The following is a 243,793-nucleotide window of genomic DNA, read 5'->3' on the forward strand; positions in this document are numbered from 1 at the left end:
CTGAGCCTTATTATCTTTGTAAAGGCAGACTTTCTCATCCAGCTCAATATGAAGCATCCAGGGAATGCTCTACCTTAATTTAATTTGAAATGACCAGCTGGCTACATCTATGCAGATTTTATTTATAGACTATAGATATCTGAGCACCTTTCATTTGTATGCTTTGAAATATTGACACCTCACAGAATTCTGTTAATGATTTTAAAGAGTGAACGTCTGCACATTCAGCAGAATGCATGCACCTTCCCTTCATTGTTTGTGATGGCCTCAGTACACTGTAGATCACAGTATCGAACTATGTGCTCAGCGCTACTTGCGAAATGCTAGAAAAATGGTTACGGTGGTTATAAAAAAAAAAAAGATTTCTTAGGTCACAAAATGAGCTGATGAATGGCAACTAATTGGTCATGCTGCTGGGGATGCCGGTAAATAAGAAGCATAGAGCACGTTAGAGCCCTAGTTATACCAGCGCGGACACAGAGCTCAGTTCATCACTTCAGCATCCAGGCTGAGCAGAATTGATCAATAGCAGGAGTGTCAGTGTTTAACAGAAATTATAGCTCCCCTCCCTGTTGCTCTGTGCTGTAACACCCCGCTAATGGAACTTTGAATCCTGTTATAGTATTATAGAGGTGCACAAACGTGTGGGCACTCATTAGAAAAAATAAAATCACATGATTTGTACTGCTGGCAGGGGCTATGTCGCCCTGCTGGCTCTCTTCTCCCCGAGGCAGAGGTGAACAAGCGTCAGAGAACTATGCCAACTAATGCAATTCATATTTGTGTGCTCAAGAATGAGAGCGTGCTGTTCCCACTGCTGCTGTGAATAATCACGGTCAGAGTCACAGAATTTTGTGCCACCAGGAGCATCTCTCGCCACTATCACCGCAAAAAAAAAAATGGAGCCGCAGCCTCAACAATTACACGGCACATTTGGTGTTAAATTCAAGGGGAGTTTAAGCTTGGCTTCTCCTGCAGAGCAAAAGCCAAAAACACTTCTCGCAGACCTGAAGTCTTGTACAGCGACAAAGTGGATGGCAGCGTAGTGTGAAGGTTTTGAATTCCTCCAAAGCTTATCTTTTCATCCTCTTGGCGACCTCTCTGGGACATACCGTGGATCATATCCAGTGGCTGCTGGCTTTGAAGATGGCCGAAGGAACTGACTTGGTTTCTTATGCTTGACATTACACAGGCACAACAGAGATGTCGTATGTCTGCCGGACAGTGTACTAGCTCCTGGTATATCACCATCAAGAAAGCATGTCAAGATCCTCATTAGAGCTCCTACAGAAATAGCCTGGCATTAAATACTCTGCTGTAACAGGCAGTGACGTGTGGAACCTCTCAGGCTCTTGATAATGTCAGCCGTGCAAGAAGTAGAATCGCACATTAGTCAGCTGAATTAAGTATTTTACTGTAACTTGTTTTCCTTGGGAGAAAATTAGATTTTTGGAAGGAGTATAATCTTTCAAACACAGTTATCGCTGCACAGATCCAAGGAGAGGGTCAACCTTGCTTCATGCACATCTCAGACAGATTTTCAGCTTATGGGAGGATTATTCTCAACACTAGACCTTTTTTCCAGAAGACACATCCAGATAATCACTACATAGACAGGTGGTAGGGAAATACTAAGTGTGTTGTGGTGAGACAATGACTGTACGAGGTATGATTCTTTCATCAAAAAGTAAAATATTCAGCAAATATATCCCTATACCAGGATTCACAATGTCTGTGTCTTGAAGTGATTAAGGCAAAATGGAGTGCACTACGTGGCTGAACCCAGCAGAGGTGCTGTTAACGTGAAGCACAGTGGAATCTCAGTTTCCATCATAAATTTGTTCCAAGAAGTCAGAGAAAACTGGAACATAGGGGAACCGAATCATTTGGTTTTTACCCTTTAGAAATAAAGTCAATTCAATTAATCCGTCCAAATATGTTCATAGAAAACACATTTTGGTGTTTGAGAATAATTATAGTTTTACACCCATAAAATACAGCAAAATACAGCAATTAAAAAATAATATAAAAGTTAAATTATGAATGAAATGGATAAATGAACATCACTTTTACCTTTATAATAACTTTTGATTTTTGTGTGCAAATGTGCAAACATCAGCTATGGCAAGTTTGGCTACATCCACACAGGCCTCCGCTTTGGCACAGCTCCTCCAGCCAGCTTTATGTTAGTCAATACACTGGAATGGTATCAGGAGTTTTAAAAAAAATCAATTCTTAACTCCTAGTTTTTATGGCCTTTTTAGTTCGGGGCTATTTCTAGTTTTTTTTCGCTGCTTATGTACAATAACAGCGTTTTTGTGAGTACATTTCAGTGAAGTCTTTGAAATTAGCAGCATTCTAATTTTTTCCACACTTTTGACATACGTGTACATGGGAATATGTCAGATTCAGAGCAGATGGCTGGGCGTGCGTGTCACCCAATTTCATGAGCTTGATGATGCTTCTCTACTGAAGAGTACATTTATAGTGTATTAAAATGTTTTGTATGTGACAGATAACTAGACAAGCAATTTGTATGCACACATGCGTGCAAATTGTTTTTTGCATCTTGGTGTGAATGCTGATCATGATAAAAACATGCTTGTTATTTTGGTGTACCTTAAGAAGTCAAAGTTTGAAGCAGAACTGGAGGTAGGATGCTGAGGTGCTGAGGTTCTCATTGGGAGTGACCAGGATGGATAGGATCAGGAACCAGCACATCAGAGGGACATTTTATGTTAAAGGCCTTGGAGATAAACTCAGAAAGGCCAGACTGAGATGGTTGGGACATGTCCAGAGGAAGACCAAATAGGAGGTTTATGGATGTAGTGAAGGAGGACAATTGGTATGAGAAATGCAGATGCAGAAGACAGGGTTGGATGGAGGAGATTGGTTTGCTTTGGCGACCCCTGAAGGGAGAAGCCCAAAGAGAGAAAAAAAAAAGAAGACTTTAATAAGTTTGATGTTGGAAGGAAATCTGCCAGTAGAAAAAGATGCTTTGTGTTTTTTTTTTTAATACACTGATAATTCAGAGCAACAATGTGTTGCATAATCTATGTATAATTCACTTTATGAACAGATGGACAAGGTTATGAATAGAAAATTTACAACATAATTCTTAAAACCACATGTTGAGTTTAATCAACAACGGCAACATTCAATTTTTATTTGCCCCATTGAGTGAAACAATGTAATTTTCATTAGTGTGATTTAGGAATATAAATGAAGTGAATCAATTTGTATGCCACTGCTTGGGGTTTATTTTGGATCCACACATAGATAGGCTTCATATTTGCTTAGCAATAATGGCTGAGTGTCTAAATGGCAAACCCACGGGTGAAGCTTTTCAGGCGTAGAATTGCATCCTGCTGAGGGAACAGATGTTGTCTTATTCTGTCAGGTCTGATATGAAGACAGGATAATGTATGTGTGTGTGTTGTCTATGTGGAAAACTGATGCGCCCTCTTGTCCATTTTCTGATGCACGGCCTTTTCAACTGTGTTTCCTTGCTGACATCAGGGAACATATTGCAACACAACTGAAACATACAGTATAATAGTCTATTGTCCATCAGAAGTCAAAATGTCAGTTCACAACTTCATGTTACTCGTTTTATTCCCAGTTCCTGGCTTGGAACTACGTCTGTCCTTTTCAATTAAGGCAATAATTTCAACAATGTGTATTACTGTAGTGTAGAACTGTAATGCGTCACACTGAGAAGTGTTTATTTTTCTTTTTTCGGTTATATTATTTGGCAGCCTGAGATGGAAACATATTATTGAGACCTCTAGTACGAGGCAGTGCTGTTTTACACCACAACAACAATACACATATTGTATGAACACCACTGTGGAATGAAACATTAAAGGGGACCTGTTGTGCTTTTTCCACTTTTCGGACCTATAAATGTTGTTAGAAGGTTTTATTCCTGTCTAAAACGATGCCAAAGTTTCATATAATGAGGTTTGGGCAAAGCTGGACTATCCGCCAAACTGTTGCTGAAGTCTGATGGCTTTCCAACAGTACCTGGTCACGTTGAAGAGTCACAAGCGCAAGCCATAAGTAACAATTCATAAGTGTCCAATTCATAATTCATTACCTGCTCTCTGATGTCTGTAGTAGCTAATAGCCTTTTTCCACCATAGTCAGTGGTTTTTAAACACGGTAGTCCCGATGTTGTGCCAACGAATTCCTTATTTATTCATTATCAACTCCTACACCGATACAAATTTGAAAGTGGGTTTCGGTAGTAGTCCCGTAATCTTTGGGAATGCTTGGCCATGGGTGGAATAAATTATAATAGACCGTTTTGGAAATCCAAGGAAATGCTGGAAAAGGTGCAGATTCTGGAAAACCTAGAAAGCTTTCTGTGCCGGTTATTGTGTGTAACTGCTCTATAGTCCACAATTCAATACAAAGGGACGAAAAATGAGCATAATAGGTCCCCCATGGGCAAACAAGTAATAAGAAAGGGGTGGCTTAAACTCCAAACAGGTATTTCATCACCCACAAGTGACCACCCCACAAGAGTTGAACTTGTGTTTATGTGAGAACAAGGAGACAAGGAGGGGTGTGAAAGTAATTGAGTAAATGGAAAAAGGTGCCAAAGAGAAGTGGTCAACCAGTGCATGTAAAGTGACACAGACGCTGTGTTCAGAGGATGACCTTGAGACGATGCCAGTTGCTCAGATTAGCACATCACACTGTAATTGCTCACCTCCCTTGTCCTTTCTTCAATGGGATCCTTGCTTCACAAAAATGTCTTTGTTGGTGTGAAACAGCTGGCCTCTCTTCTCTGTACCTGCTGCTCTGTCCTGACAATAGCACGCTCTTTTAGAGTCTTTAAGGTCAAAACTGCAGTATTTTATCTTTTAATTTAATGTTTATTTTTTTTTAGAAATGCAGGAAAATCTGAAAACGCTGGCTTGTTGTTTTTGTGTAGACAGCTAAAACGAAAACAAAGATGTCACCATCCCACCACCACGCTGTAACTGTCATGTTACCAGAAATGCGCTTTGACGACAAGCCGTATCTGTATCCATATACTGTATCTGAATAGTCCCACTGACATAACTCACTTCAGTCAACATTCTCCTGATATTTTGTTACATACGCCAAAATTTAATTCCACTTCAAGGATGAGCCTTGCTGAAGATGACGGATTTGTGCGCATGCAGTCTTTGTTCTGCTACAGTTTGTTGTGTCATTTGGTTCCGTCCGTGTGTCACCACTCGAAGATGTGCCTTGTGTATTACGGCGATTTCACTTAGTGATTCGTTCAGTGTGGACGCAAATGTATTTCAACCTGCCAAAAAAACCAACAACTCATAAGTGTCTCTGTATGGACAGGGCCTTAGTAAATATGTGGTAAAATAATTCAATTGTTGCGGGTTCAGCTAGAAATTACAGTTGCATACTGTTGCCAAAACGAAAAATGGAGGGCAATAATGCTGGTTAATACATCACATTTAATAGCAGTATCTACATATCTGCCTTGAGGCTGGAAGCAGCATATGGCTGAAATTTGAGCAGTCTGATTGCTTAATCCTGTGAGGCGATATTGTAACATCATTGCCACATCATTGATACTAATGCATAAAAGTTCAATATGTTGAAGCTGCTAAGTAGTTGGGCTGAGAAAAGTAATTAACTGTTTTGGAACGAGGCGCACATTTAGTTCTTTGGGTTTGAAAGCACTGAGTAATGGTGCTGCAATAAGTGAGATGAAAATGAATAAATGATGAATAAAACAAGAATAATATTTTTTTGATGCATTCGCAGTGATGTAAATGCTAATGTCCGAGAATTCACTGAACCAGATTATGGTCCCAAATGTGATAGTCAAAACTAATTTCAATTTCAATGTTATTTATTTATTTATTTTCCACTCGTCTAACTTGGAGCTCAGTAAATTTGAACTTTTTTCAATTCTATCTATATAGAAATTGTTTTCAGTGTCTGTCAGTCCAAAAATGTTGATATGAGAGTATCCATAATAGGTAAGAGCCAAGAGGTACTTCCTAAGCTTTGAGACCACCACTTGCTCCAGGCAGCAGCAGCTGATCTATGAAAACACATCCATCCGTATTTAGACAGCACTAGAGGAAAAAGACATGTATTTGCTGTAAAGGGTATGGCAGGAGATGTTGACAAGGCCTGTCTTAACAATACAGCAGTACAGCAAAAGGAGCCCCAGTGTGACAAAGAATCAGACAGCACGAAGCAACCCCTTTTACCCCACAGACCACCACCCCCCCGCACCTCTGCATCTGTCAGCGCCAACTTCAGATCCCCCTTCAGTCTTCAGCGCCCTAATTGGGCTGTCACACTAGCTGGAGAAATTTGTCAGGTTGCTGTGAAATGGACAACTTGGCTAAATCAAGATGTGTATCTGTGCTTGCAATACCCCCCCCCCCACACACACACACACATAAAGCATTATCAGTGATGACATGGTCATCACACATTTTGGCACTTTATCAACCAAGAAACTACATTTGCTAACCCAAGTCGATGTTTAAAATAGAGACCACACACGGCTCACTAAATGAGCTTGATGAAACGCATTATTTTTCCCATTTTTCCCACTGTCATAATCATAGTAATCATAATAATTTTAGCGGACCCTTGAAAGAGGAGCACAGTTTGTTCAAAGTGGCTGTTTGACCTTTTGATTTTCAAAAGAAACGTACACAATGGCCATGGCCAAATACAGTCATTTTCATCATCCGATTGAATGGACATCAAATTTGGAGGTCTCGAGTTTCAAGATGGCACCGCCCGAGTCCAAGCTAGTTACAGCATCTTTGTATTTTCCGATGTGTTTTTAGCATTTTATAGTAATTTATTCATACATCACAGGGAACATGAGATGGAATCGCTAACCCGGCTGCAGAAAGACTACTGTGAGTGCAGCAGTATATTTAACTTTCCCATTTTCATTCAACGGCTATTTTTCAAAAAGATTGTTTCCATTTTAATAATACTTTGCATGCATATTTGGCTTTGACTTTTGTCAAAACTCACTATAAAAAATATTGTGATCAGTATATCAGAGTTTTGGTTAATATCGACCAGCCCTAGTTATGTTAATGATTGTAGGAACATTAACGTTACATCAAGATACTCAGGGCTCTACATTAAAAACAAAAAATACTTGCCCATGGGGAATCTTTCAGGTGAGAACTACTTGCCCGAACTTGCCCCATGTAAAATGAAACGACTGGCATAATTATATCATCTAATTTTTGTGGCATCACATGAGAATCTCAAATAAAGATTAAATTGTTATCATTTCTTGTGGTTGTTTTCCTACATAGATCATGACGTTGCATGGAAATCTGGATTGTCAAGAGACTTCTAGGCACTTTGCCTTGATAAATAAAAGTACATTCATGATTGAATAAACATTGTGCTTAATAAATAATAAATGACAACACAAGTTATTGGGTGATTCAATGTGATTCACTCACCTGTGCCATCATTTGATTTGCTGCCGCTAATAAAATGCATCTTTAGGAGGCACTGTTTCATCAGTTTTTTGGTGTTTTCCTTCAGAAGTTGTTGAAGAATTAAACGATGTTGGCAGGGACGCCATGATAGATGTTTTCGTAGTCAAACGATCGCTGATTGGTTGATCGCGAACAAGAACGGGTGTGGGTAAAACATGGACTGTGGATTACGGACCGCGGCCTAAATAAATGATTCTGATTGGTCCATTTCAAGATTTGTAAGGATTGGTTTGCAAATTACCACCGTAATTACGCAGTCTGTGTTTTACCAAAACCCAACTAGAACCGCTTTTAAAAAAACTCTTTGCAGTATGGCATGCCAAAGTGCACTTGCCCGATGGGAATATCACTGATTGGATTTACTTGCCCGAATTTTATTTAATCTTGCCCCGGGCCATCGGTACATCGTTATTGTCGAGCCCTGATACAGTGGTATCTTGGTTTCACGAAAACCGAGGTGGTTTTCCCAATAGCAACTAATGTAAATACAATTAATCTGTTCCGGGGAGCGCATATGTTGCACGAGGGATACAGGGGTTATGACCCCTGTAAAAATCATATCCAACCAATAAAATATATAGAGTTTCAGTCGGAGCGGTAACCACAGTGATTACAGACGCTCCTTCATGTGACATTCCGTACCAGCCACCCTGGGGATATAATATATAATAGGGAGCAGTGGCTTAGTCAGTCAGGCTGTTGGTTTGAGGAATAGAGGGTGGCAGGTTCAAGACCTATATACCTTCGGAGTCATTGGCTGAAGGTGGTGAACTCACTACATGAGCACTGCTGAGATGTCCTGAAGCAAAGCATCAATCCCCAACTTCACAATAAGTAATATGTATATTTTGTAATAAAGGATCAGAAAAGTACAATTGAAAAAAAAAAAAACTGAAAAAGCACTAAAGTGAGAAAAAATCTTGCATACTCAATTGTAATCATCCAGGGTGGAAACTTTGTAAGTATTGTTATAAGTACAAAGAGTTAAAGGACACGTCCTATTTCCCACTGGGCTTGCATGTGTTTAAAGAGTAAATATGTCATGATGGTTCTAGGCCCAGTAATTGTGCCCACTGGGATTTCATATACAAGATGTTCCACGGTAATCAAGGTTTTTTTATTTGTATGGACTTAAAATAACTGCTTATTACTTTTAGTCCTATCCTTACATGTTGCACTGATCGTTTCCCACACTAGCAGCATCAAGCAGGATGAGCGCCCAAAGTCTATCCCCTTATCAGCTACTTTTGTGGATCTGCTTGTAAGCACAGCGCACGCATGAGCTCCTCCGCCGCCTTAACATTCTCCATCTGTCAGTTAAACTGCTCGAGCTGGTGCTGATGTTTGGAACATGCAGTAAATGAAGCACACCTGGTCAGCCAAGAGCACATTGCCACATTGTCAACTCTCATCGCCTCCGCTGTCTGGGTGAGCGAGCAGATGTCTTCCCCAGGCTGCTGGCGGCGATGGCTGAGCTCAAGCTCGGCGCTCATCACTTTGCTGACCCCCAAGTCAACCCTCTCCTCAGTCAGCCGCCAGAGCTGCACGGCTACACTGAGGCCACGACGCAGACTGCTATTTGCCTTGTCTGATGTGACTTTACAGACCTCAATGTAACGCTTCAGTAGGTGGGAGTTGAGGTTCTCTTGCTGATCCATCAACAATATCATGGAATTGTCCAGTGCTATTTTTCGGCTTTTTCTTTTGTCCAGTGAGTATTTGATAGGTTGGCATCATACTTTGAAGCCATTTCAAGGTTCATTTTGCTTTCTATTATCTTCCTGTTTGTTGACTAGTATTTTGTTGGTCAGACATGATTTTATCTGCCCCCTTTGGCCAACACATTAGATAGAAACCAATAACAGATAACAAGCACACTCAAACCTCTGCTAAAGCATAAACATTTTCCACTCGCAAAATCATCAATAATTTAAAGGGGAACTATTATGCTTTTTCCACTTTTCTGACTTATCAATTTTGTTACAATGTTGTATTTGTGTTAAACTGTGCCAAAGTTTCAGATAATGAGATTTGTTCATTTGGAAGCGAACCCTAAAAGGTCTCAGGAACTTACCATATATGGGTACACCCATATAAGGAAGTCCTTCTCACTGTGACATATGGGTGTGCCCAGGTACAAGCTGAGTGGGACCAATCACATGGGAGTGGGCGTGCTCAGAGGCGCCATGGAAATATAGCTGGAAGATTCTGGAAGATCTAGAAAGCTTTCTGTCCAGATTATTGTGCGTAGCTGCTCTATAGGAGTCCACAACTTAATATAAAGGGCCAATCCATTGTTGGTTTGAATATATTTAAAGAAAATCAGCCAATGTGACGTAAACCAAATAGTTAATAGTAATAGTGACAAGCTAAGTACAATAATGTGCATTATCCAGTGTGGCCTTAATCCTCCATTGTAATGTTCTAATGAGGGTAAGGTTTAATTGTATTCTTAGCCTATGCAGCAGACAAATACAAAACAACCTGTGGGCATGGCACTATGAAATGTGCTGTATTTACCCCCAAAATTATGTTTTATAATTTCCTAATTTGTGTTTTTTGTGTTTTTAAGTCTGTTTTTTCATTTTGTGCGTTTTTGTGTCAGTGAAATCCTTGCATTTATTAGGGGCAATACATCATTGGATAATTTTGTCCAGTATTTCAGAAACTGATGTAGCTTTTCTAACTTTTCATTGCTACAAAATCCTCAACAATCGATCATATTTGTGCTTGTGGTTAAAGCAGATATAGTTGCAGATGCAATTACAATCACTTTATTAATGTAAATTTTTTTTATGACATCCTGTTGTACAAATGTGCATTCTGGATCCACATGACCTTATAGCCTCTGACCAGTGTTAATACTGAATGTAGTATAGATATTGATCAATAATGTTGGGGCATCTGAAGTGATGTAATATTTAATTTGTAGTGCAGGTTCATGCTTGCTGTGTGGCTGTTTTCTGTAGTCTTCATTTGGATATTTTTTTCAAGCATCCTCCAGCTCTTGGTTGTGTAGCAACAGAGGCTTGTAAAAAGGGGCACCTTCATGTTTGAGAGTTGGAGGCTTGGCAGTAGCAAGCAACTTTCTATTTTCAGACCTTTTATGTTCTTCTACTTTATAAATATATATATATATATAAATAATATTTGAAAAATTCAACACTTCACTTTTTTTAAACTAAATTTCACACTGAGACAAATCAACGTAGGACAGGTTCCTGAAATGTGTTCTTTCGAAGAGTCAAGTTTTCACTCTTTTGTCACAGTCGATTTCGTCAATACTATCAAGCTTTTACTGATTCTCTATCTCACAAATACTTACTCACATGTCGTTGTTTTTTTTTTTGTTTGCTTTTGAGATGTTGTTCCATGTTGCATCAGAGCAACGGTGAGCCGCCACTGTGTGTGCTCGTCATATTTTATTCATCATAGCAGAGGCTGCGGCACCAAGGCTCACTCCTTCCTGCCAGCTCAAAGTAGGCAGCTGTCAGAGAGCCCAAATCCCCAGATGCTTTGCCCATTTTACCTCTACATCATACAAAGGCACATTTCATTGCATGCAACAACCAAGCGTGCACACGTAGCTTTCCATCATTGCAGAAGTGACCCTTTCCCCATTTCCTTTTGCTGTTGTGCTGCCTGATGTAACTTTTTACAAGCTGACGTCAGAAACTACACAGCACTGTCTTAAATAACAAGTTATTCATGTAAAAGCATACTTGCCGCAATTTGAATGGGATAATAAGCAAGAAATGTATGAATTAATTAAAAGTAATCATGTTAAGTGCAGCTTTAACGAGTTAATATGAGCTAGCTAACAATGCCAGTCATTGGGACACACCTATTTTAATACTGAAACCCTTATAAAAACACTACCGAAACGTCTTTCCAAGGCGCTTTGATACACATACTTATGCTAGTTCCTTCAATAACAACAGCAGAGACAACACTTACGATGTCCACTCTCAATGGGATGGCCGTGTCTTCCAGCACAAGACGTGTGCTCTAGTCCTCAGGTAAAAAATGCTGATGGCAAACAAGCATCTTGTTGAGCAGGGGTCTCAAACTCAATTTACTTGGGGGCCACTGGAGCTAGGGTCTGGGTGAGACTGGGCCGCATCAGGACCCCCCCCCCCCCCCCCCCCCAAAAAAAAAACGCATTTATTAAAAACAGAAGAATATACAAACTTTTTCAGTGCTTTGGTTCCGATTTTCTACAATAAAAGCTCTGATAAAATATTCCACTGTTCTCAAATATCTTAATTTTTATTTTTCTGCACAAAATAAGATGAAAAATAAATTAACAAATCAAGAATAAAGAAAATCAATCAATCAGTAATAAATAAATATTATAATAATAATAAAACGGCAAATAATAAAAACTTAAGAAACCACATATAGTTGGTGGGTAGACAAATTATTTTGTCTGTAGACATGACAAAACACGACTATAGTCACATTTATACTTTTTTTTATTTACAACATAATGCGCAACTGCAGGGTCTTGAGACGCATACTAACTCGCAAACTAGAGAGCTAGCGACCTAAACGGTAGAGTTATTTCCTTTAGACTTAAAAAGCCAAAAACTTACCACTTCCACACGGATAACAGTTATTTAACCTTTAACATGAACATTAATCAAACGTAATATTTTTTTCTGGGTACATGATACCATACAGCATCCATATCAAACTTACGCTTGCCGCACTAACATTAAACTTTCATATCAAGGCGGGGGCCTCAAACTAGTGTCGCGGGCCGCGTGTTTGAGACCCCTGTTGTTGAGTCTTGTAGTGAAATGGAGAGCTAGGTATCTACTCCTGTCTGTGGATTACGCTGAGACAAGCGGTCAACGAGGCGTCGTGTTAGTCCGCCAGATGAATATAGTTTTTCATGTTAGCTGCGACAATAACAATATTGCTGTATCTCGGTTCATATACAAGTCAGTTATGTAAATGGAACACTGTTGGAGCTTTCGCGTCAAAAATAGGTATTTCCCATGACATCTGTTGTTAGCTAGCTCGTTCCCTCGTAGTAGAATGCTGAGAAGACGGAAAGAAATATGTGAAAGGATTGTGAATGATGGGCAAAATTCCCCCAAAAAGTGCAGTTCCCCTTTAAGTGCAGCTTAACAGAGGTCTGTACCACTGATTTATTGATGGTGCTGCAGTGAATGAATAACAGCAACATCTGAACAACAAGCACATCAACTGTTGACTAAAAATAGGATAAACATGCAGCGGGGGCTTCTAATGATGATCATTTTTAATTGGAAAAGATATGTTGACAACAGGCCTCTGGTGCTGCTCGACATTCACAAGCAGATTTGCGTGATGCTGATGAGGCCGCATGCTTCAGTTCACATTTTCCGCGGCATGTGAACAGCGCACCGTGCGCACACACCGACACACTGCATGTTCCTCAAACAAATGCATCCAGACCGCTGAACTCGGCTCAGTGCCCTGCACCATCGTGCACAGTTAGCATCCCAAACAACACACTAGCTTGTACACGGCACTGAGTGACAGATGAGCTGGCAGCCCTCATGCCAGGCTTTCATCCTGCTTATTAAAATGAAATAATGTTAGCGTCTGTGATAGTCACATAGTTATTTAATGTTGTACTGCTCGTCTTCCCTTTTTCAAGAAATCCTTTTGCGTGTTGTTTAAAATCAAAGCTCGTGTTAAGGTTTTGTGTTACCAACATTTTCTAGGAGTAAGTGATGTCATTTGAAAACAAATCATACTCTATGTTGATTCCGAAATGTAGCCTCTTTTATTGAAATAGGCTAATATTTGTTAGAGTGTGTTTCCCTGGAATCTGCAAACATTACCAAAGCAGAGAACAAGATGCACCTCAGGCTAATGTGTTTATACAAGTGTTAAAAGGCTTTAAATTTTGAATATTCTGTTTTCAGGCTTCCCCTCTCTGACTCTCTCACACTCGCTGCCTTTTGGAGAATCGCAGGCAGAGAACATGAACAGAGAGCATAAGAGACGAGTGTAACATGCAACAGGTCCTCCACAAAATGGTTATTTACTATAAAATAAAGACTACTCAACTGTTTAATTAAAGTCAACTGTTTAGTGTGCTTCATGCTGAGACAACAGCCTGCTGTTTAATGATCGTGTATTGTCTGAAGTAATCCCAGCATGTGGTATTTAGGATTAGGATCCTCTTTTCAACCCCCAATATCATCTTTATTAACGACTTGGATCATCTTCTTAATTGGCGCGGTCTTATCTGATTCTAAAGTAATGCACTCTGGTCAAAACCTTTAAGAATATGTTCTCGAGTTCGCCTTTTATCAGGTTGGAAATTGATTCAGCTGTTTAAGAGGAGGTTTTGCTCTCACAGTGGTTACTAAAAAGAGAGTAAAATGACTCTTGCAGGCGGCGAGTGAGGTTTTGTCAATACCTATCACTTCTAATGCAAGAAGCCCTATCTCGACACCTTTTCATTTCAGCACGGCTGTCTACAGTGCTTCTGCAGCACTCCCCCCTCCCTCCCCCCCACCCGCTCACCTAACTGTAATGGTGGATGCGTTTAAGACAAATATGCAATCCTCCTTTCATTCCTCTCCCACTCTGGACAGCCAGAGTAAAGGGCTGGCTGTACAGTGCTTTTCCTTGAGGACTCTCAACACGAGTGGCTGCTCCATCACATAGGAGCTGGAGTGCGTGTCCTACAGTAGAGGGCCTGTCTTGTGTCTCCTTGCTCTGCAGAGCATTAGGCTGTTTTTTTTTTTTCTCACACAGTCCAAACTGAGAAGAGGTCACGTGATGCAACCCCCTCTGAGAATCGGATCCCCTTGCATCACAGAGGTTGCTCAATCCTAACAAGTTACTTCTCTGTAAACATTCTTTCTGTTACCGTGTTGACATTTACTCCGCTCGCAGTTGCAGCATTTAATGGAATGTGCGCACATTTGTAAGCGTCATCCTTGGTAGTGGTGAGAGGGGTATACACAACATGTTGACATTTGTAAAGGAAAAATGAGTTTTCTCAATTTCAGTACGCCGTACAGAATAAAAATTGTTTCTCCCAGCCAAAAAAAACCAAAAAAAAATAGCTGCCAAAAAGGCTCCCAAAGTCTGTACATCTTCCAAGATGTGGCTGGATGCTTAAAAAGGGTTCTTGTGCAAATGATGATGTAGGCCGGTCTACAAGGGTCGGCTTTGTGAGACAGTAAAGTTACAGTAGTTATTTGTCAGTGAACGGGAAAAGAACCCGAGCCCGCGCTGCGTTCAAAGAAGAGCAGAAAAGTCGATAAGTAATTGCCTTATTTGCCTGGAAATATTTGAACATCTCTTCCCAAGCCCTCCTGCTGTTATTTTTACATCTTTGTTTCAGTCAGGAAAATAAGGTCACCTTTTATAGCGCACTGGAGTACAGCAAAAAGTATTCCAGTATTCACACAGAGAACTGAGCCAAACAGTCAAGTCATTGCATATCCTTAGTCTAAATCTGTTGGTAGATTTGGACTTTATATCACCCAGAGAGTTTAACTTCAGAATGCATAGTTCAAACTTGCCTGAATAAAGTTCAATGCAGCCGCATTTACTTTTTCTAACTCTTTCCTTGTCCGCCTGACCAAACAAACATTTGCTGAAGCCTTCTGCAATCCCCTCTTAAGTCCACTCGAGCAGAGAGGCCTGAGATTTGCAGCATAACTGAGCTCGGAGAATTTGCTTTTAATTAAAGCTGAGATCATCTGTGCTTACTGCAGGTGGGAGAGGAGAAGGGGGCAAAAGGTCTCTTTGGATAAAAGTGCTAATATTCAGTTGGGCCATGAATGAGGAGCTTTGTTCAGGGTGAATAGTAGAAGACATCATTTGATCTCCCACTGATAGAGCCTCTTCGCTGCAGAATAATTGCTTCTTTTATAAAGCCGTTTAAGAGGCTCAATTCAAGTGATTGTTTGTCAAATGGGCATCTATGTGGATGGAGCGGGAGGTGGGCGTGTCAGCCACTAAGGGTGCGTGATTCCTCATGAGATCTGTACTATTTTATCTTTCCCTTTGTGCTTTGTGTGCCATTTGGAGCCTTGAGAATATTTTCAGCTTTTTTTTTTTTTTTTTTTCAAACTGATGCGTTCTATTTTTTGCCTTTTCTCTATTGCCTAATTGAACTTTGATGCTTTGTGACTACAGCCACAATGAAGACGCTGCTATTTTCCTTTCGGGTGTGTCAGTTACTAATGATAATGGGGAAGAATCCTGTCAATCACTCCATTACAAAGCTGTGACTTAATGCTTCTGTGCTGCGGTCAAAGAGGAGGATTACATTATTTTTAGAGCCTTTAACTTACCTCTTTCAGTGTAAAAGGTCACCATCGAGCTTAATGGACCATTGAGTATTATCAGGATTACAAAGAACTCTTTCGCTGCCATCCTGGGCTTAAATTTTAAGCCTCATAGGCCAAGTTTAATTTGTCTGTCTGTGATTGGTTTGTCCGGCTTCTACAATGCCAAGTGGACTTGCATTTGGATTTGCCCTCAGGCTTTGGACAGCTGCAACTGGTGTTTAAGACTGGAATTAGAGCTGGACCCCAACGGAGTGTATAACATTTATGCAGAGCTTTTGTGGGTCCAAAACTTGTAAAATAAAACAATATTCTGATGAGAACCGTTCATCTGTTGTGTACTATAAAGCTGGCGGAGAACAATGAGTCATCACAGCCAAGTGGCCAAAATCAACTGAAAAATGCAAACATTGTTCCATTGTACAAATGAATGAAATTAAATAACCTGCTCAGGGTCATGAAGCCTGGCTACAACGTGGACGGATCACTAGTTAGGCAGAGAGAACACCTGTGGAGAATTTCCGGTCTCCAATTAATATACCATACATATTTTTGAATCGGAGTAACCACAGAGAAACCATTCAAGCATAATAAAACATGCAAACGCCACACAGAAAACACTGACCCGACTTTCGAATCCTGTACCTTTTTGCAGTAAAATTGAAATGCCAGCCACATGAAGCTCTCATCGACTGTTCACTGCACGGATCCTGTGTTAGATATCTAATTAATAAAGATGGACAATAATAGAGAAAAGGCTGCACGCTGTTTGAGTGGTTAACTTGCAGGCCACACAACTAGGAAAACTGGCATCTCGTTATGGAGTTTGCATGTTCACCCCATGTGCGTGCACGTACTGGGTACTCCGGTTTCCTCCCACATTCCAAAAACATGCTAGGTTAATTGGCGACTCCAAATTGTCCATATGTATGAATGTGAGTGTGAATGGTTGTTGTCTATATGTGCCCTGTGATTGGCTGGCGACCAGTCCAGGGTGTTTGACAGATGGGATAGGCTCCAGCATACGTAATCCATATATAATCCATAGTGAGGATAAGCGGTATAGAAAATGAATGAATAATAGAGAAAAATACACACATACAGTATTTTCTGACCAAGGGTCAAACCAACTGATGGGCTGATGTTAATCTCACTATAAAGATCTATTTTCATTACTCTGGAAGCCTTCATCTAATTAAAAAATTGCAGGGAGACATCTGGGACACGTAGAAAGAGACATTTTCTTCAAAAGCTGTTTTCCTCCATAGCTTTAGAAGACCCAATCATATCATATGAAGTGACCCACTAAATATGCAGCATCTACTAAAAACACTAACACTAAAAAACAATACAAGTTTCAGTTTGCTTGTTTAACTTGTTGTTATAGGCTCATTGTGAGCACACCTCTTTTAAGTGGCCTCTGTAGGTTTGGCTCCACAGCTGCTTGGAGGAGTTAATAGAATGTTTTTTTAGCAGTTTTGATGTGATATGATGATGCAGAAAATGTGTCAGAAACTCTTGGGACTCTATAGATCTACATTTTGTGATGTAGACATTCCGCTCCACTTTTGAGTCCTTGTGGAAAATATGTAAATATGTGCTATTTTACTGTCGAACCGGGCTATTTTCTTTTCACTTCTTTCTAGAGCAGAAATGGCAGATTCTGACAGTTCAAATAAAGTGTCACAATCACAAATTTCCATGGGATTTGTATTGTAGACACACACACACACACACACTACAGTGCAGTACGGTGGGTCAAACCGCAGTTTAGACCTATCCTTGTGGCGTTTGCATGTTGTCCCAGTGCTTGTGTATGTTTTCTCTGGGTACCACTGTTATGTGCCACAATCCAACAACATGCATGTTAGTTTACTTGAAGACTCTGTGGAGACTCTCTTTGGTTGTGAATAGACACTACACTAGACCAGTTATTTTCAACCACTGTGCCGTGGCACACTAGTGTGCCATGAGAAATCATTCAGTGTGCCGTGAGGAATTATCCAATATCATTTTTTTAGTTCACATTTATGTATGATTGTCTGCAAATATGTCATTGTCGAGTGTCTGTGGTGTAAAGTCTGGCAGAGCAATTAAATATTTGTCCGTGTGGCAACACGTAACTGATTGCTTCGTTCCTCCAATAGTTAGTGAAGCACGCAAAATTCTTCCAATGTAAAAAATGTACCGTGGCTCAAAAAAGGTTGAAAAACACTGCACTAGACAACACATTTCATAAACAGAGAAGTGCTAAGGTTACGCATTTTGCATCAGTGTGATAGTTATTATAAGTATAAGTGCTTTGGTCTTTGTTTTCACATAATCACGCTTCCATTGGGCAGTTTGTTTATAAATAAACGTGCTGACGTCAGAACGCATCTTGTGCCTCAGTGCTATCACCAGCAATAATGATCTGAAAAAAGTTATGTCTTGCCGGGAGTACAGAAATAGAAAAGTGCAATTAAATGTGTTTTTTTAATCACAATCAACACAATAAACTTCTGGTCGTAGTTTTTTGTCTTACTCAAAGTCAGCTGGGAAAGATTCCAACTCACTCTCGACCCTGATCAGGATAAGTGGTGGGAAATGAATGAATGAATGAATACCTAGGACGAATACATGGAGTACTGTGTACACTGAGCATCCACAATACAGTGCAGGACACAGTATTTATATCATATCATTTTTTCCTCAACCAGGCATGTTGTATAAACAAACTGATGATCTACAGTATAAATATTAAAAGCAAATCCGACCACTTAAAATATTACCCATTTATCTCTCAGCAATAAATTAATTAGTGGTACTTTGATAAAGAGGTAAACTATGAATGTGTTTGCGAGAGAAGATGATGGCAATAGCCTACTGATGAATAACATGCAACTAATCATGACAGACTTTGAAGCGGAGGTGATTGGGACAAACGTTTCATTAATCTTTGCTTTGGGATTTAGATTAAATAAATAAATGGAAACCTGTCTAAGCTCCTGTCACATTATAGAAAATCTTGCAAAAATCACTGACTGATGTGTTTCCTTTTGAGTGGCAACCAGTAATTAAGCGTATCAGGCTTCAAGCCAAACACTAACGCAGGCACATACTGAGATCAACCATTTGTTTAATTAAAATGGCTGGCATGAAACCGGGAAGCCAAACTGTAGCACAAACTGTACCTTTGTGATGTTTGCCAAAAAGAATTAAGTACTTTGGCATTGTGATTCTGTTGTTGTGGGAGGCAGCCATGTTCCCACTCGCCGTTTCAGGGGTCATGGAGTCGGAAGAGCAGCCATCTGCGCTCAGTGAGCCACTTGAGTCTGTTGTGCACACGCTCAGTATCCAGCTGTTTGCTTGCCTTTCATTTTGACATATTCTTGTTGTTGCTTGTTGGACCGCTAACAGTTAAGATTTACTTTGCTTTGCGTTGACAGTAAATTAGCCCCATTTTTGGGGCTAAATTGCTTTAAAAAAATCATATCCAAATAAAAGCTAAAACTGTTGTTTGTGTCACAGGATCTTACAAGACTAAAACGTTAAAACATTAAAAGACTCAGGGTTTACCCTAGGATTTTCTGAAGCTGTGGTGGTGGGCTGCACAAGACTGCTGCCGCTGTGTCGTACCACTGCTGCGTCTGCAATTTATTTATTTTTTTATTATGACAAATAATTTTTGACCAGCCGCACAGTGGACGAGTGGTTAGCATGTTGGCCACAGAGTCAGGAGATCGGGAAGATCTGGGTTCGAATCTCCGCTTGGTATCTCTTGGTATGTGTGGAGTTTGCATGTTCCGTGCTTGTGTGGGTTTTTTCCGGGTACTCCGGTTTCCTCCCACATTCCAAAAACATGCTAGGTTAATTGGCGACTCCAAATTGTCCATAGGTATGAATGTGAGTGTGAATGGTTGTTTGTCTATATGTGCCCTGCGATTGGCTGGCGACCAGCCCGAAGTCCGCCGGGATAGGCTCCAGCATACCCCCATGACTTGCTGTTATGACCAAAGCCCACCCCTTAACTAGCATATTGGTGTTTCCACAGTTAGTAATTGTAAGACTGGATGGCAATGGCCTAACCCTGAAAACTCTGCCATCTGAGTGTTAAGCCCATGACTGTAAACAAGAACACGACCCTCCCTGCATAGATTGTCTGCAGTGGAGGAATGTGATCTTCGGTTTGATTTGATTTGATAAATCGTGCTAATGCGCACTGGCAGGACAAACACAGCAGGAGAACGGAAATACAGTCCCCAGGGTGAGGTGAGGGTCAGGGCTGCTGGAGCTGCACTGTTAACTCTTCGGCTGCTCCGTGTGGCTTTTTAAGATATCCTACATGACAGGAACATTATTAAACTGTATACTACATATATATGCTATACTCATGTTGGCATCTGCACAGCTGATGACTCTCATTTGAAGAGATTGCCATCATACCAGTGATGTACCGCTCATGAATTCAACCGAGGAGTAGCACAGTAAATAAACAGCAGTAACAGGGGATATCTTGCAAAAAAATAGATATTTAAGAAAAAAAGGGGAATCCTCGTGACAATTGTCTCTATTATGCAAATTTTTCCTCCCTTTGTATTGAGTTGTGGACTCCTATAGAGCAGCTCCACACGATACCCAGCACACAAAGCTTTATAGTTCTTCCAGAATCTGCACCTATTCAGCTGTATTTGTTTGGATTTTGTGGGTCCCGTGAAAACAGTCTCTTTTAATGTATTCCACCTACGGCCCGCCTCCAGGCACGCCCACTTTGCTGTGGTTGGTCTGTGACATCACAAAGGGGCAGTGTTACAACGCATTTGGGGGCTCAGGGCTCACTTCCAAATGCACAAACCTCATTATCTGAAACTTTGCCATTGGTTAACATGAGAATACAACATTCTAACTACATTTATAGGTCAGAAAAATGGAAAAGCATAAGAGGTCTCCTTTGATTTACACTGTGGGATAAGCTTTTACACAGGTGCCGTGCAGACTTTATTATGGCCCTGTTACTACCTCTGGAACTGAAAGATTTGCTGGTTGACTTCGTCCTACTATTCCTCGTCAGTGCTGATCACACAGAACAGCATCACAGCACAATGCTGGCTTAGGTCGATCAGTCAGTGTGTCGTTTCAGTATGTCTAGCTCCACAACAGCAGGGTGGTAAAAAGTGACATGATGGTGATCATTTACTTTGACCAGCTTTTGACAATGGGAATGAAAACCAACGCAAATTTAACCAAGCTCTTTGTTTCTTGATGGAAAGATTATTGTTACTGTACTCCAATTAATGTATAACTTTTACAAGCTCTACTGTTTGGGTCCTTGAAAAGGTGCAATAATAACTTTCTATGTTATCTTTATGGTTTATATTAGTGGATATTACACATTGAGAGACACAAATGGACTCCTGCTGAACCCTATTTACTATAAAGATATGCCACAGCAGTTTCTTGATACTCACACTGTGAGCCCTGTTTTAAAATGGGGAGGTATTTATTTAATCTGGAGTGCACCGGGGATTTTAAGGTCTTGCCTCATCCACAACTATTCTTTTTTGGCAGTGAAGATTTGGAGAGTAGGAAATTTACTACATCTGTAGAACAAGCATGTAACTATCAGATCAAAAAGTGACACACAATTAATCTTATCAAGGGACAATACAGCTGAAATTAAACCTCTATATAATTTAGATTAGTCAATATAGCTTGGAAAGCAGTTTCGTTTTCTGCAGTCTTCTGAAAATTAGTCAACACATTGTCTAACGAGGTAGCAACACAAGCGAGCATGGACTTCACCCAGAGCTGCTCAGGTGGTCATTGAAATCCTCTTCCACTACTCCATGATTCCGCTTGAAGATGCCCCACTGGTGCTTAATTTGGTTCAGGTCTGAAGACACACTTGGCCACTCCATCACCTTCAGCTTCCTCAGCAGGGCATCTGTCATTTTAGTGGTGTGTTTGGGCTCATTATCATGTTGGAAAACTGCCATGTGGCCTAGATACCAAAGGATGGGGTCATTCTCTACTTCACAATGTGAACGTATAGTGACCATATTTCCACTACCGATGTTGTGCCAATATTGTCTGCACTTTGTAAATGCTGGCTTCTGAGCTCCGTGGCACCAGCAGTACCTCTGACCAAGTGTGGGCGACAATGAGTGCTCCTCCTCGGACAGGCGAGTTGGAGGCAGTGCCCTCACATCCGGCTTCTCCACTGCACCAGCGGTGCCTACGTTTTCTCTCTGAGTTCATACATGGTATTTCAGGGGGTTCCAAACAGTAGTTCTTAACCACTTTTCAAGTAGCTCTCCAAAGGGTTTATTTGTTAATTATCAACTCCTATACTGACTAAATTAGAAAGTGGAAATCACCAGTCGTCCGGAAGTCCTCCAGAGCGCTTGGGAGTGTACCCAATCACAGTGGAGGCAAACTATTATTAAATTAAACTTTTATTTTTTTATTTTATTTTATTTTATTTTATTTTATTTTATTTTTGGCAGACCATTTTAGAAATCTAAGGAAATTCAGCTGGAATAGGTGCAGATTCTTGAAGATCTGGAACGCTTTCTGTGCGGGTTGGATGTGTCGGAGAAGATTAATTAAAAAAAATACAGTGAGTGTATTGTTAAACAGTAAAAGTTCAACTAAAATCACTGTTTTGCTTTCGTTGTCGTCTTTTTTTAGTGCTGGGGGTTTGTACAAATAGTACAGTCACCTTGGAACTATTAAAGTTGAGGGTGTTGCGACCCAAATGGTTCAGGCAGTAGGAAGAACCATTTTGTTGCGGTTTTTGGACTCTCCTTTCACTGCAGTTCATGTTGAGCAAGAAAATAACATTCAACCATTTATTTTAGTATGAGCATTATGTATGTATGTGTTAAGTACAGAAATAGACCCCGTAATTGAGACTGTGCTGTATAATCCGGTGTGCCTTATGGTGCGGAAAATATGGTATGCCTGTCCTTAATAATATGTTGTTTTTTGTGTTGAAAGAAATACATTTTGAAAATACATGTTCCCAACGTAACATAATAGCAATGGTAAATTTAATTACCTCGCAGATGAAAAAGGGTTGGGCACCCCTGCTTTAGATAGATAGCTATGTAGATTATCCGGTGGTGGAAATAAGGCAATATATGCAACTGATAAATATTTCACTTTTCCATTTAAACTGTGGTGACGGCCAAATGAAAATGTTCACCTTGGGCTATTGTCTCTGCAAAGCACTTCCCCTTATTCCACGTATTTATTTTGTTTCATCATTACTTTGTCTTAGATGAGATTGTACTTTATTTATCCCACAAGAAGGACGTTTTAGATGTCTATTGCGTCGCTCTGTTAAATCCTCAGGAGTCAAAATCTTGGATTCCCATCACTTTTTCTTTGAGATGCTCTCAGTCACAAGTGATATTGTGTTCCTGTGAACACCCCAGGAGGTGTTGATCTACAGATCTGTCTTGCTCAAGTCTACTCCTGGTCAATGAGTCCCAAGACGGATAGGAATAATATTTATGGTTTGACTTGTGGAGCCTTTTGCCTGCAGCACAGGCCGAGCTAGCTGTCATCCCGCTCACCATCGATGAACTTTGATGTTAGCACTCCTAAATCCTTTCTGATTAAATATTTGCTGGCTCATTTATTATGAATGTGACTAAATGGTCAGTCAGTCCGTGGGTTCATGTCCGCTCTGCTGCAGCAATTGATATGATTTGGAAAAAAGACCTCTATGGAACGTCATGTCTGTTTAAATTTCTTCTCTCTGTGAGTTGTTGTTGTCAGAAGTCCCGTCTAAATTTTATTTGCTGATTTTCTTGATTATGTGTAAACGTGTGACATGCTCATATATGCATCTAATAGCATATGCAGTACACTTGAAATGTACCTCTATGTACAGCTGTTAAAAATAGAGGCGTACATGCACAAGCAGCTAATTCCATGATTGATCATGTCCTTGATGGTCCACCACTTTCGCCGTCATTGACAAAGTCTAGAAATTAGTAGGATACATCAAAGTGTGTCACACTATTCCTGGAGGATACAGTCGTCTTACTTTAAGGAGCACCAGCAGCAGTTCACATTTTACCTTTGCAATTCAGATCACATTTAAGCATGTTCCAGTGCTGTCTAATTAGGAAATAACTATTAGTTAAATTGTGTTGTCCCGGGCCAACATGCCACCTACACATACAGTACACAATGTAAACACATACACTTATTTATCAACATCCACTACTGTGTATAAATCTGAGGTCAATTGTTTTAATGAACATTTTCATTTTGTAACAAGGTCAACACAGTTGGCCAAACTTCGAAAAAGTATTTTGTAGATGTATGGCAAATGGACCAAAGAATATGCTACATTTTAGTGAGGATCTGAAGACAAAACTTGAAAATAATTCCAGACTGCGGGCATCCAAGCTGTTGCTGCATGTCATGTAATATGCATGTTTGCACACTGATATAATTTAAAAAATTATTTTTTTTATGCCGACCAATATTATCAGTCGATTTTATCAGCCATCACTAGTTCATATCTCAGAATCTGTTCTCATCATTGGGTGGAACAACAGGTAAAGTTGAGGAAAGATGTGAAATTTAGAATTTAGAGTTTACTGCATTGAGGAATTAGGAATTAGAGCTCCAACAATTAATGATCGATGACTTAATTTAATTGACAATTATTTTTTTGCTTTAAATATGTAAATATCCTCTGATTTCAGCCTCTCCAATGTGAATATTTTTTAATTCCTGAAAGTAGACTTTTTATTTTGTGTTTTAGCCAAAACAAGATATTCACACATACTGTATCAGCTTTGACTTTGGATGGGCATTGGTGCCTCTTTTTTTAAATGTTGCAGACCCAAGCACTAAGTGTTGGCTTCATATTAATTTGGTCCATATATGGCACCATTCATTGAAACAAGGTTCAGATTAAGAAATTAATCATGATTGTATTTTTTAAAATACATTTATTGTTTTACTGAAGCTATTTGACAAACATGTAGATGCAGTCAGCTAGGAGACCCGGGTTGTATATGTGCCCTGTGATTGGCTGGTGACCAGTTCAGGGTGTACCCCGCCTCTCGCCCGAAGACATCTGGGATAGACTCCAGCATGCCAGCGACGCTTGTGAGGATAAGCGGTACAGAAAATGGATGGATGGATTGATTAACACAATATTCAAAGTCTCTCAGTTCTAATCGTTTATTTCCGAATATAGAGGCAGACGTTAAAAATGAAAAATGTGTTTTTCTCAAAATCAGATCCATTGATTAATTGAAAAGATAATCCACCGATTAACTCATTGACTGCCAGCCATTTTCAGACAAGAGAGCTCCATACTGCCTTAGTTTTGGGGCATTTTTGGTGAACTTTCCAGATCCACAAAATATTGAGTTTTAGGACTACATAAACATTGACTATGTAAAGATGCTTATTTCATCAGAAAAAAGGTTGTTTTTAGCTTTATAAACAGTAATCAGCAAAAAAGGAAAAAGAAAATCAGCTTTTTTTTGCAGAGAAGCAAATTCAAGCAGAACGTTTTTGTTTAAGTGAACAGTTAAGTTAACTGAACAGTTGTTTACTTCTAAGAAACAACAAAAGCAACACAAGAAAAAGTAATTTGATGAGTATCTACTCTGTTACTAAACTAAATTTAGTCACAGATTTAGAGCATAACACAAAATAAACATCTATTTAAAGATGTTTGCTGTGAAGTATTTCCAGATGTGTGCATATGTGTAAATTATAGACGTGCATGTGCTCGCACAACAACGCCGTCACCTACGTCACCCAGTATCCTTTGCGATCGCGACAGAGCCACGGCCAGACAAACTGTGTGCCAGTGTAAACTGTCTTGTCTTGTCTTTGCTGCATTTGTCGCCATTTCCCTCTGTCAGAACGCGATTCACCAACATCTGTCTTCCAAGCTGCTGCTGCGATTGGAGGAAAATAGAACTGTTGACTGTTGCCCCCCACTGGGACAGAAATACATTGCCTACAAGTCTGAAATTAACACACAAGATGCATCAGATTTTGATCTGTCGATGTCAATAGATGTCTTTGGCAGTCAATGAGTTAATTAGTTATTAAAATAATCATTAACTGCCCCCTCACCACTATGTAAGTTATACTTCCATAGAGGTGCAGAATGTGGCAATGATTTACCACATGAAGAAATGCAGACAAGTGTTACCATTTTCAATACAAAACATATTGCTCCCAACCTCCACCTACATGATGGCAACCATTGAGGTTGTCTCTTTAGTGTGAATATGCGAGCATTAACAATATGAATTGAGACAAAAGCATCAGTCTCATCTCATCTAAAGTCTCTCAACATTTTTCATAGTTAATTTGGTTGTGTGGCCTTGAAGAGCAAAGTGAGTCTCCAGTTCTGATTCTTTAGACTGGAGCTTCCTTTTTTTAGTGATGAGCTCCTACAACATCGTGAAACATAAGAAAGTTCTGGACCAGTTGGATGCTATATATTTTCAGGTACTATTTCCGGCTCCATTATGAAGAAGTGTACTTTTCTATTTCCACCTGCTAACTGTAGGGCATCACATTCGGCTATGATTACATTTTTCCATGACAAATAAATTATCCCGTTTCAAACAATGGCTCACTGTTTCGCTAGTTGGTCTTGTAATATGAATCATCTTGAAATATGAATCATTTGCACTCAGTGGGCAAAATAATGTTAGCGGGCTGAAGAACTGCCATGGTTACAAAAAGAGTGTAGGAGTAGTAGCAGTTTGCAAGCTGTGTATACAGCTGTGTACAATCAGAATTCATCTGATCATTGTATTTTAATTTTTTTTTTTGGGGGGGGGCACTAGCTCTAAAGCTGTCTATGTAGGAAAGGATTCATAATCAAAGGAGGCTATACTCTATTTATTCATTTAATGGCTCAGCAAGATCAGATCAATACTCCGCATGTCTGCTATATAAACTATATTTCAAGCCAGCTGCAAGAAAAAAAGTTTGCTGCAATCCCTTTTAGTACACCACAATGTGTTTCTCTTTAGGATTAAACAATACAGCACAATGATTAATGAGAGGTGGAGGACAGCGCTCACCATGTTTTCAGTCCTTGTAAGCTATGCTGGATAGAAACTGGATAAAACTAGTTTTATTATATTGCATGAAAGAGAAAATAGATGACATTTATTCTTTTGCTTTAAAATGTGGTTGGCTATTTCAGTGATATAGCAGTTTGTGAAAATGTTGCTATTTCGTGGATATGGTGTGGCATCTCATATTATTCAGTGTTGCAGTGGGCAAGCAAATTCATGTTTTTTGGGTCATATTCTAGGTTAGTCTTTTTTAAGACCAGGGTAAGGGTTAGGATATAGTGTGTGTTAGTCCAGTGTGATGATTAGGGTACATTTACAAACCACAATAATGGTGAAGATAAATCTGACCTAATATCTGTTTTGTGTGGTTGCTATCCCAAGGAAAGAGGCAACATAAACACTTTGACCTTGTCATAAAAGTGAGTACACATCTCAGATTTCAGCAACCATTTTTAGAACAGTACAGTCAGTTACAAACACAAATGTGATAAGTGAATTTCCATGCAGTGGGTTTCTCTATTTTTAATTCATTCATTTTATACCGCTTATTCTCACTAGGGTTGCATGCATGCTGGAGCCTATCCCAGCTGTTTTCGGGCGAGAGGCGGAGTACACCCTAGACTGGTCACCAGCCAATCACAGGGCACATATAGACAAACAACCATTCACACTCACATTCATACCTATGGACAATTTGGAGTCACCAATTAACCTAGCATGTTTTTGGAAAGTGGGAGTACCCGGAGAAGAACATGCAAACTCCACACAGAGATGCCCGAGGGTGGAATCGAACACAATTCCCTGTGAAGTGTTTGAAAAAAATGAAAAAAAATAAACCCACATGGTAATGGGATTAGGTACAATCTGAGCTTGTTCAAATAAGGGTTAGGGGCTAATACTCCGTTCAAACCATAGAAAGTAATCGTGTATTCTGGCCTAGTCCAGTATGTGTCCCGGGACATTTAACAGCCTCAGGCACACAGACCTTAATCAGGCACTGACAGTACATTTTTTTGCTATTTCATTTGTTTCATGTGAACAAATGAGACTCTAATGGACATTTTATATCGTGCTGCCCTGACCTCACTAAAGTGATTTAGCGATGTATTGACCCGCAACACCCATCATTTTTTAAGTTCAACATTTAGTGTTTGGCATTTTGGAAATGAATTTGACCTAGGAAAAGAGATTTGGTAAAAGTGAGCCCAATTAACATGCAGACATCAGTAATGAAATCCCTTTTAGGTGTGTCAAAATCATTCTTAAGGACACACAAGGAAAGTTTACACATCGTTTAGGAGTCAGGGTGAGGGGTGTCTTTGTGCAGAATCTGATCTGTTTCTCCTTGAGGGATTCAGACTGTGGACCAGCAGAGGGTAGCTGTACATGGGGGGTGGTGGTCCGATTTCAATAAGGTCTCAGGTGACAAGCATTCTGCAGTTTTGTCCTGTGTGGTGGAGTCACAAGGTTGCGTGTCCCCTTGAATAGTTTGGTAAATTCTCAGAGGGGCGTCTTGTTTGCACCTGCCAATTATTACCACACAGATTTGTCCCGAAATAAAGGACTTCTTTGTAGGAGACTGTGGGATTTAACCCCAAATGCATGAAACTCTGAGAAGTAGATATACAGTGGCGCCAATATGAAATTGATAATTGAAAATTTAATGTCACGTTTACCTTTACTCAAGACTCTTGTTGCCAACGACTGATGAGTAGCAGTACGCCTTCTTTTTAAAATTTTATCACCTTATTCTTCAAAGTGCTGGCAGTCGTGTTATTCAAAACGCACATACATCAACAGTGTGCTCACGTAACTTTGTTTACATATACTGAAGCATTCACACACATGCATAAAACACTTTATGACACATGACACATGATGCAACCACACATCAGTATGCTACAATTTGCAGCTTCCTTTGTTTCCATGTGGGTTATTTTGCAGTAAAAACAGAACGCGTCTGAAAGCCTATTTACTTAACACTACGCAGTGCATTTGACTGCCTCATCACATGAACAGTCACATTAACAGCCCAGGGAGCACAGTGCTTGATAGCTCCTGCCTAGACCGGGAGAAAGGGGAACATACCTGTCAACACTCCCGTTTTTCCTCTATTCTGTATTCTGCACGGCACCATTGCAGATGACATTGGAGATTTTTGGGACATTGGTGACATTGGGGCGGGGCTTATGACAGTGCCCAGCGAGCCACATGTTTCTGTTAATGGCTTGACGAATTGGAGGCTTATTATTCTTACCTAAGGACCTGTACCTGTACTTTTTTGGGGGGATTTTTAACACTTTTTTAACAGTTTTTTTTTTAATTTTCCCAGGAAATTTCTCATATTTTCAAATGCAAATATGAACAGATAAGGAGAAGGAAACAAAGTTACACACATACTGTAAGATTAAGATTAAGATTAAGATATGCCTTTATTCGTCCCTCTGTGGGGAAATTTGTATTGCACAGCAGCAAGAGTACAGAGTCAGTTAAGCAGTACAAAATACACAATATAGAAAAATAAACAATATAAACAACCCAAGTATTAACAAAATCAACAGTTTTTCCCCAGAGTTATATACAATACAGTATGTAGATAATATGAAACGAGATGAGATATATGACCAGACTATACACTGAGATCTTGTTAGAGAGTTAATATGAGTCATTATGGAAATACTTCACATAGAACTTAGTATATTGAAATACTTCACATAGAACTTAGTATATCTATAGCATTCGCAATAGCGAACCACTATTCATTCTTCACAGATACTGCGTCCAATGAGTAGATCCTTCTTTTGGGCACTTGATTCCACGGAATAATACTATATGGGCAAACAAAATAGTTTGTTTGGCATCAAAAAACATTATTTTGAGCTATACTTTTGACAATAAATGATAAAACAATGTGCCAACGAACAGGTCTGTGTCTGTGACCTTAATCAGAGTTTATAAGCACTTATCAAAAAGCATATAAGAAATCTCAATATATAATTCATGCTATTTATAAATAATTAAAGATGAAAAGGATGAAAGTGAAATAAATGTCTCATGCTAGCATTTGTAAAGTACATAGTAAATATAACATAGTATGCCACAATAATTTGACACATTTTATTGATAATATTGTTATACAGTAAATGTGACACATGGCACATTATGCATACTATTAATTTTACATGAGTATCTATCTTATACACAGTGGGGTCCTTATACACTGTAAATCATGATTGGAATGAAGGATGACCTATAGCATTTTAATGTTGTAATAAAATGCAGAATAGGAAAGATACGGGTGACAACAACGTATTAATTAGGGTTCTATTCCATTTAGGTTTTCAGGAGAAATGGCGCAGTTTGTTGTTAACACCTTGTGTGACTTTATTTTATTTGTTTTTAATTTTGTGTATTGTTTCAGTATTGATAATTTTGTCATACAAAATTGTAAGGTAAATTCATCTACATACTGTCCAAGAATAACCAAGTATGCAACAAAAGTGCAGTATAAGGATATATTCAATACATGTTTTTTAGGATTTTCTTCCTTTTTTGTGTGTTCTCTCATGTGTACTGTAATAAAGGGACTGGGTAGTTATATATGGACGTGTCGACATTTAGTACATTTAGTATTACTGTAACCAATACAAAAGCAGCACATTCTGCTTTACTACAGACCACTCATTGTGTGCACTGAAATCCTACTGTGTCCCACAAAAAATACTGCATAGTCTTTCCACATTTCATATGACCATGAGTTCTTAAAGGCTAAACGACCTGCATTTAAATCGCTTCTCTCGCCCCCTCAAGGTGCTCTAAGCTCTTTTACAATGCCGTCACATTCACAACATGATATCGGTGCATGCTGCCATACAAAGAACGTCAGCAGTTTATTTACACAAGGCCAAATAGGGGCTTTGTACGTTACTTAAGTGTATGTAGAAATGACGAGAGAGGAACTGCCACCTCGGCTGGTGATTTATTTATTTTTTTATGTCTCAGATTTTGTGTTGGCTGCATGGTGGACGGGGGGTTCGATTCCCCCCTCAGGCATCCCTGTAGTGAGTTTGCATGGTCTCCCCGAGGTTTTTTCCTCCCACATTCCAAATTGTCCATAGGTATGAATGTGAGTGTGAATGGTTGTCTATATGTGCTCTGTGATTGGCTGGCCACCAGTCCAGGGTATACCCTGCTCTCTCCCGAAGACAGCTGGGATCGGCTGGGATAGGCTCCAGCATACCCGTGACCCTCATGGGGATGGATGTATATATTTTGTGTTCATTTGTTTTCTCCCATTAATCACCTTAAACACAGTTTTCTTTTTGCTAAAGTTGTGCATAAAGTATGTATCTTTCTTAACCTGTACACAACAACATTCATGTTCGCACATACTCCAAAGAGCTTATAATATTACTGAACTAAATTATGGCAGTTCTGTGTTCTTACAAGACTTCACTCGTGAAGCAGTGATTTTACTTTTGCTGATGTTTTGTTGCTCTGAATACTTTTCAGCCTCTGAACATTATCATCGCCTCATCATCTTGACTGAGAATGTTTGTAATTTCTGTGCATTCCTCCTCCCAAAAGACATTAGTGAAAGTGCCAAAGGGTAGAGTTTTGTTTTTGTTTTTTCCCTTCCGGCTTAACCCAGTTTATTAAAGACAAAGTAACTTGTACAACTTGAGCTCCTTGAAGTGAAGCTTTCCGCCTTTTTGGAAAATAACACAGTTCTCACAGCGTTTTAATTGTTTTCATTCCTATTTTTATTGTGTTATATGACATTGTTTTTAACTGCTTGGCAGATGTCAATTGGTGAAAGAGCAAGGAACAACATGTCCACTCATTTCTCCATTTTTGTGTTCTTTCTGCAGATGGTTAGTCATGCCATAACTCTCTTGGATCCCCATAAAGAGCTGACCACTCAAAAGGTGAAAGGATTTCAGCTTGGCCACTAAATAAAACCCTCTTCCTGCTGCACAGCGTGGGAGAAAGTGCCACGGCGGTGCTGTGGCATCTCTGTAGGCTGATAACCGGCGTGAAAGCAGTTTTAAGTGATCATCTTTCACTCCTTTCATACTGGCTGCACAGAACAAGCACGCTTGGCTTGTGCTGTCAACAGGAAAGGAGCAGACACTAGCATGGACACTCACAGGTGGATGTAAGGCTTTTTCCTCAGGAGACACACAGGAGAAGTCATGCAATTGTCTGGATGACCTTCATACCAGATTAACACATCAAGACTGTCTTTATTTTAATGAGAGCTTTTTGTCAGTAGGAAGCAGAAAGAGCTGCTGCTGATTTGTCTGCTGCATGAGTGTTCATCACTGGGCCCCTGTGCTCCAGTGAGCCAGCATGGCTAAACCTCTGCTGAAGATACAGCGTTATTTCCGCAGGAAACCTATCCGCTTCTTTACCCTCATCCTGCTCTACCTGACTGCTGGAAGCCTGGTCCTCCTGCACTCTGGCTTTGTTGGAGACAGCGGCCCCGGAGGGCGAGGAGGGCATGACACTGTGGTCGCCTCAGACATGGGCAGCCAGACTGTGTCATCAGATAGTCGAGGGCTTGGCATCATGCGTGTATTTAAGGAGGCTCACAGGTCTGGACGAGGCTATGCTCCCCTGTGGAAAAAAAAGACCAGTATGTCCATAGAGGGCAAAGATGGAGACTACTCCAACAACTGGAACCGTGCACTGAAAGCACGCAATGCTAAGGACATGGACGACGAAAGAGGTGGGCTATACGCAAACGTACTGTCATGTTGTCATACACTTTTTAGTTTGGCGTTTTTTTCCAGATCTCACACTCCAACTTTATGTGAAGAAATCACACATACGTACGCGGCGAGTTTTACACCAGAGGACATAAATCATATTTGTTCGCTCACTAGCCGAATTTTAATTGAGGCAATCATTGCAACGTGCTAATTATTACATGGAAATTGTTGTAATAATTGAATCATTTCAATAACAACCCTTTGTTGTTTTTCTAAGGTACTTAAAATTAATTAATTAATTAATTAAAATTCTCTAGTAATGATTCAGCATTTTTTAGATTTTCATTTATATAGGGCTCGAGTGGTTACAGCTAAGAGACCAGGGTTCAATTCCACCCTCAGCCATCTCTGTGTGGAGTTTGCATGTTCTCCTCGTACATGCATGGGTTTTCCCCGGGTACTCCGGTTTCCTCCCACATTCCAAAAACATGCAAGGTTAATTGGCCACTCCAAATTGTCCATAGGTATGAATGTGAGTGTGAATGGTTGTTTGTCTATATGTGCCCTGTGATTGGCTGGCGACCAGTCCAGGGTGTACCCCGCCTCTCGCCCAAAGACAGCTGGGATAGGCTCCAGCACCCCCCGCGACCCTCGTGAGGAAAAAGCGGTAGAGTATGAATGAATGAATGATTTATATAGAAAGGGACAATACATATGAATCAACATTTGATCGGTAAATATGTGAGATTGTAGCCTGTGGCTAATTTACATCTTCGGTCCTGGGGTAGGCTGATATTAAAATGAAAAAGAAACCCATAAAAAAACAGTACATAAAATACCGATATTAAAATGTTCATGCCAAAGGTGCTGTTGTGGATTCCACGCTGCCTCAAGTTCATTTTATACACCACGCGGATACATACAACCATTAATAACATCCATATTCCACCCTTTTATACCAATGCCTATAAATTATGGTTACAGTTTTGACCGTCCAGCAGCCATTTTTCAGGGCCTCATTAAATGATGCTTCTGTTTCAAGTTATTCGTTATATTCACAAGACTTGTGTTCCTGGTTTAACTTGCTTGATAGGAAAAAGGGTTGCCCAATCACACTTTTACTGAATGGTACCAAACTAGAGCCAGGCAGGGGTGTCCAAACATTTTCCACCGAGGTCTGTATACTAAAAATCAAAGAATATGGGGGGCAAAGCTTTGTTTTATTATTAGTTATTATTATCAACATTTCCTGTGATTGGCTGGCGACCAGTCCAGGGTGTACCCGCCTCTCGCCCGAAGACAGCTGGGATAGGCTCCAGCACCCCCCGCGACCCTCGTGAGGAAAAAGCGGTAGAAAATGAATGAATGAATTATCAACATTTCAGGTTCTTCTCTTTATATTTTGCCTTTTTGCTATATTTTGAGAGGAGATGTTGTTCGGTTATTAAGGATGTTGTAATCAAGAAATGAATCAGCTATTCAATCGTGTTTTATTACATTTTCCGAATTGATTAGATTATATTTCTGTAACATTCTGCAATGGTTTTCATGGATGTTTTTTTATATTCCTTAAACAATTCCAGTTGCAACCACACCTGGAGCTTTGCCACTTACCAAGACTCAGTAATATGATATTGATCAAAGTCACCTCTAATTGCGTACTGCTCAATGATAATGATTGACAATTTGTAAAGATATCGGATGATGATTAAGTCCTTGTCTGAGAAAGAACCTCTTGAGAGTTCTGCGGCTGCCACGTGTCAGACGTGCTGCACGTTGCCACACTGAAAGCTGAAGAATCACAACATCTAAATAACTAAATAGCAAGATTCACTGCCTCTTCATAAACTCTGTAACAACAAATTCCCCTAACAATTGTTGTTGGTTTTTATATTGTGCATTAAACACCTGCATTATCTTACAGCATTCACAGCCTTATAAAATCTCATATTAGGACAGTAAGTGTCTGTCCAGGGTCAATAACTGCCATTTAATAATGTCAATATAGTGCCAAAACCTGTTAGTATGTAATTTAAATTAACGATAGTGTAAATTAGCTCGGGCAGTATGGTGGCGCATGTGATTCGGACGTCTGCCTCACAGCCTGGGGTCGAAATTTGGCTCAGACCTGTCTATGTGGAATTTGCATGGTCCCCCATGCTTAAATGTGCATCATTGTTTATATGTGTCCTTTGACTGACTGGAGACAGGATTATTTGTAGAAAAGAGTTAATGGACGAATTAACTAATTGTATGGTTTAATTTGTCTTTTTCCATCCCTCATGTCATGTCGCTGTAACAAATTTAGTAGAGGATAAAAAAAATAGATCAGTACAGAGATTTAATCTAATCAAAATGTGCTCTATGATCACGCACCAATACTTATTAACTGCACAAGCCGCATCTTGTGTAATAATAATACATAATTGTTTGTATTATTGACCTGCATTTAACGGGCAGCTAGGAGACACGCGTTCGATTCCCCTTTCAGACATCTCTGTGTGGAGTTTGCATGTTCTCCCCATGCGTTTTCTCCGGGTACTCCGGTTTCCTCCCACGTTCCAAAAACATGCATGCAATTGTTTGTCTATATGTGCCCTGTGATATCCCGCCTCTCGCAGCCAGGATGCAGCCAGGATAGGCTCCAGCATGCCCGGTTAGTTTTGAAGGTTTGAAGCATGATAGGTCTTAAGGGAATACACTTGACCCTTGCCATTTTGCAGTACAAATTTTGTGGCTTCACTCTAGCCATTTATATTATTGCTGTTTCATTATGGTTGACTACGGCCTACAAAAAATATGAAATGTAATTAAATTGAACATATTGAACATATTATATTGAACAAATTAAGCATTTTCATTCATGAAATGGTAAATGTATGAACATACAAGTATCAGACATTCTTAAGAATCGTTCAAAGTTGTGATATGTAGTATTGTACACTGGTCACTAGTTGTCAGTAATGTTACATTGATGAAGCACGCTGTCCAGAAAAAACAACATGGAACTCTCCCAATGCCAACGTGTGAGTCTATGTTACGTCTTATTAATGTCTAAATGTCTAATATGCCTTGTGTTATTATGTCAACTATATTGGCAATACGGGTGTATAAATAATAAAGGTGACTATGGGGTGTCACTTCATGTTTAGAGGGCTCTAATAATGTTAAAAACCATATTTAGAAGCTCAAAAGCAGGTTTCTGTGATTGGCTGGCGATCAGTTCAGGGTGTACTCCGCCTCTCGCCCAAAGACAGATGGGATAGGCTCCAGCATGCCCGCGACCCTCGTGAGGTTTTCTACAAAATATTCCATTTATTAAGAAGGAATCCTACTTGGAGTAAATTCACTTGTCAAATTAACGGTCGGGTCTGCAACCAATTAAACGTGATAAGCGAGGGATCACTCTACAATGGAACAAAATGTAAAAATTCCCCTTGAGGTGCAGTGGTGTTGACACAAAATATCATCAAAGCAGACTGTTAGATTACAAATATGGATCATTTGCATGCTGAAATGCTGCACGAGAGAAGTAATCTGAGCTCATTTATTTTGTTTTGTTACTGTGCAAATGTACTAAAATTGCACATGAGAGGTGACAACATTTTTAATAGAGCACCTCAATTCCCTTCCATCACCGCTGTCAAAGAGTGGAAGACACACCAAAGCACTGCGGTGTCGCCATTAGCATTCAGCAATGTGACTAACCTTTCTAGCTGAAAGTCATTTTCTGTAGGACAATAAGAAAATGGCTGTATTTTCTATTGTATAATGTGCACGCTCATTTTATCACTTAAAGTCACTCCAGGCTCCCCTTAACTTGCACTGAGAGGAAGATAACACACACTCCACACACACTCTTTGTGTTTCCATTTATTCATTCATGGCATCCTAAAATAGATCTCAAAAAGCATGTATTTCCCCCCTGCTCCATTGTGACTGTGTGGGATTCAGGTTTGCACCCATTAACAGTGCTGGCAGCAATAGCGTTATTATGATTGAATAACATGGCAGGATTCAAATAGATATATGATAGTGTTCTAAATGTGGGGGCTGCTTTGCTGAGGAGAGAGTTGCATGAGACCTTTTGTGAGGCTGGAGAAGGATCAGTCTGCTGGAGGACATAAAAATGTTATTTCACTACAAAAGCTGTGTTCAATTTTGTAAGCAACCACTCGGACTATATATCATTATTTAATATGTCAGCAGGGAAGGTGTTTTTCTCCCCAGGACGGCCTTGGAAACCAACATGTTTACACGATACATTCAAGCTTCGGGTTATCTGATCACACCAAGGTCTTTTCGATCTGCCTCCCCCCTGTCCTTTCCCCCCCCAAATTTCAAACCTCATAAGAGTGCAGCAGAATGTGATGATTGACTACTTAGCAACTTGAATGCGTTGGCTTGCTCTCATCGTTTTACATCCGCACCCTCTCATTACTCCGTAACCATCTTCACAATCCTGTTATGCAGGAGTTAAGAGACTTTTAGCCTCCTCTCACTCTGACTGCACTCATTCTCACTGGCTCGGAATCTCATTTGGAGCGAATATTGCAGCTCTTCTTGTCGCCGCAGCACACATGAACACATTTGCACTGCACGGTGCAATCGCACAGGATGTAGTGCGGAAACGGTAGGATGACAGTGGGAGAAGGAAGAACGAATAGCTGCGGCGTGGATCTGCTAGAGTCACGTCATTGTGGAGCAGTATTCACTAGCATGGAGCTCGCATTTTAAAACCATAATAACACAGCATACTCAACCGAGAACATTTGTTTTTTTTATCCATTGTTTAATCTGCATTGACTTATTTTTTCCCATCTGAACAGTAGTTACTAGGAAGATTAGAGCCCAGTCAAATGCGGACCTTTAAACCGCGACAATTAAAGTAATGCAGGGAGAAAGACGATGGCCGTCCCATTTAGCTCTTAGCACAGGCTCAGAGGGGTAATGACACAGCACAGATGGCATTAGGATTGTTTGGTAAAGGTTCAGCTGAGCTCTGTTGCTCAGACTAACTGTATGTCATTAAAGAGGAAGCGAGCGCTTCACTGAAGCCCAACATGCCCCCGCTTCCTCGTACACAAAAATGCAAAGCTGAAGGCCACTACAGTTGCCGGCCACTAGAAGGGGATATGCGTCTTCATAAATAAATAAAGATTCTGCCCCAGTTTGAACTCCTCATGCACTCTCTTACAATGCATGAAGTCTGACTTTTTTGTTTAACTTTAGTCATTTAGTGTAATGCCATGAATACCATGTATAATGAATGCATATATACTGCTTTGGTTTTTACTGCACCTTTAACTAACTCATTCTCATTTCTTTTTTATTTTCAACAGCAAAATATATCGGCTGCTACGTTGATGACACACACAAGAGGGCCCTAAAAGGAGTTTCGTTTTTGGACTACAAAAAAATGACTGTATTTCGTTGCCAAGACAATTGTGCAGAGAGGTATGAGTAACAACAAACACTTATCTATTCTTGGCCCTCATGTCAGGCTGATTAAAAAGGTTCTCCCTCATTACTGGAGGTGTTGGATTCGGAACACCTCACAATGAAAAAACATACGGACATTGATGTAACTTTGCCTCGTGCCATTATGCTGCTTTGAACTGCTGAAGCTCATGGAGCAGGCTGGCACTTTATTGTTCTGTAAAGCCAAAATGGCACACATTCTGTTACAATAAACAGGCAACAAGGTAGAAGTGTGGATAGCATGTCTGCCTCTGTATGAGGAGCTTGCATGTTTGGTTGGGTTTTTCAGAGTTTGGCCACCGGTTTAGGGTATACACAACCGGGATAGACATCAGCTGACCTGTAGAACAAATTAATATTTCTCAGTAGCCAAAATTGTAGCTACACATGTACATCAATTTAATGCAAGGCAGCCTTTATAAAGGTCTGCCTTTATAAACACAATACAGTAGTCCCTTGTTTATTGCAGTTAATTGGTACTGTACCCGACCTTGATAATTCTGCAATGTAGGCTTGGTTGAGCTAGGAGACCCGATTCGATTCCCTGCTTGGGCATCTCTGTGTGTATGTTCTAATGGGTATTCCGGTTTCCTCCCACATTTCAAAAACATGCATATTAGGTTCATTGGCGACTCTATATGTTTGTCTATATGTGCCCTGTGATTGGCTGGCGACCAGTTCAGGGTGTACCCTGCCTCTCGCCCAAAGAGCTGGGATAGGCTTCAGCATGCCAACAATGCTCGTGAGGATAAGGGGTATAAAAAATGGATGGAAGGGATAGATGATTCCTTTTTTATGAATGGAAGAGTTTCTTAATTAGATCATAGAAAACCGTCTAAATACGTTTTTTAACATTGCTCTCTTTATCATGAATTAACATCTTTAGTAGTCACCTTTGTACTACATATAGTAGACATTCATTCATTCATTCATTTTCTACCACTTTTCCTCACGAGGGTCGCGGGCTGTGCTGGAGCCTATCCCAGTTGTCTTCGGGTGAGAGGCGGGGTACACCCTGGACTGGTCGCCAGCCAATCACAGGGCACATATAGACAAACAACCATTCACACTCACATTCATACCTATGGACAATTTGGAGTCGCCAATTAACCTAGCATGTTTTTGGAATGTGGGAGGAAACCGGAGTATCCGGTGAAAACCCACGCATGCAACGCCACACAGAGATGGCCGAGGGTGGGATTGAACGCTGGTCTCCTAGCTGTGAGGTCTGCGCGCTAACCACTCAACCGCCGTGCAGCCTATAGTAGACATAATAAGAGTAAATAAGCCATATAAGACATAAATAAGACTCATGCTTCAGTGCCCTTATTTTGAAAGCCAGAAGTGAGTTGTGTGTGTTGAGAATGTGTCTTGAGGCACAAATAAATGTGTCTCTTGTCTTTTTAACACATTGTTAGCAAGTATTGTATAACTAAAAATGAAAGCAGTAATACACAACACGGTGTAAACACTCATTCATTCAGAGTTGCACACACACAGCCACACTAGTATGCTCTGCTAAACTAAGATAATCCCGCCAGCTTCCATTTACGCTCCGGAAGAGAGGACTTTCCACATATTTTTCACCACCGTTTTGACATATTTAGTTCGGGAGAAGGTGGGATAGTGTTTGTGAGGAAATTCTGCCAGGAAATACTTCCTGACACAACCAATGCTTCTCGTTTTGATGATATAATTTCATTCACATTATTTAACTTTCCGCAATATTCCATGTTTAACATTAAATTCCATGATTCCATTAACGCATAGCCACATAGGCAGGGCAAAAACTTTAAAGCAGTTAATTTCTAGAAAAACCACTGTAGGAACACAGGTGTGGATTAACCTAGTAAAGTGGACCATAAGTGTTTAAGCACTTGCTTTCAAACCTTCCATCCTTCTCTCTTACTTGTGCTGCAGCGGGTTTTTGTTTATGAGAGACCCGGGAGCAAATGTGCACAAAGCTCCATGAAGAAATGGTTTTCTGACTTTTGGTGTAGATGAAATTAACTAGCCAAGCCAGAACCTCACCCTCCATCACCTTTGTGATGATTTAGTCGGCCGTCTGTGGGCTAGAACTTAACACATCTCTCTGAACTGGAAAAATACCTGCGGCCAGGTTTCATAAAGGTGTGGAAAGCTATTGCAGAAGAGCAGAGACTATTAAATGTTGGCCAATGGGCCATATTTACCTTGGTATAGTGTATTTGTGTTACACTTTACAGCCAAGTCATAAATTGTCTTTCATATTGCAGTAGATGTTATGATTCACTTGTATAATCTGCATAAACGTCCACTATTAGAGGAGCCTGCCTTTTCCCTCCAGTCGTTCCAATCAGTTTAATCAGTGCTCATTGTTTCCCTTTGAGCTCTGCTCCTCTCCTCCATTCCTCCCCTCACTTCCCGTCTTCTTTTCTCCCCCACCGTCTTTCTCTCGCGCCTTTTCCTCCCGGAGGAATAGCAGGGACGGCTCTATCGAATGCACTGAATTACACCCATCACTGATTCGCCGAGTGGAGAATAGGTGCAGAGAGATGCTTGTTTTCAGCTCCTTTCTCCTCACGCTTGCTTCCTGCAGCCGGTCGGCCCACCTGCTATTGCCAGAACGGTGGCTTAATAACAGAAGACAAACAAATGAGGGCAGTGGCATATAGCATCCTACAGAGGTTTAGGTTTGATTGGCAGCCCTAGGGGGTGTCGGGGGGGTGGGGCTTGTCCTGTGTGAGGGGTTTCTAATTGCATCCGAAAGGCCTCTTGGGAGTCAAGTCCTTCATAAGGCAACAGAGGGAGGTCCACAGGAGGAAAGCTTTTTAAAGACTACAGCAATCATTTATAATTGGCAGCGCCTCAAAACCTCTTAGCATGTATAACGTCTTTCATCTTTGGGATGAGAGAGTGATGTGGTTCCAAAGTAATGTGTGGATGAGTTCTTATTTGTACTTCAACACCCTCTGTGCATCATTTATTTGTTTTTTATTGACTACAGTTGCTCTCAATATGAGTCTACATTAGCCTGGGAAGGATTAAGACATAATGAATGCTCAGGTCATTAACTCTTGCCTCTTAGACTTTCCTAATGATGTTAATCCTTCTTCCCTCTCTTTGTGCAGAGGTTACATGTACGCAGGTTTGGAGTTCGGAGCCGAATGCTACTGCGGTCACAAGATACAGGCGGCCAATACTTCAGAGAGTGAATGCAACATGGAGTGTAAAGGAGAGAAGAGCAACATGTGCGGGGGAGCCAACCGGCTATCCATCTATAGGCTGGAGCTGAGCCAGGAGTCGGCACGGCGCTGTGAGAAAATCGCCTTTACTTCATTGGAACCACATGCTCGCAGGGCTATAGCAACTATCAAGACAGACAGAAATTATTATTTTCAATACTTTTTTCATTATTATCCGGCAACATGCATCTGCTTCACCGGATCCACCTGGGATGCAATAAAATTCTGGCCATAAAAAATAAGATTTTTCCACAATTCTAGCCTAAATAACTGAAACAAAATTACTCAAGCCCCAAGAAAGACCTAACAGTAATTCACAGTAACCACCAGGATGTAATTTAGCCCACATTTGACTGTTTGAAGGGGAAATATTTGTTTTATTGGATGCTAATGTCACATTGGGGAGCTGGCTGCCCTGTCGTGTTTACTCCTTTCCTGGGAGAGATGTGCAACCTGCCTCCCCCAGCACACCGTGGTCTGCATCCCAAACACTTGCTGCCTGCTGTTTTACAAACGAGGTGACGGCAGGAAAGGCTGATTATCGGAAATAGGAATGGAATCTTGAAAGTGTGGGAGGTGGTTGGTTTTATAATTTTTAAAAACTGTAGTTTCATTGTTGGATTCTATAATTCGGGAGATTTCACGTAGTTAGATCTGCAGGAGGAGGTCAGAGGAGACTTAAAATCACTGACGTACGGTCAGGAGAGGCAGGTGAGGGAGAGCCTGGTGAAAAATGTAAAAATGAATAATGATAGCAGAATAAGTATACATATATGTCTATTTAACTGTATTATAAATGACAAATTATTAATATTATAAATTAATTCATTAATTTTTTATACCGCTTATCCTCACATGGGTCGCGGGCATGCTGGAGCCTATCCCAGCTGTCTTTCGGGGCGAGAGACAGGGTACACCCTGGACTGGTTGCCAGCCAATCACAGGGCACATATAGACAAACAACCATTCACACTCACATTCATACCTATGGACAATTTGGAGTCGCCAATTAACCTAGCATGTTTTTGGAATGTGGGAGAAAGCCAGAATACCCAGAGAAAACCCACGTATGCACGGGGAGAATATGCAAACTCCACACAGAGATAGCTGGGAATCGAACCGAATCCCGAATCCTAGCTGTGTGGCCTGCACGCTAACCACTCGGGTGCCCTGCAGGCATGTAATTCATATACAAATAACAGATTAGACCACAAATGTTTTCCAACGTTTTCCAACAAAAACTAATAAAAGGGGCTGAGAAGTGTTTTAAAACAAAAGTGAATTATCCTCTTCTTTTTCTTGTTATCCACTTAATGAGCAACCTGTATTAACATTTTAAAAAACTCCAAGGGAATCAGTGCCTAACCAACCATGAACCTCATCGCACATCGCTGCTTATAATGCCAAATGTAATGCAGTATGATGTTAAATAATACTTTCTCAGTGACATGTTCCTGCTGTTTCCATACAATCCATTATACATAGTGATGACTACTACTTGGCTCACACATGTAAGGCTGTTTGTTTACTGTTTTCAATTCTGCTTTTTCTTGCTGCTTTGTCAGCTACATGTTGACACGTCTGACCCGTCATGTGAGACACGGTGGGGGGAAAAAAATCTAGAGGAAATAATAATATGTCGAGGAGGCTGCTTAGCAAAACATTATACTGACATGATTTTTGTATTTCCATAGTAAAAGTTGATAAATTGTGCTCATTCCATACACACATGCAGCCTATATTTTCCTAGATTTCTTTCGCTTTGTTCAGACCATCTGTTCACAAGGCAGCGCTATGACAATTCGTCATCCACGTATTTACATTATTGGTCTATTATTCATCCCCCAAGACCGTGTTTATGTGACATCTTTGCATGGAGCGCATATATGCACATTGTGCAAATCAACAGTGCACGGAAAATCCATTTTGGTAGGATTTCAAAAGTGTATAAAGACTGTAATGGGTGACAGAAAGGAGATATACTATAGGGGTGAAAAGCAGAAACATGGACATGGCATTAAAAATGTAGCTTCAGTGAAATAAAAAGGTTAAAGATAAATAAAACATTAGATGGAGTCACATGGCTGTAGCTCAAAAATATGAATTTAAATCCTTATAAGACTGATTACTGAAGACAGTGTCTTTAGTTTATTCCTGCTGTGGTGCAGAAAGCGTCTGCCCTTCACTGTCAAAGCTTACAATTATTTGGTCTTCTTACTTGAATATTAATGTTGAAAAATCTATTTCAATGATATGAGATGATATGAACAGCCTGCATGTCAGCAAAAGTGCTAAGCTTTCAACTTTGGATCATTTTCTCATGCTTCCGTTTTTATTTATTTATTTTTTTTTAATACTTAAGAGGCACTACAGGACATGTCTGCGGTAGCTGAAAGTAAGTGAAGTAGCAACATCCAGCAAATGAGATTAAATTTACAGTAGAAAAAGAGAAGCAGCTTGGCTCTGCTGTTGTTGATTTCAGGTCTAACTATCAGAACAGAATGATGTTGTGGGGTTAAGGGCCATCAACACACTATGGGAATGGGAGTAGTAATGGAGAGAAACGGGTCAGGGCCTCAATAGACTGCAGGCAGCATCCCTGTGGGCTCTGTTCATCAGGGGTCAGTGGATGGAGGTCACAAGTGGAGGCTGCGCTCAGGCAGCGTAAAACTGAAAGATATATTGTTTTCGTCCTATTGGTGAACACCATTCTGCGTTTTCTGTCGTTTTCAGATGGCAGCGCCATTTTCAAGGGGTGTTTCCACAGGCCAGACAATGTCACTTTGGCTCTCCCTTTTAGCGTCTCCATCCAAAACATGTCTGTTGACAAATGTGTCGACATGTGCACGGAGAAGGTGAGGTGGATTTGTTGCTATCTGTTGTGCATGACAGCCCGCCTTCAGTGTTTAATGGCCGCCATATTTCAGGAGAAATCGCTGGCCGTCCTGGCTCGAGATCGATGCCACTGCGGCTTCCCGACCCCCTACTTCTCCCTTCATGAGCCGGAGGACGAGGGCATGTGTCTCTACCGCTGCCTCGGAGAGGAGTTTGAAAGCTGCGGCAATGACGATTACTTTGTGGTGTATCAAACCCAGGTTCAAGGTAAATTGTGTAGAAAGTGAGACAGCCGTTTCCTGTGTTTTCACTAAATGACAGACATGCAAGTGAGCAGTGGTGCATTAAGGGTGAACAAGTCAAACTGCTGAGTGAACTACTCCACTTAATGCATGCATCCTCATGTACGAGAAGCTGACTAGTGCTATAAGCGCAAGCGTGTTGCTGTACTACCATTTTTTAAAATTATTATTAAGTCTCAAAAGCATTTTTTGTTTCCTGTTGTTTTGAGATAAACAGAGTTTAGAGTCACACAAAACTAAAACTGTGCAGATTTTTTCAGTGAAGATCATCATGTAGATTCAAGGACTCTTTATTACTTAGTGAAAAATGCATGACTCTTAATGGCAAAATTCAGGCAAATGTAGGAGGTGGATGAACAATTTGGCACCGATCCAAATTTGTAATGTCTGTACTCCGCTCTTGAGTGCCTCGTTTGTGATGTTTTCATATCTAAATGTGAAGGAGATTCATTTCGTGTTATTCCCACACAGCAGTTGGCCTCAAGTGTCAGCCTGTATTCACCGTTGTGGGCGATGTTTCCTCAGGGCAAAAGCCAGCAGTGGCTTGGCTCAGCAAAAATAAATGGCCTGGAAAAAAAACACACACACACAGAGTCACACACAGTACAATTAAGCTGCAGTGTGTTGAGAACTTCATATTCAGTTTCACAGAATGTTTTGTGTACTTAAGTGTCGATTGTGTATTTGCATGTCAGGATTTTCCACTGGCTTAAAAAAAGGAGAAGCTGCCAAGTTGCCTACCACAACAATACAAAACGTGTTTTGACCTTTCCTCTTCCTCTTTTCTGTAATCATTTCAGTGCCACAACATTCCGACATTGTGTTATTTCTTCAAATCTTTTTCTTCCAATGGTAGAATGGAAAATAACAAAGCTGCATCTACTGTGAAACATACTGAATGGCAACTATATCCCATATAAGACTTGCTTTTGTTTTTACAAAGACAATAATGCTCAGTTTTGTTGACCGATATTGTTTTGACAATATTTTTATTATAGCGATTGGCGTTTGCAGTGGTGTTGAACTGCACTCCATCATACTGAGAGAAGTTTCCAATAGTTCAACTACACGAGAAGTGCAAAATCCTCTTAGTATGATGCAGTACATTTTTCCACCACATTAATGAACATATAAACAATCTTATCATATTGTACAGTTCATAGCAGAGGCACAATCAATATCAGTCTGTCAGCGTGTCGTTCAAAACTGACAGTGGTGTGAAAAAGTGTTTGATTTTTGCATGTTTGTCACACTCAAATGTTTGCGATCATGAAAACAAATTTGAAAATTAGTCAATGACAATGCATTGGAACACAAAATGCAGTTTTTCAATGAAACAAAGAAAAAAAAAGTACAAACCTATATGACCCTGTGTGAGAAAGTGATTGCCCCCAAACCAAATAACTGATCAGCCATCATTAGCAGCAACAACTTTAATCAAGTATTTGCAATAACTTGCAATGAGTCACTTACAGCACTGTGGAGTGCTGATCTTTGCAGAATTGTTGTAATTCAGCCACACTGGAGAGTTTTCCAGCATTAATCACCTTTTTAAGGTCATGCCACAGCATCACAATAGGATTCAGCTCAGGACTTCTGACTATGACTGATAAATTTTTATTTTTTCTTCAGTCAAGGTGGACTTGCTGGTGTGTTTTGGATGAATGCCCTGCTGCAGAACCCAACTTAATTTCAGCTTGAGGTCACAAACAGGCCGCATGGTGGACGAGTGGTTAGCATTTTTGATTGTCCGCTTGGCATCTCTGTGTGGAGTTTGCATGTTCTCCCCGTGGTTTTCTCCAGGTACTCCGGATTCCTCCCACATTCCAAAAACATGCTAGGTTAATTGGCGACTCCAAATTGTCCATAGGTATGAATGTGAGTGTGAATGGTTGTTTGTCTATATGTGCCCTGTGATTGGCTGGCGACCATCCAGGGTGTACCCCGCTTCTCGCCTGAAGACAGCTGAGATAGGCTCCAGCATGCCCCTGGGACCTTAGTGAGGATAAGCGGTATAGAAAATGTATGGATGGATGGACATTCTCCTTCAGGTTTTTTTGGTAGACATGCAGAATTCATAGTTTAATTTATCACAGCAAGTATTCCAGGTCCGAAACAGCAAAACAGCCCCAGATCAGCACACTATCGTCACCATATTTTACTGTTGGTGAACAATGTTCACAATATTTTACTAAAATTCATCATTACTTTTTCTTGTGGTGAATTTGGTTGACTGGCCACACCTGTGAAGCTTCACCAGTGTTCCACGTTTTTTTGTGGAACACTGGAACATTTGTGGATAATGGCTCCCAAAGCTTTATAACCTTTTCTAGACCGATAGAGCTCAATTAATCTCAGTTGTTTTAATAGAGGGACAATCCGTTTTTACAAAGGGCAGATTTGTTTTTGTTCTCGCTTAATAATAAAAAGTTTAATTTAAAAAAATGCATTTTGCTTTCAGTTGTGTTGTCATTGACGAATATTTAAATTAGTTTGATGATCAGAAGCATTTAAGTTTGACAAACATGCAAAAAACGAAAGGGGGCAACCACTTTTTCATATCACTGTATATAATAATGTTGAATAGGAAATAAATAATAACAGAATCTCTGTCATATTGCATTCAGACAACCGCTGCATGGACAGACACTTCCTCCCCGCTCGTGCCAGTCAGCTGGTCGCCCTCGCCAGTTTCCCCGGAGCCGGTAACACCTGGGCTCGTCACCTCATCGAGCTTGCCACCGGTTTCTATACCGGCAGCTATTACTTTGACGGCTCACTCTACAATAAAGGTAGGTTGCCTTTATATGACAATATAAATCGCATTTTTACTTGCCTCGGTGGCCCTGTGGAAAAAATGTATTCCCTGTGTGCCCTCGTGTTTTGCCAGGATTTAAAGGAGAGCGAGACCACTGGCGGAGCGGGAGGACCATCTGCATCAAGACACATGAGAGCGGCAAGAAGGAGATCGAAGCTTTTGACTCCAGCATCCTCATGATCCGAAACCCCTACAAGGCTCTTATGGCGGAATTTAATCGCAAATATGGTGGCCACATTGGATTTGCCTCCCAGGCCCACTGGAAAGGAAAAGGTGAGTCTCAGAAGATGGTGCTAATGTATTTCACATGTTAAGAGCTGCCATGTTGTTGAAATATTCAAGAAAAGAGAAATACTTTGAGGTGGAAAGGCACAAAGTAGAGAGGCTGGAATGGGTAAATGACAACCTCAAATAGAACAACTTACAACTGCAAGAAAAAAGTCATAAAAAAAATACCATTTTAAACATGAACAACATGGACTGGAGCATCAGATCTCTTGGATCCAGAAGGAAATCTCATTTTGATTAAACATGTGCAGCCTTTGAGCTGTGGGAATCATACATAAGCACAACAAATGACACAATGAGATTTGACAGACATCACAGCAAACGTAGGATTTTTCCAATGTAAGACTTTTTTTATAGCAAAGAACAATATTTGCTATAGTGCAGTGGTTCCCAAACTTTCAGACATTTGACCTCCTGTTACAGGGCTGGGCCATATTTCGATATTTTAAAAATATTCATACAGTATTTGCTTTAAGCACGATATCAAAATCAACCATATTGTTGATATCGATATAGACTGGATTTGAACTGTAAAAAGGAGGAAGGAGGGGTGGAGCATAACCCTGGAGGCTTCGTTGAAGCTAACAGGCTAGCGTGTCTATAGTGGAAGAAGTCGGCAAGCAATAAGCAGTAACTCAGTAATATGGAGGTACTTCAAATCCAGACCATTAAAAAAATCATTTTCACCACCTGAAAACTTGGCGCAAACTCCAATATGAGGAATGTGTGCATCGTCTTGCCTTCCTCATGAAAGGAAAAGCAACCTCATCACATTGCTAATATATGGTCCTCATTGCAACACTGGAAAAAATGCTTAAAATGCCTGCTGAAAACGATGGACTTGCCATGTCCAGCCACGTGTTGAAGTCACAACTATTTAGCATAAGCTCTTCCACAAATGTACAAGGAAGTTACAGACAGACAGCTGATAAGCCTGATGCAGAAGACTGCTTGTGTCTTCTAAAATGTTTACTTAAAAATACTACTGTTTAGTATATTTGAGTTGCTGACATTTTAAAATGTCCTCTTAAACCAGGCGCTCCTTCATTATTATTTTCCTATTGGCCCAGGAGCATAAATGTTTGTTTTAAAATATATATTTGACCATTTCTATATATATGCCCTGACCTTCCCACCTTCAAAAAACAACTCAAAACCCACCTCTTTAAATCTGTTTTTAATGTCTAACCTTCTATATCTGACTGCTGTGCCCCGCCCCGCTTTTTTAACTGTGTACTAACAAATGAATGTTGTATTTTGGTGTGTCTTTTATTCTGTTTACTTGCTCTATTCAACTTCATTCTTTTGTAAAGTGTCTTTGAGTATCTTGAAAAGCGCTATACAAATAAAATGTATTATTAGTATTATTATTATTATATTTAGAAAACAATGGCCCAGTTTATTGAAGTAGCTATTTTTTGGTACATTTTTTAATTAGCATCTTGTATGAAGCATTAAAAAAAAAAGAAATCCTCATGTTAAGTATTTATTTTAACAAAACAACTTGACACACAACTTTGGCTTTTATTTTGTCGAAACTCATTTTGTGGAAAAAAAAAATCTAGCGACATATATCATATATCGATATTCAACTTAAATATATCAAGAGTTTTTGGTCCCTATCGCCCAGCTCTAACTTCTGCAACTTAAAAAACTTAATCCTCATTAGTTTAATTAACTTGAAATATTGAACATGTTTCATTTGAATGGACTTCATTTGAGCTTCACTTTTTTGTTCACTCAGGATGGCAGGATGGGTTTAGGTATTGCATTTTAATTTAATGAATCATTATGTCCCCAATATTTGGCTTTTGGGTGAAATTTCAGGATGAACCTAAAATGTACTACAGTATAACTGTTTACAGGTCATTATCATTCATGGGAAAAATAATAATAATAATAATTCATGGTCAGTCAGGAACATGACCGACAACGAAATGCTCATCTGAATCAATAGCAAGTACCTTCTTATACTTCATGAGTTGGGGTTATTTTCCACTTTCATGATTGGCCTTTGTACTGCACACTTCATGGCCACCATGCAAATATTTTAGTTGCTACAAGCAATGGGAGCAGAGCAAGGTGAAATTATTGAAGAGGAGCATTTGACTGAAATAAAGTGAGCCAGAGAGGTTTGTGCATCCCTCACAGTATGCTTGTACATTGAGGTCATGCATCCATAAATAGGGATGGAACCTCCTCTTGCATCTGACAGGTAGCAATGTATTGTTGACTGGAAGAGGTAGTCCATTATATTGCATTTTTGCATTTGCATGGGCAATTGTTCAGTGACATGGAACAATGAGGAAATTGAGGAAGCGACTGCTGAAGTGAGGATTGATGCACTTGTGACCTTTTTAACCCGATGTGGCAATGTTTTTAAATATCAGGGTGAATTATTAATGCGGAGCTGGCTGCAGTGACGACATCTGTTTTGAGAAATGGGAAATGAAACAGGGCCTTCGTCACACTGCTTGATGGCATGATGAGTCGTGTCACCGATTACAACCAGCTCCTTCCTCAGGCGTCAGTGCCAAACTCGATTAGAGAATGCGTGTGCATCGGTCTAAACTTGCACACAATCATGATAATTAGATGTGTTTGTCAACCGCTGTGAGCTGGGTTTTTTTTTGGGGGGGGGGGGCTGTCAAAAATAGTGCGTTAACAGCGGTACTTGATTTATTTAAATATTTTTGCATAATTAACCATTACACAGACGGAGGCACAATAGCGTCTCCACACAGAGTCTGACGCTATTTTATAACTTGATTCTGACAATTCTCCAATTCCAACACCATATAAGTGTCTCCAACTCATCAACACGGCACTTGTCACATCAACAACACTTCCTCATTGTCACCAGATGACAGCGAGATGCATTCACAGACACTCCAAACATCATGACAATGTCATTATTATGTGTGTATGTGTGATCTAAATAAAGAGAAATACAAACACAAACAATAAGTGGATATTCTTATCACTCGCTTTGTAACTCTTAATGCAGAAGTGAAATTTGCTACATTTAGGTATGCTTGAAAATCCCAGAAATCAAAACTTGTTACTTCAGCTTAAATGACATCTCAAAGACACCAGCTCATTTAAGTTGAATTCATGTTTAAAGTGTATTTTATGGGAATTGCCAGTATACTTAAACAAAAATTGCATATTTCTCATTAGAATTTTTCCTTCTGTAAAACACATGTATTTTGCTTTTCTGTGCATTCTAAAGAGAGAAAAACAGCTAACCTGTGAGAGCTACTAATACACATAATGGGGCACACTTATTTCGACTATCCAGAAATCACCAAAAATGTTCTATTTACATAACTGACCTTTTATATAAACCAAGCTACAGTGAAGAACTATTTTTCTGGGGTAGTGACATAGCACCTCATAAGGTAACTGGCCCACTCCAAAACCATGCGATAGCAAACCAATCTGTACTGATGGGAAACACAATACAATATAATACAATACAATACAATACAATCTGTATTTGAGTTCATTCATTTCAGGAGTAGGGTACGTATGGTTCGCGAGCCAGATGTGGCTCTTAGCATTTGTTAACACGTTTTTTTTCACGCTGACATTTTAAAGTTCTCATGCATTTTAATCCATCCATCCATTTTCCAGCAGGGTGCGGGTGGCCAGAGCAAATGCCATCTGTCCTTCCGATATTTTCCTTGTAAGACACCCAACTCGATTATTACTGGATAATGTGGTAGCCTACCCAGGTCATTAAGAGGTCAAGAAGCATACTTTCCTCCTTTAATCAAATAGTCAACTAGCTAATTCCTGCTGAGCAAACCCTTTTGACCAAAAAGATGGTGAAAAGAAGAAAGGATGAGGAGTACCGTGCAAAAACCATGCAGCACCAGAAGTTGCATTAATGGTAAGAAGTATATTCATTCATTCATTTATTTTCTACCGCTTATCCTCACAAAAGTCGCGGCCATGCTGGAGCCTATCACAGCGGACTTTGGGCGAGAGTGGGGTACACCCTGGACTGGTCGCCAGCCAATCACAGGACACATATAGACAAACAACCATTCACACTCACATTCATACCTATGGACAATTTGGAGTCGCCAATTAACCTAGCATGTTTTTGGAATGTAGGAGGAAACCGGAAAAACCACACACGCACAGGGTGAACATGCAAACTCCTAGTACAAAATTATTACAAAAAATATTCTGAGATTTATACTTATGTCGCTTTCATGGCTCTCTTAGCCAAAAAGTTCCCAACCCGTGATTTAGTTACATAGTCCATATTGCCATTTTACTATGTTTCTTTTGAACCACGATGTAGCGAAGGATGACTGTAGTCCTTTACTAAAGGAAAAAAGAGTAGCTTCCAAGAAGCAAACTGGTTCCAGTCAAAAAAGTACAAATAAAGCACAAGGCAGGCTAGGGAAATCAGACTACTGCTTACTGGAATAAAGACGGAATGTAAAATGCAGTCAGGTAGTAGCTACAAATGTGAAAACATGAAATGACAATGATTGGCACCTAGCAGGAGGACACAGAATGTCACGGGGTGTCGAGGGTTGGACCCCAGATGCGGAGGAAGGCCAACAGGAGTTGCAGTAAGAGTCTTTTAATAGGCAAAGTCCCAGAAACAAAAACTGCCCAGGGGGCAACACAAGGTGGTGGCGAGGAAAAACACGAGGAAAAAACAAAAATCTCGCCACAGAGCACTGCTAACATAAATTACTAAAGTGAACAACAGGAGGCTGGCTGGACGGCTAGGGAGTGCTGGGTATACCGGAGTACCAGACGGCTTGCAGGATACTAAGCGAGGAACCAGCGACTCCCGCTGCAAGCGGCGGCCTTAAATGGGCAGTTGATTTGGATGGGCTTCAGGTGTGCCCAGTCCTCCCGCCTCCAGCCCGCTCCAGGACATCTGGAAAACAAGGAGAGGCAGACCAGAAGGCAGGAACAGGACTGTGACAGTACCCCTCCCTCTAAAAGTCGCCACCTGGCGGCTTACCTGGCTTCTCTGGAAAACATCTATAGAAATCAGAAAGGAGGGTGGGATCAAGGATGAGGGAGCGGGAAATCCAAGAGCGTTCCTCCGGCCCATACCCCTCCCAGTCCACCAAATACTGGAAACCTCTGCCCCTTCTTCTCACGTCTAAAATGGCCTTGACTGTAAAAGCGGGGTGGCCATCGACCAGTCTGGGCGGAGGGGGAGGAACTTCCGGGGGGCTGAGGGTACTGGAGGCAACTGGCTTGAGGAGGGAGACGTGGAAGGCTGGGTGTATCCGGAGAGCTTCAGGGAGACGGAGCTGCACAGAGGAAGGGCTAAAGACCCGTACTACTGGGTATGGGCCGATGTACCTGGGTTGGAGCTTCTTTGAGTCCGTGTGGAGCGGTAGGTCCCGAGACGAGAGCCACACCCTCTGTCCAATCTTGTATTCTGGGGCGGCCGAACGGTGGCGGTTGGCCAACCGCTGGTTCCACTCGGAGGTGCGACCCAGCGCGGCCCGGGTGTTGTGCCATGCTCGGCGAGCACGTCTGAGGTGGGCTGCCACTGAGGGGACAGCGGACTCTGACTCCAGTGAGGGAAAAGCCTGGGGTTGGTACCCGTACGCCACATGGAAAGGTGAAAGGCCCGTGGCTGAGCTGACCAGAGAGTTGCGAGCGTATTCAATCCAAGGGAGATTAAAGGACCAGGAGGCGGGTTGCTGATGGCAGACGCAACGGATGGCCGCCTCCAGGTCCTGGTTGGCTCTCTCCGTTTGGCCGTTGGTCTGGGGGTGGTAACCCGAGGACAGGCTGGGTGAAGCACCAAGGGACTTGCAAAAAGCCTTCCAGACTGCTGACGTGAATTGGGGGCCCCTGTCCGAGACGATGTCCAAGGGGATCCCGTGCAGTCTGAAGGCATGGTGGACCAACAGATCAGCCGTCTCCAGGGCAGACGGGAGTTTGGGGAGGGCGACGAAATGAGCCATCTTTGAGAACCTGTCGACCAGCGTGAGTATGACAGTGTTGCCATTGGATGGAGGGAGGCCAGTGACGAAGTCCAGAGCCACATGGGACCACGGGCGGGAGGGAATGGGTAGTGGTTGCAGCAACCCAGCTGGAGGCTGATGGGAGGACTTGTTCCGAGCACAGATGGGACAGGCTGCCACAAACTCCCGTACGTCAGCTCGGTAGGAAGGCCACCAGAACCGCTGTGCCAAGAGGAAGGCGGTGCGCGACGCCCCCGGATGGCACGCCAGCTTGGACTCGTGTGCCCAGCGGAGGTCCTGGGATGACAAACAGGCGCCCCGAGGGGCAACCGTTGGGCGGGGTGACCTTCTCCATGGCGTCGGCCACTTGCCTCTCCACGTCCCACTGGAGGGCACCCAGAATCCGGGATTGTGGAATGATGGTCTCCGGGGGGGACTCCTCTGAGGGTGGAGAGTGCAGTCTGGAGAGGGCGTCCGGCTTGCTGTTCTGTGAGCCAGGACGAAACGTCAGGGTGAAGTTGAACCGTGCGAGAAAGAGCGCCCACCGTGCCTGTCGGGGGTTGAGCCTCTGGGCAGAGCGGAGGTAGGCCAGGTTCTTATGGTCCGTGTGCACGATGAAAGGTGGTTCCGCACCCTCCAGCCAGTGCCTCCATTCCTGCAGAGCGAGTACAACGGCCAGCAATTCTCTGTTGCCGATGTCGTAATTCTGTTCGGCCCCGGTCAGGCGACGAGAGAAGAAGGCGCAGGGGTGCAGTTTCTGGTCGGAGGTGGAGCGCTGGGAAAGGACCGCCCCAACGCCAGTATTCGAAGCGTCAACCTCGACAAAGAATTGGGCCGCAGGGTTAGGGTGAATGAGTACCGGAGCGGAGGTGAATAGACCCTTAAGCCGGTTGAAAGCCGACTCAGCCTCGGGGGTCCAACTAAACGACTCCTTCACCGAAGTTAGCCTTGTGAGGGGTCCGGCGACCCGACTAAAATTCCGAATGAATCGCCGGTAGAAATTGGCGAAGCCCAGGAACCGTTGGAGGTGTTTCCTAGTTGTAGGAGCAGGCCAGTCGGCCACAGCCTGGATCTTGGCTGGGTCGGGCTTAATCTGACCCCGCTCCACGATAAACCCCAGGAACGCGACTGAAGAGGTGTGAAAGGCACACTTCTCAGCCTTGATGAACAATCTATTCTCTAGGAGTCTTTGGAGGACCAACCGGACTTGTTGCACGTGTTCAGCGAGGGAGGAGGAGAAGATGAGTATGTCGTCCAGATAAACAAAGACGAACCGACCCAACATGTCCCGCAGGACATCGTTTATCAAGTTCTGAAAGACGGCCGGGGCATTGGTAAGACCGAAGGGCATGACCAGGTACTCAAAATGCCCGAGGGGAGTATTGAACGCGGTCTTCCACTCGTCCCCCTCCCGTATGCGCACCAGATGGTAAGCGCTACGCAGGTCGAGCTTGGAAAAAAATTTGGCGGAGTGAAGCAGGTTGAACGCGGAATCCATAAGCGGCAGAGGGTACTTATTCTTAACCGTAATGTCGTTAAGCGCGCGATAGTCTACACAGGGACGGAGTGATTTGTCCTTCTTCTCTATAAAAAAGAACCCAGCGGCTAACGGTGACGAGGAGGGCCGGATGAGACCAGACGCGAGGGACGAGGAGATATACTGTTCCAGTGCCTCCCTCTCAGGCCGGGAGACATTGTACAGCCGTGACGACGGCAGCGCTGCACCTGGGAGCAGATTAATGGCGCAATCATATGGCCGATGAGGTGGAAGGGATTGGGCTCGATCCTTGCTAAAAACCTCCCGCAAATCATGGTAGGCGTCAGGAACGGAGGAGAGGTCGATCTTCTCGGGAGGGGCAGAGCAGGAGGACGTGGTACGAGGCCACGCTGATTTGAGGCAGTGTGTGTGGCAGAACACACTCCAGTTTAAGATGGAGGATTTGACCCAATCGATATGCGGGTTGTGCTTGAGTAACCAGGTAAGCCCTAATACGACCGGAGCGGAGCGTGACGGGAAAACAAAAAAACTCATGGACTCGTGGTGGTTACCGGACACACGTAGAGAGAGAGGCGCGGTCTGGTGAGTAACCGTGGCCAGGTGACGCCCGTCGAGGGAGTGCACAACTTGTGCCGCAGGCAATTTAATAACTGGAATGGCAAGGCGTTTAACAAATGACTCGTCCACAAAACTATCATCAGCTCCAGAGTCAATAAAGGCTGAAATGTTGACGTGTCTGTCGCGCCAGGAGAGCGTACCTGGGAGTTGTAGTCTGCCGGCTGCCGGGTCTGCTAGTGACGTCATCCCAGCCGGCTGTTCCACCGTTGCGCCACGAGGAGGCGACGCTTGCGAGTGTGTGCGATCTGGGCGGACCGGGCAGCGAGAGATAGTGTGGCCCGCCTGACCACAGTAAATGCAGAGCCGCATCCTTCGACGACGGTCCCTCTCGGCCGGGGTGAGGCGACTTCCTCCCAGCTGCATGGGCTCGTCGTATCTTGGTGCAGATGCGGGCTCGACGGCGGGGAGGGGACGCAGCGACGACGGCGGCGAGCGGTCCCCGTGCTCGCGCAGAAAGCAGCCGGGAGGGAGGCGTCCGTGCTGGAGGAGGCGGTCCTCCTTGTGGTCGTTGCTGCGCCTCTCGATCCCGATTGCCAAGGCGATGAGCTCGTCGAGGTTGGATGGCGTCTGCAGAGGAATCATTCGTTCCCGGATGTTGTCCGACAGGCCCAGGAAGAAGGCGTCCGCGAGGGACGACGGGTTCCAGTCGCTCTCAGCCGCCAGAGCCCGGAACTCGATGGCGTAGTCGGACGCGCTGCGGCGGCCTTGGCGTAGCCGTAGGAGAGCCCGGGACGCCTCGCGTCCCGGCGGGGTTCGCTGGAAGATCTGCTCCATGGCCTGGGAGAAGGCGGCGTATGACGAACAAACAGGAGAACGGCGGCTCCACTCAGCGGTGGCCCAAGCTCCAGCCCTCCCAGTCAGGTGGGAGGTGACGAACGCCACTCGCGCTCGCTCCGAGCGAAAAGCCGCTGCCTGCAGTTCGAAGTGTAGCTCGCATTGGGTGAGGAACGGCCGTACCTCCCCCGAATCACCCGAGAACTTCTCCGGCTTGGAGAGCAGCGCGCCAAGAGCAGGTGAGGAGACGTCCGAAGTCGGCGGGAGGTCGGCGGGCTGCTCGGGGAGCGTCGGGGGGGTGGCGACGGGAACGTCGCGCTGCAAGGCGGACACCAATGCGCTTAGTTGAGCCTCAAGTGCCTTCATCCGTGCGTCTTGCTGGTCGGCCAGGCTCTTAACGCAGGAGCCCAAGGCGTTGAGCTGCTCCTCCTGTTTCCCCAGACGTTGTGCCTGGTGGCGTAGAGCCAATTTAATCGGCTCTGGCTCCGCGGGGTCCATATCACTTGGCTGGTTCCTACTGTCACGGGGTGTCGAGGGTTGGACCCCAGATGCGGAGGAAGGCCAACAGGAGTTGCAGTAAGAGTCTTTTAATAGGCAAAGTCCCAGAAACAAAAACTGCCCAGGGGGCAACACAAGGTGGTGGCGAGGAAAAACACGAGGAAAAAACAAAAATCTCGCCACAGAGCACTGCTAACATAAATTACTAAAGTGAACAACAGGAGGCTGGCTGGACGGCTAGGGAGTGCTGGGTATACCGGAGTACCAGACGGCTTGCAGGATACTAAGCGAGGAACCAGCGACTCCCGCTGCAAGCGGCGGCCTTAAATGGGCAGTTGATTTGGATGGGCTTCAGGTGTGCCCAGTCCTCCCGCCTCCAGCCCGCTCCAGGACATCTGGAAAACAAGGAGAGGCAGACCAGAAGGCAGGAACAGGACTGTGACACAGAACTTAATAACATGATTAATGCACCAAACTCATGTGTAGTCTGGACACAAAGTAAAGGTGACACATAGTAAACAGAGTAAAATAAGACATGGAAGTACTAAATAAGTGACCCAAAGATGAAGTCATAGCGAAGACAAAGATGAACGTGCAAGACCTAATACTTAATATGAATATCAGTTCATTTATCAGCGTTCATTTGAATCTTTTTTATGTTTTTTATTGCCTCAATTGGCTTTATATTAGAATATATTTCTCTAAGTAAACTGGGTATTTGGTTTCTCATTCATTAGTTGGTGGAACCTTTTAATTGAATCAATTCTCTTTTTAATTACGTTAACTTGATGACTAAATATAGCTTGAGTATCAAGTCTTTGTTTCTTTTGTATGATAGAAGACTTATGGAATCCGTAACCCCTTGAGGCCGGATGATGTTCCCCTCACAGTCCTTTATATATTTCATGCATATTCCCATTCCCCCAGTACATCAATTTAGGTATGTCTTTGTAACTATGGCAACTGGTTTTGTCTGGTCCGCGAATCTTCTCTCTGAAAAAATCGATTTTCCAGGGGCTGGTGAGTTGCCTACCCAGCAGTTATATCTCTTTGTGAAAACATCAGCACATTTGGTCTGCCATTTCCGATGAACATTCCCCCCTTGTGTTGGTGGGGAAATGATGCGATGACATCAGTAAGTGAAAGGCCTTTCGACAGCTGCCACTTTGGATACGGGGGAGAAGCTGCAAGCTCGAGACTTAGCATGACAGCGTGCACGGGGAGTTGCATGTATCATTTGATGCACTCACCTCTCCGGATGATGCTGCTGACACAGATGCCTTCTACTGGGGTCACTTGGAGTCAGTTTGGGGGCAAGCGTCATTTCTTTGAAATGTCACTGTAACTTCATAAAGCACTGTCAGTTATTTTACACATGAATGCTTTGCACAGTTGCTGTATATGGCATTAGAGGTCAAACGTCCACAAATAATAGAAACACTTCAGATCCTGACCTGAAATGCATCCACAAGTGTGAGCACAGCAGAATGCATTTCTTTTGGTTTTATCTTATCTTACACTTTTTTTCTTTAAGGCTGTGGAGAAATGTAAACTGTGTGGCAGAGATGCACTTCCTCTATTTTTTTTTTCATACGCTACAATTGATGGTACGATAAGGTCTCCTGTGATATTAATGGTGTCTGTCACCACACATTCAACAGGCTTTCTAAAGCCACTTTGAATATTTTTTTCAGTGTGTATTTGCAGCAGTGATGAACTTATGAACTGCATATTTACATATTATTTATTACTGTAATGTAATGCAAATATTACTTATTTACATAAGTGAGAGGCTTATACAACACAATACATAAAACATAGGACAAGTGACAGAGGACAGGGAGGTTTGTCACTAAATGATACACAATAGTGATGAATAATAGTATGTTTATTTCTACATCATATGAGTTTCCAAAACCCACACAAAATCAGAATATTGTAAAGAAATCACCATTTATTTTTGAGTTTGTGCAGAAAAAAGAAAGAAAGAAGGATCACATCAAAACAATCAAAATACAGTACTTTCAAAACGATATGCCAATTTCCAATACCTGGTTGGGAACCCCTTTGCCTTAATCATTGCCTCCATGTGCCGTGGGATTGAGGCAATCAGCCTGTGGCATTGGCTGGGAGTCATGGAAGCCCTGATTTCCTTGATGCTTGCCACCAGCTCTTCTTTGTTTTTGGGGTCTGGTACTTCTCATACCACATAAATTCTCAATGGGGTTTAGATCTGGCGAGTTGGCTCGGCAGTCAAGAACTGTGATGGCACAAGCGTCAAACCAGGTTTTGGTGCGTCTGGTGGTATGGGCAAGGGCCAGGTCCGGAATCTCCATGCAAATTCTTAGCAGAAGGAATCATGAAGCTCTCTCAAACATTCTGGTAGACTGTTACGCTGACATTGGATTTAAGAAAGGAGAATTGTCCATAGGTATGAATGTGAGTGTGAACGGTTGTTTGTCTATATGTGCCCTGTGATTGGCTGGCGACCAGTCCAGGGTGTACCCCGCCTCTCGCCTGAAGACAGCTGGGATAGGCTCCAGCATACCCTAGTGAGGATATGCAATAAGGTGTGCAATAAGAATAACAAAAACAAAAGTGATAACCAAACGACCCTAAAAATAAACAAATCTTGTATCTCATGTTATGCAGGCATTTTGATAGATAATCTATAAATGGGGTTGATATTTCTGTGAAGGTTGATATAGACTTATGTTTGTGATGTATTATTTTCTATCCATATGTGATCTATTTTTAAATGGATCCAGTGGGTGATATTGCATGCTTTTTCATTTTTCCAATTTTGAAAAAAAATTTTTTTAGCAAAAGTTATAAAGAGATGAGGAGGTTGATTATGATATTTATGAGTAAGGTCTACTTGTGTGGTATCGCCTAGAAAACACAGTGATGGATTTAATAGGATCCCACAGCCCAAGATGATTGATAGGTTATCAATTACTGAGAACCAAACGGAATGTACCAGTTTGCAGACCTGTGTGGCATGCAAATAATTACCTGTGCAACCCAAAGTGCATTGTGAACAGACAGGTGTCTGTGTCTGATAACTCCCTTTTGTGCAATCGACTTTGTTAGATGAAATCTTAGTTTTATATTGTATTGGTTTTAAATTTCTATTTATTGTCATGGAATAAATATCTCTGCATATGTCTGCCCAGACAGAAGTACGGGTTGGGGGATATACGTGGATCGTTTTCCCATTTAGTGAATGGTATCTGATGTTTTGATGCTGTAATTGTTTGGAGGTTAATATAATGTTAAGGGCAAGACCATGAGTACAGAGGGTCCCATTATAACATTCTCCAGCAGTTGATGCCTTCCCTCAAAAAAAAAAAAGAAAACCTGCAGAGGTTCCAGAAGGTCCAACTCAAACTGAAACATAACCAAATACATTTTTCCCATAAGAAATAATAACACAAAACACATTTTTTGGGGTTTTTTTTTCACTTGTTTGTTACCATAATCTTTTTTCACTTTTTTTTTCAAACTTTTTCCAACACATCATTGTATGCTTCAACATTTGTGGGTCGAGTATGGGGTAAGCCCCCTTGTGGGGTAGGTTCTCTTTTGCACTAGCACGTGTCTTACTTGATGCACAAAGCCAGGTCCCTTGAGGCATGTTTGGATGAATCAGGTGTGGATGACTCAACCCCATCAAACCGTCAACGTTCACCTTTGGGGTGAACCAGAACAGAGATTGTGAGCCAGCCATCGCAAATGCTCTCCAGGATGAATGGCTCAAAATGTCACGGATACAAACCAAAATCTTGTACAAAGTTTTCCCAGCTGTTATACTCACAAAGAAAGGAAAGATCAACGTCATATATCATTGTTTATATTTGACTTTTATCGTATAACCTGTACCACATGAGGTTTCTTGGGACCACCAGGAACAGACAGACTTTGTGAAGCCCGTTTTTTTTGAACGACTAATTGTTTATTGGTTGCTAATTTATTTGTATCCTTTAGTCAAAGTCATAGTTTAGTTTATTTTGAGCATGCCTATACAATAAGGCAGTGGTTCCCAAACGTTTTACATTCAAATAACATTTAGACATTTGATCTGAAGTCATGTACCCAATACTCCTTAAAAACATAAACCTTTTCATGTTAATACATTTGAAATAGGTATGAATGTGAGTGTGAATGGTTGTTTGTCTATATGTGCCCTGTGATTGGCTGGCAACCAGTCCAGGGTGTACCCCGCCTCTCGCCTGAAGACAGCTGGGATAGGCTCCAGCACGCCCGCGACCCTTGTGAGGATAAGCGGTAGAAAATGAATGAGTGAATGAATGAATGTGAGTGTGAATGGTTGTTTGTCTATATGGGCCCTGTGATTGACTGGCGACCAGTCCAGGGTGTACCCCGCCTCTCGTGAGGCAGTATAGAAAGCGGTATAGAAAATGGGTGAATGAATATTGAACATAGTTCATTGGTTCATTCATTTTATAGTAATTTCAGGTGAAAAATGTGTATCTTGCATAGTGACGTTGGAATAAAGTTGACGTGACCACTGATAAATAGATAAATCATCATCCTACATATCCTGTATTCCACTCTGATATTGGCATTCTTCCCATTCAAACTTGGAACAACTTTCTCCACAGCTCTTTCTCCTTCGTGCTGCAGGCGCCTCTCACTGTGAGGCGTTCAGGCGCACTAGTAATTTTGAGTGTTGGGCACTAATTGCTTTTCCTTTTTATTCACCCCTATGACAATTGACGTAAGCGTACCCGCTTTGGGAACCACTGTAATAAGAGATATAACGTGATTCCACTTTAAGACATTTTTACTGCTAAATGTCAGGTTTTAGTGGTTTGATGCACTTCAACAATACACTTCAAAAATAGGAAAACAGGAAACGAAATGTTAATTTAGGCTTGTGTGATCTTAAAGAGATCAGACAAGAGGCTTAAAAGTGGACCATTAGAAGCACGTTTCCTTACTTCAAAAGCGCATTTTATTTTTCCATCCCTTGATGAGAGAATTAAATACGAATAAGACGCATTTTATTTGCATTCACTTTCCATACATAATCATAGTCTGAGATGTGATTTCCCTGACGTACCTCAAGAACAAGTGGCACACTTTCTTTCCTGATGCATGTTAATTATTTATCAGATAAAAGAATGAATTTTGAAAGATGAAGGTATTTGGAGAATTGAACATTTGGCAGCTTACCATCAGGTGTTAGGCTGGTGGAGGTCATCGACATTGTCTTAAACATGAGTCTTTATTTATAGACAATGTCTGTCTGCTTCCTTTTCCTGCAGAGTGGCCCGAGTTTGTGAAGAACTATGCTCCGTGGTGGGCATCCCACACTTTGGATTGGCTCCATTACGGGAAGAACGTCCATGTGGTCCACTTTGAGGTTCTGAAGAGAGACTTGTTCTCCCAGCTGAAGTGCATGGTCCAGTTCTTGGGATTGAAGGTTTCCGAGGAGCGTCTGCTCTGCGTGGAAGGCCAGAAGGACGGCAACTTCAAGAGGTCAGGGCTTCGCAAACTGGAATATGACCCATACACTCCTGAAATGCGAGCAAACATCAATGAACTCATCAGAACGGTTGACGCTGCCTTGAAGAAAAGGAACATGTCTGGCGTTCCAGATGAATACATGCCAAGATGATATATGTCATATTTTCTGCAGCACATTTGGCAAGATTCCTTCCTTAGACGTATTTTATTAGTTTTTCTTTTTCATGAAGACACTTTTTCTTCAATTGATGTGTTGGACAAGAAAATAATAGCACTTGTCCTCTTCTGTGCACATGTGCTGTGTCGGCATGTGCACACGCCTTAACATGAAGAGGCTCCGATAGCAAGCTGTGAGCGCAGTGAAAACAATTTAATACGCTTTGGTATGTTGAGCTTATTTTGTACAACAAGAAGAAGAAATAAGATGAAAACATTTTCTGCTGCTCCTTTAGTTTTGAAACATTTGTAGGTGAAGTTCTCAAAAGAAAGCCCCTTATCAGAGGGATTCATGCAATATGCAGGCTATAACTACCTGATAATGATACTGTGTTTTTCCTTTTTTGGGGTAACTTACTTTTTGCAGCAGAAATTCTCTTTTTGATGATAAAGTTCTCAGTTCCTCGGGCACTGAGTCAAAGAGAGATGATGATTTATCTTGAGAGCATTTATTTATCTCTGGTGTGCAGCACACACACGTGGCCCGGCCAGTCTGCTTGTGAATAATGTTCTCTTGACACTGGATTCAAACCCAAAAAGCACTTGACAGTGCAACACTTGGCCCAAAGATTTCTGAAGAATCCCTCTCTGTGTGCTTTAGGTCAGATTAGTTCTTTTATCTTCAGTTTTCTTAGCACTCAATCTTTTTTTTATTGCTTTGTTGTGATAAGGGCAATTAAATAGTTAAAGAAGTGATATAATAATTAAAAAAAAACACAGACTGCAAAAATTCTATTCATAACATCAGTACGTCTCTCTGCCACATGCTTCCAACAAAACAAGCATGTACAGAAAAACAATAAATAGCTAAACAAATAACAATGCAGAGAGCCAAGAGACAATAACTGACTTCCATTTTCAGGATATTTGCTTTATATCTATATTTTTATAATGTGTGTTGGCACATCCAAATATTTGTAATACAAGAAACAAATGGTAGACACTGTTTCTATTTTTGACAGATGCTTTAAACTTTATTGGCTCTTGTTGTCATTGACAAACAGGCACAAAGGTGTCGTATTTGAATGTATTGCCATGGAACGAATGTACTGTGATGAAGCCCAATAAATTAGTACATTGGATAATGTATTCGTTGTCTCCATGATTAATAATCAGGCAAATGTCAACACCGTGATGAGCGGCTTTGAAAGGGAACTTTTTCACCTATTGAGCTCGGGAACAAGCTTTGTTGTCATTGAAAAGTTCCTGCGTGATGTCACAGAGGTTATGTCGTTCCTGCAGACGCTTTAGTGTCTGGGGTGTGTTTACTGCAACAAGCGATTAAAAGTAGAGGTCATGCTCCCTTTTTTCTTCTTTTCTTTCTGTCTCGTTTTCAGACAAATCCCTTGAATATTTCAGTTCAGTGTTATTCAACAGTACATCAAACTGACGTGTTTTGAAGTGCTGCTGACAAGAACAATAAAATAGTTTGATGATCAAATGGATTATGTAAATCAGCAGCATTAAAAGAGGATGGCAGTGGATGCGCTGCTGCTTGATAGAAATAAATAAAAGAGCATTTTTAAACCTACATTTCACAATTTGGGCAGGTTAGATTTAATAATGTTTCATAATACAGTAAAATCTTGGTTTGCATCATTAAGTCGTTACATTTTCTCCATAAAAAATTATATAAATCAACTTGTCTGTTCCAGAAAGCCAAAAATGTTAAAACAACCTATAATGTAACCACCTTCCTGTTTTGCCATGAGTTATCTCTTGAATTCAATAGTGTTTCTTACCTCAATAACCTAAAATGGGTACCTAAATAACCTAAAATAGTTAGAAGTTTCAGCATTTTGACATCTTCTTTATTAAAATGCTGGAACTTCTACCTATTGTGTTTGGTTTGTGTTTTTTTTAATACAAAAAAATGACCTTGCCTTTTGTAATTTCAATTTTCTTGAAATTGCCAACATTTTTCTCACCTGAAAAGTACAAGCTGCTGCACACACTCACCACTATACAAGATTTAAGGAGACATTTTATTAGTGATATCAAATAACTACTACATTTTGTACAGCATTATAAATATGAATGTATTGCTAATGAGTCACTTTGACCAATATCATAAATGTACGTTTCGGTTTGTAAGTGCACTTTAAGGGGGGGTTACATCCCAATGTATGTGCTGGCTATGTGCAAAACTGGGGAAAATCGCACGAGAAAAGCACGTGGCCTGCATGCATTTTCAAACCCGCAGATAGCACAGACACAAAGCCTGTAGTAAGAAAATTGAGACGCTAATAATTTTCTGCATGCACGCAGCCAGGTTGCAACAGCAAGCCAGTGGAGGAGTGTGTGTGTGTCTCAGGTTTAAAAGTACATTGTGTACATTGGCCGTCCGACCACAGCAGTGTGGCTCCTCCTGCAGTGGGCAACATAATCCACCAGCTGTACACTGTGGGTTTTTTCCCCACCTCCATGGAAGCACGGCGCCATATTAATGCGTTACATTAATGCGCCTTGCCATGGCGAGCGGCTTCTCCCGCTGTTCACTCAGGTTCTCCCGGTCACGATAGCCGTAGGTGCCGTAGGAAGCCAGTTTGAGCACACCAGCCATGGTGATGAGCAGCTGCTGCGGCAAAGTAAGAGGAATGACAGTTGGCAAGTTGGCAACCGGAAGTGTTCCAACCGTGACCCCTGTATTGAATGGTTTGAAAAAAACACACATATTGTTGTACTCCTAGTAACTACTATATATTTTTTTCTCCCATTATAATGAAAAATTTCATTTAAACTGCTTTTTGTGTTGATTTGTGTTGGTAGTGACTAATATTTACATTTGTTTGATGATCTGAAACATTTTAGTGTGACAAAAATGCAGAAAAATAAAAAATCAGGAAGAAGACAAACACTTTTTCATACCACTGTATAGCCACAGCCCCCTCCCCAACCCCCCTTCCTTTTCAATCAGCAGTCAGGACACATTCACAGCCTCAGAGACTATTGGAAAGTAGACATTTCAAGCAGGAATGAACAGACACAAACGCAGATATTTTCAAATATGCACATTTCCCCCACGCCCATGTAAAACAAAAATGTATCGGTTGTCTTATTTGGCCCGCAACCTAAAGTCGGCTTTGAGTATGGGCGCCCTGTGCGATTGAATTTGACACGCCTGCTTTAAAGGATAACACAATGATCAATAACACTTTCATGAACTGTAAACACAAATACATTCTCCTTTTCATTCTCCAATGTCAAATATCGGCCCTGTCAGCTTGTCAGATAGTGAGATTTTCTGTCACCCTGGTGTGTGTCCACCGCAGAGGGCACGTCTGTGTTTCCAGGTAATTCAAATATAAATCCATTTGCATTTAAATGAGACTCGCTCAGCTTCAGATGTCATAGACAGAGAAGGCCCATGCAGGTGGATGGGTCAAGTAAGAACTTGATTTGTGTTCAATCCTTGTTTGCATCAGCAAGGAAACAAGACTGTCTTTCTAAAGCTGCTTTCTAAAGCCAGTTTATGATGTTAAACTATTGAGATTTTGAGAACCGTGGTCTTCTTAAGTTGAGAAGGAAACACGTACTGTATATGTAAAAGCACGTATGAGAGATAAGAGCACATTTTTGGAGCATAATTTATTATATATTAGGCTTTACTTTTGGAATAGATTTACAGACTGTTCTATAGCATACATATGGAAGCCCTGGCTGGGACACTATCAGATGTCAGTACGATTAAGTATGACCTTCTATCATATTATGTCAGCATTTGTCTGCCAGTGTTCCCACTTGACTTTGCAAAGAGTGACATTCACCAACTGGTCACTAACACCGACATTGGCCCTGTAGCATAAAGGTTAAAATGATATATACTGTGTAGATGTACATAGAAAGAGAGCAAGAGATGAGCTTGACCGAGGAAGTTCAATCCAAGCCAGGAACAGGATGTAGGGATGAGATAAAAGGTGACGCATAGGTGAGATGAAAGAAAGAAGAGGACAGCAGGTGAACAGAAGGAGGATGCAGGAGGAATAAAGGATTCAAGTTTAGTAGGCCAGTGGATGGATGGATGGATGGATGGATGGCCAGTGTGTATAGCACATGAAGGTGGGAAGAACTTCTTAGTCTATCTTAGACCTTAGTGCTTGTAATCCTTCAATATTGTAAAAGGTTAGTGCTAATACTCCAAAATATCCTGCAAATCAAACTTTTTTCCAACCCAAAACCAGTCGACCCACTGACCTTTTTCGACAGCCATTTTATCCCAATCCCTCATTTTCCCTTCCCCACACTCCACCACACACACACACACACATCCACACAAGTAAACACACAGAGTCAGACAGTTGACCTGAACTCATCTTAATGTTACCATAACCTAATAAGAAAACACTTTGTCTAAAAGAACACAACGTGAGTTAACCTGCTGAGTGAAATGAAAGGTATTCATCTATGGGGATTTTTCTATGTGGATCGAAAGTAAATGAACTATTTGTTTACTCACGATACATAATTCAACGAGCATTGATGTGACATTGCCCTACTTTAATTGGTGTTCGGAGCCTGATTGAATAAACAAACATCACCAGACTTATTAAACCACAGTGCTGTTTCTGATTTCTTGGAAAAGATGTTTGACCTTTGGTAATTATTTATAATGTTGTGTTGTTTGTATTTCTTCTCTAACAGCCAAGGTGTGCATGAGCGACACACACAGAAAAATAAGAAAGCTGTAAAATAATAACTCATGTAACAATGCCCCCTTTTGTTATTGGTGAGTGGAGTGCACACTGTTGTAAACAGGAAGAAGGTTCAGTGTCATGGAAACAGTAGTACTGAACGCAAAAAAAAAAAAAAATCAATTTCTTTCTAACTTTCAGAATTTTTCTAACAATCTCCAAGCTGCCAACAAGTAGGCGAGTGTACTTTAAGCAAAACCTTTTTGACTTCGATTGAAGATTTAATTTAATTTTTGTTGGATTGGATTTTTTTGCAGTACCCATACACTGTTAGTGAAAAAGACTACATTAGCATCCATCTATTTTCTATCCCAGCTGTCTTCAGGCGAGAGGCGGGGTACACCCTGGACTGGTCACCAGCCAATCACAGGGCACTGTGAGGGAGCTGCCAATCCTCCCTCACTGATCAGATGTATGCCCCACCTACACACTGTCATGTTTCTATTGGTGTATATAGCTAGCTTTTGTTATTTACATATATTCTGGTTAGTACTTTGATTATATTTGGTTGCCATTTAAGTTGTTAGTTTTTTCATTTAGAAGTCATTGGTTTTGTTCCTAATTTCTCACCAGTTTCTCCTTTTTTTGAGGTGATTGGTCGGGGCACAAACATGGAGGCGCTCCCATGTGAGTGCAGGCCAGAGGCTGATCACCTTAATTGGACTCTCCCAAGTGTCACCTGGAGGTGGGGGGGATTAACTGGGTGGTAGTTCAGTAATCTAAGTTGTTATGTGTAATTGAGTGTTTAAATGTATACAGGAAGTGACACTTCAGTGTGGGAATCTTGAAGGACTTTTGTAATATAAAAGAAGGGTGTTATAAATGTAAATAGGGTACCTTTTAGACATATTGCCTCACCCTCTCATTGGGAACTATGGTTGACCCTTCAAGGGTAAAAGGGGCTGGGGGGATTTGTTTGGGAGAGGCCTGTTGTGTGTGCTGGGGGAAATGCTGTTGCACGGTCTTGCGAAATAAACTTGAAGAGCTCTCAAGCCCATGTCTGGTGTACATTTCAGCTGCTATGGCTATCCCGGGCTAGTAAGAGGCCATTTTTTTCCAACTGAAAATCTTACAGGCACATAAAGACAAACAACCATTCACACTCACATTCATACCTATGGACAATTTCGAGTCACCAATTAACCTAGCATGTTTTTGGAATGTGGGAGGAAACCCGGAGAAAACCCACGCATGCACGGGGAGAACATGCAAACACCACATCGAGATGCGATGTTACATAATGTTAAAGGTAAAATACTTACTTACTTAAGAACTTTATTTATCCGTTAGGAACTTCACTTGTGCAGAGCATCAAAGCATGTGCAGTTCATGTACCAAACAATACGACATAAAACACATACAGTCAACAGATACAAACAATCAACCAATCAATCTATTTGCAGAAGAAAGACTGCCACACATGATAAAAACCAGTGATAAAGAAACAATGCTAAAAAATATGCATAAATAAATAATACTCGATAAACTTTAAAAAGTGAGTGTAAAAATGAGGGCAACATTAGAATTGTCCACTAATTTTCAAGGGGAAACATGTCACCGAAAACATTGAATTACGGACAATCTGACAATGTTGTGAATAGTCCTGATAGATAACCTGCCTGTTCCAATGAGCTGTTGTTTGTTGTTGGAATGAGATAATTATGCATCCATCAATCTTACTCCGCTTATCCAGATCCGGGTTGCAGGGGCAACAATCACAGTAAGGAAGCCCAGACTTTCCCGTCCCCGGTTCCAGTTCGCCAATAGGCGTTCCCAGGCCAGCTGTGAGACATAAACCCTCCAGCGTGTCCTAGGTCTGATAATTAGATTGGTGTGAATGGTTGTCTATATGTGCCCTGTGATTGGCTGGCGACCAGCCCAGGGTGTACCCGGGACCTGGGATAGGCTCTGCAACTCTCGTGAGGATAAGCGTTAGAAAATGAATGAATAATAAATGTTCGCAACCATAGAGTAAGGTTCATACATTATTACAGTATTATATACCCTACCTGTATACAGTATAGCCTATAAAAAAAAGCTACGTTTTGGACTTGAACTGCAAAGAACGACTATCCCCATGTCATTTTCTGGCAGAATCACTTCACACCACTCGTGCTCTACTTGTCAGGATATTGTAAGAGATGATTGTAGCCTCTATTCTGGCTCCGTGATGTAACCGTGCAATGCAGACCTTCTCTATTACGACATCAAAAAAAAAACAGGTTCTCTTGCTCTTTTCATATAATTGTCCAAAATTGTCCCTGCTTGCGGGAAATAGGTAACTACAAAACTCATTCCCTAGGTCAAAAGAGCAAAGTAGTCTCATTCATCTTGTCTGCAATGGCGGTGTATTCTTTTGACCCCAAAACATGCTGCCTCCATTAAAAAATATGAGCAATCGCAACTCAAATTGGTAGTAGCCGAGGTGACTACAAAGTCCTCGACAGTGTATTTGGACAAAATACAGGTCACAATGAAATAATAATGACATTTAATGTCACCGGTGCTTTTCATTTCACGCAGCAAATATTTACTGATAAGACTTAATTGCTTCATCTATCTTTGTGACTGAACCACTTATGGTACCTTAATTTTGAGAAATAGGAACACACACGAGCTGTTTTCCTTAGTTACATTTTTATTTTTGAAAATGGAGATTTAAAAAGGCAAAAATTAAATAGAATAATAAAATGCATGAATGATAGTGTACAGCTTTAATTTGTGAAAATGACAAAGGAATGTGTCCATTCAACAAGCTGCTTGCTGACTGGTTAGAACAGCTGGACGTGTTGTATTTCAACTACAGCGTGATGGATGAACGGTATTGTTCAAAGGGATCTATTCATCATATAATAATCTCCTGTCCAAAAGCAATTATAGCGTGTAGAGCAGTGGACTGAATGAAGATGTTCATTTCCCATTGTCATTAAGCGAGGCCTTCATGTGACAACTAAGTGTACCCTGTCTCAGAAAATACATCTACCCATTTATCCATCACATTTAACCACTAACCAGTAAATAAACACTGCCAAACAAACACAATTACAGATTGATGTTAGGGCGGCTGGAGGTTCAGTTTTGATTTGAAAATGGAAAAAATAATCAGAATCCTTTTTTTTGTATCTCTTCCCTTAAGCAAAGACTTGCTATTATGCTGGAATTATCTCAAATTGCATAGTAATGTGTTTATCTCTGTGGGTCAGTGGTTACAAATGAATGTGATAAATGAGTGCATGTACACATATAGGAGATACATATATTGTTAAAAATAGGGGTTAAATGTTTGCAATCAAAAATATATACAAAATCCCTTTTATATACATTGTCTCTTGTGTTATTTAGATGCTGGCCATCATGTGATGAACTCACACACTTGTTTTTTTTTTTACATTTTCACACTGAACATGAACGTGACATATTTTTTTGGTTTTCAGGAATGATGAATTTTTTATTGGCTCACGCAACTATGCGGAATATGTGCTCATGACTGCCATTGCCGCCAGTGTGAATTGTTTTGGATGTGAAATATGCGAGTAATTTGCATTTTCATTATTTATTTGTCACACGCCTGAAGTGTGGAGGCCTTTGCTGAGGTCATCCCCCGATGAAATACAGCATGAAGTTTACATCAGGTTCCAGGCTTGCACACACGTTTAAGATGAAATTGCCTGCAGCTTACTTTCCATATAGTGATGCTGTGCAAATTACCTTCATGTCAGTTCTGGACCAAAAAAACTGGTGTGAGAGAGAGAGATTTTTAGATGTGTGTTGATGCCCTGCCTACGTCTACAGAGCTGGACCTGGACAAATACCGGCTGGTGGTGCGACCTTCATCTCCCATGGCGTTCTCCATCTTTGAAAGCAAGGAGGTCTTAAACCTCTGCTGGAAGTCATTGCCCATGAACACATAGAGCACCGGGTTGAGGAAACTGTTAGCCGCTGCCAGGCATGTTCCCACTTGTAGTCCAGTAGTTAGGATGCTATGGTTGTAGCTTTGGTGGTTTAGCTCCAGGAGGATAAAGACATGGTAGGGCAGCCAGCAGATGAAGAAAGTGGCAATGAGCGCTGTCATGACTTTGAAGGGTTTGGAGGATTTGGTCATTCTGTTTGTGCGGAGTTTGAAAATGATCACCAAGTAGCAGATACTGATGACGACAAAAGGCACTACAAAGCCAACCAGGAAGCGGCTCCCTACGATAATCCTGTGACTGTGTTGATGTAATGTGTAGTTGTTGTAGCAAACGCTTCGACCCATTAGATTTTGAACGTCACGGAAGACCGCAGAGGGAAGGCTCAGCGCTATGGCGAGAATCCATGCCAGGATCACAACAACAGATGCCTTTCGTACCGTGCGGTGATTCTGAGCCCAGACAGGAAATACAACAGACACACAGCGGTCGGCACTGATGATGACCAGGAGGAATATGCTGCTGAACATGTTGAGAAACAACACGGATGAAGCAAACTTGCACAGGAAGAGTCCAAAGATCCATCTCTCCATTGCCATGTTGGTGATGATGAAGGGCAGAAAGGTACAGAAGACAAAGTCGGAGATGGCCAGGCTCAGGTACCATGTTGTGTTGACTGTTTTTTTCATCTTGAAGCCAGAGATCCAGATGACCACAGCATTTCCGCAAAAGCCCAGCACAAAAATAAGCCCAGTGATCACCAGCAGAGACACGCAAAGGACGTCGCCAGTACATGTGGATTTGTGCTGAAAAACAGCCTCCTCGTGGGGGACAAGGCTTTCCTCGTAGCTGTAGTTGCCATAATATTCATAAACCAAATCATCCATTTTCTCACAACAGTTCAAATTGGATCTGTGGGGAAAGCAGGAAAAACATGAGAAATCAGTGCGGCATTTGATCCAATTTGACAGATAATGTAATATCAGTACAAACCTCCCACTGCTGTTGACTTGGTGGTGTCCAGAGACAAGAGTCAGCAGAGTTGTGCTGGTTCCTCCACTTTTTAAAATAATCAGCAATCAGCTGACCGGATGGTTTCTCAACACCACACCATCGTCAGTACTCCTATTTGAGACGGGTGATATGAACTCGCAGAATACAGAAGTCCATTAAGAGAAGAAAGAAACACGGCTAGACCAAATCATGTGTCAAGAAAAAAGAAAACAGCGTTAAACTGCTGTGTTCTTTTTCTGTCTTGTGAACATGAAACACATAAAATATTCACATGTGCCAGTGTCAGAGTTTTGGGAGACGGCTCTGATGTTTAGGGAATTGGATGCTTCTCTGTTGTCTGCCAGAGGCCTCCTGTCAGCCACATGTGTTTGTTCAAAGCTGACAGAGGAAGACTGCACATGGGAGCGCAGTGTTCATAAAGCCATAAACCATCGGCTGGCCTGGAAATAGACTCAGCTTTTCATTTTACCGTTTTATGTTCATATGGTTATTAGTCAAAGCTTTTCATATAAACCATAGCAAGCCCTTGGATTTAATAAGCAAGCTGTTTCACATGCATGTGACATCTTGGTTCCTTTAGGTGACATGAAAACCACAGAGGAACAAGCGAGTGAACAATTGTCTTTATCATCACTCTGTCATTATGTTGATTGGCAGCGCGTATTGAATAATCTGTAAGCAGTAAGGATGCTGCTAATGTAAGCAGGCTCATCCTAAAGAAGCTAAAGAAGCTATTCTCTTTATTACAACTCTCACTTGCTGTGATTCAGATGCTTTTATTTACGGGGGAAAGTGTTACTTGTTTCTTCAAGCCTTTTACTCATCCCCCTCCCCCTTTCTCCCGTTCATTTCTTTTGTCAGAATCATCACCTGGTAGATGCAATACTATATCACACTATGTCACATTTACATTCATTTTATGTTATAGCCTTAATGTATGTTCTTTGGGGTTTGGGGGAAAGATCCTTTTAATTTAAACAGTTTTAAGTCATGAGGGTCATGAGGGAGCTGGAGCCTATCCTAGCTGACTTTGGGAGACAGGGTATGAAAGAGTCTTAAGGTGCTCTTAAAGTGGTCATGACACCAAAAAATAAAATGAACGTATCTCTCTCAGGTCTGGCTACATTTCTGGTAGCCTGGCTAATTTTCTTTTTGTCTGTGAACTTGCAGCCTTTTACTTTTACAGCACTTTGAAGGAGACCGATTATGTTGTTTTCACTTTTCCGACCTATAAATGTTGTTAGAATGTTGCATTATAGTGTTAAACGATGCCAAAGTTTCAGATAATGAGGCTTGCCCTGAAAGAAGTTTGGGGTGGCTCAAAATGCTCAGTGAGCCTTGTGAAAAGTTGCGCCTGGGTACAAGCAGTACAAGCTGAGTGGGACCAATCACAGTGGAGTGGGCATGCCTAGACGCGGGCTGTGGATGGAATAAATTAAAACAAACTGTTTTGTAAATCCAAGGAAATACGTCCAGCTGGAATTGGAGCAGATTCTGGAAGATCTAGAAAGCTTTCAAGTGTAGCGGCTCTACAGGAGTCCACTCAATACAAAAGGACAAAAATGAGCATAATCCCCTTTAAATGTTCGGTATTTTCCAGTTACATTGTGTTTGTGTGGCCGCACAGTGACTGAGTGGTTAGTGTGTTGTGCACACAGTCAGTAGATCGGGAAGATCTGGGTTCTCCCTGTGTGTGCGTGGGTTTTTTCCGGGTACTCCGGTTTCCTCCCACATTCCAAAAACATGCTAGGTTAATTGGCGACTCCATATTGTCCATAGGTATGAATGTGAGTGTGAATGGTTGTTTGTCTATATGTGCCCTGTGATTGGCTGGCGACCAGTCCAGGGTGTGCCCCGCCTCACGCCCGAAGACAGCTGGGATAGGCTCCAGCATGCCGGCAACTCATGAGGACAAACGGTATAGAAAACGTATGGTTGGAAGATGGTGTTTGTGTGTTTTCCGTCTTCCTTGCTGCTAATCTGCAACAATGCATTCATAGGAAAGGACAAACGCAGTTTTCTAGTAGAAGAATTAAGTACAGCAATTGCATGAGGTGTGAAAATACCTTTTCTATGCAAAAGAAAGTCTTCATAAAATGTTTATCACATTTGGACTGAGGATAAATTATGAATTTGAAAGCGCACACACAGAAACACACAAACACAGCAATAAAACTACACTTTGTGGAGGGTATGACTGTCAGCAATAAGACAAATAGTATCTATTAGCGTAGCTTTTTTGTCATTTATCTACATTAGAGCTTGTATTTTCAGACTGGTAATTTAAATTATTAAGCAGATGGGAGCTTGGGGTTTATGCGCAGGACTGAATGCATTTGGAAATTCTGTTTTCCCATCGATCATGTTATCCTGAAATGAAAGTCTTTGGCTGTTGATACATCTCTTTCATTCATTCAAGCATCATGCGGGAGCAGCGGGCCCAGGGAAGGACTTGGGAACCAACTGTCACAACTCATTGCTATCCTCTTTGCTCGTCATATAACCTTTTCAAAATGGCAAAACTTTGTCATCGTTTTCATGCAGATGTCCTTAGTGCTACATCCTCATGTTTGGGAGAAGCCATGCATGTTGTGGATGGCTGAATCTGTCGCAACAATTATGACTCAGTACAACCACAGAGCCTCTGTGATTCAAGCAGAAATAAAATAATGTTAACCACCAGGCCACAACAGAAACAGTCTCCTACAGATCATGCTGGAACTTCAAGTACACACGATGGTGTGGAGTACATTTATTTGAAGGAAAAACAAAGCTGTTTTTCAGCTGTCACTTTCAAATGCTGGAGGAGTTGTCGTCATCAATTCATCAATGCCATGTGATGCTTTATCGGTCTCCTCGGAGACCAGGGTCTAATTTTGTAGGAACCACAAATGACTTCAATGCGATGTGACAGATTGTGACACAGCTTTTTACCACCAAATCATCTCATTATGATGAAATCAAAGGTCATTCTTCAACCCTCAGGGGTGTTGTGAAGGAGGGTTTATTCGCCAGAAAAAGGTGGTGCAGTGTTTGCCACCATACTGAGCAGTTTTCAGAAGAAACAGTACCCCTGCAACATACTGAGTAGGCAGAAAAAGCACTACATAAAAGCGAAGGACATAGTCATTATCGAAGCTGCCAATTTGCATTGAAGCACAAGTGGGATGTCAAACTTTTTTTCTTTCAAACTTCCAGAAAAAAAATGCTTCTTTTTAGAGCATCCATTTTGGGGGTGCCTATTTCATCTGACTTTGGACGAGAGGCGGGGTACGCCAAAGTCAAATCAATGCCGTGTCTTCTTTATCTTCTGACTGTGTGGCCAACATGCTAACTAGGGATGTGCGAGTACACCATTATCTGCATCTGTTCACCCATCCAAATTATCTTTACAGTGGGTGGGGCATAAACAACGCAACGCAAGCCGTTTTTAATGAATTGCACCGTGTACGTGAATGAGGCACTCGGATACTTGTTGATACTTGAGTATCAGGCTCACCCCTAATGCTAACCACCCTTCCACCGTGCAGGATTACAGGGATGTGACAGAAATGGTGAGATGCAAGGGCTGGAATTGACAAACTGTGTCACAGATGTCAAATTGGTAATGTGCTACTGACATTTAAGACCCTCATCGCCCAATTGTGGAAGTTGTGTGGAATTGTGGCGGAAGTTGGATGACCATATTTTGATGACCAAAAACCAAGACAGTTGGCCCTCAGGACACACGGAGATACTCAAAGTTTACTCAAAAACGCCTTATAATTTGAATACGTTTAATACACTAAAGCAGATAGGCTTCTCAGAGGCGACTCAACATGTTTTATTATGCCTAAAATAATATCACTTTAATAAGTTTCAATGGTGCAAAAATAACTAGTGGAATGAATTAATGATAGAAATAACGTCTCTTCTGCATGGCAAAAAAATCATCCTGTAAGAAAATTAGTCTTTTTCAAGTCTTACTAGACAAATATGTAACCACTACTACTACTACTGGACAAAATATGGTATATTTTTCTAATAGCTATAGCAACAAATCCAGCGGCCTTCTCAGGGTTTATGTCACATGCAGAGTGCCTCAAGGCTGGTCAATGAAACACAAATTTTGCTCACTTTCTAAAAAAAAAAAATACAGTGGAACCTTGGTTAGTGTCATTAATTAATTCCAGGTCTGATTCTAACCAAAACGGATGCTAACTGAATAATTTTTTCTCAAAAGAAATAATGTAAATCATTTAATTCGCTCAAGAGAGACAAAAATGTTAACACAAAACACATTTTCATACATTTACAATTGTATTTTGTCTATGAAGACGTGATTCTGAGTGAGTCTTCAAGACATGTGGCAGCAAGCTCAACCACCACCATCTTGCGATTTGGACATTTCTTGAAATCAAGAGTGTTTCTCACTCAAATACTTTAATGCACACACATTGTGGCAAAATTGTTGTGTAATTTTTGGATGTTAACCAAAAAACACGCTAACTGAGGTTTTTACAGAGAACCAGGACAGGGTATGAAAACAGGACATGTCCTGGAAAACAGGACATTTGGTCACCCTATGCTATACTGTATGTCCTGCAGAACTGCAGTCATGGTGGCTACATTTTGGATTTGTCAAGAAAGGAGACAATTTGGACTAGACTCTTATGAATATGGTGTTCTGCTAAAAGTACAGCGGCAGTATAACCAGCGTAACATATTGTATGGCGTGTTTTTGATTTTGAATCATTTCTGTTTGGGGCGTTTGAATGTTAGTCACTGTAATTTTTTAAAACTCGTGAAAATTGTTGACTTGTACAATGAAAATATATTGAATGAACCTTTGGCTTTGAGTAGATAGAAGTATTGTGAACCGAATGTAGCTATAAAAGCATCCACTCTTGTAAATTATATTAGTTTGTCATGGGAATTGTATTCCATGCATCCTGAAAAACATTTATAAGGTCAGAGGTCACTGATGTTGGATGTGAGTAAAAGAATTGTTGGCTCATCATCTCTGTTCTAGTTCATCCCAAAGGTGTTTGTTTGAGGTCAGGGCTCAAGTCAAAACATGGCCGTGTTGCAATTAACTCATTTCAAAACCCCTTATCCTGTTCAGGGTCCCAGAGAAGCTCAAGAGTCAATTTGATTTGATTTTTGGGTGAGAGGCAGAGTACACCCTGGGCTGGTCAGCAGTCAATCACAGAGCACATAAAGACAAACAACCATTCACACTCATTCACACCTATGAGAAATTTATAGAGTCCAGGGAACCTACTGACTGAGAAGGAAAGCTATAATACCCGGAGAACCCTCACATAAGCACATGAGTGAGCCACAATTCAAACAAAGCCCAACAATAATTGTCCTGCTGCTGTGAGGCAATGGTGCAAACTAATGTTTTACTATGTCGACACTTTGAAATAAATAGGGGTGTGATCTCACAAGATTAAAGTCAAGACCACATGTGTGAATTGAGGACCGAAGCACTGCAGGTTTTCTCTCCAACCAGTTTCTCCAGCAGGTGATTTAGTTGATGAGCTCCTTCCCTCAAATTGAAGGTGGTGTTGATCATTAAAATCATCTACACCTGCAGTGTCTCGGCCCTCCATGGCATGAGTATGACACCCCTAGTCTAGACTGTGAGCTATGGCATTGCTATTGTGACTCATAATGCACATAATAATAATGTGGAATATGGAAGTGACAATATGAGAGGTGGGATTGGAAACACAAATTAACTGCTTTACACACACTATAAACCTTGCAACCCAAGCTGCATCCAGTGCTCCCTGTGTCACTCGTTCAGCTTCCAGTGTTAACTCAAAGACCAGTGACAGCAACAGCGATTCACCCTCACAAGTGACACCAACAACCAGGTGCAATCAAGCACAGCAAGTGTACGCTAAGAAAGTGACATATTCACAGCAATAATAACATTCACTTGTGTTGTGTTGTGGGGAGCATGACATGTTTTACTGGCAGTCATAGCCACTGACAGCTATCAGCCACCTCCATGCACAATGCCCAGAGCTGAAAGTGTGACAGCGATTGTTGTTTCGCAAGCAATTTTGGTAAAAAAAAAACAAAACAAAACATATTATTATTCTAAAATTGATATTGATGCTGCAATCCAATACGACTTTTTGGATTTATTGTTGCAAGATACAATAGATTGCACATTGGATAGTGTGTTATAACCAAGCCAAAGTCACAAAACCTGCCTTCAAATACTTGTCCTTGTCGGTTTATGACTTGAAAGTACGTGGTTACTGCTTCATCCAAAGCTGCAAATGCAGAAGCATTGTCATCCAACACTGACAGTGTTGAATGTGCAGCCTTGTGCTGGGTAAATGCACCAAAAATCTTTGCTTTAAATGCATTTACTTCACTTATCATGTGAGCCACAGCCTTACCTTTACCGCATGGCTCACAATTCAAATGGTTCAGTTTCACAGTCGTATTGGTTAAAAACACGAGGTCAAGTATCCAGTATGCATTGAAGCTTTTGTGACAAGTTTTGAAGCATCTCTCCACATTGTGCCGCTTTGGTATTGCAACAGCCGCAAAGACGTATACATTTTTTTAAAGACATAAAGAAGAACTCTTTCTCTCAAAGTCAACTCTTAAATTCCAATGTCTGCCACTCAGCTCCCCTAAAGGCATTTACACAACATACTGTATATTATAACAATTTATGTCCTGAATAGCTTACTTAGTGTTATTATGTCTACTATATTAGGTAATACAAGTCTAAAGGTGACTATAGGGGTGTTAGATTATGTATGTATGCTCTAGTAATGTTACAAACCTTAGTTATAACATTGTAAGCAGGTTTTCTAAGCTCTAAGTATGAAAATATTATTTTATAAATAAAGTAAAAAAAAAAATTCACTTGTCACAGTCGGGTTCTGGAAACAATTAACCATGATAAATGAGGGATTACTGTATAAAATTTCACGCCAGGTGTGAATCTGCCTAATTATTATGCACACTTGAATCACATTAGCCCTCACCCTTCCACCCTAAAAAAGTTGCCCGAGAATGATCCAATGCAATAAGCCTTCAATGTTATGTTGTTTGGAGTTGGAAAAGGGCATAGAATAATCATGATAATCATGCATGCAATAGGCTCCTAATATACCCTATAAAATACCAATATTATGGAACATTTGGGATATATGTATGTTTGTGATGTGCGAGTGAGTAATTTTGTTTTATTTTATTTTTAGTGTAATGTGGTTTACCTCTTATTACACTTTCATGTATCACACTTTCGTTCCCCACCAGGAAATCAGTGTGAAAGTATGAACAAATCAGAGCTTGAACAACATTGTGTCCAATCATTACGGTTCCAATATCATCAAAATGAGAACATTATTTCCTGCGATATTGGACATTTGTCCTAATAACTTTCAAAAAGCATGGCTGAGATCGGTCTAATGGATGAGGTGGACCTGGGCCAAATCGTTTAAATAGACACTGCAGGGACAACATGTGCATCTGCTCTAAAAAAATAATAATAATAGAGTGAGCGAGAAGCAATAAATATCAAATGTAGTGAAATGACGCGAACCAATCTGATGTTAAATGTCACTACGGTGTGTAGGAAACAAATGCAGCCCTGCTAAATGCCAGAAAATGATCCAGGAGTGTCTGCGAATGCAGACAGGGTTTGTGTGATGAGAGCATCTGGTGGAGTGGTTTGGTTGTGGCAAGGTTTTTGCGGCTGACTGGACCGCAGATCAATGTACAATAACAAAGTTATGTAAATATAAAACCACACGTCCAGGGGGATGCCGTGATTAAAAAAAAAATAAAAAAAATCGGTTACCACAGCATACTATAGTAGAATGTAAATTCTATTTGCACAGCTCGTTTGAGGCATTACCTTGTGCAAAGAAAAGCATACTTTTGATCTGTCAGTTTTGTGAGTAGGTGGAGTGGGCTGGAGGACGACCAGCTAAAGTGCAGATAGGAAGGGATATGAGCAGAAACAACTTATAACCTCCACCAAGGAGGAAATAGTTGACTTGTTTGTGGGTACTTTAGCAGGATTATGAAAGAATGTGATTGATTTTTGGCTGTCGGTCTAGGAGGAAACAATTACATGTCGGTACAGGTTTACGTATGTAGGTTATGGTCTGTTATGTGTTTTGAATTTGTTAGCCAACCGTGAAATGGGAAAAGAATGAAAAATCCATGGTTTTAATCATTTCATTATTTAGGTATTGTGATGAATAAATTGATCTTAGATAACATTTGGTCTTTTCTTGATGTAATGCTGGATATTTGGGGGGAAAAAACGGACATAGAGAACATGTTTGTTTTTTGGGAGGGTTGCTCTATTAACTGTATTTGCAGCCTTTAAAATAACTTGAGTGGGAATCATTATTGATGTGCTGTTTGTATAATGCACACACAATTTTAGCTTCACTGACAACTTGTTGATGTTACTGACAATAAACAGAATTGTGGAAAAAGTGTTTGCCCCCTAAACCGGCAATGAGTCTCTCTCAGCACGATGGAGGAATTATGGCTCACTCATCGTTGCAAAATTGTTGTAATTTGGCCACATTATGCAAATTTTTAGACCTTTTGTATTGAGTTGTGGACTCCTATAGAGCAGCTATACACAATAACAGAAAACTTCCTAGATCTTCCAGAATCTGCACCTATTCCGCCTGTGTTTCCTTGGATTTGTGCTTCCCGCCAGAATGGTCTGTTTTAATTTAATCTGTACACGCCCACTCCGCTGTGATTGGTCACGCTCCCAAATCCTCCAAAGTACTTCATGACTACTGCGTACCCCATGTTCTAATTTTGTGGGTAAAGCCTTTGGACAGCGAATTGACAAGTGTTTAGGAGCTAATGGCAGCCCGTCCATTTCACTGTTGACTATGACATATTATTAGTCGAAAAACATTGAAAGACAAACGTATATGTAGTATTCTGGCCGCTAGGCATCCGTAATGTTCCATTATTGAGACATGCCATTAAATTACTGTCACACTGCATGAATACATCCATAGCCTGCTTGGCATGATTCCCATTCCATGTGGAAGTGGTAAATTTGGGGCTTCTTTCTTCCCCACTGTGTTATAAACGCTTTCTCAAGTGTAGAATACAGTAAATACATTGGAAGCTAACTGGTTAGCTCCCTAGCTTGCTGATGATTGTGTCTTGTGTCCTGCGGTGATACTGTATCCTGCGCATTACAGTTGAGCATGGCTTTTCTCCGGGTATGCCGGTTTTCTCTCACATTCCAAAAACATGTTAGGTTAATTGGTGACTCCAAATTGTCCATAGGTATGAATGTGAGTGTGAATGGTTGTTTGAATATATGTGTCCCTCTTGCCCAAAGACAGCTGGGGTAGGCTCCAGCATACCCGCAACCCTATTGAGGATAAGCAGCATAGAAAATGGATGGATTTTTTTCTTGTGGAGATGACTGACCGTTGCTAAAAAAGTTGAGTGCACCTCAATTGTAAATGTTTGACTCCCCTGTCACGTTTTTAGTTAGCAGGATTGTACATTTGAAAGCATGGCTGAACCAAAAGGCTGCATGTTTTAACTTTTTTTCGAGTTGGTTTTCAAAGGTTGCTTAAAAGGTATGTTTTTTTTATGCAACAACATAAAATGAGAAACCCACAGAGCTCAAAACATACCGAGTGTCAAGTAAACAGGAAATATGTTACCCTCATGCGCGCTTGTCTCGATTAGCATGATGAAGAGGCAATTTCAGAATACCTCGGTGCATGTAAATCCTGAGCCATGTGCAGCTCTGTGGCAAATGAGGAAATATTTACTTGTATTCGACGTGCCTACTTGACCCACTTAGATACATTTCAACAAATTCACTTTCACTGCGGAGACCTGCTGGTGCCCTGCAGATTAGATTTCCTAATGAAGATTGAGGTTATAAATAACCAACATAACCGGGCCTTTCTCTGGGAAATGCTGTGCAGTCCCTCAGAGGAAATGTCGATTCCTTTATGTTTGAGAAGATGCTCCACAGTGCCACGAAGAACTCTGTGCTGCTTCCTGTTTTTCTTGAAAACACATACAAATGAAGGCTTTAGTGAGTAAGGCATTTGTGTGTGTGGTTGCTGTTTAGAGATTCTCATTGATCCTTGATCCTTCCTTCCTCTTCACTTTCATGAAGAGCTTTAAGTCCAGTGTGTCCCCGCTGAATGTGTTTTCCTCACCAGACAAAATCTGTTCAATTATCTTCCAAGCCCTGCTGAAGTGCCCTTGAGACAGGCCGTGGTTTGAAGTCGAACAATTGGATTTGTAAAGAACTTTACATGTTGAAAATGCTCTTACAATTTTCCACCTGCTAGTATCTGCTGAGTGGGATGCGGCAGGATGACGATGAGTTGTTTGAAGTTTAATTCGCTTTCCTCCGGCACGGAAAACAATCTGTGAAGCTAGATTAATTTCAGCAGAAAGAAAATGCAACAAGCTGAATTTGCAATTTGTTTTCAGCTGGAAATGTCTGATCAGTAAGACTTTGGTCATTTATCTGAAGTTTTTTTTCCTCCGATGAAGCAGCTTTGATCTACAGAGACAAATGCTTCTCGGCTTTTTCAATTTTTGATAGTTTGATGAATATACATATAAATTATTTAAGCTGCACAGTGGTGATGTGGTTAGCATGCAGGCCATACAGCTAGGAGACCTGGGTTCGATTCCCCTCGCGGGCATCTCTGTGCTGAGTTTGCATGTTCTCCTGTGCGTGTGTGGGTTTTCTCCGGGTACTCCGGTTTTCTCCCAGCATATTGGGTTAATTAGATTAATTAATTCCAAATTGTCCATAGGTATGAATGTGAGTGTGAATGGTTGTTTATCTATATGTGCCCTGTGATTGGCTGGCGACCGGCCCATAGGCTCCAGCATGCCATCATGAGGATAAGCTGTAGCAAATGAATGAAGTAACAAGCAAATTAAGTATAACATGACAACTACTGTGTGTACTTTAACAAAGTTTCATTTGATCTGTTTTGTGAAAAATGAAGCTTAAACACTATCTATTCTCTTTTAGAGGCATTAAGCCAATAAAACGTCTCTTCCACTGAACAGTGATTCTCTTGTTCACCGAATCTTTAAACGGAACATTTGATGTGGAAACAAATTGACAATGTTTTGTCTGGGCGGTCGGCCACTCTAAAACTTGCTCTTCCATCCCACTCCCATAGAAGTGACAGTCTGCTTGACCCGCCAATCCTTCACACATTGTGCTCATTTACAGGCTGTGACACCGTTAAACTGTCCATGTCGATTATATGGGCATCTGAGAGTGATGTTGCCGTAAAACATTGGCTTTGTCCTCTGAGAAGACCTTTCAATGCTGAGTGTCTGCTTCAGACGTTTTCAGGAAATGAAAGTAGGTATTTTTTTTGTACTTCCATGGCACATTTTCAGGAAATGAAAGTAAGTACTTTTTTTTTTTTTTACTTCCACGGCACAGTGACTGTGTGAATGTTGGTTCTGTGGCAACTCTGTGGTCATGCTTTACAGTCACAATATTACTAATCCAGTTACTCAGCTCCATTGGGTGTGCATCGCTCACAAATAGCACAAATCATCCATGTGCTGACTTTACACTTCAAACAAAGTCTCCTCCAGCTTCCAGTCAGCGCACCGAATAACTGCATAACTGATTTCAAAATGTGTCCTCATTTCCGAAACTTCCCCCCAAGGAAAAAGCATCTCCAGGCCAATCAGCGAGTGTGTTTTTCAAGCTTTTAAAGCTGCCATCAACTGGCGGCTAGTAACACGTATGATTACGACTGCAATCAGGAGGACTCCAAAGTCCTACGCCGTATTGGCGTATTCCACTCCTGTCAGCTGGTGTGCCGCTTGAATCACATTTTTTAAGCAACTTGATCATCATCACTGTATTTATGTCATCTGCTTGAAACCCATTTTATAGATTATAGTGTTGCAGAGAGGTGCCAGTCAACAGAAATAATCTGCTTACCGAAAATCCACCTCGACAATACTGATTAAAATGGACCGAGGTTTTAAAATGGCACGCTCAACTGCGGAACAAAGTAGCAGCAAGCCATCAGGATGTGCTGTGACGTCTTCTCTCTTTACTCCTCAATCTCACTAACGAACCACCAAAGTATTGTTTTGAAAAGTCATACGGGTGATTGACAGCCGACTTAACAATTATCCACCTTCTTGAAAGACCAGACAAATACCAAAATGTATTTGCATGCGCATGTCGTGGTGCTCATGTCTGACTGTCTAATTAGAGCCTTTCATCAACAAGCAAGTAGAAAAGTCGATGCTTGATCCCTTCTGACTGCGCAAATATTGATTTCCTCTGAGTGTGACGTGAGTGAAATCCTGCTAATTTGCCATAGAACTATTAGCCAGACAAGGATTATTGGCATCAAACTGTTGGTCACGTGTATGTAACCGAATTGATTAGGAGATGATTTCCTTGATTTTAATGTGCAAAATTGGTTTGCCTCATGTAATTGCTCTGATATGTTTTAGAAACATTTCTCCTCTTCTCAATGTACAGTGAAGACTATATTTCTGTTTGTAAAACCCAGGGTACAGTTTTAGCTGAAAAATTGTTGAGTGTCATTCAATGCCAACATTTTTTAATAGAAAATGTAGTTGCATGTGGTGACTCCAAATTTTCCATAGGTATGAATGTGAGTGTGAATGTGAATATGTGCCCTGTGATTGGCTGGCGACCAGTCCAGGGTGTACCCCGCCTCTCGCCCAAAGACATACATGTGACCCTCATGAGGATAAGCGGTAGAAAATGAATGAATAAATGTAGTTTCAGAAAAATTTGACACATGTTTGACTTTTTAACTTTTTGGCTTTTCTAACTTCACCTACATCTGTTAAAAAACTGCAAATCAACAAAAACATATACCTTGGCTGAAAAAGGGTTTGGAGAGGGTTAGGAGTGAGGAAGAAGGACAAAGTCATATGCCAAAAACTTACCACTTCCACACGGAATGGAGTGGTTAACATGTTGGCCGCACATTCAGGAGGGTTTGAATCTCCGCTTGGGCATCTCTGTGTGGAGTTTACATGTTCTCCCTGTGCATGCGTGGGTTTTCTCCGGGTACTCCGGTTTCCTCCCACATTCCAAAAACATGCTAGGTTTATTGGTGACTCCAAATTGTCCATAGGTATGAATGTGAGTGTGAAAGATAGTTTGTCTATATGTGCCCTGTGATTGGCTGGCGACCAGTCCAGGGTGTACCATGCCTCTCGCCCAAAATCAACCACTGTGACCCTAATGCAGTATAGAAAATGGATGGATAGATGCTGAATACATGCAAAGGAAAACTGCACTTTTTGGGGAAATGCTTCACCACAAACTCTCTGCCTCAAGCCACTACCGAAAGGTAACGCTACATGTTGGAGCTGCCGCTACTGCTGCTGTGTTTTTGAGTTTGGAAAAGTTAACGCTATATGTATAGGCATTCTATTCTATGTTGCTATGTGAAGTCATTGTGCCCAGAAAAATGATGACTCAAAATGACCAAAATACTGTTAACTATTACATGTTATTTTAAATGAACTTGTTGAATGAGCCCCATAAAACTTGTTTTTTGGAGGTGTTTTGACACCTAAATCCAACATTCTGATCCTAAACCAAAGCCAAACCTGACAAAACAACTGAAAATGAAACCCAGAGAAAAAGGTACCATCAACCATGTTTGATATCGGTATAAGTGGCTTCCTGGCCCAAAAACAAAAAGCCAATCCACTGGAAATGTTGCATTTTAGGCCATTTATGTGTCCATCCACGCCCCCTAATGTGGTTGGAAAAGGACAGCGACAGCACTCTAAAAAAAACGCAATTTTGTGATAACTGTGGAATATCTCCTTCCGGGTTTTTTTTACTGTTAAGAATACATTAGCTAAATATATTCTTCTAAAAGGAATGTTGTATTACCCAGTATAGCTCAGCCCCCATGATAATAAGGTGTCTAAGATCAAAAAGGAGAAAATAATAATTATCATAACATTGAAGTAGAAGACAAGCAAGCTACAATCTTGTTTGTTTGTCCTTCCATGACATATTGGGATGCATACTGATACAAAAGACACACTCTCAGGAGATTAGTACTGGCTGCCTGCCAGCATTAATATGCTATCATGGACTAACGTGACTCCATTTGAAACTTGGAGTATTCGCAGACATAAATTCATCCAAGAAGATGTGGAAGGTGGTTGACAGACATGGATCAGCTTCTAAGACTGCTGCTTTAGGTTGGAATTGTCTCTTCACACGATGGCAACCTCCACGATTAGGGTACAATATATAGATGCTCATAGAGACAAATGGGATATTTCTGAATTTGGAGGAGCTCATGGAGGTCAATATGACATGAACCATACTGTTTGTAGAGATCATCTGAAGCAGGAGGAAGAAAGAAAAGAAAGAAGACATTTGAGAAAAGATTAGACCTTGAAAAGCTGCTTGTTGCCTTCAGTAAGTTGACCCTTCTAACCCTTTTTTAAAAGGAGAACTTAAAAGCAGCGCTGAGGCCACATGGGGCCACTCTGTACTGCTGTGTACACTGCAAACACACAATACTGCAGTTTTGGGAGGGAGGGGGGTAATTTGTTACATCATTGTTACAAAATTGTAAAGCATTTTTTTTCATATTGCTTTTCAAGAAGAAACATCCATTATGATTCCATCATTTTGCTTGCTTCATCTGGAATGACATAATGAGATTCAATTCAAGGACTATACATCAATATTGTGTGTTTGTGGGAGGGGGTGGGGGGGTCATGAATGTAATGTTTGAGAAGAAAATAGCTGGTTACCTAGACAGTGCAAGTGAATATTAGTTTTCATGCACAAGAATCAGGTTGTGGATAACAATGAACAAATACATAAATATACATAAATATAAATAAAATAAAAACGTTTTTGTTTCTTTACTTTATTTGCCTTTTATTTAACCTACAAATGTGTCAGATCATTTTGCCTGACGCTGTACAATAGTAAATTATATAATAGCATAATACAGTTAAATATGTCAAAAACATTACGTAAAGTGGACCTAGGACTGCACTCCCCTCAACTCTGTTTCGTTCTGTTTCCGGTGTTAGCATTAGCTCCCATTTATTCAGGTCTAACGAGCAACAGGCAGAAGTGGTTGGAGTTGCTTGATTCCCGGCCAGCAAAAGAAAAATATTTTCATATTCAACAGCATTTCACACGGAAATGTTTTGTGAAGATGGGTCAATATGAAGCTGGACTCTTCACCAAACTGTTGCTGAAGCCTGAAGCCTTTCCAACATTACTTGGTCGTGTCAAAGAGTCAGAAGAGCAAGATGTACAGTAAGTAACAATTTAGTAGTGTCTTAACTGTTTATTATTAATGTATAGGTAATCGTAATTCCACAGTTGTCTGTGTAGCATTATATAGTGTGCATGTACAGTGAGTGCAAAGTGTTACCTGTATGAATCCAAACTACAAGCTCACTGATGTCTGGAGTTGCGAATAGCCTTTTTCCACCAAAATCAGTGTTTTTTAAAACACAGTAGTCTCACAAAAAACAACTTGCCACCACATTTATTGTCAACTCCTATATCAGCAAAATTAGAAAGTGGGTTCTGCTGCTGTTCAGAAGTCCTCAAGAGCCCTTGGGAGTGTCGCCAATCACAGCAGAGTGGGTGTGCCCGGAAGGGGGCAGTGGGTGGAATAAATTAAAACAGACCGTTTTAAGACAGGATGTGAAAACAGGACATGTCCAGGGAAAACAGGATGTTTGGTCACCCAATTAAGGAAACTCAAATGTGTAACTTTTGTTCACATCAAATGAAACTTTTTCATTTTCAATACAGAATAAGGGCACCAACAATAATAACCGCATTGTATCAATGTAAAATGAATACTGGCAGGACTAGTGAAAAAATGACTTTGATATGGCGTCAGTACAGTGTCAACATCAGCCAGCATAAAAACCATAATCATTCATTCATTCATTCATTTTCTACCGCTTTTCCTCACGAGGGTCGCGGGGGTGCTGGAGCCTATCCCAGCTGTCTTCGGGCGAGAGGCAGGGTACACCCTGGACTGGTCGCCAGCCAATCACAGGGCACATATAGACAAACAACCATTCACACTCACATTCATACCTATGGGCAATTTGGAGTCGCCAATTAACTGAGCATGTTTTTGGAATGTGGGAGGAAACCGGAGTAAACCATAATCAATGTGCATAAATACCACTCTGTGTGCACTGTGTGTCTGAATAATTTTGCTGAGTTTTGGCACTCTGGGGGTACACGTTGAATAGCTCAATGTGAGGGTTTGTGGTGCATGATTCTGGATCCCAATATGTAGGAGCAAAACGAGTGAGAGAAGAACAGTATTTATTGCTTCCTTTTAGGTCCAAAATCAAAAAACCATGATGTACCGGGAAACAAATAGCATCGCGAAGAAACTTCAGTATAGAGTTGTGGTCAGAGGTTTACAAACACTGATCATGGGCCCTGTTCATGTATTTGAACCGTTGTTTTTCCAGGACTATTATTTATTAAGTACTTGGGGTCAACAGTCCAGAACAATGGAGTGAAGAAGTGTGTGCAGGCAGGATGGAATGGGAGGAAAAAAGTATCAGGCGTGATGTGTGATAGAAGAGTTTCAGCTAAAATGAAAGGAAAGGTATACAAAAATGTGGTGAGACCAGCCGTGTTGTTTGGCCTAGAGACAGTGCCACTGAGGAAAAGACAGGAAGCAGAACTGGAGGTAGCAGAGATGAGGATGCTGAGGTTCTCATTAGGAGTGACCAGGATGGATAGGATCAGGAACGAGTGCATCAGAGGGACATTACATGTTAGAGGCCTTGTAGATAAAGTACTTTATCGGCCAGACTGAGATGGTTAGGACATGTCTAGAGGAGAGATGGTGAATATATTGGTAGAAGGATGCTGCATTTAGCGCTACCAGGTCGGAGGCGTAGAGGAAGACCGAAGAGGAGGTTTATGGATGTAGTGAAGGAGGACATGAGGGTAGTTGGTGTGCAAGAGACAGATGCAGAAGACATGGTTGGATGAAGGAGATTGATTTGCTGTGGCGACCCCTGAAGGGAAAAAGTTTTTCCAGGACTATCCTGAAAATCCTACCCATATCTGTGCAAGATGCTGACACATCCAAATACAATGGTACCTTGGTTTTCGTTATTGATTCATTCAGAAAGGTCAGATGCAAACTGAAATATGCAAAAAATGAAGGCATTTGTACTATAGGAAATAATGTACGTATATCCATTTCATCCATTCCAGACACCTAAATATAAACAAAAAACATTTTTTTATTAAAACCACAAGATTCAACATGCCAAATAAAAGTTGTGCAATTTTGTGCAATAACTGAGCCAGTGTACGAGAACTTAGGCAAAAATCTTGGTGTTTCTTTTTCCAGCAATCATATGAGGGGAGGACACGGTGCATAAGGAGCCGACAGGCATAGAGACAGACAGGATGGATTTGTTCAAATTCCAACATGAACTGCAGATTGGTCAACACATACTGCAATTCATCAAGTTCATCAGTTCATTAACTTAATAATGAAATATTTTTCTGCAGTGTTTTGGTCAGTAGGTTTACAGCCTTAAGCTGTGTGATTGCCGTAATTCAATGAGGTACAATCTAAGCTCTGTGCTAATTCAATGAATCAGCGGAGGGGACTTGTTACACATGTGCAGGTTTCTGCGCTTGGGGTCTGTGACAGGTGACGTCACCGACATATTGGGTGTGGCAAAAAGAGAGAAAAAAAAAGATGCTTTATTCAAGAGCTGCATATAATCTTTACCCTCCTGGTACTTACCAGAAGAGACGATCATACTTTCCAAGAGGTTTTCAAAACACATGGCCATATTAACATCTGCCTGTAAAGGAGTGCATGTCTGTGGAAAACATTAATGAAGCTCTAGCACATACAGTTTATCATGGCGCAGAATGGCACAACTTGCAATTACAACCCTGATGGGAAAGAAAGCTGCCACAGGCTATTTGTTTTTGTTTTTATAGGTTGAAGTGAAGCCTCCAGATGGAACCCTGGCATAATTACCATATGGGCCCACAATATTTGATCAGATGTTGTTGGCAGTTGATGCCTCTGAAGCACAAAGTAGCAAAGCAGCGGCCATGTTAGGAATCATGTCAGGGCCACACGTCGGAGCTCGTCAACTGTGACGCTGTGATTAGAATCTCATGCCAGAAACTCCTCGTCCTGATGTTCGAAACTTGGCTGGGGCTCGTGTTGCCGATGAGAATTAGGATGAAGCGTGGAGGTGTGCGAGTAGTCAGATTAACTCATGCATGGATTGATCTTGAAGCGGAAAGAGGACAGAAAGGAAAGCACAGCGAGACAGGCACCACGTTCAATTTACTGTGTATGCATTTCCAAATACGATAATGACTGTCACTGTTAAGCAGAATACAAGCTGTACTTGCCTTGTTTTTAACCCTGCCTCAAGGTGCTGGACTTTGATTTTGGTACATCCTCTGCTTCTTACCAAGCAAACCAAACAAACAGAGCAAACAGTCATCTTCTTGGTAGGTGAGGAAACTAATGAGACACGAGTGCTGCTGTATCATTGCTGTGTTGGAATTGCTTCATTTGACAGAGCTGGCTTGCCTTGCACGCCTACTCCACTGGAAGACAGCAAGATAATAAGTGAAACAGCAAGTAGTGTCTGAGGGAGGATTCTGTTAATGGCGAGGCCCCTCTGTGGAGACCTAATTATCTCTGTCTACTCTTTTCTTCCAGATCATTTGCTCACCTGTTGGCCATGCTGAGGCCCTCGGGCAGGTAACCATTCGGCAGCACCTGACAGAGCACATGAAACCCACCCAGAGGGAGCATCCCTTTAATGTGAGTTATGCTACAGCTGACAAACAAGCAAACACATCAAGAAAAGAGCAGCAACGACTTCTGCCTCTTTTTGGTTGTGTCGCATATTAAATATTTCCTTGAGACGAGCGTGCACAAATCCTTTTCTTTGTTCAAACATTCACAATGGGTGAAATGACTCCCTTTGGGGGGGCTGCCATGATGAGAGCGAGGCGGCGGACAGAAAGCAGCATAAAGTGAATTAATCATGTGCAGTTTTCTCCAGACCGTAGGCGAGAAGTCATGAGGGAAAAAAAAAAGCCTCCATACAATCTCCCTCCCAGCACAACCTTCCAGTAAAATTAATTATCCATAATCCTCTTTTGTTTCTGTATTGCTGCCTTTTACTGACTTAGAGGGAGATGAATGTTGAGAAGGACAACTGAGGTGTGCCTCTTAGCGCCAATGAAGCTCCGAGGCAAGTCACATGACCAAGAAAATACTTGTATTAAATAGGGTGACTAAACTGTTTTCCATAGGTCATGTCCTGTTTTCTCATCCACATAATGAAAATATCATGAAAAGGACTTTTTCATGGTTTAACATACTAAAGATAGAAACGTTTTTTGTTTGTAAAGTAATTTGGGCGCGCATTCTGGAGCCTATCCCAGCTGTCTTTGGGCGAGAGGCGGGGTACACACTGGACTGGTGGCCAGCCAATCACAGGGCACATATAGACAAACAACCATTCACACTCACATTCATACCTATGGACAATTTGGAGTCGCCAATTAACCTAGCATGTTTTTGGAATGTGGGAGGAAACCGGAGTAAACCCACGCATATACAGGGAGAACATGCAAACTCCACACAGAGAATCGAACCCAGGCTTCCGATCTCCTGACTGCGTAGCCTACATACTAACCACTTGGTTAGCATGCACATTTTCTGTGCATTGTAGCAAGAGAAAATTACTTAAAGCAAACTGATGTAATACTATTTTGATGATTTGATTTCACATTATTTCACGCCCAGGAGCTTACATTACTTCCATCAACAACGGCAGCACAGATACAGCAACAAAACTTATACACGCTTCTTCGGATGGCTGTGTCTTCCAGCACAAGACTTGTGCTCCAGTCCTCAGGTAAAAAATGCTGACAAACATGTTTTTGTTTTTGTTGAAATATTTAATATTCCTACCTCACATCATTTCAGATATCTACAAATCAGAAATTATGCTAAACGCATATCACCACAAATTCCTTCGTAAAGCTTCATTAACAGTGAACAACATGGCGTCACTAGACCCAACAGGGAAAAGGACAATTTCCACTCTCTTGGCTGGATATCCAATGTACCCCCCCCCCCCCCCTCTTTGTACAATTGTTTTTTGTTTACACTACATTGCTCAACTGTAATCCGGAGGCTACAGTTTTAAAAATGAGTTAACTAGTTAGCCTCCAATTTAAGTGAGGAAGAAGGACAGAGAAGCCAAAAATGTACCACTTCCACATGGAATGTGAGGAGAACTTATTTTCATTTTATCATGTCAGATATGCCATGGCTGCCTCCATGCAGTGTGACATAATCCAATGCCATGTCTCAATATTGGTACATTACTGACACCGAGTGGCCAGAATACTTTTTCAGTTCAAGAACCGTTATATTAAGATGTGCAGCAAATCTTCTTTTTGTACAAAGCTGTCCTCCGTGAAGTGGTGGTCATCCACAATCATCAATAGATGGTATTGTGTCTGTGTGGGGGAAGTTTTCATTCATGACATCATAAAAACCCTGGAATTCCAAAGCCGGTTCTCTCAAGGGTGGAGCAAGGAAGAAAAGGAGATAATAGATTTTTCTCGTATTTGGTGGTCATTAAAAGTCAGTTTTGCCTTGACCTTTACAAGCTGTGTTTTGCAGTGCTGACGTCACATTTCCTGCAATTTAACCTATCAATCTCCTGTGATATGGAAATTGTGTCATACAACGAGGTCTCCACATCCATTCATTTACACCCTGTTACCTCCTCAGGCTGTGGCAGCAACTCAACCAACTTGACTCTGGGAATATGCAAGGTGGGGAGGTCACCATAAACAAAGGATTAAAATACAAATAATAAATGCCAATTTGCTTACAGAGCACAGATATGGTGCCCTTGAGCAAAGTGATAAAGCCGCAATCATTTTGACTTTTTTGGTCTTGTAGCCTTTTGGATTCCATTTTTTTGTGTACACATGTTTTAAAATAATGAAATAGAGTTATTGATATGGTAATGGTTAAACGTGCATACAAGTTTGAAGTACATCTTGTCTTTACAGTTTTGCAATTCAACATGTCCAAAAAGGAGTAGGAAGAAACAATACTACCCCTTCTCCTTGTCACATCCATTACTAATCATTTATTTACTCTCTGTCTGTCTCAAATAATAACAGGAGAAGTAATAGAAGTCATTGAAACAGTCCTCTGTGATAGGTAAAGAAGAATGTATAATGATACCTTAAGGATGAAGAAGAATGAAAAGTAAATTTCATCATCCCACAGCAATTTTTGGTTTGAATTTCACAGTTTTTCAGAAATATATGAATAAATCATGCTGTTTTGTGTTTGAATACGGCCTACTATTTGTTAAAACTAGGGCTGTCAAATTTAACGCCTTATGACGCGTTAACGGACGTCTCCTTTAACGGCGGCAATTTTTTTGTGACTCGCGATTAACGTGCGCTCCTCCTGTTTGACCCTCGGCCCAGACCGTAGTTTGAGTGAAGCACGGTAACTTTGTAGCCACAAGCTGGAACAAAAACAGCATATATACGTATATGTATATAGAAACTTATTTCTATCTGCGATTAAATGTGATTAATTGTGAGTTAACCCTGGCCAAATGCAATTAAACGGGATCAAATACTTTAATCAATTGACAGCCCTGGTTAAAACATATGGTGGTGAAGCACATTTGACGTATATATTGCCTACTAAACTAAAATACATATAAAGTATAAGGCATACAGAAGATGCATTCAAAGAGTCTGTGAATGATATGTGGTATTCTACAATGGTCACTAGGTGTCAGTAATGTTGCTGTAATGTTTGTTGAGACAAACAAACAGACTTGATCTCCAGAACAACAGGCTTTTATTGCAGGTTTGACTTAACCCACGGCAATATTTAATTTATGAATACGGAATCTTACTTGGGGGAAATTCACTTATCACAGTCAAGTCTGGAACCAATTGACCATGATAAACGAGGGATTATTGTCGTAAGAACAGGTGTACATTGTACATTATAATTAATGTATTTGGAATAAATAGGTATAATGAAGACATAAATATGTCATAGATGCTCAGTAATGTCTCTTTAAGTAGTACGATTCAGGACAATGCAAGGAGAGACAGTAGCTAGATAGAGCGATAGATCGATGGTATGGGTTAAGAGTGTAGATTTAATTTGCTGTTCTTCCTCTGCTTCAAGACAGATGTGGCTGGTGGTTAAGCGAGGAACAAAGAAGGCGAAAGATAAGAGTGGGACCTGTAAAATTGTGCTGTAATCTATAGGTGATCTTGTATAAACAGGGGGCGTCCCTGGACAGGCGGCGGGGGGTAAATCACACCCTCATCTGCACTGCTACCACCCAAGACAAAATAAGATGTCTTGACCTCCCAAATGGTGTGGTAAGAGCTGCTGTCAGTCTGCCAACGACTGTGTATCTTGACATTTTGGAGCAAATCCTCCCTTTAAGATAGATATTTGGGCTGCTGACTGTCAGGGACATTTGTTGCTCCCAAAGGAGAGCTCCTTCACTCAATGTTGTTACAGCCTCCTCATCGGTGCCATCCACACCAGGGTGGAAAGAGAGGCTGCATCCTCTCTCCTCTCTGACTGCCTAACTAGATCCTCTATCTCTGACACCCTGCTCTGTCACCCAGAACAAAGCCCCCACACCTACACCCCCCCTTTTTGACAGAGAGGCAGGCAGACGGATGCCCCGTAGAGACTGCAAGGAGCGAGGAGAGCAAGATGGTTGGAGAGGAGGTGAGGCGTTTGAGCCAGAGGGATTTATTCTCTGTCCTGGCAGGTCGCTTTTTTTTTTTTTTTTTTCAGGTGGGCTGATGGATTTTCTACCTCTCCAAGCAATGTAGCAGCCAGACGCGGTGTTGTATTAATAGTCAGTGACAGGTCATCTCTGGGGCGTGCTTCAAGTTAACATGTCAGTTTCTGTGAAGTTCATACTGAAGCCTGTTCATTTATTTAAAAAATCTACAAAAGATGAAGTAAAAGTGTAGCGTGCACCAACATCATTTGTCAACACTGATGCTGGAGATATAAAGTGTAGTGGAGAAAAGCATGAAGGATAAGAGGAGTGTGGATTTTCCATTCGGATAATAATAATCCCTAAGTGACATGAGGCGTTTAATTGCATCAGTACAGCGAGAAAACGGCATTAGCACTCATCAATGATTTCAAATGCAGACATGCGCTTTTATTTGTTTCCACAGCTGAGGGGTACACGACAACATATGCTAGCTGGGCAAAGAACAAGTCAACAACATGACCCAAGGGGATGCTCATTTTTACGCCATCGTTTCTTCAGCGTGATTTGCTCATTCTGCCACATTTATCCATGCTTTGCCACTAAACACGAAGGAGTCTACATCCTGATATGACGATACGGATATCTAAGAAGTCGCCTCTTCTGCAGCAGAATGCAAAGAGCTGAGTAAATTTGCTGTCTTTAGCCTCCACTTATTATATTAAACATCAGTTTAAGGAAACATTATCTTAATTAATTTCCTCCCCGCTGCTGTTTTGGGAAAGGCAAAGCGGCAGGAAAGAGCACATAAAAGGCTGACTTTGAAGTAAAGAAGAACCCACATCATAGAGATGACTTCTTACAAAACCTTCAGGGGGCAAGCCAGTTAACTCTTTCAAAGCATCATGAATCAAATAGAGCTGGTGAGTGGACATCGGTAGAACTTGGCAACTCTCGCGGCAAACCTCCAGCAACTGTTTTGTAAAATGATAATACGCTTGTCTTTAGGAGAGATCACTGGAACACGACAAGTGACTTAACAAAATCGACACTTCCTGAGCCGCCGCAGATTGGCGTTGATACAGAGCTGCCATGTGGGGACGCCTTGTAATCGTGGCCAACACACAAAGACGCAGGCGAGCACAAAACCTGCAGCTCTGAGCTTTGGAAAGACAAATATGCACATCAGAATCATCTGACAAAAGAGAGAGAGGTTCTATTTTGGTGGAAGTATACTTGTACTCCTTTTTGTCTGCAGCCGACTTTTAAATTTAGTTAGCAAGGCAAAAATGGTTTGAGATAGGAGATATTTTTGGCCAGTTTGTACCTTGTTAACACATTCTCTGCATAATCTTAGTGTGATCTAAAAGAGCAACACTTCATCAAAATGGAGCAAGATGCCTCCATGGATTCCCTGGATACCAGACCTAGATCCTTTTCTGTGAGTTTGATGTGGCTGAAGACTTCATACTTCAGCAATGGCTGCTTCCTGCGTGGAATGGAGAAATTGTTCTTTTTCATTACTTTTCTCAATGTTTTTTTTTTCTTTTTAGAAAACTAGCAAGATCTGATATCTATTTTCCAAGTGTTAATAGATGTATGTAGTCTTTCTCTTCTTCAAGGCTTCAGGATCACACGGCATCTTTGCAAGCATGGTGCAAAAATCCTGAACTATGTCTACATTTCAAATAGTTTGCTCTGTACTAATAAGATGAATAACATTCAATTCTCTTAATAAAATGCTTTGTGACATGCTTCAGTGTATGTATCACCCTCTCTAAGAGCCCTGTTAAGAGCAGACAGTTTTAGAGTCTTTTTAGAGTCTTTTCTAATGCACATGAGCCTCTATTTAAGACTACTGAGTATTCTGTATATATGGTTATTTATTTCCTGAGGAAATAGAGTAATGAATCCATCGGGATGTTACTGAAAGGTTAGTTGTGATATTTGTACAGTGGTATGAAAAAGTTTGGGCAAATGATCAAGGTTTTCCTTTATAAATCACTGGTTGTTGGGATCAGCACTTTCAGTTAAATATATCATATAGCAGACAAACACAGTGATGGATGAGAAGTGAAATTAAGTTTATAGGATTTACAGAAAGTGTGCAATAATGATTTAAACACAAGTAGGAAGGTCTGTAATTGGCTGGCAACCAGTCCAGGGTGTACCCCGCCACTCGCCCAAAGACAGCTGGGATAGGCTCCAGCATGCCCGTGACCCAAGTGAAAAGGCAAGTGCATAATTTGGGCACCCTTGTTGTTTTATTGATCTGAATACCTCTAACACTAATTATTGGAACACCAAATTTGTTTGGTAAGCTCATTGACCTTTGACCTGCATACACAAGTGAAGCCAATCAGGAGAAAGGGTATTTAAAGGTGGCCAATTGCAAGTTGCATCTTCTCTGAAAGGTAGCACCACAGTAGCCTCAAAACTACTGACAACTGTCAAATGACCTGAGAGCAAAGATTGTTCAACATCATGGTTTAGGGGAAGGATACAAAAAGCCAGCTCGGAGATTTCAACTGTCAGGTTCCACTGTGAGGAACATAGTGAGGCAATGGAAGACCACAGGCACAGTCCGAGTTAAAGCCCAGAGTGGCAGGCCAAGAAAGGGCAAAGGTTGGTGAGAATAGTCAAACTCAACCTACAGACGAGCTCCTAACATCTACAACATAATCTTGGTGCAAATCTTGACAATGATCAGGGGTGCCCAAACTTTTTCAGACCACTGTATGTTGGTACCATACCTATCAACATTTGCAGTTGAAAGAAGGATATTTTAACAATAATGTTCCCATCCTGTGAAAAGACCTGACTGCCCACTGCCACTGCTTCATCTTTGTCCTCACGTGTGGATACTGTCACCATTGTCATCTACAGTACCAAAGAGTTTCTCTTTTTTTTTTTTTTGACGTAAGCTAAAATGGGGGAAATGGGGGTGCCAAATCAAGGGTATTCCTCAGGGAAAACGGAGGAGTTGACATGTATGGTTGGCATGTAGGTAAAGTTCATACTGTTTTTTTTGTGTTTATCCACTGATTATCAGAAGTTTATCATTTCAAAAATGAACTCTGATGTCTTCTATGGCAACAACACTGCAGCTCTGGCTTTGATATGATAGTTGGTGCCTGTAGTTTGGTTATCTCTTACAAGAAAATGTCAAATCTTTGTCCAGGTAGCCACCAGGTAATGAGTGGGTGAGGTGGTATTATTTAAATTAGGGGAAATGAACGGCTTGCATAATTACCCGTCAAAATATCAAAATATTTGATTGTGTAATTTCACACTTGATGATTCAGTACTCTGCATGGTTTTCTCCGGGTATTCCGGTTTCCTCCCACATTCCAAAAACATGCTAGGTTAAGTGGCGACTCCAAATTGTCCATCGGTATGAATGTGAGTGTGAATGGTTGTTTGTCTATATGTGCCTGTGATTGGCTGGCGACCAGTCCAGGTTGTACCCCGCCTCTCGCCCGAAGACAGCTGGGATAGGCTCCAGCACCCCGCGACCCTCGTGAGGAGAAGCAGCAGAAAATGAATGAATGAATATCCATATATCCAATATCCATATATCCATATATCATATATGGATATCATATATCATATCAATTTCCACTCCCCTTTAACAAACTTGAACATGAAAAAAATGACTGTACAGTAACACAATACTCCAGTCTGCCATTGTCTGAATGCACATGAACATAGTAAATAATACAGAGCAGAGCTAACACGCTCACGCAACAGGTTATTCTCCAGAGTGAAGCCGCAGTGCAGCGGGACTCTCAGGTGTGAGAGACAGACAGAGAGAGACATTCATCAACATTCATATGTTTCTTACACATTGGGGGCCACAGTTTGCTCCTGCAGAGTGTCAAGCTGTGTGTGTGATAGTATCAGCTATTTAGAGCTGATAACTCACGATGGCCATCTGCTGAAGATATGTCAATGCTGGCGTTAAGCCAGGAATCAATCTACACTACATTACCACAGGGGCTTTACAGCTGCTGGCCATTGCAAGTAGGGCTATTTATCTTTATTTAGACATCACATATTAAAGTATCAAATCCCTTAATAAAAGTCATAAAATCTCATAAAACTGAGTGCAGAGGATATGAAGGATAGCTGGAAATAGAATTAGCATGAGACCATCTTGATATTGAATCACACCAGCTCCATATCCCTCACCAGCCGGGACAATATTACAATAATAAGTACTTTTACCATAATGTAATAGTGATTACTCCATATTTCTGTAGGGATTCAGTACTGATGTGATACAATAATAAATACTGAGTATGACAGTATGACACTGTAAGACAGGTATACAATCAATTGGTTATTGTTGTACCTACGAGTTGCTCATGCAAGAGCTGTTTCTGATAATTTGTTTTCATAAAGCAAGATCTATCTTTTTGTGCCTGTGAGGTTAATATAAGTGCATTACTATATTATTGTATGAGTACCCTGGATTTATTACAGCATAATCAGATGAGGACCCAGGAGTAATTACTACATTATATGTGGGTACTCCGAGTGGTTATTGCATTATGTCTAAGGAGTGAGGACTCATTATCACATTAAGTGTTCTTCTGTATATCCCTACTCCATATCTTCATAGCATTTTTGTAAAGCTATCATCACTTTATGCATGTTTGTTGAGGAAACTTATGTCCCTTGCATGCAGACCCACAGTTTGACAACAGTCGGTGAATCAATCACGTTTATACAACATGTAATTTAACAAATTTAGTGGAATTGGGAACAACAACCTTGTACTGAAAGTGTAACATTAGTAAAGCGAGACACTGCTGCCCTCTTGTGGTAATCAGTAAAGTCAGTAGAAGTCATTAGGCTTGATTTTTGATTGAATGAGAACGAAATATCTATTGAAATGTGTAGTTATTGTAATATATTGTAAGATGTTTTAATGAAAACAAATTGAAGGGAAAATTGTGGTTTATATTGATCGATTTACGAAAATTTACATGCGTCGTGTGATGACGTACTGATTTAAAATGGGACACAGGAAATGTCGTAATAGCTTATCATCCAATCAGCAACGATTACGAACTTCCTTTGTATTGCTGTAATTTCAGCCAATCACCGTGGTTGTTCTATATGAGACTGACGAATGATTTTCCTTCATGTTCACGGGTCCAGGCGAAGAAAGCCGATGATGTGTATGTTTTGAAGCTCAGCGACAACTGTTTACCCAAGTTGTATTGTTTTTTGTCATAGGTGGATATGCTAAAAAAATAATAGCAAGTTAACTTCGGAAATGTATGGTGTTGTTCAATCGCTTATGACGACAACTTGACCAGTTCACGATGTTCTCCTCTCAGTCAGCCGCTTCCCTGATGTCCTTGCTGGGGTACAGGTAGACGGGGTGTCGTGGATATAGAATGGCGGAATTAACCCCCTATGGTCATGGCGGCTGTGACGGCGTGGCGATACACTAGCGACCGTCTCCTTGGAGGATGGGGCCCGCTTCTGTGTGTCTTCCTGGGATCCCTGGTGGCCCTGCTGACGCCAATGGTTGGAGTGGAAGAGCATTGCGTGGGCTCCTTGAATGTCATCGCACAGCTCCACTGCCAGCTGTGGGGAAGATCCAATGATCCCCCAGATGCGCAGTCCACCAGCCTCACTGTCCCCTTCACGGACCTCGGCTTGCTACCTCTCAGGCCTAAGCCCAGCAAAGGTACTGACGATTCAATAATAGTAATTATTTAGTCTGTACTTGTCATAGGAGTCTTTTTTTAATCATTACCTAAACTAAATTTTGTCACATATTTACAAATTCAAAAAACTAAGGCAAGGTTATTCAACTGAATTATTCTAGGGAGCACCATCACCTTTTAACCCAACCTAGTAGTGAATGTGGGCATCAAGTACTCCAGTCAAACAGACTCGTCAAAGATCCTCAATATTTAGTTTTTAAGGATGTACTGCAAAAAAACACAAGGCTGAAATCCTTACCATCCTTTTTATGACAGCAGCCGCTTTAAAAAAAAAAGATGGACTGTAAAAATGTGGCTTCCTCAAGTTTTGAACTGGTGTAAGGGGTTGGCCTGTGGGCTGCCAGTTGAATAGTCCTGCTCTAAGGGGTTCACTGGTCACTTTATTAGGTACACTTCACAATATATCTTAATTGAACAGTCTGTTCTTCTAAATATGATCATGCTCAGCTGTTCGAGTTGTTTTCTCTTTTTTTTGCCTTCTTTCCCATGTAATATCTATTTGTGTCATGTTTGGATGCAGAGATGGTTCTTGAGGCCAGAGCAGCGCTGCAGCAGGCTCAGGAGATGAAGAAACAGGGCAAGAGGGAGAAAGCCCACAAGCTGCTGGTGCATGCACTTAGTCTGAATCCAGAATTCGTGGATGCCCTGACGGAGCTGGGGACTATTTTGGAGGAGAAGGATGTGGTGCAGGCAGACCACTTGTACACCAAAGCTTTGGCCATCTCACCTTGCAATGAAAGGGCACTGATAAGCCGTGACCGCACCCTCCCTTTGGTGGAGGAAATAGACCAGCGTCACTTCGGCATCATTGACAGTAAGGTGCGCAGACTCATGTCCATTCCTAAAGGCAACTCTGCACTACGTAGAGTGATGGAGGAAACGTATTACCACCACATTTACCACACAGTGGCCATTGAAGGTAGCACGCTCACTTTATCGGAGATTCGTCACATCATTGAAACGCGCTACGCTGTCCCCGGCAAGAGCCTGCAGGAGCAGAATGAGGCAATCGGTGTGGACGCAGCAATGAAGTACATCAACACCACATTGTTGTCCAGAACAGGCGCCATCAGTGTCAGTGATATCCTGGAGATCCACCGCCGAGTTCTGGGCTATGTGGACCCTGTGGAAGGAGGACGGCTGCGCACTAACCAAGTTTTTGTAGGCCATCACATCCCGCCACACCCCCAGGACCTGCAGCGTCACATGCAAGAGCTGGTTCTGTGGCTCAACTCAGACGAGGCCTTGCAGCTGCACCCTGTTGAGTACGCTGCTCTGGCTCATTACAAGTTGGTATACGTGCACCCATTTGTGGACGGCAACGGACGCACATCACGCCTCTTGATGAACCTCGTCCTTATGCAGGCGCGATATCCGCCCATTACCATTCGCAAAGAGCAAAGGGCCGAGTACTACGCTGCTCTAGACACGGCAAACGAGGGAGATGTGCGTCCTTTCATTCGCTTCATTGCCAAATGCACAGAGATGACACTGGACACTTTGTTGATCTCCACTACTGAGCACGCTGTGGGTTTGCCAGGGGCTGGGCAGGAATATGCATGCCCAGACTGCAAACAAACCATCCCAGTTCACAACTGAATTAGTGATGGGAGGGTAACTGGAAGCCTGCGTTTTTATTTTATAGATCATGTCCAGCCATCATCTGTAACCTGCTGAACATGTTATTATATTAAGTCTGAATTTGCACACGGGGGGTGTTTAATTTCACAAGTGGGAAGCTCTGGAGTAAATGTCTCATCAAGCTTCCATGATCTGGTAGTTTCAAATCTTTTGAGATGACTGTGATTTTCATATTGCTGTAAAGCACTGTCATCATATTTATTTTAATAAAAGTGTTATATTAACATTCAGTATGTCTCAAGAGAATGTATGAACTCACAAATAATTAATACCACACTGGTTAATTAATGTTTTTATTACTTTTGATAGCTTTAGCATAGAACTAAAGGATCCTGATGATTTTCATCCGTCACAGCACAATATGGAACTGTAAGGTGACAACAAAGCATTTTTTGATTCTTTATGAACTTCAACCGGAACGACAAAAATGTTTATGCACATTACATTAGTAAATGTATCACTTGGTTTTCATTTTAATTAGGCCACTGCGGTGAGAACAATTTATATAGCTTGTATTCCATGTGTTTCAAACTATGGGTGTCATATGATGTGGACCATGTTGACTTCAACTGAGCAATATGAATCATGGGGGAAAATGCATAGTTTCCATGTAGACTATATATGTATATAGTGACTTTTAAAATAACACTTAAAACACTTAAATAATAGTTTCATCCTGACACTTCTTGTTGCTATCCTGTCTATTATACTCCCATATTTCACTTAGTAATATAGAGTGCTGGTTTTGCTTTAAATATATGGAGTGATATACCGTACATTTTGTGTGAAATTATATTGGTAAACAAACATCTGATACAAAATAGTACATTTTGGGTTAGGACTTGTATCGCATTAACACGACTCTACCATCAAATTATTAGTGAGATATGAAGGAAAATTTTAATAGAGTGAAACCTCCAAAGTATAACCAACATTTTCTGTAATATACCTTGACAGCCCTCAAACCATCATGTCAACTCACTAAAACACAAAAGTGTGATAACCACAGAACAGGAAAGGGTGATCAGTATAATAAAGCAATATAATGAAGTTTTATACACATTGTTGAACAGCATAACTATACTGAACGTATCTTTCCTGCCACCATGAGGATTCCAGCAGCACTTACACAATGCTACTAAGTAAAAGTATACTGCTTCCACCTGTTAGGAATGTTCAAATATGACAAACAGTGTCCATACACAAAGTTTATAGTGGCGATAGTGTATGTTATTTTCTATGGGGAAACACTGATTTGAAATTAGAACTGGGAAGTTTGTTCAACTTCGGAGGTTCCAATGTACATGGAAACATAGTAAAATACAGTACTTTACTTAAAATCCATGTAGTCTTAAAAAAAACATTTTATCATTTAATAGCATCCTGTTAACAGCCAGTTGATTATTACAGAGGAATAAAAACTCTCACCATATAACTAAATGTGAACTTTAACACAATACAGTAATTAGAAACACAACAGACCCAATCATTGCATTTATGACATATGCACATTTCCTTCTCAAATAAATGAAGTTTGGAGTTAACCAATGCAACTTTTTGATTTGAATATAGCATGTTTTGATGTGGCAGTGCGGTGAGCTGTGTTGTCGGATACTGTGAGATACATGACAAATTGAGTCCCCTCAAACCTATATAGTTACACCAAAACAATTTTAAGGACATTAGCAATGTTGATCATGATGATCGCGTTTAGCAGAATTCTACAAAAAAAATAAAAATCCTCATTTTTCTGTCAAATCCACATCACATAGAAATAAAAATACTGACGTTTGTCAGATGGCGCCTACAATTTTCCAAGCAATATTTACACATATGTATTATACACTTTGTTTTAATAAAACAGCCTGCCAGAAACATTTAAACACAGCCAGAGACATAAAAAGTAAAAATGACAAGGACCGAAGGTGATCTTGTTTGAAAGGGATGACCATCTTTCTACTTATTCAAGAGCATCCTCGCAAAGTCTGAATTCGATAAAGAATTTGATAGAGCATCTCCAGCACCTCGCTGGGATGCAGTCCCATTCTCAACTTTGCTTGTTGGACCACTTTGGCGATGCAGGGATCGAGGGACCAATGACAATTGCGTGCGTCCTCTGCCTCTCCTGGGAAAAGAATTCAAAAGGTTTCAGGAAGTCTTGAGCAAGAGGCCAATCAGTGAACTTACCCTCCATGGACCTGGCGAGGCATCAGGTTTGCTGCGGGCTGACTGGGACCAGGCTTGTTTGTGTATCTGCGTGGAGGGTTGCTTATAGCAACTGAGATTTTGTTACCATCCACACACAAGCCATCCATTTTTAAGACTGCCTGTGAAGCCTGGGCTTCATCAGCAAACTCAACATACGCCAAACCCTGCAGAAGCACAGAGAGAAAGAGATGGTGGATCCATTTTAGCTGTGTCCTCATCATTTCTATGGTCACCACTTTGTACTTCATGTCCCACCTTGGGTTTTCCTGAGCGATACGTGACCAGACGAACATCTTTAATGGTGCCGTGGCTCCTGCTTATTTCTTCCAGTTGCTCCTTGGTGCAGGAAAATGGTAGCCCAGAGATAAAGATTTTGTGTTTCTCCATAGATGTGTTGTACTTGAACACCTACAGAGAGGTTAACATAGGTTAGTTAAGAGAGATCACTAGTATTGCACACTATGAATCCATCATACGTACCTTAAAGTCTGGGTTCTTGTTCTTGTCTACACATGGTGACACAAACATAGGCCTGCCGTCCACCTCACTTCTGTCCAATTTGAGGGCTTCCGGGACGGACACAGGACTTTCAAACTGTACATAACCATAGCCCTTGAAGCTCCCTTTGTTGCTCGACACAAGGCGAACCTGTTTAATGGGTCCACAGGGCTCAAAGAGTGTCCTAAGTTTGGCCTCGGGCTCCTCTAAGGTGTATGTCAGGTTGCTGATGAACACACTGTTGTTGTCATCCCGGAGCTCAGACTTATCATCGCTTTGCTTCTGTGCACTGGCCTGCTGGGATTTGTTACTTCCAGGTGCAGAACCTTTATAGCCAGGAGGCACATTCTTCCCAAAGAGTCCAGTTTCAGTCTCCATGTACTCCTCTGTGCTGCGCTCACCATTTCCTCTGTGTCGCTTCGGCGCTTGTTCTATCAATGACAGGGGACACAGATTAAGATGTGATGTATTTCCTTACAAGTACAGTAAACTTACAATGACAGTTGTTCTTTCTAATATAAAACAGCAATAATACAGCATCATAACCTTCCTTAAATAATGGCCCATGAGAGGGCCTATAGTTGGACAGGACCCCTATAGTATAATTACCTAATGTCAACAGTGTGACCTAAGCAGATGGGAAAGTCACAAATATACTGTATGGTTTGCCATTTGCTGAAAAACCTTAAAATATGGATAGTGACAACACTGTGTGGAGAGACATTTCCACGTATGGCCCAAAATCCCCTTTCAGCATGTCAAGCATTCTTCCAAAATAAGAAAAGACCGTAAGAAAGTAGTGTTTCCTAGCCCAGAACCCACACATAAATGCAATTAAAAATCTGTGGAGTGACCCGAAGAGGCTGTGCAGAAGAGATGCCCGCCCATCTGACATACTTGCAAGGAAGAGTGAGCACATATGCCGTGTCATTATCATAAGACTACACCATCCCAAAAGAGTGAATGCCGTCATTAAAGCAGAAGTTGCTTCTACGTATTGGTTTTAAGCTTTAGGCAACTTCAGTTCATCTATATTTTAGCTCTTGAAAGAACTTTTTTGGAATTTTGCCCATCATCCACAATCCTTATGAGACATAAGATAAGAGACAGCTCATTACTGCATGTAATGGGACACATGTGTGCCACCTACAAAGCTATTAAAACACCTACACAAATCTCAACAATGTTTTCTATACGTGCTGGAACCACGTAGTAACATGATAACATGTAACACATAGTATTTTGCCGAACTCGCCACCGAGTGTTAAATTGTGGTGTGGCAAGGTGTCAATACAGCAATGACGTAGTTTGATCGCCATAACAATGTTAATAATGTCGGGCAAAATTCCCAAAAACATTTCAACAGATTTATTTATTGTTTAATCAAACAGTAAAGGTTTGGGTCGCATCATTTTTGGGGGAAGTTGTCATATTGTTTAGGACTTCATCAGATATGTGTTCACTTTGTATATGCATTGTATGTGGCATATATTTAGCTATGCATACTGAATTTACCTGTGTGATCATTCCACTCATTTTGCTCAACATCTGCTTTCCTCTTCTCCCCAAACTGACCCCCCTTTTGAACTTTCTTCTGAGCCTTTTTGTCTGTCTTGGCCTTCCGCCTCTGCTCAGCTCGGTCTTCCTCTTGTTGAGCGTGGATGGCTTCTTTTTCTGCCACCTGACGGATGGTCGTGACAGTGAAAAGCAGCAAAAAGATAAAAACGCTCCAACATATGATATTTTGTGATCCAAACCTTTGCCCGTTGCTCATTAAGCCTGTTCAGTCGAGTCTCTGTTTTCTGAACTGCCACATCCCAGTCATCCAAAGAACCTGAATATGCAAATGCAGAAAAGTCATTGTGATCTGCTCAACTGTCTAACCAGTCTACAACCATACAGTATGGGGAGGAGCTCACCTTCCACTCTCTCAAAAGTAAGCAGGACTTCACACACGTGTTCTGGGTAGTCTGAGGTGCATTGAACCGCTCTGTGAAGAGCTTTTCGACAGTGGACAGAATCACCATAAGCTCTGAAGAGAAAGTAAAGTCAGCAGGCACTAAGGTTTGTTGTGTTTGACTTGATTGGTGAAAAGAGCCTGACAGACCTTTCAAGGTTATAGTACTCCAGCCACATGTTGGCATATTTGGCATTCCCTTTTGTCATGATGGTGTCCCACAACTCTCTGGCTTTCTGTATGTTCTTACAATGCAAGGCCTGGGAGGAAAACAGGGACTTTATTTGTACAAACCAGACTGACACACAGATACAACAACACACACTAACGCATAATACAACAAATAATGAATGCAAAAAAAGCTAATTTAAAGAATATGGTTCAACACAACAGGGGTTCATCTCTTAAACATAGTTGCCAAAGTGACACTTACCTCAATCCTTGCCCAAATCTGCATAAGGTTACAGGAAGGGTCTCCACTTTCTCCAAATCCTGCAGAGTCATGACACCATGAGTTAGACTGGGATTTAATTTTAATTAACCAATACAACATTATAGGGCTGCCACGAGACACCCAACTCATGAGACGAGACACAAGATTGGGTCCACTAGTCTGAGATGAGACAAGATTGACACAGCGACCGAGTGGTTGGCATTCTCACAAAACAGCTTTTCTCCAAACAAGTGTCATTTTAATCTCTCAAGCTCTCATGACACCCCTACAACATTATGTATGAGAATCCACCTACTTTCTTCAACATCTTGTTTCATGTAGTCCAGACAGCGAGTAAAGGCGCCTCGTAGCTCCTCCAACTCTTTACTTGACTCTGTGACATCAGCAGAGAAACAATGGCTGAATTCAAAGGTTTCCAAACGCAAAGACAAATGCTGGATTCATCTGGTGCAGCTCTCACCTTGGCTGAAATCCACACGTCTCCTCAGGTAGTCGAGGTAAGCCTGCCAGATCTCCACATAATCCGTAGCTTGAATGAAACCAGCATTCAGCGCCTTTTCAAACACATCTGTGGGAAAGAGGGTCTCATTCAGTAACTTGACAGACGAGCTGAAAATGAGCTGAAGTTAGTCAAAGAGTTTACCTGAGACAGTTTGATGGGTGCCCCCGTGCCTTTCTACAGCCAGTAGGTAGCTCTTCCACAGACCCATAGTCCACGGGCAGTTTCTGACGGCACGATCATGAGTGGACAGAACCAAGTCTTTGATTTTCAGCTGACGGTCCTGGAGAGGCCAAAGAAAAATATGTGTATGTCTTTACAGAGACAGTAAAACAAACATTTTTCTGATGAGTAATAATAGCCAATTAATCAACAGGGTTACATTTTTAACCTTGGCCAATACTTACAAGATACGTGGTGAATTTTGTCCACATGTCTGGTACCAGACAGTTCTCTGCCAGCGCTCGCTCAAACGTTATCTGAATCCGTGCCGGGTCACCCGCCTTCATTTCAAAGTCAATGTAGGTCTGATACTCGGCCAGTTTAGGTGTCTCTGCCACCAGCTGCAACAAGACAACATTAGAAACACTAAGGACAGCATTCAAATGAACCAAAAGGTATTGTGTCAGTCAATCAAGTGTGAATTCTCATTGAAGGTTTCTTACCAGTGACTCTTCAAAAGGCTTGCACTTCTCCTTCTGCTGCAAAGCATTTTTGTATTGGCTCAACACTGTCTCAGGTGGCCCGTGGTCAGCCCATTCCTCGTACTCTGCATATGTTGCCTCCATGTCTAGAGAAAAGACCATTATTAATATAACGGTATGTATAGCAGACATTTATATTATTAAAATGATCAAATAGAGATAAATTCAAAATTACGTCACTGTTATAAATTCAAAAAGCTTTCAATATTGATTTAAAATCTAATCAACACAATGTGTGACAAGCAAACCAGTTTCTTATGAGCAGTTGCAGACAACACAAAACGGAATGCTGCTCATTGTACACCAAACCATCTGGAGTGAAAAGAGGGTATCCTTACCCATTAAAGGGATGGCCAGCTGGCGGCGGAACAGTGTATGGATGCGCTGAAGCTGCTTGTTCAGCAGCTCTTGCTCATCATGGTTGGGAATCCTGCCAGGAGGGGGCTGAAGGAAAAGACAATAGGAAGATGAAATAAAGTCATCCAAATGAAAGTGAGTGAAGTGCTAACGCAAACACATCTAGAAAGACCAGTGTAGCTGGCAACTCAAACAGCATATTATAAGTGACTACTCTATCATGCAAATGAAGCAAATATGAATATTATTTGGGGGAATTGCAGCTGTTAACATAGTGTCCAATGAAGAGATTACAGACCTGTACTGTGGCCAGAATAGCATTCTCAAACTCTCTGTACGCCTCCCACACAGTCTGTCCCTTGGTCATGTGAAGCCCGACAGCCGTGATAGCTCTCTCAAAGATGGATCTCACTCTTTCGATGCCGCCTGGTGATCCCATACCACCAATGGAATACTGGGCATATTCAAGCCAGATATCTGGGCCTGGGTGTAAAAACAAGATGCTGAATGTTAGGATTTTGTCCCAGCTAGATGTCAAATACTGTAACAGGTTTACCACGATACACTCACAGATGTAGTCTTTTACAGCCCTCTCAAAGAGTTCATTGACTTTTTCTCGGTTTGGTTCATCTTCATTCAGGCGAATCTCATCTTTGAGCCAATCTAGCCAGATCTCTGTGGGATTCAATAGAGGAGTTCAGGCAATCAATTTTTGTGAACCAGGGCCCACAGTGGATATACACCAACCTTCTGTGAGAGGAAAAAGCTCGCTCATCTTCTGCCTTGCCTTCCGCAGACGAACAAGCTCTCCCTCCTGCTTCAGTAGTTTGATGAGATCTACGTGGCAGTTGTAGTCAAAAGCATTGATTGATAGCTACAAAAAAGAGAGCAATCAACAATACAATTACAATTAAACACACAACTTTTTTACAAGAAAACTAATGCTGAGGAAACATTCATACAGTATAGTGAGATATTTGTAGTCCCATTCATCTTTCTTTAGTGTCGTTTCAGTCATCAAAACTGTATTTAGAGACATGCCCTATTCAGAAAAAGTTACTGATATTCACCTTTTTGGTGAAATTTCAAGATGAACCCAAAATGCATTACAAACTCTTGAGGTAAAGTTAATTTGTAAACTTTTCTGAAGTTTGGAATGCACTTGTCCAACTGTTCTGTTTTAGTATGTTTTGCACCACTTGCTGTTGTCGACCCAGGAGCTCAATGGCAAACCCCACGTATAATCAAATTAATCATTATCATCATCATCATTAATCGAACAACAACCTTTCAAGTCTCTCTGTATCTATGTGGAACGTGCTGATGACACTTTGTGACACTTTAAGTGGCCACTTCCCTCTGATAGGATCCTGTATGCAGCCTCACAATTGTCAGGTGATGTTTACCAATGTTGTTTACCAATTATAATTCAGCCAGGAAATGTATTGGTTGATTCATGGATCACAAACCCATTATGAATTTGTTGTTCAGCTCCTGGAAAGGTTAGAATGAGGCATGCGCTGATTGATGTGGATTGATGTGATCTTGTGTGCGAAGCACATTAAATAGGTGTAATTTAATTTGACATTAGAAGAACACTTGACAGAGTATGGTAAGTTTTCAAGGCTCACAGTGCAGCATCAGTTAAACGGCAGCTAATTCAGCCAAAAAGCTGGGCAACACTTAGGTTAGGTTAAGCAAATAACCCCCAAAATAATGTAATCTTTTTCAGGTGTGGAGGACACCAGGTTCCGCTGACTGCTCTCTCACTTGGAGCCCCACTGCCTGCTACAATTCATTCCCCATGTACTAGTATTACTCTAAAACAGGTATCAAATTCAACGTTTCAGTCTAGATAGCCCCTCAGATCAATGAAAAATGTGTTTTATTTTTCTCAAGCTGCTGCACCACTCTTGAAGCCTGTCTCACACATTTGAACCTCTGGGTCTAGAACATCATGCTAAATTCTTAATTACCACTTGATGACAGGATAATGGAATTGTACTGCGAGTTTGTGTGCGTGAAATGTGAGTGCATGTCTTGCAGTAAATGTATTAATATACAGAATTGTTGTTTTCACTCTGTAAAATGTAGGCATTTGATGATAGAAGAGAATCGTTTCACTGAGCTATGTAGTTCCCTTTCTTGTAGTAGCTCTGACGTCACACTGTACCGACAAAGCACACTCGCGTGCCCCGTCACTATTCGTTAGCATCACGTCACGACAACTTCGCAGATTTAAGTAATTTAACTAACTACAACCAACAATTCGTCTCTATTAACTTATGTTACACCCGTTGGTATTGTAGTACCACTTCGTAAAGCTGCTGTGTAATTGTCAGTGAGTGTTTAGCACCCATTCATTTTTGTTAGCTTCTCTGCTAATGTTAGTTGACTCTGAGTGATTGAGAATTACCTGCTCTTCAAGTCGTTGTATTTCGGCTTCATTTTCCTTTTCGTCTTCTGACGTATCGCCCTCTTCGTCATCTGAATTTTCCACTCCCATACCTTCCTCGTCGTCGCTCTCCGAGTCCATTTCTCGCTCTTCCATCCCCGCATCGTCCTCCTCCATGTCTTGCAAATGCGTATGCTCTGCGTTGCTTGACGCTGCCATGTTGGAAAGGCTCTCTGCCTGGTAACAACCCTAAACAACCCCAATCCAACGCTGTGATGCCAATTATTGGCCGCTAGTGGGCGCTCACAACCCTTTGCTCCTGACCTCCGTATTTGTCAACAAACCGATTGGAGTCATATTTATTCGGGCATTTTCGTCAATTTTCGAGTTCTGAAGATGGCGATGGCCCTACGAAAGTCGTCGTCGTTGTTGGTTAACAGAAGGTTGTTGCCGAATACTCTTTGTTCATATCACAGAAAGGTAACTAAATCATCTTGCGACACGTTTGGTAATTGTGGTAATGTAGCATTAGCATTTGTTGAGTTGTCTGCGTGTTCACTGTGTTAGCGTGCTGCTGGTTTAGTTAGCATGTTCTTAGAACATAGCTAGCTAAATAAACGTTAATGTGGTTGTGTTTATCTCTTGCAAAGGTTGTGGACCACTACGAAAACCCAAGAAATGTGGGCTCATTAGATAAAAACGCTAAAAATGTAGGAACTGGATTGGTGGGTGCGCCAGCCTGTGGGGACGTTATGAAACTTCAGGTAAGTAAAAAAATAACCTTATACTAATAAATTTGTTATTTAGCAGATTATGACCTCTATTCTGTCGTTTATTTTCAGATTGAGGTGGATGAGAACGGTAAGATTGTGGACGCCAAATTCAAGACATTTGGCTGCGGATCAGCCATTGCTTCGAGCTCTTTGGCAACCGAGTGGGTGAAGGGAAAGTCGGTGAGTCGAAAGGGACTCAAACAATGAGTGTTTTTGCTCCTTTAGAATTTATTGACGTTCCACTGGTCTTTTTTTCTTGCAGATTGATGAAGCTTTGAGGATCAAGAACACAGACATTGCCAAAGAGCTCTCACTTCCCCCTGTCAAACTTCATTGTTCCAGTAAGAAAGATGTCAAGTCTTAGGCTGTTTCAGTTCACGCACTTCCATACTTGTACTTAGCATTTTGAGTCCATAAGAGACTTGCAAAAGAATTACAGCAAAATGCAGTACGCCACCAGTTCTCAGATTTTGTAGTCAACACGCCCCAAATGGTGAATGTGCAGCATAGCATAGCATTGCACAAGAGGAGGAACTCCAGTGGTTGTAATTCATAATTAAAAAGAGGAGGAAAGCTGATATATATTGCATAATTTGTCATAAGTAAGTAGGTTACATAGTATAAATATTGAAGTGCGTGAATATGTTGCCCAAGCATCATGTTGTCTGTCATTTGTTCTTTGGCCAAGCCACTGTGACAATAAGTGTTTTAAGTTTACACATCTGTCATGTTTCAGTGCTGGCAGAAGACGCCATCAAAGCAGCCCTGTCTGACTACAAAATAAAGCAACAAGACGGGGAGAAGAATGCCTAACTCAGCAGTTAATTCGTCACTATTAATCATCTATAATAGGCTGGTGGTACCTCAGGAATGTGTCATGATGGGAAAACTGGGAGTCATCAATTGACAATTATTTCTTTTTTGGCAATAGTCATGTAAGAAAACCCATATTTGCATTTGTGATTTTATCATCAGTCCCATACTGAAAAACTGAATAAACCTATATGAATACTGTTTGTCCTCTGGATGTTTTTTTTTCTAGAGTACACAATAGTATAGTATTCAGTATTCATGCCAGTGTTCATTTTGGTGCCAAGGTGTTTATTTGGCTGCAGGGCAATTGAGGTAAATGTTATGAAATCTAATATACTGTATACTAGCATGTATGTATGTACATACATGTACATACAGAGCATTCAATCCCACCTTCGGCCATCTCTGTGTGGAGTTTGCATGTTCTCCCCGTGCATGCGTGGGTTTTCTCCGGGTACTCCAGTTTCCTCCCACATTCCAAAAACATGCTAGGTTAATTGGTGACTCCAAATTGTCCATAGGTGTTAATGTGAGTGTGAATGGTTGTTTGTCTATATGTGCCCTGTGATTGGCTGGCGACCAGTCCAGGGTGTACCCCGTCTCTCGCTCGAAGACAGCCGGGATAGACTCCAGCACCCCCCACAACCCTCGTGGGGATAAGCGAAAATGAATGAGTGTCCTTAAGGAAACACAATATCAAGGTAAAACTCATATACTCAATATCATTTGATGAATAATTTAGCACTACAACTCTATATGTTATCCTATCATCGGCCTGCCCAATGTCCATCATTTCAGGTTTCACATATCAAACTAGATGGCAATATTACGTCCCACACCATTAGGTACACCGGGTGCACAGTGTATTGCTCAATGGCATGCATTGCAGTCATACACCACTGCAAACTGCAGGCACAACAATAAACATCATGTTAAGACCATTCTAACAGAAAAAAGGCAAGATTTTTGATGCAGCTGTTTTATCATGAGATTGTACAGGTGTACCTATTTAAATGTCTGATGGCCGAGTGTGATTTTGTGGTCTCCAGGTTAATAAAACAACAGAAATGCCATAATCCACAGATTTATTATACAAGAGAGAAGAAAAGAAGAAAACCATTGGAAAACGCACAGCTAGAAATGAAGACAATTTGGTAAAACTCTATTAAAACTGAACTTTTCACAGTTAGACTACTTTGAGGATTTATTACATCAGACAACCACCACAAATAATGTATATTGACAAATATATAAGCACCACTAAAGCTAAACCTCTGATTTTGCCAATATGCGTAGGATCTTTGAGAATAAACAACTTATTAAACATCCATCAAACTTAGATAATGTACTGTATACATAAAGAAGCTAATACAAATACAGTCCTCTAAAAATATCCATAACTGTATTTCTCATTATTGAGGACAAGGTTTTTAATTTAGTTGCATAGAACATACGGTTAAATTGTTTCACTTTTTCTGTTTTATTTGGCAAGTTAAATGTCAAGATTGTGGAAAGAAGATATATGCAAAAGACATAAATACATATTAAAGTGTCAATAAAGAAAGTGTTTTTTTAATGTATGCAAGTAAAAGATGCAAAAATACAAAAAGATGCGACTTGTAGCACCAAATAATTCACTCAAAGGCAAAAGTGTCTTATGTCTTCAGATTGGATGTCTTATACAGCAGGACATTATGAGGGGATTCCTCTGTCTTGGCAGGCATATCTTTACATTGAAACATTATTCTGGGATTTATATTAGATAAATAATTAATATTGACCAAAGTGTCAAAGATATAGTGTATATATAGTGTATTTACTTCGCTATAGTGTATATAGCGAAGATAGTGTATTTATATTCATTATGTTTCACCCTTTAGCTTCACATGACAACAGCTGTTTTTTTCTCAACAAAACTGCTTTTTGAAATTTAATTTAAATAAATGTATTTATTTTAAACTGCATTCATGCACCAGACACAACATTAGGTACACCGGCACCTGAAACTACAATAAGTATATGCAATATACAGCTTTTGCAAAGATGTATTCATTACTTTAATAAAAGCAGGAATCCATAGTACGTTTTATATTGTAGAGGTATTGGACATACCTCTCAGTAGCATCCCCACATCTTCAATAATAGATGAAAACTGAGCATTTTCATCTTTGAGAGGCCTTACTCAGTGTACCTAATGTTGTGTCTTGTAAGTGTATTCATTCAATGCACGATGGAGCAACCAAGTAGTCCAATTCCTATTTGATGTGTTTGAATGCAAGTACAGGTGTCAACATGGTCTAGTGGTGGCCCTTCTTCAGATGGCAGGTGCACACAGGCTGACTGGAGGTGGTCTGCACCTCCTCCCTGTACCTCTGCTCTTTGTGTTTGGGCTCCTCTCTCCATTTCTCCACCTTCTCCACCTCCTCCACCTCCCTGACCTTCCTCACCTCCTGGCGGGGTGATGACTTCACCTCTCTTCCTTTCTCTCCCACCAGAGCCTTGGAGGGCATGCGCAGGTTCTTTGGCGATGCCCTGCTTTGTATCTGAACCCTCTTGACATGGTCCACGGCGTACGGCCTCTCCTGGGAATCGTTCAAACTCTTATGTCCACCGCTTTTATCCGCTGCGTATTTCCGAGGAGGATGAGAAGTGGGCTTGTGAGCTTCCAGCTTGCGCTTCTGACCCATGGCAGAGGCACAGCAGATGATAAAAACCATAACGATGAGAAGAGAGGTCACAACAACAATGATAAGGAGATTCTGCTGCAGGAAGTCCACCACTTTAGTCAGAACAAAGTCCTTCAGGCGGATCATGGTGGTGGTTATGGTGTTGGTGAGGGAGGGTGCCTTAGTAGCGGCACTGACTTCAACAGGAGCACGGGTGGAGAAGGACTTAGGGAAGAGGAGCTCCAGCCCGTCATCACCGCTACCATCCATGGATATGTTGTAGAACATTGGAGTGGACTGAGCCACATTCCACCACAGTGACAGCAGCGTCACACAGGTTATATGCACAACCAAGCGGGATGTCATCTTTACAGCAAAACCCTGCAACATCAAAATAATGCACAAAGATTAAAAAGCCGCACCCTTTGCCCCTGAAAGCATCAAACAATTCAGCCAACAACCCTGTTCAGATCCATTGGGTTAGGAGGGGCTGTCCTGTCTAAGGCAAATGAGCCACTACTCACTCCACCCCCTTCTTGAAGCAGCTTCAGCAGGAAACTTGCAGCCAAAGTCTTATTTCTACACTGGAGGATCAACTCTGAAGTTAAGATATTATGGACTTCAACCTTTAAACGGTGCTCCTCTGTGGTCTGGAGCCCCAAATGAACTACTAACAATCCTAGATTGAACAAAGCAAAACTTGTTCTCAATCAGAAATCACTCCACACTTTTTATTGCTCTCTGGATCTACCATAATTTAATTATTGTGTGGAAATATGGGCTAATAACTATAAAAGCAATCACTCGCTAAATGTACTGCAAAAAAGGTCAGTAAGGATAATTCACAATGCCGCCTACAGAGAACATACTAACTCCATATTTCTAAAATCACAAATACTTAAAAAAACAACCTTAAACTGTATTATGGAAAGCAGGAAGTGAACAAATGTAACAGTTACTGATTGTAAAAGTACCAGATGGAAGGGTAGGATTTAATAAGCTTTGCTTCTTCCTACTCCTTTTGGACATGTGGAACTGTGAACTGATTATGTGATGCACTCAATTGTAATCTGATGCATGTTCAAATGAAATAAAACCATTACCATTACCATAGATAAATATTAATGGGACGGTATGGCTCAGGTGGTAGAGTGGTTGTCTCCCAACCTAAGGGTTGTGGGTTCGACTCTCTGCCCTCCTGTGATCATGTTGAAGTATCCTTGGGCAAAATACTGAACCCCCATTGCTAGTAAATGTGCTAACAGTGGCTTGGAGGTAGAAAATGACAATCTATGCAAATGGCTATTAGACCAGGGGTCCTCAACCACAGCAAGCAGGGGCCATGGACAATGGGTGGGGCCAAAAAAAAAGAATTACATCAGTTGTGACACGGGAAAGTTGTAACCAACTCTTATCGTTTCAGTGTTTGCCCACTTCCTCGTTGATCTCACATGGCAGCTACCAAGGCTGATTTCATTGACCAACACCAAACTTTGCTTAGAACTTGCACAGTTTCATATATCATAAATCATATGACTTAAGTAAGTAAATTAAATGTAAAATGTGGTGCATTTTCCCCTTGCTTATGTGTCACTACTGTGCTATTACATACACTTTCAACCTCTGTTTTTGGCTTATTTTACCCCATTTTACCTCAGTAGTGGTAGTAACAAAGGAACACCACGCATATGTCATTAATACACAAGGTCTACTATTGTTGCAGGGGTATATGTGCCAAGTCCCTCAGCCAAAAACTCACATGGAATTTCAGAAAGCATGAATTTCTTTTCTTGAGCCTCACTGATGAAAAAATAAGAATTTATTTAATTAGCAACAATGCAAAACCCTGGAGGTATTTTTTACATGTGCAAAGGGACGAATTGATGAAAGGTAGCAATTTCCTCGCCATTAAAAAAAAAATGCTTTTTGTCTTGTCAGTCTGAGGTGGTTAAAAAGGAGAGGTTGTCAAAAGGGTGAGAGTCTCCTGGGATTGAACTTGTTTGGACTGGAAAAGTTGTGTGTTTAAGTTCAAGAACTTGTCAATTTGCGGATTAATAAAGGTTTGGTCTTCATCCATTCACACACAGCATCACCGCCACTGCTTACAGATTGAAATGTTAAAATATCAACAAGAGATGATGAATAATGTAACAGTTTTTCCTGCCTGCACCAAGCAACAAGAAGCTTTTCCTTATGCTACTTCCTCGGTCAGGAATGAACCTTCATGCACATGGCGCTGCATTGTATTTCAAATCCTCATGTATCACCTCAAACGTATTCTATGACATCCTGGTGGGTCTAGAACCTAAAAACTACATGTAACTTCAGGTTTCCATTTCTCATTTTACAACAGCAAATCTATTTTAGCAAGGCAGCAGAGCCATTACTTATTTGGGGTGGAGACAGTCAGTTTGGTGCTGCAGGCCTTATAATTTGTAGAGCAGGGAGAAGCCACCCATCCACCACACCAAAGCCAGCAGGAAGTTCTTGTCCAGATTGTGCACAGAGGCGTGGGACGTCAGTGGCTATGGCCTCTATATTTACACTGGGCACCAGCTGCTGTGGGCTGGTGCACACAGAGAAATATGTTGACTTACTAAAACAACCTTGCAGCAAAATAATGGTAGCTAAGTAGTCCTAGCTACCAAACTCATCATGGAGTTCAGCAAAAAAATGTATAAAAATTCGTATTCCACTCAAGACTTTTAAGGTAATGCCATAATTGGAAGATTTTACGAAGATTTTAGGCTAAGGTAAAGGCTCCTCCTATTGTCAAAATACAGTGTAAGTAGGACTCTCTCTGTGTGGTCACACATAGGCACACTACACCAGATGGTTAGATTGGGTGTTCAGCTACAGGGACTGCCTGTTCAATCCCCATAATTACAGCCATAATTACATTTACTGCATTTTGCTGCTGGGTGCACACTGTCTCTGAGTGAAAGACATGGCGACTGCAGTCATCTTCATCTGAAATACATGGGCATCATATGAGAACATCATTGGGGTCCATTTTCTATGCTGCTTGTCCTCACGAGGGTCGTGGGGTCCGCTGGAGCCTATCCCAGTTGATTTTTGGGCAAGAGGCGGAGTACACCCCGGACTGGTCGCCAGCCAATCACAGGGCACATATAGACAAACAGCAATTCTTATATTCACATTTATAACTATGGACAATTTAGAACCTCCAGTTAACCTAACATTCATTTTTTTCGGAATGTGGGAGGATATAAATATAAAAAACTTACACACCCTGGACTAGTCACCAACCAATCACAGGGCACATATAGACAAACAACCATTCACACTCACATTCATACCTATGGACAATTTGTAGTAGTCAATTAACCTAGCATGTTTTTGGAATGTGGGAGGAAAACAGAGTACCCGGAAAAAAACATGCATGCACGGGGAGAACCTGCACACAGAGATGACCAAACAGAGATTTGAACCTGGGTCTTTCTGATCTCCCGACTGTGTGGACAATATGCTAACCAGTAGGCCCAATTTGGGGGTCATTCTTTACAGATATATACAAAAAAAACCTACAGATCATCAAAGGTTGCTTCAAAAAAAAAAAAAAGAGTAAACTGAAAAAATACTACAGTGAAAAAAGAAAGAACAACAACTTTACAACCTGTACTATCTTCTATAAAATACGCGTAATTACAGATAAAGATATATGTAGTAATATGTATCCTTGTAGTAAATTACCGTGAATACCTGGACTTACTTGGTAGTAACAATACATAATAAATAGTTCAGTCACACATTAATGTTATGCTGTTAAGAAACAATACACATGTAAAGATATGAACCCATTCCATCCTGATAATGTTTGTATACTTACCAATGATGCTGGTGTTTCTCGCAAGCAGGACCACAGGGAGTCGAGGACAGAGAGGTGAAAAAAGGCGACTAGAAGAGAGGAGGAGCGTTTCCGAGCATTCCGGTCCCTGTTATACTGAAGGATTTTTTTAAACTGCTTACTGCTAAGTTATGTCCATCCCTCTGTGTTTCAACTTCTCCTCCCTCTTTCTCTTCTTGACTTCATGACATGTTTGAGACTTCTTACATTGTACTTTTTTTTCAGATTATGAGAGGGCAGAGAATGGAGAAAATGTTTTGTGGACAACACTAACCTCAAATAGAAAGTTTGGGCTAAAGTGTAATTAAACATTGTGTGTGCTGACTGCTTTACATGGATGAAGTAGCTAATATAGTAGATGAGCTGATGAATGCTTCAAAACACAGTGGCTACGTTGCATTTGGTAGATCGGACCCATGTTGCAGATTATTTCTGTTCATGGTGGGGCGAGTCTCAACTCTTTTGGCCTCTCTAATTACATGCCCTTGATTACAGCCTGTCTCTGAAGCGCATACAAGACCAGTACAGGGAGAAAGGCAGCCTCTTATCCTAAAACACGTGTAGCGCGCCAGCGTTTAAACTGTACTGAATTCAAAGCATCTATTAAAAATGACTTCTACCAAAATGTCTTAATTACACCATATGGTATGAGCAAAATTAGGTTGCAATTAAGTACAACTCAACCACAATTTAGAAAATTATTTGCTGCATGGCCACGTGGAACCTTGCATAAAGTGCTGTGTCATACTATGAACATCTTCAAAGATAAAACTACAAATGCATCTTTATATACCATGTATTAAGTATCATTAAACATTCAGGTTCTAATATCAGGGTTGGATTAGACCTAATTGTTTTGAATGACATAATTGAAGACCTTGAAGGCTTTTTTGTTTTTGGTATTTTAGGTCATTGTTAGGGTGTCACAAGCTCTTGTGAGATTAAAACATGACAACATCTTGCATTCTGAAAAAAAAAAAAAACTGTCTCGTGGGCACTATAGGCCTGGAATTATAATGAATTCATTAATCACACAATAAATAAAAATGAATTTGATAATTTTGCTGGCCTCAATATTATGTTATATGCATGAGTGTCTGCTTTCTTCTTCTGCCGCCTACAAACAAACTCTGTCACTCAGGTGACGCTCTAAAGAACAATGGCATGAACAGACTGAGACCTGTTGTCAGTTATACAGTCCTTGTCTCAGTGGGCGGAGCTGCTAGCATAAAAGTTAAATTAGTAGCCCGCGCAATATATTGTTATATGCAGTGGTGTGAAAAAGTGTTTGCCCCCTTCCCGATTTCCTACTTTTTTTTTGTCACACTTCAGATCAAACCAATTTCAATCTCGATCAATGACAAATGTCAACATGTTTTTAGATGAAACCTTTACTTACTAATGGACAAAAAGAATCCAATTAATTAACTGAGATTAAAAGGTTCTAAAGCTTTGGGACTCCAGCGAGCCACAATCAAAAAATGGCAAAAAAAAAACATGTAAATCGGCCAACCAAAATTCCCCCTTGTGCACACAGACTACTCACAAAAGTTGCCACATCATCTACAGAACTGCAGTCCTCATTTGCCTCAGTGTTCCTAAATCTACCATAAGAACAAGGCAGAGTTCCAAGACGATCACTGCTGGACAAATAGAACGTTAACACTGGTCTCAATTTTGAGCCCTGTAGACATGAACACCCCCATAGTCGTCTTAACACTCATTAATATAATAGCCGTAAGAGTAAATAAGCCATATAGGGGAAATTGTTGTGTGGGTTATGACTGCTAACAGTAGCGCAACCTTTAAGGAGGGGCTTGCTGTCAAGTGTTTTTTATTGTTTCCTAAAACAACCGGCAATAAATTGTCTGTTAGGTAAAACAAAAATGAATAATTTTTTTGTTCCTACGGTGAGACAGTAGATTCTGAGTTTAGCTGAACTTGTCACCAAATATTGTAGGCTGATAAATCTGTTTTCAGCCAGTAGGGGAGGCTGTGACTGCATTACACTCATCTCTGAGGGGAGGCTCACTTGGCCACACTTTGAAAACCCCTGCTTTAAATCAAGAATCAATCAAATGAAGCCCATTTTAAAAAGTCTTTATTTTTGTAAATCAATGTTTGATACTTGAAGCAAGAATAATGAACAAAACACGTTGAGCACACCGCAACACGTGGCTTCAACCTGGTTTTTGTTTTTGTTTGATTTGCTTTGATTTTCATATACGCCCTCCAGTATAACAGAGGCTTCTGCTGTTGCAATATGGCGAGATGCAGGGGACACAGACAAGGAGAAACATTTAAAACCCACCCCCTTTACAACACCCTTTTCGGCACAGCCACAAAGAAAATAAAAGGAAGAGACAGAACACGGTAATGTTATGTACACAGCTTTCACTCATTTTCTCAACCTTAATAACAAACATTTATTTTTCCAACCTACGTTGTCCCTTTGGATTGCTAGTCACTACTTTTCAAAATTTTGCTTGGGTGCTTACAGTGCAAACAGGACACTACAGTTCTGTTAGTGCTCCATTCCCACCAGTATTGTTGGCTTCTTGGTTTGACATAATCATCATTTAACAAAACAACACTGGAAACTGCAGTCCTGTTGTTTCAACGATCAATACTGCTGATTGTTGTGGGATGTTTTAGTCATCCAGCAGACATACGTATTTCAAAACCCAAGTCTGACGACTTTGCACGTTTTTGCTCCCATAAGTGGTTTCAAATCTTCCATTTACTATGTGACTTGAACTACACATGCTCACACATCAGTCCTCTACAAAACTTGCTTCATCACGCCTATGGCACTTTCAGGGCTTTACAGTGGTAAAAAAAAAAAAAAAAACATTAAAGGCAAATGAGACAATTTTTTACCCGTCTCCACTTCCCACTGGGAAGCAGATGGAAAATAAAAAGATATTTGGCTTTAAAAAGCGCACATGAGAAAATCTGTGTCAATAATTGTCCTGAATGGGCATTTGAGAGGCAGGGGGGAGCCAGACATAAGCACAGCTGGAACAAGAAATTGGCTAAAATGAACAGGGGGGGGGGGGGGGGGGGGGGGGGGGGGGGGGGGAGTAGAATAACCAACCCTCACGAAACAAAGACAGAATGGAATGGCCACAGTGACAAGAAACCAAACGGGCCTAAAACATGAGGCACGATCTTGTGTGTTTAGACATAACTTGAGGGATTGATTATCAAATGGTTTTCTCTTGTGTCCCGATTATCTTGAAAACATGTCAGATTGTTGAAAATAGTCCATAGAAGGAATCAATAACTACATTATGACTGGCTGGAGTTGTGGATTCTGACTAGAACTTGGTGAATGAACCGTTTCCAAAAACAAAGCTGACTTCAGTCGATTTGAGAGATCCACTAAGTTGGTTCTTTCTGTGGCACACACAAACACATCACAATGAAAACCATCCAACACACTTTCATTTCCACCAAGCACACAGTGTAAAGTAAAGGAATGAACGTGCACATCGCATGAGGGAGTAAGAATGACAGGAAAAGGGGGTGGGGGGTAGATAGCGGATGTCGTCAGTGTAGAATTTGTGCAGCCTCAAATGGCAAGATAGAATCATCATTTGAGTGGGGATTAGGAGAAGAGTCCAGTTTGGCCACATTATAATTTTGGAACATGCCAAGCAGACACTAGAATCCAAAATACATTGGAAATGCTCATATTGGAATTTGTTGGCCCCCACACTCTCAAAAACAAAACAAAACAAAAAAAAAAAAAACACTGGACAGACATTTTACACAAGTTAGTTAAAATAAAAACTGCCATGGAATAAAGGGGAAATAGTCCTTGGTCATCAAAAAAAGATTTTCTGCTAAAGTTTCCACACCCTTCTTATTCCAACTGTGTTATGCAGTGTTTGAGGTGAGCTAAGAAAGGTTAATCTGGAATGTTGCTAGGGATCCTTGGTAGGCAGGCCTTAGACGAAACACTGTCATTGAGATAGGCAGTGACTGGTCCCCCTTTCCTCCCAGCCAATAGAAAGTGGTGAATTGTAGCAGGTCGGGCAAAGAGTCCCTAAATTGCAATTTTGGACATTTGCTCTTCAATTTTGACCAATCGCTTCTCCTGACTGCTGATCAGGTCTTTGAGGGATTTCATTTCTTTCAAGATCTCTTCCAGCTTGGCTTCAGATTTCTGTGAGAAGAATAAGAGGAAGCAATTGTTATTACACGATAACATTAAGAAAGCAATTTAACAAAACATTAACATGTATGTTTGGCGCTACATGAAGGTCCCTACCAACCACTACAAATCCAGGTGAGGATACTGGATAGATCATTTGATATTGGTTCATGTAAAAAAAAAAAAAAAAAAAAAAAAAAAAAAAAAAAAAAAAAATATATATATATATATATATATATAAAATTTAAAAAAAATTACTTAGCAATTCCACTGAGGGCCACATACTGAAAACTAAGTATGCAAGGATGACTTTGATTTTGTAAACCAACACGTACTGTAGATTACAGCTTGATCGATATATCGGGCCGATTATGGCATATGACAGATTAGTCAATATCGGTGAAAATATACCTGTTATACGACGATATATACGATATACGACCACAACCCTCTCCCAGTGTGTGTGTCTGTGTTGCCTACTTGCTGTAAGGCTCCTCCCTTCTCACTCTGCGTGTTGTCTGCTTAGAATTTGTTTTTGGCAACTGTTTGCAAATACTCAGTGGCTGCAGATAGAACTTTTCACTAGCTAGTAAATATGACTCTGTATTGCATTTTCCACACTATAAGGCGCACTAAAAGCCTGTAATTTTCTTTATATATATATATACACATATACACACACATACATATATACACACACACACACACATACACATATACATATATATATATATATAACAAATCTTGTGCACTGACGTCCAAACTCTAAAAATATTGTGCTACTTTGGCAAACGCTCCACTTGATTGAGTTTTGGACCATCTGACACAAGGATGTAATACAGTGATGAATCAATCAGAACAATACGAAATATGGACAGTACGTAAGGTGGCAGCGATAAGGGAACAGTATATGTATATATATTTCATCAAGAAAAAACATCTCAGCTCATGTCAGTCAAAAGCTTATTAGTAGAAACTTCAGTCTTGATTTGAGAGGGCAAACAAATCCCAAATTCTACTCAGAGGCTTGAATGAAGAATCCCAGCACGTTAAAGGACTTAACTTCAATATACATTTATATCCCGGGGTAAACTTGGTTGGGAGGGAGGTGTACAACCTTGCACCCATCAGTTGTCACAGGGTAGACAAAGAGAGAACCCAAACCTTCCTGGAGGCAGCTGTACAAACTACTTTGATGCTCTTTAAATGCAATCCCTCTTCAAAAGTTTAATGTCTTGTGCACAGCACAATGCATGCAATGCATGCAATGCAATGCAATGCGATAATACTTACAATTGATGGGTTTGTGGAAGCTGGGCTTGAGTTCTCTGCGTTCTTGGTCACCTTGGTGTCCAAAATATTCTTTTTGACAACTTTGAACTCCCGGTTCTTGAGTGGAACATAGCCGTTTTTGAGGGACATTTTGATGGGGTCTCCATTCTTGCCCTCAAACCACTCCTCAGCCTCCAGGGCTGGGTCAGGCCCGGCTGTATCAGGGTACAAGTCATCTTGAAACAGGTCAGACTGGCAAAAAAAAAAAAAAGCAGAGTCAGTGTTTTAACTTATGTCACAGCATTCAGAGGATTAGGATGTTTTAATGGCAGAATGCAAAGTGTCTGGTAACAATGAACACTCACCTTTCTTGGTACAGTCATGACAATAGGCTCACACTTCCTTTCAAGCAGTTTATAGTACCTGTCAATGACAAAGTAAACACTGTTACCCACATAAAGGCATATCTTATCTTATAGTTCAATGAACTACATAAAAGAGGCATGGACAGTTAACAGATTGTGCCTCCTAGTGGTAAAGCTAGTAATTACAATATGAGTTGAGTACTAAAACACTAAATATTAAAACTCTGAATATACGAGTGCCAGGAAAAACAAACAAAAAAACTCCTTACCTTGCGATCTCACACTTGTTGACATCAAGGCCCCTCTTTGGCATGCAGCCCATGCCCCTCTGAGACTCCTTGGTGACAAACGTGTTAAGGTAGTGAATATACGGAGCCTCGTCCGTGATTTCAAAGTAGCGGATGCTGCAGTCACCCTGTTAAAAAAATGGAGAAGTTGCTGAGATGCCTGGTTTTGGTCTGAGAGGTTGCATGAGTGTTCAGATCATACCTTTCCACAAAGGTAAACAACACTGGTGTCTGGGTCATAGAAGGGCAAGAGCACCCCATTGCTGGTGTCCAGCTCGTTGACAGCTATAGGTTCTTCCATGTTTTTCTGAAAACAGAAAGATGCATTGTAGGTTCTGTAGAATACATGTGAAACACAAAATGCATGAATGTTGATTGTGGTAAACTAAGATTTGACTGACTTCAATTACTGACCTGTAGGCGGCAAATGTGTTAAAAGTTTGAAATTACTATCCAAGATGTCATTACATTACCTATATGCAATTCAGTAGATATATTAATACTCAGTTTGATGCTAACATGTCTGGAATGGGGTCATCTACACATTTACGAACCAATTAAAGTGCATTTTTTATTTAACAAATATATATCCATCCATTTATTTTCTACACTGCTTATCCTCCCTCGGGTCACGGGCATGCTGGAGCCTATCCCAGCTGTCTTCTGGCGAGAGGCGGAGTACACCCTGGACTGGTCACCAGCCAATCACAGGGCACATATAGACAAACAACCATTCACACATTCTACTGATGGCAGCCAAGTAGTGCACTACATTTGCCTAAATTAATTCAAAATGTAATCAGTTTCACAAAAGCTGCCCTATTGTGCAGTTATTTTGTGCCACAAGTGCAAGTACAAACTTTAAGGTTGGCCAAGGTTATTTCACCTTTAAGATAAGGGTCTCTCTTATAGTCAAGTCAATAGGGTTATGATAATGTAAACGAAAAAGCTTTTTTTACACGGCCTTGTGCCTATGTGTTTCGTTCTTGATTATATGGGTGCACATTTTGTCTAGCATAGTGTCAGGTAACAACTGCAACACAGTCAGCAGAGGCCTTAAAACTACACTGTGCATCATACCGTACCGTGTCCCAGAGGGCGAGTTGTCTCTCACTCATACGACTGAAACCGGTGGTGAGCACTTTTCCATCTGCCAGGAAGATGGCCCTCATGGGACGAGCACCATCGTGGGCCTTTTCCTTCTCCTGTAAGAATAGTTAGTTATTTCCAAGTATTTTTTTGTCTACTTTTATAAACAGTCATTTCTCCTTTTTTCTTACAGCAACAATAGTTTCTGTGCGTGGGTCAATAACACGGATAGACTTGTCCTTGCAGGAAGTGCAGATGAGGCTTCCGTTGCGGTTCCAGCAAACGTTGTAAATAACATCAGGATGCATGTTGTCTTCTAGGGTGATCATGGCCTGGCCTGTGCCCACGTTCCAGATCATGATCACGTTGTCACAACCTAACAACAGGAACAAGTGTAATTGGGCAACAATGTAGCAAACAGTCTTACTTTACTTTCATGATGATTTCACTCTGGGATCGATTTTGCAGGGCACATACATATTCAACTAAACGTCAAGTGACAATCTAGTATGCTTGATATGATGGAAACTGGACAAATTCTCACCTGCACTGAGAAGAACGTTGCGTGCTGTAGGGTGCCACGTGATTATGCCAACTCGCTTGGAGTGTCCCTCCAGTACCACAGCAGGCTCAGATAAGGGAGTGACGAGGCCATTCTCAGGAATCTGCCACACCTGTAAAGATTAAGAAAACTTAAAATGAACCAGAGCAGGGCAAACCTGATAATGAGTAGTGTATATTTGATCAAACCTAATATTTGCAATTATATGTATATATATATATATATATATAACTGTTAGCTAGTGGCACTACTATATAAAGAATGTTGATAATTTGATTACAAAAAGAGCCTGAGGGGGGCAGTAGCAACTAAGAACACAATGGCATCTGGCTATAAAATCAATGGTAGAACTATTGTATGATGGGCCAAGTATTTGCACTCAACAACCTCAAAGAAATATGTCCCGTCATTCATGAAATGGATTGTATCTACAGACTTGTCAGTGGATCCTTCAAAGCAGGTAGTGGTTTAGTGGGTGTCTTATGGTGGCCTATGTGCACTGACTGCCAGTTATTGTGGAGAGAAATTGGAGAACCACGCCCGCCCCCAATTATGGTGTCTACCTTATACTCTTAGATGCAATGGTCAAACATGGTACTATCTTATTAAAAGTACTTACAGGTAACAATGGTGCCTCTGCAAGCTTTAACTGCTAACTGAGATTTAACTTCCTGTCAAACAGAAATTCTCGACACCAGGTACAAGCATTGCTGGTGACAAATTTTAAACATGTTGTACACTAGACCTAGCTTCTTCAGCCCAAATAAGGTCATATGGAAAAAAAGAACAAATACAGTCCTAAAAAAAGCTGGTGACCTCAGATGAAACTAAGTAATTCCCCCACTGTTATTTCTATAACACATATTTGAGTCTAATCTAATCCAGAGGGTGAGGTCCACGCCCATCCACGAGTTAAAACAGGCCAGTCTTTCGCAATAAAAGCATGGAGTTTGTCATTTGTTGGTAAAAGAATGTATGTTGCGGTTTCTTGTAAGGTAAAGTTGCTTTTCAAAAAGTTGTGCATTATTGGATGGAAGCATCTACTGCCCATGCATTAATTTAACGGTATGGTGGAGCACTACAGTGTTGGAACAAATAGTGTAGTGAAAAAACGACATCAGAATTTTTTTCCCCCATGTGCAGCATTGATACAGGTACACCTAGTAAGCACTAATTATTCTAAAATCTTCAGAAGCCTTTATCCTTAACCTAGCGAGAACATATGAAGCACCTTCCCTGCAGTCTGCTTCACAAATATGAACCAACTTTTTCCTGCAGCAGAAATAATAGGACAACACAATCAATATACAAAATAAAATAAACTGTCTGTTTCTTAATTTTGTTCTGTGTGGGTGTTTCCTATTGTGTGAACATGTTTACGCATTCACACTTCCAATTTATCAGCTTTTGAGCTGAGGAATTGACAAAATGTTTGTAACCTTGTGACATTCTTTTGACAGTTACAACACAGTTGTGATTTGTAATAAAAGAAACAAAGAAGCATTTTTTTTTCCTGAAATAATTTCTGAAAGTTGTAACTATTATTTCAATCCTATTCTCACATGCCAGTTCATATTGTACAAGAAATCACAGAATGTCACTGTATGCACAACTAACATGTTTTACAAGCTTTAATTGTAAAAGGTGAATGAAAGCTTTACCATCACTGTGCAGTCCTCAGAGCCGCTGGCAATGACATGATCATTGTGGGGGCACCAGTCAATGTCTAACACTGGGCCAGTATGACCGCACACCGTGGGGTAGGCTTTGTCGATACGTCCTGTCTGCAAAGACACACAAAAAGGAGTGATCCAGTCAGTCTTCTTCTGGTTTGTCCTAGGTGAACGTGCGAGTATGTTGCTTCCCTGTCTTCACTCAGAACCTGCAAGCTGAAGACTCTGATCAGCAACAACACAAATTTTAACACATGTATTATTTGATGTCATACATGGCATATGTGATGTAGTATAACAATGTAGCATCCTGCACTGTATCAAGCTGGAGGGCAGGTGAAATAATGAAGAGGTGCAGGAAGCCAAAGAAGGAAAAGGTTTGGAAGCCATCAGTGATGTTTCATGTGTTACCACATACCTGTGGGCTGCCCTGCAGCTCTATCCTGATCATAATTCTTTAGTAGTTCATAACTATTATATTTGTGTTTTTACAAAGTTTATGGTGGAGGTCTTTTGTGTCGACAAAATTGAGAAAGCGTATTTGAAAAGGCATAGCAGTGGTGATCGTCATGGCACACCCACTGGATGGATGACAGTGGAGACATGCACCAGTCCACATGATGTCCCTGTGACAGATACAAGACATCTTTGTTGATGGAACACATACAGGTACTACCCGAAAAATTAAAAAAAACTTTTATTTTGGCAATTTAACATAAAAGATTAAACCAATTAATTTTATTTTTAATCCTATGAACTTCATTTCATCTATCAGTGTTCGTCGGCTATACGATATATTTAACTGTAATTGCTGCCAATCCCAACAATCAGTGATTTTTAAAGAAAAATCTTAAATTGACAGGGGTGCTCAAACAGTTTCATACCACTAACCATACACACACACACACACACACACACACACACACACACACACACACACACACACACACACACACACACACACACACACACACACAATTAGCTCTTAACTCTGAAATCACCTGACACTTGACACAATTGGACTGCGACACATACTCCAACTGCTGGAGCTTGGATCAAAGTCCAGCGTATGCTTCGCCACCTCCAAATTCTCAAGTCTGTGAACCAGAATGCAGAGCTGCTTAAAAAAAACAAAACAAAAAAAACCCTACATAATTTCAGTTTTCCCTCCCACAAAAACGGCCATTTAAAAAATACCCAATAGAAAGAAAAGAGTCCTCTTCCCGTACTCGTTCAGGGTTAACACAGCGCCTCATCCGGTTTCGCAGCAACATGACAAACGTGTTTGAAAAACAATGGTTTCATGTAATACTCCATAGGAAGCTGAACAGCTAATCAACAAGACTTGTTTCCACATGCTCAGGAAACCAATGCCTCCTTTGGCCGAGAACTACAAGTGACACCATCACCCCACACCAAAAGGCACATAACAGGATCAAGAGGCCATCAAGAGGGAGGAGTGACTACACTATAGCATAACAAAGCTTTGACATTGGATTTTGCATGGTTTGTGGTGGTAATGCACATCGGTGTTTCCTCTACCTTTATATTATAATAATTATAATATTATAATAATTATTATATGATATAAAATCCTTCAAGGGGGCAGGGCAAGCCCATGCTTTAAAAACAAGCAGTGCATTTTAAAATGAATGGTAATGTTTTTATTTCATATGACCATGCATCGGATTACAATTGAGTGCATCACAATCACTTCACAGTTCCACATGTCCAAAAGGAGTAGGAAGAAGCAAAGCTTATTAAATCCTACCCTTCCATCTGGTACTTTTACAATCAGTAACTGTTACATTTGTTCACTTCCTGCATAAATTTATGAAGTACAAAAACTGGTACTTTTCCAAAACAGTGCAGTGATGAGATTAAAAATAGAATTTTAATTGAAAATTTTAATAGCTTTTTTAAAAAAAAAAAAAAAAAAAAAAGATTGTATAGGTTTAATTGTTATGCCAGGACCAAGCTGTGATGCAGTATTCACGTGAGTGTAAAAACATCTTTGCGGCATTCAACGTCATAAGAGGTCTTACCAGTTTTGTTTATGATTTGTTTGACATTTGTTTTGATTTCTTTTTCTATGTTAATGTAGAGTCAAAAGTCAAGCCTAATATGCGTATACAGTATATCCCAAAATGACTTCAGAGCACCTCAGTGCACCTACCTTTGTGAAACAATGACCAAGCGTTTGTGTGGACAGTGGTATTTCCAGAAGCTAAATATAGGCAGCTTGGAAACCGAGAAGGGAACGATTTTTTGTCTTTTTTTCCCCCCTGGATTAAGGAGACCTTACAGCACAACAACAGTTGAAGTCAGTGCCAGGTGTTACATTTCACACACTGGTCCTGACATTGCAATTATGCCTTCACAGAGGCAGCATGGCTTCAATACAATAAGACATTATAATTTATTAACGTCACGTCCCACCAAACGCATGCAGGCAATCACTTGCTTCCCTACCTTTTTTGCGCTCATTCACCAGCAAAACTCAGCCAGGATGCATTCATGGTCTTACAGAAAGTAAGATATTTTTAACTCTTTCAAGACAAAAAAAATCATCATTTTCCCCACTTGGGTGTGAAAAAAAATACTCAAGCATTGTGAGAAGAGCAGAGCCACAGTTTGCATTTTTCAAATTTCACACTTTGGGCCCTGGCACCTCTGGTAGCCCTTGACTAATGAGAGCAGTTGAGCACCAAGGGTGTCAACTGTCAAATATGAGATGCTTTGAGGGGCTGGTGTTGTAACTGATACAGAATTCCAGGGTCTGTAGACAATTCCAGTTATACCATCATACATGCAGTGGAACCTCTGCTTTCACCATTAATCAATTTTTTAAAAAGGCAGACAAAAACATTTTCCACAGAAAATGAATTGAAAATCAGTAGGTGACAAGCTAAATCAATCACAGAACATCCAAATGCTGGCATAAAAAAGGAAGAAAAGCAAATGTTGTAGATAAAAAAAAATAATAATAAAATATCCAAAACCTTACTACAGGCATTTACACCCTCTACAGAGAATGTCCGTCTAGAAACACAAAAAGAGTGAAAATAATGAACAGCATTCCCTCAAGGCAGGACAGGACATTCTTTTCATTGACACAAAAAGCCTCCACACTTCCTTCCCTTGCAGCCCAACGTATGATTCACACATGGCTCTTCAATTGATGCTGTCCAGTTTGGTGAAATGGAAAATTCCACTTTTACAAGTCTGTGTATTGGACACAAACAGCTGAGATTGTATGAACAGTCACGTCATTCTCTTTAAAAGAACTTTACTGCCCTTGTAATGATGGTAGAGGAAAGCAGAGCACCACCCACTAATAAACAAAAAAATAGACTGGAGTGGAGCAGTAAATTAAAAACAAGCTTGCATGACAAGTGGAACGTGACAAGTCCAATGAAAACATTTGTGATCGTCTGCCTGGTTGTCTGTTTTAACTGCACTCTATTTACATGATTTTTCTTAGCAGGAAACAATTATAATATCTGAGACTGTTGCAATCGTATAAGACTAATGCATACAATTTTTGTGGTGACATCAATGACTGCTGAAGCTGACCGACTTTAACCCAATTCACTCATCTCAGCTGCTACATATCTACATATTCCGGCCTATCCCAGAATTCACATATGGTCTGACACAGCATGGAGCAGCCAATAGGAAGCAGAGAGGAAATGGTCCTGGAAGGCCGTAGGCAGGGAGCAGATTTGTCCATATATGGTAAAATCTGCAGTCAGCAGGAATGAGTGGCAGAAGGCAGGAGAAACTGAGCAGTAAATTGATCTTCATCAGCTGATTCAGGCATGGGGAGAGCCCTTGCCCTTGAAATGTGCGCACACGCACACACACACACACACACACACACACACACACACACACACACACACTATTTTTTACTGTAATTCTGCTGAAAGGGGTACCAACAGTGTGGCATTGCAAGTAAAAAAATGTTTTCCACCCAATGTGCATATTAAAAAGAGAGTTTATCGCCTGCTCTGTGTCAGTTTATAAACTTGCAAGAATATATCACATTTTTGTATATTTTACGACAGGAAGATTTATGACAGATAGTTGACTGAAAAAAATGCTCCAAATTATTTTTTTCCAGTTTGGGTGAGTAAGATTAAAGAGTACATTGTCAAAATGTTTAGAATTTTGTTTAACATGTGCTTCAGTGCAATTCATCACCATCACTAGTTTCCGTGCAGACACAGACTGTCATGAAAAACACTTTATGATGGTGAGGCTTATTATGCATTTTTTTTGCCGCACAGCATACCATATTTGTTTTGGGCTGACCATGACGTATACTGACATATTACACAGAGGTAGTGAATGGATCATAAGTCCAACTCTGCACGAAGTGCAACACTGTGGTTTTCAAAGCATTGCTAATTAGAACCAGAGTAATACACTTCACCTTCTGCGGAAACATGATGTAAAATAGTTCTCCAAAGTATACTGATTAGAAAAAATAGATCAGTAGAAAACTGACATTTAAAGGGGACCTATTGTGCTAATTTTTCTGCCATTTGAGTTGTGGACTCCTATAGAGTAGCTACACACAAAAACCAGTAGACAATGCTTTATAGTTCCTCCAGAATCTGCACCTCTTCAGCTGTATTTTTTTTTATTTTGTGGTTCCCGCTCCCTGTATGCAAGCGCTTCTGCTCCATGACTTATACAAAATAGAAAAGTTGTTAAAAATTGTTACTACTTGCTCACTCCATACGAAAGTCTTTAACATTGGAAAGTCTTCGGCTAGTCAAATATGATTGCTACATTAGGTACAGTACAGAATCTGCATTTAAGAAGGAACCTAGTTTTAAATTAGGTTATATACGTCGGTGCTGTGTCATATATAAGTAAAAACGAAAAAAGGGAACCAAGATCCTCAACAGCCCTGGATTGACAGAAGGCTTTTATGGAACTAAAGATGCAGATGGCTTACACAAAAACGGGGCAGAAATCAATTCCTGGCAAGGATTAAGGTTCAAAATGCACTGATATAGTATTGCATTCGACCCTTTACACACAGCCAGAATGTGAGCAGAATCATCAGGAGCGTTTCACTTGCTTAGCTGCATTCACTCCAACTTCCTTCATATGGAAATCAGGGAATAAATTACCAGACATCCTGCTAAGTGAGACAAAGGGAGAGATTGAAGGCATGAGGGATGGGAATGACATGTGTTCAGCTGGACATCTGATGTCCTCTGCATACACCCCTGTATTCTGTTAAGAGAAACAATATACATGGCTACTATGTGTCACAGAGGCCCCTCCTGCAGCAAACTTACTAGTCATACAAAAAAAATTGCAGACTCACAGTAAATATTTCTATAATGGAAAAATTTCCATTCGTAATTTAGTGACGTTTAAAAACACCATTGCACCATTAAAATCCTTACATCACACCTCTGCCTCCCCCAGTGCTGAATTGCAGTCGTAACAAAGGGTCATGCTCTAAGAAAGCAGAAAACAAAGGCCTTGAGCAGCTGTCTCCTCAGGCAGATTGGGTTAGCCAGACGGATGCACCCTCACATTAAGGACGGGAATAGTGTGGGATGTGCATCCCTGAAAAGAAATGCAAATATATAAAAGTCTACAACTGACCAGATGTTCTGCTGAAATTGTACACAGTAAAACAGTTGCCTTTGTGTACTTGTCACAAAAATAAACAGCATAAGGATTCCCTAAAGATCATAATGGTCCAATTTGTTTTGTGATAAAACATGTGCTGGAAGGAAGTCGAACACTGCAATAACGCAGCGAATCCTTTGCAAAGACCAGACATGTCCCTCTTTTCAGACTCTTTGCCAGATGTGGCAATGAGTCACTGTCTTTTCATCGAAATGAAAAGTACATATATAAGATGGTCAATTCAAATTCCCATTGTGTCTGTCTGATTAGCTCATTTCGAATGTTCAATGCAAACCAGTAAAACAGGTCTAGTGGGGAATAAAACGTTCCATGATTTATCAGTTCTCTGCCTGCCAGCTTGTTGCAGGGTGGGCCTAGAGGAAAATCAAGCGCACCTTTTCCCTCAACTTGAGGAAATTGATCAGAGTCTGTTATGCACACAGAAATTTCTCACAAATATTCAATTTAATAGTGAAATCAGACTTTGTTCAGCTTACAAACCATTACTGTAATACTGGGAGAAGGAATGTTTAGGTCAGCTGATTGTAACAGAGAGCAGCAGGAGTGTGAAACCGGTTGAACTGACCCTTCTGTACCAGATCCACATTGAATGAGGTGTTGAAAGGTGTAAATTCAGTGTTGACAGGCCTGACGAGTCCAGCTCCGATGTCAAAGCATTCTCAGCCCCCCACAGAACGTTTATCATGTCATTTATTGTTCATACAGTGCTGGTGTTTTGGTTGTGCCAATCCGGCATTTTTTCCACAACGCTTCCTATAGTGTATACATTTTGAACCACAATCCCCATCTCTCTCCACTCTTGAGTCAACAACACGACAGAGGTTGCATTGATGCAATGTAAATGTATTATTTTAGAGGATTTTAACACTGTCAGACAGTCTCCAGAACATGTTCACACCACTAATAGATTTGACACTATTTAGAGCTGTCTTACTCTAGGTAAATTATGCTACAAATATCTATGAACTATAACTATGACATGTTTTTGTTTCACCATTAGAGATATCATCATTATCACAAGCCAATTCTACTACCTACTACGGTATTTCCAAAACCCACAAGTAAAAGTTTCTGATAATGCAGTGAAGCCAGGAAGCATCAAAAGTCCTGCCATTGCCAAGTATGTTGTAAATACATAAATACAAGCTAGCCTTAAGATTTCTTGAATTCATCAAACACCTTTTGGTCCATACATAACATCGGTAACAAAATATAGTAATATATATTAATAATATAATAATAAATTCAAGCAGAACTCAAACAAACCTTTTTTAAATAGTTTGAAATGAAATTTTAAATACTGCATTAGTTACCAATAATATTCTTACCTTGTGAAGAGGGAGAACAAGGAAAGCTCCACCGCCGCTGGCTTCAATAATTATGGCAACAAACTTGGGGTTAACTGCACAAAAGCCACTATCCCATGTGACTCTTGACACCCGGATATCATCGTAGCACTGATCATTTTTCACCGCCTGGCCAAAGACGTGACGGAATTTGCTCTGCCGTACAACTCGCTTCATATCTGTGAGGGAGAAGACAGTGTTAGTTTGCAAATAAGCATGTGTTTAAATAGATTTAAATTTCAAATGCACACACACACACCAAAACCTATAATACATAATATGTATAAAAAAGCTTTTGGATAACAAACGACCAAACCTAGTTAAAGATGCATACCCAGCACAAAATGGTAAGCCATAAATCAAATGTCATTAAATGTGGTCCAGCACAGGGAAAACCTGCTTGACATGATAAAAGGCATTTTAAAAGGCTACTAATCTTGACTACTAACAGGCCACTTCCAATAAAGTAAGGTTTTCTAATGACAAAACCAATTTTGGTCTAATCTGTGGTCTTGGCTGACATTACATCTTGCTTCATATTTTTGGCATAGCAAATTTAAACAGCTGGTAAGTCTGAATTTCCCGCATTGCCAAAGAATAGGATCTAAGACTAGTTTTTCCACTGTTTGTCAAAGTAAGTCACATAAGGGAGAGATAGAGGTAATGAGGGTGGGAAAATCAACGTATGGTCACAACACAAGCAAGAAGTTCCTCCTGAAGGGATAGGGGAGTGTCCTAACATTCCAAATTTTACAGTCACAAGAGCTGTATATTTGAAATGTGAACAGAAGATGGTAACCCGCATGTAAAACCCTACAAGCAACAGCACAGCAAAAGGCAGATTTATTCAAGGAATCGGTGGCACATGGTCTAAAGCGCAAAGTATGTCCAATATCTGCACCATGTATACAAAAGCTACTTTAAAATTCAACAACTGTGTGGCCAAAAAACAAATGCAGTGATGCCCTTAATTTGAGTCTGTGTTTAAAAATGCTCTACAACAAAGCACACACACTGTTTCACAAGAGGAGCTTCATTAATTGTGTCACTTCACCACCAGAATAGTGGGACTTGCCTAAACAGAACAATCAGACAACTCTGCTTTCTAGTAACGCTGTTTGGAGATGTGCATCTCACTGCTCTGGCCTTATTCACGTAAAGAGACCTTTCGTATCTTTTGTTCATATCAGATGAGTGCAGAGCAATGCATCGTGTGTTATTGCCTCCTGAACCAGGAGTTGACCGTGATGGGCAAAGACAGCAGAACCCCGGAGCCTGAGGAAATGGCCACAGAGTAAAGCACCATGACACCAGCAGGCTTCGGTGCATTCTTGTCTGCTTTGAACACTGATGTTTTTTTTAAACTCCAAAATACTATAACTTTCCTGTGCTACATTAATGCAAAGAACTTCTGGCCAAGGCAAAATGGTATGAAAAAAAAAGTGATATCAGACCCTTGTTACTTGACAACTTCCTTACCTCTTTGCAAAAAAAAAAAAAAAAAAGTTCAATTTTATTAAACACGTATAATTTTCTGTAGGCATAGCCACAAATGGCACATCCTTTTATATCGAGAGAACTTTACTGTTGCCCTTCCCTGTCATGTTCAGTTATGTTCACAGACCAATTAAAACAAGGGTTACCCCATTCTGTCAGCAGATATTAGCACTTATTGGAAATATTAGTCCAGCCTATTATCCTTTTTTTTTTTTTTATTGGTGTTTTCGGAGGTCTGCTGTCTTAATGTCAATGGTCATGTGGCCAAATTTAAGTACAGCGCATATCTGCAGCCAACCCTGACAGTTGGCCAAAACAAAATGGATAGAGATGGAGATAAGCATTACGTTTTAAAATAATATGTGACATATTACATCTATCATGATGAGACTACTTTCCCCACATCATCACCCTTGAGCATGCGCACACAAACACGTCACCTCATTGGCTGTCTTTTGTCGCCAAAGCTGCACAGAACGCCACCTAAATCCTTTCCTGTATTCAAGGCCACAGACTACCATTGTGATCAGATTCCCGCTACATTCCAGTGCCTTTTTGCAACAATGAGATAAGATGTTTGGAGGTGGTGTGTGTGTGGGGGGGAAGGGGGGTGTCCTCCACTCCTTGTCAACCCCAGAATGCCCATGTGGTCAACTGTGCATGCTGCTCTCAAGTAGAAGTGAAACACAATGCATCACACATCAGTGTTTCAAGGAATGCTATTGTATACTTTTATACTTTGGAAAAGGAAATGAGATCTGCAGACACAAGACCAAAGTGGCTCAAAGTTCAACTCAGTGCTCAACAACACTCAAGGCTAAACAAAACAAGGGTAAAATGTAAATGAACTTTCACTGCGGTATAAAGGTCATGTACACATGAACACACAGAACAACCACAAAAAATAAGACTAAATATACAAAATGATTAGATTAAGGCAAATAAATGTGTTGCAAAATTAAACAACCACAACCACTTCATCACTTTCTCATCGTAGGCGCCTTAGCACTAATGCCTAAACCTTCTTATCAGACTTAAAAGGTTAGGGCTTAGGAAAAACCACTTTAAATTTAAATCCTAACCAAATACTCAAACCAGGAAAACCAAGACAGGAGGATTGCATGTACTGTAGGATGACAAACCAATCAAGCGTATACCTACTTTTGATTGGACAAGTACCTGACCTATTAAAATGAATGAACGCATGAATTAGAGGAATTAGAGAACCACTGCAAAGACAAATACAGTAATACTATTCAACCCTTACTATAAATTCTAGGGATGTCACAAGATCTCCCAAGATTGGGGGAAAAAGAAAAAAAAAAACTTTGTGGGCAATAAGCTTGGGACACATCCATCCAACCATCCTCTATGACGCTTATCCTCACTCGAGTCACGGTTAGTGTTACCACATAAATGCAAATGAAAAGTTAAAATCTCATCTCTACCAAAACAGACTGGATGACAAACTAGTTGACTCTTTGCATCTATCAACGCCTGGACACGTTGGTTCTATAGCGGAATGAACGACGAGTGTGAACCCTCCTCTCCGCCATTCTATTTGTCCCAGTGGGTGCATGTGAGGCTGCTAGCAAGTGTGTACACATACAGCAAAGTTTGTGTCATGAAACAAGAAAGCCAAGGCGCATATGAATGAAGGCATGAAAGCTGTGGTTTCTAAGCTAAATGCAACAACACGACTGTGGCAATATTTTGGTTTTGAACAGAATGCATGGTATCCCTTGAAAAGAGAACATTGCAAAACTGTTAATGGCAATGTTGCTAAGAGCACTGCAAACATTTAAATCGCACTTTATTGACAAAGCACATCTCAACTCTGTGTGCTCATTTCTCATTGAATACAGGTGCCATGTTTGAATAGAGCATGTATAAAAATACTAAGAGGTGAAGCAAATATTCTTTTGTGAGCTACCTATTGGAGACCCCTGTGATACAGTGTTCTGTATCACAGTATAATTAGAATATAATTTATATAAACAGCTGCTGAAAACAAATGCTGCAGCAAAAGTTAAGGGGGACCTATTATGCTCATTTTTTGACCCTTTGAATTGAGTTGTGGTCTGCTACAGAGCAGGTACACACAATAACCCGCACAGAAAACTTTTAGTGCACTTTTTGACAAGCAAATTTGAACTTATGACAAGCTTTGGCAACAACAAAAGTAGCTTATACAACTTTCTTCTTTTTTTTTGGCAGTACATTGCTATAGCTATCGATGTAATAACTTTTGGTTATGATCAAGAAAACCATGCAAGTTGCTACTGGGCATACCATCTCTAAAATTAAAACTTATATGAGCATCATCATCATATCTGTCCAAACAAATGCAACTTTAGTTGTACCAGGCATTAAAATGGATCAATAAACTGGAAAAAACAAGGCTGGCCTAATATTTTTTTCCATGATTGTGTACAATTTCGTGAATGGGAAGTTGAAAAAGGCTTATATTAGATATAAAACAGCATGGGCAAATCTCTTGCTTCAAAATGCTTGCCAACTACACTTTGAAGATTTTATTTTTCCAGGTACAAAACTAAATGTAATCTAAATATAGATCAGGTTTTGTCAAAGCTTTCGCATCAAAGTGTTTCCAATTTGCATGAAAAATACACATGAACATATTGTTATAAAGCCAATAAATGCAGCATTTGAAATGCTTCAGTAATTTTTATTGTTAGCAAAATAATGGAATAAGCAACTTTAGGCAATACTTTACATCAATATAAGTGTTCTTTCCTACATTTGAAAGTAATTGGGTTATGAGTTCAATTACTTGTTGATTATGTTTTCTTTATAGATTTTTAAAAATATGGTTCATGTAGATTGTATTTTTAGGGGATAGAAAAAAATATTGCCATAACATCGTTATCGCAAAACTAGACATCCATATTGCACTATTTTCTAATATTGTGCAGTCCTACATGCAATATCAAATGACAACTGAATACATTACATTTTCAAAATAATTTGAATGAAGACATCAACTTGTAAACATTCGAGTGCCTGGATGTCCTGTATGGAAATATGAAGTGGAACAGGATGCTGTGTATATCTGCATATATCTATTTTTTACTTTAAAACGCTGTGTAATAGTCTTAGATAATAGTGGACATGTGAATTAACAGTTTCACCTGAGTTTATCTGACAGAGATGCAACGAATACGACCTTAAAGTGCATACGCTCCCTAAAACGTGTGGATTAAAAAACTAGAATGTTCTCCTTGACGGGCCCTGACAGCGTGTCACTAAAGTGTAGTGTTATATTGTTTGACAAAGTCACAGCTCTCCATGGTGTACAAAAAAAGCTTTCTTTTTGCATTTCGTCTCCAAAGCAAACTGAGTGAGAGCAGCAGAGCGAGCCAGAACGTGTGTGAGGGGGAGGGGAGCAAGCAGCACAGAGACAGACAGGACACCAAAAAAAGAAGAAAAAAAAGTTATCTGCTACATTTTATATTCTGCAATGTATGTATATAAATTCATAAAATATAGGACTTAATCGGGCTGGGCGATATGGACCAAAAGTCATATCCCGATACATTTAGGTTGACTATCAATATATATCCCCATATTTGTTTTTCCACCGAGTTTAGACAAAGCCAAATATGCATGCAGAGTTTTATTAAAATGTAAACATTACATTCATGAAATGTTAAATGCTTTGAGAAATTAAAAGTTCATTACACACTGTACTCATTATGCCATTGCATTCATGAAAATTGGTCTCAAAATAGGCCTTACGGTGGAGAATGGTTAGTCCGCAGACAACACAGCTGAGACACCAGGGTTAGATTTGGGTATTGGCATCCCTGTGTGGAGTTTGCATGTTCTCCACGTGGGTTTTCTGCGGGTGTTCCGGTTTCCTCCCACATTCCATTAATTGGCGATTCCAAATTGTCCATAGGTATGAATGTGAGTGTGAATGGTCGTTTGTTTATATATGCCCTGGCAGGGTGTACCCCCGCTTCGGCCTCTCGCCGGAAGACAGCTGGGATAAGATCCAGCATAGTGAGGATAAGCGGTATGGAAAATGAATGGTCTCAAAATGATGTTGACAATAACATCATTCATCAACAATAGTTTGTAGGGCAATTATCAATCAAGAAAATGTGTTATCGTTGACAGGCTCATCTTCTCGTTTCATAAATGACACCCCAACACCTTTTCACACCACAGTCACTCTGAAAACAAAAGCTCAGTCAATGCTCACTGTAAAGCACCTTCACATATCCTATTTGGCTATTATCAAGGGAAAAAAGGAAATATCTTGATACCGTTTTTCATCTGCATGGTAAAAATACATAGAGTTCACCCACAGACCCTCCCTTGCTGTTAGATCCCCTTGCAGTCCCTGCCCTCTCATGCTCAGTTCCTCTTCCTGACCCACTTCCTTTCTCAGAGAAGCCCTGGAAATGCAGGCTTCACACTTTTAAAAGGCCTTATACTGCAACACAACCACTAAAGATTAGTGTATTTGGAAAGATTCACAAGCCTAAACACATCTGTAAAGTGTCAACCTTAAGGACAGTGAGTCAGCCTTCATCTCTCAACAGTCTTGCTAAAGGGAAATTGGAACAAGACATGCATGCTAGCTAGTAGCTTCACTAACAGAGGGTCTACGTATTGCAAATCATGCTGCCCTCTTGACACAGAGTGAGCTATTTTGGTTATACGCTAGAGCAGGGGTGGGCAAACTACGGCCCGGGGGCCACATGCGGCCCACCAAGCGTTTGAATCCGGCCCGCCAGTTGCTTTCTAAGTAACTTCAACTTTTAACATACAAACTGGCAACATGACTTGCAAGTCGGATGTCTGATTTAGTAAAAAATAAACAACAAAACTGTAAAATTAAATGACATAGTTTGATGTGGTGTGATGTTTAAAGTGCTCCTAAAAAAGGGACATGAGAACATACAACTGATATAGGATAACACTTTTACAGATAAAATTAGACAAATAATTCAAGGAAAATGATAAGCATAAAATAGTGTGTGTGTGTTAAATATATGTTCTGGCCCCCCAGACAATTTTGTTAACTCAATGCGGCCCACGAGTCCAAATATTTGCCCACCCCTGCGCTAGAGGATTTTCTTCACTTGCAAGGTAACTCCATTGAATCCATATTTTTTTAAGATGGGCTTGATCTCCAATTAAGTGCAAGCAATGAGTTGACAGTTTCATCCTGCAAAACGAAGGCAACTGGAACTCACTCATCAATTCCATTAACACAAAAACATGACTATGAAATCTGTGCTTTGAGTACACTGATAATTTGCAGTCTGTCCCCTTAGTTTACCGATGCTCCAATTCACATCTTATGATATTGTTGGAATAGATTAATTATCGAAGATTGTAAAACGAGTCATCTTTGGCAAAGGAGTAAGTGGCGATCAAAAGTGCAAAAGGAGCCCATGTTTTTTTTAATAAATCGGGGCGTTTGCGGCAGGAAATGTTGCAAGATGTCTGTTGCCGAGTGAAGATTGGCATACAAGTGATTTCTCGCCAAACCATGTCCACGTGTTGTGAGGATAGGAGCTCATGAGGTCGCAATGATTTAAAAGATACGCTGCCCGGAGATGTAATTCACCAAACCAATGCGTTCAAATGAGGTCACTTGCTCGTAATACGTTTTGGTTACACACAAAGTGTATAGGTGGCGTGTTAAATGTGGTGCAGGGTGCCAGGGGCCAGGGCGCGGCTGGTCTGCTTTGCACCTCCTGCCTGTATGGATCCAAGGCAGATAAGTTTTATTGCCGTACGAAGGACTACTACCCCACCCCGCTTAATAACCCACACCAGCATTTCACGTCGAGCTACAACCTAGACACGGAAACGGTCCATTTCTAACATTTCGACAATTGTTTCCTTCTCAGTGACGAATACGTTCATTGTAATCGCCGGCTAATGTTAGCACACATTAGCCCAAGTCAATTTAGCTAGCGCCTGCACTTTAATGTCAGAACAGCCAAACGAAGAACACAGCAGAAATAAACGACTAACGGACACAACAGCCTTTTAAACACAAACACGCAACTTACCTTCAGGGGAGCAAAGAACAATATCCTCCGAAATGAGTAATGTAAAACAGCGTATCCCAAATGATTCCGCCCTGTTCCGACGCCGCCGCTTTGCTCATACAAGTTACTCCTGTACGCTTTCCCTCATCACCAGCTACACCCTCCTCGGGCTTTGGCGATGGCTGTATGGAGCTACGAATTTGATTGACAACCAAACAACCCAATCCGCATCAGTTTTTAGATAAGGCGACTTTTTTTTTTTTTTTTTTTTTTTTAGCTATGAGCGCTTTCATTCCTTCCTTCTTCCTTATTTTTCCCGTACGGTATTATTTACTATATTTCATTATCGATCAGTCTTCTAATGATTCTTCACAAATTGTCATACAAACATTAAAAATCTATTTGGACAGTGTGCAATGAAATTATTTGTATACATTTTGACGTGATATTTATTCTATCAACTGAATTATGTATTGTTTAGAGTGTATTCATTGATTAGATACGTAATAACTAATATGCATGATTTATAACAGGAAATGTTTCACTCTTGATGAACACGATGTACCACTAGTGTATTTGACAACCACGGGATGGCGTTGTTGTACAGTCATGCAGGTGAACAGATGTAATCTATCATTAATTGATTTTTCTCACTTAACTTCAGTGTCTGTGGTAACAATGTCTGCTAAAACCAGAAAAGCAGAGGTCATGATTCATTAATTAATTTACCTGTTATCCAATTATGTTCCACTCATTTCCCACTTATATAAAATAGTAACAAAGTAAAGCCCTTACCTTTTCTCACAGATGGCTTCCTCTCAAGGGCTTTGTCAGGGGATTTCTGAGGTGAGTCGAACGCTGCTTTCATCTGTGCTACCTTTATAGATTGGCTGTGCTCATCTGCTTTGACCTCAGTGGGCTTAGACCAATCCTGATGCTGGAGCTTCTCATGCAGTTGTATGTTTTCCTTAATGAGATCGGAAACAGGCCTCGACCTGAGCGTGTTGGGGGACTTTTCTCTCATTAAAACACTGTCATCCCTTCTTTCACTGACAACTTTATCAGGTTGCTCTGGTGTTTCGTTGTCGGCTGTCATGAGAAGCTCCTGCCTTATGCCGGATGTGTTATGGAGGCTTTGTTCTGTCTTTGAACTGGAATCTACATTGATAGATTCCGCGAACTGTCCATTTTTTATGTGTGGATACTCAAAGGATGGTGCAGCTTCCTTCACAAGCTCACCGCTCATGTCACATGACATTCTCTCATGTGAAACAGTGGTTTGCAAATTGTTAGCAGGTATATTTTTAGAAATGCCCATATTTAGTATTGTCTCTATTTCCTTGTTGCCTTGTTGTCCTTTGGCCCCACGGTCAGCAGGTTGTCCCACATCAAAGTCAGCCTGTGTTGTTTTGATTGAAGAAGACAGAAATCTGTTGGTGCTGCATTCATGTGTATTCAATTCATCAGTTGTGATTGCTTTTTTCTTTATCTCAGATTGATCTACTTCCACCTCTTCTATTCTTTCTAGAGGTGGACATGCCTCCTTTCGGTTTTTCCTCAAGAGCTTCTCCAAAATAGAACTGGCCTCTGAGGATGCATCTGGATTTGATAGAGATGTGCCTTGATTTTCGTCTATCTGTAGAAGAGCTCTGACCGAACTTAGTTTATCAGCGCCAGACACTTTTTGTTTTGCTGAGATGTCATTCAAAGTTTGGTCAGCTCTCCATTGAGAAGCATAACTTATGCTCATCAGAGGCTCCTTCTGCAGCGTGTTTTGGGATTGAGTGTTGATTGGATCTTTCCACTCAATCAAGTGGGTCACCGTTCCTCCACGGAGCACAATACCGCCACTCTCAGCCACGGTGGTCTTATTCTGAGCTGGTTGGTGTAAAAACTCACTTCCTGCTTTCTGGAGGTCATCAAAGGTTGCCAGTTGAGCTCCAGAGCGTCTTAACGCCACACTTGCAGAATCTTGGCCCATGTTACCAAAGGCGTTTCCATGCTCCGGTTTGGCACTGTGGCTATATCTTTCACTTTTGTTTTGGTTCTCCTCAGCATGGTTTTCCATCTTAATCTTCGAGGATGCTTCAAGCTTCTCCTCTGTCCTACCTTTTTGGTATTTTCCTGGTAAATCCAATAGGATGGTCCTGCCTCCTTCCTCTATCAGATTTTCTGCCACCTTTCCCTGTTCCAGATTGCTTGCAGAGAATTGTCTCGCTCTCAAATTTGTGTGCTTCTCACTAGATGATGTTATTGGCACCTCATTGTGGCTGTTGTCCACATCTGGACAATTTTCCCCTGTGTTCCCAGCTTCATCTTTAAATGTGCTTCCAGCCTCTATGACATCATCCACAAGGCTGTTTGCATCCTCCAATCCGTCAACAACAATCTGTTCTCCACCTTCTAATTTATCCAGGTTCTGTCCCATACTGGTCTGCAGAGAAAGACATGGTGTTATCGTCACAAAAAATGACACAAAACTCATAATAATAATAACTAATAATAATAATTCAACTCAAATTAATAAACTTTTCATCGCCTTTGTCTCATGATCTATAATAGTGCAATATTTCAATGAGAATGTCACTTCAAAAGTCCCAAAAGCCAAACAATATCAAACATTGCATAAACACTTTTTGAATATGACTGAATTTTGCCATCAAAGTGTGTGCTTTATTCCCCGAGAAATGACAAATAACGTTGAAAAAAATGCCAAGTCATTTTTCTCAATAACAAGTTCATTCATTCATTTTCTCTGGCCTGTCTTGTCCAAGTTCACGGTTGAGCTGGAGCCTATCCCATCTTAGGGCGGGGAACACCCTGGATTGGTCAATCGCAGACAACTTAAACCCTTCACACACGCATTCACACCTATGGACAATTTAGAGTCTCCAATTAACCTAACATGTATGATTTGGGCTGTGGCAGGAAATCCATGCAAGCACAGGGATAACATGCCAAGACGTCAGAGTTGAGATTCAAACCTAGATCCCCCCGGCTGTGAGGCAGACATGTTAACCAAACCTCCACTGTGTGTGCCACAAACAAACTTAAATGCCAAATAAACCTTATTACCAGAGAAAATAATACACATAACACTGAGACAATTAAACTGCAGTGAAAATAATTCTGGAATCGCAATCATGGTCTGCACAATTTTAAACGGTTTAAGTGTGGAATCACACAGCAACCAATTCATAGTCACACAGGAGTAATTTTTGTGGAAGCTGTGAATCAGAGCATCTTATTACAATAAATGCTTTTGTGTTGTTTCTGGTGGGTATTCATGCACTTGCAGTGTCAACACTTGTGCACTTTGTGACAAATTACAGTCACAAGATATGCAGTGCAGTCAGGTCAGAGCACATTTAGCTTGTTTACCATCAGTGTCAAACGAGACATGTCTAGGTTGTGTACTGAAATTGTCTTGCATTTGAAAAGAGCTTACCATAAATAGTGAAGCATTTGCATATAGGTTATATAGATAAAATCACAGGGACCCCTGGCCAATTAAACCATATAATGTACAGCAGGGGTCTCAAACTCAATTTACTTGGGGGCCACTGGAGCTAGTGTCTGATAATAATAATAATAAAATGGCAAATAATAAAAACTTAAGAAACCACATATAGTTGGTGGGTAGACAAATAATTTTCTTCAGATTAAAATTAACAAAGCATTATTAGAGCCCTGTAGACATGACAAAACATGGCTATAGTCACATTTATACTCTTTTTATTTACAACATATTGCGCAGGGTCTTGAGACACATGCTAACTCACAAACTAGAGAGCTAGCGACCTAAACGGTAGCCTTCAAGTTATTTCTTTTAAACTTAAAATAGCCAAACCCTTACCACTTCCACACGGATAGGGAGGATAACTATTAACAGTTAATTAACCTTTAACATTAACATTAATCAAACGTAGTAATTTTTTCTGGCTACATGATACCAAACAGCATCCATATCAAACTTGCGCCGGCCGCACTAACATTAAACTTTCATATCAAGGCGGGGGCCTCAAACTAGTGTCCTGCGGGCCACATTTGGCCCGCGGGCCGCGTGTTTGAGACCCCTGATGTACAGTGTATATATACAGCCTGCAACCCTAGTGAGATGATTGCTCTACACGTCGCAAGCATAGAGTTGCCCAAAATGTCGGACTAAAATGAAGATTTATGAGTGTACTTCCATGAAGCGCCACGTACCATGCCTATGCACGACATGTTTGACTAGTGTAGAGTGCAGTGATAAGCACTCAAGCATGGCACACTTCCTCTGGGACAATTGGAATAGATTGACCAGGGTATGACACAATTTCATGCACACATGCACAACGTAGCCCTCCTTTGCACTTCTTAATGCTATCAGACCCAATTGATAGTAGAAATTGGGGCTATTTTAGACTAAGGATTTTCATAGACAAATCTGATTCATTAGATTTGATCCATAATCGATGAATAGACGGATATTGTGTAAGAAGCCTGAGCATTCTGGAACAAAAAGGTCAAGTGGTAGACTTTACGCCTGCGCTAAGATAGAGGATCCGATTGGCTGTCTGTCAAGACACAGGGCGGACTTTGACCCTTACCGGTGCAGACTGCAGCGCAATAACCATCAGACACAATTCAAAGACCTCGTCTCCTTCAACGCCACAAAACTGCTTGTTTAGACTTTGCCAAGGAGCCTCAAACATGAGGCATTGAAAGGTGGGAAACAGTTTTATTCTCTGATGAGAAACAATGAAACCCTGACGGTCCACATCCCACCTGAGATGTTTTCTACCCGGCACAGTGGAGGGGCGTCCATCATGATCTGGGGTGATTTTTCATTCAGTGGAACACTGGAGCTTCAGGTGGTGCAGGGTCGTCAAACGGCAGCTGGCTACATGCAGATGTTGCAATGGGCATCCCTCATGACCCTCATGAGGGTGAGAGTGTGGTAACAACTGTGTTTTTCCAGCAGGACAACGATGCAGTTTGCTAGAATAACACCACTCTTTTGGACCATCCTGCATGTTGCCCTGATTTAAATTCCATAGAGAACATTTGGGAATGGATGGCAAGGGAATTTTTATAAAAATGGCCATCAGTTCCAGACAGTGGATGCCCTTGGTGAAGCCACCTTTACCACTTGGAGCAATGTTCCCAATAGCCTCCTGGAAATACTCGTATCAAGCATGCCCAAACAATTTTTGAAGTGATTAACAAGAACGGTGGAGATACTCATTACTGAGTCCTACTGAGAAACGCTTTTGTCCTGGTTTGGAGAGTTTTTCTATTTTTTTGAGCAATAGTCTTAAACTTTCGATCAGCTGATAGACTATTTGAGTTTAATTGTTGTGTGTTGGATCCCGAATCCGATCTGGACGTAGTTTCTCAAGGAAACTTTAGCTACAGCATCAGTAATGTGTAATATGTTTTGAGGGACTACCAGTGTGTAAAAAACTTGGGTAGATTGTGGTGGGAAAAGGCTATTTGCAATCCTGCTTCCTTTATGCTACACAGACTTAGTGTTTTTGCTCCATGACTTACACAAAATAAACACAGTTAGGACACTGATAAATTGTTACTTTTACTCTTCTGACTCTTCCACCGACCAAGTAACGTTGGAAAGGCATAGGGCTTCAGCAAATTTGCCGGCTAGTCCAGCTGCATACTGGCCCATGTTCACAAAACATTCCAGTGTGAAATGCCGTTGACAAAAAAAAAAAAAAAGAAATGCAGTTGACAGATTAAAATGCATTTTTTCTGTTGGTATGGAATCAGGAACTCCAACCACTTGTGCCTGATGGTGGTCTTTAGGAATTGGAAACAAATGTGGCTTTCCCATACAAGGTATAGCTAGCAAGTAAACAGAGGAGAGAGAGGTCCACCTCTCTGTGATGTCACTAAGGGGCAGCTTTACCACACTTTTTGAAACCGAGTGTTTTGAGCCATCCCAAACTTCCGTCAGGGCTCACTTCCAAATGTGCAAACCTCATTATCTGAAACTCATTTAACACGAGAATACAACATTCCAATTAGGGCAGAAAAGTGGAAATAAGCATAATAGGTCCCGTTTAAGATTTTTTTGTGCTATTGTTTTCAGTAATATAAAAATAATAAAGAGGCAGGACTGTGTTTTGGTGATTTTTAAACCTTCCCCTTCAATGTGGTATTAAATTAATATGCAGACTTCAACCATAGCCATCGTGAGTGGACTAAAAATGTGAATCTCAAAATCAAGCCATTCATACTTGGAAGACTGGAAGATATGTAGTATGATTACTATCAGTGCTCATGTGAAACTAATCAAAATGTGACCATGCAAAATTGACATTTTTGATCTGGAATGACTATAAAATGAATGAGTTAATTATGTTGAATCTTTCAAATTAATTAAGATAACAAGGTTTATGTATTTCAAGTATGCAGGAGTCGGACATGCATGGCTTCTGGACAAATCTCTGAATGGGTATGCCTCTGTGAGAAGTTAGGAAACAGCTGGTCTATACTATATGTGGCTTCCGATTGACCAGTCCAGGTTGTATCTCTCTCCCAAAGTGAGCTGGGATAGGCTTCAGCTTATCTGTGGACAAGAAGCGATATCACAAATGTATGGACAAAACAAAAGAGTCTGACCTAAGTCTCGTTTCCTCTCCAAATCATCTCCTTTCCTCAGTGTGACAACATATGACTGCTGCTGCCTTATCATCTGACAAGCCTGCACGTTGCCCGGACACATGGCTCTGCAAACTAATACTATCAGGCCTCCATTGCCAAATGAGAGCAGCAGAAGAAACACTTCAAGTGTGAAGATATAAAGCAACGACCCTCCTTAAAGTTCATTAATTTACTTGTCGTTCTTCACATCATGTGGCCTCATCAGCTCAAAGCCACCCATCCATCAACGTTGTTAAACCCCTTCCTTTCCTTGAGGCGCTCCACACCGCTCAACAAGCGACCAGTTATCCTGTCTGATCCTCCTTTCATGCCCGAGGCTGCTCACTTGATCACCATGTGCTCTGCTGCATCATCATACTCGCTTAATTTAAACCAATACATTTGACAGTAGCTGGAAAGACGGCTATTTCTCGTCCCTGTATCGTCCCTACTTACTGGTTACTCTATCATGACTAATCTATTATTGTTCTTAATGTTACTCTGCAGTACAATGCAAAGGATCTATCTAATATGAATGTCCGATCATGTGCAGGTCGGTTGAGGCTGACACTTACCAGTTAGATGTAGCAGAAGGATTCCGTGTGCCTCTTCCTGTCTCAGGACTGACAGTGAGCGCTTTGTTGCTTGTTTAGAGATGGTCTGTCCTCCCTGAAACTCACAAGCAATGGGTGCCTTATATTACATCCATGTGATGTCACTGCTCATTATGATAATACAAGGAGGTGAAACTTATACACTTGTTTTTACTAAGTTGAGAAGACAAGGAAAAGTCACCATCCAAGTGTTTCTCGGTGGCAATTGACTGGGCTTATCTTTTCCTGGTTCTTTTTATGATGTCCTTCAGTGCGTTCATTTAAGCCGTATCAAGCGTCATCATATTGGGTCATGATCTTTAGCTTTGTGCACCTTTTAAGTTTTTTGGCTTTCATCCACTTTTTATGAAAAAATCCATAGTGAGAAGTCAATAATACACCAGTGTTATACTGGAATGATAGTCTGGGCCAAAAGCTGTGAATATGATTAAGGCTGTGCGATATGGGCCAAAACTCATATCCGGATATACTTAGGTTGAATATTGAAATATGATATATATCACAAAGTGAGTTTAGACAAATGTAACAGGGTCGATTATGTAATTGTAAATATGTAAGTATAATTACACACATTTTATGTTCAAGTTGACATATTACCTGATATGTTTGTATTGTCATGTTAATGCGGAACATCAATAACGTCACTGTGTACCCCCTACTGCTCTAATTAGTGTGACACCTCTTATTATAAGTTTGGGCCACTCCTTTCTACTTCCTTTTTTGTTTGTGATCTCAAGGTGGGCATTGTATTCAGTGCACATTCTATCAGTACACAAGAGTGCAACCCTGAGTCTGTCGTCATTCAAACACCGTCATCAAACACCGGCAGTTACACTTGGGGCCGTGTGTGAAATGGATGCCAGCTAAACTATGCAGGTATATGTTGGTAAACCTCACTCCCTCTGCTGTAAGAGTTGCACTGAACATTCGTCTGACAGTTTGGGCTTTTGGCCGACTCAGCGCTCAGTGTTCGAATTCTGGTGCGGACGGTGTGAAGCAGACGGGTTACACAAACATGGGACCGCCTCAAGCATGGGTACTACTCTAAACTGGATAAATTCCTATCTGGAGGACAGGAAATACTTTGTTGGAACGAGTAACTGTGTCTCAGACCAAATGGCTATGACTTTTGGGGTTGCCCAGGGGTCTATCCTGGGACCCCTATTCAATCTGTACATGCTTTCTAAGACCAGCTAAAACTATGCAGATGACACTAAACTCAACAATGCAATCTTTGGCACTGTTCAAATGCAAGTTGAAAACACTTCTATTTGTGTGTGCATTTCATAACTGAAACTATTTTATCTGCACTCTTCATTTTCTGATTTATGTAATGATTTTTGCACTTTGGATTACCTTGTGTATGTGTGTATGTGCTCTATAAATAAACTTGCCTTGCCTACATCAATATGAACGATATGCTTAAAATAAATATAGATATAATAATAATGTCTACATATCACCCAGCCCTAAATAGTTTTTAGTTTGTCTCAAAACAAATGTCATGAATGAGATGATGGACCTAATAGAGAGTGAATAAGAGCCCAGAAAATATGCGAGTATGAGGTATGCCTGAGTTTATTCTGTTGGCTTTATTCTACTGTTTGCATACCAGAGTCATTGTACCGTGCATTGTTATGCTTCACAGAGAGTTTGGAAAAAGGTTCGTGTCTGGAATAGCTAATTTCAGTCACCCCAGTTGGTCCAGGAGTGCATGGGAAGTCATCCTCTTCATTTTTTTTATTACGTATCTGTAGTGACTTCCCAAACAGGACACATACTTGGATAATAGAAGATAATAAAACAAAAGCAGTAGTCAAAGCCAGGAATTAGAAAACGATGAGGGGGACCCACAACCAGTAGCAAGATAATTGTGTCTGGCCTGCAGTCAAGCATAGTGTGGTAGCATTATGGTCTGAAGCTGAATAAGTGCTGCAGATACTGGGAAGGTGCCACTCGGTGGACGAGTAGTTAGCACAGGGGTGTCAAACATAAGGCCCGTGGGCCGAACCAGGCCTGCAGATGGGGTTTTTTTTATGTATAAAGTATATATTTAAGTATAAAAAAGATGCATTTTTCGTTCTAATTACGACCACTGGATGGCGCTATAGTAATTGTTACTGCCATCATGGAGGAGTGAAATCTGATTTCATTAATAATCTGTACAGATCTTGTGAATTCAATGCCCAAGAGAATCAAGGCAGTGCTAGATAACAGTGGTGCTCACACTCGATATTCACATTTTGTTGCCAGCTATTAAGACAATAGTGGCTGCGTGTTGACTTATTTTCAGTGGATAGTAAATATATACTGCTATTCAAGCTGTACACTGACTACTTTTAATTATATCCAAGTTTAATTTCTAGAGTAGTATTTTGAAAATGAAACATAAAATTGCTAAAAGCTTGGGAGATCCATCCATTTTCTATGCTGCTTGTCCTAACTATGACATGGGGGTATGCTGGAGCCTATCCCAGCTGACTTTGGGCAAAAGGCGGGGTACACCCTGGAAGTCAGCTGTGATAGGCTCCAGTACACCCCTACAACCCTATAGTGAGGAAAAGCGGCACAGAAAATGGATGGATGGAAACAATTTGTCCCAAGAACCAGATTTGGCGGTGGAGCTGGAGGAGGTGGCCGGGGACCGGGAAGTCTGGGTTTCCCTACTGAGACTGCTTCCCCCGTGACCCGGATAAGCGGAGGAAAATGGATTCACAACTTGTGTGAATGTGAATTTCTCTTTGGAGATTAATAAAGCAACTTTGCATGAGTGTGTGTGTTAAGAGTGACCTTGACCTTTGGTTATTTCTTGAAATTGTGCCTGTATTTTGAGTGTTTCCTTCATGTTAAAAAGCTTGTCTGGAAACAATCTTACTATGCATGACAATGTGGAGATATTTTATTCCGCTGTCACACACACAATACTACAAAATAACATCTTTGCTCTTTCCACACATCACATGCTTTATTGTACACAGGCCTATTATTCACTAGAAAGACACGCACGGTCATACGGTGCAGGAGCAACAAGAGCGTGTAACGTAAGTCATTCATTGATGTCATGCAAACGGGGTGGGGAGGCTAAATGTTATATAACCTGGCTGTTCGGAATAAAGCTCTCCTGCCAAAGCACACAGATGACAACACGATGATGTAATGATGTAACAAACACACACGTACATCATCAAAGTCAGTGCACTGGCCAGACATTTAATAAGGTTGATGGCACTTTTCCCATTTAGAAAGATCCTAAAGCCAACAGCTGTGGTGTTGTTGTGTTAGAGCATGTAAAGTAATCCTCCTTCCTTGGTTGTTCCTTACTTTCCTGAAGGCTGCAGTACGTGTTCAATTCTGATAGTACTTACAATGCTCACAATTATATAAGTCACAGTACATCATGAAAAAAACATGTTTATTTCCATAACACATACAGTACAATAGTTAACATAAAAAGTGCAATATGCATTCAAATTACAGCAATGTACAGTACAAAAATTACTGCATATGTGAGTATTGAAAAAAACATTACCAAAAAATATGATGTAACCTATTGTGATCATAGTTTAAAAAACTGGATATGAGCATAAAAGCCTAACAGCAATAAGCCCAACAACTCCCTAAAGTATTTTCCGTCTCTCCCAAATGTGCAAAACAAGGTGACAGCATTTAAATACATACATGATTGACATGAGGCTTACACTGTACAGTTTGATGAGACAGCCATAGCTTTGGTTTTTCACATTTAAATATGACTTTAATGTTGGCAATCCTCAAGGATGACCTCCTAGAAATGATATATAAAATGATGTGAAATCCTTGATGTGTTTATGATTTCAAGCCACACAGCATGACCGCTCTCCCAAGATCACTGAAGGAATGAGGTTGATAACATTATTTTGGAAGATAGCTTGTTGTGTACCAATATACACAATAAAAAAGCAGTGCAAAGGAACAACATAATCAGAAAGTATTCTGATGTTTGTTGAAAACAGTGAAAAGCCACTCTCCACTTTCCATTCCATTCACACACTCTAGCTCAAATGTAGCCATGTCTCAACTTCAGCGAACCTGATGCTCATCTGATAATTGGCTCTCCATGAATTCAACACGAAGGCCTATGGCATCTAAAACAAAATCAAGTATAGTAAACTACAATTATTATTAACACTTTCACAACTACGCTCTCTGACACAAAAAGATCAGGTTTATCGATACTACACGATACTACATTGTACCAGACTGGTTAAAAAATAAAAATAAAAGTGCTGAGGGATACCACACCATACCATATTTCAGTACATACAAGGTACTTGGGGCTGTGCATTAAAGGCTCTCCTCTCATCCTTTTGTCATTCTGCCCCAAACTTTGTGCCTCTGGTCTCAAACATAAGGCACTTGTTTATCCAAACCACTGATGGCTTTACTTGTCAGACACAGCAATATGAATCTAGTGTCAAATGCAGATTAACAATGTGGCAAAATAAGCGAATGCTTCATATGACAGTTACCTATTCTTACCATCTTAAACTCAACTTTTTCTTTCCTCTATCTGTACCTCTCTACAGATCTACAGGGTGAGAGATGAAAGTGAGCTGGAGTACCACCAAGCTCCACTGGGTTTGTCAGCTTCTGTGCTCCTCTGTTAGACCTCTCTCTGGAGTGTGCAGGTCCTTACAGGGCCGGCTTTGAACAGAGAAGGTAGAGGGCTCCCATTCCTGGCCTTGGTCTGGCTCTGGAGACAGTGATAGGAGCAGTAATGTTCCTGCATCTGAGGAGCAGGCGGAGCACAGGTCTTCGGAGGAGAGATTGAGGCTGCCCAACTTGGCTAGTGAGTTGGACCGTTTGAGTCTAGACGGCACGGTGAGGCCCGCCAGACGCATTCGTGTCTCAATCTCCTGCGCTCTCTGACGCACGAGGCCAGGCTTTCCTCTTACACTTCGGAGACTGTCACTGCTGGAGCTGCGTGTCAGAGTGGAGCCGTGAGGTGAGGTGGTGGGGGTGAGTATCCCTGACCCCACCACACCAAACAAGGCTTCATTGGTCAATGGAACCACCAGGGGCTCTAACCGTACTTGGCAAGGCGTAGACGATTTCATAAAATCCATAGTAAAGCCAACCTCTTCTTCCTCCTCTGAGTTACACGTCTTCTGCATTTGGCAAGCATGCAAAGGCTTCAGGGAGTGCAGGCTTTCCTGGGTCAAACCCGAAAGTCTCTCTAGTCTCTCTGTGTGGCGGCGCACTACACCTGACCTCTGCAGCTCCATTAGGGTCTCCTTTTGCTGGTAGCACGCCATTGCAGGTGTGTCTTTGTCTGACTCCATTGTCATGAGCTCAGGGAGAGCCTCTGAAGAACCTACAGATTTCCCTCTCTCAGTCTCTATGCTTGCATGCAACATATCACCGCAGTCACCGACTCCTCCAACATGAAGAGAGTCCGCTGGCTGCTGTGGTGCCATATGGCCAACTGTAGAACAAAGGGAAGCAAAGTTGGCACGGTCAGGTAGAGACAGAAGTTCAACAGAACATTGAAGGTCTTCAGAAGAGATCTGTGATAGCAGAGATGGAGCACTTGGGAGATGAGGAGGACTGGGCTTAAGGCAAGGATTTGAAGTGGAAGTTGGAGAAACATCCTTTAATAAAGACACGACGGCTTCAACAGGAGTGGCTTTTCCCTATAAAAAAAAAAAAAAGTTTGGAATGTCAGTACAACATACGACAATACAAAGCCTAAATTCCAGTAAATACAAACTTACATTGAAGTTCTCTTGTGAGCTCAAACAGTTGTTATTGTTGGAATTCTCATTCAGGGTGGCCAGGTCCATGCTGTTAACCTCTGCATCCCCTTCTACCTCCACATCTTGGCTTTCCTCTGCACCTCCATTCCCACCTCCTCCATCATCTGGCTGCATTAGTACCTCCATTTCTGCCTCCTCTTTTTGCACATCTTCCTCATCTTCTTCCTCTACAGTGCTAAATTCTAGCCGCAATCGCAGCTCCTCCAGGGGCTCTGGGCCACGGCTGCATGTTTGGGCTGCAGTGCCCTCTGTTGTAGACCCAAAAGGTAAAAGCCCCAGACCTTCATGGCCATCAAATGCTTCATCATCCAGAAGAGCATCTCGCTCAACATCCTCAATTTCGATAAAGACCTTGTCCATACCCAGGAGAGGAGGCCCACGCACAGGTGTTGAGGGCTCGCTGTCTAGGGCAGAGTCAGAGAGCCGGCGGAAATAATAATTGTTGTAGGCAGGGTCGATTTCCAGTGCCACTTTTCGGCAAGGGGAGGGGCACATTGCACCTTTATCAGGCAGCGCATCTTCACAGCAGGGAGACATCCCTGGCTCTGGGGTGAGGTGGTTTGCCTCTTCATCCCCACAGCATTGGGCTAAGCTCTGCTGGCCTTCTGCCATCTCACAGTCTGCGTCCGGATGCCATAGCTTGTTATGCCGCTGTTTGCTGAATATATAGACAAAAATAAACGTTCAAATCTGAGTTCAGAAGTTCAGAACACTACAGGCACATGTCAAGAAACGCACTATACCTCGCATCAAGGATGCCCTCGTACTCTGCCAGCTGTCGCATGAAACTCGGATTAGGTCGTGTGATGCTCCTCTTTTCCTTGACAAAGTTGTATGCCTTCTCTAGTGACCAGCTATACTCTTTCATAGCATAAGCAATGACTGTGGAAGCAGATCGGCTGACACCCATCTTACAGTGCACTAGACACTTGGAGTGGTTCTTTCTGTAGGGGAGAAGATTAAAGTTACCATCAGGAAACGTGATCCACTTGATTGTATACATTCACCAATCAAATGGAAACATGAATAAGTACACATGGTCAAGACTCAGCATTATGGTCGATTTCAATTAATTGATAAAATGTACTAAAAAAATTTATTAAAATAAAATTAAGATGAAGTTAAGAACAGGGTCTCTGCAGATTTCAGCAAATCAAATTTAAGACTTTTTTAAAGAACATAATGAATACAATCAAGACCCGTTTCTTATTTATACTGTCAAAAAAGTACAAAAGACATGAAGGGAAAAAAGTGCAGCTTTCCGTAAAAAATTAAGACTGAAATTTCTGCTTTCATGACATTTACAAGATTTTATACTTTTAAAGACCCCACGGATGCCCTGTAAAATAAATTAAGAAATCAACCAACAACATGAACAGGGAAACTGTTATAGCCAATATTTGTAAAATTGACAAATGTGTAGAGCAAGTTTTTGTACACTGCACACAACGACCATCTCTCTTGTGAAAACAACATGTCTGAATGAAGTGATTACAGTACATTGTAAATGGGCAAGCTGTTTTCTGTTCCACCGGGACTTACTTTGCTTTAACTATGAAGTTGTACGTATCGTTCCAATGAGCCAGCAGGTCAGTGGCCTCTTCATCATACACACGTATGTTGTGATAACTGAATGTGCCTGGAAAGAAGTTGTCTATCTCCCTGGTAACATTGAGGATATAGCCCACCCTGTGGAAAGCGAGATAAAGGTAATTCCCCAACATTCTTTCTTGCTCAGATCACAAAGTATGTTTTGCCTGTGTGGACTTTCACAGCCCCTCTACAACATCAAATAAATCACCCTGTGTCTTGCAGTTCTTCCAAATTGGAGGCATTCCATTCAGAGCCCTACAAAGAAAGAAGAAACATACTGGTGAAGCTCACATATTGTTATGCTTTTAGATGGTTTGGCAATTCAGCACCAACTGTCCTACCAGATAGACGTGGTCAAAGATGAGTGTTGCTTTGTCCATCTGGCCCAAAATCAATAGCATCTCGTTGTCGATGAACTCTTTGAACTCCTTCAGGTTGCAGCTCATGTGCTGCTCCAACTCCGTGCGAATCTGGGAAAACACATTATCAAAAGAGCAACACAGTGTTCATCTTGTGAAGAGTCCCAGGGGAGTTTTTATCACAGCTTCACTACATAAATGTTTGTGTAGATTCATTTGTAGCTGCTCGAATAATAAGGAATGTGATACTCTGTAGTCAATTTGAAAAGTGTATGATAATGTTTACTTGCCTAACAAGGTCTGTAATTATTGGCCCACCTCAAGACATGATAATACTTGTAAAAGGAAAAGTACGGCTCAGCAAACAGTAAAGTGAGCAGACAATATTTGTCAAAATAAGACTATTTTAAAATTTCCAGTAATGTAGTCATAAAGAAGGACGAAACGGGTAGAAGTAGTTCTAATAAATTAAAACACATTTTAATTCTATGAAAGTCAATTACCTGTTTGCATGTGACATTCTCAAGATCCTGGCATGTCATGATGCTGCGGAGTTTGGCTTTAATAAGGCACTCTGTCCTTTCCCTCTCTGAAGGCCTGTGGAATTACATTTCATGTAAGGAGGAGGTAATTTATAAAATAACATGATGAACATTTTCTATTTGTTTAAAAGTGAGAAAAATTCACTGTTTGGTTACGGTCAATAATTTTGTGTCACAGTTCATCTTTTTGATACAAAAACATGAGAATACAACATTATAACTACATTTATAGGTCAGAAAAGTGGAAAAAGCATAATAGGCCCCCTTTAAGCCATATAATGAAATACACTTGTCTCGAATTGTAAAGCACATTTATTTATTGGAAATGTTCTAATGGGGTGTCAGCCTCTGCACACATTGCTACAAAATTTTCACCAAACTGTAATATCTGTGCTTGTGATTAAGGAAGATGTAGACACCCATGCAATTCCAACCCCATATGGAATATGTTTAATACAACATTTATAGGTCAGAAACGTGGAAAAAGCATAATAGGTCCCCTTTAACAATATCTTTCATTTCTTAGTGATATCGAGACCACTGTATCGAACAGTTCGATGCGGATACTTATATTGTGGCACCTGTACAGAATCGCCTTGACACACCATCATCGTCCTAATTTTATCATGACTCACTTGTCGACAAACATTGTAGGAGAGTCTGGACGTGTGGACTCCAAGTCCTTCATGGTGTTCCATTCATTGATGCAGCTCTGTTCTGAAGCAATGCAGCTTTCATAGTATCCCATCCAAATGAGAGCCATACCCCCCGGGAAGTAGTTGTATCTGCGGGACACCTCACATGCCTTGTGCAGCACCTGGAGCGCGGACCTGGTTTACAGTGGTCGAAAAAAATGAAAACCGACCGACAGTCAAACAACTCAGCCATACTGGTTAAACTGTCAGACAAATGTATTATGTGCACAGCACAGCATGCACATCTCAGTACCAGCAGGGGGCAGACTGCACTAGCCCCAGTCTCAAGCAGCCTCATCAGCCACAGAGTGGCCCAAAGTGTTGTCACATGCAATAAGGAGATTTGTTGTGCTGTTTCATGGAACATATACTGCTGACGATCGCCACTTTGGCACCGCAGATTACTCACCACATAGCCTGCACTGACACAGGTTTGAAGACATGAGTGCGCCCTGCCGTGTTGACAGTAAAGCCCCTGAGGTGCAAACAAAACAGATGATCACTCTCCAAGATGGAGCGTCATGCAGTATAGGGGACAATTACTGGCACATGAACAAATATATCATCTGTGGACTCTATGCTCATGCTCTACAATCACACAGAGGGGAAACGTACCCATCTCCATCCAGATGTATTTTAGTGTCACTCCACAGAGGCAGCACCATGCCAATCGAACAGCTTTTGCTAACAGAACAAAGGGAATTACATTAATAATTTATTTTTGCTACTTTAGCAAAATAAATAGATCAATAGAAAAGAAAAAGATGACTGTGAACAAACAGCAATTGGAGGGAAACAAGCTCAAAGTAAAAACAAAAAACCCCACGCTTTATAAGTGTTATTCAATATGGCACGTTCTACAGTGATCATCTCACCAGTCTTTGTTAGTAAAGTCGATTCCCAGTAGGATGTTCTCCTCTGTGTCCTGCCGTCCACTGGTGTATAAAACTACCATGTATCGCACACGATCTAACCACGCACTCTCCAGCCGCACCGCCTACTCGGGGACACACAATGTGCATTCATTTCAAAGTGATGTTGTAGTTAAATTTATGCCATGGTGGTGAAAGCTCACCCCCTTTATTTTTAGAGCTGACACATCAAATTGCATGCAATATCAGTTTATAAAGTTGCCAGTTATTTGTCATTGAGTAATGAATGATAGAATGAATTAACTTCCTGACACACACGGTGGAAAACATGTGGCCAGGCTCTCCTAAATGTGTTCAAACTTGCTGTCACAAGTGGTAATTACAGTGAACAGGTAGAGTGTATTTAGCACACAATAAATAGCGTTCTAAAGACTACACTGCGCTACATTAGTCACTGCCATGTGTGTGTGTGTGTGTGTGTTTTTTTTTGTTTTTATGCGTGTGTTGATACACTCATGTTCCTCACCAGTTTGATCCGGTCCTCTGAACGAAGAATGTTTATCATCACCTGCAGGTGTTGAGGTAGGTCCCCTGTTAAGTAAGATCAGAAATAAGTTCTCTTACAGGAACAGAGTAACATGAGCTGCAATAACCACAATAAGCAAACCATTTGTTTAATCGTTCCATGTCAGTGGCAGCAATGGCAATGAGCAATGAGAGGCGGCAGTTGTGGTAAGCTAGCTTTGTTGTTTGTATGTTACAACCAGTAACCAAACCATGACAGCCAAGACAGGTTTAATTCCAGCCTTTACCGTCAAACAATGGCCATGGCAGTTTGATGACGAATAATGCAACTGGTCAGTTCTAGCATCAGGTCCCAAAATAATCATGTAAAACAAGATATGCTGACAAACATAAATATGTTGCATCAATGATGTCAAGCAGCATTATTACAATGCATGAATCTTGTACAATGTTAAATGTGGTGCATAAATATATAAGTTGATATTTTCCTTGATTTGTCAAGACGCTGTTACATACTGTACTGAAAATCTGGAAATTCTTTCCAAGTTCTGTGCCAATATTGATTAAATATGACAAACACAACTATACAGACAATATGTTTTTGATTATGATCTGGTGTAGCCTTTTGAAGCATGTTTTATATGAATTCAAGTGGATCAGACAGTTGTGCGTGAAAGGGAATTCATGGCCTTAGTTCACATGGCTTGACGGCAGCAAAGTTGGCATGGGGCCTGTACAATAACAGCTTTGACCAGTCACAGTCCAACACATAAGCAGAAAAATCAAAAGAACTATGTATCATGTGTCTGCTGTTTATGTGAATGGTTCAGACAAGCTGAATGAGCACTTTGACTGAGAATTTGGACTTTCATGCAACAAGACCAACTCCAAAAGTAAGTACTACGATAAGCATCCATTAGAAGGAATTTTCCCATTCCCTTCAAGATGAATAACCTTTCCAAACATTTGCAGCATTCAGAGTCTGTCTTTCCCAGCAGGCCATTGTGACTGCCAAGTCCCACATTGTTTGCACAGCCATATATTTTAGTGTATATCTGACAAGGTACAATGGACAAACCTGCACCGACAGCAGTGGCGGCCCTCCAAAATTAATTTTTGACAGAAAGATTTAGCCCTTTCTTTTTTTAGAATCTGCTCACATTATATTCATGGGACTGAACAGATTGTTCAGTTCAAAATTGATTACCTTTATTAACTAACATCTCATAGACACGGCTAATTCATAGGACAAACAAACAATAAAACCCTATTAATTTCAACACAACTTGTCTCTTCTGTGCTACTGTGCACAGGATGGAGGGATCTGCCTGATCCGCTAAATGGCGGAAACATGCTTATTAGTTAGCCATCCTCTTTTCCCGTCTCCTCAGTTACAAAACATTTGCTACAGTGTTGGGGAGTGAAGAGTCCACTTCTTCATTAGACAAAACTGTACAGCTTGATCAGTCTAACAAACAGATTGCTGAGATCAGGAACCCTGTTTAGGGATACAAATTGGATACACAGCCGAGTTATTGCGATCTTGTGGTTCTCACCTGCATGTTTGTGGTGAGGATGCACTTTTTGGCCCTGCTGAGAGCTCCCTTGCTGTAGGAAGAGTGCAGCACCCTTCACCATGAAGAAGCTCTCACTCAGGCTGGAAAATAGAAAAAATAAATCAATTATGATCATGAAATGTTTCAGATCAAAAACCTTACATAACTTTTCAGATATGATGCTATACACCAGACTTTCCCAAACTTTGGCTTTGCCTTGCCTATTGCTGTACGTTATTTTATTGAAAGAGCTTTTTAATGTATATTTTTGAAGAATATACCAATCTAAGAGCATCCCATGATAGTTTGGGCCTCATAGCAGTGATTGTCAACCACTGAGTTGTGTAAAAAAACATCACCAATCTCCAAAAACAATGATTTCAGAAAAATTTAGAAAATTAACCATTTATACAAATAATGGGCCGCACGGTGGACGAGTGGTTAGCATGTTGGTCAGCCTCATTATCCCCTTGTATCCCCTGTAAAAGTATTTTTTTTGTGTGTCACTGTTCCATGCATCAATACAGAATGGAGGGATGGAGTCGACCTGGCAATTTTCTGCCTTTGGAGGTAGCAGAGTAACGAGAGTATGAGAGCCATAAGAGAGGCGGGACAACATTGTGTGTGTAAGTGCCTGTGGGAAGTGCCAGGAGAGGGGTGTGAGGTTTAGCCATGGCCCTCATTCTTCCCACCTTAATAATAATAATAATAATAGTAATGGAATAGATTTACAGTGTGCAGCGCCTTTTTACAAGGTACCCAAAGCACGGCACAGTGAACCCATTCATTCAGTCCTCAGACACACACTGGTGGTAGTAACGACTGACTGACGGAAAAATGGCTGCCTTATTGCCTCTCTGACATTCATTCACAGTGTTGTTTAATTTATCATTATTATTATTGTGTGCAGTGCTGCCCACAACAAGATGGATGACGAGCCTTGCCCAATGACACAACAGTGTCTGGGATGGAGGAACCTCCAACTTTCGTCTTCTGAACGACTTGCTCTACCTCCCGAGCCACTGTAACACACGACGCAGTTGTGTTGAAAGTAGGACAGAGACGATTATTTTAATAATTCGGATAACTCGATTACAAAAAATATTGATTTTTTTTTCTGTCTCAGGGAATCACTTACATCACTAATGCGCATACATCACCAATGTTAAATCCTCATTCATTCATTTTCTACCGCTTTTTCCTCACGAGGGTCGCGGGGGTGCTGGAGCCTATCCCAGCTGTCTTCGGGCGAGAGGCGGGGTACACCCTGGACTGGTCGCCAGCCAATCACAGGGCACATATAGACAAACAACCATTCACACTCACATTCATACCTATGGACAATTTGGAGTCGCCAATTAACCTAGCATGTTTTTGGAATGTGGGAGGAAACCGGAGTACCCGGAGAAAACCCACGCATGCACGGGGAGAACATGCAAACTCCACACAGAGATGCCCGAGCAGGGAACCACCGTGCCGCCCCAATGTTAAATCAATTAACAGAAATAAGAATGAATTGTGTAATGATATTTATTGCCATATTGAGCTGAAGTGTGAATTATTCAAAACTTGTTTGCCTGTAAACTTTGACAGTATGAAATATCGATGCATTGATTTGTGCTTAACAGAAATAATTCGAAAATAAAATAATAAAATAATAAAAAATAATAAAATAATATCGAAAAAAAATTCATACATCGCCCAGCAAAGTTCCACTGTACAATGTTACCACATATAACATCCACTGGTACTCCACAGTAGAATGCCCTGCACGTCCCTTTTCCATTTTTCATTTAATTTCCAAACATGCAGAAGAGCAGGTCCGCACCAAGCAGACCATTTTACAAGAACAACAAATTTTCTTTTCAGAGGAAATTTCCTCTGCCCTTGACACCGCACAGGAAAAAAAGTTTCACAGAAACAAGGCAAGTGGGTGGACAAGAGTCCAAGAAGAGCTTCTGTCCCATTGTGGTGGATTTACCTTGATGTGTTAGATTTACAAGTGTTGGGAAGACTGTTGGGCAATAATGGAAAAATATCAAGCTAAAGCAGCAATAACCAGAGCAGAAAGGGGACCAAACAGATGCCCCATGCTGTGTATGGTGAATAAATTCCTGCTGCTCATTCTTCCTATGTCAACACAATGGTCACAAAAGACTGAGAAAAAAAAATATTCTCATACATTGTCATTGTACATTGTAAATTCTCTCTGTGGAGAAGCAGTCATCACATTGATGCTAGATAACACTTAAACCACGACAGAAATGTTTTGCACATGGTTGAATATTTATTCCTTTTAAAGTTGATAATGACGTTTAAATGCGTGTTTAAGAAAGCTGAATCCTACCTGTGTTCAGTGTTTACATTTCAATAAATGTTTGTTTAAACTTGAGACCTGTAATATTTGTTATCATTGTAATTTTTTCACGTAAATTGAGGGAGCAAAAGCAGTCTCCGCCACCGGCTAAGGGTGATAGAAAAAAATTGGTATCGGCCTTGGCCCGAAAAAAAACATATCGGTCGATCCCTAGTATGTATGCTTTCTTGACTGCTCCATTTGCTGCAATCTAACCTATTTGCTCATACAGTATCTGGTTTGTGAAAAATAGGATTTTTCCTTCCACTCTTATTCATCCAATCTTATTCTTAAAACCTTAAAACCTCTCAAGTAAGATGACGGCCTAGTCCATTTATACTGTTTGTACTTATCAAGCTTTGCCTGTGCTTTTAAACTCTTTTTTTACATACTAACCAGCCCACAAAAACCTGAACAATATTACAACATCATGTAGTTATACTCTGTTAGACAGTGACAGAGGTGTAAAGGTAATTTAATCATTCATTTTTCTGTTTTGGCCTACAGAGCAGAACACAGGCAGTACAAATGATGGAGAGATTTAACCATTGAATTAAAATGAAGCAGAGACAGAAATATTCATATAAAAAAAGATCTCATGACTGAGCCTATCTTGCATATTTGCTGGTGTGACAAATGAGTCAGTGATGGTCATTGGCAGTTTAGGATCATTAAATTCACTCACATACGTTGTATCTCAGTCTGGGTCAAAACACCATCCTTCACAAAATAAGGTAGCATCTTCATCACAGCCCCCTGAATGGGCTCTACTACCAGATGCATCCTGTTGACTCCACAAGCCACTTGCTCTTTGTCAGCCTTCAGAAAAAATGTCCATAGGAAGTACTCTCGGTCCAGGTCTTGACCTGGTCTATTGAGTGACAGACTGACAGTCTAGACTCACCGTGCTGCTCACAGCTGAACTCTTGAAAGATTCCACCCCTTCTGTTGCTCCCTCCCTTCTCTGAGCGTGTGTGTGTGTGTGTGTGTGTGTGTGTATGCACGCGCATCGGCCAGATGAATATGCTGCAGTTTCTGAAGCTAACATTAAACATCATTTCTATCCCCCAGTAGGGGCATGACAGACACACACTGTCATCCACATGCATGATGAACAAGTTGGCTCAGTGCCACTGACACCTGCATCATGTTTATGTTGGCCTCCCAACATTCCCTTCGGGTTGTCGTCATTATCAAGTTCAGGCCCAAACAGCAAGCTAACAAACACTCCCACTTGGCAGTGATGTAGCTGTCAATCAACAAACTGCTAGCAATGCATTGTGCAAGATCAGTACAATCTGGTCTTGAAAAGAAATACCGTCACATATAAGGCATCCTTAATATGCCATCACCCTACAAAACATGAAATGTACTACTTAGATACAAGAGTATCTCAGCAATGGGTGCAATCTTGAGGCAAGACAGGACTTGAATCATAGAGTAGATAGGTCACTGTATGTGTTGCTTTGAGTCATTGCAGAAATGTTTACTACACAGCGACACATTTTCTCAACTTGCTGGCATGAATGTTCTGCCTAAGCTATTTCCCACTATCCAAGACATTTTACAGACCTTACATGATGAAGAAACTACCGTACAAATGATTACGACCAGGAACAGAGCTAAATTAACAGATTATCCAATTAAGACAACTATTTTGGTATTCGCTCATTTTTTATTTAAAATTTAAATATCCTACAGCTAGGATAGGCTCAAGCACCCCCCCGACCCACTGAGGATAAGCGGTAGAAAATGAATGAATGAATGTAAATATCCTGATTTCAACCTCTCCAATGTGAACATTTATTTTTTAAATGTTGTCCATGAAAGCAGACCTATTATTTTTTGTTTTAGGGAAAACAAGATATTCAATCACATCAAATTTGCCTCTTTTCTGATACAGGACCAAACACTAACTGTGTTGTTCATTGATTCGGTCCGTCTAGGGCAGGGGTCGGCAACCAGAAAATATAGTTTATAAAGTTTCAAAAGTTTTAATCTTTCTTCTTTTTACCTGTTACAACAATAGAATGCAACAAACAGACATGTAGTGTGCATGTGTAACAAATGCCAACTAGTGGGGATGTGATAGTAAATTGGTGAAACCTCACTAGCTGACACCTTAAGAAATTTGCAGCACAGTGAAGTGACAGCCTGTTCCTTTTGGCCCGCTGGCTAACGTTGCTGGACTTAAGGGGACATATTATGCTTTTTTCACTTTCCTGACCTATAAATGTAGTTAGAATGTTGTATTCTTGTGTTAAACAATGCCAAACTTTCAGATAATGAGGTTTATGCATTTGGAAGTGAGCTATGAAAGAAGTTTGGGATGGCTCAAAACGCTTGGTTTCAAAAGGTGTGGAAAAACTGCCCCTTTGTGATGTCACAGAGAGGCGGATTTCCTTGTATGGGCGTGGCTGTAAGCCAGATAAACTCTCCGCGCTCCATCAACAGCATTTCACAGGGGACTGTTTTTGTGAACATGAATGTGAAATATCCAACAAGAACGGTAATGCGGCTCCGGAGCTGTGCATTTCTGACCCCTGGTCTAGTACCAAACTGATTACTCGATTAATCCAAACAACAAGCTTCAGATTAAATGATGAAGAAAATAGTTGCAGCCCTAATCAGGAGCCTGAGAACTAAACTAAATTTTAATTGTCAGATTGGCAACAATTTCGGAGTATGATATTAACAAATCATTGCGGAGTGCAAATCTCTTCAATACACAAATCTTTGTGCCATTGTGCAACAGTAAACTCCCTTTTAAACTGCCCTGTGTAGGATTAGGATTTCATTTTGCTTTTTGAACCCAGAAAGTCACAATTTGTAGGAACTAATCTCTTATCCAAATAGAATACATAATATAGAATAAATGCATTAAAATGCATCAGACTGTCCCTGCTGGATAGTTAGATGCAAATGTAACATGGCGTGTGTCAAAGTAACACACTCTATGTCACCCTTTCATCAATTACATTTTATGACTGCATATTAGACACAACGCCAAACCTGCTCTCTCCACGAAGCGAACTTCCTCTGTCCGTTTGTGTTTAAATGTACGGTAATCCTCATCTTTCATTTTGCCGTCTTCTTAAGCAAAAATACCACAACCAATTGTAATCGTGTATTGGCACCTGACCGGAAACTACCGGAAGGACAGCCAATGCTGATAGGAAATGGACACAAGTGCGATTAGAATACATGATGATGATGATTTATATTTTGAATTATTTTTTAACAGTGATTTCTGTAACATTTTACTTGAAATTAAATTTTAAAAATGTATTGTGTTAAACGTGTGAGAGCCAGACGCAGACATCAAGAGCCACATATGGCTTGCTAGACATAGGTTCCCGACCCCTGTTCTTGGGCCTAACCGACTACTCAATTAATCAAAACAACAAGCTTCTGATTAATTGTCTAAAGTACATAATAGTGAGATACAGCCTTACTTATCTTCAACTAATCTTACCTTTGATTCATCCGCCGTTCATCTTCACTCCCAAAATCCTGCAATACAAAAATTATATTTTTACAAACTCATCTGTTTTGTTATCTTTGTTATTAGATGTTGTCATTAATTACTGATTGATCTGGAACTACAGAAAACACAGGTAATTTATTAAACAGGACTACAACCACAAATATTTATGGTGTGCTACTGAAGTACAGCAAAAACCAAAATACACTCACTGGACATCTTGTTAGATTTGCCACTGTATTGATGCAACACTTGGACTGCATCAAAGATTCCTTCGCTAAATACTGATATTAATCATAAATCTTCAATTATAACATATTAGCTTTGTCATCCTACGCTTTTGAACTCGCTTTTAGGGTGAAACGAACGTAAACGTGGACTACTAAACATTGGCATCTGTTACATTTCTGTTTATGCTCTCTTTTCCTGCAGTAGTACTCCAGCACTGCACCCACCCCTCATGAGTAGATGACATCATAGCTGCAGCAGCTTTAACTATTCCGTGTCACTCACCATCTGTGGCCTGCACCAACCACTTCAGCACCTTGTCAAATAGTAAAACTAGGTCATATAAAAGCAGGGACTGCTTGCTAAAACTATGGCTACTACTGCATAAGAGCAGTAACCTAAATGCTTAATATCAGGAATTTAAGGTTTAGTCCACGTGATTTTGTGTGGTTTTAAGAACACTGTGGCCAAAATACTGTTATGTTGTCTTTTTGAGGTGATTGAGTATACACTCACCATCACTTTCACATTTTAATAAAGTATCAACAATTGTGTTTGTTTGTATTGGTGTAGAACTGCACTTCATCATACCGATAGCTGTTACTAATATTACGCCTCTCATGTAGCTTGATCAGATGGTCAAAATATCACACCTTGGTATGATGCAGTCCAGTTCTAAACTACAGTAAAGTTAGTTGTTAGCGCCCCCATCCGGTAGTGAGGACAAGGGTATCAACTGTATTTCTACATAGAAAAAGGGAAGTTGCTGTCATTCTGAGGTTAACATAAATGTCAAGTTCACCACACGACCCTGTAAATGACACAATAAAACCATAATGGTACAATTTGGGAAGACTTCCGCCGGAAAGGGTTAGTAACTTCCCTACTGGGCCAGCTGTCTAATATTCAAATAGAAATATGACCAATCAATGGAATAAAGGCACAACTTGTTCTAACACCAAATGTGAACTGGTGGCTCAAAGGCAAATTAAATGGGGAAAATGCAGCATAATTACCGTCTAGTTGACACTCCTGATTTAAATAAAATTAAAACATAATGTTCACTGCTAGCCAGTCTCGTCACAAAATGGCTAACGCTGGCTATTTCGCTCTTAAGTCCACCGCAGAACAAAGCTCTTTAATTCACCCCAACCACATAAGTGAAATTAAAAAATAACCTTTACTTATAAATGGCATTTTAAGAAAGCATTTACCCGCTAGCATATATTGTGATTAGCAGTGTTGGGTCTTAGCGCGTGCTAGCCACTCTCGGCTAACGGGAATCTAACGGTAGCTAGTGTTAGGTTCCAACACATCGGCCTTCTGTCTCTAGCAACTCTCCTTCACAGACACACGGACACACCGTAACATTCATATTTATGTGTCCACCCAGGCATGAACTAACCTCGCCCGCTGCCGTCGTCGCTGTGCTGGCGGTGGACGCGGCGCTAGGGGTCGGGGACCGCTGCAGAGTAACCAACGCCATGGCTGGAAGATGTGGATTCACCGGCGGCCACAGTGGCCTGGTGAGCTGCTAGCTGCCAAGCTAACGATTCACGTATGGATGGAGGGACTCACTCACTCGGCCACACACGAATGGCTGTGCAGGAAGTGGTGCATTCAGGGACCACTTCACTTTGCATTGATTGGGAAAGATAGAGAAATTGTCCCATGACAAACGTTAGTACCGAACCACAAGAACACTGCAATGCCTGTCAAAGAATTGGATTTGACTGTCGAACTTTTGTCTATGTCAGGCAACTTTCACTGTCACAAGAGTGATCTCGTTATCCAAATATTTGCTGACTAAAGAAAGAATACTAATGAGCAGTGCAGTTTAAATGGTCTTTTATGAAAATAAAACCTTTGGCTTAAATGTTTGAAAGATGCAATAGTTAAACTATTTGTAAGAAATGGGCAGGGGGAACCCATCCATCCATCTATTTTCTATGCCACTTATCCTCACTAGGGTCACAGTTATGCTGGAGCCTACCCCAGGTGACTTCGGGTGACAGGCGGGGTAAAATCTGGGTTTTTTTTTTTAAATCACATAAGGAAATCTTGCTACATTGTCTGACATCGTTCGATACGCTTCATAGTGTTGGAAATGAAATGTTTCCTCACTCTAACAAGGCCAAGGGCCACTTAAGCTAATTTCATTTCCCCTTTTTGCCTGTTCTTTACTCTCCTGTTATGAGAAGGAAAAAATACTCACAAACTAGTATTAGATTTTCCAAAATGTATTAAAATTATATTAAACAGAATGGAATTGGATTAACAATAAATGAGACAGAATAGAATAGCAGCTTCCGGGGGGGCCCTGATGGCCAAGTCTCTTTCTTTGTCCTCCTGAGCTCCCGATGAAGTTCGCTCCCGGCCCCTTAAGTCATCTCAGACGATCCAAGATGTCTCCAGCATCCTGTGATGATAGTTGTGTGCCGGCATCCACAGGTGATATCTTGTTCCTTCTGCTGATGAGATGTTTGTTTCTATGTACACAGCATATCTTGTCCCAAGGCCCGACCTTGCATGTTTTCCTATCTGGTTGTTGGCACCTCCATGTTTCTGCTGAAATGAGCTTACTGTACTATTGCATGATCTTTGACTCGCTTAAACAGGTGTTCCTTTGTATTCAATTACTGGTTAATACTGCATTTTTTTCTTATAGGCTACTTGTAATTATTCAATTGATAGTTTACTTGGTAAAATAGTCATTTGATAGTTATTTGCTATTTCGCTAAGTTTTGCTGAGATCCCAAGATACCTGAAGTCCTCCACCTGGGACAGGACCTCATTCGCAACCTGGAGGGAGCATTCCACCCTTTCCCCACTGAAAACTATAGCCCCAACACCTTGAGGGTGCTGAGTCTCACCTCGCTCCAACAACCCCAGTAAAAGCTAAAGGTCACAGCTCAAAGAGGCCATCAGGGGCACATCGTCTGCAAATAAAAAATATGAGATCCAAAGTCCCACCAAACTGGACTCCCTCAATGCGTTGGCTGCGGCTAGAAATTCTGTCCATAAAAAAATCTGAACAGAATCAGTGACAAAGTTCATCGGAAAACAAGCTTGACTTACTGCAGTAAGTCAAGCCTGTTTAGCGTTGGGAGTTTTCTGGTATTCGGGGACTTAAGAGTGAAAGCACGCATTGCCCTTAAGTTTCTGATCTCACTGTGCAGCAGTGAGCGCTGCTGAGCAGACCATGACATCAGTGCACTGTAAACTTCCACGGCTCATAGTAGAGCATTGTGGAGCTCTATGCATCTATGAATCACCTGTGCACGAGGCCACCGTGGTGGATCTTAGCTTGTTTTACAGAGCAGGATCTAACGTAAATGTATCTTAAGCTCCATTAAGTTACTACTCAGAGATAATGTTAATAAAAAAATGAAACAATAATAAAATAATATTAGTGTTGATCATCTTATAACAAGTGTGAATATGAGAAAATTCCCCTGGGGAACAAGTCAATCATCTAAACACTTTTCTGTAATTGATAAGAATTTTAAACATTTGAAATAGTTTGATACTATAATAAACTCACATCTTTGTGATGGAAAGTGTCACTTTCAGCTTCATCTACTGCATTCTTCTCCTCGTTTGACACTGACAGTAGCAACGATGCTGTACTCGTGTCTACGTTTGTTGTGACTATATGAAAAAAGGTTGATGCCGTCGGTAGTTTTGATGTTCTCCGCTCGCCCTTGGCCTCTTGTACGCGCCACTAGCTCCGCATGTCAACAAATTCGTTAGCTTTGGTCTTCCGGACATGAGCTGCAACATGGAATAGTCCATTACACAAGAAGGGAGGCGCAGCGGTCGAAACACTTATAAAATATTACGCATTTTGATGTTGCACGTGAATTAAGGCTAAATAAGTAGTATGTATATTTAAATTGATGTTGGAAAAAACAATAAAAAAGCAATAATCAGTATGACACGTTTGGAGGCTCTTAAAAGTGTGTGTTAGCCTAATGGTAGCTCCGCCCCTGCTCATTTGGAAGTATAAAATACAACGAACCAATGGCGACAAAACTGTCAACATTGTTGAATTCATACTGTACCTCATTCGATTGTGTAGGTGCCAATCAAAGTTGTTGTGCTGTAAATTGATAGATAGCGAGATATTCCCTTGCATGTCACCACTGGACTGCTTGTTCTGCTGGTGGCTTCGCTCACAGTGTCGATCGACTTCCATTCTGGCGGTACAGTACCATGTTTCTAAAAACCTTTACTCTATTATTGTGAATTAAGTTTGTGTATTTATTGTAGTATTATAGTTATTATTTGTTTGTGACACTGGCAGAAGGCTGGAGGAGGTTTAGCACTGAAAAAGCTTCTGCAAGTCGCTACGTTACAAGTGCAGTTCTCCAAACTTTTAAACTTAGTTTCTAATGTCGTTTTCGAAACTTCCAGTGGTCAGGTAGTACAGTCGCCGTCGTCTGTCCTGTAATCATGATCAACAAATTAAAAAAACGAATGCAGTCTGTTCCATCTGCTTGACTTCCCAATTTCCAAACATTTAGTTTGAAACAAAAACATGCAAAGGAATTATTTTGTCCCATGCTCAAACTGTTGCCATTGTAAAATCTTTCTATATGACCATTAACTTTATATTTAAAATACTATTTCAACATTCTTAACTATCATACAAGATTACAGAGATGCTAACCACTGTGTGATGAAATTCAAGGAAAACTGCACTATTTAAAAAAAATGTCCATCATCCACAATCTTTATGTGAGACATATGTGAACACACATCTCTCTCTTTTTTGTGCATTCTAAAGCTATAAAAACAGCTAAAAAAGATATACCTAAGAATGCACATATTGGGAAATTGGGAAACTCTTATTCCGCCTATAAAAAAAAAAGAAAAATCTGCAACAATGCTAAATGCAATCTTTAGAACGCACAGAAAAGAGAAAAAAAAATTAAGTGAAAATTTCCTTTAAGTGCAGTAAAACTAATGACCCTTTATTAAGGAAGTGAAGCGGGTTTGCTGTGCAAAGTATACAGTACATGTAAACATGCTGTGTCATTACAGAAATGCGCGTGGCTATAATAGGCGCTGGAGTCATTGGTCTGTCCACTGCTCAGAGTATATATGAGCAGTACAACTCCATCATCAGTCCACTGACCATTGAGGTGTATGCAGACTGCTTCACCCCTCTGACCACTAGTGATGGAGCGGCAGGCTTGTGGCAGCCATACTTGTATGACAATAACAATCTCAAGGAGAGGTATTCGCTATCATTCAAATGAACCTCTCTTGTTCACAACATGCTCTTTTTCAATGTTGCATCCTGCTCCACTTTTAGGGAATGGAATAAACAGACCTTTGACTATTTGGTCAGTTGCCTCAGTTCACCTGAGTGTGTGGAAATGGGTGTTTTCCTCCAGTCTGGTTACAACCTCTGCACAGAACCAAGTCCCGTGAGTACAGATTTGCTGTTGACACGCAGTGTATACCTGAAAGATAAGGTTTAATCTATTTGGGGATTTGTTTACAGTGTATAGTGCTTTTTTATGCAGGAGCCGTCCTTTAAAGATATAGTCCTGGGCTTCAGATGTCTCACAGAGCGTGAGCTGCAGATGTTTCCTGGCTACAGGTAGAGTTGTGGTTGCAAATGTAGACATGATTCAATTATCCAATCCAAGTCCTTATATTCTGTAATACCGTTCTTAAATGTCCTACCTTTCTTTTTAGTTCCGGGTGGTTCAACACTAGTGTCATGGTGGAGGGTAAGACATACCTTCCCTGGTTGATGGACTGGTGAGTAAATAACTTGCACTAACAGGTCAACAGTAATGGGCAATTTATCATTGATTAGTTCCTTTTGAATGAGTTTTATAAAAGAGATTGCAAGCCTTCCTCTGATTGACTGGTGGCCAGTCCAGGATCTACCTTCCCTCTCACCGCTAAGTCAACCAAGAGAGGATCCAGATCATCCTTGACCCTAATGAGGACAAGCGATTATAGAAAAAAAATGGATGGATGCACAGATAGTGTTATCTGTGCTTTGTATAAAACCTAATGACTGGAACCCGACAAAGGTCAACTTTAGTTTGTTGCAGCTTGTAATTTGATAGACCATTAAACCATGAAAGGAGAACACACAGAAGACTACTACCCATTAGTGTCAATAGAATGTAACAAGGCAGATCAGATAAGGGACTAAGATAAATAAGTGAAGAATTGAGGGCAAATGCTCTTTAAGGTGAACCTGTTTAATCAATAATATTTTTAATGTTGTAGTTACCTTTGCATAGTCAATAATTCAACCTGCCATACAGTATATCCACATCAATTCAAGCATACAGAGTAACCTGAATAAAAAGTTAATGATTTGCCCAAGTGTTGAAAGTGGTGGTTTAATGATGTATTTCTGTTTCTTTGTCGTCTTCAGGTTACAAAAACGAGGTGTGAAATTTTTTCACAGGAAAATTAGCTCATTTACTGAGGTAGGCATTTTGTATGTCACAAAGTCTCATATTTTAGGATATACTTTCATGGGACAACATTAAAGAAGTAACACTTTTGATACAATATGAAAAAACTGGACATACTGGGACCCATTAGCCATTTTTCCTTCCTCTGTTACACGGTATTAGGTGTGTTAAATTTGTTGTCCAAATGCGCAAACCTCATTATCTGAAACATTGTCATCGTTTAACACGAAAATACAACATTCTAACTACAGTTATAGGCCAGAAAAGTGGAAAAAGCATAATAGGTCCCCTTTAAGACAGCGTTGGAAAATAATGTTATCCACACTAACTATTGACGCGTTGGGCACAATTTAGATATTTTCATGAGGGGTGTGCTTTGAGGGACTAGTACAGTCACACTGTTATATAGGCTGTACAGTGACTTTCTATTGTGTCAAAGTCTTGTTTCTTTAATGTTGTCCCTGGAAAAGTTATCATAAAATGTTTGCAGAATTGTGAGGTGTGTCACTTTATTTACACATCGTTGCAAACAATCAGTCATCTAGCATTTCTTATCTTCCTATTCAGCTGTCTAAAAGTGGAGCAGATGTGATAATAAACTGCACTGGTGTAAGAGCTGGAGAACTCCAGCCTGACCCCGAGCTCAAGCCAGCCCGTGGACAAATAATAAAGGTGAGGTGAATCATCCTATTTTTATCCGGGCGAAGTGCAAATAGTTGCTAGGTGTTTATATTCCTGTTTTTCAGGTGGATGCCCCATGGTTGAAGCACTGGGTTTTGACCCACCATTCATCAGGGGTTTACAACTCACCGTACATCATTCCAGGGTAATCCCAGTGAGACTTGACACTAATTGAACAATTGATGTAGTTTTAAGCACGTGAATTAAGACTAAAACAGTAATATGTACAATTATTAATTTTTAATGAGATGTTTTGGGGCCCCTTTACCTAATGGTAAGTCTTAATTAGTGTCTTCTAGTCGCACTTTTAGTTGTATCTATTAAAAGATGCATGTCTCTGTTTTATACCATCAGCACATATACTTGGACATGTGTTACACCCTGTACATTGTTTGCATCATGCTGTGTGTGCAGGAGTCGTCTTGTGACAGTCGGTGGGTTGTTCCAGGTGGGCAACTGGAGTGAACACAATAACATCACTGATCATGACAACATTTGGGAACGGGCTTGCCAGCTTGAGCCTAGTCTCAAGGTAAGATACAGTAACAGAACAATTCTTGTGAATTCTCAGTTAAAGTTGTATGTACAAAAAACACCAAACAGTTGTTGGAAATTTAGAAAGATAATCAGGATTGTAATTATAACACAGTATCTAATGTAATCTAATTCAATTAGGTGTGGATTGTTGTTGAATTCCAGAAGGTCTGACTCGAACTGAAACAGATGCTAAATGAAGTTTTTCCCATAATAAATGTAAATCAATGTACCTGTTAACACAAACACAACATTTTTTATAGTTTTGCAAATATAGTTTTATGTGCATAATTCAACAATTCAACCTGCATGTAGTAGGAGTAAATGGCGAAAGAAGGAGATAAATGAACATTTAAAGGGGACCTATAATGCTAATTTTTCGGCCCTTTCAATTGAGTTATTGAGTAAATAATAATAATCTCCGCTTGGGCATCTCTTTGAGAAGTTTGCATGTTCTCCCTTGTGTGTGTAGGTTTTCTTGTATGTTAAGTTAATTGGCAACTCTAAATTGAAAAAAAAAATAGGTATGAATGTGAGTGTGAATGGTTGTTTGTCTATATTTGCCCTGTGATTGGCTGGCGACCAGTCCAGGTTGTACCCCGCCTCTTGCCCAAAGTCAGCTGGGATAGGCTCCAGCATATCCCTGTGACCCCATTGAGGATAAGCGGCATAGAAAATAGATGGATGGCAAGCTATCAAGCATGCTAACAAGGATGTTTGTCATCGCAAATAAACAAACATCACTGTTGGACTCATGCAGTGTATTAACTTATTTAGCAATTTAATCACCTAATTTACGTTTGTTCACCTAATTGACCTAAATCAGTTTAATTTAGTCCCTAATTGTAACTGCATTAAGATTAGTTCATGGGTATTTTCTTTTTTTTCTGCATTTTAATCCCATTTTCTAATGGGTGTAGATATACAGTATATATCGCCAATTAACCTAACCGGAGAAAACCCACGTATAGGGACAACATGCAAACTCCATGCAGAGATGTCCAAGAGGAGAATAGTGAACCGTGCGGCCTATTTTAGACCACCTTGTTTCTTCAGTATCTTGTTCAATTTAATGCCTGGTACACCTAAGGTACAGTTGTTTGGACAAATATAACGATGACAGCAAAAATAGTGCATGAGTTACATTTTTTGGAAGTAGAATGTTATAGTTATTCATGTAGAATATAAATTTTGGAAAAATCAAGATGTATGTATGTGTGTCATGCAGTTTGATCTTGCAGCCTGTAAATGTAATTTTTCTGCATTGTTTTGTGACCTCAGCATGCCAAAAAAATGTATGACTGGACTGGCCTCAGGCCATTCCGAAACACAGTCAGACTGGAAAGAGAGACAATACTGTGTGGTCCCACTGCAATACAGGTGACTCTCCAACAGCTCATATTGATACTGTGCTATTATTTCTCAGTATCTGAGTTTACTGTGCTTCTACTGAAGGTGATTCACAACTACGGCCACGGAGGTTTTGGACTAACCATTCACAGAGGCTGTGCCCAGGAAGCAGCCAGACTTTTCGGTCAGATCTTGGGCCAAAAAGGGTTTGAACCAAAAGCTCGCCTGTGAATTTGTGTTTGCGATTCAGCTGGAATCGAGTCACTGATTTTTTTCAGTGCCTTATGAGGCGTACACTCATCCTCTAAATTCATACAGAATAACAAAAACTAAGAAAACAAACAAAAACACGGTTATCATTCAAATCTGAAGGAAACTATGAATGATTTTTAAATGTATTCATATATAACAGCATAAATCACTGCTCTTTTTCAATGATCTTTTTACTGCAATATTGTACATTTACATCCAGTGTATTGACAAGAATCAGTGCACACGGACACCTAATGCAGCATTTTGTTTTTACACTGATAGGATCAATACTATAAGATGGGCATCTGCTAATTAGTTTTCTTTCCAAAGGGACTGGGAAAAATACAGTGGTGTCCGCATCACTTTGAATCAACGAAAAGCATGACAAATGAAAAGGTTTGATGCATTATTTACTTAGTAAATAATAATAATAAGTAAACAGTAACCCAATTTGATCCTAACACATTGTTTTAAATATTGTAATCAAGTAACATTTAGTATTCAAAAATATACACAAAATACCTCTTTTTACTTGAATTCTGCATCATTTAATGTATTCATTTTCCAAAATGTAACACATTGGCCATTGTCAAAAGATAGTTGTGTAAAATGATCGTTAGTGCTCCTGGAATTATGTATTTTGCCCAGTTTCCTTTGAAAATCACAAGTAGAATGACAAATCTTACATATATATCCTTGGTCCTTGGCCACCATCCTTGTTGATATTGTAATGTATTTGATATGACTTGGCCATTATCTCCAATCTGCAATCATCAAAAAACACATTTAAATAAGCGAGATTGTACCTAAATAGGTTCAATACAAATTAAATGTATAAAGCAGATGTTTTGCAAGTAAATAATTAAAGTATTTAAGGCTTTCTCAGTTGAAGTATCGGTAGCTATTGTATGACTTCTGATCCCTACACCATAACTTTTTGTCCTTTTCATTAGCACAAAGCAAATGTCTTCAGAGTCTTACTTGTCCTCCACCATTTGTGTCTTAATCCCGCTTGACATGTCCTCCAGCCATCCTGTTGTTGGTATATAATGGTGAGATGGTGACAGCAGTGGTGGTTGAAGACTATTAAGTGCAGTGACATGACTGTCTGTCTCTGTAGCAGCTTTAGTGCCTAAACCGCAGACACACAGAATGGAACCGAAGACGCAGGCAAAAAGCTTGTCCAGCTTTTTGTCATTCATTGCAATGGACTACTGTCATTATTACTCAGTCCTGGGAGCAAGAGCTAGAATGAGGGATTTGCCCTGATCTTTGTGAGGAGTCCCGGCCCGTCATTTCCTGGCCCCACTGACGGTGGCTGGACTCCTGCAGGCCTCGGCCCGTTGTCTCAATTGGCAGTGCACAAGAAGCGATGGCGGCGAACAGGCAGCAGCAGCAATACACCGACAGAGCCAAATACACAGACGACTCCAACAATACCTGCAGGATAATGTTAGCAGGAAAAATCTCAGTTTGAATATCACATTGTCATAAAAAGAACACCATTTGACAATCGTTACCTGTGCAACAAAAGGTGTGATGAGGGCACCAACTCTGGCCATTCCACTGCTTGTTCCTAATCCTAAAGCTCTGGTTGCAGTTGGATACACCTGTAGAGTATCAGAATGTTCTTTAGTGTGATATCGGTTTGATTTGAATTAGCCTATTCCTATGAATGGAAGCTAAGCTTTGTGTGTGTGTAAATAACCTCTGGGGTGTACACATAGGCAGCTTGGAATCCTCCTGAAATGAAAGCTCTAGCGATGAATATCAGCACCGTCATGGAAGCTCTGGAACAAAATAGGAAGCAACAATGGTGGATATATGATTTGACACAATTGTTTTTATGCAGATTGATATCTTTTTCGCAAATTTGTCATTTTACCTCCCCACACAACCATAGAGAGGAATGATGCACAGAGAGAAGACGAGGAAACACAAGGCCATAGTCTTCCTTCTTCCTAAGCGATCGATCGCCCACAATATCACCAATAATCCTGTGGAACATGACCACAGAACCTTAGTTTATGTGATGCAGTCACATAAACTTAATACACTTAATATAGAATAAAAATGTTTCGGAATAAACATTTACTATCTTTCAATCTATGAAGCATAGTCAAACAAAACAATCCTTAAAATGCTATATAATTGTAAATATTCCAATTTATTACCTGGGAATTCTGATAAGGTTGTCCATAACAGGTCTTTATAGTCATCACTGTTCAGATATTTACACTCCAAGCTGCATCGCAACTCAATCTTATTACCTTTGGACACTAGAGAGAAATATAGAACACATTTCAAACATTTCTTAATATTGGCTGTACTAATGTATTCATGGCTATACTCATACTGTCATAACTAGCCAATAATCTCATATTCATTACATATAGACAAAATCTGACTGAGTCAAAGGCTAATTGCATAATTAAGAGGTTTGGTGTATACCCAGTATTTTTATTTTTTTACATCCATACATCCATCTTCTGTACTGCTTATCCTCACAAGGGTCACAAGCATGCTGGAGCCTATCCCAGCTGCCTTTGGGCGAGAGGTGGGGTACACCCTGGACTGGTCGCCAGCCAATCACAGGGCACATATAGACAAACAACCATTCACACTCACATTCATACCTATGGACAATTTGGAGTCACCAATTAACCTAGCATGTTTTTGGAATGTGGGAGGAAACCGGAGTACCCGGAGAAAACCCACGCATGCACGGGGAGAACATGCAAACTCCACACAGAGATGGCCGAGCAGGGAATCGAACCCACACAGCTAGGAATCGAATCTCCAAGCTTTGTGGCCTCAGCCACTCGGCCATTTTTACATACAGTACAGTTGAATTAAAATATATCTACCAATCCAATTGATGGTAGCTGGAAAATGTAAGCCTGCTGTACTGTGTAATATCGAAGCACCTAGTACTTAATGGTGGCACTCAAGTCCTTTAAAATTTTAGCATGCAAGCACTTTATGGCTCCCTAATCTCGTGGTATAGTCAAGTGTACATGGTTCTTTGCCTATTGTTTATCTGTTTTTTTTCTTTATTTCTTCTCTTCTTTTATATCAAATGTTATCGTTCTTAATATCGACCTACCCTCAGGGACAAACGATGGAATTCAGCCAAAGGCCAATATCTTGCATATTTACATGAAAATGTTGATCAATATCCATATTAAAGAAATAAATCAACTAATTTTACAAAAAGACTGCTTTGGACTGCTTCGCATTTGTAAATGTTCAAATCATCATCTAAACAATGTTGTATTTCATCAACAAAACAAAATAAACAGATGAACTTACTTCCACATGCACCTCCTTCTTGAAAGAGCTCTGTAGTGAGCAACACCAGACCGTAGTATGAGAAAGCGTTTGCAAACCTTAGTAGACACAAAAACCTCAATGTACTGTTGTCTATGGAGTGTTAGAAATATGAGTTAAATGAATGGCATAATCAGTCCCACTTTTTACCAAATAAACCACAGCAGGACTGTAGTCCAGCGAATGTGCGATGAGAACAAGTCTCGGATCTTCCCACGATCCTCCTAATGAAAAGAAAAGATGTCAAGAGAGAACTGATCTCCAGGTTGTAACATAAATAGTATCTAACCAGTGACTGATTTACTTGTTTGGCAGCAATAAGTTTTCCCAATGGCATGGGCACGCCATTCTCCTTGGCGATCCTTTTCAAAGTAGCCAGAGCTTTATCTTGATTCCCCGTCAGTACGTCATACCGAGCACTCTCAGGTAGCCACTGTCATCCAAGTGAAGAACCTCATCAGCTGACGGTGCTTCTTAATGATTGAAAACCTTGAAGTACTCACAAAACATAGGATGGCAAAGATGAACAGGGGGATGGTAGAGAGGCCGAGCAACCAACGCCAGCCTAGAGAGGGCATTACTAGGATCGCTAGAAGCACTTCAAACACTGTGCCCAGTGCCCAAAATATCTGTGAGGAAACAGGAAGTGAATACTGCGTGAAAGGGTTGTAGAGGTGATGTACTGGTCAACTTGATTGAGACAAATGACAGATGTAAGAGTACAAACCTCAATTAACAATATACATGTTGCTCTGGACTTCATGGGTAGAAATTCAGCATAAAGTGTCACCCTATTGAACAAAGAGGACAAGCCTAATTTGATTTTGAATTTTGATGATTGTGGAGACATGGATGAGTGTTACTCACGACTGTGGGGCGCCACCGATGCCAAAGCCTACCAGGGCACGTAGGACGAGGATCCAGCCATAGATGGGTGCAAAAGCACTCATCACACCGTAGAACATAGTCCACAACACACTCATTGTCAGACCCTATTTGTTAAAACATCATGACAATGGTAAATACAAATATATAAATAAGGTTTGAAAATTGCATTTTAGGTACTATTTACAGTCAATACTGAACAATGCTAAACAGCAACTATAAAAGACAAGACTGTTATATTTTACCTCAGCTATGTTAACTCAGACAATATGTGGTGTTCTCAGAAATCTATTGGGTTTTTGTTTGGACAATTGGACGACCTTACACATTTTTGGTGGACTGATGCCAATTGATACATCGTCATAGTGCTTCTGCATCTGTTTTGAGACATTGGATGAGATGGAGACTTTTGGCTAGCGGTAGGGTACACCCTGGTCTGTTAACCAATCAATTACAGGGCACATAAAGACAAACAAACATTCACATTTTGAATCTCCAATTAACCTGACATGCATTCACTTGGAATGTGGGACAAAAATGTAAACTCCACACAGACATGAACAGGGATTCAAACCCTTGAGCTCCCGATTATCAGGTTGACATGACTACATGGCCAAAAACACCAATCAACAATATCTTAAATGTACTTACTGTCTTTCTTCCATATTTGTCAGATATGTTTCCCCACAGGGAGGAGCTGATCATCATTCCAATGAACACTGCCTGTGGCAATTAATGAAACATGTCAGAGAATGTACACAACAACTGTTGTGTGCAGCATTATGTGTTACACCAAAAGGGGACCTATTAAGCTTTTTCCACTTTTCTGACCAATAAATGTAGTTAAAATGTTGTATTCTCGTGTTAGACAATGCCAAAGTTTCAGATAATGAGGTTTGCACATTCGGAAATGAGCCCTGAAAGAAGTTTGGGCTGGCTCTGAATGCTCGGTTTCTGTTTCTCAATGCTCACTAAGAAGTCATCTGCTATATGGGCGTACCCAGGTACAAGCTCAACAAGCTGAGTGGGACCAATCACAGCGGAATGGGCATGGCCAGAGGAGGGCTGTGGGTGGTTTTGGAAAGCCAAGGAAATACAGCTGAAATAGGTGCAGATTTTGGAAGATCTAGAAAGCTGTGCGGGTTATCTTGTGCTCTATAGGAGTCCACAACTCAATACAAAGGGTAAACGGGAAAATGGTTCCCTTAGGTTCCCTGGCATTGATAGATAAATGAGTGATTTTATTTTGCAGTCATGATGCAATGCCATACATCATAGATTACAATTAATTTCACTAGTTCTAAAATATGTATTTCATAATTTCATAATAATTTTGGTATTTATAGCTTACAGCTCAGCATCTCGTAAAATGTGAAAAATTGTCAAAAGGGTCACGCTCAAGTCAGCAAATAAACTGCAACAACCTTTAATTGGTGTCTTAGTCTAAATTGAACTCCTGAAATCAAATAGCTATGGAAATGTATTCTAATTTATTACAATGTACCTGTATAGACGGCTTGTTAGATACAGTGTCCAATAGAGCAATAGGCACATTCCTGATATGAAAGCGTCATTACCGATGTAAGCAGTGCCACCTCCATGCTTGGTAGTCTCCATTCGCAATGCAGCTGTGGGGCTAAGATGCTTAAAATCATCATCTCCATTGCATCTGCCATCTGAACACAATGATCCAGTGTTGACAGATAAAAATATTCGTACAATATACAATTATAGAAAGAATGTGTTTGACAGACGTTCTCACCCATGACAGACCAGTGAGGATGGAGAGTTTCCACTGGAAGGTCCCAAAGCCGATGGCCTCCACAGCATCCTCAACCATGAATGTGTCTGAAAGAAACCAGTTCAATAACTTGTAAATTTCAGCCGAGAGCACTGCAAGGAGCGTGTTCACTTTGGCAGTAAAGAGACAGGAAACCAATGATGTTCCATCATACGCTACCATCAGTTGGATTGGCAAACTCCCGGGGGACAGGAGCTCCATCTGCAAGTGCCACAGACTCCAGCTCCGTCTGCTCTGCCACACGTGCCTCTGCAAGCGGCTCTCGGTTGTCACTGTCATCTTCTGAGCGTGTGCTCTCGCCTGTGTGACGGAAGCGGACGACACTAGGAGAAAAGAACACAAAATCAATTCTGTAAATCCCACAGGATAACAGCGAACCATACAACTATCTCAAACTGCTCTTGTGAAAAAGCTAAGTGAATTTCCAAAAGTGAACCTGATGTAATGCACTGGAGCATACAATGACGCAAGACCACTGAAAAATGTTGATTTCTACTTAGGTAATGTTTATGTTTTTATTTAGGTTTATGTTAATGAATATGATAAAATATTGTCCACTGTGCAAACCCTGTAAAGCCCACATAACAGCTGCACAGGCTAAACACCCTCTAATAGCCATGCTTTCCACAGATGGAAGATGTAATTTCCGACCACACGAAGGTAATGAACGGTTTCTTAAGTATACTGAGACAACTCATGAGTGTCACAGATACCTTACCACTGTAATCACAATGCACACCAGTTCTCAATGCTGTGGGTGAGCTTGTGAGATGGCTTATTAAACCTGTTGATAAAGTAAATATAACCAGCAGTGTGTAGACTTTACATGCAAGTGGGATTGAGTACAAACACACCTTATTTTGACTTTACCTTAGTTGATAAAAGTAACGCCAGCCAGTTCCATGCAACATGTTTGTTAAAAATGTTTAGTTTTGACATACAAGGGTGAGTCACAGTTTGATTTGAATGACTGGTGGCAGGTTTAAGACCACTTAACATACTTGTGCATGTTTGTGCATTTTGTCTTTGCCTTATATGAATATCCTCTAACTAATTACATTACATTTATGGATGGCTATTCATGATTGTTGCAAAAAAACACAGCTGTCCTGCATGTGCAGTGTCAGTGTTACCCACAGCAGGGGTGTAACTACATCACTGTCTAATTTGCATAATTAGACATGATGCAGAAAGTTACAAATGTCAGCAAAATAATGGAAGTAAACAAATATATGGTAGACAGGGTGCATGAGGTGTGTGAATAAGCAGTTATGATGCCATCTACTGTACGGAGTTGTAACAACACGCTCCTTTCACAGACAGTCCCATTATAATGTGTTTATGAGCGAGGGCAAACAGGTAGTGTAAAATGTATTTGTGGAGGTCCAAATGTGTTTGTGGTCATGCACAAGGATGCACAACAAATAAATAAATAAGTTATAAAGTACACATATAAAGACAAAGCTTTGTCTTATTTATTAGCATCAACATTTCAGCTTTTTATGTTTTTGCTGTTTTTGGTCAAAAATCACACTTTGGACACCCCTGATAAAGAGTATTATCTAAAATTTGATGGAATGTTTATTGTGTGCTCTCATGAGGCTACCCAGACTCCTAACAAAACTGGAGTAAAAACCTACTAAGTACTGAGTAAATGACATTTAAGGTAGATAAGTCATGATCATGACATTCTGAGCCAAGCTGCCTCCTACGCACAATCGATACAGCAATAAAAATGATTTTGACCATTTCATCCACCAATACCTCCACATCGTCTTACCATGTTGACATCGGTTTGACACCACATGACGTTGCTGCCTTGACACAATGCGAGCTAATTGTGTTAAAACACAAATCTATCAGAATGTGGCCGGGTGTGAGACACGGACCAAATACAAGCAAAAGCAACCGATTTGCACAAAGGCGATTTAACTCACGGCAACTGTCTCAGCTGGAACAGATCATCGTCCATTTTGGTGTTTATTTGCCGACGCTCCGTTTGGCCTCATCGCCGGTTACATGATAACGACGAGCAGCGATTTCAGCACTGAGGAGAGCGACCAGCTCACGGCCAATGGCAAGCCACATACGGGACTCACCACACACACACACACACACAAATCACAGTGGATAACAGTTGTAATCGCTATAATTTACATTGCAATTAATAATAATAAAGTAATATTACATTTAACAACACTCAATGAAATAAATACATGATGACGGGCTAAAAACAAAAAAAGTATATTTCATCTGAAAATTTTAACATTGACCATACAGGTACGGTCCTTATGTGGGTTCCACTAGAAACAATGCTACTGAGACAAGAGTTCCGCATTCACGACAGGATGTTGTGGTGCAGACCAGAAAGCTCGGATAAGCTTGTCAGAGAGTACCTTGGCACTGGACCCAGCATCAGGTAAAGTCTTTTTCCTCTGGCAAACTCCAAATTAAGCTTCTTAACGTTAATAGTTCACCTGGTCAAAATAGAAGCGTGTCAAGACGACGGCGGCGCCGCCGCCATGCAATGTCAATGCTCAGCTGGTACAAGACCTGTAGACAAACGAACGACCGGTTTAATGTCGCTCTTAATAATCATTTGCGATAAAATACTTAATTTGAATTATTACAAATCCGCCTTAATATGTCGGGTGGCTGTTCCTGAATTTCAGATATTACACCAAAAGAAGATTTTTCTCAGTTTTGCTGGTAAGTTACCTCGCATGCTAATGCTAGCATGACATATAAACAAGCATATGATCCACGCTTGGTGTCTTTGAATCAGCGGTTGGGTTGAGTAGCAAGTAGCTACTGCTAGTCAAGTAGCAGCACAAGTGATATCGTTGGTCAAAGTTGTTAAATAAAATCGCTGACTGCCGACTGGACAACTAGAATACCACGCTAGCTTTGAACGTGTGCTGGGTAATTTAAAAAAGGGAAATAAGAAAGTTTCTCTTCCTGAAGCAAAGCTTAGGGAGTTTTCAATAACGTTGGGAATACAATTTGTAACAAAGCTATAAACACGTGTTGGATTCTGTAGTTGTCTGCTACACAGGAAGCACTAATAAGTTCTATGAAATGGCTGCTGAAGGACCCTGCTCGACCCCTGTTTGGTTTCAAAATTGGGTTTCAAAAGTAACTTAATTATAGTACTATTGAATATTTGAATACAGATCAGCATTTATGAAGTAACATATGCCAGATTTGGCTTTAGCTCACCTGTCACAGTGTAATCAATAGAAAAAAACTGCTGATTGTTATTGTCATCCATGACCCAAATGAGGACAAGCGGCATAGAAAATGGATTGATGTTACTGTCATGCTTTTTTAACTGTACGTGTCATTGACTTGTTTTGCCTTCATTAGAAACAAGATGATAAAAAACTGGGGTGTCATCGGTGGTATCGCTGCTGCCATTGTGGCGGGTGTATACGTTTTGTGGGGCCCAATCACAGAGCGAAAGAAGAGAAAGAAAGGTAACAGCAGATGGGCTGCGCAATGTTCGAATCCATTGTGAAGCAGTACATTAAGAGTGAGCTGTGCTGTTCTACAGGTATGGTTCCTGGTCTTCTGAACCTCGGCAATACTTGCTTCCTGAACTCTTTGCTTCAGGGTTTGGCTGCATGTCCGTCCTTCATCCGATGGTTGGAGAAATTTTCAAGTTCACCAGCAATCCAGTCGTGCAAAGAAAACAAACTGTCCACAACACTTCTTCAGCTTCTCAAAGGTTTGGAAAATTGAGCCTTGTTGACCTTTCATAATTTTGATGTTAACTTCTGTACTGACAGCACTGTCTAGTAATGAGCCCGGGGATGAAGATGTGCTGGATGCTGGATGCTTGCTGGACGTTCTCAGGCTCTATCGGTGGCACATCAGTTCATTTGAAGAGCAGGCTAGTACTGAGTGCATATTTGTGGCTCTTTTTTGTGTAAGGTTTATTCTAATTATGTCTCTTTTAGGATGCCCATGAACTCTTTCACGTCTTAACATCATCTCTTGAGGAGGAGCGGGACCGCCAGCCTAAAGTCACCCACTTTTTTGACATGCAGTCTCTTGAGGTAAGCAATCATTTTCCAACTTGAGTTGTTCGAAACAAATCAGTGCCAAATTGTAGTACTTTTAGGAAAGTAAAATATTAAAACACGGCAGCCTTGGACTCTGACATCAACACCATGACAACTACCATGCATTCTGGCCAATCATGGTCATATTTGCCTATAGTATTTATCTCTGAGTAGGGTGTCTCTGCACCCGCATCCTCACTTCCCCTCTCTACATTGCAAGAGATTTCAATGATGACAATACTCTCTCATTTACCAACAAAAATCTCCACTATAGATTACGCTCATTTGTTTAATTACTTACAGTCTCTACCTTTTTACTTTGTGTTTTTGTGCATAAATCAGAATCTTCCTGAACAGGATGAGAGAAGTAGGACGTGCAGAAGTCGAGGTAAGACAGAAAATCTGACCAATTCTTGGAAGAAATACAAGAAAATCGTATTTTGCAGCACCTCTTCATCCAATACCAAGCCCATGGAAGTTTCAACATCCTTTTCATGGCCGTTTAACGAGCAACATGTTGTGCAAGCGATGTGAGCAACAAGTGAGTATGTTTATTATTCACAAAAGTGCAAACATAAATATTTTTGCTCACTGTTGGTTAGTTGGCTGGCTTACACAAAAACAACAAAATCAATATCCATTAAACTTTTTTGCGGACACAACAAAAAGAAATGTGTTGTGTATAAACCAGAAAGTAGCATACAGACACACAATATGGCTCCTCACAGTTTCTTCTTCACTTTTGCAGTAGGAATTTATTTTCTGATTAGGCCGTTTGAGTCAGAATCACCGAGCCCAGGATCAAATGTGGTACAGTTTTGTCATAGAGAATGTTTTATTTTCCAGAGTCCAGTACGATATGATTCCTTTGAAAGCCTTTCACTGTCCATCCCTTTACCTCAATGGGTAAGCAGATTCCTTATTAAAAATGTAAATCAATGTAGATTTTTCAGTTTTAATGTGAGGAGTTTTTGTGTCAAGGGTCGACCGATTTCTCTGGATCAGTGTCTACAGCATTTTATCTCCTCAGAAACCATCAAGGAAGTAGAGTGTGAAAACTGCACACAGGTATTTAATTTTTTTTTTTTTTTACAAATTTGAGTCTCTCTGTAATATGCTGCAAAAGACATGTCTATTTTTTATGTTTTAGCTTCAACTTGGGACAGTATTCAGTGGACAGGTGGCAGAAAGTCAGCGGACCACGTTTGTAAAGCAGCTTAAATTGGGAAAGGTAATAGGAATTTTGCTTCATGTTACAGGTGGTCCTTTGTTTTAGACAGAGGTGTCTAAAGTGTGGCTCAGGGCCATTTGCAGCACGCAGCTGTTTTTATTAGATAAGATCTAAGATTATAATTTAATAAGAAAAGCTAAAAAAACAAAATCAACAATTTCACAAGAATAAAGTCAAAATGTTAAAGGGGAACTACACTTTCTTTCACAATCTAAACATACATTTCATTCCCCTTAGTTAATTTGTGCTAGCTTCCATTGCTGCCATTGGGATACACCCATTTCGACTAAAGCCCTCTAAAAAAAACTCTTAACAACGTTGCATCATTTGATATCCATGCTGTGATCATGCATTAACACGTACATTGATGATAACATGTAATAGTTGCAGTATCTTGCGGTATTTTGATTATTTAAAACACTACCGAAACATCTTTCCACCTCTGCGCATTGATACTAACTAACTAGACACCTTGCTGACCGCTACTCTCAGCATCATTCACAGATGGAAGAGTGTATACCAAGCTCAATTTCGCTACAAAGACTCAACAAGATGCTCGTTTGCATTTTTTTTTACCTGAGGACTGGAGTACACGTCTTTTGTTGGAACACACAGCCATCCCAAGGAGAGCGGGCATCATAAGTGTTGTTGTTGACAGAACTAGTGTGCAGAGAAAAGAAGTTTAGTGATTGAAGGTAATGTTTTTAATCATAAACATGTTACATCAGTGTACATGTTAATGCTTGATCGCAACATGTATATCAAACAATGCAATGTTGTTAGCGAGTTTTTATACACTGTACTGTGTATATACCTGTATACATTTAGAACAGTAACATTTGTACAGAACGTGTGTATTCTTAAGTATCTAACCAATGTGTTACTCCATATGTCAGCTTCCCCAGTGCCTCTGTGTCCATCTGCAAAGACTCACATGGTCCAGTGAAGGGACCCCCATTAAAAGACAAGAGCATGTACAGTTTTCAGAGTATCTATCAATGGACCGCTACAAACACAATGCCTCTGCACAGATCATAAAGCAGACCAAACATCTGGCCAAGCACCAAAAAACTGAACAATCAGAAAAGGTTATGGGGAAGCCTGCTGCTAATGGCACTGGTAGGGTAAACATCAACATCATCTTGCTTGTTTCTATATACATTCTATACTTAGTTTGTTGCCATTTTGTTTTGCAGATGAAGAGCATCATAACAACAACAAACCCTTTACAAATGGAAACTGTTCATCTGTTTGTTTACACTCTACTAGTGGAACAACACAGTTGGGCCTCATGTTTGACTTTCGGTAAGACTACCGTGTATCCGTATGAGACATTAGCTTGACACAAAAGTTGCCTGTATGTGTATGTTTTTGCAATGTAGGCAGCGACACTGTCTACTCTGTGGGCACGCACCATTTTGCACTGTTTTGTTTATATTTGCCGACCAAGCGCCTCAGCAAGCTGTCGGAATGAAGGTGCCATTGCCTGAGCACCTCCATCAGTGAGCCAGCATAGTAACTCCCGCCTCCACAAAGATGATGAATGAGATGAGCTCACTCTCTCCGTTCACTCCACTTATAGAATCATTGAAAACAGAAGGATGCAAAGTGAACCCTCTTGTCATCCAACACGTATGTCACAGAGAGAAGAGAGAACACACTTGCATATATGCACAGGGCTGTTGACAGGGGGTGACAAACGGGTATCTTGTCCCGGGCCCAGGCGTGAGGGGGCGGGCCCAGAACTGGTGTGTGTGTCGCTGTGCCTTCTACGGATGGCCTGCCTAACACTTTGAACCTTCCTGAGCTATAACGTTAAGCAAATATGTTCACACCTTCACATATGTTTTTTTTCTTTCCACCAGTTCTACAGAGTATCTCTTCCAGCTCACAGCCGTGCTGGTTCATCACGGTGATATGCACTCGGGACATTTTGTAACGTACCGCCGCAGCCCCTCCCCACCACACAGTTCCACGCCCTACATCTCTCGGTGGCTCTGGGTGTCTGACGACTCCGTCCGCAAAGCCAGCCTCCACGAGGTTCTGTCATCTAATGCTTACATGCTCTTCTATGAGAGAGTCCACAGGCAGAGCACCGCCTTGCATCCAGAGGAGTAAGAGCTCAAAATTTTGCTGCCTTTCCAGTCATACTGTTAACAACTGGATAAGCCCTTTGCTACATGGACGACGGTGGCGAAATTGTGAAGTCATTTGACAGCAATTTGTTACATAAATGGATCATATCAAGCACTGAAAGTCATGAGATGTTGCTGGCTTTTATACAGAACAATCCCCCAAAGAATACGGACTAGTTTGGAGTCTTACTCTGTATTTGACCGGCAAGTACAAGGTTCCTGGATAACATCTCTTCAGTAGGTTGTTTGTGTGCGAAGCATTTACTATTGACACTGTAAGAACTATTTGAATGCAAGCTGGTACAATTATTTTGTCAATGATGAGTACATAGAGAAGAATTACCGTAGATAATTATGAATGGGAGACAACACAGTTTCTAAACATTTGCAGCAATCTATGTATACACATTTTGGAAATTATGCATAATATACATAGATACACAATCTTCTATGATTATTGAAATACAGGATTCAAGTTGTGCATACTGTAGCTGCACAAAGTGCCATTTTGTCTCAAGATTTTTACCACATGAAGCCCTGTGTGCTAATGTAAAAGTGACAATTGTTTTACTTCAGTATGGACCTTAATTGGCTTTGTTGGTGTCATGATTTTGCGTTAAATCATGAAAGGTGGTTTAGCTGCATTTACTAGTAACTGCCATTTTCCTCCTTCCAAACCAGCTGAGAAGAAAGTAGGTGGCGCAAAAGCCTGTTAATGTTTGCAATTTGCACTATTGTACAATACGTTCGGGTGATGTCATGTTTGTGTGCAATCTCTAAAGTGACAATTTTCTGATATTAAAAAGAATAAAGTCAATGTTTTATTTTTGGCAAGCTATATATTTGCAGGTGTGTGAGTAGTTTATAATAAACAGATGAAATTGGTGCAGAGAGGTCAGTGGTTCACTTTTTGCCGGTGTGCAGTATGCTTCTAAATGTGAGGTTAATGCGAGGCAGGAGGATCCTCTTTCGAACAGGAAGGCTGTGATACCAAAATGTGTTTGTGGGGGAGTTCATCAGGAGCAGGCTTCCATGAGCAAGCACCATCTTAACGGGCTCAATGTGCCGACAGCGCTGTTTACCACGAGCATCCCTGTGGCGGAAGACAAACTCTCGTGCGGCCCCAAGAGAGACTGAGGCTATGGGACAGAGAGGGTCCAGCTCCTTCTCGTCGTCCCTATGTTCACCCATGTGATCTTGCCCATCTTTGTATCTGGACAAGACGACAGCTGTTGGAGACTCAAGTCATTGAATTCCACCTGTTAAATTTCTCACCTGTTGACCAGGACAAAATTGAATGTATGTCCTGTTGTTTTGGTGACAGCATTGCGGATATATTCCAGAGTGGGAGTCCATGGACAGGCTAAACGTGTCACTCCAGAATATGTGTAAGTTAGTCCTGTATCTCCATAGGTGGCCTGCTTCCTTGGTATATTGTACACCTTCCCAAACACCTGCACCTTTGCTTCTTCCCCTGGAATCGACAACATTATTCACTCCAACACTCTCATACATCCTGTCAGACTTTTAGCAAAAATACTTTACTTGTACCTATTGAATATACCACCTCCTCTTCCAGTTTTACAAAAAGATGGTCAGCTTCCTCTTTGGTGAAGAGCAAAGCGTAGTCACAGTCCAGACCTTCAGATTCGATTTTTTGCCAAGGAACTGGATCAGAGAACTCATCTTCCTCTGCATCCACCATTTGCTCCACTTCTAGTTTAACCTTCTTTCTTGGACTTGTTTGGACCTGTAGATGAAGAGAATGTTGACAAGATTGGGCGGTAGAGGATTTTACTCCCACTGGTTAGCATTGCACGGAATACAATCCTGAAATCTTGAAAGGGGGGAATTGCCCCGGCTTGTGTGTTTTTCAGTTATTGAAAATTTGCGCCATAAATTTGCCTCAGTTTTCCAACAATATGTCAAGCATTGCTGTGTTAATACACCATGTGAGTCCAACTGTGTTCTTATGTATTTTCTAAAGACGAAACATCCTTTTTACCATCCTATTTGCTTGCTACTACATTGAAACAGGACCCTGGAGTCAGCTGTGTCTATGATGTCATCAGCGGTCGACTCAATAATGTTTACATGTTTTGATATTTTAACAGTCATAGTTTTACATGTAAGAAATTCTGAATGCATATAAATGATTAATGAAAAGGATAATTTAACATTAAAAGGTACCGACCTTTAAGACGTGACTGTTCTCAAAGATGCAATGTAGCAGCAAAATGAACAGCTTTCTGTAGTTTTTACTTGAATTCAACAGTGTTTCTCAACTTATTTGTCAAATTCTGTCACTTGCAACTCCATTTGACCTAATTTGGGGATATTGAGGTGAGAATTACATTAAAAAAAAAACTCATGACAATACAGTGATGCCATGAATTGACTCATGCGGTGTATTAACAACACAACAATACAATTCAAACAATTTTACTATGTTTATGTTTGTGTTACGTGCTTCATTAACGCAAGAAATTAACATATTTTATTTTAGTGCAACAAAACTGCCTAAAACCTGATGAACAGCGGAGAAGTTAAGAAACACCAGGAAACAGGGAAGGTCATGAACGCCTCACTGCTCATTTGCATAGCACTCATACGTCACTTGTCTGTTGGCGCGAAGTTGTTTTGGCGTGCAGGGGTCTGCTGTTACCTAATTTTCACATTGTTTACAGTGCTTTTTACAAGTGGACATTTACCATAGAAGACACAAAATGATCGGACAGAAAACAATTAATTCATTCTTTTCACCGGTCTCCAAAAAGAGGGTTTGTAAAGATCGAAAAAATGAAGTGGGGGAGAATGCGAACGGCTCGGTGAGTGTCATTAAGTTAAGTTAAATGTGGAGTTTGCTTTGCTAGCTAACATTCAGTAGGTTTATGTTAACATATAACGTTATTTGTAGTTAACTAGCACCAGTCGTGCGCTTGTTGGAACGTCCTTTAGCCGTTCCCTACGAGTATGAGCGACAACCAAGCTACATTCAAAACCACAGGTCTGTTTAGGATTGTTAAAAACACATCGTGACAATGCTTGCTGTGCGCTGTCGACAGTTTAGTCAGCTAGTATCACCCCGAGCGGCTCACTTCTCACCTGCTCTGCGTTGTGCACAATTGACTAAAATCATGCAGCGGAAGAGAAAGTCTTCGGAGGTCGAACAGGAGCCCAGCAGCCCGGCGTCGTCGCCGCTATCTCAACAGCAGCTGGATACCATCGCCCGTAACAAGAAGGCAGCGCTGGAGAAACTCTCTTCCGGTCGCATTCCCCCTGGGATTGGAGAAAGCTGGAAAACTGCACTGGCTGCTGAGTTTGGAAAACCCTATTTCAAGCAGGTGGGTGGACAGTGCAGCACTCTTAATGTTTAATGGGGCTGAGTTAATTAACAAGTAAGAGCAAACTGTTTTAAGTTAAGTAAAGTAAAGTTTACTTTTTTAAGTAAAAAAACAACAACAAAACAAAGCATAATGTAATGATAATGGTTTAATTTATTTGAACATGCATGCACGTTATATTGGAATATAATCACATAATACAATTCGCAGTCCCACGTATCCGAAAGGAGAAACAGCAAAGCTTACTTCATCCTACCCCGGTTGCTGTCCGTTTCACAGCAATTGCAACACATTTCCTGTATTATACAGATGGAGTCTTTGCTAGTTTTAAATACTTGATAAGGCTTATAATGATAAGGCAATGTAAAAATGTGGTAAAATACTCGTCAACATTTTTGTCATTTGTAAATAGTTCATATAACAGTAATAAGATACACAGTGTATATATTAACAATATAAAATAGGCATAAGAGAACATTATGTTGGGTAATGAGTTAGTTAAATAGTTGGATAATGAACTCACAAGAATGAACAATTAGAAGTATTTGACAGGATTTTGTACACGGTGACTCAAGATTCTTCCTTGTATTTCGCAAACACTAACTACTACTAACTTGTAGTGTTTCTTGAATTAGCTCATATTAGTGCTTTGTTTGAGTTTGTTGCTCAATCAGTTCCATAATTTCATTCCCCTGAAATGTGGAAGTTTTTTTTTTTTTAGCATTGTTCTTGCGTACAAGTGTATTATGTTTACTCTTTCTTCTGAAGTAGTATTTCTCCTCTCTTGTTGAGAAGCATTGTATGTCATTGTTTGGTAGCAGGTTATTGTTGTTTATTTATTTATTTTATTTAACATGTATTTTATTCAAACATAAATAAACAATATTACATAAAACACTCTTCAATCCAGGATGAAAGGGAGCAAAAAGAGGACAACTTTAGTAGAGGTGCACTGTCCACAAGTTGAAAAATATATTTTCGTTCATCATCAATTTATATTTGCATGTATGTATCCTTTCTGCTATTACAAAGTGGCATTATTTTAGTTTTGCTTAGGTTCAAAGATAATCTCTTTTTTTATCAAACCATCTTTTTACTGTAGTCATTTTCTCTGTGACTAGCACTATTTCCATAATAATAATAATACATTTTATTTGTATAGCGCTTTTCAAGATACTCAAAGACACTTTACAGAAGAATGAAGTTGAATAAAGCAAGTAAACAGAATAGAAGACACACCAAAATACAACAGTCATTGGTTAATACACAGTTAAAACATGAGTAAAAGCGGGGCGGGGCACAGCAGTCAGGTATAAAAAGTTAAACATTAAAAACAGATTTAAAGAGGTGGGTTTTGAGTTGTTTTTTGAAGGTGGGAAGGCCATCTGCAAATAGTACTAGCTTTAGGTCTTTTGTAACGTCACAGAATGTATAATTTGAACAGTTTTGGTCCCAGTATTGACCCCGGGGGTATGCCGCAGTAAGAGCTTGATCGGGAAGTTTTTGAGAACTATTATGTGACATAATCCAAACATTTCAAACCAAAATACTGTCTGATTTTGTTTTCATTTAATATTTTTATTTTTCATATGTTTCTAAAGTATATTTTAAAAGAGCATTGTTGTCACACACACAGAGGAAGAGGGCAGAGACACCAATCTATTTTTTTCTTACATATTTGTAATTTCTGCAACCTTTTTGCTGTCATTTTTATGGCTTGGTGTTTAGTGTTCACATTTGACCTCAAGTGAACTGAACCTCGAGAGACTTGCAAGCGGACCAAGCCAATCTCTCTAACGCTTTAGTCTGTGTCCACTTATTTGGTGGACACCAGGGTTTGGATGGCTGCATACACTTAACCAAAGGATTGGCACCAGCAGAGCATACAAACCAGACTTTGTTTCAACCGAACCGAAGTGTGAACGCATTGTAATTTTTTTTTCCTCCCACAGTTGATGCAGTTTGTTGATGAAGAGAGGAAACATCACACTGTTTACCCTCCTGCTGAGCAGGTTTTCACTTGGACACAGATGTGTGACATCCATGATGTGAGTCTTGTTGTTGAACTCCTGCCTAAACCTACTTCCCATAATTACACATGAAATGTGTGTGCAGTCATCCTTCATTTATCACTGTTGATTGGTTCCAGACCCAAAGGCAATAAGTGAATTTCCGCCAAGGGGGATTCAATATTAATAAATGGCATATTTTTGTTTAGCGCTTTTTGAATATGATTTTAACATTATTGGATCTCTGTGGACATGAATTACCAGCATAATTAATCTTTTGATGGTTGCTGAAAGGAGGTCTCGTCAAGTCTTACCTTTGGTGCATGATTTGTTTCAGATGTGGTCGTCTCACTGTGTGTTGTTGTTTTTTTTCCCTCCAGGTTAAAGTGGTGATCCTTGGTCAGGACCCATATCATGGTCCAAACCAAGCCCATGGGTTGTGTTTCAGTGTCAAAAGACCTGTGCCGCCCCCTCCCAGGTAATCTGCGACAGCACTTTGCATTTTCTTTGCCTGGCACCACTTTAAGACCCATGTTTGCCATCTATTTTTCCAGTTTGGAGAACATGTACAAAGAGCTGGTGAGTGACATAGAAGGCTTTCAGCACCCCAGGCATGGAGATCTGACTGGCTGGACCAAACAAGGTTGGTTTTGAAAGAAATCTAGTCGGTTGAACCACTTACTACCACATACCATAACCAAAGAGTCACCTGTCACCCAATAGGCGTGTTATTGCTCAACGCCGTGCTGACTGTACGAGCACACCAGGCCAACTCTCACAAGGACAGAGGCTGGGAGACGTTCACTGACGCGGTGGTACAGTGGCTCAGCAACAACCAGGAGGGCCTGGTCTTCATGCTGTGGGGGGCCTACGCTCAGAAGAAGGGCGCCACCATTAATAGAGTGAGCACACATGCATTTAATACTAGAGTGATGAGTTTGATTTAATAATAATGATGTTCCCTGACTTGATAGAAACGTCACCACATCCTGCAGGCCGTGCATCCCTCTCCTCTGTCGGCCCATCGAGGATTCTTTGGCTGCAAACATTTCTCAAAGGCCAATGATCTGCTGAAGAAATCTGGAAAGTCACCTGTTGACTGGAAGGCACTCTAAAGATATGCCCGCTTGATCTAGGATCATCTGTATTAACTACACCCCAAATTATCCTCTATAAGCTTTTTCAAAGTTATCTTTACAAGTTACACTATCTACATACACCGTTATGCTATGTTGCAAAGTTACTTTATAGCCTTTTGTCATGGCTGCTGCAATGCCCGTTTCTTTTATTTCTTGTTTTTCTGTAGTTTGTGTTGTAAATATGTGCTATGTTGCCTTTCTTAAACATTAAACATTTCACTGATTTGTTTTCACTATTACATTTAAATGGCCTCCAACTTTTATGATATTACCACAGTGAAAGCTTTATTTTAGTAGTAGTTTTTACACAGTCGGAAAAAGAAATTGAACATCTCACCATTTGTTGAGTGTGCTAAATGCTAGAGTGGTATTTGTGCTATTTTACTTTTTGAGTCATTAAAGATTGTTCATAGGTCAAAGTAACTTCAGGCAATCCATGCACAATAAGGAACCTTGTTACATTTGATTAGGAGCCATCATTTAATTTCTACATTTTTGACAAGTGTCAAAAATACCCCCACCTTCTCCCCAAACCAGAAATGTTTTGCTTTTCGACAAAGTTGAAAAAACTAGCCCAATATTTTGACTTCTAGGCTGGATTATTAGTAAGGCTGTACTACCGGAATACTTCCGGAATATTGCTGCACGAGTTTTAACAAAGTGTCACGTGCATGTATTTACGCCGATAAAATATATGCATATTCAGAAAAATCAGACAAAGCAGAGCGTAAACCAAGATACTCGATACCATGATTTTATATCTATATCATTTATAACATTAATTTCTCCCAAATATTTTACTAGGAATAAAAAACACATTTTTATGCTTTCTTGTTATTGACTACTGTATTTATGGTCATTAAAAAATAGCGAGGCTACACTTCCGTCCGGGGAGATGACGTAATGACGCCAGCTGTGAAGCAAGGACGTCAACCGGAAAAGGTTGAGTTCTCGCAAATTCAGTTTAATGTTTAATTGTGTTGTGTTTCTGCAGAAGTTGCAATGCCTGTCAATAGTGTGCCGCTCCGGGATGCGTCCATCCCGTATCGTTTTCTTCAGCAGTACCTATTTCTTCTCAAGAAATATCCCATTCTGACTAAATCTGTAACAAGGTGTGTCCTAGTGAACTTTGACATGTTTGCTTTGCTGCTACCGTTGAACTGTCAGTGTTCGGATCTCGACACAAATTTTAACTCCGCTAACTTATCATACTGTGATGTCAGCTAAATATGTGTCTCTGTTTATTAACTTTAAGCTGCTGGTATGCAGTATATACACATCTAGTTGCAGTAATTAGTCAGTGTCAATAGTTCCAATTCAGCCAATCAGCTTCTACCTCACGAGGTTGTGTTTGTCCCTCCCATTTTCAGTGGCGTCCTCTCAACCATAGGAAATCTTCTTTCTCAGATTTTGGAGGCAAAAAAAAGGTCAAAAAATGATGCTGTTAAAGAGATTGACACTGCAGGAGCTGCACGCTATGCCATTTATGGGTGACATTTTTTGACTACACAATTTGTGATCACTTTTTGCATAATTCAATTGTAACATGACTTATATTGGAATGAATACTTAAAGGTGTATTGTGCTGTGTTGTTCCAGTTTGTTCATTACCGGACCAGTCAGCCATTACTTTTACCAGCTGATGGAGGTGTGGGTGCCCAGTACAGATCCATACTGTGTGATCAAACGCCTGCTGTTGGATCGTCTTGGTTTTGCCCCTGCCTTCCTGCTGCTTTTCTACTTGGTTATGAACATCCTGGAGGTGGGTACACATTACAGTATATTACAAAATCAGGTCTCACTCTTGATTCTAAAGACCTCTGTGCTACATTAAAAAAAACTTACCATCACACACAAAGTCATGAAAGCCATGTGCAAATAAAAAACAGTCTACCTTTACAGTCAGGAGATCTGTGTACGACGCAGGGGCGTCCAAACTATGGGATAAAGCATATTTGTTTGAATTTCAGACTTTTTTCCCCAGAATTACATAATATTTCCATAATAATATAGCATTTCCCCATTTTCAAAAAATCACATTTATTGTTTTGTTTCTCATAATATTATGACTGATATTTTTTTGTTTTGTTTGTTTTGCATACTATCACAACAATTTTTCTTTAATAATTCAATGTTATGCTACAAAAATGACAATTTTTTTCTCAGTATTTTTTTTTCTTAGTATTTTGACTTTATTCTTGTAAAATTACTGCAGATTTTTCAATAATTTATATTGATATTTAATAAGGAATCAAAAATTCTCATAAACTCAGGCGAAAGGACTGGATGACTTCATGAAGAAGATTAGAAGAACTTATTGGACCGCTCTGAAGATGAATTGGAAAGTTTGGACACCTTTCCAGTTCATCAATGTCAACTTTGTGCCTGTTCAGGTATGTTTTTCACACACATTCTGTCCACTGTTACACCCCAACACCATTATTGTTCCCAATTGTTAGTGTGTGTGTTTTTTACTTTCAGTTCCGAGTGCTATTTGCCAACATGATCGCCTTATTTTGGTACGCCTACCTCGCATCAGTGAGGAAATGAATCATCTCAAGATTGCAACTCAGGAAAATAACGAAGGCCAGCAAGTGGGACTAAATGGGATCATCTTTGTTAATGTGAACAATAATTTACACTGTCAGTAATTTTAACACTGTGATTAAACATTTGGAATGCTTGACAGGGTTTATGACAACATCCACAAATATGCATTTTATTGTAAATATCACCATACATACCAAAACCTGTATTGTAAATCATACTAATACTGTATTAAAATATGCTGTGGGTATTAATTACAGACCATCAAGTGCCTCTAGTGGAAGACATTGGAGTTGTAATGTCAGAAATAAATGCAACAGAAAATGGTTGTCTCAATTCATATATTTCTATACTTACACTTAGCCTTTCGAGTATGGAAAACTTTAAAAAGAAAAGTGCATGTACTGTAAGTATGTAGTGATTCTCACTGGAAAGAAAAAAAAGTGAGTGAGTCTTGAGTTGAATCGTAAGTAAGTTACTATTGAAATAATTTAGGCTCTAGAGTAGGCTTACATATGCTCATTGTGCTTCTGGTTGTTGAATTTTCTGGTTGTAACAGGTAAACATTCCATATTGTACAAGTTTATAAACTGTAATATTCTGCAGCACCACACTGTGGCTCCTGATGCTAAAGGTTGCCGACCCCTGCCCTATTTATATTTAATGAAACTCGTAATAATTCACAAGTTTTTGATCATAAATAGCTATACAGACTAAAGCAAGTTAGTACATCACCTGAGAATGGGGATGGATGGGGAATAAAAGTCTTGTGTTGACAATTTTAATAAAGAAATACCATGTTGCTCAAGATGACCAACAGAGGGCGCCTTTTAAAAAGAAATACTGTACAGTGCACACTGATACACAATAAATATCCTGTGGAAAGGTACTTTTGGTAGTATTGCACATCATATAAAAAGGTTAAAATTGTGTCTGGTACTGTGCTAAAATGTTCATATCCTATTGTGATTGATCCTAAAGATTGAATTAAAGCGTTTGGATCCAAGTATTTAGCCTATATTTAATCACCCAACAAGCGCATTATCATTATCAAATAATCAGTGTCATACAGTGCAATGACAAATGCTATTGACTTGTCTGCATTTATTTCAATAGAAATGTCATGTATTACAATACCAAATATCTTTACTTAAAACATTTTGTTTTAATATGCTAAGATTAAGGCTGCAGAGCTGGTTTTGAATCTCCGCTTGGGCTTCTCTGTGTGGAGATTTTGCAAGTTTTCTCCAGATACTCCGGTTACTTCCAACGTTCAACACACAAAAACATGCATGCTAGGTTAATTGGCGACTCCAAATTGCCCATAGGTATGAATGTGAGTGTGAATGGTTGTTTGTCTATACGTGCCCTGTGATTGGCTGGCGACCAGTCCAGGGTGTACCCTGCCTCCTGCTCAAAGTGAGCATACCCCTGCTACCCTAATGAGGATAAGCGTTCCAGGGTCTACCCTACTCTCGCCCAAAGTGAGCTGGGATAGGCTTCAGCCCAGCCATCAGCCTGAACAGGATAAGTTTTGAAATTGAATGAAAATCCAAGTCCGAGATCTCAGAATTCTGAGTTTTTCAACATGGAGGCCCGTTCTTCCCTCTGTGGTAATGGAATATTTCCTATAGTGATAAAGAACAGACAATTCAAAAGAATTGAAATGGCTCTCTTTACTTTCATGTTGCAAAACAACATCACTGTACATGTCTCGCATACTCATGTATTTGAACATGTAACTAAAATGTTTTGTTTTACCTGGTGGTGCCATGTAATATTCCTCCACTGTGTTTTTGGAGAGCTGCAGAAGTTCTTCTGCATGGTTGCCTTCCATCACTACATCATCCCTCAGGTATAAAACCCTGAATGTGTAAAGACGACAAACAAACATACATTTAACGGGACTCTTGTGTTTCATACGAGCAAGCTGTGGATTACCTGTCCTCCAGAACCGAATCCATTGGCTCCACTCCTGAAGTGTCGACAACATGAAGCTGATCGGCAAATCGAATGGCTTTCTCCAAACAGGCCAGTCCCTCTTTGGTACGAAAGTCAACTAAGGCCAGACGTTCAAGTTTGTCTACCAGGTCGGCTGGTACTCGTGTTGGCTGGAAAAGAAAGTGTCATAACAATGTGACTGTCAGTGTGGTTGTCAATCAAAACTGCAGAGACGATGCCGTTTCATTATTAACAGCCATATATATAATTGTACAAACATACCGGAGGAAGCTGCTCCTCTGGGGTTGCTTGCCAGGTTGCAGCTGCAGGCACCTACAAATAAAAACAGAGCAAATTGTATTGTTTTTGTCTCATCGCTTTGTAGCTTCTTGTTAACCGTGTTAATTACCTTCGAGTTGTGTGTTTGGGAGCTGAAATTACGAGTTGTATTAGCGACGTGAACGCACCGACCTGTCCTTCCACTATAGACATCTGCTACCGACGAGTTCCCGTTGTTTGATAAAGGGTAAGATGAAAGCACTATCGGTGTCACTCTACAGGAAGTGCGCCACAAAGCAACGCGAACCATCGACATGTTAGGTTATCTACACACCTGAAATTGTCCCAACTTCTTTCAACGTGAAAGTTGTCCTCATTAAGTGACAACACAGCCTCCTTTGCCAAACGGAGCAATGCGGACAGGGTTTAGCAACCCTTTTGGTACCACGCATGCGCAACACCCAGCAGAGATGATAACGAAGCAAGATGATTCTCTTACCACAATATGAATGAACGGCGCCATTTTCAGTACCGAGTCTTAGGTCAACATGATACAGTATCCCGCCTCTCCGAAGTCAGCTCGCATAAGCAATAGAAAGGTAATGAATGAATAAACATCTAATAACAAAATTAATACATCGTTCTAGAATGCAAGTATTGTCTTTAAATGTGGCTTTACTAGGTTAAAAAAATAACACCAAATGTTTGGACTTGCATATCGTGGGTTGACATGTTTGTGTCTTCACGTCTTTCACAAACCACGTCCCTATTTAAAATCAACTCAAACGATGAGAGGAAACGATATCAGAATAAGGATTGTAGAGCTTATAGCGATTATTTAACATTTGATAAATAGAAGTACTTTAGAATTTGTCAGAGCCCGGATAGCTCAGTCGGTAGAGCATCAGACTTTTAATCTGAGGGTCCAGGGTTCAAGTCCCTGTTCGGGCGATACGTTTTTCTTGCCAGTTGGAGCACAGCTTTACGAAGAAAGGACATTAACCTACTTATTGCCCACCTCCAAAATTACCCGAATCTTGATAGTAGTTCATCATTTCAAACCGTCATTTTAAACTAACTTTTCATCCAATCAAATTTGCTTCTGTCAATTTTCTCCTAATATATCCAACATTTGGCCAATTTGGCCTACCTACTTTATTGACATATTTCAACATTTCACCGATCACGAACGATGACGACACTTTTTATTCTCAGTAACCGTTACTGTGCTTTTACTAATAAAGTTGAATCTATAGCGCAGTAACAGTAACAGTAACTGAATTTGTAAATTAAGATGGGAAATATCAAATGAGTTGCTTCATTACTATAATAAATATGCTGTACCATGCTATGTATGTGTTCACACACGTTAATGACGATAAGCAGTAAACAAACTGGATGGACACCAACGTTCATCCATAGAGACTCACCACTTACACTCACACAAGTTCAACATCGACTTGAGCTGGAGTAAATGTTGTATTTCCATGCACAGTATGTTGCAGTGTCGACTTTTCAGACAGCTACAGATACAAATTGACGTCATCACCTGTGATATGTCAAATGTTGAAATATGCTAATAGAGCCGGAAGCAGCGAGACGCTCTCTCATTGGCCAACTGGTCCATAGCACCCGAATTTTGACATACTTTCACCACTCAGGTCCAGAGGACATTCAAGTATGTTGTTTAAAGCGTTTCTTAAAGTTTTGATCTCACATAATGTGCAATATGGCTCTTCAGGTGCATTGTTTTTATTATAAATCCGGAATGAGTAATAATCCAGTTGTTGATCAAAATGAAGAGGATTCCATTGATGTTATAGTAACATATACCATTTAATATATACTGTATATGAGCTCTCAGAATATAGTTTTTCAATACACTTTAAGAACTTGGCACAAAATAAAAATACCAGTTTTACAAAAAAAGCAACATCTGAATGAAAACATAAATGAAACAAATTGGCAAATAAAAGGTGACAATAAATGAAAGTAGGTTTCCGGGTAGCATTCACAAAGAAACATCAATATCAATGCAATTCATTTGACCACATTCATAAAACAGCTTGAAAGTTGGCAACGCCGTTTTCAACAAGTGGTTCAAAGCACATATAATAGTTTTATTTGTCAAAGTTTAAATCTGCCAAAACAATACAACAACTTTTCTTGTCATATTTTTGCAATGTTCAAAATATACTGTATCACAAGCAGGCATTCTATCTTAAGTGCAGCTTTCAGTTGTGTTGGTCGCGTAAAACCATCACTCTCTTCTTAATCTTTACAATGTAAACAAGCAAAATCATCTATATATTGTAGGCAACAAAACTCAGACAAACTATACAATGTTGTGATTAAACGACATCATGGAGAAATTCAAATAAATAAAGTGGTTCACTGAACAAAAACGGAAGAGAACAAGCACGCAACATGAATCTTTAAATATTACACTATGACTTCACAAATAATTATGATGAACACAATTCACACACATACTTAACAAGGACATCCTATTTGGCAGAAAGGCAGCTCAAGAACACTGAAAACACTGTCAATATAAAATAGCTGACATGGTACTCAGCTCTACATCTCAGCTGTGTGTGTGTGTGTGTGTGTAAAAACAAGCATTCCTTCCTTCCTTCACATGAGCAGAGGAGAAAGGGGGAAGATAATCTTTTTAAAACATCATTTAATCATGTAAACCTTGACTGCTAAAACAATGAACAATATACAACTTCATAAATATGCTTAAAATTTGGATTCGAAATGTGAAACTACAGGATTCAGTGTATTCTGATTGACACTTAAGGGTTTTCTGTAAAACACATAACATGTACTTGCAGATACTGACAATTACTGTATCAAGTGTAATATTCTCATAAATCGGTCGACGACACAAATAACATAGAGGATAGGGTCAACAAGGCTCCAAACAATGATTGTAAAGGCATTTTGTAGTATGTGTGTGTGTGTGTTGTGCTGCTACAGATGACTTGGAAGGAAATAGAAGCCGATATATACCCCTCCACTGCGATCACTTGTTCTCTATCAGCATCTGCACCTTGTACACAAGATCTCTCGCCAGGGTCAAAATCTGCTTGATGTTATGATGCTCGGCCATTTCTGAAAAAAGAAGACAATGTTGACCAGTGCACTCGTGTCTAATACAGTATAGAAAAAAACCCTAAAGCACATCAGATCAAATCCAGCCATTTAATGTGTGGTTCAGTGTGGACAGATCCATTTACCCCATGCTGAAAGAAGACACCTACAAAGGCATCAACGCTTGGCTTGTGATTCTTGTGTTTCACTACTTAATGTTGTGCAAAGAAGTATTAAGGCCATGCTGAAAAGAAAAACAAAAATGATGAAATATTAGGAGAAAAACAATCTTAATTTCTTGAGAATAAAGCCTGCATTTACCTGAGTGTGACCACTCATTTGCATATGGTCATAAAATCTTTGGTTTGTCATCAATCAGAATGTTTAATAATGTTACCTGACTAATATTTAGAGTACTGCTAGAAACATATTATCATACATACAGACATATTATCTGACATATTATGCTCATTTTTCCACCCTTTGTATTGAGTTGATGTCTCCTATAGAGCAACTACACACAATAACATACACAGAAAACTTTTTAGATTTTCCAGAATCTACACCTATTCCAGCTGTATTTCTTTGTATTTATTGCCAACATGTCTGTTTTAATTTATTCCACCCATGGCCCGCCTGCGGGCATGCCCAGTCCGCTGTGATTGGTCGCACAAAGTGCTTCTGGTCCATGAACCACATAAGGAAGTCCGCCTTTCTGTGACATCACAAAGGGGGCAGTTTTACCACGCTTTTGAAATCGAGTGTTTTGAGCCATCCCAAACTTCTTTCAGGGCCCACTTCTAAATGCACGAACCTCATTATCTGAAACTTTGGCATCGTTTAACACGATAATACAACATTCTAACTACATTTATAGGTCAGAAAAGTGGAAAAACATAATATGTCCCCTTTAAACTTTGAACTTTTTTCTCATAACATTGCAAGAATTATTTTTTTCTTTTCAGTGTGGCTCTAATGGTCCTTCAAAAAAGCCCTAATGTCAGTCACCAGGAATAACATGCATGAAATCTAGTGTGAAGCACTGTAAGAGATGTTGCCAACAATACATTGTGTTTTACCGTTGAAGAATTTAATAATTTCTGTAAAGTCCATGTTGTTTTCCAGGATGATGTCCCTGTAGATTTCCACCAGCGCCAAAGCAATGAAGAGGACGAAATGACTAGAAGAGGCAAACTTGGCTGCCCAGATGGTTTCCCAGACTGCAAAAACATCATCGTAGACCAGCTCTGCAAGAAAAAAAATCATAGGAGATCAATTATTTTTATGCTGCTTGTCCTCATTAAGGTTACAGTTGAGCTGGAGCCTATCCCAGCTGACAGGGGTACACCCTGGACCGGTCACAGGACACATAGACAACCATTCACACATTCACACCTATGGACTACTTAGTCGCCAGTTAACCTGACATGTATGTTTAAATAGCAATACCCAGAGATTTTTTTTCTTTGAAATATGAAAGAATACAAAGACTAAAGACTGTCTTTCTCCTCTAATTGGTACACAAGTGTCATTTCATTGACCTCTCTTGAAGTCTAGGAGAAACCAACGGTAGCAAAAGTAGAAGTGGGTGTAGTCTCCATTCTGGTGCATCAGCTCAAATAGCTCTGAATCCAGGATCTATACAGAATGCAGAGCATGGAAAAGAAATTGGATTCTGCAGAAAATATGGAAGTTCGAGGCAAATGAATGAATTTCATTTGCAGCGACTATTACTTATGAATCACTTATGAATCAGGATGTGCCTGATGCTGCCTCACCTGGATCAGTGAGCGCATGTTGGCAAAATGAGTATCCATCGCTCCTCCGTGTGGAAAGTTCTGATTCATCCTCTTCATAAGCTCTGTGAAACAGCTAAAGGCCAGGGCCTCTGAGAAAGACAGAGAACCAGATAAGAGGCTGGAGCCCAAAAGCAGAAGGCCTCGTGTGATGGCTCACCGTCATCCAAAATGACCAGAAGTGGTGCCAGCAGGTCACACATGCCTTGAACGTAGCCGATGTCAAGGTGCTTCCAGATGTAGCTGCAATTACAAAAATAAAGTACAAATATTACAAAAATAGTCAAGTTCACAGGAATACAGTAATATAATAACACTATGACAAGGATGACGGTATCCGAATTGCTGCATCTGAGTCGTAACAGATGTGCCTTTTACACAGAACACAGCCAAGACGGAAATTGCCACAACTCTAGTGTTTTCAGAACTACAGCATCCCATGATTTACTAATGAAATACATAGTTATCAGTGCCAGCATCTGGTGTGACACAAAAATACTTGGACAATGACATGCTCTGCCTCAAGAGAAAGCCTACGGTGCTGTCAATGTTGTACCTGCACATGATGTTCCGTAGCTTCTCCAGGTTTGCAGGTGTAAAGTACCAATAGTTGCGGTCACAGCGTTGCACGTCCTTTTCAATGCGGTGCAGATTCAGCGTATACAAGTCTAAAAGCTCTTGCTGAAAGAACCAAAGCAATAAACATATGATTGAAGTCACTGGTTAATTAGTCAACTTCAGATCTTTTACAAAATGGCGGCACATACAGAGAAACCCCCTTCAGCAGACTGTTGAGAGTTGGCTTCAGTGGTATCTGGACATCCGTCCAGGGACTCAAAGTGAGGGTACAGGCTCTCCATCTCTGGTTCTTCAGACAGTATGGACTCTGTGCCTTCCGGACTTGGCTTTTCCTGTCTCCCCTCCGGTCTCAGATCTGTATAAGGGGCAGAGTCGTCTGAGGAAGACAACAGCTCACAGTGAGCCTTCCTGCTCCAGGGCACAATGGACACTTTGGCTTTGGGAATCTCTTCCATCTCAATGGCTGAGGGAGAGTCATCTGACTCAGTCAGGACCTGAGCTTCTGCCTTCTGAGAGGCACAGTAGGCTTCCCTTGCTTTTGAGACTCTGCTGTCTGCTGAGAAAGACTTATCAACTTCTTTGATGCCGGTTTCTTCTGTCACCTCATTAGGTGATTTCTCACCCAGGTAGGATTTGTCTTCAAGCTTGAACCATTCAGTCTGACATGTTTCTGCGCTTTTCTTTTTCTCTTCCCTTTTCAGTCTTTGTTCTTGGGATTCTGTAGACACTACCATGCTATTCTTATCAGGCACTTCTCTTTCTTGAATGTCTTCACATTGGGCCTCATCTGACTTCTTCAACTCTACCAGTACATGTGGAACCTGAGTCTTGTTCTCATCAGGTTTCTCCAATCGCTCTATCAGCCCCGCATCCTGAGGAGGTTTGTCTAATGGTCTCTGAGCAGCCTCAGGTGCAACAGTGTCCTCCGTGCTGAGTGAGCCGTCCGACACACCGGAGGTGACTGAGAAGTTGCGGGACGAGGGATGTCCAGAGTCTGGAGAAGTCGTCCCATTCTGGAGCGCCCCATTGGACATCTTTGGCACCTGCTTGGCCCCGTCGCTCTTGGATTCTGTCTCAATCTGCTCCACCTCTTCGACAGATTCAAAGACCTGCAAAAACAAGTAGATGGGAAGAAGAACTCCAGGAGAAGGTGCGGGAGGATGTGAAGAACTTGCAGGTAACATTCAGTGTTATTCTCGTCTTATGTTGTAGTGGATTTGGATGAGGTTGTTGCAGGTGCAGTGTGATATGAGTTTTATACCTGTGTGCTGCTGCTAGAGTCACTCTGTAGACGAGCCAGACTCTGCCTGTCTGAACTCTGGGAGGATCGGGACTGGGCGATAAAGGAAATAATACCAAATATGATGATATGAAATATCTGCAATCAGCATTAGTCTGACTGTATTTTTGCTCTTGGGCATTGGCCATATTAAAAAAAAGAGTCACACAAGCACAATTTGTGCGTTCATTAAAACTTAATAACCAAATTGTGACTTAGACAGACAGTGGAGTTAATAACCTGGTCATAATAACACTGGCCCAAAACTGAATATACTTTGTATATATTCATTTAACTTGCCATTATAATGTGCTTGACGTTTCTAATGCTGACTATGTGAGTTCCTTTGTCACCTCATTGCTGACAGTTGAGTCACGATGGACCATCTTTGAACTGGTACTGTCCATGCTCGCCCCAGAGGAGCACTTGGCTAAAGCTGCAGCGTGCTGCTCCTTCTCTCGCTGCCGAACGATCTCCTCACAGCTTCGCCATTCACGCATGGTCTTCTGGTAGCATACTCGCACCTGCTCATCCACCTGCAGCAAGATATGAATGCTTACTAGGGTGGACAAAGATGTGTGTGTGTGTGTGTGGGGGGGGGGGGGGGGGTGACACACCTCCTTCCTCTCTGCTTCAACCATTCCAAACTGGTAATGCCCCAATAGGAATGGCCACACTTCCTTACGCAGTGAGGGATCCACACCACCGAAATAGACCAGACGAAGAAGCTCCTGCTCCTTGTAAGTCTGAAAACAAAAAAATATATATATCAGACCTGCCAACATGTATGCTTTTTTTGTACATTTTGACCCTCGTAGGCTTTGCTGCGTTCCAGAAACGCATTTTTACTGGTCAGGTCTCTGAAACCCCATTCACTGTGCAATATCTGATCAACCTCCATGTGCAATATTAAGGGCTCTAAATGCAATATACTAAGTTCTATGTGAAGTATTTCCATGACTCATATTAACTCTCTAACAAGATCTCAGTGTATAGTCTGGTCATATATCTCATCTCGTTTCATGTTATCTACATACTGTATTGTATATAACTCTGGGAAAAACTGTTGATTTTGTTAATACTTGGGTTGTTTATATTGTTTATTTTCTATATTGTGTATTTTGTACTGCTTAACTGACTCTGTACTCTTGCTGCTGTGCAATACAAATTTCCCCACTGAGGGACGAATAAAGGCATATCTTAATCTTAATGCTCTTGTGTTGGCACCAGCAGACGCTACACCACTCCTCGATCTACAAACCCTTCTGGCCAGCTTGGCCTGGAGTGTGGCCTGTGGATAGTGACTTGCTTGGATTGGTGCGTCCTCGCTTCCGTCTCGCTCGGTTCCGGTGGGGTTGGGGTGTGTGCATGTGGGGTGCCCGTCCTTCTTGCTTCGCTGCACCAGTACACATACATATAGGATTTTGGGGGCGTGGTGGGGAGTAAAGGGCTGCCTCGCTGCAGTACTTCTGCTCATGGCATGTCTCGGACTCATTCACCCCTACAGCTATAATAACACTCCTCTCTTGAACTACCACCATTCATTTGCAATGGAGGAAGCAAACAAGCTAAATACTCCAAGAGAGTAGTGGTTGCTCACAAAGCTGATGTGACGTCACACACTCGACTCAAAAAGCTATAAAAGCAGGGGTGTACAGTGTTTCATACTTAGCCACAATGTGACAAAACATTTTATATTATTAATTTTCTTCCTATTATTAATATTTTAATATGATTTCACATTTTAATAAGTCGATTCCTGAGTCAAAAACATGTGTAAGATTCATGGAGCTGATGTACAGTCCTGATTTGGACATTGACAGAGCCATTAGCTACACTTCATGCACACTGCTGCGAGACTAATGATGTGAGCAACACAATTAGCACAATATGAATATGGATGAGTGGCAAGTGAGGTGGGGGGGGGGACGCTGCAAGGGGACATGTTTGTGTGCATGAAGTGCTTAATGTGAAGTTCATGCAATGCTTACTGTGCAGTCCTGAAGGAACATCTGCCACACATCTGCAGTGAGTCCTTTGTAGGCATCACATGGCACACTGGCCGACACAATGGTGTGATTGACAAGAGCCGAGAGGTGAGTGCGTACGGTGGACAGGTGACGGCAGTATGCCAACCCTAGTTGAAAACACAACAATAAAAAATGTAATTCTTCTTCTAAAGAAATGACTTTGTGTACCCGGGGAATGACGTTGTGTACCAATGTACTTTGTAGACTGTTCATAATTCAAATATAATACAAAACATTCTGTATTCCAGAAGAGCTTTTTATGAGTCCTAGAAGGGATGCACAGAGCGTTATGAATACAATAATCATCTTTTAAAACATCCTGTGCCTCACATTTAGAAACATGTCTACAATTCATTTCTTTTTTTGCACATTTATATGCTAACCCCACACCCCAAGTAAGCTAAATACACACATATGCAATGTTGCTCATGTATTTCTATTCAGAGATGCATAAATTCTATGAGATTGTATCCACAATGATTGAGGGGGGCCAGACTCCCTTAGACCACCCCAAAGATTCTCAAGATTCTCAGATTCTCTGTGGTGCCTGAACAACTCTTTCACTTTGAGCCACATTAATCCTACAATTGGCATGTTCAACTCTGTCCATGCCATCATGGAAGACAAATATTTTGGGGGCACGCAACATTGCTAAATTTAGAGTTGTCCTACAGTAAGTAAATCAAGCCCAGATTAAAAAAACTGCTTGGACTCATCACAAGATATGGCCTTTTCACATTGCATCTTAATATGCGTTTCCCAACTAACAACAGTAATAACAATAAAAAAAATGTAAATTTATTGTCTGGTGAGTCACAATAATCCCTACAGTAATTGTCTAAGGTTTTTACCTTTTTTATACACAGTATTTGGGAATTTTCTTTTTGGCCAAGCAGCAAGGAGTGCTTCATTTTGACAAATCCTTTTGGCAGGAAATGCACGTTTTGTTATTATTAAAGAATGATGGTCCAATATGTCCCCTAAACCCAGGGGCTTGTGCACTGTTAATTGACTGGAACTGCCAGAAAACAGAATGTTAGGATTTAGCATTACAAGTTAAAAGGAGTATATTTTGTTAGTCCACTGTAAACAGTAAATAGTGTGCAGGTGTTCACATACAGCCGTAAAATGCCCGTGAGATGATCTGATACTTCATGTTGTCACACAGCAGCTTTAGAGGAGTCCTGTAGGAATTAAGAAAACAGCATCACAGTTCTTACCCTCTATATAGATTTAGAAATTGCATATTTAGTACATGCAGTTGTTTTAGTAGCAAATCAATGCCCCCAATGGGCATTCATTTACTTTAACCACAGCTATCATATAGGCGAAACAAACACAATAACCTGACTGTTTCCATTACCATTTTATCTGCTTATTATCTTATTGTCCCCACACATTGTCATGCCAGTGGGGTAAATGTCACACATTTTCCTGTCCACCCCAGCAGCCACTTTTGTTGTCTCCGCATGGACAAATGTAGCCAGCCAGTGATCGTGTCTCTGCCAGCCTTAATTGGTTTATAAGCAAAGCCAAAGCTTATCTGTAGCTTTCACATGATTATCTCTCACTCACTCACCTCTCGTGGTTGCACCCTTTAGGTGCGGAGCCATCGGAGAAGCTACCCTGGGAGCAAGACGAGCATGAGGACTTCCTGAGACTGGGATGCCACATTGCAGAGCCCTGATCCATCAAGTCTGGTGGAGTCACTGCAATAGCCCGCACATCATTACCGTCACAATCAACACAAAATTGCTTCCTGTGGATGGATATTAGCAGGAGATGATTGAAGCGTTTCAGCTAAGATACAATTATGCTGTTCAGTACAGGAAGACCGTGAGATTCTTAACGGTCTACACCAGTGGTGTCCAAAGTGCGGTCCAGGGACCATTTGCGGCCCACAACTTGTTTATTATTGGCCCGTGGTATGTGGAAGAAATAAAATTAAATACTAACAAACAGTAAAAATTGGATGAATGTTGGCTTTGAATATATGTAGATTGAGTTTTCATTTTATAAAATAGAAATATATAGAAATATATCAATGTGGCCCCTGGTATCCTTTGATTTTTCGGTGGTAAAAGTTTGGGCACCCCTGGTTTACACTGTTTGCAATCTGGATGTGCACATCTTTAAAGACTGGAAACCAACTTGAAATACTGCATGTAGGCAGCAAGAGCAATAGAAATCCAGCAAGTAAATGCCATTCCCTGCTAAAGACCTATATTCAATCCATCAGTTGTCAATACACAAGCTAATCGAAGGCGACATTGTCGTAATGCATCTAAGAAGGTGTCTACACAAGGTAACAGGATTGTCAGAGTGAGGCGGTGGGGGTTTAATACCGGGACACATTATTGAGCATGGCCAGAGGCATAAGGCATTTCAGGAGGATATTGGATGGTGGGAATGGAAGTCAATCAAAGTGACAAGACAAGACAAATTGTGATAGTGTTACGGCATTCTGGAAATGAGACAGGTTCCTCCAGATACCTGCATGAACTCTTGTGGACACAATGAGACTTTGGCTTAAAAGGAGACCGTCCACTCAACAGATGTCCAAAGTTTTCCCTCTTTAGCATGAAAAATCACAATGAAAAATACAATTTCTGTTTTCAAAACACAACCATCTCACCAAAATCTGATAGGCTATTTGGAAAGAGGATGCGGAAGACATAGTCGGTGGCCTCGTCCTCTTCTTTATCTGAGACGGAGTCTGTAGACCCTGACCCCTGAGGAAGCCTCTTCCGCAACTTTGGAAAGACTTTGCCCTGCAGTAACAAATAACATTAAATTAGAGACACAAGAGTCGTACAATAGCACAAACCTCCTCCAAGGAAAAAGCATTCGTTAACTTGGTAATCAATAATGGAGGCCTACAATATATAGTCATTACAACTAAAGGAGTTTTCATCCTGAAGCAACATTTCTTCTGCATCAAGGGAGCAAAACGTAATAAGGGCTTACATAAACACAAAAAATCTAACCTAATAAGGACTCTTGTGTAATGTAGTATGGGATTTTCTTAATGTTATGTTTAAATACCTGCTCCATATCCAGATGAACCTTTGACATTACAGCTTCAGTTCCTACATGCATAAACAGCGCATTTCTAAGCTTAACAGGGATATTTGAACCGTTCATAATTTGTATATGATGCCATTATTTGCCATAAAATCTAATGGGATCATGCAGGAAGGAAGCACATTTATTAGGAAAATCAGGACTAATCCATGTTAAGTTATGAGAAATGCAACCTCTTGGCAGTTTACACAAAGGCAGAAGAATAAATCATTCATCTATATGAATGTAAGATGACGAGTGTTTCCAGCATACGCAAGCTTATTAATAGTCGCTGAGCAGGCGTGGGCGGTTTCCATTATTCCGTTTGCCTGCAGACAAAACACTCCACGCAATCAAGAATGTGTGGCGGTGCAGTGAGAACATTAAGCCACAGATTTAGCCTTTGAAAGGCTATCTATTATTGATTTATTGATGTGCTACAAATGATTGAGTACTTAAGTGTGGTTTTTCTCTGACATGGGATAACAAAAGCCATTTGAATGCATCAGGAGGAATGACCTCAGACGCTGACCTTTCCTCTCTGAGACCAGAGCGGCGGATCCAGCTGGCCGTGAGGAAGCAAACCATTCTCCAGACAGGACAGGAACTGGAGCAGGTGGCCTCCTTTAGGGAAGCGAAGGGGAGGCCTCTGGATGCCATCTTGACTGACCAGCACCACAGTGCCCCCACTATCGACTGCAAGAGACATATGGGATTTAATTAAATGTTATCGATATACTTCAATGGCAGGAAATTGGAAATTTAGCCTGGACCCACCTTGTTGATGGCAGTGCAAGTACACTATCTCTTCAAGAGGGATTGTCATGGCATAGTCCCAGTACACACTGCGTAAACAGAGTCATTAAGAGACTTAGCAGCAAAATAAGTTTGTATTTAAATGCAAAAAAAGTGCAAAGAGACAAGCAGGCACAAAGCTTCTTCTTCTTTCTCTTTGGGCTTTTCCCTTCAGGGGTCGCCACAGAAAACCAATCTCCTCCATCCAACCCTGTCTTCTGCATCTGTCTCTCTCACACCAACTACCCTCATGTCCTCCTTCACTACATCCATAAAACCTCCTCTTTGGTCTTCCTACCTTCCTGCCTCCTACCTGGTAGCTCTAAAGGCAGCATCCTTCTACCAATATATTCACTATCTCTCCTCTGGGCATGTCCCAACCATCTCAGTCTGGCCTCTCTGACTTTATCTCCAAGGCCTCTAACATGTACAGTCCCTCTGATGTACTCGTTCCTGATCCTATCCATCCTGGTCACTCCCAATGAGAACCTCAGCATCCTCATCTCTGCTACCTCCAGTTCTGCTTCCTGTCTTTTCCTCAGTGGCACTGTCTCTAGACCAAACAACATGGCTGGTCTCACCACAGTTTTGTATACCTTTCCTTTCATTTTAGCTGAAATTCTTCTATCACACATCAGGCCTGATACTTTTCTCCACCCGTTCCTTCCTGCCTGCACACGCTTCTTCACCTCCTTTTCACAATCTCCAGCGTTCAAAAGGTACAGTGCAATGAAGTAGCTTAGTGGTAAAAAAAAGAAAGAAAAATAGGTATGTACACACACACACACACACACACACACACACACACACACACACACACACACACATATATATACATATATAACATTGTTGCTAGATGGATCGACAGCATCTCTGTCAATAAACCACCTGCAGGCTGCCTGTCTGCTGAAAATAAGCCTAATCAGATGAGCTATGTTTACTCTGCATACAGAGCCCCTTCGTTCAGTTCAGTTCAATTTATTTGTCTCCCTTGGGAGAAATTTGGTTTACAGGCAGGATACAGCTAGCCACACACACTGCATTATTCAGATACACCCAAGTGTGCACATTTTACACTTACAGCAGAATCTGCATTCTACACCATATCAACATCATCACCTTCGTTCGTAGTCCAAGTCCCCTACGGAACCATTCATGAGCTGGTTGGGTGTCCACTTAAGTGTCATGAGGTCAGCTGTCTGATGCAGAGAGAGGTAACCTGGGATAGCCTCCATGTCATCCCTCTAAAAACATTTGAGGGGAAAAAGTAAATCTGCAATGATTTACTAAATTGGTTATATTGATAAAATATCACACAGACTGTTGGTTAAAGCACTCATCTAATTAGATCGTGTGTACCCTTTCAGAATATTAATTCCAAAGTTTTTATTATTAGAAGGATAAGCGGTAGAAAATTAATGAATGAATGAAAGTTGCGCAGGGGTCGGCAACCCGCAGCTCTTCAGCCTCCTTTTGGTGGCTCCCCTAGCAGCGGGGAATAGCTGACTCTCCCCAAGGCTCTGATAGTAAACGTTGCCGACCCCTGCTATATCGTATAGTATAACATACCATATTTTCCGAACTATAAGTCGCTCCGGAGTATAAGTCACACAAGGCCAAAAATGCATAATTAGGTAGAAAAAAACATACATAAGTACAAGTTGCATCTTTTGTGGGTAAGACCAAAACAGACATTACGTCATCCTGGAAGGCAAGTTCTCACATTAATAAAAGAATAGCCAACAGGCTGAATAGGTGTAAGATATGCTAACACAATGGTCATTCAGCTACACAAAAAATAAAAAAATAAACATGAACATGAACAGACTGGACAGTTACTATAGTTTTAAGTATAGTAACTGTTTTGTTTTCTTCATCGTCGTTCTCAGTTGTCTTTGTAAGCTAACGTCTACTCTAAATATTGAATTGTTAAGAAGTAGGAGATATTGGTGCAAAAGTCTAGAGTGCCCTCTTGTGGCTGTCTGTGAAATTATAGATATTTTTTCATTTATAAGTCGCTCTGGAGTATAAGTCTCAGGAACAGCCAACCTATGAAAAAAAGTGCATAGGTTTATAGTCCGGAAAATACGGTAGTATAGATTAGATTAGATATACCTTTATTACACTGGCAAAACTTTATGAGGAAAAACTTACCGGCTGAACCAGCACGTTGTTTTTGCCAAACAGCAGCGTCGCCCTGTTGTTTTGATGTAGTGACTCCACGTACTCGCGTGCTGATGGCGACGGAGAGGGACGCTCATCCATGCTGCTGCTGGAGTGACGCTTCTGGATCTGTGACATTCACATTTCGCAATATTAGGCCAAATATAATTCAATGAGGAGAGAGATAGCACTACTTAAAGCACAGATACACACTTTTCCCATACTATATATAAATAAAATACTGTATTAGTATACTGCATGTTATGCTTCACACCTACTGTGCACTGAATTGTACACAATAATTGAAATCTGACGCACACTTACACACAATGCAGGCCTTTTAGTTGGAGAGTCCTGCCTGCAGTGACCACTGTGGATGCGATGCCTCTGCACTAACTCGTCAGCTGAGGGATCAGTCCAGAAGTGGTCGGCTGTCTTCATCTTTGTGTACTCCAATGCACAAGGTCCGACTGTCATGGTGGAGGGGCACAGTTTTAAATAACAACAACGTGCATCTAGCTGTAAAATGATGTGCATCATTTCTTGAGGGATTTTAAATACATTCTTCATTATGTACCCTGGCAAAGCCTGATAAGATTCAATACAAAAGCTGTATGTAAATGGTGGATTAACAAAGACAATTATGTTCAGTTTTACACTGTGAGAGTCAAACTAGGCTGCACTTATCTTTTGTTAGCTGTATTTGTGAAAGAAAAAAAAATGAAAAGAGATTGGAAATAGATTAGGTCAATGTGGGCGCTAAAGGTATTAAGTCGGATTAATATTGAAATCAAGGTCCCTGCTGAGATGTGATTCACACGAGCACTTTCCAGCTTCTCTAACAGTAGAGGTACGATTAACACCACAGGGAAGGGTGAATACAAAAGCTTTCAGCTTGAAGGCCAGGCCGCCCCTTAGACCACCTGTAACCCAAACTTTCATGTACACATCAAATACATCCAGAATAAAAAAAAACAGTATATTAAGTACCCAAACTTATAAAGTCACAAATTACCCAACAAAGAAGCAAGGATAGGTCCGTCTACAGGGTCCATTAGAACTGCCTCTTTCTCGTAATATTTACTAGAAGACAGATAAGGCAAAGAAGGCGGTTGAAGAGGACAGAGATAAATGGCATGACATTTCCCTCTTTGTAAAGCACCTGCTGTTTTCTACAAGGTAGAGGACAATCTTGTCCAGCACCTTCTCGAACAGAGCTGTCCGGATCCAGAGGTTCTTGATGGCCTTTGGAGTAAGGCTGGGGAGACGAGGCATTTTGCGCAGGCTGTCTTGGCTTTGTAAACTCTGGCTTCGTCTGCAAGAACACATCACAAGTAACCAAGCGTAACATGATCACATTAATGAACAGCAAACTGTTACTGTATGTTCTGAACATCTCTCACTTAGTCTCAATAATTTGCTCCAGCTCTTGGGCCTTCTTGCACAGCTCCTCAGCCGGGGCATAGCTCTTGCCCACCTTCATGAACAAGGCGGCAATCTTGTTGCTTCGAAGAAAGCCGGCCGCTCGACGTTTCAGCCCATGCAAAACACACGCCTCCACCGCAGCTGTTTGGACACCGCAACACAGATTGTTAAAAAGTACACACAAGTGGGTATGTTCCTATTACAATAAGTCTCTAATTTTTGTCACAAGGCTATAGAAGACCTTCATATTAATGCTAAATGTTTTGATTCAAAATAACACTAAACACAGATGCATCGTCTTTGCAACAGGTTTAATGCCCTACATAAATGAAGAGAGTGGATTAACTTGCTATGTAAATCGAGGTGTTTCAATTACTTTTATTTTACTGCATGAACTAAATAAAATGCATACATACACAAAGGCTTTCCACTGTGTAAGTGGCCTTTGGACCTAAAAGGTTACTGTTAGCATTGCTACCAGGGTATGTGCAAATGTATAATTCATACTGCAGTTTTATTAGAATATATTTAACATTAGTTAAGTAAAAATTTGACACCTGAAAAATAACATAAATTGTAAGCAATGTCAATATTTCCAAGCACTTGAAGGAAATGTGAAATTCGTCTTGCAGCCACATATTAATCTTTACAGTTTATCCAACATCTTGACATAGACAGTCTATATTGATGACATGATAGCATACTTCACAATCACCAGACTAAGCAAAAAAGCAGGATCTGCTCGCAGGCTGACGTGGCATCGCCTGGAGCTGTGTTGACATTTGAGTTCTCTTCAGGACTAATCCTATGGCTCTGTTCACATGGGGTCACATGGAAGGCCATGGTTACCATGACAACCCCTGTTGATAGAGCGATGGCGCTTTAGAGAGGCAAAAGCGAGCAGAGGCAGGGAGGTGGGTGTGGGGGGCTGGGGGGGCAGAGACTCATCAGCATCACAATCCGTGTTTCCATCATCCTGACTCCTTCAAACACAGCTTCTCATCTCCTGCATCCTGCCGTTCTGTAAATCTGCACCAGTGGTTCTCTCCGTCACCGCTGCAACCACAGTAGCTCCAAGCAAGGTTTAACTTTAATGTCGCCAATGAAAGTGTCACTTTCATACAAATTATTCCTTCATAAACTACTCTGCATCAACCTTGAGCTCATCTCTTCGTTGTCTCTTTGTGCTGCTTGTTACCTAGCATCAACACAGCAAGACAAAGTGCAACCTCTTGTGATGATATATAATCGTTTATTTACTGCATTAAACAAAACCATATATTTTGTCAAGTATAACTTCTGACAGATACACAGTTCAGTTTCTGAGCCAAAAGTGGAACCACTGAGTGTATCGACAATACCACCCCAAGTAATTTAATCTGGGGCCATTTAACACCAGTCACATCATTTAGTTTCATGCCACGCTCCATTCATTGCGTCTCGATGGTTCTGTCTTCCTGCAGTGGTGCATCAAAGTAGCCACGATGGTGGAAGCTAATTGCTCCCGAGGGAGCTGGCTGAGCTCCTCTCCCATTCTCCAGTTGTTCAAATGTAGTCTACACAGACCACAACCCAAAGAGGGTAGTAACAAGATCCAACGTGAGATGGCAAGAGGAGGAGGAAGAGGAAGGTGGCTGACAACAAAGCAGCATGAAGAGTGGTTTTTGCCAGCTGCTTGGGTTCCATTAAGAATAGATAAATGACGATCGAGGAAAGACTGACCAGTTTGGCTTTTAAGATATCCAGTGGATAATGCTCATACTGGGGAGGGATAATGTTCATACTCAGGGCAAAGAAACCTGATGACACTATTAAACACAAAACCAAAAACTGTTTCATTAAATATACAACACACTAAAGGGTTGTGTAAAAAGAGATGGCCTCAAGATAAACTGTAATAAGAGATGTGAAGAGAGCAGCCTGATGATTAGGATGTCCAATACCAATTTATGAGGTTCATTTCCTCTCAGGATGTATATTCTCTCAGTGGATATATTATTGTGTATCCTTGTCTTTCATATCACTTTGCAGCAAAACTGGCTCTCTTTCGTGCCATTTTCTCTCATTTCCTTGCAGATCTCTAGTGCATTTTCACCCTCTAAAACGTGTTCATTGGTGTGAAATAAGGATTAGATTGAATTAAATGTCACAGTGACCATGGCTAAGTCCTAACTGTTCTGACACCTGTTAGGGAATAGGCAATTATAACTTTCATTTATCCCCATTGGTGGCAAATTACAGAGAACCATTATAGCCATCTACAATATGTCTGGTATTTGCAAGCATGTGATTATATTTTTACACCGATGGAGAGTTGACAGGTCATTTAGTTTTTATTCACTTTCAGTTGAATACTGTTGAAAATCAAAAAATAAGCCTCTTGTGTTTTATTTATGTGAAATCTGGTCCCGTTTTCTTTTAAATGCAACATAGGACAAAATAATTGTGTTGAAGGTTCCCAATTACTTTCTGTCATGTCACCGCTGGGAGACAAACATTTTTGCACCCCAACCACAAGTTTAAATATTATTGACAAACTGATACTGTCTGTTTATTTATCTGTACTGTACAGAGTGAACTTGAAACTGAAACCAGCAAATTATGAAAGGCACGGTATGTTTTTTGTTTTCATTTTATTGCTTTAACAGTGGTTAATTACTCTCTATACTTGAATGGCAGTTAGAATTACTATTATTATTATTATTGTTACCAATATTTATTCTTCTAATAATTATGAATTCTAATTAAATTGTAATTATAATTCCTACTTATTATTACTAATAATGTTTGTAGGGTTGCAGGTGTATGACTCAGGAACAGATTGCACTCAATTTACATTTCCTATTGAGAAAAATGGACTTGAAAAACAAAAGTCAAGCTGAAATGGATGGTGACCGGGGATCTACAGTCTATTCCAGCTGACTTGACAGACGGCACACACCCTGGACACTTATCTAGTCAACTGTAGGGCACTTAGAAGCTCCACTGTAGTAAACATATCAGTTTGTGCAGTCTGAGCTTCAAATGACTCACTGTGAACTCCACAAATAAATCTTGTTTGGTCTGAACCCCACAGCTTGTACATAGGCTGTGTGGTTCTCACACACAATAATAACACCATGTTTCACTGGCACCATTTGGTGGGAAAAAACAACAACAACTTGAAATGACTACTAAAAAGTGTATTATTGATGCTGATCCAGAATTTCCTCCAATTTAGCCTCCAATCTATTTACTGTATTCTAAACCTAAGAAAGGGTTTAAAACAGATCGACAAGAAGGACAAAGAAGCCAAAAACATACCACTTCCACACTGAATGAGAAGATAACTATCATGCCAGACAATGGTGATCTAATGCAAAGTCTCAATAATGTAACATTACTGATGCTTAGTGGCCAGAATCTTACATATACCTTTGCCCATTATAATAATATGCCATAGTAAACAAAATAAGGCATTATTTATTAATTAAAAAAAAACCACGATAGAGTGAAGGAATGATAATTGAACCGCAATACTGTGGGGGGGCGACTGTATAGTCCGAAAGCTGGAAAGCTCTATAGTCGAAAGCTCTTGAGGTCATACAATTGGGAATTTTACCAAAATGTTGAGGAAACATTAATTCATTCATTTTCTACCGCTTTTTCCTCACGAGGGTCGCGGGGGTGCTGGAGCCTATCCCAGCTGTCTTCGGGCGAGAGGCGGGTGGCACCCTGGACTGGTCGCCAGCCAAACACAGGGCACATATAGACAAACAACCATTCACACTCACATTCATACCTATGGACAATTTGGAGTCACCAATTAACCTAGCATGTTTTTGGAATGTGGGAGGAAACCGGAGTACCCGGAGAAAACCCACGCATGCACGGGACAGAACATGCAAACTCCACACAGAGATGGCAGAGGGTGGAATTGAACTCGGGTCTTGGGTCCAGGAAACTACTTAAAATGGTGCTATTTGATCCAAATACACTTTTTTCCTACAAAAAAACACACCACCACCTCATGTTATAAATATGCTTCAGGGAACTGATTGTACAAAACAAATGTCTATATTCTTCACAATTCCGAGTTAAATAGAATGAGATTTGTTGTTGAGCCTGAAAATGGGGAGTGGCATTAATCACTCACTGCTCATGCACACACACACGCATGTCCACTGTATGCAGGCACATATGCAAACACAGTCTGATGCCGAGAAAAAACGAACAAGAAAAAGCAGGCAATATAACATAACTCCACCGGGGTTCGGCAAACTGCGGGTTTTGAATTTATTTACATATGTACAGGGAGAGGGCATATTAACAAATATTTCTGTTAATATGCCAGAATTAGCCAAAAAGGCTATCATCTGTAGTCCCTAGTCCTAAAGTATATTAAATTTAAAGGGGACCAATTATGCTTCTTCCATTTTTCTGATCCATAAATGTATTCTCATGTTAAACCACGCCAAAGTGAGCCCTGAAAGACGTTTCGAATGGATCTGCCCGCTGCAGTTTTTTCGAACACCGAGTTCTAGTGACATCACTGCAATCCAGACTTCCTTATATGGGCTGCAGGCTGCCTGCACTCAATAAACGCAAACCTATGTATCCAGAGGTCCTCGGGAGCGCTTGGGAGTATGACCAATCACAGCGGAGTGGGTGTATCTAAAGGAGGGCAGGGGCTGGAGTAAATTAAACAGACCGGTGGGTGGGAAGCAGGAAGTCCATGGAAATACTTCAGAAAGAGGTGCAGAATCTGGAAGATCTAGAAAGCTTTCTGTGCGGGTTATCATGTGTAGCTGCTCTGTAAAATGAGCATAATAGGTCCCCTTTAATAACAGGAACAAAACGGGCCAACAATAACAACATCATCAAGAGTGAATAACTTATTTTTGCACTTGTATGCAATTATTAAAGTTTTACGATGGCGACAGTTAGACCATGGAACAGATGATCTTTTTCTCCCATTTCCTATGGAAAGATTTTAAAGAGGTAAATGGAAGGACCTCTCCATTGCAGGCTAAATAAACATGGGTGTGATACAGCTGTATGTTTGCTAACTCACCACAAAAGGAAACAATATGGCTGCTGTCTTCATGAACAAATTTCCTGGTGACGGCTTCCTCCATAATCTGCTTCACCTGTCAATGACAAGGCAGATGCTGGATGACTCACTCATTACTATGCCACAGCTGCATACACGCTCTCTGAGGGGCTTGATGAGCCAGTGATAAATACATTTTTGAGTAATTACAGGGGTGTGAAAAAAAGACAACCCCCCCCCCCCCAAGAAAACAGAAAAGACAAGGTAGAATAATGAGACACTTTGGGGAGAAGCATGGTTGACAAGTTAAAAGGGAGTGGGATGAGTGCTAAGTTGCTGTATGAGGCACTAACTCTCACCCAAAGGATTTGGACAAGGAATCAAAGTGGTATGTACACATTTCATGTATTTGGAAGTAAAATAGGGTTGCCAAGTGTCCACGTCAAACTCTTTTCTACCTTTGGGGGAGCAATTGATTGGGTTAGGTCAAAGCCTGACGACATGTTTTCAGGCCAAGTTAAGAAAAAGAAAACAAGGTGAGATACGCATGCTCACGAGGTAAAGCTCATAATTGGTCGTCATGGTGATGTACCGTGTCCCCGCTGTCCTGACAACAGCTAAGGAACACTAGTTAAGAAGACCTAATAAATCAATCACCATGGCGACATGTCCCTACGCGAGCACTGTTCTTCAGTTGTAATGCGGAATATGAACCAGGGCACAGGGCTGCATAGACAGCTATAATCATGCAATGTCTAATTCACTTCCTACACTAACAAATATTCTCTCTCTTCCTGTCGTCCCATTTTTTTACAATCCACATCTATCTCAGTGATCCACTGGTTTGGCAACAGGACTCACCATTACCCCTCAATGACAAGCACAGATCAAAACTGCGAAACTTTTCCATCCATTTTCTGTACCGCTTAATCTCACAAGGGTTGCGGGCATGCTGGAGCCTATCCCAGCTGTCTTCTGGCGAGAGGCGGGGTACACCCTGGACTGGTCGCCAGCCAATCACAGGGCACATGTAGACAAATAACTATCCACTCACATTCATACCTATGGACAATTTGGAGTCGGCAATTAATCTAACATGTATCGGAGTACCCGGAGAAAACCCACGCATGCAAAGGGAGAACATCCAAACTCCACACAGAGATGCCCGCGTGGGGAATCGAATCCGGGTCTCCTCGCTGTGTGCCCTGCGCGCTAACCACATGAACAAACATCTTACAAAAAATTATTTCATAGTATTTCCACAAGTCCAAGATATACGCGCCCATCTTGCCCAAAGACAGCTGGGAAAGGCTCCAGGACACCCGTGGCCCGAGTGAGGACAAGCAGTGTAGTAAATGGATGCATGGACAAAGTTTACATTTAAAACTGTTTGCAGCAATTACGCTGTCTTAGTAGCAATTAATTTTGTACAGGTTGGAAAACTGTGGCCCAGGTTTTCTATGCGCAGGAGCTTTTGTTACGTGCTAGTCGTGTAAAAAATAATTAAACAGTCCCAAATAACAGGAAATTTCAAGGGTTGACCATTTTTTAATCAAAACACACTACTCGCTACTACCCTTGACACTACACATAATTTACAGTTAAAATATCAATATAAAAATGTGCAAAAATGTAAACATTAGGGTGCAAAATGCAAAACATTTTAATATAAAGATTGAACGTTGCAGGTTTGTGGTTTGTAGGAAGCTTGTAGCAAGAGGAGGATCATCCATCTCAGGGACAGACATTTTTTCAGGCCTAAAATACGACAATATTGAAAACATAATATTTATTTATTTATCTGTACAAACCGAGTTGCTGGCACTATTCAAGCATGAATAAAGACACTAATATGTCTGCCAATCTTGAAGAAAGTATAGCGAGTATAGCCCCCCTGCTACTCAGTCCACCCAAATATTATAGAAGCATTATAATATGTAATAAAGATTGTATTTTCTGCCCCATTTGCTAAAAGAATGTTTGGGACATAAAAGCAGCTGTACCCTTTATTTTGGCTTTAAAAAAATCTACAAAAAGGAAAAACAAAAACAAGCGAAAGGGAATAAATATATTTTGGTTAAAGACATCCATCAGTATATAATCAGTTGCCATTATGCACATTTGGCTTCTTTGCATGAGCAGCATCGGTATCTACCGCATCAACAAAAATGATTCATGCTACAATACCCATAAACACACATCCATGATTAATTCATCAGCCCGGTGATGTAGACTCATTGAATTTTGGCAGCTGTATTTTCTCATCTGTTTTATCTGGGACACGGATCATGTCTCAGAAGTATTCATATGGAAAAGTGTCCAAACACAGACAGCCTGCAGGTTGCTATGGAGACGACACATGTTGCACAGTACATAAGTTTACTACCTCTGAGAGGAACTCAAATGAAAGCAGTCCTTCAAATAATAACCTCAGTGTAGCTCTGTTGTGTAAATGACATTTGACATGTCATTTTGGCATCACTCAGTATTTATGGAGACAATTTAAGAGTGCTAAAACTAAAGTAAAACGCCGCCTTAACTTATCTATTTCCATTTACAGTCAAATTCTCAGATAAACCAATGTGGCAGCTTGATGAATACATGTTGCAGCAGTGTGATAAATAAGGCTTCTCAACTCAGTGCACCCTGAAAGCATCAGTCAAAGTGATAAAGGACCTGCAGGCTATTCCAATTCACTTGTGCAATAGCACAGACAGGAAAAAAGAAGAACCATCCATTAACATCCAACCTTCCATTATTAATCACTGAGGTGGCTGTTACAGGCGTGTTAAGCCTCTACTCAAGGGGTGGGCCAATTACAGTGGTACCCCTGTTTTCGTATGAAAATATGTATGTTTTATACAAAGCCTTGGTTATCATATGGCAAAACAAGACTAGCCCATTTGCCTGTGTATCATTCCGTGGAAATAAGTGCCCAAACAGAGCATCCATGCATTGTTGACTCAGTTCAGTCTCTGTGACAAATGGACTGTGGACACTATTATAGACCAGGGGTGCCCATTACGTCAATCGCGAGCTACCAGTAGATCATCAAGGCAGTTGGGGTCGATCGCGTAAATGTCACTTTGTTGACATCAGTCAGCTGACATTAAGCTCTTCTCCTGATTTGCCCGTGCTCCCCCCTTGGTGAAAGCCGAGACTGACTCCAACAATGATGAGAGGGAACCCGGCATGTTTGATACAGAAGATGTTTGTATCAAACATGATTCAGAAGATGGATTTGTTGGAGAAGATTAATGAAAAAATATGGTGAATGTATTGTTAAATAATAGAATAAAGTTCAACTAAACTTACGGTTTTGCTTTCGTTGCCTTTTGTGCTCGGGAGTTCGTACATTCAGTAATTCACCTCGGAACTATTAAAGTTGAGGGTGTTGCCACCCAAATGGTTCAAGCAGTAGGAAGAACCATTTTGTTGCGGCTTTTGGACTCTCCTCTTGCTGCAGTTAAGACTGTGAGTTCATGTTGAATAAGAAAATAAAGTTTGCTCCTGCATTCAAAACTCCACTGAAAGTTCTTCGGCCCTTCAAGCGTATGTTTTAGCATGCGCCTTATATATGCATTACGTACAGAAATAGACCGCGTAATTGAGTCTGCAACCACAGCAAACCAAGAGCAAAATGGCAGGTAAACCCATATACATTTGCTCATTAACTGCTCATTCCTATTGCAAACAACTACTGATTGTACAGCTGCATGACAATATATAAATAATTATTTCCTAAAGAAAAAACATCATACTACAATGAGGCACTGAACATAACTCCACCACAAAGCCCAAGCAAGCACATACCAAACTGAAAATAGCTGACAATGCAATCTCTGCACAACATCAATCTTGACTTGGCCTTATTTTACAGAATCTATGAAGCTGCTTTCCATTTTAATTCAAAAGAGAAGCATCCATCATTGTCATTCACACAGTGCATCTTTAATCATAGAAGGCATTACCTAAACTGCCGCAGTAGCGGCAGCTTGTAATTCAGTTTGATTATAAGTGATATATAACCTAATATAAGATGAATACCTTCTTTGGCATTCCCCCACTACAATCGTATCACACATCATACCAAACCAATACTTATTTCACCTAAATCAGTGTAACGATCTTCATTGGTATCTACGACAACTATAAGGTTTGGTGATATTTGCTATTTCTATGATGTCTGAAGCTACTCCTGACGACACAAAGCAGTAGACAGTACAGTGAGACTGGAGACTGGTATGTTTATTAATCATTTTCTCCCAGCCTCTCTCCTTTTGGCAACAAATGTGTGTTTGTGTCCGTGCACAGAAAATAACAGGCTGCAGCACAATCAGTGGAACACATAGTGAGACGGAGTGGTTTTATTTGAAAGCTGCGGCGCTCTCATTCAAACCAATTTTTGTGCCAGAAGTTGATTCTGCTGCCTCAGACACGCTATGCTCTCTGGATAATGGTAGACGTTATTGGACAGTGCATTTGAGTGGACTGAAAGTATATAACCAGGCGGATGAGAAAAACATGTGACAATCGGGGACACCCACATGTGCTATCAGCTGCGTCTCATAAGGTACACCTGCATAATTTTATTCAATCAAAAAATGTAATTATTCATGTAGTGGTCCCAATCCAAGTGAAACCAAGACAGGAAAATCACCCCTGACTACAACAATTTAATAAATTGTTTCATTTTTTTTAATTACAAGATAAGGACGTCAATGCTGGAATCTCCATGGTAACAAGGTGATTAAGAGCTTAAGCGAGAAGCTCCTTAGAAGAACAAACACAGGGAAACTCCAACCTCTGCTAAAGCCACAATGACATTTAGTCATTTAGTCAGCCTTCATTACAAATCATTTCCCATTTACAATTCCGTGAATGGGTTTGATGATATGGTGATTAAGTTAATGTTATCTATTTTTGGCCTGTAAAGAATTTTCAAGAATTATGGCTAAATTATGTAAAATACAAATATAAGGCAATCAAAAGATGCATTCAAAGACGTTGTGAAGATATGCAGTATTCTACAGCGGCTACTTTAGTGTTACTGTAATGATTGATGAGACACACATGCCCCGGACATGAACGAAACATCATGTCATGATAAGTCAGACAAAATAAAACAAATGCTTCCAGCTCCAATAATGCCGATGACACTCAAGTGCCAAGATGGTATTGATTTAGTTAGATGCCATTCTACTTTTTATACTTACTCTTCTGAGAGAAAAAAATCCATTTGGATGCTGTTTTACAATTCCAAGGAGCTGTCTGACCAATTTAATGCATCTCTTGGCATCCTGAAATAGCATTTGTTTCAGCTAATTTTATAGCGTGCTGCATTACTTTTGTGTCCATGTTGGTTTACTGGTGCTATAATTATTTTTTAATAAACCTGTTTACATGTCACTAATGATTTCTATTGACTTTTAAGACAATACCTACATTTCATTGCAGTTTCAGATGTATACATTTTTATTTAACTGCATGTTACTGCAAATTGCTGGCAGCTACAAAGAGTTTCATACGCAGTATACTAAAAAGAGTAAAAAACAGTACGATTCTTGTCACTCATGATGTCATGCAAGACTTCAGCAGATCTCGTGAGATTTCAGCTGAGTGAGATCTAAAATGATTTTTGATTTTTTCTTCAGCCTTTAATCATGATGCCATGCTGGTAGAGAAAAACTAATGATGAGCAAAGAAGTGGAAGTTAAACCTATTGCTGCCCAGTATGATATCGCTATGTACGTTAAAAACTCGCAATGCATTGGATTGTATACACCATTGATTGTATACATTTCCATTGAACTCTACTTATGTTTTACTATTCACTAAACTAAATATTTGTGGCAGAGGACAGGAAAAATATGTGAATAAAAGGCTAATTAAAATACAATTGTGTATGGTTTGTTTTGAGTATGTTTTTGTGTGTTACTGCAGTGACCGGACATGATGATGATGATGAGGGATACTGGAAGGACACAGCTGAACAAATCAACAGTGTGACTTCCATATTTGTTTCCACTGTACATCATTACCACACACACATGCACGCACGTACACACGCACGTATGCCCCACTGAAACAACCAAATGCCTTGGTTGACAAAAGATTGCAGTTTCCTTTGGTGTAAACTCAACAAACACCCGCGCACTCAACCCCCTTCATACTGAAATTAATGTCATACTAATAAGACTGTAATAATAATCATTATTATTGCCACAGTTAAAATCTTAATGGAAAAAGACTGTACTTTCTAAGATTTGAAGGAGCATTCAACACGACATTTAACAATCGTCGTGGTGACAACAGAAGAAACAAAAATACAGTCAAAAGTGTCGAGCCAGGTTCTGAAGGCACAGAACTTGGCTTAAAAATGAAATTGTTTTGTACTAAGCTGAAAACACCCACCTCTTTCTTGACGGTGCGCAGCAGCTTCTGGCGTGTCTCAGCTTCTAACGAGACAGAACAAACATATGACATTTTACCGTAAAGCCAAATTTCAGTAATATTTCTGAGCTCAACGGTGAGGTAAATGTGTTAATAATTGAGATGTTCGTGTCTCCCACCTGCCATGATTGTTGCCATGGATCCAGTGGTCCTTCCGCGCGCAGCACCTCCCATCAAACAAGACCTGCGACTTTCAGAAGTGGCTCACGACTCCGCCTCCTCCCTCTGAAGACACGCCTCTTAAAAAGACAGGCACCATTCCATACTGTAGAAAACGGATATACACGTACACGAATGCAACAATACATACACATCAAACCATAACATTCATTCATTCATTTTCTACCGCTTTTCCTCACGATCCATCCATCAATTTTCCATGCCGCTTACCCTCACTAGGGTCGCATGTATGCTGGAGCCTATCCCAGCTGTCTTTGGGCTACAGGCGGGGTACACCCTGAACTGGTCGCCAGCCAATCGCAGGGCACATGTGGACAAACAATCATTCGCACAATCATTAACCCTAACCCTAACATTCATATCTATGGACAAATTGAAGTCGCCAATTATTTTGAAAGGCATGTTTTTGTTTTTTGGCCCCTGGGATAGATGATCCAAAAGACCGGATTTGTCATTTTTCAGGTTCCCCAAAAACAGACACGTGTGATAAAAATGTTGTAGATTGCTTTTGTAAACAAACAAGGCATTGTCACAAGGGGACCAATTTTGCAAAATTTCCGACCCTTTGTATTGCGTTGTGGACTCCTATAGAGCAGCTGTACAAAATAACTTGCACAGAAAGGTTTCTAGATCTTCCTAAATCTGCACCTATTCCAGCTGTATTTCCTTGGCTTTTCTAAAAGGTTTGTTGTTAATTTATTCCACCCAAAGCCCACCTCCAGGCACGCCCACTCCACTGTGATGGTCACACTCCATGAGAACAGGGTGAAATCTTCACAGTGCAGGAAGGCAGGTCTACAGCCTGTATTCGGGAGTGCCCATATAAGGAAATCTTTCACACTGTGACGTCACAGGAACCCGATGTTGGAAAAGCTCCCTGAAAGCAAGTGTTCAGAGCTATCCCAAACTTTTTTCAGGGCTCACTTCCAAATGTGCAAGCCTCATTATCTGAAACTTGGGCATTGTTTAACACGAGAATTCAACATTCGAACAACATTTTTAGGTCAGAAAGTGGAAAGAGCATAGTAGGTACCATTTAGTCCCATTAGTAGGTCCCCACACAATATATCTTGGATTGATTTAGCTTGATTTAGCTGATTTAGATTATTGTCTGTCAAATTTATTAACAACACAATTACATACAGGCACACACTCATTGTTTTCAGTAAATAACATCCATCCATTTCTATCAAAGTGTATACACAGCGTATAACTTCATTTTATACTCAGTTCGGAGCTGGTGAATACATTGCACTTGCTTGTTCGCTTAGCTCCGCCCACCTCGCTGGCACCTTATCATGGCGGACTTTCAGCTCCATGCCATTAATCACGCGGTTCCCTTCGTTGGCGGCAGAATCCGCAACCCTGTTCTTAACTCTACAATCTTTGGTACTAGCACAGATAGCTCGGGGAAAACTCAAAGAAGAAAGAAACAGAAACGAAGTCCATTGCATTGTCATTCCGCCATCTTGTGGTCAAGATACCAATATGCAGGTATATATTAGGTAATAGTGCTGAGTACAGCAATGTTTAACCATATACACCTTTGCTTTGTATGGAAAACAAGGCTGCAATCATTATGAAGCAATGTGACTGAAAAAAACACATTATTTGAAGATTAAAAATAAAATAATAGAATATTAAAAAATGTTAATTACATTTTTATTTACATTTTTATTGTCAAATTGTAATTAATCTTAATACCTTAAAATTAAACATTACCATATTTAACTTTTTATTTAAAAAACACATGCTTTTGATTGCAATCAACAGGTGTGTAAAATAGCATGTACAAAGTAGAAGTTACTCATATCAACCACATGATGGCGACTGTATAACCCCCTGTATAACTCCACTTACAAAACAAAGACAAAGTGTCTAACTGTGTCTTAATAATTTCCAGCATCACATAGAAACCACAACCATCAGTCACAACATGTTGACCAAAAAGAGAGAAACTATCTGCTGGAAGATGTGATCAGTGTACCAGACGATGGAGTCTGGCTCTGCCGAAGGGAATGAGCTGTCAAATGAATCAGTTGGCGAAAGAATGTAGTGATTATGCAGCATGACAGACTGAGAAGCCGGACCCCCCACTCCAAAGCTGCATTCATGGTCTCAGAAGCGACACCAACTAAATCCAAAGGTGAATGTGAATGTCAAGATGGACACTTGGCACACTCACCCATGCCATGACCTGTATTCCTGAACAACGGGCAAGGCAGCAGATTTACCAAAATGATCCATTGTCAAAGAATGATTCACAAGAATGATTTCCGTGCACCACACGGTAAAGAGGATCTATTATGCTCATTTTCGTCCCTTTGTATTGAGTTGTGGTGTCCTATAGAGCAGCTACATACAATAACCCGCACAGAAAACTTTCAGAATCTGCACATATTCCAGTTGTATTTTCTTTGATTTGTGCTTCTTCCCAAAACGGTTTGTTTTAATTTGTTCCACCCACGGCCTGCCTCCGGGCATGCCCACTCCACTGTGATTGGTCACACACCCAAAGTGCTCCAGTACGAACCATTTAAGGATGTCGCCCCTCTGTGACATCACATAGGGGCAGTTTTACCACACCTTTTCAAACCAAGTGTTTTGAGCCATCCCAAACGTCTTTCAGGGCTCACTTCCAAATGTGCAAACCTTATTATCTGAAACTTTGGCATCGTTTAACACAGGAATACAACATTATAACGACATTTATAGGTCAGAAAAGTGGAAAAAGCATAATAGGTCCCATTTAAAAGGAGTGTGATTTCTATTCTTCCAGCTATAGCAAAATGATTATCTCAGGATTCCCTTGCAGGGATGACTCACACCTGACATTGCCATTGAGGTAATAGCATGTCTTGTTAAATGTCAAAGCAGCAAACATCACACCAGAGATCTTTCCCAGCTGACTTATGCAATATACTTATAGATTTGTTTTTATTTATCATCCCACAAAGTTCACCCGACAGCAACACCATGACAATGCAATTTGAAAACTCTTAAGTATGATGCACGGCACCACACTGGTGATGGCCTTCAAATCTGTAAGTTTGAAATACAACAATGTCGTGTAATCTCCGTGTGTTTGCCCGTTGGCACAGTCTGCGGCCATGGTCGACATGCACATGACCGTGTGTGATTGGAGTCGACGTGTTCTAACAGGCGATGGAGGCTCCTGTCAGTCTGATATTCTCCTACTGCTGCGTGCCAATGCACATTGACAGGATGCTATGCTGGAGAAGGCCAGAACTATCTGGGCTCTGTCTTGTTGCTTGTAAGCCCCCAGGAGACACACACCTCGGCTGAGTAGTCACAGTTTGCACCCCCTCTGTGTGATCGGATGAGTTTGAGGTGGGAGGACATGAGAAATCCCCATGCATCAAGCACCTTTGCGAGGATGTCCAACTCTTATAAGAAGAGTGGAAGCTCTTAGCATAGCTCCAAAGAACGGTGAGAATCTAATTAATTTTTTTCACTTTCACCTGAAAATTACTGAAATTGTACCAGCACGCCACATGTGTTCATACAGTGTATTGTATTATACGTATCTTATCCCTATCAAGCCGAAACCTGGTAGCTAGTTAGCTTTTAGGTGACACATTAATGAAGGCACTATGTGTCTCAGTGTCATATCCATTTCTCAGACTAACTTCATTTGATGCACTCTGCACTCACAGAATATCCTGTTTGCAGCCTTTTCAACTTGCCCGACGCTAAAAGCGATGGATTTGATTACAGAGACATTTTATCAGGTTTCATTAATGACATTGTTTTCTATTCTATTCCCATAGAAACCATATTAACACTTGATCAGGCTGTTAAGTTTAAAGTTTTCGAATATAGACTTGCTCGCAAAGACATTTACTAGTGTTTATGGCAAGTTTTTCCAGTGTTGATTGACAGTAAGAGTAAGCGATTGATGCAGTGAATTCTTTTGTCTTTTGTCTTTTATGGCAGCAGTAACTCAGTTCATAAGGACCTCAGCTTGAAATCAGAGGGTTTTGGTTGAAGTCCTGCTGAAAACTCAGCTCAGGGGCCCAATTACTGTTTGTGTACGGTGTGCACCACAATATATATGGCAGACTACAAAATGAATTTGCCCATGAGGGATTATAATTAGTATAATAATTTATTTTGCCAAATTTATTTATTTAAAATAAGATCCAGCCTTTCTGGGGTCCATTATGCTTCATTATATTACAACAATAAACAACATAAATTAGACTTTAACACATAAGTGCATAACAAGAAATTACAAAACATAATAGCTCTATATAATACTCGGCGGTGCACGGAGCATGGGTTTCATCCCTGCCAGGGTTGTGTAAGGAAGGACATCCTAAGACGAAACCATTCATGCGACTGACATGCTGCGGCGACCCCTGACTGGGTAAAGTTGAAAGTGAAAAACAAAACCATACATAATAGATTTAATACTACGAGGCCATAACAGTGTCGTTCAACACCATTGCAAATAATAATAAACAATGTTAAATGAATACCTTTCTAACATGCATATATATTACACTAATATGCCTAATACACTAATATAACACAGATAGCATTGATCTACATTTGAATGGTTTTAGCATCTTGCATGCACAAAAGGTATCAAAGTGGTCCTTCAGTTTTTCTGTAGAAAAATACATTTTGAAGGCAAGCAACTAAATTTCAATGTCTCAGAACAGCAGCAGAAATATACACATATGTTAAACAGAGGTCCGAATATAATACAAAAAGACATAAACAAAATTTATGTTTTACCAGAAAAAGACCAAAGATCGTCTCTGACATCTCTGTAACAGTAATCCAGGTGTCAATGCAGGCCCCGCCCCTTGGTCTCCTTCACCATTATAGGAGAATCACCCCCCCCCCCCCCCCCCCCCCACCTGCCAGCCACCCCCTCCCCTCATGGAGCTGCTTCTCTGTACGACTTTTCACAGTCGGGTGGCCCAACAGAACTCAGCGGTCATGGCCGGTAGTCTGACCCACCACGGCTCCCCGAACCTCGGCTACACCCCCAACAACGCGGTCCCGGTGCCTATTATGACGCAGACGGACTCAAGAGACAAATGGAGCAAAAAGATGGACTTTCTCCTGTCTGTTGTGGGCTTTGCTGTGGACCTTGGCAATGTTTGGAGGTTTCCGTACATATGTTACCAAAATGGTGGCGGTAAGATTGCTTTTTAAAAGTTTACAATCGTTCAATTGTATTACGTAGTTCATCCCTGTCGTTTTGTCTTCGGAAAGGCGAATCCAGACAGAAAGTGCTGTCTGTGGTGCTGAAATGAAGTTTATCGTCACAATTAAGTATTTATACTTTTCACAGAAAAGACCCATTTTTGCAAAGTCGAGGAAACAAAGCTAATTGGCACCAAAACAATCAGCGGATGAAAAATACAAAACTAATAAAATTAAATGCTTAACAAGTTTAATAAATGCTTTAGACCTGTTAAAATGGATTAGATAGTAGCGGAGGCAGTGCAATCAACTTTAGATTTTTGGTTTAATTTAATTCCTGTAACTAACCCTAAAACATAAATAACACTTTTATAAGATGATGCAATTATAAAAAGGGAAAATGTAAGCTTGAAAAAAATGGCAATTTGTAGTTTTAATTTAGATTCAAGCTTCTTGAATGTCACCACTTTGCCTGCATGCAATATTGCAAAACTATGAAGTATTCATCCTGAATACACTATTTTTTTGGAAATGTGTGTGTGTGTGCAGGAGCTTTCCTTATTCCTTATATTCTGATGGCCATCTTCGGAGGAGTGCCACTCTTTTACATGGAGTTGGCACTAGGGCAATTCCACAGAACCGGAGCCATATCCATATGGAAACACATCTGCCCCATTTTCAAAGGTAAGCCATACAATATACATATAGTGGTGCACCTCAAACATAAAATTACATCTAATAGAATGTCTATATCAATTAATTTGTACACACAACAAAATATAGCCAATTTTCATGAGATCTAAAACTTTTTGTGTGTACACTCACAAATTGATCTTAATCTGCGTTAGTGAGCAATTCTTTGTTGAAATAATTCAGTCACCTCTCATGTGTGATGTAACAAGATGCTGATTAGACATTTGACAGCATGATTATTGAACAATGGTGCCTTAGGGTGCCACACAAATAAGACACTTGAAAATGTGCATTTCTACTTTTGTGTGGCACATAGTGATCACTCCAAATACTGAGTGAAGGGCACCCGTGCAATAATCATGCTGTCTTATCAGCATCTTCATATGCTACAGAGGTAGATGGATTATCTCGGCAAAGGAGAGGTGCTCACCAACACAGATTTAGATCGATTTTTGTATTTGAGATTTTTTGCATATTCTATGTAGAAAAAAGCTTGGGATGTTTGAGCTATATTTTTTATGTCTATGAAAAGAATACACATATTGGTAAACATATAGTAATTGTTATTAGCAAATGTGCCTTCGAACATCTTTGTGTGGGGTTTGCTTGTCTTCATTCTTCATGTGTGTACACCAACTTTCTCCAAACGTCCACAAAGTATTTGTTGACCTCACTCATGATGTAAAGGTTTTACACGTTTTTGACACAGCTTTGATTCAACATTGATTCATTCATTTATTTTCTACAACTGGAGGGGGTGCTGGAGCCTATCCCAGCTGTCTTCGGGCAAGAGGCGGGTACACCTTGGACTGGTCGCCAGCCAATCACAGGGCACATATAGACAAACAACCATTCACACTCACATTCATACCTATGGACAATTTGGAGTCACCAATTAACCTAGCATGTTTTTGGAATGTGGGAGGAAACCGGAGTACCCGGAGAAAACGCACACATGCACGGGGAGAACATGCAAACTCCACACAGAGATGGCCGAGGGTGGGGTCAGTTATTGTATACTCCTCAAATAGCAAAATGAGATTCCAACAAAGAATGATTTGCATCAGTGTCTACAATATAGTCTCTTGTTGTTTCAGGTATAGGATATGCCATTTGCATCATAGCCCTGTATGTTTCCTTCTACTACAACACCATCATCGCCTGGGCCCTCTTCTACTTCTACTCCTCCTTCTCCACCATCTTGCCATGGACAAACTGCGACAATGCATGGAACACCGCTAACTGTACCAACTACTTCGGCATTGACAACGTCACATGGACCGATTCATCCAGATCTCCAGCAGAGGAATTTTACACGTAAGTGCATGTAAGTGTGAGTAAAAGAAGCAGCTTATCAGAAAGTGTCTGCTTTGAGTTGAGGCTTGCAAGGTGAATGCCTGGTGATGGCGGGATATGTTTTTTCTGCTAATAGGAGGAATGTCCTCGAGATCCATAAGTCATCGGGTCTGACAAACGTGGGAGGTGTTCGTTGGCAGCTGATGCTCTGCCTTTTTCTTATTTTCACCATAGTTTACTTCAGTCTCTGGAAGGGGGTGAAGACCTCTGGGAAGGTGACCTATCAACATACACTATTACTCCTTTTTCTCAGAGAACACAGGACAATTATTTCTCTCTTTTGCGTCCAGGTTGTATGGGTGACTGCCACTCTGCCCTACATTGTTCTTTTCATTCTGTTAATCCGTGGTGCCACTCTGCCGGGGGCTTGGAGAGGGGTTGAGTTTTACCTCAAACCTCAGTGGGAGAAGCTACTGGAGACCAGTGTGAGTAGTTTGCTTCTCTGAATAGAACAATGCAAACATTGTTATGAAATACAAAGCCTTTCAGATACAGTGGTGTGAAAAACTGTTCCTAATTTCTTATTTTTGTCACATAATTTATCACACTTAAATGTTTCAGATCACACAAGAAATTTAAATCGCGAGAAACACAAAATGCTGTTTTTAAATGAAAGTTTTTGGCCCTGTGTGAAAAAGTGATTGCCCTCCTGTTAAAACATAACTGAGATTAATTGAGATCTATAAATCTGGAAAAAGTTATCAACCCATTTTTAAAGGTTTGGGACTCCAGCAAACCACACTGAGAGCCATTATCCACAAATGATGAAAATATGGGACACTGATGTACTTTCCTAGAAGTGGCTGTCTGGCCGGCCAATTACTCACACAAAGGCGACTCATTCAATAGGTCACAAAAGACCCCACAACAACATTAAAAACACTTTCAAACAAGAACACTGAATGACGATGAGCACCTTGGTGCCTTTCTGTTTTTTTTATAACATCTAAATATGTGCTTTTGAGTAATATGCAGAAAAGGGGATGAATAATTTGGTCTCAAACACGGGATCTCTTAAGAAACTGACAGTAAAAATCTCTTATCCTTCTCCCTCTGGCTTGGTCAGGTGGTTTGCAAAAAATCAGTATAAGTGCTTCGGCTGAAGGCGAATATAGATGAGATGAAATGAGATGCATAAATAAGCTACAGTGTGGGATAATAAGATGCATAATTGGTTTAGATTTTCTGCCCATTAACAAAGGCCTCCCTTTTCGCCGCCCTCTCCTTTTAACACACTCCTCTTCAGATCTCGCTGTGTACAGCTGGGTGGCATCAAGGCAGCTACAGTACAAAGCTGACATAACAACGCTCCACAGCCTCCACACACACACAAATCTCACATACAGTGATGAGTTATTAGGAATTTGACCTTGAAGACATTCATTTTGTTACAGTTAAATATTACAGTGGGATAGGGACATGCAGATAGACAACAAAGGTTCATGGTTGTTCTGCACTATATTTTAAGGTGTGGGTGGATGCTGCTTCTCAGATCTTCTTCTCCCTTGGTCCTGGCTTTGGAGTGCTCCTGGCCCTCTCCAGTTATAATCCTTTTACTAACAACTGCTATCGGTAAGAACTGCTACTTCTGGTCAATAATCAAATTACTAAATTATTTTTTCTTTCATCATACAATCATCCCTCACTACAACGTGATTCACTCTATCATGATTTTTCAAAAATAGATTCAGTAAATATACAAAATGAATCATGTTTTTGGGTGAATGTAGCCTATGATTAGTAACAAATATGCATGAAGTAAATCTTATGTATTTGTTTAAATTAAGCATTAAGCAAATTAAGCATTTTCAAGTATAAAAATGTCAAAATTAACTAAAATGCAAATATAAGGCATTCAAAGATGTTATAATTACTGTATATAGTATTATTAGGAGCCAGATTTGATCACTGGAACAATAGCCTTTTATTGCAACTTTAAAATATCTCCCAACAGGCACAATAATACCGAATAAAAACACTGGCTACTGTTGTGGCTGTAACTCACAGCGAGCTGAAACTCAACTCTGAACCACTAATGTCACTTCCTGTTTACCACTCACTCTGCTCCCCTAGAGAACACATTTCTAGCGACACTCACAAGCAGTGTTAAATGGCTTATTTACTCTTATTATTTCCATTACATTGAGCAATATGAGTGTATTGTGACTATAGGGGCGCAAGTTCATATCTAGATCTAATATTAAACTGTATGAAGTTTGAACAGGTTTTCTATGCTCTAACTATGAAAATATTTAATTTCTAAATAAGGAATCCTACGTTGCAGAAATTAAATCTGTAACCAATTAACCAATATAAATGAGAGATTACTGTACGGTCATTCATAGAGAAATGATTCTGATAAATATGTGCAGGGTCTACATTGAACACTCATCATCTTAACATGAAATAACTTAAACACACACAGACAGCAGATGCATGGAAATAATTGAACTTTTTGTGCTGACAAAATTAGTGTTGTTCTGAATCTATAATGAGACACCACCCGATGTATGGTTCAAACTGGGGAAAGTGATGATTCGTGATGATGATTTCAACTGACTGCTGTGATATAGTATAGTATAGTACATCATTACACTGACTATATTATGCAGTGACAAACATGTACATTTTTTTCTACCTCCTTAGAGACGCCATTGTGACTAGTTTGGTGAACTGTTTGACCAGCTTTGTGTCAGGGTTTGTGATCTTCACAGTGCTGGGCTACATGGCAGAGATGAGGCAGGTGAAGGTGGAGGATGTGGCCAGAGATAAAGGTGATCAAAAGACACATATCATCATCCATATTCACACTGAGCTCCAGCCTTATTAGTGTTGTCATGCTCTCAGGACCCAGTTTACTTTTCATCACATACCCCGAGGCCATCGCCAACATGATGGGTTCCACATTTTTTGCTATAATTTTTTTTGTGATGATGATCACTCTGGGACTGGACAGCACGGTATGAACTGCATTCAGAAAAAATAGACAATGATTTCCTATACTAGAATAAGTTGCAATACAGTGCAACCTCCAAAGATGAACTACCTAAATTTACTACAACAAAACTTGAGTTTAAACCGTCATCATGCATGACATCAACATACATCGACCAATATACCAACAAAGCAAGCGCAAGTTGAGTAGTTTTACTTTATTTTAGGTTTATTACACAGTGATTAATTACTTGCATCACAGCTAAGAATGTTAAAATGCTACTTAAAACATCGCCTGCACTGTTAAAGGTTTTACTATGCTGACAGTGTGAGGCTGACACGTAAAATTCACCTTGCATTATTTCCTATGGGAAGAATAGTTTTTAAACTAGACCAACTTGAAAGTCAATCAGCATCATGGAACAGATTACATTTAACTTTGGAGGTTCCACTACATATTTATTCTCTATACATAAGGCGTTACAATAGAACAATTGCATACAGATGAAAAATGCACATATTGTGATAGATAACAGAAATAATGTGACACCCTGGCAACAATTACTCTCCATTTGTTTCAGTTTGGTGGGCTGGAGGCGATCATCACGGCGGTGTTAGATGAATATCCTGATCATTTCTCTCAAAGACGTGAACTTTTTGTACTTTGCTTGGTAGTGGTCTGCTTTCTGGGCTCCTTGAGTACTCTTACTAATGTAGGTTTTTGATCACCTTTCATTAATGAAGATAATTATTTCTAAGCATGTGTGATGTGAATTGTACTAGTCGCTGCTTGGACATATAAGAATGACTAATGATGGATGAATGGCAGGGTGGTGCATATGTGGTGAAGCTGCTGGAGGAGTTTGGGGTCGGAATCTCCATCATTGCTGTGGGATTCCTTGAGGCCATTGCCGTTTCCTGGTTCTATGGTAAACACATCTATCAGTACTTTTACTGTTATTGCTGTATTGATAATTGACTGCACTGGTACACATGGCAGGATTTTGAGCTCAGTTCACACTTAGTTACTGGTGTGAATGTGAGTGTGGCTGGTTTGTTTGTGACTTGTTATGGGCTGGCAACCAGCTCAGGGTGTAGTCTGCAAGTCAAATGGGAAAGGCTACAGCCTGATCAGGGTATAAAATGGATGGAAATCACTGGACTCTTATTACTATTTCAAACAAATACTTTAACATTATATTTCATCTCGTGTGTTGTTTTTAGGTATCAACAGATTCAGCAATGATGTTCAAGCCATGCTGGGCAAAGCCCCAGGACGGTTTTGGAAGGTGTGCTGGGTTGCCATCAGTCCAGCCTTTCTCGCAGTAAGAAGTCATAACTATATCTATATCTTTATTTTTAGTATTAATATGCAAAAATATAAATATGCATGAAAAAGTTCTATAAATCAGAATTGTTCTTACATATTCTCTTAATGGCATCTGTGTCTTAATGAATTTTCTGTATTACAACACAAAACACAGAACATAATAACCTTGTTATGTTTACCCTCCATTCCCAGTATATCATAGTGAGCTCGCTCCTGAAAGCACCACCCCTCACCTTGTTTGATTATAAGTACCCAGACTGGAGCATCACAGTAGGATACACCATTGGCTTTTCATCCTTCATGTGGATCCCCATCTATATGGTTTATAAGCTGGTATGGACACCGGGTTCTCTCAAACAGGTGTGTGGATACACAAAGGATTTTTTTTTTTACGTGCATGGAAGATGGAATATTTATTGCTCTTTTCAATGGAATAACCTCCTACTTGACAGAGGCTGGCAGTGTGTCTGCGACCAGAGAGAACCATTCCAGATATCCACGCCAACAGTCTCAACATGGCCAACGTACCATAACAAACAGCACACGGGAAAACACACTGATGTCTCCACTGTATCTGTTACGTTTTTATCTGTGACATAATGACTGTTTGCAGCTCACGTGGTCTGCTGTCTTTCGGCTCATCAAGTTTGACTTCCTCTGTTGACAATTCTTTATTAAAAGTTCCTCCCATGTTAATGTTAGCCCCTTAGGTATCTTTAATAAGATTTTAATACAAGTTTTTTTCATTTATTTGTTATCATGTTAAGGTGATGTGGCTATAAACTTAAGATACAATACCTTTATTACCTTTATTAATCCTAAGGGCGATTTGGTGGAGCTGTAGTGATAAAATGACTGTGCAATTAGATTGTTTAAAACATAGACTTTGCCTGATTGCTTCAGTTAACTTCAAATAGCCTATTTTGCCTTAATCTGCCTATATATAAATGTGTATATATATATGTGTGTGTGTGTGTGTTTACAAAAATATGTAAAGGTTGTATTGATATTGTGCCTCTCCAGATAGTGTTTTCATTTTATACCTGAAGACACTCAAACGTTGAATTGTGTGTGAATTTATCTGATTAACAAGCGCTTTACATCAACTTTTTATCCAGTGAGTAGTGTGATGAGAAAAGTGACAATTGCTGTGCGATTTAACCTTTCTGTATTTGTAAATGTCCAAGTTAATTATAGTATAAATTATAACTTGTGTCTGTGCTGCTTTTTGGTCCTGTGATATATTCATTATACAACTACCAAGCCATTAAAAAAACACTATTTTGACGAGTGACTGTACTCAACTTACCCAAATATGAGACGCCGTTTCTTCCTCGGAGCCATCTTGTATTTTGCGACTAAAGACTTATTCATGCAAACCAATAGGTGGAGTCAAACAACTACTAAAGTCAGAGCTTTTCTTCATGTCACTCACACACACACTAGTGACCTGGGGTGATGTGACAATGAATTACAGTTAAGTAGCCAAATATTCTGTCCTAAAAATAACAAGCTCATTTGTAACACTGCAAAACTTGCACACTTTTT

At 40.6% G+C, this 243,793-nt stretch overlaps 17 protein-coding genes and 1 non-coding gene across 29 annotated transcripts in view; 9 read left to right on the forward strand and 9 right to left on the reverse strand.

Moving 5' to 3' along the window:
- Positions 1-63,891, forward strand: part of wscd2 (WSC domain containing 2) — an 88,989-nt gene extending 25,098 nt beyond the window's left edge. For both annotated transcript variants that reach the window (XM_058070036.1, XM_058070035.1), the window contains exons 2-9: positions 31,755-32,614; positions 37,940-38,054; positions 41,189-41,373; positions 44,036-44,157; positions 44,230-44,404; positions 47,067-47,231; positions 47,330-47,530; positions 62,185-63,891. In XM_058070036.1, coding sequence (XP_057926019.1) covers positions 32,236-32,614; positions 37,940-38,054; positions 41,189-41,373; positions 44,036-44,157; positions 44,230-44,404; positions 47,067-47,231; positions 47,330-47,530; positions 62,185-62,537 — 1,695 coding nt within the window. In that variant the 5' untranslated portion in view covers positions 31,755-32,235 and the 3' untranslated portion in view covers positions 62,538-63,891. The remainder of the gene's footprint in view (positions 1-31,754; positions 32,615-37,939; positions 38,055-41,188; positions 41,374-44,035; positions 44,158-44,229; positions 44,405-47,066; positions 47,232-47,329; positions 47,531-62,184) is intronic.
- A 5,013-nt stretch (positions 63,892-68,904) lies between these two features.
- cmklr1 (chemokine-like receptor 1) lies at positions 68,905-72,303 on the reverse strand. The gene is made up of 2 exons (XM_058070530.1): positions 72,195-72,303; positions 68,905-72,113 (listed from the first exon to the last, which is right to left on the reverse strand). The coding sequence occupies exon 2, from the start codon at positions 72,086-72,088 to the stop codon at positions 71,051-71,053; it is 1,038 nt and encodes a 345-aa protein (XP_057926513.1). The 5' UTR covers positions 72,089-72,113; positions 72,195-72,303; the 3' UTR covers positions 68,905-71,050.
- A 27,898-nt stretch (positions 72,304-100,201) lies between these two features.
- On the forward strand, positions 100,202-102,958 carry ficd (FIC domain protein adenylyltransferase). Its single transcript, XM_058071194.1, has 2 exons — positions 100,202-100,779; positions 101,340-102,958. The coding sequence occupies exons 1-2, from the start codon at positions 100,503-100,505 to the stop codon at positions 102,416-102,418; spliced, it is 1,356 nt and encodes a 451-aa protein (XP_057927177.1). The 5' UTR covers positions 100,202-100,502; the 3' UTR covers positions 102,419-102,958.
- A 349-nt stretch (positions 102,959-103,307) lies between these two features.
- Positions 103,308-111,786, reverse strand: sart3 (spliceosome associated factor 3, U4/U6 recycling protein). The gene is made up of 19 exons (XM_058071193.1): positions 111,554-111,786; positions 109,885-110,011; positions 109,708-109,812; positions 109,436-109,620; positions 109,119-109,224; positions 108,742-108,866; positions 108,484-108,639; positions 108,221-108,359; positions 108,038-108,145; positions 107,873-107,950; positions 107,557-107,615; positions 107,274-107,383; positions 107,086-107,198; positions 106,924-107,000; positions 106,682-106,847; positions 105,149-105,597; positions 104,924-105,076; positions 104,648-104,832; positions 103,308-104,585 (listed from the first exon to the last, which is right to left on the reverse strand). The coding sequence occupies exons 1-19, from the start codon at positions 111,749-111,751 to the stop codon at positions 104,417-104,419; spliced, it is 2,808 nt and encodes a 935-aa protein (XP_057927176.1). The 5' UTR covers positions 111,752-111,786; the 3' UTR covers positions 103,308-104,416.
- Positions 111,334-113,319, forward strand: iscu (iron-sulfur cluster assembly enzyme). The gene is made up of 5 exons (XM_058071196.1): positions 111,334-112,012; positions 112,183-112,296; positions 112,375-112,485; positions 112,568-112,646; positions 113,042-113,319. The coding sequence occupies exons 1-5, from the start codon at positions 111,929-111,931 to the stop codon at positions 113,116-113,118; spliced, it is 465 nt and encodes a 154-aa protein (XP_057927179.1). The 5' UTR covers positions 111,334-111,928; the 3' UTR covers positions 113,119-113,319.
- A 2,096-nt stretch (positions 113,320-115,415) lies between these two features.
- Positions 115,416-119,898, reverse strand: tmem119a (transmembrane protein 119a). The gene is made up of 2 exons (XM_058071195.1): positions 119,635-119,898; positions 115,416-116,165 (listed from the first exon to the last, which is right to left on the reverse strand). Exon 2 carries the CDS (start codon positions 116,148-116,150, stop codon positions 115,416-115,418), a length of 735 nt encoding a protein of 244 aa, XP_057927178.1. The 5' UTR covers positions 116,151-116,165; positions 119,635-119,898.
- Positions 119,899-122,722: 2,824 nt separating this feature from the next.
- Positions 122,723-151,086, reverse strand: LOC131128243 (coronin-1C-A). 2 transcript variants are annotated; one of them, XM_058070901.1, is made up of 12 exons: positions 150,840-151,086; positions 144,415-146,053; positions 136,070-136,266; positions 129,048-129,170; positions 127,369-127,498; positions 127,016-127,200; positions 126,821-126,940; positions 125,938-126,042; positions 125,718-125,863; positions 125,449-125,506; positions 125,105-125,335; positions 122,723-123,823 (listed from the first exon to the last, which is right to left on the reverse strand). In XM_058070901.1, exons 2-12 carry the CDS (start codon positions 146,045-146,047, stop codon positions 123,704-123,706), a joined length of 3,048 nt encoding a protein of 1,015 aa, XP_057926884.1. In that variant the 5' UTR covers positions 146,048-146,053; positions 150,840-151,086; the 3' UTR covers positions 122,723-123,703. The 2 variants fall into 2 exon arrangements, with proteins under 2 accessions (XP_057926884.1, XP_057926885.1); XM_058070902.1 differs by lacking the exons at positions 144,415-146,053; positions 150,840-151,086 and adding an exon at positions 143,641-143,806.
- A 2,993-nt stretch (positions 151,087-154,079) lies between these two features.
- On the reverse strand, positions 154,080-169,029 carry ssh1a (slingshot protein phosphatase 1a). 2 transcript variants are annotated; one of them, XM_058069927.1, is made up of 15 exons: positions 168,868-169,029; positions 168,647-168,684; positions 162,816-162,916; positions 161,261-161,325; positions 160,738-160,859; positions 160,478-160,546; positions 160,272-160,337; positions 159,803-159,997; positions 159,129-159,222; positions 158,608-158,736; positions 158,475-158,521; positions 158,216-158,362; positions 157,417-157,617; positions 156,632-157,331; positions 154,080-156,550 (listed from the first exon to the last, which is right to left on the reverse strand). In XM_058069927.1, the coding sequence occupies exons 1-15, from the start codon at positions 168,916-168,918 to the stop codon at positions 155,501-155,503; spliced, it is 3,075 nt and encodes a 1,024-aa protein (XP_057925910.1). In that variant the 5' UTR covers positions 168,919-169,029; the 3' UTR covers positions 154,080-155,500. The 2 variants fall into 2 exon arrangements, with proteins under 2 accessions (XP_057925910.1, XP_057925911.1); XM_058069928.1 differs by lacking the exons at positions 160,738-160,859; positions 168,647-168,684; positions 168,868-169,029 and having other exon boundaries at positions 154,083-156,550; positions 162,816-162,869.
- Positions 169,030-170,149: 1,120 nt separating this feature from the next.
- On the forward strand, positions 170,150-181,816 carry LOC131127740 (D-amino-acid oxidase-like). Of its 2 annotated transcripts, XM_058069933.1 has the most exons (12): positions 170,150-170,409; positions 171,238-171,334; positions 173,930-174,125; positions 174,204-174,318; positions 174,418-174,494; positions 174,593-174,658; positions 175,293-175,347; positions 175,903-176,007; positions 176,082-176,161; positions 176,431-176,548; positions 177,832-177,930; positions 178,006-181,816. In XM_058069933.1, exons 1-12 carry the CDS (start codon positions 170,263-170,265, stop codon positions 178,129-178,131), a joined length of 1,281 nt encoding a protein of 426 aa, XP_057925916.1. In that variant the 5' UTR covers positions 170,150-170,262; the 3' UTR covers positions 178,132-181,816. The 2 variants fall into 2 exon arrangements, with proteins under 2 accessions (XP_057925916.1, XP_057925917.1); XM_058069934.1 differs by lacking the exons at positions 170,150-170,409; positions 171,238-171,334 and adding an exon at positions 172,874-173,088 and having other exon boundaries at positions 178,006-181,815.
- svopa (SV2 related protein a) lies at positions 178,326-186,287 on the reverse strand. The gene is made up of 16 exons (XM_058069929.1): positions 186,106-186,287; positions 184,328-184,491; positions 184,130-184,215; positions 183,945-184,043; positions 183,019-183,090; positions 182,350-182,474; positions 182,210-182,273; positions 181,986-182,111; positions 181,787-181,915; positions 181,633-181,706; positions 181,465-181,541; positions 180,327-180,431; positions 180,038-180,149; positions 179,861-179,942; positions 179,673-179,762; positions 178,326-179,592 (listed from the first exon to the last, which is right to left on the reverse strand). Exons 1-16 carry the CDS (start codon positions 186,138-186,140, stop codon positions 179,380-179,382), a joined length of 1,653 nt encoding a protein of 550 aa, XP_057925912.1. The 5' UTR covers positions 186,141-186,287; the 3' UTR covers positions 178,326-179,379.
- Positions 186,288-186,453: 166 nt separating this feature from the next.
- Positions 186,454-192,650, forward strand: usp30 (ubiquitin specific peptidase 30). Of its 2 annotated transcripts, none has more exons than XM_058069930.1 (13): positions 186,454-186,587; positions 187,535-187,644; positions 187,722-187,895; positions 187,957-188,060; positions 188,128-188,226; positions 188,575-188,620; positions 188,679-188,773; positions 189,079-189,138; positions 189,214-189,300; positions 189,383-189,463; positions 190,360-190,582; positions 190,660-190,768; positions 191,329-192,650. In XM_058069930.1, exons 1-13 carry the CDS (start codon positions 186,460-186,462, stop codon positions 191,579-191,581), a joined length of 1,569 nt encoding a protein of 522 aa, XP_057925913.1. In that variant the 5' UTR covers positions 186,454-186,459; the 3' UTR covers positions 191,582-192,650. The 2 variants fall into 2 exon arrangements, with proteins under 2 accessions (XP_057925913.1, XP_057925915.1); XM_058069932.1 differs by lacking the exon at positions 186,454-186,587 and adding an exon at positions 186,656-186,877 and having other exon boundaries at positions 191,329-192,648.
- Positions 186,571-194,885, reverse strand: alkbh2 (alkB homolog 2, alpha-ketoglutarate dependent dioxygenase). Of its 3 annotated transcripts, XM_058069939.1 has the most exons (5): positions 194,704-194,869; positions 193,150-193,348; positions 192,874-193,072; positions 190,040-190,123; positions 186,571-186,721 (listed from the first exon to the last, which is right to left on the reverse strand). In XM_058069939.1, exons 2-5 carry the CDS (start codon positions 193,301-193,303, stop codon positions 186,706-186,708), a joined length of 453 nt encoding a protein of 150 aa, XP_057925922.1. In that variant the 5' UTR covers positions 193,304-193,348; positions 194,704-194,869; the 3' UTR covers positions 186,571-186,705. The 3 variants fall into 3 exon arrangements, with proteins under 3 accessions (XP_057925922.1, XP_057925920.1, XP_057925921.1); XM_058069937.1 differs by lacking the exons at positions 186,571-186,721; positions 190,040-190,123 and adding an exon at positions 192,407-192,811; XM_058069938.1 differs by lacking the exons at positions 186,571-186,721; positions 190,040-190,123; positions 193,150-193,348 and adding an exon at positions 192,407-192,811 and having other exon boundaries at positions 194,704-194,885.
- On the forward strand, positions 194,172-198,358 carry unga (uracil DNA glycosylase a). Of its 2 annotated transcripts, none has more exons than XM_058069936.1 (7): positions 194,172-194,382; positions 194,689-194,942; positions 196,895-196,990; positions 197,332-197,429; positions 197,506-197,594; positions 197,675-197,853; positions 197,926-198,358. In XM_058069936.1, exons 1-7 carry the CDS (start codon positions 194,325-194,327, stop codon positions 198,064-198,066), a joined length of 915 nt encoding a protein of 304 aa, XP_057925919.1. In that variant the 5' UTR covers positions 194,172-194,324; the 3' UTR covers positions 198,067-198,358. The 2 variants fall into 2 exon arrangements, with proteins under 2 accessions (XP_057925919.1, XP_057925918.1); XM_058069935.1 differs by having other exon boundaries at positions 194,178-194,426; positions 194,742-194,942; positions 197,926-198,343.
- Positions 198,359-198,991: 633 nt separating this feature from the next.
- Positions 198,992-200,969, forward strand: pxmp2 (peroxisomal membrane protein 2). The gene is made up of 5 exons (XM_058070504.1): positions 198,992-199,202; positions 199,461-199,580; positions 199,690-199,852; positions 200,364-200,483; positions 200,572-200,969. Exons 1-5 carry the CDS (start codon positions 199,093-199,095, stop codon positions 200,638-200,640), a joined length of 582 nt encoding a protein of 193 aa, XP_057926487.1. The 5' UTR covers positions 198,992-199,092; the 3' UTR covers positions 200,641-200,969.
- Positions 200,970-201,404: 435 nt separating this feature from the next.
- Positions 201,405-203,421, reverse strand: gatc (glutamyl-tRNA amidotransferase subunit C). 3 transcript variants are annotated; one of them, XR_009129588.1, is made up of 7 exons: positions 203,192-203,421; positions 202,988-203,070; positions 202,861-202,911; positions 202,579-202,748; positions 202,399-202,502; positions 202,111-202,265; positions 201,405-202,044 (listed from the first exon to the last, which is right to left on the reverse strand). XR_009129588.1 is itself a non-coding variant. In XM_058070501.1 (6 exons), the coding sequence occupies exons 1-6, from the start codon at positions 203,307-203,309 to the stop codon at positions 202,204-202,206; spliced, it is 588 nt and encodes a 195-aa protein (XP_057926484.1). In that variant the 5' UTR covers positions 203,310-203,419; the 3' UTR covers positions 201,405-202,203. The 3 variants fall into 3 exon arrangements, 2 of the variants coding, with proteins under 2 accessions (XP_057926484.1, XP_057926485.1); XM_058070501.1 differs by having other exon boundaries at positions 201,405-202,265; positions 203,192-203,419; XM_058070502.1 differs by having other exon boundaries at positions 201,405-202,265; positions 202,988-203,413.
- Positions 203,422-203,735: 314 nt separating this feature from the next.
- On the forward strand, positions 203,736-203,808 carry trnak-uuu (transfer RNA lysine (anticodon UUU)). The gene has a single exon. It is a non-coding gene; the product is annotated as a tRNA-Lys (tRNA).
- An 883-nt stretch (positions 203,809-204,691) lies between these two features.
- On the reverse strand, positions 204,692-230,787 carry sgsm1a (small G protein signaling modulator 1a). Of its 2 annotated transcripts, XM_058071169.1 has the most exons (25): positions 230,691-230,787; positions 230,533-230,576; positions 224,140-224,215; positions 219,065-219,227; positions 218,824-218,976; positions 218,677-218,744; positions 217,986-218,131; positions 217,653-217,790; positions 216,618-216,742; positions 215,481-215,548; positions 215,236-215,399; positions 214,276-214,411; positions 213,220-213,349; positions 212,760-212,824; positions 211,602-211,747; positions 210,228-210,356; positions 209,964-210,146; positions 209,593-209,664; positions 208,520-209,440; positions 208,309-208,433; positions 207,913-207,995; positions 207,735-207,844; positions 207,498-207,594; positions 207,036-207,203; positions 204,692-205,977 (listed from the first exon to the last, which is right to left on the reverse strand). In XM_058071169.1, the coding sequence occupies exons 1-25, from the start codon at positions 230,743-230,745 to the stop codon at positions 205,889-205,891; spliced, it is 3,654 nt and encodes a 1,217-aa protein (XP_057927152.1). In that variant the 5' UTR covers positions 230,746-230,787; the 3' UTR covers positions 204,692-205,888. The 2 variants fall into 2 exon arrangements, with proteins under 2 accessions (XP_057927152.1, XP_057927153.1); XM_058071170.1 differs by lacking the exon at positions 209,593-209,664.
- A 4,917-nt stretch (positions 230,788-235,704) lies between these two features.
- slc6a4b (solute carrier family 6 member 4b) lies at positions 235,705-243,487 on the forward strand. Its single transcript, XM_058070454.1, has 13 exons — positions 235,705-235,924; positions 236,482-236,616; positions 237,723-237,942; positions 238,058-238,196; positions 238,272-238,406; positions 239,450-239,553; positions 240,628-240,755; positions 240,829-240,941; positions 241,497-241,628; positions 241,745-241,844; positions 242,140-242,240; positions 242,438-242,605; positions 242,698-243,487. The coding sequence occupies exons 1-13, from the start codon at positions 235,723-235,725 to the stop codon at positions 242,776-242,778; spliced, it is 1,758 nt and encodes a 585-aa protein (XP_057926437.1). The 5' UTR covers positions 235,705-235,722; the 3' UTR covers positions 242,779-243,487.
- The last annotated feature ends 306 nt before the right edge of the window (positions 243,488-243,793 follow it).

The sequence above is a fragment of the Doryrhamphus excisus genome, chromosome 4 (assembly GCF_030265055.1).
Source record: "Doryrhamphus excisus isolate RoL2022-K1 chromosome 4, RoL_Dexc_1.0, whole genome shotgun sequence".
NCBI lineage: Eukaryota > Metazoa > Chordata > Actinopteri > Syngnathiformes > Syngnathidae > Doryrhamphus > Doryrhamphus excisus.

Bases quoted from the DNA above. Each gene is read 5' to 3' on its own strand.
- sart3 (XM_058071193.1), bottom strand. From the start codon at position 111,751: ATGGCAGCGTCAAGCAACGCAGAGCATACGCATTTGCAAGACATGGAG. The intron at 109,813-109,884 runs GTTGGTGTATAT...TGAATCCCACAG, and splicing joins GCTTTTTCCTCTCACAGAAG to AGATCTGGCTAGATTGGCTC. The intron at 108,360-108,483 runs GTAAGTATTGGC...TGGCCTCTCCAG, and splicing joins CAAAATTCACCACGTATCTT to GACCGTCAGCTGAAAATCAA.
- ficd (XM_058071194.1), top strand. From the start codon at position 100,503: ATGGTCATGGCGGCTGTGACGGCGTGGCGATACACTAGCGACCGTCTC. The intron at 100,780-101,339 runs GTACTGACGATT...GTTTGGATGCAG, and splicing joins CAGGCCTAAGCCCAGCAAAG to AGATGGTTCTTGAGGCCAGA.
- gatc (XM_058070501.1), bottom strand. From the start codon at position 203,309: ATGCGTGGTACCAAAAGGGTTGCTAAACCCTGTCCGCATTGCTCCGTT. The intron at 202,912-202,987 runs GTAATTAACACG...TTTTATTTGTAG, and splicing joins CCCAAACACACAACTCGAAG to GTGCCTGCAGCTGCAACCTG. The intron at 202,266-202,398 runs GTAAAACAAAAC...TTATCACTATAG, and splicing joins ATATTACATGGCACCACCAG to GAAATATTCCATTACCACAG.
- alkbh2 (XM_058069937.1), bottom strand. From the start codon at position 193,303: ATGGTGGATGCAGAGGAAGATGAGTTCTCTGATCCAGTTCCTTGGCAA. The intron at 193,073-193,149 runs GTACAAGTAAAG...TGTCGATTCCAG, and splicing joins GGAGGTGGTATATTCAATAG to GGGAAGAAGCAAAGGTGCAG. The intron at 192,812-192,873 runs GTGAGAAATTTA...CGTCTTGTCCAG, and splicing joins AATTTTGTCCTGGTCAACAG to ATACAAAGATGGGCAAGATC.
- usp30 (XM_058069930.1), top strand. From the start codon at position 186,460: ATGTGGGTTCCACTAGAAACAATGCTACTGAGACAAGAGTTCCGCATT. The intron at 187,645-187,721 runs GTAACAGCAGAT...GCTGTTCTACAG, and splicing joins GCGAAAGAAGAGAAAGAAAG to GTATGGTTCCTGGTCTTCTG. The intron at 188,227-188,574 runs GTAAGCAATCAT...TGCATAAATCAG, and splicing joins TTGACATGCAGTCTCTTGAG to AATCTTCCTGAACAGGATGA.
- ssh1a (XM_058069927.1), bottom strand. From the start codon at position 168,918: ATGCAGTCCAAGTGTTGCATCAATACAGTGGCAAATCTAACAAGATGT. The intron at 159,998-160,271 runs GTGAGTAATCTG...ACTGTAAACCAG, and splicing joins GTGTCAGTGCAGGCTATGTG to GTCCGCGCTCCAGGTGCTGC. The intron at 158,363-158,474 runs GTGATTTATTTG...CGCTTTCCACAG, and splicing joins GAAGAACTGCAAGACACAGG to GGTGGGCTATATCCTCAATG.
- unga (XM_058069936.1), top strand. From the start codon at position 194,325: ATGATCGGACAGAAAACAATTAATTCATTCTTTTCACCGGTCTCCAAA. The intron at 194,383-194,688 runs GTAAAGATCGAA...TATCACCCCGAG, and splicing joins GGTCTCCAAAAAGAGGGTTT to CGGCTCACTTCTCACCTGCT. The intron at 194,943-196,894 runs GTGGGTGGACAG...TTCCTCCCACAG, and splicing joins GAAAACCCTATTTCAAGCAG to TTGATGCAGTTTGTTGATGA.
- pxmp2 (XM_058070504.1), top strand. From the start codon at position 199,093: ATGCCTGTCAATAGTGTGCCGCTCCGGGATGCGTCCATCCCGTATCGT. The intron at 199,203-199,460 runs GTGTGTCCTAGT...TCCCATTTTCAG, and splicing joins CTGACTAAATCTGTAACAAG to TGGCGTCCTCTCAACCATAG. The intron at 199,853-200,363 runs GTGGGTACACAT...TCATAAACTCAG, and splicing joins TGGTTATGAACATCCTGGAG to GCGAAAGGACTGGATGACTT.
- cmklr1 (XM_058070530.1), bottom strand. From the start codon at position 72,088: ATGGATGATTTGGTTTATGAATATTATGGCAACTACAGCTACGAGGAA.
- iscu (XM_058071196.1), top strand. From the start codon at position 111,929: ATGGCGATGGCCCTACGAAAGTCGTCGTCGTTGTTGGTTAACAGAAGG. The intron at 112,486-112,567 runs GTGAGTCGAAAG...TTTTTCTTGCAG, and splicing joins AGTGGGTGAAGGGAAAGTCG to ATTGATGAAGCTTTGAGGAT. The intron at 112,647-113,041 runs GTAAGAAAGATG...GTCATGTTTCAG, and splicing joins TGTCAAACTTCATTGTTCCA to TGCTGGCAGAAGACGCCATC.
- LOC131127740 (XM_058069933.1), top strand. From the start codon at position 170,263: ATGTGTCCACCCAGGCATGAACTAACCTCGCCCGCTGCCGTCGTCGCT. The intron at 174,495-174,592 runs GTAGAGTTGTGG...CTTTCTTTTTAG, and splicing joins CAGATGTTTCCTGGCTACAG to TTCCGGGTGGTTCAACACTA. The intron at 176,549-177,831 runs GTAAGATACAGT...TTGTGACCTCAG, and splicing joins AGCTTGAGCCTAGTCTCAAG to CATGCCAAAAAAATGTATGA.
- tmem119a (XM_058071195.1), bottom strand. From the start codon at position 116,150: ATGACATCCCGCTTGGTTGTGCATATAACCTGTGTGACGCTGCTGTCA.
- LOC131128243 (XM_058070901.1), bottom strand. From the start codon at position 146,047: ATGGGACAGAACCTGGATAAATTAGAAGGTGGAGAACAGATTGTTGTT. The intron at 136,267-144,414 runs GTAAGGGCTTTA...TCTCCCTCACAG, and splicing joins GAAGCCATCTGTGAGAAAAG to ATATGAAGCGAGTTGTACGG. The intron at 125,864-125,937 runs GTATGATCTGAA...TTTTTTTAACAG, and splicing joins TTGTTTACCTTTGTGGAAAG to GGTGACTGCAGCATCCGCTA.
- sgsm1a (XM_058071169.1), bottom strand. From the start codon at position 230,745: ATGGGAGGTGCTGCGCGCGGAAGGACCACTGGATCCATGGCAACAATC. The intron at 211,748-212,759 runs GTATGTGAACAC...GTTTTCAACTAG, and splicing joins CTCACGGGCATTTTACGGCT to GGTTGGCATACTGCCGTCAC. The intron at 207,996-208,308 runs GTACAACATTGA...TTGTAATTGCAG, and splicing joins CTACGGAACATCATGTGCAG to CTACATCTGGAAGCACCTTG.
- svopa (XM_058069929.1), bottom strand. From the start codon at position 186,140: ATGGACGATGATCTGTTCCAGCTGAGACAGTTGCC. The intron at 182,274-182,349 runs GTGAGTAACACT...TTTGTTCAATAG, and splicing joins ATCGGTGGCGCCCCACAGTC to GGTGACACTTTATGCTGAAT. The intron at 180,432-181,464 runs GTAAGTTCATCT...ATTTCTCTCTAG, and splicing joins AGAAGGAGGTGCATGTGGAA to TGTCCAAAGGTAATAAGATT.
- slc6a4b (XM_058070454.1), top strand. From the start codon at position 235,723: ATGGCCGGTAGTCTGACCCACCACGGCTCCCCGAACCTCGGCTACACC. The intron at 238,197-238,271 runs GTGACCTATCAA...TTTTGCGTCCAG, and splicing joins GGGTGAAGACCTCTGGGAAG to GTTGTATGGGTGACTGCCAC. The intron at 242,606-242,697 runs GTGTGTGGATAC...CCTACTTGACAG, and splicing joins CACCGGGTTCTCTCAAACAG to AGGCTGGCAGTGTGTCTGCG.